The sequence below is a fragment of the Nannobrachium achirus genome, assembly GCF_963921795.1.
Source record: "Nannobrachium achirus genome assembly, chromosome: 18".
Lineage (NCBI taxonomy): Eukaryota > Metazoa > Chordata > Actinopteri > Myctophiformes > Myctophidae > Nannobrachium > Nannobrachium achirus.
In genome coordinates this window covers 26,066,160-26,354,517 of record NC_137825.1, presented here as the reverse complement: position 1 = coordinate 26,354,517, position 288,358 = coordinate 26,066,160, and the positions used below count along the sequence as shown (strand labels likewise).

The 288,358-nt window shown below is 42.2% G+C and overlaps 14 protein-coding genes across 23 annotated transcripts; 7 read left to right on the top strand and 7 right to left on the bottom strand.

The window, feature by feature from the left end:
* Window positions 1-44,998: 44,998 nt before the first annotated feature.
* On the top strand, window positions 44,999-55,763 carry foxk2a (forkhead box K2a). Of its 3 annotated transcripts, none has more exons than XM_080747147.1 (9): window positions 44,999-45,514; window positions 47,514-47,708; window positions 48,213-48,354; window positions 48,653-48,799; window positions 49,590-49,783; window positions 50,401-50,603; window positions 51,340-51,606; window positions 53,160-53,351; window positions 53,755-55,763. In XM_080747147.1, the coding sequence occupies exons 1-9, from the start codon at window positions 45,219-45,221 to the stop codon at window positions 53,967-53,969; spliced, it is 1,851 nt and encodes a 616-aa protein (XP_080603273.1). In that variant the 5' UTR covers window positions 44,999-45,218; the 3' UTR covers window positions 53,970-55,763. The 3 variants fall into 3 exon arrangements, with proteins under 3 accessions (XP_080603273.1, XP_080603272.1, XP_080603271.1); XM_080747146.1 differs by having other exon boundaries at window positions 51,298-51,582; XM_080747145.1 differs by having other exon boundaries at window positions 51,298-51,606.
* Window positions 55,764-59,878: 4,115 nt separating this feature from the next.
* Window positions 59,879-69,871, bottom strand: wdr45b (WD repeat domain 45B). Of its 4 annotated transcripts, none has more exons than XM_080748299.1 (11): window positions 69,256-69,871; window positions 67,059-67,133; window positions 66,590-66,619; window positions 65,886-65,987; window positions 65,641-65,728; window positions 64,638-64,732; window positions 62,755-62,945; window positions 62,490-62,575; window positions 61,917-62,018; window positions 61,151-61,272; window positions 59,879-60,454 (listed from the first exon to the last, which is right to left on the bottom strand). In XM_080748299.1, exons 1-11 carry the CDS (start codon window positions 69,332-69,334, stop codon window positions 60,348-60,350), a joined length of 1,077 nt encoding a protein of 358 aa, XP_080604425.1. In that variant the 5' UTR covers window positions 69,335-69,871; the 3' UTR covers window positions 59,879-60,347. The 4 variants fall into 4 exon arrangements, with proteins under 4 accessions (XP_080604425.1, XP_080604427.1, XP_080604426.1 ...); XM_080748301.1 differs by lacking the exon at window positions 69,256-69,871 and adding an exon at window positions 68,698-69,234; XM_080748300.1 differs by lacking the exon at window positions 66,590-66,619.
* A 2,047-nt stretch (window positions 69,872-71,918) lies between these two features.
* Window positions 71,919-74,770, top strand: mrpl58 (mitochondrial ribosomal protein L58). The gene is made up of 6 exons (XM_080747080.1): window positions 71,919-72,141; window positions 72,326-72,359; window positions 72,452-72,511; window positions 73,739-73,821; window positions 74,379-74,548; window positions 74,634-74,770. The coding sequence occupies exons 1-6, from the start codon at window positions 71,977-71,979 to the stop codon at window positions 74,716-74,718; spliced, it is 597 nt and encodes a 198-aa protein (XP_080603206.1). The 5' UTR covers window positions 71,919-71,976; the 3' UTR covers window positions 74,719-74,770.
* A 15,709-nt stretch (window positions 74,771-90,479) lies between these two features.
* Window positions 90,480-103,414, bottom strand: LOC308303220 (cerebellar degeneration-related protein 2-like; the record flags this gene model as incomplete). The annotated part of the gene is made up of 6 exons (XM_080747545.1): window positions 90,480-91,247; window positions 91,381-91,588; window positions 91,776-91,940; window positions 92,696-92,844; window positions 94,714-94,826; window positions 103,336-103,414. 6 exons carry the CDS (start codon window positions 103,412-103,414, stop codon window positions 90,480-90,482), a joined length of 1,482 nt encoding a protein of 493 aa, XP_080603671.1.
* A 14,574-nt stretch (window positions 103,415-117,988) lies between these two features.
* sap30bp (SAP30 binding protein) lies at window positions 117,989-139,281 on the top strand. 4 transcript variants are annotated; one of them, XM_080747746.1, is made up of 11 exons: window positions 117,989-118,099; window positions 119,937-120,055; window positions 123,857-123,901; window positions 127,386-127,428; window positions 133,625-133,713; window positions 136,302-136,393; window positions 136,620-136,732; window positions 136,821-136,879; window positions 137,592-137,679; window positions 138,070-138,137; window positions 138,260-138,392. In XM_080747746.1, the coding sequence occupies exons 1-10, from the start codon at window positions 118,006-118,008 to the stop codon at window positions 138,126-138,128; spliced, it is 801 nt and encodes a 266-aa protein (XP_080603872.1). In that variant the 5' UTR covers window positions 117,989-118,005; the 3' UTR covers window positions 138,129-138,137; window positions 138,260-138,392. The 4 variants fall into 4 exon arrangements, with proteins under 4 accessions (XP_080603872.1, XP_080603870.1, XP_080603869.1 ...); XM_080747744.1 differs by lacking the exon at window positions 138,070-138,137 and having other exon boundaries at window positions 138,263-139,281; XM_080747743.1 differs by lacking the exon at window positions 138,070-138,137 and having other exon boundaries at window positions 138,260-139,281.
* A 6,094-nt stretch (window positions 139,282-145,375) lies between these two features.
* Window positions 145,376-181,951, top strand: itgb4 (integrin, beta 4; the record flags this gene model as incomplete). The annotated part of the gene is made up of 41 exons (XM_080747316.1): window positions 145,376-145,394; window positions 149,612-149,694; window positions 152,143-152,238; window positions 153,142-153,346; window positions 153,680-153,776; window positions 153,956-154,127; window positions 154,643-154,906; window positions 155,511-155,600; window positions 155,886-156,008; window positions 156,558-156,725; window positions 157,185-157,261; window positions 157,635-157,837; window positions 158,056-158,159; window positions 158,261-158,356; window positions 158,552-158,675; window positions 160,555-160,680; window positions 161,460-161,566; window positions 161,789-161,822; window positions 162,212-162,406; window positions 162,770-162,873; window positions 163,491-163,549; window positions 163,672-163,695; window positions 164,556-164,704; window positions 165,556-165,735; window positions 166,137-166,285; window positions 166,762-166,969; window positions 167,926-168,243; window positions 168,677-168,837; window positions 169,429-169,609; window positions 169,879-170,016; window positions 170,484-170,666; window positions 171,240-171,368; window positions 174,530-174,688; window positions 175,095-175,289; window positions 176,211-176,348; window positions 177,472-177,621; window positions 178,304-178,492; window positions 179,238-179,393; window positions 180,485-180,649; window positions 181,008-181,127; window positions 181,812-181,951. The coding sequence occupies 41 exons, from the start codon at window positions 145,376-145,378 to the stop codon at window positions 181,949-181,951; spliced, it is 5,778 nt and encodes a 1,925-aa protein (XP_080603442.1).
* Window positions 181,952-186,521: 4,570 nt separating this feature from the next.
* On the bottom strand, window positions 186,522-191,453 carry LOC308302996 (butyrophilin subfamily 1 member A1; the record flags this gene model as incomplete). The annotated part of the gene is made up of 9 exons (XM_080747315.1): window positions 186,522-187,081; window positions 187,320-187,346; window positions 187,439-187,465; window positions 187,903-187,954; window positions 188,675-188,815; window positions 189,945-190,097; window positions 190,842-190,949; window positions 191,138-191,236; window positions 191,391-191,453. 9 exons carry the CDS (start codon window positions 191,451-191,453, stop codon window positions 186,522-186,524), a joined length of 1,230 nt encoding a protein of 409 aa, XP_080603441.1.
* Window positions 191,454-201,686: 10,233 nt separating this feature from the next.
* LOC308303537 (histone H3.3A) lies at window positions 201,687-204,364 on the bottom strand. Its single transcript, XM_080747925.1, has 4 exons — window positions 204,297-204,364; window positions 202,904-203,041; window positions 202,485-202,638; window positions 201,687-202,368 (listed from the first exon to the last, which is right to left on the bottom strand). Exons 2-4 carry the CDS (start codon window positions 203,029-203,031, stop codon window positions 202,240-202,242), a joined length of 411 nt encoding a protein of 136 aa, XP_080604051.1. The 5' UTR covers window positions 203,032-203,041; window positions 204,297-204,364; the 3' UTR covers window positions 201,687-202,239.
* A 756-nt stretch (window positions 204,365-205,120) lies between these two features.
* unk (unk zinc finger) lies at window positions 205,121-218,615 on the top strand. 2 transcript variants are annotated; one of them, XM_080747581.1, is made up of 15 exons: window positions 205,121-205,357; window positions 206,677-206,886; window positions 208,671-208,847; window positions 208,973-209,109; window positions 209,751-209,886; window positions 209,982-210,099; window positions 210,196-210,280; window positions 210,450-210,769; window positions 212,756-212,824; window positions 212,915-213,098; window positions 213,316-213,417; window positions 213,886-214,071; window positions 214,561-214,745; window positions 215,538-215,798; window positions 217,169-218,615. In XM_080747581.1, exons 1-15 carry the CDS (start codon window positions 205,203-205,205, stop codon window positions 217,322-217,324), a joined length of 2,481 nt encoding a protein of 826 aa, XP_080603707.1. In that variant the 5' UTR covers window positions 205,121-205,202; the 3' UTR covers window positions 217,325-218,615. The 2 variants fall into 2 exon arrangements, with proteins under 2 accessions (XP_080603707.1, XP_080603708.1); XM_080747582.1 differs by lacking the exon at window positions 217,169-218,615 and having other exon boundaries at window positions 214,561-214,749; window positions 215,538-215,691.
* Window positions 218,616-219,497: 882 nt separating this feature from the next.
* Window positions 219,498-235,577, bottom strand: unc13d (unc-13 homolog D (C. elegans)). Its single transcript, XM_080747875.1, has 31 exons — window positions 235,530-235,577; window positions 235,233-235,340; window positions 234,506-234,565; window positions 234,259-234,325; window positions 233,280-233,460; window positions 232,918-232,962; window positions 232,740-232,805; window positions 232,570-232,639; window positions 231,626-231,730; window positions 231,046-231,138; window positions 230,699-230,799; window positions 229,821-229,938; window positions 228,110-228,225; window positions 227,891-227,981; window positions 226,960-227,016; window positions 226,752-226,849; window positions 226,600-226,651; window positions 226,359-226,489; window positions 226,034-226,154; window positions 224,900-225,043; window positions 224,715-224,810; window positions 224,222-224,428; window positions 223,746-223,820; window positions 223,549-223,628; window positions 222,819-222,933; window positions 222,579-222,650; window positions 222,378-222,461; window positions 221,431-221,551; window positions 220,620-220,743; window positions 219,983-220,209; window positions 219,498-219,633 (listed from the first exon to the last, which is right to left on the bottom strand). The coding sequence occupies exons 2-31, from the start codon at window positions 235,302-235,304 to the stop codon at window positions 219,524-219,526; spliced, it is 3,099 nt and encodes a 1,032-aa protein (XP_080604001.1). The 5' UTR covers window positions 235,305-235,340; window positions 235,530-235,577; the 3' UTR covers window positions 219,498-219,523.
* A 5,951-nt stretch (window positions 235,578-241,528) lies between these two features.
* Window positions 241,529-247,793, top strand: wbp2 (WW domain binding protein 2). The gene is made up of 8 exons (XM_080748210.1): window positions 241,529-241,720; window positions 242,505-242,613; window positions 243,258-243,393; window positions 243,922-244,014; window positions 244,127-244,276; window positions 244,919-245,035; window positions 245,415-245,491; window positions 246,255-247,793. The coding sequence occupies exons 1-8, from the start codon at window positions 241,662-241,664 to the stop codon at window positions 246,300-246,302; spliced, it is 789 nt and encodes a 262-aa protein (XP_080604336.1). The 5' UTR covers window positions 241,529-241,661; the 3' UTR covers window positions 246,303-247,793.
* Window positions 247,794-250,031: 2,238 nt separating this feature from the next.
* On the bottom strand, window positions 250,032-259,450 carry trim65 (tripartite motif containing 65; the record flags this gene model as incomplete). Its single annotated transcript, XM_080747922.1, has 8 exons — window positions 259,371-259,450; window positions 258,028-258,504; window positions 257,270-257,365; window positions 256,918-257,148; window positions 252,153-252,321; window positions 251,665-251,754; window positions 250,864-251,081; window positions 250,032-250,343 (listed from the first exon to the last, which is right to left on the bottom strand). Exons 2-8 carry the CDS (start codon window positions 258,457-258,459, stop codon window positions 250,032-250,034), a joined length of 1,548 nt encoding a protein of 515 aa, XP_080604048.1. The 5' UTR covers window positions 258,460-258,504; window positions 259,371-259,450.
* Window positions 259,451-260,041: 591 nt separating this feature from the next.
* On the top strand, window positions 260,042-267,469 carry mrpl38 (mitochondrial ribosomal protein L38). Its single transcript, XM_080747630.1, has 9 exons — window positions 260,042-260,130; window positions 261,456-261,644; window positions 262,383-262,514; window positions 262,743-262,942; window positions 263,559-263,631; window positions 264,310-264,355; window positions 265,270-265,428; window positions 266,344-266,480; window positions 267,243-267,469. The coding sequence occupies exons 1-9, from the start codon at window positions 260,046-260,048 to the stop codon at window positions 267,377-267,379; spliced, it is 1,158 nt and encodes a 385-aa protein (XP_080603756.1). The 5' UTR covers window positions 260,042-260,045; the 3' UTR covers window positions 267,380-267,469.
* Window positions 267,470-267,914: 445 nt separating this feature from the next.
* fdxr (ferredoxin reductase) lies at window positions 267,915-279,608 on the bottom strand. The gene is made up of 12 exons (XM_080747752.1): window positions 279,472-279,608; window positions 278,875-278,969; window positions 275,974-276,069; window positions 275,299-275,421; window positions 274,899-275,012; window positions 274,586-274,687; window positions 274,224-274,331; window positions 273,543-273,627; window positions 270,716-270,927; window positions 270,263-270,434; window positions 269,991-270,164; window positions 267,915-269,011 (listed from the first exon to the last, which is right to left on the bottom strand). Exons 1-12 carry the CDS (start codon window positions 279,560-279,562, stop codon window positions 268,881-268,883), a joined length of 1,503 nt encoding a protein of 500 aa, XP_080603878.1. The 5' UTR covers window positions 279,563-279,608; the 3' UTR covers window positions 267,915-268,880.
* Window positions 279,609-288,358: the final 8,750 nt, after the last annotated feature.

Here is a 288,358-nt window from a genome sequence, read left to right as displayed (position 1 = left end):
TTTGTTTCATGTGCAATTTCAATGAAAGCAGTTTGGCTTATATAATGTGTACTCTATGTGCCACTGATTGTATACTGTTATGTGAAGGTGTTGCTGAGTGTACACAGAGTATGAAAGCCGCCCACACAGTTTGGCAGAGATAATGTCTCATCACAGAGAGGTTGTCTCTCGCAGCTATTATGCACACTGTGGAATAACATACGGTGAAATCAAGCACTGAAAGAGAGAAAATGACTGATTTTATGCTTTGATTTCTATTAACAGGAGCTTCTTATATCATCATGTGTGAGCTTGCATGCATGCGTGTGTGTGTGTGTGTGTGTGTGTGTGTGTGTGTGTGTGTGTGTGTGTGTGTGTGTGTGTGTGTGTGTGTGTGTGTGTGTGTGTGCGTGCGTGTGCGTGCGTGCGTGCGTGCATGGGTGTGTATACTGTATGTGCGTATGTGTGCACGCAACGTAGGCTTTCATCGGTATCTTTGCATATATGGAGCCGGGCCACAATTGAAGGTGGCGGAACCGAACCAACGAGACTGACAATTCATTTGCATAGCCCTCATCACATATTTATTTTCTTATTCGTATCGGTGGCAGCTGATGAATAATTTAGTCCGCTCCCCCGCGTCCCTCCAGGGTCACACTGAAGGTCCACTTCCCAAATACTCCCCCATTATCTCCGGCTGAATGCATTAGACCTGCCAGTGAGACAGGCCCCTCGCTGAGAGACTTCTGACCTTGCTGATGAGAGAATTCTAAAGGGAGAAAAGTTGACATCATCAAACGGGCTCCCAGATTTTTGGTTTTTCTTTTTTTAGTTTTTTTCTGGAGGGCACCGTTCACCAACATTAAGGGGAGGGGAAAAAACAAACAAAAAACACCCTCAGAAGGGTGAGATGTATAGGCATCACAAGGTAAGACAGGTGAGACAAGGCTGCTCAGAGGGGCACAGGCCACGGGTTTGATTTGAACCTGACTATGTGGTCAGCACATCGGTTGTCTAAGTCCTAATTTATACTCCTCGACGAAAACTTCAAATGAAAGGCATGACACGATCAGTGGTGGAAAAAGTACGATGGGATGCGACATGTTGTGAGCTTGTAGATCGTCTATTTTCAAATAGCATAGGTATAAAATAGGGATAAAGTGGTTTATGCATGTTTTATAATATTATAAGCTAAATCTGCAAAGTAACTGGTAACTAAAGTTTTCAAATAAATGTAGTGGAGTAAAAGTACAAGGTCTGGATCCGAGACGTTGTGGAGTAGAAGCAAAAGTGTTGGAAATTGGAAACACTCTAGTAGTACAAACACCTCGAAATTGTGTGAATTGTACAGTACTCAAGTAAATGCACTGTAGTTACTTTACACCACTGGACACGTTGCATTGCGGCTTAAGGCATGATGCCTTATCCCTCATCCCCTGCCAAAGTGTCCGTGAGCAAGGCGCTGAACACCCAAAGCGCTCCAGGCCCAGGGGCTCTGCATTGCAGTGGAGCCAGCGCTCTGACCTCTCTGATGGAACACACGTGTGTGGAGGGACCAGGGGTGTCGCACCAAATTCTGGGCCCTGGGTACAAGGATTCACTGCGGTCCAACCATGAATGTTCTTCCTAGGGGGAGGGGGTTTAACCCATTTAAGACTGGGAATGCATTATTTTGTGCTTTGACTATTGAAAAATAGCAGATATACAAGCTCACAGCGCGGCACCGAGTGCCGCGCTGCGAGCTTGTAGATCTGCTATTTATTTTTTTATCTTGAAAATGTGTGCAAGAATATTGCACACATTTTCTGAAAAACCTATGTTTCTATGTCAGTGGTGCTCAAACTTTTTCATGTGAAGGACCTCCAAAATGATATGTATTTGGCCACGGACCCCCATCTCAAAGTATTTAGTTCCAGGGACCCCCTATGAATCAAAATTTGAGTTACAAATGTTCGCTTAAAAAAATACATAGGCTATATTCAAAGATTTGCACACATTTTCACGACTTAAAATAGCAGATCTACAAGCTCGCAGCGTGGCACTCGGTGCCGTGCTGTGAGCTTGTATATCTGCTATTTTTCAATAGCTAAAGTATCAATAATTAAGGCCCCTCCACCTTGGGCCCCAGTAACTCAGTCCCACTCCCCCCCCCCCCCCCCTTGTGACACCCCTGGGAGGGACTGTGTGTGTGTGTGTGTGTGTGTGTGTGTGTGTGTGTGTGTGTGTGTGTGTGTGTGTGTGTGTGTGTGTGTGTGTGTTTAACTAGGAGGGATATGTGAAAAGACACATTTCAATCGCCTTAAGGCCCTTGACAGATTGAAAAGCATCATTGAGGCGAGTGTGAGTGACACACACGTCACACGAGTCAGCCTGCTCACATCTTCTATTTCCTTTAATAACAGACTTGTGTTTCTGGAACGGAAGTGAAAACAAACATAGGCCTACATACTGTACGCTAAATGAAAAGATGATATCTTTCTGCATTTTAGATGATCTGTGCCACACGCCACTGCTGCCCCAAAATAGAACCGAGCTCTGAAAGACGTGTCAATGCCTTGTAAACAACATGCGTTTGATGACGCGAGCATCCGATGCTTTCAGTGTGTCATGGTTTTGGGGGCATGTCATTAATAGGCAGTGTTGAATTGGTTGTGTCACGCGCGTACCGTACACGCCATGACCGTCCAGCATCCACCCAAACACTGAATCACCAATGCAACACTGTTAATATATAGGGAAGACGTTAATGCGCTGTGGGCAGGGTTCCGATGTATCCATATTAGAGCCCTGCACGGGCCTGAAAAGTGGGGCCCGGCTCGGCCCGGGCCCGTGGAATTACGGCCCGGCCCGGCCCCAAGCCGTTGGTGAGTTTCAGAAACGAGCCCGGCCCGGCCCGTAAGCCTGTCACCTTATTATTTAATTAATTATTTCCGTGCGTGGCTTTCACTGCTGCGCGCAGCTCTCAGGGGGAGTCAAGGGGAGTCCATACTGTCACAGACCACCGAAATTTGCGTCGGAAAGGTCCGGTTCAACTACAAAATGACATCTCTTGCAACTTCTGAAAAGGATTACTCCAAATTTGAGTTCGGAAAGCTGCACGCACGTCAGAAAGTCGAAACTTTCCGACGAAAACTATGGTCGGAGAGGACGGAGACTGGGAGACGTATGTACAGCCCTCAATAGCTGTGCTCGTCTTGCGCTCTGATTAAAAGAAATAAGTCAGTCTACATCACAACACAAGTAAGAAATCTTCCTCCACCCACCGTTTGTTATGTATATCCTCACAGCAGAAAATTAGACATTGATTGATATTATTGTCGGCTTGCCGTGGTAACAAGCCATCTCGTACGGAGTATCGTCCAGTTAGCCTACTAAAGAGTAAAGACGCATTCCGTAATGAACGGATACGGGAGGTCGGGGAATCATTACAGGGCGATTTATTTGAGAAATGACTGTAAAATGGGTGAATCTACAGTATAGTGCTCCTAATTTTCTAGTCTTGCTGTGTGACTCGCAGACAGAGTTTGTGTGAGTGTGTGACAGAAGAAAAGTCGTAAACTTTAGCCCTCGGCTGAGTCGGCTCGTCGCGCCCATTGGCTAATGTACTCATGTCACGACCAATCAAGAGCCGTGTTGCTATAGATACGGATAGGACCCATAGCCTAGAAGACTATAGGCTATGCGAGGCAGCTGCAGTGCTGTCTCACTCACACTCTCTATTCTAGCTATGCGCACAGCCGCACACAGAGACGTCATGTGTGAAATTCACACCGCGAAATGTTCCGAGCATGGTTCTGAGCCCGGCCCGGCCCTAGGCCCGTTGGTGAGTTTCAGAAACGAGCCCGTCCGGCCCGTTTTTGGCGGGCCGGGCCGGGCCCTGGTCGGGTCCCGGCGGGCTTGCAGGGCTCTAATCCATATTCCAACCATACAATGTCAAAGGTGTCTCTGGCACTTGTCCATGTCCGTGGCTCATCTTAGAAATAAATAATAATTAAATAAATAAATACTTTTTGTCTCCTTATTTTGTTCATATAATTTGTGATGAAAGCACTGACTGTACTGATAACACCCAATTACTGAAATCCACGCACATGGGAGAAAAAACTTGGATCATGCTGCATTGATGCCTGTATGCAGCCAGTAAACAGTGGCCGACTTGCCAGTATCCAGGTTTTCTTCAGAATAGGTAGGACACTGATTTAATTAATGCAGAAATACTATTTTTTTTTATGTGTAGCACATTGGCATAGACACTAGTCCACTAATATAGCCTACATTTAGGGTTAGGTCTAGTTGTTTCTGGTCATATATTATATGACAAATATGTCCATCACAAGCACGCGTGGTGATGAGCCCTAATTTTGAGCTTGCAGATCTGCTATTTCTGCTATTCAAAGTAGGCCTAAATAAGATAAGATAAGATAAGAAAACTTTATTGTCCATCAAATTTTGCATAAAATGGAACATTTTCTTTGGAACACAGCCAGTCAGTCAGTATACAACATTAAAACCTACATAAAATACACAATGCATTAAAACTATATAAAATGCATCCCATGACATAGCAACATAGAGACAGTGCAGTGATCAAGGTCTGTGGGGGGTTGGAGCTATTCAAATATTTCCTTATTTAAAATCTCCACTGCAGTTGGCACAAATGATGTCTTATAGCCCTTCTTCTTTGCTAGTTTTGTTCTAAGCCTCCTGCCCGATGGTAACAGCTCAAATGAGGGGCGAAGAGGGTGAGTGGAGTCATTATAAATCTGAATTGCCTTTTTAGTTATGGTGCGGTTGTATGTCCTGCAGTTGGGTTTTATGTACATCAACAATATTCTTCTATCCTAAACATGGAATACTGCACCTCCTTAACATTACTACCAGCAGTTGCTGTATGATCATATAATGGCACCACCACCAAGTGAACATTTGTACAATTCTGACTTCAGTCTTCATCCTCCAGAGTGGAGTAGGCCTCCAGCAGTTATCTTTATCTTTATCTTCCAGAAGGCCCTCAAACTCATTGTGTATTCTCTCTCTCGCTCCCTCTCTCTCTCTCTCACACGGACGCACGCACGCACGGACGCACGCACGCACGCACGCACGCACGCACGCACGCACGCACGCACGCACGCACACACGCACACACACAGGGGCATTGCATGCTTCTAAGTAACCGGCTACCTACTGCATGTGAAATCGTGAAATCGGCTTTCCTTTCAATAATGTTACAGCCCCTTCCCCCTGTGGCCATTATGTCGGTCCGGTGCTTTGGAGATCTCATCATTGTTTGCGTGCGTGCGTGCGTGCGTGTGTGCATGCGTGGTGTGTGTGTGTGTGTGTGTGTGTGTGTGTGTGTGTGTGTGTGTGTGTGTGTGTGTGTGTGTGTGTGTGTGTGTGTGTGTGTGTGTGTGTGTGCATGCATTCGTGCATGCATGTGTGTGTGCGCACATGTGTGTTTGTTTGACAGAGAAGGAGTAAGTGTGAAAGAGCACCGCGGTTGGGTCTCCATTATAGATGTGATTAATGGCCTAAATGAAACGCAGCTCTGACATGCGGGTAAATGATTTTGTGCACAGCCTGTCTTTAAATAGAGTCGTTCTCTGATCTCTCTCTCTCTCTCTCTCTCTCTCTCTCACTCCCCCTCTCATATACTCACTTTCTTCTTTCCATCTTTTATTTCCTTTATGAATTTGTAACTCATCAACTTCTGTTCAGCCTGTCTCTGTCTTTGTTCTCTTCTCACTTCCCCTCTTTCAATCACTGTCAGTCCATCTTTCCACATCTCCAAGTCTTTCTTCTTCTTCTTTTTTTTCTATTTCAGTCCATGCCTGTCTCTGGTTTCACTGTATTCTGCCGGCCATCATCCATCCATCCCATCACTGTTTTATGTCCTTCAACCTTGCCTCATATTTACCAGCAATATGTGCTGGTACAGTACACTTCACTTCAAAGAACGCATAGGAACAGACGTGGCCGTGCGCGCACACAAAAGGGCACGCGCACACGCAAACTCCACTACATCTCGGATCCAAATACTGTAGCTTTACTCAAGTGGTTCTCAACCTGTGGGTCAGGACCCCCCTGGGCGGTCCCCAGATGTTTAACTTAATATGAAACATTGTTTTCACTCTCAACAGTAAACAAACCAACATAAAGTTTATGTATATAAATATGAGGCGCTCAGGAAAGCCATCGGTGGACGAGAGCAGGATCTTGGCTTCACACTAACACCAAGGAGGTCGAGACGACATCCCACAGTAGTCCTGACGGACCTGGACTACGCGGACGACATCAGCCTACTCTCCGACAACATGACACAATCACAGGAACTCCTGAACAGAGTGGAGTTAGAGTGTACCAAGGTTGGCCTTAGGCTAAATGCCAAGAAAACTGAGGTTATCTCCTATAACTTACCGGAACACCCACCTCTGACAACAACAGGAGGCGCTGTGTTGAAGGAAGTCAAGGACTTCAAGTACCTGGGCGCATGGGTCAACTCAACCGAGAAAGATCTTCAAGTGAGGAAGGCACTTGCATGGAAGGCCCTGAACGGCATGAACAGTGTATGGAACTCCAACCTCCCCCGACAAATCAAACTCAGCTTCTTCTTTGCAACGGTAGAGTCTGTTCTCCTCTATGGCAGTGAATGCTGGACCCTGAAGCCAACCCTGCAGAAGTCTCTAGACGGGTGCTACACCAGAATGTTGCGTGCAGTACTTAATATCAGCAAGAGTGCACATGTTACCAACAAGAGCGGATGAGGGAATACCAAGGGTTAGCGAGAAAATTGCTGCCAGAAGAAAGAGACTAGCAGGACACTGCGAAAGACATCAGGAGCTTCCTGCCAGCAAACTGGTGCTGTGGGAACCAACACATGGGCACCGGTCACGAGGACGTCCCACAATAACATACGTGGATGTACTCAAGAAAGACGTAGGAGCACAAAGCACCAACGAGCTGGCCAGATGTATGGAGAACCGGGATGACTGGAAGCGACGATGGAAGGCTCGTCTGAGGACGACCTAAAGAGATAGAGGGTATCTGCACATTTCTAAAGTGACAATTTAAGGACTTTTTAATACCTCTAAAATGACAAATTAAACATTGGTCAAATTGTCAAATATTTGAGGCAGAAATTGTGAAAATAGCCGATCTACATGCTCACAACGCCATGCGAGGCGGTGTGAGCATGTAGATCTGCTATTTTCACAACAGAACCGTGTTATACAAAATGTAATGCCTAGACTCTTAGTGCTCATAGAGTGGGGGGTCCCCAGTTAAAATATGATTATTTGGGGGGTCACGGCCTGGACAGCACACTTCACTTCAAAGAACGCATAGGAACAGATGTGGCCATGCACGCGCGCGCAAGTGCACGTGCACACGCGAACTCCACAACATCTTGGACCACTACATTTATTTGAAAATGTAGTTACTACTTTTATTATTACAAAACATACATTAACCACTTCAGCCCTGTATACATTTCGGCCATGATCTATTCTACAAGCTCAAAATGTGTTCATTTTCAAAAGATTTGAGAACTGGGACATTCTGCATAATAGTACTTTTACTTTTGGTACTTTAAGTACCTTTTACTCAAGTAGATTTTGAATTCCAGACTTTTACTAAGTATTTCTATCACCTTTTCCACCACTGCACACACACAAGCATACAATGTAACGTGATCAAGCACTTGTTCTGTGACTTTGGCACCTGACTAGGGATGGGACGATACGCAATATTATCGTTTATCGTGATAAAAAAACACTCACGATAATCGTATCGTGGAGATTACATTTATCGTGATATCGTCCTCCGTCATGCACTGGAATCAATTCACCTTTTATTTGCCGAGCTGCATATCTGGTACCACTTAAACCCCCTATAATTGGTAGAAGGTACTTATAATATACATACTTGATACAATCTTTTTTTCACTCTCTATCAAATGTCTTTGCCAAAAAATAGCCGATCTACAAGCTCACAGATGTGAGCTTGAAGATCTGCTATTTTTTGGCAAATGTTCCACCCCAGGATAATGGATTTTGATTATCGCGATAATATCGTAAATCACAATTTATTTTGTCACAATAATCGTGATATAACATTTTAACATCCCTACACCTGACACTGTGTCCTTACAGGCCTGTGTTGAGGTGCTGCTCGTGTAAATGACGTGTCATGGCTGCCTCTCTCTCCCATCTGGCGGAACGCCGTCTCCTTCCAGAAACAAGCCCTATACTCTCAGTCCCTGATGACTCCCCGAATCCCCGTCTCCTCCCCCCTCCGGACCACAAGAACTTTGATTTCTCCCGGAGCGCGAGGGGAGCCGAGCGGCGGGAAGGAAGCAATGCATCAAAACGCCTTGGTGGTGCCACTGATAGTGCAGCGCAGGCTGCCTCAGGAATAATAGACTTGATTGAATTAGCCATCCTTTTTTCCCACACATCTACCAGTGCCTTGATACCAATGGCAGCCACACACACGCACACGCGCACGCACACACGCACACACACACACACACACACACACACACACACACACACACACACACACACACACACACACACACACACACACACACACACACACACACACACACACACACACACACACACACACACAAACACACACACACACACACACCTGTGATTGAAGAGAGGCATGCTTGCTGCTTTGGACAGGGGGAAAAAGGGTGGATGGATGGTGGGTGGGTGGGTGGATGGATGGATGGTGGGTGGGTGGGGGTTTAACAGAGAAAGACAAGGGGTGAGAGATTGACTGAGGAATGCAGGCAGTGGGTGAGATTGAGAGAGAGACAGACAGATTGAGAGACAGACAGAGAGAGAGAGAGGGAGAGAGAGAGAGATGAATTGTTTGTGTGTGTGTGTGTGTGTGTGTGTGTGTGTGTGTGTGTGTGTGTGTGTGTGTGTGTGTGTGTGTGTGTGTGTGTGTGTGTGTGTGTGTGTGTGCGTGCGTGTGTGCGTGCCTCATAACATGGGCTGTCATACACAGTAAAATCTAATTTTGTGGGGTAGTGTGTATAGGCCTTTTGCTTTGTGTCCTTCAGTTCCTGCCCTTCAGCTTCTGAATCGGAAGAACCAGACCGGGGAGATTAAATAGCCTATCTACAAGCTCTTATTTTCGGTGCTCTAACGGCGTTGTATACGAGCATAAATTAGGCATTAGCCTCACATAAAACGCAGATCCTTTCACTTTTAAACATAATAAATTAAAATTATGCCTTTTCAGATGTTACAGCTAATGCACCAGATGTTGTTGTTGTTGTTGATGAGGAGGACAGTAGAGAAGTGACCATTTGGGAAGTGGCATCGCTGGCATGTGCATTCGACCACAGTCCGGAGGCGGCATTCCGTACCACGGTGCAAAAGTACCAACGTCTTAAGGATGCAATTATACAGCTTGGTTACTAATGTAAACTGCTCGTGTTCATATTTGGAAGCTTCAGTAATGTCCATACATTAGTTGTGAGAGGCTTGCAGATTGCAGTAATGCCCAGGCCAAGATCTAATAAGGCACTGTCTAAATTCTGTTCAGTGGCTCCATCTACGGAGGAGGCGATGCTTCCTGTACCCGTGATCTGTATTCTGAAATACTCAAGTTTGTGCATCTACTATTGTTTATGTTCAATTTTCATGCAAAGCTGTTAAATGTGTGTGTGTGCGTGCGTGCGTGCGTGCGTGTGGTAATGTGGGCTGTCATGCACAGTAAAATCTAATTTTGTGGGGTAGTGTGTATAGGCCTTTTGCTTTGTGCCCTTCAATGCCCTTCAGCTTCTGAATCGGAAGAACCAGACGTTATAGCAACATTCCGGGTGGGGAACCGTCAAATGGGGAGAGAAATAGCCAATCTACAAGCTCTTGTTTTCGGTGCTCTAACAGCGTTGTGTGAGCATAAATTAGGCATTAGCCTCACATAAAACGCAGATTCTTTCACTTCACATCACAATAAATAATTAGCCAGGGGGGGGGGGGACCAGACGAGGCGACGCTTACAGAGCTGAGGTTCAAAATGGCATGTCTGAGATTATTCCAAACAGACAGGACGATCTGGGGCCTGGAATATAAAAGACATATCAACGTTGATATGTTGGTATTCACCCCACCGCCCAGCGGAGGGTTATATATATAGTTATATATATGAGAAACCATGTCCCTCAGAGTGGATCGAGGGAGGCATTGCTCCAGGTCACGTTAGACCCTATGGAGTCAGCCTTTGAGCGGCACAGCTGCTTATTAATATTCCTGTCTCACAATGCGCTTTCATGGAGGCTGAGATGGGATCGCAGTGATAACTGAAGTACATGGCAATGGATGCAATCCTCTGAATTACCTGGAACCTGACCGGCAAGCTAAGTCGCCTATAAGCCTGCCTGGGAAGTAAATCAATGTTGGTAATTGGCTTGTTTTCAGTCTCCCCTCTCTCTCTTTGTCTTTCTCTCTCTCTCTTTGCCTCTCGCTCGCTAACTTTCCACGAATATAGCTGACAATCACAATTTGCTGTTTTCCTAGCCGTTTATGTGTGTGTTAAGGGGATGACTGAATGAGAGCAAAAGGGGTTCAGAGGAGTGCATGCATGCGGTAGCTTAGTCTAAAGCCACCATTTAAACCTTGTCATACGGAAATAACCGATCTGCATGCTCACAACTTGTCACGGATGCAACACAAAAATGGCTGATCTACAAGCTCACAACATGTCATGCATGTGATGCGTACTACTGCGGGCATTCCATTTGGTTGGTTACACTCTCAGAATTAAATGAACATATGTAGATTGGGGTCCCAGCGGGGAAAAAAACAATGGTATCAAATGTCAATGGCCTAATGCATATCAAAGTGAGGGTCCTTGAAATTAAAAAGGTTGAGTATCACTGCTCTATATGCTCTCTCTCTCGTGCATGGCTGGACTCGCTTGTCATTTAATCATTCTCATGACGTCACTCAGGCAGCCCACATTACTTGCTCTGACTGACATGCTAATCTACTCCAGCCAACGACTTTGAGTTGACCGCAGTGGTGGAAAAAGTACCACATTCCTTTACTTGAGTAAAAGTACGAATACCGGTACTGCATGTAGAAACACTATGTTACATGTAAAATTCTGGTAATCAAAATTTACTTGAGTAAAAGTACAAAAGTATTTTCAGATCTGCAAGCTCACAACAGGTTGCATCGCTAACTTAATCAATAGTGTTACCAAAATATACTATAAAACAAAGAATGAATCTGGTTATAATTTACAGACAGTCACTGAACACTACTTAGATTCTCTAATCGCAAACGGCCATAGCACACAATGAATACTTTAAAAGTAAACAACCCTTTTCCAGCCTAGATATTGATCAAGAAACTCATATTTGGCTGTGATATATTTTTCCCATTAAACAATTTTGACATGCCAAAAAAATTGCCTTTATCTATCTATAAATGCGACAAATCTCTGTCTGTCTGCCTGCGTGCGTGTCTGTCTGTATGTAATCCGCGTATCTCGAGAACCGTTCGTCCCACCGGCTTCAGATTCGGCACGCGCGTTCCCCGCCGCGGCGCGGAGTGCAGTGCTGGGCCTCGACCCGACCCGACGCGCGGTTTTTCCAAACCGGCGCAAAACGTTCGGAATATCCTTATGCAGAGTTGATTGTTGACATCAGGCTGTTCCGGAGGAAATCGGCGCAAGCGCTGACTCATTGTGACATCACTTCATAAAAGGCTCTGACATCACGTACGCCACATGAGTCAACCACCGGCACGCGCGTTCTCCAGATATGGGCATAAAATGAATGCCCGAATGCGGAGCTGATGTCTGACATCAGAGTTTTCCGCAACCGGTACTGTGTGTGCAGAGATCTCCATATATGGGCATAAGGGGACAAAGGCAAACAGATGGTCAAAACGGGTCCTATACAGGTATATTGGGGTTTGCATTAAAGGGTGGGGACAAAGGCAAACAGATGGTCAAAACGTGTCCTATGACAACAGGTATATTGGGGTTTGCATTAAAGGGTGGGGCATTCATGGGGTCCGCTCCAAAAAAGAAAATAAAAGAGACAAAGACAAACATAAGACAAGCAACAAAGCGTGGGACTGGGAGGATGACTTGAATGATGCAGATTTAAGCAGGCTGTGTATTCTGCTTAAAGAAGAAACAAACAAAAAGCGACAGAGATCTCATATATGGGCATAAAATGGACGCAGATAAACAGATATCTCCATATACGGGCATAAAGGGACACAGACAGACAGATACAGAGATCTCCATATATGGGCATAAAATGGACGCAAATAGACAGATATCTCCATATATGGGCATATATGGGCATAAAATGGACCCAGAACTATATCTGCAGTGATCTCCATATATGGACATAAAATGGACGCCGACAGACAGACAGATACAGATATCTCCATATATGGGCATAAATGGACACAGGCAAACAGATGGTCAAAACGGGTCCTATGACAACAGGTATAATGGGGTTTGCATTAAAGGGCGGGGCATTCATTCCCTATTTACATCGTTCCCGAGTTGGCCAGGTCGCCGACTAGACGCTTCTAGTTCAATAAATTACCAAGACAGCTGTGGGGGTGCCTTTTACAGTCTTGTTAAATGTTAAACTACAAGGCCACATATCGCAACCCTTCTTTTTCTACGAGCGGTAAAGCAAACAACCAAATGCCTCTGATGGTGGAACAGCTTGTTGTGAAATGTTTCTGCCTTTGATGGAGCTGAAGCAGCTAGTACACAGCAAGGTCAATTCTTACACTCTCAGAGCTCGATTGACTCTCAGGACGTGGCTGTGTACTGGACAGACCACTGTGATGCTTCGCAGAATGATTTAGGCGATTTGGTTTAAGTATCATTGTTTTCACGACATTGCTTTGGCACGGTCGGGAGGCTGTAATGATTCTGACATTTTCTTCTGCCACGTGTCAAAGTCAACAGACTTGTTCTGTCTACCATGACGCTGCAGACCGGGGCTCCTCAAAGTACCCTGACCTCAACCATTAAGAAAAGACAATGGAAAATGGGTGGCTTCTGGGGGCGAACTCATGAGGTTGTGCAGAGTTTTACATGGATTAAAAAACAAGTTGTTTATAAGACTAGCTATCAGATATATTTGGAAAAAAGGGGCACGGTGGTGCAGTGGTTAGCGCTTCACCTCACAGCTAGAAGGTCCTGGGTTCGATTCCCGCCGGGGGACGCTGTGGGTGCTGGGGGCGTGTTCCTCCCTCCGTGTCATCAGCGCCCACACCCTAGGTGGGGTTGGCGATAGGGCCTTTCTGTGTGGAGTTTGCATGTTTTCCCCGTGTCTCCTAGTGTTGATACCCTCACAAAAAATGCAGTAATCCTGGTCTCAATAATGCCTCCCCCTGTCCAGCCGGGGCGCCTGATGGAGGGGAAAGGAACTGGTTGGAATAACGTGTTCCTTCCACGTGCTGCGTCCATCCCAGGGAAATCCCCCGTCAGGTGAAAAGAAACAACTTGGACAACCCATGCATTGAAGGAACCATGAGGTTTGTCCGTTGTCTCCCCAGGCGCGGCAGAGGGAGAGCAGAGCCCAGGATTACATAGGCAATTGGCACTGGGTGAAAATGGGTTACAAAATTGTGGGATAAAAATTTAAAAATAAATAATTTAGAAAATTATGAATGTTTTTGAAGAATTGCAAAACGATTAGAATAATTTGACAACACAAATCTTCTCTTATATGGGGTCCCTGCCTGGCACAAAAGCTTTTCAAATGGGGGTCCGTGGCCAAATAGGCCTACGTATCATTCCGGGCCGGATCCCTGACAGGAGAATGTTTGGGAGCCCAATGGTCTATGCCAGACTAAATTTCTTCACCTCCACCCCCATCACGCCTCCATGCCTCTATCGGTACATTTCTCTCAAACTCCCTGTCACCATCCCTGTGGTTGCCTGTATCACTCTCTCCTTTCACCCCTCCTATCTCTCTCTCTCTCTCTCTCTCTCTCTCTCTCTCTCTCTCCCCCCTCCCCCTCTGCCCTGCCTCTTTAGATTTATCGCCTGTGTACCTCTGGTTCTTGTAAACTGGCGGGGCCCGCCGCTCGGCTGAGCGAGGGGCTGCGGGAGAGATGTCGCTCCGTTCTGCATGAGGTGACACCCAGGAGCGCCTCCGCGCTGACGCCGGGTCAGACGCGCAGAATGAGATGCCACATGCACACTGCTCCGTCTATATGACACGCAAAAATGTACACCCACACATCACCTCCCCATCTGTGTGTGTGTGTGTGTGTGTGTGTGTGTGTGTGTGTGTGTGTGTGTGTGTGTGTGTGCGTGCGTGCGTGTGTGCGTGCGTGCGTGCGTGCGTGCGCGTGCTCGCTCGCGTGTGCACTTGTGTGTTTGTGTCTAGAGAAATGCTTGCATGGCTGTGATTTGCTGAGACTCCTGTCTGTGTCCCTGCCTCTGACATGTCATTAAACCCAGGGGGGGCAGAGACAAATCTTTCTTCTTGACACAAGGTGGGTTCCAAACTCTCCCCCCCTCCCCCAACCCAGGATAACATTTAGAGGTGGACAGGATGACAGATTCTGGTGATTCTGTATGGTGTATCCATCTCAATCTCAATGTATGTCTGAATACAGTGGTGGAAGAGGTACGCAGATTTATACTTGAGTAAAGTTTCAAAGGCATCAGCATATAGGCTTCCTTACTGTACCAACGTAAAAGTACTCACATTTTTCAGCATTTGTCTAACAAAAATAACAGATCTAGCCAGAGTATCGAATTGCCGGAGTATTGAATAGGGCTTAAGTGATTAAAGCATGTTTTGTATTAATGCTCTAAATAGGTTTGAGTAACCAGTAACTAAAGTTGCCGTGGAGTAAAAAGTACAATATTTGCCTCTAGTTTAAAAATAATTACCTCAAAAATGTACATATAGACACAGACAGTACTTGAATAAACGTACTTAAGTTACTTTCCAACACTGTCTGAATAGTATCTTAAAAAAACCCATCTGCCGCCGTTGACGGTGAGGATTGTCATTGAAAGGGTTAATACCATGGCGCCGTTGACGGTGAGGACTGTGAATCTTACTGTATATACAGTAAAGATATTATTACTTACTTAATGTCGCTCCGGTCCCGCTCGCATCGGTAATGTCGGCGATTTGTTTACAACGCACGTTGGGCGTGCACGCGAAGTGAAGCTCCTCAATGTTAAGTCAATGGCGAGGCCCATAAAGAAACTTCATTTAAACAAAATAGCCATTTTGCAGCAGATCTAAATGTAAACAAGGCAAAAGGCAGGGCGCAGCCATCTTCATCTTCTTGTCGCACACTGTCATGTGACTAGATGACGTAATCGTTGCCGTCAAGTGATAATCCAAAAAAACAAAAACAACCCCCTTCCGGCCCTTCAAAATAATAGCGGCGGCCGACGGAGGAAACGACGTGGCGCCGAGGCACCAAGCAACCTTCAGATTAAGAGGCAGTAGATGTGTTAAGTGTGTGTGTGCGTGCGTGAGTGTGCGAATACACAGAGTGTGTGCACGTGTGTTTGTGCGCATCTGTTTTTGTGAACGCGAACGCACGCCCCTGCGCGCGTGAGTGTGCGTGCATGCACGACAGATGAGTGGACTCGACCGAGCTCTGCATATCGGGTTGCATGTATGCGTGTGTGCGCCGCATATGACAGCGCCGTCAAGGACATGGTGATGAGGCGAGGACCCCTGTCACGCACGGGGACAGAGGTCCGCCCTAATGAGGTGTCCCCCGGGCGGAGTGACAGCCCCGTTGCTGTCACACGCCCTACCAAACTATTTACTGTCCAACTCACATATATTTTGCAAACAAGCACCTGGGCTATGTGCATTATTAAAACCCACTTAGGCCTAGAATTATTTAATGCTTTAACTATTGAAAAATAGCAGATATAGAAGCTCGCAGCTCACAAGCTTGTAGATCTGCTATTTTTGAAAAGATTAGATTTTTTTCTTTTTGCAAGTCTTGGTCCCTGGAAAAACATATTTTGAGATGGGGGTCCATGGCCAAATACATGTAATTTAGGGGGTCCTTGACATGAAAAAGTTTGAGAACCACTGATTTAGAAGAAGGATTTAGAAGACATTTTATAGAATTGGGTCAAAAATATTTGACTTGCACAAATGTCCACGATTTTTCAAAAATAGCAGATCTACAAGCTCGCAGCGCTGCATTCGGTGCAGCGCTGTGAGCTTGTATATCTGCTATTTTTTTATAGTTAAAGCATACAATAATGGTTAAAGTGGTTCAAATCTAAAGTGTAAAGTAAAAGTATCAATATTGCAATAAAGAAATTCTCTGTTACAAGTAGAAGTCCAGAAATCAAAATGTACTTAAAACTACCAAAATTAAAAATTCTTGTTATACAGAATATCCCATTTCAAGTTTTCAGAGGTATAAAAATCTTTTGAAAATAACAGATCTCATGGACAGGATCTCGAGGCGAAGTGGTGGTGGAGAAGGTATAAGGCTTGGTGAGCTAAAGGTTGAGTCACTGCTTTTTGCGGATGACTTGGTCCTGATGGCACCATCGGTCCAAGACCTTCAGCTCTCACTGGATCGGTTCGCAGCCGAGTGTACAGCGGCCGGAATGAGGATCAGCATCTCTAAGTCTGAGGCCATGGTTCTCAGCAGGGAACCGATGGATTGTGCAGTCCAAGTAGGGAATGAGACATTACCCCAGGTGAAGGAGTTTAAGTATCTCGGGGTCTTGTTCACAAGTGAGAGAAAGGGGAAGACGGAGAAGGAGATCAGCCGGAGAATCGGAGCAGCAGGAGCGGTTTTGCAGTCGCTGAATCGCACTGTTGTGAAGAAAAAAGAGTTGAGCCGTAAGGCAAAGCTCTCTGTCTTTCGAGCAATCTTCGTTCCCACTCTCACCTATGGTCATGAAGTGTGGATCATGACCGAAAGTATAAGGTCTCGGGTACAAGCGGCCGAAATGAGTTTTCTCAGAAGGGTGGCTGGTATCTCCCTTAGAGATAGGGTGAGAAGTTCAATCACCCGAGAGAGACTTGGAGTAGAACCGCTGCTCCTTCACTTGGAAAGGAGTCAGCTTAGGTGGTTCAGGCATCTAGTACGGATGCACCCCGAGCGCCTTCCTAGGAAGGTCCTCGATGCACGTCCCACTGGGAGGAGACCCCGTGGCAGACCTAAGACCAGATGGAAGGATTATATCTCCAGACTGGCCTGGGAACGCCTCGGTATACTCCCAGAGGGAGTGGAGGAAGTTGCGCAGGATAAGGAAATCTGGAAGTCTCAGTTGGAACTGTTACCCCCGCGACCCGATTCCGGATAAGCGCTTGAAGATGGATGGATGGATGGATGGATGGATAACAGATCTACAAGCACACAATGCGTTGCATCGCGATGCATTGTGAGCTTGTAGAATTGTGAGCTTGTAGAATTGTGAGCTTGTAGAAATGAAGTGGTTAATGTATGTTTTGTAATAATAATCAAAATCTACAAAGTAACTAGTAATTGAAGTTTTCAAATAAATGTAGTAGAATAAAAGGATCTGAGATGTATCTGTGAACTGGCAGATCGGCTATGGTGTGTCAGACTCAGACTGCATACGACAAAGTATAATTCAGGCGTATGTCTGGCCACTGCGTCCCACTCAACTTGTTCCATTTGTCTTGATCAATACACGGAATGTGATCCAAGGTCGGCCCAATTCCTTCCCCTGACAAACAAGGAGTCTGGGTGTAGAGTGTCTGTCCATCAATAGAGCACTGCGTTCTGGTTCTGCTTGGGGGGGGGGGGGGGGGGCTTATCGGCTACAAGCAGAACTCTTTTTCTCTGAGCAAATCAAACCCACGCCTGTTTGACCCTTCCCACAATAGTTTCTCTCATGAGACACAGATCCACGCCACAGAAGTGTACACACATCAGCTAGTCACAACGTATGCCCTTGGCAAAGAATTTGTGCTTTTACACGTAACAGTGTGAACCTGACTGTATAAAGTATATGCTGATAATTCCAATAGCAGTCTCAGGCTGAGAACAAAAACTCTCTCTCTCTCTCTCTCTCTCTCTCTCTCTCTCTCTCTCTCTCTCTCTCTCTCTCTCTCTCTCTCTCTCTCTCTCTCTCTCTCTCTCTCTCTCTCTCTCTCTCTCTCTCTCTCTCTCTCTCTCTCTCTCTCTCTCTCTCTCTCTCTCTCTCTCTCTCTCTCTCTCACTCACACACACACACACGCACGCACGCACGCACGCACGCACACACGCACGCACACACGTGTGCCATTCGGTGATAGCAGGAACAGTAGTGACTTGCATCACACCAGCCCCGCAAATCAATTTCCACATTATGTAGGAGAGCCTGTGTTGCCAGGCAATGGCTTATCGACGGCCTTCTTAACTTGGCCAGGCCAGGCAGGCAGCTCCCTCTACATTCCACTGTCGCATGCAGTCCAATGACGCTCTGTTACATAATCTGTTTACTATACAGTACAGTGCAACACCTTTACTGTTGCACTTTCACAATTTGCAATTATAGGCATTTAGCGCGTGACATTACAAAACTGTACCTTTACCTTTTGCAAACTTCTAATAAATACTTCAATCAATCAATCAACGTTCAACCCAGATTCGGCACAACAAAGGGAGGGTCAAATTCGTTCTTCTGCTATACCACTAAAATGTGGAACGCCCTACCGAAGGCCTTAAAGGAGTGTAAATCCCTAACTTCCTTTAAAACCGTTCTGAAGAACCACTTACAGGCAGCTGCCACTCGAAACTGGTAACAATAAACCTATTCTAACCTTACTCTTCTATTGTAAATACCTTTTATTTTTGTTTACAACTGTTTTTGATATGATATACTGCATAGTAGTGTTCTATCATCATTCAATGTAAAGGATCTCAAAGGAAACGAGACCACGGTTTACCTGAGCTTATCCTTTTAGTTGACCTTGTACCAGTGAACTGTACTGTCATGAAACTGTACCTTTTCCTATGCAAATTTGATAAATACTTCAATCAATCAAAAAAACAAAACATAAGCAAGGTCACCTACCAATAAGCTTTACCAATAAGCTTTACCAATAAGCGTGGTGAAGACATACATCAAATGCAGAGAGACAGTGTAGTCAAAGTGCCTCAGTAAACTAGGATCACAGGTAAACAACAAGTCTAATCTAAACAGTTTACTATCAACATAAAGATCTGGCACATTGAATTTGAAACCAGCTAGGATACCCAGCTGTGCACATGCCAGGATCGAGGCTGCTGTCAAGTTGTGATACAAGGCTTGGATATAGGAACTGGGCTGACTCCTGGGTGAGGAAGGGTCTGATCCTTCGAATGTTAGAGGGTAAACCTGTAGAATCGAGCGACCGCTGCAATGTGAGCCTTGAATGAGAGCTGACAGCACCAAGGTTCTTGGCCGTTAATTGGAACCGAAGCCAACAGGGAGTTGTCTATGGCAGTGGTTCCCAAACTGGGGGTCAGGAGGACCCCCTGGGGATGCACAAATTATTTTGGGCGGTCCTCAGATGATGAATAGCTTTATTGCGACCGTAGGTCGCAGTTACTTGCACTCCTATACTATCCAAACCTCCACCTCCACCTCAACCAGTCCGTCCCTCCCTCCGTCAGTCCGTCAGTCCGTCTGTCAGTCACACGTCACACGTCACACTTTTGCCCTGCTCATATCTCCGCAACCGTTGCCCCGATCCATGCCAGATTTTGCACACACACTCCTTGCCTGCCAAACTACAACCTCCAAGGACCCCCGGAGCTCCAGGGGGGACCCCCAGGTCCCTGGGGGACCCCCAGGTGTAAAAAATTACCAAATGACCACCCCAACGGGGCTGCTCACGGGGAATTCCCGGGGACCACCGACTCCTGGTGCTCCAGAACGGATGCAAAAGTGGTGGCGCCCCCAGTGGAGGACCCCCTGCCACTGCAGCACACATAAAATGCCGTAACTCGGGCTAGGAGCGACCGGGAGCGCCGGGGCCGGTACCTATTCGTCCGCCCCCGCCCCTCATTTCTCACATGGCCCTCTTCTAGCGCCACCATGAGGCCGATTCTTGCAAAACACATTTTTTGACACTGCTCCTACAATTTTTGCCCTAAAATCACTCAAATCGGTACACAGTATGTCTACACTCATGTCATCAACTTGGATCTGTCCCATATAGCGCCACCTTCAGGCCGATTTTTTAAAACACATTTTTGGACACTGCTCCTACAATTTTTGCCCTAAAATCACACAAATCACTACACAGTATGTCTACACTCATCTCATCAACATGGATCTGTCCCATATAGCGCCACCTTCAGGCCGAATTTTTCAAACACATTTTTGGACACTGCTCCTACAGATTTTGCCCTAAAATCACGCAAATCGCACAGTATCTCTACAGTCATGTAATCAAAACGCATCTGTCCCATCCAGCGCCACCATCAGGACGATTTTGGTACAACGAATTTTTGGCCTATTTGTAGATCTCCCGATTAGGGAGTCTTACTGGTGTGTAACACTGTTTTCTCACTCAACAGTAAACAAACCAACATACAGCATAAGTGTATACAGGGTATTTGCACATAACTAAAGTAACAAATTAGGGACTTTTATGACCTTTTTAATTTTGGGCGGCCTGAAACATTTGTTAACCCTTGTTCTGTGGAAATAGTTAGATCCTGCATGGGACAGGACTTACCTGGGAAGAAGAGAAGCTTGGTCTTGCATGGATGGGGTGAGCTTGACGTGGTGAGAAGACTTCCACTGTGTAAGAGACGTGTAGCGATGCGCTCTTCCACCTGAGTGGCAGACAGAGTGAGAGAAACAGTTGAGTCATCGGCAACGAGATTTCCTTTCTAAGTGAAGTACCAATCCCTAGGAGGCAGTGTAGAGGAAACATTTATTGCGACCGTCAGGTCGCAGTTACTATCAAAACTCCACCGACTGTCTGTCTGTCTGTCTGTCTGTCTGTCAGTCTGTCAGTCATGTCACGTCACGTCACACTTTTGCCCTACTCATATCTCCGCCCCTATCCATGCCAAACTTTGCACACACACTCCTTGGCTGCCAAACCACAACCTACACTCCTCATTTCTCACATGGCCCTCTTTTAGCGTCACCATGAGGCTGATTCTTGCAAAACACATTTTTGGACACTGCTCCTACAGATTTTGCCCAAAAATCACGCAAAGCGGTACACTACACAGTATGTCTAGAGTCATGTCATCAACATGGATCTGTCCCATTTAGTGCCACCATCAGGCCGATTTTTTCAAACACATTTTTGGACACTGCTCCTACAGATTTTGGCCTAGAATCACGCAAAGCATGATCATGTCATCAACATGGATCTGTCCCACTTCCCATAATCCCTCCTGATTGGCTACAATTGTCTTCTAAAGTTTGTGTATGCGACCTGATGGTCGCTTATCTCCCGATTTAGGGAGTCTTACTGGTTTAACCACTTTCATCCCTGGCATCCCTGTTTTTGCATTAGCCCAAATTTCCAAAATGTTTGTCACATAGCAATGTGTTGTGAGCTTATAGATCTGCTACTTCACTGTTTTTGTAAAAATGTTAAAGTATAAAATAGGTGGTTAACTGTGTCACTAAAATTATTCTCAACTCAACTGCAGCTTTATTGTCTCATCACAGGTTTACGGGTGTAAAACATTATGTGAAATTCTTTGTCGTACAAGCTCCCCTCATTGACCATTGATGGCTGTGGAAGATTTGTCAAATAATAATATTGATTCATGAATTAAAAAAATAGGACTTTTCTTGATTCTTGATTTTGGTATGCATTATCAACCTCAGTCAAAAAGAAAAAGAAAGGAAAAAAGGCTCCTCACCAGAAACAAACATCGCCATCTAGTGACAGCCATTGCAATAGCTAGACTGATGCCTGCAGTGCAATACTCAGTTGTGTGTGGTGTCAAGCACAGAACATAGTTGATCTACAAGCTCATAACGCATTACACCTGATGCATTGCGAGCTTGTTACATCGACAATCTTCTATTAACCTTCCATGTGTAAATCAGAGGTTACTGTGGGTGAACCTGGGAGGAGAATAAACACACTCAATCCAACCCACATCCACCTTTAGATATCGTCTCTGCAGTCTAATCCCAAATTCTGTTATTCCACCTTATCTGTGTACACACACACACACACACACACACGACAGAATCATAGTAAAGAACATCTAGGATCAATAGCTTTCTGGGCCTGTAGCCAGAAACACTTGTATTCTCACGGTAGCCTACACTCAGTCGCTCTGTCACTTTACTCATGTTAACAGAAAGATTTACAGTACTCGGTTACGCTGCATTTTCTTATTAGACAGAAGGGTCTCTCACTCACAGCATCAAACAATTTACCGTTACCTTTTCTGACTTCCGATTCTGCATCCCCTCCTAGAAAACCCTCACAGAATCTCACCGCCTCCTCGTTTGAGAGAACAAAGGCATCAGCACTTTTAACAAACGTGTGTGTGTGTCTGTGTGTGATGTTTTTTGTTCTTCTACTCACTGTACTGTATGTCTGTACCAGAGAGACTGAGAGCCTGATAGATGCTGTTGAGAGGAGCGTAGCAGAAACAGGTTCAAACAGCAAGATTGAAAAAGCCTTTTTTGTTGCTTGTGAGGATAATGATGTGGCCTCTGTCGCAAGAGAAAGAGCAGAGACGGTAGACTTTCAGCAAAGGAAACATGTCTCTGGTTTATTGCTGCCTGCAGGCATGTGGAATTAGAGAAGGCCACACTGTAGAATGATCTACACTTTCTCTGTGCCGGCAAATGGAAAACAACAACAGAAATAACCCGGTTGACATGAATATATTTAGAGGATGGTATTTATCCAGTCCCCAAACAGATAAGCCACCATCCAACTTCACAGAATTTGAGTTCTGTGGTAGAGCGGTGAATCCCTAGACTAGAGGATTGTCCTTGGGAAGAATGATAGGTTCCTACATTTCATCTTTTGAAATTATGGGAATGTATTATTATTACGGATTGATAATTGTGCTGGCTGTCTCGATCAGGGGTGTCGCACCAAATTCTGGGCCCTGGGTACAAGGATTCACTGCGGCCCCCCATGAATGTTCTTCATAGGGGGAGGGGGTTTAACCCATTTAGACTGGGAACGCATTATTACGCGTTGTTTTGTGCTTTAACTATTGAAAAATAGCAGATATACAAGCTTGCAGCGCGGCACTCTATCTAAATCGTAAAAATTTGTGCAAGTCTTTCAATATTTCAAATCCTTCTAAGGTTTTTTGAAAGACCTATGCTTCAGTGGTGCTCAAACCTTTTCATGTGAAGGGCCCCCAAAATGATATGTATTTGACCCGCGGACGCTTAAAAAATACATATATTCAAAGATTTGCACACATTTTCACAACCTTTCAAAAATAGCAGATCTACAAGCTCGCAGGCTCGCAATGCGGCACTCTGTGCCGCGCTGTGAGCTTCTACATCTGCTATTTTTCAATAGCTAAAGTATAAAATAATTCCAGGCCCATCCACCTCCTTGGCCCATAGTACCTCAGTCCAACTTTTCCTCCAATTGTGACGCCCCTGGTCTCAATATTAGGTTCTGCCGGTACTCAACATTCTCACCAGGTTTCCATATTGAATGGCTTCTACTGGAAAGGAATTCATTTCATCAAATTAACAAGACATTGCCTTATTGGCTGAGAATTCATCTCTCTGAGGGGACTTGGGCTGAGGTTATCTAAAATTCACCCATTTGAGAAATGTAATGACTCCTTACTTCTGGGACAAAGACATGATTTATAGTGCTTATTTTCCCTTCACAATAAGCCCACACTGCACCGGAATAAAAATCACTCCCTGTCCAGCCCTGTCCAAAGCTCCTGCAGCCCAGAATTCATTTGTGTTCCCCATTAGTAATCCAATTACGCAAACTGGCTCCTGCCACCAACGAAGCTGATCGTTTTTTAATCACATCATGCCTTTCAACTCGTTCATTTGTTTGTTTTTAATCGCCCAGAAATTTGGTCACGGGGAGGACAGAGGAATGACACTGGCTAATAACAAAACAAATGACAGATCAACAGCCAGATGCCGCAACCACTGCTGGAATTCAGTCTCCGTTCTCCTCCATTCAGGCTGCAGCCATGTGGCTGCAAGACATCTCTATTTAATCACAGGGCAATCCCTCTGGGCTGTACACGATATGAACGGTTATCGACACACTAACGGATCGATTGTTAAATGGCTACTGGGCTGATTTAGACCACCGTGGCAGAAGGCTACAGTACAGACAACAAGCTAAAGCACTGGCTGTGAAGAAGGGTCTCCACTCAATTAGCAGTCAAGACTTAACATTCTGTTGGAGTGGGAGTCAATAACCGACAGACGTCCCCTTGGGGTTTCAGGAGGAGAAACTGTGGGAAATGTTGACAAACAGCTAATCAGTTATAAGGTGAGATGAAGTAAAGCTCACATGCGTATCAGCCAGCTGAGATGAAAGTCCACCATGTGTAACTGCTGTGAAAAGATAAGAAGAATCTCATCTTCCAGACCAATCTGCCAAGCATCTCTCTCTCTCTCTCTCTCTCTCATCTCTCTTTCTCTCTCATCTCTCTCCTCTCTTCTGCATCTCTCTCCTCTCTTTAACTCTGTATTCATCTCTGTAGGCAGTATATCCACACTCCATACCAAGGCAGCTAAACACTTGGCTGATAATGTGAGAAAGAAATCTAGCCTACAGCTTTTCGCTGAAGTATTAATTACACTTTTATGGGTCCATTTGGTTCAATGTGTACACTCTTGAGTTAACTACACGAACCCCGTTCTGGGCATGTCATAACAGTGGAACAACAGAGGAGACGAAGTATATAGGGTTTATCCTATATTCTATTCTGAGGCAAATCTTCTGTCAAAACAGCGAATCTACAAGTTCACAACATGACGTAACTCATTGTGCTGTGTGCTTGTAGGTCGGCCATTTACGGAAAAGAGATTTGTCGTACCAGTGTGAAAAGAAATCACTCTCAGTGTGAAACAAGAGGTGCCTTTTATGGTGTACAATGTACATACATGCCAAAACGTCCCAGCTAAGCTTGGCCAATGCCGAGCTTTGTGGGACATACTGTACGGACATACACACAAAGCCAGATGTAGTTAGCACTGCTGAAAAAGGAGCGGACCAAGTATACAGCCCTGAGGGACCTCGCTCATCAAAGCATAGGGTTTAAGTGGTTGAGTCGTTAAATGAGCACTGCGGACTTTACTGTGTAGTCATCATAGTTTGACCGTCCTTCCTGGAAAGGGCAGCCAGTAGAAGACACACTACATCACTTTTGTGTGAAATCACACAGTACATCATGCTGATGAGAACAAATAAGGAGCGATTGTCATCAGCTTGCTGTCACTTAGAATTAATCCCACCGGCTGTATTATGATACACAATGCAAACAGTATAATCCCGAGTGTTAATTTAACACCGAGTGTTACAGATGGAACCAAACTGACCATTTGGTTACATTTCCCAATGTTAAAAAATATAACGGGTGACGATTTTTTAAGGTTTTCTTTTTTTTGCTATTTGTTATGTCCATGAAATGAATACCAAGGACTTCCATCATAAAAAAGACAGTAAAGGGACTTATTTGGGATGCTCCTTTTAGGCAGGATTTAACTGTACTTGTACTGTACTATTTTTTTTATTGTATTGACTATAGTTGTACTGTTCTCCATTGTTGCCAATCAATCAAAGGATTACACTATGATTGACTATGCACACATAATACATTACACCTTACAGTCTGTACAGTTCAGACTGAGTAATATTAGGCTCTTAGGGCTGTGTTGGATATGCTGAACATTTGATATGGCGCAAAGGAAACACACACACACACACACACCCACACACTTGCATATAAATATAGGTCAGTGCATACACTGTCAAATACGGACCGTTAATTTCACTCCCATGGTGTCAAAGTGGACCCGGAAGGTTCAGAATGCATCCAAAAGCGCCAATTCTTACACGTACATTAACACTCCGCATTTTACTGCACGGCACATGCAAATACCACTCGTATACGCAGACACTCACACATTCAGGCATGTGCGCACGCATGTGAGCCCACACTCAACACGCCACACAATGCAGAACGGACACTGCTGCGCTTTCTCATTTGCTAGATTCCGTGTCCTCCTCACACCAACCCCAATCACTGTGAGGACCTTGAAGAGGACAGCATGGTTAAGGCCCATCTCTCTGTCTCTCTGGCCACTCCATCTTCCTCCCTCCCCCCCAACCAACCACTCTCACAGAAGCGTGTCTGATTTATATGACCGGGGGGGTGAAGACAATAGCCTCTCCAGAGTGGACGGTGTGGGAGGTCGAGGGGGAGAGGATGACTTTGGCAGTCAGTTCTCCAGGCTGCTGTGTTGCAGCGTCACTAGAAGGCCGGTCACTGTAGCTATAAACAGCCCCAGAGGAGGCGTCCTTAGAGGGCATGTCTCAGGACCAGAGCTGACAGGAGGTGACCCCTGACCCCCATAGAGACACCTGTGCAGTGTGTGTGTGTGTGTGTGTGTGTGTGTGTGTGTGTGTGTGTGTGTGTGTGTGTGTGTGTGGTGTGAGAGAGAGAGAGAGAGAGAGAGAGAGAGAGAGAATGTTTAAGAGAAACAGAGGCAGACAAGAAGAGTCAATAATGTGTGTGTGTGTATGTGTGTGTGTGTGTGTGTGTGTGTGTGTGTGTGTGTGTGTGTGTGTGTGTGTGTGTGTGTGTGTGTGTGTGTTTGTGCATGTGCGTGCGTGCGTGTGCGTGCGTGCGTGCGTGCGTGCGTGTGTCTCCGCGCGAGTGTGTGTGTAAGAGTAAAATGACAGAAAGTGATGACACTTTGCTGGCCCTCAGTCTTCAAGAGGTGTTAGGAAGTCAAAGTCTGGGATTAGTTGAGTGTGCATGTGTGCATGTGTGTGTCCACCCTCCACTTCTGAGGGATAAACAGGTAGCTCCTCTAAAGCACTGTTTCCCAAACAGTGGGACGGGAGACTCGGGACCCATTTGTGGGTCACCCTAACGCTGCGTGTGCTTGTAGATCTGCTATTTTCACTAGTTTGGGTCCTGGGAAAACTTCTAATCTCTCTTTCTGGGTCTCGACCAGCAAAGTTTGGGAACCACTGCTCTAAAGCAGTGGTTCAAAAGTGGATTCCAGGGACTATGTGGGTTCCTTTAGGGGGGTCTAAATTGACCAATACAAGTATTTAACTCTGACAGTGTACAAATGGAACCAAATGAACCCTAACAGGTTCATTTGGTTCCATTTGTACACTGTCGCGAGTTAAGATCTTGAAATTTGAAAGTTTGAGAAACACTGCTCTAAAGAGCACCCTCGGATTTAAATACAGCACTTCCGCAATATCTAGCAATCCAGCTTCCATCGTGTTCACATGCTCACACTGAAAGGGGCAGCATAAACATTTCACCCAATGACCCTGTTCAATTGCCAGGACAGTTTTAAAGTTAAGTGAATCCCCTTTTACTGCCCAACAGGTGATGGAGCATATAATACAAACTGCAGAGAGGAGAGGAGAGGAGAGGAGAGGAGAGGAGAGGAGAGGAGAGGAGAGGAGAGGAGAGGAGAGGAGAGGAGAGGAGAGGAGGGATTTAATAAGGAACTGGGAACATATAGTGGGAGGAGGTGGTTTGTGTGTGATGGTGGTGGGGCCTCGCCTGTTTAAACGCTAGCAGACGCTCATGCGTGACGAGACTGGCAATCCTCTGGGAAATCAGGGCCTGAGAAACCGTCAGGCTCCCCGGAACGATCCCCAGTTCTAAGCGCAAAGATCTGACATTTTGAAATGCAAGGCGTTCAAACCACCTGCCGCATCGAATGGTTTGATATGAAGCTCTGATGAGAGAGACAGGGATGTGAAATGGGTCTCATTTGTTAAGTTTTCAGATCTCTCTCTCTTTCTCTCTCTCTCTCTCTCTCTTGCTCTCTCTACCTCTCTCACACTTTCTTTCTCTCCAACTTCATCATCATTGAGCTATATCTTTCGGAAGTGTCTGGGTATATGCCGTAATGAGAACAACCCCCTAGATATTATTGATCTATGTCCACAATTACCTTCCAACACTCAATTATTTAATACCATTCCGGTGCTCCTTGGCTTCTCGAAGTTGCTCAAAAGAGAAAAGGGGAAGGTTTAACTCTCCAACCTTGCCTTTTGCAGGGTAATACCTTGCTAGACAATGTGTTTCTGTGTGAAATGTCTTTTTTATCGATCCCGCGCTATAATCCAGTCTCCTGGGTAAGTAAGCATTTTCTGTGTTTTCCTACACAGTCTAAGTGACTAGGCCGGTGCAGCCTAATTCATAGCTTATTGTGGAGTATTCCTTCCGGCCTAAAACACAATTTTACTCATATGATAGCGAAGCAGTTTCTTAACCATGAAACGCAATTAAATGGAAATCAGACACCAGTTGATGTGTGGCTCTACAAGAAAGGGAAATTGCCTATGTGTAGGAACTGTTGGAGGATGCATTGTGTAATATAGCCTCGGCAACAACTAGGGAAATGCTAATTGGCAGGTGATTATCCAAAAAGAAAATGATACACAGCTAGGATCATCTACACACTACTAGGCACACTGCTTAATTCTTACGTAGAGTTAAACAGCAGATTAACCAAAAGCCAACTTCACAGATCCCTTGTCTCAGCCACAGTTCATGCAAATGTGAAACTTTCGGTGTTGAATCACTGATTGTTAAAAACCAAATGGACCCTTATGGGTCTGTAGTGGTTCCATATGATTCACTTTGTACGTCCTTCAGCATTAACTTACTTAACACTGAGGATTTCATGTTGAGGTCCCAGAGATAAAAAAAAAAACAACAACAACATATAAATGGCATAATGCATATCAAACTAGGGGTCCTGGTCCATGGAATTAATTAAAGTCAAGAATCGCGTCAAGGAACTGAGACCAAACCGACAGTAACTGGTCATAATCCTCATTACTAACATCACCAATATATAAACACACTTAAACCATTACATCATTAATGTTCAGTACCTGTTTGTCTAATAGGAACCTAGGGGATTACGATGGAGCTGCATGAAGACTTTGAGATGAGACTATGCCACTCATCTCTGGGCTTCAACCCCATCAACCCAACTTGCGTGCATGTGCGTGCATGGGGAGCGTGTCGATATTGCGACATAGCATCTGTTCGACGGTTCATTCTTTCGACACGGGTAAATGTTAACCTGGTGAAAAGCTAACCTGCCGACGCGGGTGACTAGCTAACCTGCTGACGTGGGTGAATGTTAACCTCTATGCCTAAACCTAACCCAAACTCTAACCTTGACCTCAGTAACCGTGATGTGGGTGAGTAGCTAACCTGCCGACTCCCTTAGTTGAAATGATGGGATGTAGAAATAGTGAGATTTCCCTGTGTGCGTGTCCATGCATGCATATGAATGAGAGAGAGAGAGAAAGAGCGAAAGAGAGTGGGCGTATGTATGTATGTGTTTTAATATGTTCTGTATTATCTATGAAATTAAACTGACTTTATAATCTGTTGTAAAGGGACACTGTTAAGCTAACTGAACTACATTCATTCTGTTATAAATGGTAAGGAGTGTTTTTCCTGACTTCCAATTAGCTGCTCTTAAGCAATGCAGTGCAGCTCCATGCAATGGAGGAATGCTCCAGGCAGGGTACAGTGCTGGTTGGGAAGATATTTGGCGCCCTCTAGCAGCCCAATGAACAATCAGAAAAGCCAGCATGCACATTCTGCACAAGTATTGGATATGCAATAGTATATATCCCCAGTTACTACAGGGTCGTCCTACAAATCTTTGCGTGATCCAAACATTTTTCTCTTTTTTTGTACCACTTGAATCCTATAGCGTCTATATTCTGAGAACTAGACAAAAATAGCCGATCTACAAGCTCACAACGCCTTGCAGAGCTTGTAGATCGGCTATTTTGGTGTAGAGGGGAAAAAGAGCAGACTAAGTACAGAGTGAAATGTCAAGTTAAGTATTGATGGTTCAAGTGGTTAAATACGTATCTGAAAACACACATTGACATGAATCCAAAATACAATGATGATTGTGCTGTCAAACAATGAAAGTAACTATATGGAATAAAGTGGTGGGGGTCCCTGCTTCATCTCTCTCTCAACTAAGGGGTCCTTGGCCTGAAAACATTGAAGACCCCTGGTATACAGCAGCCTTTAAAATCACATACTAGTATATGGTAATACACTTCTACAGCTGCTCCACACACTCTGCCTGACAATATAGCACTCCTCATCAAGGATGATGATGAGCAGGAAGGGAACATAGAACCCCTGCTGTGGTCGCGTACCAATCAGTTTCACCATCCGTTGTCATCACCTTAGCACGTGTGCATCGACTCATTTGCATGGAGCAAGCAGGGTGGTAGAATTGAATGGCTTCTTGAAGTCGATGAATATCAACACTGACAGCAGACAGGTTGCTGGACTTCACCTCTTCAGTGTTGTGCCTGAGAGACAGAACAAAAGAAAAAGTGAGATTGTTTTGCTTGGAATCTGTAATGATTAACTCCTTTCAAACGGTTCAGGAATATCGTTTGCAGAAGTGCATGACAGACTGATGACCTGTTGACCTGATCACCTGTAGTTGGGTATAGGGATGATGTTGGAGATTGTCATTACTACACCAAGCTGCTTGATATTGCTAAAAAATGTAGGAAACAGGGCTGGCTGCAGCTAAAATATTCAAAACATTCACAAGGAATATTGGCTATAACACGCATAGGCCATCATTGCTGTGTACAAGGCCTAGGACCAGTACAGCTACTATATACACTAGTGTAGCTGTTAAAACATCCTTGACTGACATAATGACGTTAGTCATATCAATGATCATGGTCACCCACACAGGAATGTAGCTTACCATGCCAGTTCCAAACTACAATGGTGGGGATTCATACAGTTTGACGTCATGGTTTGCTGTGTGTCTCATACCCACAGCTGTAAATAACTTAGGGATATCTAAAGTTAGCTCACAGACTAAAATACTTATTTTCATTTATTTTTAACTTGTAAATCGCAATAGACAATCGAGCAACATAAAAAGGATGCACAACGCCAGATGCTCCAGTTTGGTTGACCTTTCGCCAACACATCCACCTGTGGTGTGGTAATCCAGCAACTGTCAGCGGTTTGGCTGGCATGCACTCACAAAAAATAAATATTTTTTAATTTATTTACTGGAGCAGCAGTCTGACAAACGGACGCGTTTGGCTCCTCAGGCCTCCACCAGCGTTTTTCTGACATGCACCCAGTGCAGCCCTGTGCATTTGTGTCTCAGACATGGTGGATTGCCACGACTGAGGATTTTTGTTGACCCTATGCCATATCCGCTATAAGGGGGCATGTCAGTGGGTGTGACCTATCACAAAAAGGCCCTTAACTTCTGAATTGGATTCACGTAACACTACGGCATAAAACACTGAGGAAGGACCTTGTGAGACGTCATTGGACTCAGCTCTAAATCGCTGACTTGCCAGTCCTGTCCCTGGGCAACACCCACTTGGAGTGTCATCAGACTCAGCTTGGTGCCACCACCTTGCTGGCCAACACATCAGCTTTTTGGAATGCCTCCAAAAGGAATCTTGTGGTGTGGACTTTGACTTGGCACAGAGATGCAGCCTTGCTTATGCCTGCTCCCGTTTTTTTTTAATATGAATTATGCAAGTAGTCACATAAATGAAAATAGAAAGATGCAAGTGTGGTTGCCGTGACGCGAGTCACGAGGAATCCGCTGGGAAATGTATATTAGATATTGTGAAGGAAAGTGAAGCATGACCAAAAGCTTCACTTTTCTGTTGTGCAGCCGCCCAACCCGGATAAGTCGCCCAACCCGGATAACATTAAATAGAACGTTTACAAAACACAGATTCGCTTTGCTAGGAAAGAAATCTCTGACAGAATACCACGCTAATACAATACTCTGATATACAACTTACAGTATATTAACTTCCAAAAAAGGATGTGACAATGTGGTCCCACAAAACTTTAAGGTCGAGCAGCCTGCTACAGTAGGTGGAGGTCATTGTTCTACAGACTACATTGTCTATAGTTTGAGTCTATGTTTTAAATGAGATCGTGGGCATCTGCAGGGATCAGTTTTCATCATTCATTTCAAAGGTCCAGCATGACCTGTAGTTCAGCAACAAGGACCACATTATCACCCCACACCTAAAAGAACTACTCCCAATTGTGGTTCAGCCTTTCACAGCCCTCCTATGTTGTGATTCAAGCCTTGTGAAAGATCGATTAAATAAAAACGTAGGCATAGAAATAATACAAATAGGCCTAACAAACAAAAACAAAAATAGCTAATCAAGCCATTTTCTATGCAGCCAATGAACCTGAGAAATGAGAAAGGCCTTTGTGTCAAATCAAGCTATCTCACTAGGATAGCTAGCTTCTTACTGTAATGAGACACACCTATTAAAGCAGCCATAACAATCACACCTAGTGTGAAGTGAGCAGTGCTTTTTCTGAGTTCATTTCATTAAGCGTCCTGCGAAGCTTGGCCAATGTGACCCTGGGCGTACAACAAACTTTGAGCATTTTGTGCCTAGATGTACTAGGCCAGATGTATAGGTCACGCTTCAGAGCCTGGACATTGTTTGGGACATACAACAAACTTTGAGTGCTTTGTGCCAAAAGATGTAGGCCAGTTCAGAGCCCAGACAAAGCTGGATGTTCAGAGCCCAGACAAAGCTGGATGTTGGAGCTTAGCTCCTTCCAGGAGCCCTGAACAAAAATGTTAGAAAGATTCCTCGCAAATCAGAAAAAGCATGGAATAGGTCCCTTGAATGTGACAGCCAATCCTCAGTACCACCCTCCAGCAATCTACCTGCAACCAAACAGAGACAGGGCTGCAGAGACACACTGCAGCCATTGGCCATTGGCCCCAAGCTTAACAACAGACAAATTTGGCTATAATTAGATTATCATTACTACCCCACTGTGATATACATGATCAGTTGGTTCAAGTGTTTTGAAAAGTTTTTAATTTAGGTTAACCTTGATTTATTTACTGTCCAAGGAAGGTCGGAGCATGGCCAAGTACAGACCCCTGGGGAGTGGGGACCCCAGTCAATGAAGATCAACAGGATTATAAGAAGTTAAAATGTGGCGTTGTTGTTTTGTTGTTCTTCTTATTATTCACATTCCTCCTCCTTGTACTGGACTGTATGTAGCTCTTTCTCTGTCTGTCTGTCTGTCTGTCTGTCTGTCTGTCTGCCTGCCTGCCTCGTCTCCGTCCATGCTCACTCTCACACTATCATTTCTGTGTGTTGCACTGTGCAGCGCTGCATATCCCGGTTTCTGTTTTCTTCACATTTTCTACAGCAGATGCGTGCAAAATTTGCCAGCGAAATCATTCTGAGCCATGACGGAGTTCACTGGAGGCAATCCATGCCATCTTCTACATATTCAAGTTAATTATGGGCTTAATAAGTCATGAAATCAATTAAAACATGCAGTTTCAATGTACCGTTTAGCTTGTTGAAATAAGCAGCACGCCCAGGTGGGTAACAACTGATCTCAGCAACTTCATGCCATGCACTACTGATGCCACACATTTTTTCATCTATCAAGACCAAAATCCACTTTGTATCTAGTGGTCTCAACCGGTGGTCTGGGACCACCAGTGGTCCTTGAGGGGGTTCCAGGTGGTCCCCATGAAGTGGAGAGTTGGTAACCAAATGGACCCTTATAGATCTTTAACTCTTGTGAGTGTAAAATAAAATTATAAAATTGCTCAATGTTGGCTTGTTTATAGGCCTACCATATCAATAGGCCTACAGGCAGCATGGAATTGTGGACAAAATCTTACAACAACATATTTTAAGTCTTAACGGGTTCATTTTGGTTCCATTTGTACACTGTCAGAATTACAGACAGAGACACTGATTTAGGCCATATTGTGAGTATAATTACGGTATATGTGGGTTCCTTATGGGTCAATTACATGTCCTTGGTTCGAACTCCCTTTGGTCCGACCACCTAAACCTAACCTTAACCCTAACCTCAGTAAAACTATGCCTAAACCTAACCTTAACCATAACCTCAGTAAAACTAACTCTGGTAGCTAACCTGCCGACGGTGTTCGGACCATGGGGCAATATCCCGTCTGTAACTCTGACAGGGTACAATTACAAATGGAACCAAATGAACCCTAACGGGTTAATTTGGTTCCATTTGTACACTGTCAGAGTTAAGGGGAGACCTTGAAATTTGAAAGTTTGAGAAACACTGATTTAGGCCATATTATCACAACAATATCACAACAACTGAACAACAAGTAAAATAGCCCACCTCCCAAATGTGTCAGAAGCTACAGTAGACAGACAGACAGACGACGCGAACACCCACCCGTTCACACCGACGTCACAGGGGGGCGGGTCCATGCGCAGGTGTGCAGTGTGCTTCTCAGGTGTAAGGTGGTGAAATGTGCTCCCTGAAAAACGAGTTAAACTGTTGCGTGCCGTTATTCGAGTGCACACCGTCCGCTCCTCCACCATAGGCATGGCTCCTCAGAAGAACTGCGTGGGGAAGTGCGCTCCGTTATTTTTCTTGGCGGTCGCCTTTGATGTGGGAGGACTGGCGGTGCTCTTGGTGGGCATTTTCGCCAACCTGAACGTGGACGGACGGTTCTACGGAGATTTCCTCATCTACACGGGTTCGCTCATCATCTTCCTCAGCCTGGTCTGGTGGATTATGTGGTACACGGGCAACGTGAAGCTGTACGGCGAGGACAGAACCCTGGAGGCTCTGGACGTCAACTTCACACACTGGGCAAGGAAACTGTCCGAGAGACTCTCACAGAGTGGGCTGAAAAGCCTGGAAACGGGCGAGGAGAAGAAGTGCACTGGGGGGGACGAGAAAGGGATGATAAATGGAACAATTCCGTCTCACTCGCCATCTCGGATTACCTGGGAAGATAAAAACACAATGTCGGGTTATGACAATAGAGCATATGATAGGAGCACTGACAGTGCGCCCTGCTCTGAAAAGACAGAGACAGAGTTGGGCATTTTGAATTTGAAGAACTCCGACGTGTCTCTGCAGACTGGAATGGATGGCAAGGCAGAAAGGCTGCTCTAGCAAAGAGATGGTGGGTATCAGTGGTGGGGGAAAGTACTCACATCTGGTATTCAAGAATTTACTTGAGTAAAAGTATAAAAGTATTGGCGTACCAAAAGTAAAAGTAGGCCTACTCATGAAGCAGAAATCTGTCATTTCATGTTTTCAAAATGTATATTGATTTGAAATGTAGGTCTACAAGCTCACAATTGTGAGCTTGTAGAAGTCTGAAGTGGGTTAATGTATGTATTGTAATATTTACAATCTACAAAGTAACTAGTAAAGTTAAGTTTTCAAATAAATGTAGTGGAGTAAAAGTACAATATTTGGATCTGAGATGTAGCCTAGTGGAGTAAAAGTAGGCTAAAAATATTGGAAATACTCAATCAAGTAAGGTACAGTACAGATACCTAAAAAGTGTACTTAATTATAGCACTTAAGTACTTATAGTTACTTTCCACCACTGTTGGGTATTTTCACCTTAACAAAACAAAACAAAAACATCACCTGTCCTGTCCTCGCTCCTCAGCCACCTGAACATCCGCTCTATTTTCTGTGCTTTGTATTGTTATAGGAGAACTAGTTGTTATGTGCAGACTTTCCCACACAATCCCCCTAACCTACTTAATGCCCTGACATCATAACCTGTTGCATCTTCTGAAAGTAATGCAAGGCAATGAAATATGGATGACCTGCCAGCAGCCAATGGTCCCACAAAACAACAATAACAGAATGTCATAAATATTCATTCAGTGTACGTACATCCACAAAATCTCACCATACAGTAGGAGGATATATAGGCTTGCACATTTCTAAAGATTATATGAAGGCTAACAATAGTGTTGTTTAGGTCACTGTTTATCAAACTTTGAAATTTGAAGGTCTCCCCTTAACTTTGACAGTGTACAAAATGGACCTGTTAGGGTCCATTTGGTTCCATTTGTACACTGTCAAAGTTACAGACTTGTGAGGGTCAATTTAGACCCCCATAAAGGAACCTAGAGAGTCCCTGAAATCCACTTTGAGAACCACTGGTTGAGGTCACCATTTGTTATAAAAACTAGAACTCATTCTTTCATCACTTTGTTGTTTGAGTGTGGTTGGTATGGTAGCAGTCCCTTTGCTCATCTCGACCTCTTAATCTTAATTATGAAGTGTCACATTATAATGGTCTCACTTGATCAAATGAAATACACAGCCAAGCCTGTGGAATGTACGATACCTCAGGACCTGATTGTTCACTTGCTCATGAATATCTGTAATAATAATTAATTTCTTATTATTTTTTTCTTTTTCTGGCTGCTGTGAAAAGATCTTCAGTGGCCCTTGGCAGCGTTTAATTAATGGGCCAGGCCATTTCTATTCACCTTCACAGTTCTGCATTATTTTAACCGTCAAGTTAAGGATTGCTTATAACTGGGTGGCAAGCCAGACACCCGTTGGGCTGAAAGACTCGATTACATTTTAATGGAACTCCCAGAGCACTTATTGATTCAATGGAGCAGAATGTTGTAGTCTATGGGTCACCTCACTGAGGCCCCGAATATGATGATTATATTTGTCTTCTTATGCTACCCTTAATTTGTTCCTGTTCCTTTATTTTAATGACACTTAGGTTGATTCATTATTTAACATGGGTAATGATCTTGAACGGGGGAACTTTGTTTGAAATGGTCAAATGAACAGACACAGCAGTATGGGCATACACTGTGGTTACTTTAAAATATGATATGGCTTGCACACAAAAGAAGCATTTACAGCCCTGCACTTAGCATTAACTGTTTGATCGTAGGACATTCCTCTCAAGTCTCCACCAAAGGACAACATTGGAAGTGTAAAGGCCACCTGTTATACTCCATTATGACAATTCAGACTTTTATTTAGACATAATAGAGACTTGGGTGAATACATATTGGCACAGTGACACATAACAGTTACTGCATTTTGTCAAACATAATTTTCCCAGAAGACACACAACTGATTAACAGATTGCATTAGCTGTTGAGTAACACAGCCAGATTAGGTTAAAGGTTTTATTTGCTGTTATTACATTACACACTTGCTGCTGTTGTTGCACCAACTGCACTGAAGCCACTGATATTTGTCTTCAGAGGCTCTAATGTTGTCACATAATCCAATCATAATGCAGCAGTTGTGGGCCACAAGTCAAACAGGCAGTTGACTAAGGCTTGTTATCAAATGCTGACATTTAAAATATAAAATTGAAGAATCAGATTGAAATGGATGCAATTTAACCATGATATTATTTTATTATTTGATAGTTTTTTCTCAAGCTGTGATTTAAAAGTTCATTCAGACCAGATAATAATTCTATACAGTACGTTGCCTATGAGTATCTATTTCCCTCTTGACCTGTATTTGGTTGTCTGGTGCCAGCAAGCTACCTACTTGAAAAGGAAATGGTTATGCAAACTGATTGGCATTTAGAAATGCAGACCTCACTGCTGAATACATAGAAATGTACTCTCTTCAGTGATACTGATTTATTTATTCTCCCTGATTCCTCCTCTACTTTGCAGGTGATGTCTGGATTTCTGGTTTGAAGGATGGACTCCCTCTACCGTGCTGCTTCCCCATTCCCAACAGATTTTAAAACTATATGAATGAAAGACTTTTAGTAGAGAAGACGATTTCTTTTTCAGGGAAAAGCCCTTCACATGCAATAAAAAAAAGGGCTGTGCACAGTAGATGGAAAGGTCTTCAGTTCCCAACGTGTGTTTGTATATAGCAAAATTATATTTTTATGTGCTGCTTTTTTTGTGACAGTATTTGCCTTTTGAATAAAATTTTCATAGAAAACGATGTGGTCATATGTGTTTTCATAGAAAACGATGTGGTCATATCTGTTTGTGTGCTGCCAGGGAGTGACTTACAAAGGCAGGATATATTACCATGCAGAGTGTACAGCAGCACTTGGCTGCCTGATGTTGGTTGATGCTACAGTAGATAACATGTCAACACCCACACAGTGAGTTGTGTAAGGAACAGGTGGGGTCAATCTGCAGTAATTCTTCCATTTCCTTGTCTGGTTTCTGTTGTCTCTCTGTCGCACCGTCCTCTTTGACTACTTTAAATCTGGCACCCCTATTTTGTCATATAGTCATTATTGGCAAAAAATGCCAAAGTTGAGCTAAAGTTGTTTAAAGACATGCCACGTGACACGTGGCTGTTTTACACAAAGTGAGTCTGCCTAGCCGGTCCTGGGCCCACACGCAGGGGCGTCAAAAGGGGGGGGGGACTGAGTTACCAGGGCCCAAGGTGGAGGTGGGCCTTAGTTACTTTAGCTATTGAAAAATAGAAGATCTACAAGCTCACAGCGAGCTTGTATATCTGCTATTTTTGAAAAGTCGTGAATGTGTGCAAATCTTTGAATATATGTAGGCCTATCTTTTAGTTTTAAGCGAATATTTGTAACTCAAATTTTGCTTTTGGGGGGTCCCTGGAAGTTTTTGGGGGTCCTTCACATGAAAAGGTTTGAGCACCACTGAAACATAGGTTTTTCAAAAAACCTTAGAAGGACTTGAAATATTCAAAGACTTGCACAAATGTTCATGATTTTTCAAAAAATAGCAGATCTACAAGCTTGCAGCACGGTACTTGGTGCTGTGCTGTGAGCTTGTATATCTGCTATTTTTCTATAGTTAAAAGCCCAAAATTACGTATATAGTAATTTAAAAAAAATCTCAACTTTATATACATATTGCAATTATGTGTGATCGTTTCAAACTCTCAGGGCACACCTCTGGACTTTTTCATGGCACACCAGTGGGCCTCTAAACACTGTTTAGGAACTACTGGCCTTAGTGGCCTATATCACCCACACGTGTTGTACCGCCATGTGTTTATCTCAAAGTATGCATGCTGTAGATGTTTCATGTCAAAACATTAGACTAATATGTATAGCTTTTGGGTCCATCTGCATGTGGACCTAAGATAAAGCTTGGATCTATATAGGTGCAGAAATGCATTAGGTTTATGAAATGAAGATATGTCAAACAAACATGGCCAGAGGTAGGAGGCGGAACACAAAATCTGTTGTCATCGTTGGGGAAACACATTTCTCCTTTGTTAAACTTCTGCTATGAGAAATATGCATCAGATAGTGGATCCATCCGAGAGGAATGTGACCTGGCGTCTTTTAAAAAAAGAATCAATCCTTCTCATCAGACTGACAAACAGCACAGAGAGGCAAAAGGAACAGATGCAAGGGAGATTTATTTCATTGGACACATTTTGAACATGTCGGACTGATAGATTGTCTGTGAAGGCAGTGAATAATCGCACCAGGGAAGAGAAAACTAACAAGCTGCTTCTGCTGAAAAATGGATTATTCGCCCTATCTTGGCCGCTGCCTAACTTTCTTCATAGTTGCGATTATTTTCGATGCAGCAGGCCTCGTTCTGTTCCTCCTCGGCATCTTCGCCCCGTTCAGCTTCTGGGATTTCTTCATCTTCACGGGGCCTCTGCTTATTTTCATCAGTTTGGCATTTTGGATCTTCTGGTATCTGGGAAACCTGGAGTCATCTGAGGAGCTGCTACTGCCTTGAAATGAGATTCACAGCTGGAAGGCCATGCAGGGCTCAAGAGACAATCACAGATCAAAATGGCTTCATTTACAGGTACTTTCCGCAGTTTCCGGGTATACAGGATCACCTGAAATTGGTCCAACTTGATACCAAACAACCTGCCAAAAACAGATGAAATGATCATTCTATACAAGCCATTACCAGGTTAATGATTCTCATCGGTATGAATTGTTATTGTACAGAGAAATCACTCAACCAACTCATTTTTTTTTCTTCCCTCCTCTAGGTTGTTTATTGCATAATAACGTGGTGCCCTGGAGGATGACACTTGAACCTGAGATGGTTCTTCAGACTTCAGACCTTGTTCATGAAGTTGCATTTTGTATTTATCTTGTTGCAGCGACTCTCTTAAATCAAGTCAACGAATGAGAGGAATATTAAATGTGATATTGGGACATTAATCAGCAACACTCTTAGTCTCTTTTAAAATACACATATTAAATCAAAATATTCTATTTGTATTTATACATAACAATGACCATTGCGATGAGGAAAGCATTTTCGCGTTTATTTAATTTCTGTTTAGGCTTTTGAAGAGCTTCTTTGGTGTTTTTCCTATTGTGAAATCTGAGAATTGGTTGTTCAAGCTATTCAGCAGAAACCAGTCAAACTGGGTCCATTATCTACTTGGGCAGAGTGTGATCTTGTTTTACAACAATGGGTCATTTCCAGGAGGGAAAAGCAGCTGATTTCCTACCTGGGAGTTTGATGTAATCATACATCTACATGCTGTTATTAAAGATGAAACTTTATTGACATTGCAGGCCATTTCAAATCCTGTCTAGTGTGTGACACAAGAGGTTTTTCTGTTGCAACCAGGGACACACCTACTGGTCCATAGCGTTATTCCACTAACGCTATGGACCAGAGCTAGGACACACCCTGTGTCTACTGAACAATAGAAGAATATCCATCTACTGACAAATGCGAAAATAACATATTTTCAATAAATATGTGATCTTTATTGAGCAACACATTATGTTGTTACATAAATCATGCTCATACAGCAATTAGGTAAAACAAACAAGATTGTTTGTCTAAGCTTCTTTGCAATGTTCAGATTTGTCTGTGCATTGTGCTGCTTCAGGAAATACACATGATTTTTTTAAGTATCGTTATCTTTAGCCTGGCATAAGGTTAAGGGTTAAATAATCATAATGATTATTAAATCTTTTTTTTATTTTTTATAAATGGTTTCACACCATATTACATTAGGTTTAGAGTAGTCAGTCAATATGTCAATCTCACTTTGCAAAGGCTGCAGTGTAGTGTTTTCAAAGGGTGCATGGGCTTTTACACAGTCATGTAGCCTTGCACAAGGGAATAATTTGAAAATGTGTCAGGCATGCATTACTAATTCATTGCTGTAGCCCTGCCTCCCAAACAATGCATGAAGATGGCAGTTAAGCTATGTTACTCTGTTGACATACGATTCTTAGGTGTCAAAATCCTGAAAACCTTCTCCAAGGATCAAGTTTCCAGTTCGCACCTAATGTGTCTTTCCAGAAGCTGTTGCCAAGTACCTCACAGCGAGAATGCACACATACACCGTATACAAACACCCAGGCAGTCAGGCACACATGCCGTGGGTCAGCTGAACCCGACACTGTTTAACACAGTGCCGTGGTGACAAAGAGGCCAGGGATTAAGTTCTACCAGACTATAGTCAGCTCAGTGCTTGGTAGTTGTCTTGCTGCCAGCAGTTCACACTCTGGTGGCCTCTTGTGTCCCTTGACGTGATGGTGTGTGATGGTGTTTCACAGTTCACCCGTCTAAACTTTACCCGACCCTTGGTTGACACCTTGAGCATTGCAGGGTTAAGACAACTAAAATAAGGCATTTTGGCATTTTAATAACCTAGCCATGGAACCAATTTGCCTAAGTGCTGCATAAAAGATTTGAGTTCTCTTGTCACGGTAATGTCAACAATAATGCAACTTCTTCTCAAAGACTCAAGATCATCAGCAATAAAAATGGGCATAACCATGAAGCATACATTTCAGAGGCCCAAACACAAGCAAACATATTTGCAAGTGGGTTTCTCTTTGTTTTTCTATTAGATCTATTATGGCTGCAGATTATTTATCTGAGAATTTTCTTAGTTGTGAATTATTCCGCAAAGAACAAGAGTGATACTTGAGTAATTCCTTTGGAAATAACTGGTCAGCACAAGTAGTAACATCAGCACACTGCATAAAAACATATGGACAGCAGATGGCAGCACAGCACTACTCTAGAGTTTAATTTTGACTGCTACTTTGATTACTTGGCTGATTCATAACCCCAGGGTGTATTGATTTGTAATCACTTAAATAATAGTAATTACGATTAGCAATTTCACATTTAAATGTTTTTTCAGTTATTACATTTGAGTACCTGAGATGAATAACAGTCAAAGCTTTTATATTATTTTTTATTTTTTTAATATAGATATTTTTTGATTTACCAGACTGTAAACCACAAACTAGTCATTTTTAATCTGTTAAATTGTTAATGCACTCACCCCTCATTTTGTTTAATAGTCTGTTTTAATGTTATCTGACTGCTCCCTTTGTCTGCTGAATATTGCTTGTACGGACTTCCACAAACTGTTGGAGATATACTGTTTTTCCACTTTCCATAAGTATTATGACTATAGGCTAATTCCTAATATATACGAGTTAAGTAAACAAATATAATTCAACAAAATGAGGGGGGAGTGCATTAATAATTTAACAGATTAAAAACTTTTAGTTTGTGGTTTACAATCTGGTAAATCAAAAAAATATCTATATTCAAAATTTTAAAATATGGACTGTTATTCGTCTCAGGTACCCGTTTGTTTTCCTTTAAACATTTAATCCTGTGCCTCTGGGATCAGTTCCTTCAAGTTCAAGGATCCTTCAATAAATTAAACTGTTTTTTAAAACATGCAAAAACATTTTAAACATATAATTTTTTTATTTTTATCACAAGACCCCATTACTAACTCCAGGTTTTCTTCAGAATATGCGCATGACACGTGTGGCACATTAGGAGAATAGGAGTAGGCTACTACTATTTCTCAAAACTTTCTTGGTTCTTGAAACTTTATTTTCAAGAACCATTCCATCTGTACACTCTCAGAGTTATGGTTCTGCAATATTATCAATATACCATGAGAAAGTTTAATTTTGACAAAATGTCCACCACAAGCATGGCGATGATGACCCCTGGGGTCCGGGGAATGTGATCCTTGAGGGGGTTCCAGGGGTCCCCAGCCAAATTAATTCATATTGGATCAAAGTCATTTTAACCACATTAAACCTGTTATAACTAGCCAGATCTACAGGCTGTGAGCTTGAAGATCTGCATTTTTTATTTTTATTGGAGGAACCCACACTGTTGTATGCGCACTTTGCGCATTCCAGTATGCGCAGCCATTAGCGCAGTCGATTCTTGAACACGCCAGTGATGTGTGTGTGCGCGTGTGCGTGTGTGTGTAACTCGGTGTAACTGTGTGTGGTGATGATGTCATCGAAAGAGAACACGCGTGGATGGCGCATGGTTTTCTTTCATGCATTGCCTTTACAGCCGCAAAATCTATAATCAGTCAGTGTTGTTGTTTTTGTTGTTTTTAATCACCTCATCGAATCGATGCAAAACGTGTGCAACCCTCAATGATATTGTCAATGGCCTGCACACACACTATAATAAACGACCTCCATAGCATTCCACTGAACAGAGGATTGTAAACCAACCCGTTGCATGCAAATCCTGGCAAGGATTTTCGTGGAATTTGGATTCTCGTCGTTCCTTTTTGTTTACTTTCTACTCTTGAGTTGTCCACCTGGCAGTGGCAGTCACAGAGACTTTAATATAGAGTACATAATATTATTCATACAACTTGGCATCATTTCACGGTATATTGATTTATATATATTTTTCAGGGGGCATTTAATGATATAGATATATAGAATTTTAGGCCTACTACACCAGACCAGAAGAATGTGTTATGTGGTATGTTAATCGATGGTATCTTTGGAGAACATCTGACAAAACTATATGCTATACTGTAACCTTTCTAGTATGCAGTCACAGTGCAGTGTTCACAGCATTGAAATCTATCTGGGGACCAGTCTGATCTATTTAATGTTGCCACCAGTGATGCATGAAGAACCAGCTGGGGGGGGGGGGGGGGGGGGGGGGGAATAAATGTATGCTTTGGACAATAGTCTCTGAAATATGTAAATACTTACCGGTATACATAATTTAAACATGCTTGAACATTATGGCATGTAAGGTCAAAGGCCTAACATTGGTTCTCAAAGTGGGGTCCGGGGACCCCCAGGGGTCCTTGAGGGAGTTCCAGGGGGTCCCCACCAAATGGACCCTTACAAGTCTGTAACTCAGATAGTGTTAGGGGTGGATATTGGCAAGAATCTCACGATGCAATACGCATCACGATACTTGGGTCACGATGCAATTATTATCACGATATATTGCGAATCTTTGCGATATGATCATACTATTGCGATATATCAGCTTTAAAAGCTGAAGACACTGATCTAATGTTGTTGTTTTCGTCGTTCTCAGCCATTTTCTCGAGACCTCTCACTCACTGTATACTATAGTAAAGTGATATCTAGAGGCAGCGGAGTGTCAGGACCGGACTTCTACCATTGGTTCCTATTTATGGGAACATATCGCGATACTATGGCCTGAAGTATCGATACAGTATTGGCAAATTATATTGCCCACCCCTAGATAGTGTCTGTAAAATTAACATAGATGTACATTTGCTGTCCCAGAGATTAAAATGGGGGTCCACAGCCTAATGCATGTCAAAGTGGGGGTTCTTGAAATTAAAATGGTTGAAAATCACTCCTAGAGACGTACAAATCCTCTCGTCCTTAGCATATAATTTTCAAATGGGGGTCTGCAAGCTATAAGTGTCAATTTGGGGGTCCTTGATATGAAAAGGTTTGAGAACCAATGGCCTAAATAATATGTCAACAATATTGCTGCAAACAACTACATCTTTTCAGAGCTCCTGAAACTCCAATCCAATCTGTGCTTTTCAACAACAAAAAAAAGCCACAGCTTACAACCTGCCATCGATCTGCGTGTCAGGGCCCTGCGGTGCAACCAACCATTCCTACAGACTATTTATATTGTTGTTGTCATTGGTAAACACGACGCGGCCGCCTGCCCACGGGCGCTCCCCATTGGTCGGACGCGACGCCCGTCGCGGCATTTCCGCCCGTTTGGCCGCTTTTGATTGGCCGATGCCCCTCTTCTCTTTCTCTGTGTCGCGGCGGTGGCTCGGAGCCGCTGTGTGTCCCCGGTCTGGCACGTTCCTGCTCTAAAAAGACTGTTCAACGGATTAAAATTCGGATCCCCCCCTTTTTTTAAAAGACCCCACCAAAAAATATAATTACCTCCCAACCCCACGAAATTCCGAGCACGTGCTCACAAAGTGTGGCTTCCTAATCTTCCCCCATATTCAACCCTAAATTGTAGAGAGCAGAGCTAGAAGATGGCGGTGGTAAGCGGGACGTCGGGGTCGGCGGTAGCCCGGCTCGAGGGCCGAGAATTCGAGTACCTGATGAAGAAGAGGTCGGTGACGATCGGTCGCAACTCGTCGCAGGGCTCCGTGGACGTCAGCATGGGACACTCCAGCTTCATCTCCCGGCGGCACCTGGAGATCTTCACCGCGGGCGAGGACGGCACCGGCAGCGGGGATTTCTACCTCCGATGCCTGGGGAAAAACGGGGTGTTCGTGGACGGGGTGTTCCAGAGGCGAGGGGCTCCACCTCTCCAGCTGCCACGGATGTAAGATTAAAACACACATATGTGTGTACATATTGATCGAGTGTTACACGCGCAACAATAACACGAAGAGGACGTTCAATGAACGTCCCCTTGTGTTATTGTTGTGTGTGTTGTTGCCGTGCTGCTGCTGCACGTGTTGTGTCCACACAGCAGCAACACCCAAACACGCTAGCCGGGATGCTAACAGAGGTAGCAGCAAACAATTGAAGCTGTTGGGTTTGTGTACTGCTGCATTACTAGTGTTTGTTTACACACACAGACACAGACGCCACATTATCGTGATTTAACGTTGCGTTGTTTAATAATAAGCCGTACTCTGGGTTTTAGCGGCTAGTAAAGGAGTGCAGTGGATCGTGTTGAGCTGGCTCAATGTCAAGCTGGCCTCATGTTGGCCGGTGGAGTGTTTACACTGCTCTGCTCTGCTGGCTGGGCTGCGTCCTTACACAGGAAGCTGCTCGGTTCATTTTCAGTGGAAGAATTACCCCGCTTCGTTCTATTTTTTATTTTATTTCACGTAAAAGTAGAATGACCAGACCACAGTCACAGTGTAGTATTAAGTACTGCATTAAAATGGAGTACTTGAGCACAAAAGTATTGGCTTCAAAATGTGTATCAAAAGTACAAGTAATATTTATGTGGAATGGCCCATTTCACAATCCTATTGTAATTGTGAATTCATTAATGGCTAATATGATGACTTTAACGTTGCAGCTGGTAAAGGGCTACTGGGTAGCTTAACCTATAACAACAACAACAACAATACATCACGTATAGGATTATGTGTGTTTTGTATTCATATTAAATCTGCATTATAACTATATTTGTCAAATAATTGTAGTGGTGTAAAAAGTACTATATTTGCCTCTGAGATGTAGTGGTGTAGAACTAGAAGTATAAACGTTAACCAAAAATGGAAATACTCAAGTGAATCCAATTGTACTTGTGTACTTACACCATTGGTTAATTTAAATCTAAGAATTTACAAACATGTACACACAAAAACCGTTGATTTTACAGTTGATTTCCTTATTTACCTTTATTATTTTTGAAATGGTCTCCCTGCAGTGTAAGTAATTTGCTGTAACATTAGGCAATGAATGCCATCGGTCAGCAAGTGGTCCAAATATATCCTATTAATAATAAATAAGACATGTTAGACATGGCCTGTTACATAACAGCTGTGATGGACATCCATATTTAAATCCTGCCCAAATGCTCCCCACCTAGCTTCTGTTGACTCTCAACTGGCTTACATGTTGCCAGTGCAATGATATCATGAAGAAGCAACTTGTATTCTTCCTCTATGATATTTAAAATAAGAAGGCAGAGTTGTTCCCCCTGACTCATTCTATTGTGAACATTGTTTGTGCCATATGCATTTAAACGAATATGAACAATCATGTCACATGTAATTTAAGTTGGTATATTGATTTCTAACATTTAACATCTATTACATTGATTTATGAAAATCAGGGTCAATGTTTCAGTTACAAGAACCCTTTTTTTTGTCCTTGTGACGAAAATGTCACCCTTTTTTTTTTAATCAATGCAGAGATGAAGCGTGCAGGATTTTCTTTTTTTCTTTGGAAATGGACCTTCGCTCACAAGAGAAAAAACAAGTGTTATGTGTGTTAGGTCTGGGCAATACGGTATATCAATACTATATTGATATGATATCGTCTCATTTTATACATGAACAATTATTGTCAAATAGTCTTGTGAACTTGTAGATCGGCTAATTTGAAAGTATAATTTAAGTTCATACTATCAGCACAATACAATATCATCTTGATATCGAGGTATTTGGTAAAAAAGTATTGCAACGTTAGATTTTTTTTCATATCACCCAAACCTAGTGTGTGTGTTGTCTTAACCCATTCAGGCCGGGTACACATTTTAGGGTATGGGAGGGGCTTACAGTACATGTACAGCAGCATAAGCATTTTTGCGTGATTCACTAAAACACGCCCGTGTTTTCTCTTGTCGTCTTTTCCCCCAGGTGCTGTTTTCGGTTCCCCAGCACAAGTATAAAGATCACGTTCACCGCCCTGTCCACTGACAAGAAGGAACGAAGGAACGTGCCGGAGTCACCGGTCAAGCCCGTCCAGCCACAGATTTCGCCGCTGACCATCAACATTCCAGACAACATAGCCCACCTCATGAGCCCCTTGCCTTCACCAACCGGTACCATTAGGTGAGACGGAACAGAATTCTCAGCGTCGGATGGAAATGCTAGCCCAAGGGTCTTCAACAGGGGGTCCGGGGTCCTTAGAGTTACTACAGGGGGTCCTCCAAATCTTTGTGTGATAGAAACTTTTTTCCCTTGAGAACTTAAGCCAAAAATAGCCGATCTACAAGATTGAGCCATTTCGCTGGTGAAACTGGTGAGAATTACAACGGGGACTTGCTGCGCGAGGCCTTGTGAGCTTGGGGTTTAGTGTGGTTAAAGTATCTGAAAACACAAATTGACATAAATCCAAAATACATTGATTGTGCTGTCAAACGATGAAACTATATGGATTCTGTGAACAGGTTGTGGGGGTCCCTGCTTCGTCTCTCTCTCTTGACTAAGGGGTCCTTTGCCTGAAAATGTTGAAGACCCCTGTGCTAGCCTTCTCTGTGTGCGTCACCTCCTTCATTGTACCACACACAAGTATAGAATGTAAGACTCACAAGGGACTCTTTATTAATTTCACAGTGCGGCAAACTCTTGCCCCTCAAGTCCACGGGGGGCAGGGCTGTCCAGCTACAGGATGGGCCGTGTTTTGACCTCTGACCTTATAGGGGACAACTCCCAATCAGAAAATGACAAAGAGGCCTCAGGTGGAGACAGCCCCAAGGTAAGAGGAACAGCTATGATCTGAATCAATCTTCTGACCTTTGTGTATTCATTTGTTTGAAGTGTTTTAGAATGTGTGAACACATGATTACACTCACAGGACAGTGAATGTGCCTGGTTACACATTGAAGTCAAAATATTACCCAACACCAGTGAAAACCTAGACTTTCACAAATCCTTGCTGAACTTTTTAACTGTGTGTGTTAGTAAATGAATGTGTGAGCCAGTCAACTTGTAAACATTTGATCCGTTTTCTCAACGGTAGCACCTTTGTAATATTGTTGTTCTTCTTTCCACAGGATGACTCCAAACCTCCGTATTCATATGCACAGCTAATAGTTCAAGCTATCACCATGGCCCCAGACAAACAGCTGACATTGAATGGAATATACACTCACATCACCAAGAATTACCCCTACTACCGAACAGCAGACAAAGGCTGGCAGGTCAGTGTCTCACCCCTCTCTGCTAAGTCACACCCTTGCTTCTTCCATTTGTTCTGGTACTGTTTGCATCGATACTGGGGCCTATATTTTCTGAAATGTCTGATCTCCCCTGCAACTTGCATCCAGTTGTCATGGCTTTAAGTAGATCCCATGATAACACTTCTTGAACATGTTTAATGTTTTAAAAATGATTCTTCCCTGGGGCATGTTGAATGGATTCGGCTCCAACCATACAGCATCGGTTCCGTCTGAAGACCAGTGTTGCACTTGTCCCTACTCTTTCTGTTTCTGCCCACGGTTTCCTGTCTCTCTGCTGTTATATCCTAATAAAGAAAGGAAAAAGACTCATAAAACTAATAAGCCATCTAAAAGATGGCGTAGTCTTGCTGCCCAATCTTTTGTTATTAGTGCAGTTGTTGAACAAAGCCACTCAAATCACAATGCAGTGGTGAAACCAATAAAGGAAAAGTGGCTGCTTCTGTGCATATCAACTAGTGTGACTGGCCGTCTACCTCTCCTCTAGGATAAAACTTTCAGTCTTAATGAGTTTCACTTTCATTTCACCAGACATTTCCTGGTTGTGCAGCCTTTTCATGCATGCATTTATGGCCAGCGGTGCCTCTGTTTCGTGAAGTTGTGCACATAGTGGTAGGGGCTGTGATTGGTCTACTTTCGAGGGGACATGCACACATATAGACAGACAGAACTTTAAAAGACTTGCCATGAAGAAAATAATAACATTATTTTCCCGCCCATGTTATGTTTGCTTTTTTTCACCCTGGTCTTCTAGAACTCAATTCGCCACAACCTGTCCTTGAACCGTTACTTCATCAAAGTAGCACGGTCCCAGGAAGAGCCAGGTAAAGGCTCGTTCTGGAGGATTGACCCGTCCTCCGAGAGCAAGTTGATAGAGCAGGCTTTCAGGAAGCGCAGGCCTCGAGGGGTCCCCTGCTTCAGGACTCCGCTAGGACCCCTATCATCCAGGTAAAGATTGAGTTGCTCTAGGTCAAGGGTCTTCAACAGGGGGTCCTCAGTTACTACATGGGGTCCTCCAAATCTTTGTGTGATAGAAACCTTTTTACTCCTTTTTTATATTAACCACGTGAACCATATGTCCATAATCTGAGAACGAAAATAGTGCGAGGCGTTGTGAGCTTGTAGATCAGCTATTTTCGGCAAAGAGGTTTGGTGTAGAGGAGAAAAAAGAGCAGACTAAGTACAGAGTGAAAGGTCAAGATTGTTAAGTATTGACGTTCAAGTGGTTAAATATCTGAAAACACAAATTGATATGAATCCAAAATACACTGATGATTGTGCTGTCAAAAGATGAAACTATATGTATCTATGGGTTGTGGGTGTCCCTGCTTCATCTCTCTCTCGACTAAGGAGTCCTTGGCCTGAAAACGTTGAAGACCCCTGCTCTAGGTGTTCTCAGAACTGTTTCTAAATTAAGCTGTCTGGTTAAATGGGGGCAAAATAAAACGATGAAATGAATGTGTGGGGAAGAATTTGAGAGTTGTGGTTGGATGATTGCTCCTTGTACAAACATTGCAGGTTATGAATCACAACTTAGCTCTGTTTTCCCCCCCTTTTCATCCCAGGAGTGCTCCTGCCTCTCCCAACCACACAGGGGCGCTGTCTGCTCACTCCAGTGGGGTCCAGACCCCAGACAGCCTGTCCAGAGAGGGCTCCCCAGTTCCCATGGAGCCGGAGCCCACCCCACCGCCAGCCCCTGCCCCGACCACTACAGTCCAACCCAAACTCGCTGTCATCCAGGAGGCTCGCTTCACACAGAATGCCCCTGGTAAAAGACCAGAGCAGTACCCTGCCTGCATGCCATGCCATTTATACCAGACATACACTTATGCTGCATTCACACTGAGAAAAGCCAAGCTAATGGTTTACTTGGTAAATCAATGTAATCTCAATGCAAACCAGCTTTAAAGCTTTCCAAGCTTTGTTTGGAGCATCTTGTGCATCTTAAAGCTGGTTTCCATTGAGATTACATTGAATTACCAAGCAAACCATTAGCTTGGCTTTTCGTAGTGTGAATGAGGCATTACACTTGGATTTATTTCCACACCAAGCTTTTCATGGAAACGCATAACAATTTGTAAAGCAGGGGTTCACTAACAGTGTGCCGTTATAGACTAGGATCATGTGTGATAACCACATATTACATTGTATACAATTGTATGTTTTTTTAAAATGACTATCCGTACTTTGTGCCGACTCATTTCCCAACACAGGGACACATTCTATACCCCCCAAAATATCCTTTATCCACCTTTCAATTGGTCTCTATTTTAGACACAAATTATAATTATAAACGCTTTGCGAGCATGTAAGGTCTATTTTGGCTATGAATACAGGTGTACCTTGATATTTTGACTTGCCCCATTGGTGTAACTTGGGCGCAAAAGAAAAAAAAATAACTTTGAAAACCAAGCATTGAAACGTGTGTCCTGTCTTTTCTGTGTTGAATACAAACAACATAGCCAGATCTCTTCTGGAATTCCTTGCTCCTTTCCCTTCAATAGGCTCGCCACTGAACAACCAGCCGGTGCTGATCGCCGTGCAGCGCCAGATGCCGCCTCAGACCACCATGAAGCCTGTGACCTACACCATGGCCACGCCCACCATGGTCACGTCCGCCAACTCCAACTCTGTCATGCAAACGGTGCACGTCGTCCACCAGATCCCCACGGTCACCATGGCTACGGTGGCCGGAGGACAGACCACCGCCGCCGCCGTGGTCAAGACGGAACCTCAGGAGAATGGAGGTGGGGACCACCAGGATATCAAAGGTTTGGTTCGATCCAATCCTCGATCCAAGAGCCTGAAATGGCGTTTTTTTATTTTATTTTTTATATTGCATATAATTACATACACCTGGTTGAAAGTGATAAAGAATTGGGACACATCAGACGGCGCAATTACGTCAGAGAATTCAAATGATACAGTCCATGGTGGTCCAGACACTTTCCAACTGTACTGTTAACGTGTGTTGTGATTCCAACTCAAACACTACACCAGGTGATGTCACTAATTAGTTCTGTCACAGTGTAGAAATGAACAGAGACTGGGCCAACTGGCTGGGTTTTGTAATGGCACCGGTGTCTGGGTTGTGTGTAACACACTTTTTGTGACGCGGTGTCCTGCCCCAGTGGTTGCACATTCTGAATTTCATAGTGTTGGTGATTGTATCGCCAAGAAACGTGTGAATATCTTTGAGAAACGTCACAACTTGTCTGTGTCCGTCCGTCCGTGTAGACGTGTACACATTTTTACGGTCTTTGGGTTTGCTGCTCTGACATCATGCTCTGATGGCACTGTGATGTCAGGGGAACCGCTCTACCAGAATGGGTTTGCCGCTCTGACATCAAGCTCTGGCTTCACTGTTTTGTCACACTAACAGAATCCCTTTTATGCTCCATATATGGAGTTCCCTGATGTCATCAATATTAATTATGCCCTGTTAGAGAGATCCCTGTGATCCCTTTTATGCCCATATATGGAGATATATTATGGAGATCCCTGTGATGCCACTGTGGCGCGCCCTCGCCCTGAGGCGTCTTACTAGTATATTATTATTATTATTGTATATTGAAAGGTCTTGTTTGGGGCACGGTGGCTTAGTCTTTAGCACGTCGTCTCACAGCTAGAAGGACCCGGGTTCGATTCCCACCAGGTCATCAGTGACCATACCCTAGGTGGGTAGCCGAAAGGGCCTTTCTGAGTTTGCATGTTTTCCCCTTTGTCCCCAAGGGTAGGTACCCTCACAAAACAACATGAAGTAATCCTGGTCTCTATACTGCCTCCCCCTGGTCAGCTGGGATGCCTGATGGAGGGGAAAGGAACTGGTTGGAATAATGTGTTCCTACCGGGGAAAGTCCTCCCTGTCAGATGATAAGAAGCAGCCTGCTCACTCCTCATGCATTGAAGGAAGCATGAGCTCAGTTCGGGGATCTCCCCAGGTTGGCAGAGGGAGAGTAGCGCCCAGGATTACAGCTTTGACAATTGGCACTGGGTGAAAAATGGGTTATAAAATCGTGGGATAAAAATGTGGAGGAAAAGAGGTCTTGGTTTAGAGCTACAATGAGGCACCGATTATCAATCTTTATGGGACAGTATGTTAATACAATATACCAACTGTAATGCATCTGCAGTGGTCTGAGAAATTTAGACCCTGGTGTATATTTGAAGCAGAGCGCACTGGATTGGATGCACTGGCATCTTTATTGTAGTTCGGACATCATTGCAATTACCCCTGAATGATAAAGCTTCAAACTGCTTGTCATCAGCGTCTGTTGACTTGCCAGTTGCCACATGCATTCTAAATCTATTTCTCTCTCTGTAGTAAAAGTGGAGCAGGTTCCAGCCATCACAACCTCTATAGGTGGAGGTCGCATCATCCAGAGCTCTCAGGCCACACCTCTTACAACAGTTACCATTGTGCAACAAGCCCCGCTTGGCCAACATCAGCTTCCAATAAAGGCCATCACACAAAATGGGACCCACCTGGTTCCCATCAGTACTGCTGCTACCACAGGTAACACCTTTTCTACAATCAGTGATTTTATATGTTTTTATTAACAAGTTTTGATGCAGACACTTGTGAGATCTGTAATACTTGTGAATTCATATGAAATATAAAGTAATGTGATCATAAAGTCAAAATGGATAAATAAGTACTTTCCACATTTTTATAAATCGAGATTCTCAATCAATCCGTTTTAAGTGAACCGAAAATGAAATTAAGTAAGTGCTACTTATTTCACTGATGAAATTCTTCATGGAACATAGTAGCAATTCCTTACGCATGCCATGTTGTGGTCTGTTTCTTCACCCAGACAGTAGTGGAGAAAATTTAAAAAATGTATGTCTAAACGCTGGCTGGCGTGGTCGATTCTAGTAAAAAGAAACACATTTCTTTTTTTTCCCCCCTTGGCCAGCTGTGGCGAACCCTCTCCATCTCCTGGCGACCCATGCATCGGCCTCTGCATCCCTTCCTACCAAGAGGCAGAATGGAGACCAACAAGACCAGCCCGACAACAAGAGGGTAAAAATGGAAGACGAGGAGGCGGATGTAACCTCCGCAGTTAACGACAACCCCGATACAGACAGAGACGGAGACGGGAGGGCCAGGGAACAGGCCGTCAACAACTAGCTCCTCCACCCTCGATACCGACCCCTGCTATACTTCGTTGAGCCTAATGAGCCTACTATTCCATCTTAACTCACTCTTCAGTTCTCACCTCCCTTCCTCTTCCCACTCTTACCTGGCTTTCATCTACTCCAAGGTGCCAAAAGGAGAAGACGTGCTAAATATACATACAGACTACAGAATGTGTGATGAGCCCCTCCCCTTCCCTTCCTGGGTATATAAAAAAAAAAGACATGGAAATATGATACAAGAACTTTAAGACCAAAATGAAAAGTGAAACGAAAGAAGAACGAACGAAGTTGCTGATGTTTGAGACCCCCCCCCCCCCCCCCCCCCCCCCAAAAACGCTGATTTTCGATACTTCAAGAAAGAACTACCGATAACGAGAAGCACAGGTGGTTTCGACGAAAAAATAAATAACAAAAAAAAAGAGAATGAGAAAGACTTAACACGCGGTTGCAGAACAACAACACAAAAAAGGACCTGCAGACGTTAGCCATGTAGCCAAGCATGATGCTTCATTTATACTCCCATCGTAAGACGGTGTTGCTCGAAAATAGTCGATCTATAATCTCAAAACGAGTCACAGCACATTGTGAGTCTGTAGACCGGCTATATCAGGCAAGTGACGCGTTGTATGACTGAGTATAAATGAAGCTTAAGATTCTCTCTGCCGTCCCAGCAGAGAGGCTGACTTGGACGGTATGGTTCCATGTTTTTTTTTTTGTTTTGTTTGTTTTGTTTAGTTTTTTTGTTTTGTACTCAAAAGACGTGCTCCCCAAGGAAGGGAAGGACCCAAAACGCCATCGTCCCGGTAGCATTGCGGACGAGCGCTCGGTGTGTGTCTGATAGAGAAAGGAAAAAGAAGAATGGAAATCAAATGACAGTGGTGCGTTCCGCAAAGGGAAGCGTGTGTATGTGAGGACATTCCCATCTTCGGCAGCTAGTCTCCATGTTGACCTACCTAATACAGTTGTGAGTAGATATGCAGTATTCCGTTGTACATGTGTATCTTTGGATCTTTTTTGAGTGTTTCTCCGTTTTTTGTTTTGTTCTTCTCCCCCAGAGGCACAGATATCTAGTAATAATTAAGACGACACTATCAGCTATAAGTGGGGGGTCTTAAAAAAAATCATTTAAATAACACCTGATATTTTGGAATCTTTTTTTAATTATTATTTGTATGTGGACTCTTTGTTCAGTGAATTGAATGTAGTCTCCTTTTCCTTAAAGAAAAACACTATATGGAGTGGATTGTTCTTTTCATATATATTTTTTTCTTCTGCTCAGTCAAATGCAAAAGAAACTTTATCACTGTACATCTACAGATTTTTTTCATATTTTACAAATATCCTAAGAGATAAAAAAGTATATTCCCATGCGTATTTGACCATATGCTTCTTTGAGCTTGCATGTTACGGATCTAGAGACTATGTACTTGAGCAGATAACTGAATATGGAACTGAAGAAGATTAGACTGAACCTATGCTATATGATTCTGACCAGTGCTGCACTTACCCATCATTGTTTATTTTTCTTCTTTGTTCTTTCTTTTACGTTCTCCGTGTCATTGTTGGCTCTTTTGTTTTGTTCTTTTCTTAGTTTTTTTTTTTTTTTTCGTTTCTTTTCTTTTTGGTGTTGAAGCTGGAAGTCTCCTTGTTCAGTTATTTTATTCTGTTGAGGCTAAGAAGTCTTTTCAGATTGTATTCTATGTTTCACAAGGAAAACAAAGTGATAGATGTTTGTTCTGCTTAAGTGGGTAAATGCTTTTTTTTATAAATTAATTTAAAACATCTATTGCAGCTTTGTCTGTGGTGTTTATTTGCACACATGGGAGAGGGAAGTGCTTTAGCAGTGGCACCACACTCGAGCTTAAACGTTTGGGAACCACTGTAAGCCCAGACTGCGTTAACCCATTTAGAACGGGCACACATTTTGTGTATCATTATTTTATGCTTTAACTATTGAAAAATAGCAGATCAACAAGCTCACAGCGCGGCACCAAGTGCCGCGCTGTGAGCTTGTAGATCTGCTATTTTTGAAAAATCGTGAAAATTCGAATTTTGACCCGATTCTATAGTGTCTTTTGAATCCTAAGGTTTTTTGAAAAACCTTATGTTTCTATGTCAGCAATCTGGCCAGCCATCGTCAAAGAAAAGGTCCTTTTCACTTAACTGGAGCTCAGTTAGTCTGTTTTTGAGAGACTACTATGTCAGTGGTTCTCAAACCTTTTCATGTGAAGGACCCCCAAAATGATATTTATTTGGCCACGGACCCCCATCTCAAAATATTTAGTTCCAGGGACCCCCCAGAAGCAAAATTTGAGTTAACAAACGTTCGCTTTGAAAATACATATATTCAAAGATTTGCACACATTTTCATGACTTTTTCAAAAATAGCAGATCTACAAGCTCGCAGCGCGGCACTCGGTGCCGCGCTGTGAGCTTGTATATCTGCTATTTTTCACTGGTTAAAGCATTCAATAATTCTAGGCCTACTGGCTGTAGAAATCAAGTATTCCATAGAGAGGGATGTAGCCTGTTTTAAGGATTATTACGGAAGGCTTTTCCATGCATGCCAGAGAGGTTTGCATAAGTGCTTCAGGAAGCCTATGTGACACATGAGTAAGTAATACTGCTTACTGTGAGAACACTTCTAGAAGAGATTGCTTTAATAATGGGGCACGGTCACGCGATACATTTATTCTACCTGAGGGCGGATTGTGCCGATGCGTTTCAATGGGAATTGAGTTTTTTGTTTTTACAGAAATCTTCAAATAGCAGTAAACTGCTCTATTCCCACTGAAATGCATTGGCAGAATCTGCCCTCCTATGTAGAATAAAAGTGTGGTGTGACTGTGGCCCTAAGTGATATTTATTTGGTTAACAAAAGCGTTTGTTAAAAGGTTAAATTACTTTCTGTTATCATGATAGTAATCATTGCTTAACCTTATCATAGATTCCATATAGTTTCATTGTTTGACAGCACAATCATCAGTGTATTTTGGATTCATGTCAATTTGTGTTTTTAGATATTTAATCACTTGAACCGTCAATACTTGGTAAACTTGACCTTTCACTCTGCTCTTTTTTTCCCTCTACACCAAAGCTCTTTGCCAAAAATAGCCAATCTACAAGCGCTGCGAGGCGTTGTGGATCTGCTATTTTGGCTAAAGTTCACAGAATATGGATATTAAAATATATATGGAGGAAAAAAAAACATTCTATCACTCAAAGATTTGGAGGACCCCCTGTAGTAACTGAGGACCCCCTGGGGCTCCCGGACCCCCTGTTGAAGACCCATGCACACACCATCCATGGAGCTTTCCAGCAATGAACCACCATGAAATTGCCACCTGTCAACGAACGTGGTGTGTAACGAATTGAGTTACACTGGGTCAGTGCATATTAAATCCTTGAATTGGCTTATCCTTGCTATAATCAAAAGTTACTTGAATGTCCCGTGGGTCCTCAATTGTAGTAGTTGTCACGTTTTACTTACAGTAACGTTAAAGTGTCAATAAAGCATTGTAGAAATACTCTGTTACAAGTAATAATTCGGTATTCAAAATGTACTTCAGTAAAAGTACAAAAGTATCCTCATCAAAATATACTTGAAGTAAAAGTACTCAAAATGTTGTGTTGTGAGCTTGTTTATCGGCTATCTTCAAACTGCCAAAGTATAAAATAGGGCTTAAGTGATTAATGCATGTCTTGCAATAATAATCTTAACTCTATAATCTATACTTCTTTACCAGTACAAATGATAATGGTGATGGTTCATTTGTGGCATATTTTAAGTGCACATGGAATAGCCTTACATGATTTAAGTACAATTGTAAAAGCAGACATATTTTTATTCAAATTTAAATGTAGGATTTTACAATCATTTTGAATTTGTCACAAACGTTTTGTGCAGCATCATTACAGTAGTCAATGACTGCCAAGCACTGTCTATGAATATTGTGTAATATTATGTAGTGTGAGTTAACACTTGCAAATTTACAATCTAAAGCAGAAAGCAACAAATAAATTGCATTCCCAGAGCTGCTTAACTGACCGTACAACCTTTGACAAAATGAAATGATGTTACGCTATGTAGAAAGTTCAGCTTAAGCACAACTAAGAGATGAATTACGGTAGTAATTGTTGTACATTTGCACTAGTACATTAATTTGCAGAGCACAGACATGGTTCATTGGACCAGGTCTACTGACCCTCCTTTCTATGACCAATGGCTTGCATGAAGCCCTTCCGATTCCCCGATTTCATTAGCTGATTCTGTTAACCATTTACACCCCATATGGTTGAGCGGAGTTCCTAAGGGCTCCATAAGTTTGGTTGAAAGTAGTCAATCGACAGGCTTGTCGATCTGCTATTTTCAGCGAAAGCTGATGCTGGGGTTTAAGTGGTTAATGGCTGTGTGGGTTATTTAGAGGCAAACCAGCCGAAGCCAGACAATATTAGTATGCTCACTTATCTCAGTATCAATTGTTTAAAAAAATAAAATAAATAAAAGTGACATCATTTATAATCGAGTGGACAGCTAGCTACACTGGCCAACAAGGCCACGTATAAAAAAAGGGAACAATCAAGCAGATAATGATCTTTGATTTAATTAATCTAAATTATCTAGACCAATTACCTGTTCAATTAACACAGTGAATGAACACAGTGAACGATTATTTATAAGGTATTGTTTGCAATGTTAGCAAGGTTTGTTTTCTGGTATTGAGTTTTGCTCCTGATGGGACAAACTGAAAGAACAGGTGTTTTTGGTTTATGGGCTTTCCCCATTTAGAAAGCGCTCATCCTTAAGATCCCAAAAACAAAACAAAAAAGTGATCAATTAAATTGTATAATATTGCACGTAATTATATATGGAAAACAGCAGACAAAAACAAAATGTATATATTTTTTTCTTCCCCACCCTGTTAATATTCTGTACAGTTTTAAGCAGTTACATGTTCAGTCTGGCGCATTTGTTTATACAGTAAATATAAGCAAAATGTAATAATACTGGGATAACCACCCGAGTCATTGGACTCAGGTGAACAATCTAGAGAACTCATATTTTGAGTCAAAGGTGCGACTCGGTCAAGGAAACACTATCAGAATAGAAGGGAAGGGGGCCATTTCAGGCGGTTCACGGTCAGTTAATTTTAACGGCTCATTTATTCTCCAGTTAAGAACAGATGCCTTTGTGTACGTACACGTTCAGTGCGCAAGCAGCATAGCTCACATATTTTTACTTGGTACTACCGTCTAAACGTTTGTTCAACCATTTTATCCGCTAGATGGCAGGATAGGGTAACAATGATCTTGTACGGTTCCATTTGGCTTTGTCCAAAATTACTCCCTAGTCCCTACACACAATATAGGTGCACTATTAGAACACTGAAGTCTGACGTAATTTACACATCCTACCTGGGTTGCATTTGTCAATGCAACCCACAACAATCATGCGTTGTGCCAAGAAGAGAAATGCCATCTGACACACAAAATGTGTTTCTTAATTTTGCCGATAGGTTAACAATAATAGTCCCCTACATATAGTTTGGGAGTAGGAAGTAGTGAATGAGTAGGTGGTTTCAGATACTACGGTTTCCTATGGTGTCGTACCTTATGGATGCATTCATTTAGCATTCGTAGGCTTTCAGACAACATACAGTGAAGGATGGAATAAGTGCAGCGTACGTACAGAGAGGCCCCGTCCGTTACCATATCTGTGTTTAACGTAGAGTATAAATGGGCCTTAATGTTGCATTGCCAACCGCTGATGTTGTACAGGTACATTTGTATACACACACGCACACACACGTATATGGCAATATATGTACACACACATACATCCGTCTCAGCTCAGAGGCACTCCCTATAGTTAGGTTAGGTGGTGTTAGTTGACAAAAATCTTTTTCTCCTTTTTTTTTATTTTATATCATCTACCTATTAGAATCTACAATACGATTAAAAAATAGCCATAATAATCCATTGCAAATTCCACGGAAGACATATTCAAAAACAAAAAGCAACAATTTGTCCTTTCAAAAAAATAAGTTTCCCTCTTCTCCCTCTAGTGTTTTATTTGGGAGGTTTGAAGTCAGTGTTTATGTCCCCGTGTCCTTTCCCGGTGCTCCAGAGGCAACGTATCACATCAGTTCACAACAGCGAAAATCAACAGTTTTTCTTGCTGCTTGCATTCGTCCTTGAACATTTCCCCATAGCTGTGCTTCTTCCTCTCTTTCGTTTTTCATCCCCAATCTGACGCTCTTTTACAGAGTCTATTGAAATCAGGAACACAACCTCTCCTCTCTCTCAAAAAAGAAAAGGAAAAAAACACGAGTCAAGGCTGAGTATAGGGAGTCTGCAGAGGGGTCAAAGGTCATATCTTCTCATCGGTCATCTCCAGGAACTGGGCGTAAACGTCTCTGGAACACTCCCCCTTCTGGTTGAACAGGAACTTGTAGTAGCTGCCATCAGCACAAATGGCTGAGAAGGGAGAGATGAACATAAGGAATTAAGTTAGACAACGCAAGAGTGGAGACTAAAGCACTTACACCAACAGAACAGACACATGACAAATCGGTTTATGGTTTCGATTCCTGCACGGTGCCTCCGGCTTGGCCGGGCGCTCCAACAAACACCATTGACTGCGTTCGTGGGTGGGATCCCAACAGGGGAGAGTGTTCAGTCTCTGCAATAGCGACTATATAGACCAACAATAGCGGTTGGTACTTGGCAGTCACTGAAGAGTATACACAATGGAGATGGGGGATTTGTTAAAGCAAAACTAAATCAGTTTAAGACCGCATAGAACACTGCATAGAAGAGAGTGAAAAATGAAAGATTCTGGAAATGTACATTTTGTATCTAAGTGGACTGTAGATGAAAGTAAGTGATGCCCGAGTTCCATACACTGAAGAAGGCTGGATAGCAGAAACATGTGTTGCTCATTTTGAAGATAAAATAAAGTTAAAGAAACTCTTGCCACTGTGTGTGACTCATTGCCTGTACAATGTGGATGATCTAGAGGATACCACACCAGACAAGTCAGAGCGTGGTGGTAAAAAAAGAGGTGAATTATTCCCAGTTTGATCCCCCAGGCCTTGGTTTAGCAACATATTTAGCCATGATTAGACATCTTCGCATCCTAAATGCCATCGCCTTGTCCCAACATGGACCTACCTATGACAGAATTGGGCTCCGTTCCAAAGGCACACACACAGGGGGAGCCTGAAGGGACCTGGAATTTGGAGAAGCTCCACTTGGAGCTGAAGTATTTGGGAAGAAAACTGGCCGATGCCAAGCTGAAACAGAGAAAGCAATTACAACACACCAGGTTATGTTTCTTTTTTTTTTTTTTCTTTTTTTTTGCAGCCACTCATTATGTAAGGAATAGAGGTCTTCAACGTTTTCAGGCACAGGACCCCTTAGTTGAGAGAGAGATGAAACAGGGACCCCCACAACCTGTTCATAGATTCCATAGTTTCATTGTTTGACAGCACAATCATCAGTGTATTTTGGATTCATGTCAATGTGTTTTCAGATATTGAACCACTTGAATATCTGAACCACAATACCACTGTTGAAGACCCTTGATGTACAGCAATACACAGCATACAGCAGGTCATTGCAAAATACACCCAACAAGGTGACACAGGACAGGCGCAGTGTTGCTTACTACATGCCTTCTACTAAATCAATAATAAAAAATAACATATTTTATCAGCTTACAATCTTCCATAGCAACGTAAACAGAGACAGAAAATAATACTCAGGTTTATTCTAAATGACTTGCCTGTTTTTACCCTTGCGCGGTATAAATAAGAATACATGAAAATATGCTTCTCGATCATTTGATTAATCAAAACAAGTTATCAGGAAAATAATCGCTAGGAAAATAATCAATAGTTGCAGCTCTAAATTATATGAATGAACCTGAAGGACCAACCTTGACTGTTTATTCCTTTTGGGGTCCTCCGCTGCAAAAATGTGCACTGTGCCATGGTCACTGGACACACAAATGAGGGATGCATCCTGGTTGAAGTTAATGCTGTGTAATACAAAGCAAAAGTAAAATCATGACATCAGTCTAGTCTAGAAGCCTTCATCAGCTCATTCTTCCACGCATCTGACAGAGTAGTAGGGGTGGGTTGTGGGTAGAGGCATGTGTTGGGTCTGGGATTCACAAAGCAAAATAGAAGATTAAGAAAAACATTTACCCTGGGGTGGTTTGCATCAGTCGAAATAAATAAAATTACAATATTTATATTTAAGAAATAATCAAATTTCAGGTCAGAATTCTATATTCCGCATAACTTATAGTTGCCAAACCAAAACTTCATGTTCACATCCTATGAATCTGGCAAACATGAGATTAAAGACACAGCCTAACTAAACATGTAATGAATAACCCTAACCCAAAGTTCAACATGTCTTTAACAAATCTAATATCTCAAACTATCAAATGAACTGTAGCCAGCTCTAGTGACGCGACTTATCAATGTGAGTGTTCAATGCTCACCAATAAATGTTAGCCGTCTGTGAACCTCGTCTCAACTCCTGGATTAGCTGACCCGCGGAAGTGTCAAAAATTCTTATCAGAGTACCCTATGGAAAGACACATATACATAAATAAGCCACATCTCAGCGACCAATGAGAGAAAGAACACAATTGCCTAAAACATAGAGAATCGCGTGCGTGCGTGTGTAAAAAAATACCCGTCTCCTCAAAAACATGCAATAATTTGTTTTTGTAAGTACAGAATAGTCCAGAAGGTGTGGCATACTTTCTCTGATGCAGTAGCTATCCTTGTACCCTGCAGATTTAGTGCGATACAGCACAGCACCCCCTCATGGGCAGGGATGTCAACAGGGGGCTTTTCTGTGTTGGCCAAGTCCACAATCTGCACATGTCCAGAGTGGGTCCCAGGGAATGCCAGCAGAGAGTTGTTGCTATTGGGACACAGTACACACAGACCTGAGGGAAGGAGATGGAGACAAATTTAGATGACGTTGGAGGAGGTTGAAGGGTATCGAGTTTTGATTTCGAAATCAACAAAATTCACATAGTTTTTCAGGGGTCTTCAACAGGGGGTCCGGGACCCCTAGGGGGGAACTTTAGCCAAAAATAGCAGATCTACAGGCTCATAACGCCTCGCGCTGTGAGGCGTTGTGAGCTTGTAGATCGGCTATTTTCGGCTAATAGTGGTTAAATGTCTGAAAACACAAATTGCCATCCAAAATACACTGATGATTGTGCTGTTAAACGATGAAACTATATGGAATCTACAAAAAGGTTGAGGGGGTCCCTGCTTCATCTCTCTCTCAGCTAAGGGGTCCTTGGCCTGAAAATGTTGAAGACCCCTGTTGTAGATGGCATTGTTGTTATGCAGTGAACCGTGCATCTGTTTACTATTGCAATAACTACATGGCTATGTTTGTTGCATGTATAATTAGTATCTAAAAGAGGCCTGTACTACGAAGCAAGTTCAACATACCCATTCCACGATATCTTTTCGTTATCTGACTTTACTAACCTTAAAAACCGCAATCATGCCAAGCGGTCTCACAAAGCTTGTTATCAACTTGGTAAGTCAACCCAGGATTTCCCCATCTAGCCACAAAAGGGTTCACGGCATATGACCAACCACAAACATGGACAAAACTACTGGCAGTGGCAGCAGAGAGGCATATTTAGCGAACGAACAGCAAACTATAATATTAGACTTCAAACAGTTCAATCACATAATAATCCAAGCTCAAAAGGTGACACAGCTCAAGGTGCCAAATGTAAGTCAATAGGCTTGTAATGTCACTGCAAATAAGAAAAGATTAAAAATAAATACATATCCAAGTGACCATAACATTGTTGCTTGTTCAAGAGCTACCTTATAGATTATAGCAGAAAGATCCACAAACCAGGATTTTTATTTAACTCACATTTCGAGCAACACAGGCTCAGTCTGTTATAATATCACTGGCCCACATACTGTAAATAGATCTGACTATGATTACATTTGTGTATTCCATTAAATGAATGTGTGCTCACACATTAAGACGCAAATCCTGGCTGTGATAAACAGACTTGGGAGCAAATAATACTTAAATATAAACATAATTCTAAGGGGTTAAGTCAGCTTAGCTTCATGTCTTATAACTACAATAAGTACAAGGTTTAGCGCTTTAACAGTCTCTGTTGTGAGATGATATGGATATATTCAAGCAAAATGAATTGGTTTCGTTATTGGTGGCAGCCAACAGCTCATGGTTCAAGAAGCTGACACAGATAACCCATTATCTCAGATGAAAATCTAAACCTAAAAATAAATAGTCAGGAAAGGGTTTTGCTGGTCTGTGAAAATTCTCTCTAATCTATGCACCAAGCTCCACAATGTTCTATGAATGGTGGTGCCATTTTCTCAGAGAATTAGTAGGCAGTGGTTTTATACCACTTATAAATCTGTTTAAATCGGTTATCTGTTATATCGAACCTGACCTACTCTGGAGCAGGTTATGAGTGACCATGGTGATGTACACTGTTAAGCATTGAACGACCCGTCAACTTGTAACCCTGACAACCCTGAATTTACCTCACTAACCCCAAATCCTGCTTCGCATTACAGGCCTCAGGTTGTTTGGATGTGTGAGATGGACAGCAGAATGGACTGACCTTTGGGGTTATAGCAGGTCTCGAAAACATGCAGCTGATGGGGGTTGTGGGTGAAGGTAAAGACTTTTATCATTGAGTCTAGGACCACCACAATCCTGAGCACAAAGAGGCAGCAGCACAAACAGCATTTCAGACAAACAAAAAGCAGAATGCACAGTTGAATTTTATTTTGGGTCCGATCTAAAAAACAATCTGTTATATCAAACAACGACAGCCAGAAGGGACTTTTTTTGGAAAATCATACAATATTTTTTCAGGGTATAGAATTTGCCTCTGTATTGGGAACTGAGTGTGCACTGATATACTGATATTGTAAATAAAAATATTAATCACCTTATATGTAGTTGTTAAAATATACAATGGACCCTAACCCACATTTTAAGGCTAACACTATCAGTACAACAATGGACAGGAACTCTTGATCTCTACAGATCTCACTTTCAATATCTATGAATGGATAGGTTGTTCGATGACAGTGACTGGGAAGTGTGTCTTTCAAGTCTACAACGAACTTGTAAATGGAATGCAATGACAGATTCTGTTCCCTGATTACATCATAGGAGTCTTGCTTTAGTAGATGTGAGAATTGTTACTGCTCACAAATATTTTTCACATTTATCATTATATATATCATATATATTTGATCATATCAAATGGTCTTTAACTAGTAATGTTATTTTCCATTGTAGAGTGAAACTAACATCCAGTTGCAATAATCTATTCTGGATTGCCTGATATCTACGTTGTCTCTATAACTAACAAGGGAAGCACAGTATCTGTATTATTACTGCACTATGGCTTGGTAATGTCTCAGTACTACAACACTATAATTATTTGTATTAAATGGCTGTGTACTCAAAGCAGACCTTTGTCTGAACAGACGACCTCTGAAGAGGTTTACTTTGTGTCATTCTCTCCCTCTGTTGCATAATTCAACACTTGAAGGACAACCAGCACAATTATATTACAAAAGAATATTAAGAAACAGGAGTGGGCGTTGTACCTGTCACGCCGAAGCTTCACCGCTTTGACTTCTGTTGAGAATTCAATCTCAATAACAGTCTTCTTCTTCAGGTCATCCCAGATCATCACTAGAATGACCAAAACCAGAGACATTCAGATAGTCATGACTCATGATTCATAATAATTATTTCGCAACCAGCATTATGATCCACCAACTGCATGAGTAGCTGCAATGGGGAAGAAGAAAGGAAACTAAAGTAAACCTACTATTTGCAAGTAACATACCTTTGTTGGGAGGATACTTGGGTTTTTTTCCTCCTCCAACAAGTGCTAGATAGTTACACCTAAATAGCATCTCCACATGGCCAACGCCACCCTCCAGAAACTCTGAAAGACAAAGAAAATGTTTCATTGCCCATTACACTGCCAATAACACTGACCTGTGACAAGAGAGCCCATTACAATCCAGGAAGCAACACGACCAAAAAGAGATCAAACTGAAACAATTAGCCTCTCTCATGGTTGGAATTGACTGTAACATGTGCCAACTTCTAAATCACATTTTCACAACGCTTATGATCATTTGATATTTGATTGGAGGCCTGAGGGTTTTACAATTCGAATTATCTGACTCTGCAGCCCAGACCACAATGACAACCCCTAAACATTCCACACAATGAAACAAGCCTCTTGGTGTAAAGCGTGCACACAAGACCAAGGGAAAAGAATCAGTTCATGCTGTAAATGTTTGCCCCCAGGATGTCTGCATGTGAGTCAGCACTAAAAGCCAGGGCTGAGTCTGACCACTACCGTAGTAAAACTCCTGGCCTCACAGTAGTTAATTCCCATAAGTACATTGTACAAGTTACTTTGGATCTGGTCACGTGCTGAGTCACATGTGCAGGCATCTTTTGGGGAATTATTAACTTCCTTTATAGACTTTCAAATAATATCCAGATCAATTCTCATCGAGCACAGGAAGGAAGTACCTTGTGTCTTGCTGTCGAGTTGCTGTGTTCCTGTATGCATCAGAATTGCCTGGTTTACTATTGTTCTACATCCAAACATCAGACACTTAGACTAAACTTAGCTGCCAGTTGCTGAAAAGGGCTGCCAACAACTACAAATGTTCAAAGCTACAAATTGTACTGATGGAATCCTAAGGCTGAAAGAGAAAGCTTTCAATGCTGGCATCCTACACATACTGTAGGTACGAAATGTATCAAGATATTGAATATTGCTTAACCACGCCACCATGGCGTCCCTAGTTTGTGCATGTCAATATAGGCGAAAAGTTTTAAAGAATTTCAAAGAAATGTAAAAAGAGCAGATCTACAAGATCAAACAACGCGCTGCAGCATCATGATATGATGATATATTTTTGCTATTGTTTTGTACAATTAATATAGTGATTAATTAAGTGGTTAAATGTTTACTGATAAATGTTGTGCTCTTTACCTTGTTTCTCCTTCTCTTTAAGAGGGTCTGTGTTGTACACACGAAATCCATTCTCCATTCCACAAGCAAAGCACCCTGGGAGAACATGAGATCAAACCAAAACGTATTTGTTATCAACTTAAAACGTTTTCACATGGAAACGAACACAAACGTAACATCAATAATAATAATATGAACAAACAGAGATAAAATTGTTTTCCTTCGTCAAATGAATTATGTCAGAGAACCATAAAGCTTCAAGGGGTCATGTGAGGTCAGACATTTCACTGTCACCTATTTTTAAAGAGGATGTTGATGGTCATTCCTAAAAAGAGACTACTAGGATTGAGGTAAACATTTACATTCTGAAAATCACACAAACGGCACACAGAGTTGGGTCCGATTATTTGCAGTTAATTACTGAATACAAATAGCATTTTTTGTTTGGAGTAACATAACTCCTAGTTACAAAACATGTAATCTAATCTGAATATTTCTGGATTACTGTGAAATCAAACGTTTACAAAATGGACACAGTCTCACAAATTTGAATTTCACAAACCAATTTTCCTCTTGAAACATGTTCAATGCAAAAGCAAGACATTTAATACACAATAGCATTGCCAGGACATAGAACCAATTGACTGTGTAATCTGTTCTGTGGGTCTTACGGGGCAGAGAAACCGTGTATGTCAGTTTCAATTTACAATTAAAATGTAGGCATTGAAAAGATGCACTTTTCATGATAGGCTACTAGCTAGCATTGTTCATTGTTCAAGAGAATGCATGCACATGCACAAGAAAAAGGTGTTGGATTTTTTTTTAAACTAACGGAAAAGGTCTTTGTCAGGTACCTGATGAAGACCATTTCAGGTCAAAACATAAAATCCACTTGTTTGGGAGCATTTAATGGCACTGTTTACCCCATAACCAACAACCCATCAACATTTCCACCAGCAGTGGATGTTTGTAAAGCGTTCCGCTGTACAATCTGCAAACTCAAAGTGTCCCGGTCACCCTGGCCTGAACCTACCACCACCTTACAGCTAGAGAGGCTTCACAGAGAGGATATGTTGGTATCTGCCTAGCTCTGGTCCATAGCGTTAGTGGAGTTCTCAACTCCACTAACGCTATGGACCAGAGCTAGTATCTGCCCATCTAGTAGAACTGGGCAAGGGGTCAGCTGAGTTCCTTGATGAGCTCTCAGGGTGGGAGGTTGACAATTTCCAAAATAATTGTAATCAAGCTTCAAAGAATCAAGCAATGTAACTACAGTGTAATGACACCTTTTTATGAATGTTAACTGGGCTGATTATATAGTTACTTTACTTATTATTTTGTTCTCCATAATCTGATAAATTGATCAAATTGGCTGGCTGATCTTCCTGATTATCTGGTAGATTACTAACCCAATACACTGACACATTCAGAGTGGCAAGACAATAATAATAATACAAATATATATATATATATATATATATATATATATAAAATAACTAGCAATCAGCACATTTATTTATAGTAAAACACTAAAACGTAATTGTTTTACTAACTTTTTCAAAATAAAAGGTTTTCACGTGACCCCTACTCCACCCCACACACACATACTAGTTCTGCTAAATGAGAGCCAATAGCTTGTAAGTTTCCATCATACACTTACAATGTTTACATTGCGTGCATAATGCAGGATCAATCATCACCAAAGAGAAGGAGGCAATCCTAGTATCCTGGCTATAGCTATTGTAGCCACGTAGCTAACGTCACAGAGACTTGGCTTGGGTTTAGTAACCACACATCTGAACCGTTTAGATGTAGGCGAACTTGGCGACGCGTTAGCTGGTTAATGTTTATAATTTCCATTTTACATGGTATAAATATTGTGTGCGCGTTAACGTTAGTCTGAAAAACAACAAAAGAGCATCATGCTAACTGCTGTTGAGTGGTTTACTGGTCGGACTGGGATAGGGCAAGCAAAATAAGATTAGCATGACGACTAAATGCGTTCGGCTGTTGGGAAACAGAACGTTTTAGGCTTTTCGTGCTGTTTAATGGTCTGTATCGTGTCCAGCTGAACTCGCCAAGCAGCAAACTAACCGTTGAACCTGGGCTGGCTCATGACATCGACCATAAACGTCAAGTTAGCCATCGTTAGCTTAGCATCCACGACGCTGCCAATCCCATTTATTTGGGAGGAAGATAACCCAACTTCTCTCCTTACCGTGGTCCTGGTTGAATCCGGCATACAGGAGCCCGTTCCCGTGCGGGTTGGACGGTAGTAAATTCATTATATGCGACATATAATAACGGAAATCCAAAAATAAAACACGAAATGATAAGCGTTTAACTGCCCGGTGTTGTCAACCATTCCTCCACTGTTGGTCTGCTCTGCTGCTCTCTCTGCTTGCCTGGGAGCAGCAAGAAGGACAACACAACAACACTGCTACTATCGAGTATCGAGTGACTCGATAGCATTACTAATATACATTCAACTGTGAGGGGGGTAAAGTACGCAGCCTACTCTCGTTTTCTACACTGGTTTTACTCATGTAAAAGTATCAATACTGCAATATAGAAATACAACATTTACTCGAATAAATGTAAAAAAGTATAGCTATCAAAATGTAAGTACCAAAAGTAGAAGTACTCATTGTGCAGTTTATGTCCGATTTCAAGTTTTCAAATGTAAAAAAAAACATTTGAATATAGCAGATCTAAGCTCACAATGCCTCAATGTCTCATTTTCAAATGCTGAAATTCTGATATTAAAGCGGTTATGTCTTGTAACAATAATCAATCTACAAAGTAACTAGTAACTAAAGTGTTCAAATACATGTAGAGTAAAAGTAAATATTTGGGTCCGAGATTTAGTGGAGTAAAAGTATTGGAAATTGGAAATAGCCAAGTAGCCTATTAAGTATAGCATTAGTAATGCTATAAGTGATGTAAAGTAAATGTTATTACTAATCTACATTAGACACGATTGCGTTATTGAAGACGGAATAGCCTACTGAGCAAATATACATTTCAGATCATTTCAATCAAATCACAAGTCGAGAACAAATTGGTGTGACGACTTCCTAGGTGTCTTTATTGTCCATGATCATGATCGACATAATAACGTGTAATAACGATTTAATGAGCCTGAGCTATCTATTCTTATTAACCTACACAAGACTCATGGCTGCTGCTGCATGCAGCTTTATTTCCTCTATGTAAGAGTTGCAACTTAGGTGTAGATGTCAGTACAGCTGTTATCCGTTATAACACTGTTATTACACTCTTATTTGTATGTTTAAAATGATATACTTATATGCAATAAGATTGAGCCCCAGTGGCCTAATGGATAAGGCACTGGCCTCCTAAGCCAGGGATTGTGGGTTCGAGTCCCATCTGGGGTGATAATTTTGCCCCCCACCCGCTGGAGTGACGAGATTTAACTAACGTCATAGAAGGTAGGCAAAGGACATCACATTCACCACAGCTGATGTCACCGCCAGAACCCAAGTAGTAACGGCTGCAGCCTGCGGGAAGGCGTCTGCGAGTCTGCAGACCTGGCGTCTGCGAGTCTGCAGACCTGTTTGCAGACCCAGCACTGCAGACCCAGGTCAACCTCTCTACTGCTCCCAGTGGCAGCCAGGCGGAGCCGCTCGATTGTCCACGACATTGCAAGCGGCGCGAAGGCCAGCGGACCTTGGTCCTGCTCTTCGCCCCCGAGCGCCGCAGGCGCGAGTGGCCGCGAAGAGCGGGCCAGGGCCACGCGGCCGGCGGAGCGCCGCGCGAGTTACGAAGCCGTGGTGAATGCAAGCCCACGATAAACATCAGCATTGATTGCTGAATGGATAGCGTCGCCGACTTGAGTGCCAGAGATCACTAGATCGAATCTCACCGTCGCCCCACGACGCCCTGTCCAAGTCACTAAGTAGTATGGAGTCTGCACCGGGTCTGCAGGTCTGCAGACCCGGGTGCGGTGCAGACTTCCCGCAGGCTGCAGCGGTTAGCTTCTCCCAGAACCTCCCATACAAGGAAAAAGCACATTGCACGTATGTCTTGTTAATTAAACACCTTATTTAGTCTGAGTAATGTGAGTATTACCAAGAGAAAGTCTTTACAAATAAATGCAACCCCATGCAACTGCCATTGGGGATAATGGGTCCAAGTAAGTAGCCTAGTTGCAAGTAGTTGCATGCAACGTACGGATTTGCTGTTGCGAGGAGTTGCAACGAGTTGCATTGGTGTGGACCGGCAGGTTGTCAAACTTTGACAGTCAAAGAGAAATGCTACCTCATCAGAAGCCACAGAAAGAAGAATAGCAACATTACATTACAATTTATGGCATGTTGTTTTAGTTATTACTATTCTCTAACAAACAGATGCAGCTTAAATTTTATACTGGAAGTCAAAATTTGCAGTTGCACTTGCACCAAATATGGAGATGACTAATTGACGTCATAGTACGGTACAGACGTCATAGACTAAGTGCGTTTGTCTCTGGTTGTTGTTTAAAAACAATATTGTAATCGAAATTTTGCTGAAGGGGTTCTATGGTGTAATGGTTAGCACTCTGGACTCTGAATCCAGCGATCCGAGTTCAAATCTCGGTAGAACCTGACATTATGTTTTTCTTTCAATACAAATGCCGGTGCCTCTTACTGCTCGTTTGTTATAGTACAAAGTAAACTTGTGTGCTCATCGAACCCATCATTTTCTTTCGACACATACACCCCGCCATTCCGAAACACCGCCATTCCGAACATTGACTTCTAACCCTAACCCTAAACCTAACCCTAACCCTAACCCTTACCCTAACTAACCCTAACCCTAACCCTAACCCTAGTCAATGTTCGGAATGGCGGTGTTTCGGAATGGCGGTCTGACACCAGGGTTAGCCTACTGCCTACTCTATGACAAGAATGACAACTGCTTGGCGAGTCGATTCAACATGGCGACCTCCTCCATTGCACAACGTTGGTATTTACCTTGTGGCTATGCGTGTATAAACAGATTGATTACTCTTCAATTAAATCAAACTTGTGCTGAAAGAAACACTCTGATCAGACGTTGCATCTATCGAAGTGTTGTTGGGCACCGAAACCGAGGAGCGCAGGTGTGTATAAACCATGGCAGAAGCTACTCACTGTGCAGAAATAGCTTATTATTACACACACTAATACCTAATACACAATGTGCAGTAGCAAATGTTTTAGAAAAATAAAATACATTATGTAATGTAACCTTGCCTGTGATTCGATTTTGAAGCAACTGTTTACTTTTGCGCTACTGTATGCTAGGATGCCCACGATGCCCAAGTTCACGTTCCAGTTGGTAAATATAAACACGCGTTGTTTAGACAAAATTATACTTTCAGCTGTCTTCCAATAGTTTGCTAATGTATTCCTCTCATTCTGGGTTAATAGATCGGCTAACAGTATCTTACAGCCGAAGCAGTGGTCCAGGGGGCCAGCATGTCAATAAAGGTATTTGTTGTTGTTTTGTCTCATTATTGCCTGACAGGTTTTACAGACCGGTTAAAAAGCCAGGAATCCCAATAAAACCAACTTGCCTATTTGGTAATTTATTGGAATCACACTGTGAAACGAATAGACTCAGAAAGACATGAAATGTATAATGTTACTACTATATAGAGGGTATGCGCGTGACATCATCATCATACCCAGAAGTTAAGCGGGAACGCCTACTGTGTGGCAAAAAAATACTTTCTGGCCTTTACAGCCCATACATCCAAACAGAAAAGACTTATCTGATTGCATTAAACAGCGTTAAGCGACATTAAACTCCCTTTGCCACTCGATTTGCCACTCGATTTTCCATTCACTTTATGCATGCGCATACCCTCTATTACACATTTCTGATATTGTCACTGCACTGTAGGCAACATGAAACAGGATAAAGTAGCATGATGTGTCCCCTAGAGGGCGATAGACATCCACAAATTATAGTGTTTCTGGATACAGACCCTTAGCTCTATGATACAGATGGATACGTTTGGCTACTGAATAACTGCACATGTTAGGCTATTAGCTGGCTATTTAGTCTACGTGAATTGAATATATCAGTGGGAGATATTCACGGTAGAGATCAGCAGAATTTGGCTTGAAATGAGGTTGAGGTGAGCAGTGACCACCAAGGAACAGTGGGCACCTCTGTGTTAAATTGGCCATTTATTCCAAATAAATGTATAGGCTTAATATATTCTATTTTATATAGGCATATATTAATGATTTGGAAAACGTTTTAAAGTAAAGTATAGACCTACATTATTAGAACATGCTTAAACAGGTAATATTCTAATATTTATTTTGCTACATTGGCTATAAATCCTGTATAGGCCTATACATTATTTCTTAAGGCATAAACAATAATTTGAAGCCTGATAATGATGTAATGTTCACAATTTTTCAAATATTGTATTTCTTAAATATTTTGGACAAAATAGGCTATTTTACATTGAGGTGGCCAGATTCCCACCTATCCTGTATCCAATACTAAAGGGCCAGGCCCACCAGAAGCTCAAATTATGTCATAATGTAGTCATTAGCCCACCGAACTGAACAAATTGAGCTTGTTCTGGTGGAATATGCAATGGTCTAGGTTTATCTTTCAATAAAATCTGTCAGTTTAACACATTTCTATAAATGTACAGGGAAAAACCATGTCCCCATCTTTCTCTTCCCATCACATAGTCAGCACAAAAGCAGAGGTGCGATTCCATGTGAAAACAGCAGACTGGATTGCAGAAGATGTCAGACAAAAAATCCTTGAAAAGGTTTGTATTGAAATATGTCAAACAATTTACAAGCTACATTCAACACATTCCCTGTATACAGGTAAATGACGGTGTCACAAGACAATTTTTTTTACTTATAGCAACCGGGCAAACCAGAAAGAGTAGCATCATTTGTCACTCTCAACATTTTGTCATGTTTCTTTGTTGAGTGCATACTGTGCATGTCTCCTGGCTTACTTTGAGGTTCCAGGTTTGCTATCCGTGTTCACTGCTCTGGCTAATGTACTCCTGAATTTACAGCTGTACCGTCCATGCTGTAATATTAAATGACAAAACACTTTAGATCAGGCACTATTGACCATTACCCAAATCTGCTGCTATATTACACCACTAAAACGAGAGATGCATTTGAGTGCGCTATTTAATTAGATATGGCATGTCTTATGGAATTATGTTGGTTCCTGTAGAAAACTATAACGATGTATAAAATAGTGTGAAGGCATGACACACGACATGACAGTCAGTAACAGTTTGCAATTTTGCATTCAAATCAAGGTATTTATGAAATATCAAAATAATTCTGCATGTCCTTCCAGAACAAGACGCGTATCAACAAGGCAGGGGAGCTTCTAGTTACCTCAGAGCTAAGTAGGAGCCAACAGCGTAACCTTGGTGACTGTATAAAGAAAATCTCTGACATTATAGCTGAAGCCAGTGAGAAGCCATATGAACCAACTGCAGAAGAAATAGCCATTAGAGAATCCAGGTATTGGTACAAGCAGCACACTTTTGGTACTATTCAGCTAAACTGGTTAACAAGTTTGACATTTCTGCTGTGCCATGTTCTGCAGGCTTGACACGAGGAACAAGGAGCGGCTGAAACAGAAGAAGATGCATTCAACTATCAAGCAGAGCAGACGAGTGGATTTTGACTGAACGAGTGTCATTTTATATTACTTTGTGTACACTGTATTAAACTTTGTTAATACTGTTCAGTTTGATATAATGTTGTACCGCTGAATACATTTTTTAACATGAAACCAGATTTGGAAATAGTGTTGTACTGCTACTTTTAGTTATTCCACCAGTGTGCCAGTGCCAGAATTAAGTTTGATGAAAGTGTCCAAGGCCAGCATTCTGAGGACACCTTGTTTGGAGGCATGGTGCATCTTCAGAGTCAAAGGCAATTATGGTTATGGAGACATTAGATTTGCTTATATATTGTATCCACCTACCCCAATTACAGGAGCTAAAACACAGCACAGGTTGCAGGAAAGGGGAGAAGCCACTGGGCAGGGATATGAATAATAGGAAGGGATTCCATCAAAAAGCATTTATGGCATTTAAACAAACAGGTCTTTATTGATCCCCGTGGGGAAGTTCAGGTTTAATAGCAGCATAATGCAGCAGGCATTAAACAACGGTACAGGTAGGAGTACAGTGATACAAGTAAGAGCAACAATGATCAAATCTGAAGATGAAAGTAAAATGTAGTAGACCCGATCGGCAAAGCAGTGTTTAAACAACTAAATATATATAGACATAAGTATAAGGCACAGTCCATCACCAGAATATGAACAAACAGTACAGCTTGAGCTAGCCTATGTCTGTATGTAAAAGTTAAAATCCACGTGGGTATAGTCAATATATAGATTCAAAACTTTTTCCCTTTCTGTGATACATTGCCATTATGTGTGTGTATCCAAGGACATAACCTAAGTCGACTAATTCCTTCTAGCCTCACCCTAAGGAAGACCCATATACTTTAGATTCAAACCAGTTGGTGCCCATATTGCTTTTTTTTTATTATTATTATTTTTTTTAACTTTGTTACATTATGCCCTAGAGACATTAATGGCTTTTTAAGTTCCAATATCCTTGATTCATAAGTGTTTTAAATTTGTATATACAGTAAGTGTAAGCCAGCCTATGCAGTAGGCATACAGATCATACATGTCTAGACAGTCTAGTCAATCAACAGTGAATATAATGGGCAATATACAATCCATTGACAGTGATACATTAAAGTTGTTAACCTAAAGTAGGCGACTGTCACACTAGTGATGCTTTAATTTACATACAGTAGTCCATGAGCACATTTGCCAGCCCATTGTCATTAATCCAAGAACAGTATTTCCTCCATCGATGGTATAAATAAGATGGTTGCACAGGGTGGTTTGGCACCCCCAATTGTACTAGTATAATACCCCAGAAGTATCTAGGTCATCAAAATAATTGTCATCATACCTTTTGACATAACATATTATGAGGAAGATGAATAATAATGTTCATCTTCCTCAGATTCGTCTTCAGTTTCACTGTGTTCATCTTCCTCATCTTCATTAACTATGGGTGCATGATCATTCCTCAGCCTGAGAGACATGCAGTGGAGATCGCAGTGACCAGCAGGCATCTCTCCCACAGTTTCCCACATGTCCATATCCTCACAGTACCGCTCAATGTTCTTGGGAAAGCCACGTGTGAATGTGGGGTGAGTTCTACATGAAGAGAGGACAATAGTCATGAGAAAAATGTCTGGCCAAGTAGTCACCTAGTCCTAGGTATTCATGGAGCAGAAGTGTCTTACCTTTGCGTGCCATCCAGCCCTCCTAGTACATACATCTTTCCATCCACCACAGCCACGCCATGCCTCGAGCGTCTCTCTTGCATGGGGGCACACATGGTCCACTGGTTGGTCTTGGGGCAGTAACATTCCATTGAGTTTTCTGTAATAAATAAGGGCCCCTTGCCGGTTTTGGTCCTAAAATGCATACCACCTATTAGTTAAAAAGAATTAACAGGAAAGTGACTGTTAGTTGGTTCTATTATCTGTCAAATTAGTCAAGTTGGAGTACAGCTAAAGAGTCAGTGAAGGCAAAAGAAACACTAGTTTGTTTTCCATTTCAGGTTGAAAATTACAGCAGGATAAAAACGATTAAACATGGCAGGCTGCATAAGGACACTTCTGCACCAGAAACATTGTAGCCAAAGTACATTGCATGCAAAGGTGTCAAACGCATTTCCCATGTTGTCTTGTAGGTTGTGTGGGCAGGCACGGTTTTCTGGTGTCTGGTTTTCTTTGATTTACATTGGAGTGGTTGGTTCACGGAAACTATAAGCAAAATGTCTAAAGTGGGCTTCTTTCCTTCTTTCAGAGCCTTTGAATGAGTGTCGTCAGTGCCATCAATATGCCGCAAGACTGACTGCATGAAGACTGACCTTATAGTACAAGGATGTATTAAGAAACAGCTTCAGCTAATCAAATTAATAATGGGTGTGACTACAGACTACAGGGCTACAAAATGAGCATAGGTTTCACTCTCGTTAAACAGGTCTATGATACCTATAACGTAGATCTTTCCGTTGAGAACACAGACAGCGGGGTCTCTGCGTGGGATCTGCATAGGAGCGAGTTCAGTCCATTCAGATGTTTCATGGTTGTATTTGGCCATCTGGGCCTGTGCACGTGGAGAGCCACCTAGCGTCACGGAGGACACACGCAAAACATTAAATAGGAGAAGGTTGAATATGTAACAATACTTAAGTCTTTGGACACTTTCAGTTAACAATTATGCATTACATACATTACATGGGGGAAAAAAAGATAAATCATGAATCCCAGCAGGCTGAGACTGTATGTGCGTAAACCTGTTCCATACCAATAAAATAGAGCAGTCCATCTAGTACAACCACAGCAGCACTGTGTTCCGAGTAGGGTTTCATGCCGACAGGCTTGGTGAGCTGCCAGGTATCGGTGCTGGGGTCATACCGTTCCATTGACTCCGGACTAAATTCCCCACCCACTGCATACACATAGCCATCCAGCATCACTAGGTCTGTGGTCCCCATGGAGTTGTGCAGGTGGGGGGAAATAAAACGTGATTAGAACTGATGACCATGACCATAATGACTATGCAGCATGTCCTTGTGTAAACAAGGCAAACACACTTTACTACGTTCTCATATACTGTAAAAGCATTGACGCTAGTGAACAACACCAAGCCCAATGCTAAAGCAATAAATTGGGTTTGTCTGAGGATACCCTCAGACAATAGCTGTCACTCATTAGAGTGACAGCTATCACAGTGTTTCAATGTGTGGTCTGCTGAGCTGAAGGAACGGACTGTATGGAAAGGAGCTCATTTTGAAATAAAAAATATGTAAACTAACAGATGGAAAATAAATCAATACCGAGCGACTACATGAATGAAAGCTGCAAATGGTCTACGAGTCCATTTGCATTTCGCCACCCTAGCAGAAGACACTTTTCTGTCTCTGGAGTAATGGGTGGAGGAATGGGGTATGTGGGGGACGATATATCATGGTTGGATATTCAGTGCACTAGCGTCAAGAGTTTAGGTTCCCACTTTTTGCTGTTGAATGTCGGGACACTAAAGAAAAGCGTGGAAACGCTGTATGTGTGAACAGGGCATTAGGTATAGATACATGTACAGTACAATGAGACAATCCACACCTGCGGGCGAGTTGACAGAAATCAGACAGGATTTGATTCCAAAGATTTAGCGGCTGTCTGCGTGAAATGAATCCCAACTGAGCAACATTTTAAATGTTGCCTATAATGACATACCCAAAATAGGCATTAATTCGGTTAGATTGAAGGCCTAGTTTGATGTGGTTAGATTGAATACTATAGTCTGACAATCTTACAGAATCGAAGGCGAATCTCATTCATGGGAGCCATCTTTGACCACGATTTACAGGGAATGTCATAGCGCCACACATCAGCACTGAAATAATCAAGGCGAGGGATATTTCCTCCTGCCAAATACAGAACAGAGCCTATGGTGGAAAAAGAAGAGAATTACCAAGTGTTATGGATTCATTGTTAAAGGCCCACTTCACCTCTGGGACAACCAGATCTTATTTTATTGTTGTTTGGGACACGATCGACACAATCCAGAGTTATTTTTTGTGTTCAATCTGTTTTGAGATCTTTTAGTATTTCAGCGTGATGCATTTTGCATCATATGATGCATCATGCTGCATCATATGATAAAAAATGTATCACTAAAATAAGATCTGGTTGTCCCAGAGGTGAAGTGGGCCTTTAAAGTAAAACATGCATACGCAACTTGAAATGTCTTGCATCTTCATCTTCTATTATTCTAATGGTTCACTTATGAAGCCAAGAAATTCACCAACATAAGTTCAGTCAATGTTAAAAAATATACTACTGTATATGAAGGAAAGTGCCTGCAGTCTGTCAATAATATGTGCATGCTCATAACTTGTCTCATGGGGTTCTGTGCAACATTAAAGGTTTCCAGGGTTTTAACACTCAGTGGATTTTCTGTGGTCTGCGGTCTGGAGTAATTAGGCTCAGAAAGTGCTGTGATTTGCTAGTGGACTTGATGACACAATCCATTACAAATGTTTATTAGATAATAAGTTGTTCTGACAGATGCTAGATTTATTCTTTCAAAACAGAATGGAATCCATTACAGGTATTAAAACTCTATCAGTGCCCCAAGGTATTTGTGCCAGGATTTTGTATGTTTTTCTTTACTATGCAATGAAAAAATATATATATATAAAAAAAAAAGAATATGCCCTTTGATCTAAAGACGTCAAAGACGTCATTGGCACATGGGGCCCATTGAAAAAAGCAGTCATGAGAAGTCATTGGCATTGTATGAGTTAAGTTGAATGACTCCGATGGTAGTCCTCACCTGAGAGAACCACAGCATGCCAGCATATTCCACGCAATTCATAGGGCAGACGCCCCAGAGTCATCCATCGATTTGTCAGGGGATCAAAGCTCTCAATGTTGCGAAAGTCATCCATGTAAGAACCTCCAACCTCGATGTAAGAACCTCCAACCATCACTAGCACTTCAACAAGCAGGGGAAAAGGAGCAGGTGAGTCAGAATATATTTAAGAGTTCAAGGTGAAGAGTTAAAGGAGAAATGCCTTGAATACCAAATATTAAAAAGGGGAGTTATTTAAAGGGTTATAAAACATGACTGGGTCATTTTAACATCTACTCAGGCTTGTTCATCTGAAATATTTTTATTAATTTTATCAGACACGCCCACCTCCTCAATTTTAGACTAATTTGTTAGACTCACACAGTTTTAACCACCAAGATATCTTGGTGGTTAAAAGCACATCTACTACATGCTCGCTCACAGAGCTTGAAAATTGTAGTAGTTTTTATCAAAATTGTCACACAGCAAACTTAAAGTATACAAGTTATTAATTCAGAGGAAAAGCACATCATTTCAGCACCTTGCAGCAACAGGCTAGTCTTTGCTGCAGTGAAACCATCTTTAAAAGTGCAAAAACATAATGAAATCATGATGCAATAACCACTATGAAGCCTGAACCTTTTACACTTTGCACTTGGAGGAGGTCATGTAGGCACATTGGCACATAGATTTTTCCAACACCATCAGTTGCAAAATGCATGGGGAAGGGTACCTGTGGTCCTGCGTGGGCGTGCCGTGTTACAGTAGGGCACAAGATCCTGGTCCTTGGCCTCAGAGATGAACCTCTGGCAGCCTTGATATTCTTTCACCACCTCCAGAGACTCAATCACATCGTGGAGACAGGAGGGGCTCATCAGAGGCAGTCGAATATGCTCCAGCACCTTGAAGAACACAGAGAACACCGTTTATTTACCATTCTAACTGGAATTTGTGTATGCACAAAGGTTTCTCACATCTCCGAGAACACCACTTGTCCAACTGCCTCCAGATTTTGCACAAAAAACGATCATGGGTCTGGCGACTTTGGACTGTCTACTTTTAATAGTTCAGTCTGCACATTTAACTCGTTATTAAACTGACTTTTTCGAAGCTCTGCCTGCGGGTAGGATCCTTGCCCAACCATAGCATGGCAGCCTCAAACACCATGTCCTCCTTGGGCACATTAAGATGGTCACTGGTAAGAATCTCTGTCAGTCTTTCCACAGACAGAGAGAGAAACTCATCCTAGGGGTAGAATAATTAAACAAAAACTGAGGTTCAATAACCGTAACATTGATTTGAAGTCAAGATACATCAAGACATTAGCTCATTAATATTTTGTATATACACAGGTATAACCAATCACAACCAGCGACTGATAGTATGTTTCTAACCAGGTATGGATCAATTGTGGTGCCAACAGGTTGAGTAATAGTAATAAAACAAAATTATATAGGAGCCAACAACAGACACAACTTGTTGAAATGCAATATGCTCCCTCAGTCACTGACCTGCTGGTAGATGACGCTGAAGTGCTCGAGAATGTAGTCCATGCTGTGTTTCTCCAACATTTTACAGGAGTGGGCCTCAGCAAAGCAGTAAATGCCTACACAGTTATTTATATCCATGCGACGCTCCATGTAGTCACAGCAAGCCTCTTTAACAGTCGGGAAATCCAACAAGTTTGATGCTGCTAGCAGGGCCTAAAGTAGACCAAATAAGACCAAATATGTTTATTAAGCACAGATGTTATGTAGGACAAAAATGGAGACAATAAGTACACTGTATGATAATTTATTACCTGCACATTTGCCGTGGAGATGGACACCTTTGAAGTATAGGCATAGTTCACCAACACTTCAATCATCTCAGGATCCACTCCACTGACGACCACCCTTTCTTGCGTGGACTCCATCATGCCTGATGTAAACATTACCTGTGCAGGTTGAAAAGGTGAAAGGTTGGCTTGGTAGCGAGTATTCACCAGACTAGAACAGCCAGGGGTAGGAATTATTTTGACCCCTGTCTGTGTACTGTACAGTATGTGTGTGATTGCGTGTGTGTGCGCATCTGCGTGCATGAGCATCCATCATTCTTGTATGGAGGCTGTACTGTAATATCATTGGCGTTTTCGATTCCTTGTGTAAGACTCTGGGGTTATTGTAATAAAATCCCTGAAGTAGACATTTAGTCAAGTCGAAACGTTGGTTTCTTAACAGTTTAATAATTTATCTTTTGCATTGTGGCTACAAGCCACGCAACCTCTTAATTTTTTATACTTGAAATTAACAATATCAGTGTATACTGTGATGCCCAAATGGCATTGTGAGTGTGTGTTTTTGCATACATACATCTTGCCTAGTGATGGGGTGGCTGGAAACAGAGGAGACTTTTTTTTCTTTTTTTTTTTTGGTTCTGCACTTTTATTTTTATTTAGGCTAAGCATTATCATTATTGTCTTGGTGCAGACGCCTATGTATAGACCTACTGTATATTTGTGTATATATATTTTTGGCACTGTGTTGATAAGTAGTTCCTAATGTTTGGATGAATGGACCATTGTAAGTTCTTTGAGTTTGCAATATGCTTAGAAAAGTCACTTAAAATTGCAATCCATTATAGAAACGTTAAGCACTACTATTCTTTTGTTGTGTTTTTTTCTTTTTCAAACTGTTCTCGACACTATATATATATATATATATATATATATATATATATATATATATATATATATATATATATATATATATATATATATATATATATTAACTTAACTAATTGCTCTGTATGGTTGATTCTCCTGTATTGTTGTTTCTTCTCTTGTTTGTTTTTGTCGCTCGGCTGTACACAACAGTCCTTTTTCTTTTTCTTACTGTCCTGTAACCTTAACTGCTGTGCCGCCTCTGGGTGACTTAATTTCCCCTGCCCCTTCTTTGTATATACTTAATGTTTGTTTAGACTTACTGTTTTCTCTTTTTTTTTCTCTCTCTCTCTCATTTTCTTTTCTTTACATATCTACTGCATAGTACTGTGTTCTATTCGTCTGTCATTCAATGTTATATGAGATACTTTAATGGTTTCCTGTTGAAATAAGCTTAGTCTTTTCAGGATCTCCTTTTAGTAGACCTTGTACCAGTGAACTGTACCGTCATGAAACTGTACCTTTTCCTATGCAAACTTCTAATAAAGCCTTCAATCAATCAATCAATGCATAGTGCAGGCTATTGCATAGGTTGAATACCGTTTGACACAGCTATTAAATTAATTTGGGTTCATGTGAAAGCCAAGGCAGAAGTGAATGTCATAACAACACCAGGACAATAAATGTGTGCATTTACCTCAAAGTAAGAGGTAAAGGAGGCGAGTACATAACGATGGCAGGGGAACTCCTGTCCCCCACAGCAAAGAGTCACATCGCACAAGGCTCCGTTTAACCGCAGCCTGTTCAGGCCTTCTAAGATCTTGTTGGGATGGTTGGTCTGCTCAAACATCTCGATCTCCAGCAAGGTTTGCGGTACACCGGTACCGTCCTCCTGAAGTGCAATAGCCACATCCAAAGAGCAGGGGGGTAAACTGGCATCAGTCAGAATGATTTCTGTCATGTCTCCCTTTGCTAGACCAGCCTAAAAGACAGGAGGGGATGGAATAAAATGGTCAGATGGTAATGATTGCCAGGATTGTATTTGTACCTTGAGAAGTGTCATATCTTCCACTTGTATAACCCCCGTTTGTCAGCACATGTAGGTTTCCAGTGGTAGGACCAATTCATACACATCTGACAACTTCTATCAAGTTTCATCAAATACTTTATAGTACTGTATACTTAGTTTTGGTGCAGTAATGACTGAGCATGCTAGGTTACTCGATTCTGCATTCATATTGGGTGATAACATTCTGTGTACAGTACAGTATATTGTGCCCCCCAAACATTTCCTAACAATGGGGGTTGACTTTATTCAAATAAGCCTGCAACAGGAATTCTAAAAAATAATGTACTTTATTTCGCTTTTTATTCACAGGGAATCTCAAAGGAGTGCTAGGAATCTACAAGTGCTAAATCATATATAGGCCTACATGGCATTCTTACTCTGTACCTGTACAGAGTGGATCTGTGGGACATTGGAGAGGTCAGAGGCATTGTCGAGGGAGGCCTGCCCCCCTGGGTGTTGAAGAACCACTGGGCTGGGAGGGGTGGGCTGAGGTGAGGTGGGGGCCATGTTGGGTTTTGACTAGACAATAAATTCAGTAGCATTTAGGATTTTTTTGGAATTGTATTGTATCTGTATTTTCACATCCTGTACTGTTTCAAACATCACAACTTAGACTTTAGAAGTTATCCAAAACATTTTCCATTGCAGATCATACACACATGCATAATTAAATAATAATTTTCAATTATTAAAGATGAAAACATTTCTTTCTCTTCATGTTGTGATCTTCAGACGATGCTGGCTTACCATAGGCATCAGAGGTTTGAATGGTTTAAACTCTTTAGCATTGGGATTTAGTGTTGACTTCTTCACTCGGCTGGGAGACACATCCAAGAAGACAACGGTCAATCGACAAACATACACACACGTACGTTTACTAGGACAAATTGACCACTCAACTCACTCAGCCAGATCCTCTGTCCAGTCAGTTGACTGCTCGGCTCTTGGTTTACTACCAGGTTGAGGAACAGCTGGTGACTGCCTGTCTGCAACAGGTCCCATGGCCGTAGTGGTGATGGTGATGATTGTGGCGCTAGGTGTAGCAGCCCTTTCCTTAGATGCATCTTCAGCAGTGATGGGAGGCTGGGAGGATGAAGGCGGATTGGAGCGGTGGCCACCGCCACTGGGGTGGTTGTAGTGGGACAGGACATGGGGTCTGCCCTGTGGACCCTTCTCAGTCTGCTCCTGCTCTCTGTTCATTTCTCTCTGGTGCTGTGGTTAGAGAATGTACTTGCCCTCCCTGACAAAGAAAATCAGACACACACAGGAACAATCATAGGACAAGTGAAACTTTGCCACCAAAGCACTTTCTTGCGAAGAAAAACCTCTTCACAAGAAAATATCTGAAACACTATACTAGGGTGGAGGCCAAGTAAGGTTTTAGTAAACAGGTGTTTACAGATTGCCACTAATTGCTAAAATGTTACAGATGTGTGTTCTTGTCATGTATAAACCACTATTTTGGGCATGTCATTATAGGCGAATATTATACTTATATTATACACTTGAAATAAGTTACCATAATGTTTTGCTACCTACATTCTGAAATGACTTCTCTGAATGTAGGTAGCTATGGTTCACAGATACAATGTAGCAGCCTACTATACGATTTAAAACACTGATAAGTGACATCTTACCTTGTGATTTTTGAAGTGCCCTGAATCACTGATATATAATATAATACAATGTTGATGTTGTGTGGTAAGCCTACAGTAAACAGTTCTTTGATAGTGGAATATGGCTCTGGGAACAGTACAGTTGTCTGCTATATGGTTGTCTGGCTACTAGTGGCTATACACGAAACTAAATCAGTTTTTTGTTTTCTAGGTTACCCCACAATTCAAGCAATCACAATCAATTAACATAAATGGTCAGCACCTGTGCTGTCTGTGTCTGCACATGTTTCTCTGTGACGTCTGTGTCAAACATATAGCATATACTTTTTCCTAACAGGCCTACTCCTAGAGTAAACAAATAATCGAATCTATCTCTATTTTCATACTTCTTTGACACTTTCATACATTATAATGTAAACAGAAGGAACACGATAAAAATCGCAAAATTAGCAGAGGATGGTTTCGATCCATCGACCTCTGGGTTATGGGCCCAGCACGCTTCCGCTGCGCCACTCTGCTGCATGGATACATTTCACTCTTTATATTTATTTCAACTTTGTAATCATTATGGTAGTAATAAGGTATGGAATTAATTGTAGTTAACGTTGTCAACGGGCATCGTAACATTCAGTACTTGAACGTATATTCCTATATAACAGAGAGTACACAATAAAGCCACGGTCTTATGAAAGAACGAACGCCCGTCGCCCATCGTGAACTGAAGGTAGTATTCGTAATTCGTTGGCTGCCAAGCTCACGTATCTACGCCAGGCGTAGCCGTAGCCTTGGAATGGATCAAGACGGTCTAGGACTCTAGGTCATAAAGATATCACCGCCTCTGAGTTAGTTCAAAATAGTCTTTGCGGGACACACATGACAGTCTCCAGGCGTAGCAAAATACGACCACGAAGGGACTCGAACCCTCAATCTTCTGATCCGAAGTCAGACGCCTTATCCATTAGGCCACGCGGTCTGGGTGCATTGACTCTGAAGGTAGCTAGTATTTAAAACTAGAAAGACATGTACTCGTATTACTGTTTATAAGGCTTACATTTTACAGTTTTGTAAATATTCTACTATATAAAGTTTGTGAAACTGGAGGCAGAGCCGTAGGCCTACTCTAGATGTGTGAGCTGTGCGTCCCCCAACAAACCGATCAAGACTGCAGTCCACAGCAAGCAAACCGATGGTAGCCTCGCGTAGCCAGGCTACTCATCTCCGAAGAGATGGAGGCTCGCTCGACCGATCACCGCCACCAAGACAGTTGTGGAAAAAAGTACTCAAACTTACTTTTAAGATTTAAGTAAAAGTATCAATACTCTAATGTAGAATTAGAAATACCCTACAAGTAAAACGTACTTGAGTAAAAGTACAAAAGTATTGGCATCAAAATTGACTTAAAAGTACTAAACGTAAAAGTACTCATTAAAGCAGAATATGTCCCATTTCAAGTTTAACATCTTTTGAAAATGACAGATCTACAAGATCGCGACGCATTGTGAGCAAATTACATGTTGAATTACAGCAAATTACATGTTGAATCTAGAGTTGCAACACCAAACCATCGTCAGTCTATACATCCAAACAGAAAAGTGCTATCTGGTTGTATTAAACGACGTTAAACTCACCAGCATTGCAGAAAGCTTGAGTTATCCTCTTTCTATTTGCAAAGTTTGTTGTCGCACCCGTGACCCACGTCACATAATGAGGCAGCGGGATGTTGAGTTATTGAAAACTAGCGCTTCCAATGTTCACATTTCTTGTAGGCTACAATCTAGAAATGTAATGTGCAGATAATGCAGATTACCATTAAACGTCAGTTTCATTTTTGCCACATTATTGGAGCATATTCATGGGTAGCATTTGTAGTCCTACACCGGTCATGTTGAGGACCAACACAGGTGTCCTGATTGGCATAGAACATCAGTTCTGTGCCGATTAAATAAATAGAAACACCTGTGTTGGTCCTCAACATGGCCGTTTAGGACTACAAATGCAAATGCAACCTATGAATAAGGATGGCAATGGCCATTGAACCACTTGTTTGAACCACTTTTGTCAGGAGCAGCACACCTTGGAGATTTTAAACCATGTCTGTTCCAACATCCTTAGTGATTAGCCTACTTTGCTTATATTTCAAAATGTTTTTGCCCTAATGTGAACTAGGCCTACCTGTAGTCAGGTTAATCTACCTGGTTAACAAATGATCTCCAAGGTCATCTCAATATAGACTATTCTCCATGTATAGACAATTTTGCTTTCATGTCATCATTCTACAGTTCTGTGTGAGATGAATTCAAGAACGCTCACCCCGGGTCAAATCCGGTGACCTCATGGTCGCCAGACTGGCCTCAAGTATGTCTAACCTAAATCTAACCTTATTCTACGTAACCTCAGTAAAACTATGCCTAACCTTATTCCTAACCTTAACCTCAGTAAAACAATACAAGAACCACTTGGGGGTGAGTGGTCTGCGGGAAAAAATAGAATTTAAACACAACACAGGAGGCATAATATCAATGCTTTATTAACATGGCAATAATGGGGATATTAGCTCAGTGGTGAGAGCTAACATACTGTATGAACAATCTTTGATGCCAGTATTCTATTAACTAATAATACACACGTTTGAACCAGATGATATAAGTAAAGCAAATTAGGTTCACTCAAAGAATATGTTAGTAACATTCACATACAGGCACCAAAACAAAATAACAAAATGTTATTTAGAACAATGATATAACATTCACACAAATAAATAGATAACTATACAAGCCTTCAAACACAAAAGATGACATTTTCAAGTGCAATAGGTAAGACAAGACTGCAGCACAGAAACCTATAGAGCCATTAAAAGACTGAGTTAACAGGCTCTGGTTTGGCATCATTTACTCCAATGGCTTGATGTACTGTTCCTCACTCCTTGTCATATAAGACTGCGGTGCCAACATACATACGTTCCTGTCATACACTATTACATGTTATCAACAGTTTGATTTGTTGAATCTGGCATGTGGGTGTTGGTTTCCTGTGACCTCCACACACAACAGGACTGAACTTTGTTTCAACAGTTAAGACAGGTAGTTTTAACTTCATCACAAGTCTCCCAGTCAGAAAGCCTCGAGAGACCCTGAGAGACAACAAAACGTATTCTTGGACTTTCCAAACAAAAGTATTCTTGGACTTTCCAAACTGCAATAATAACATCCATTCTCTACAATTCACATTACCACACATCACAATTGTAGTGTTTTACGTGCCATGGAGGTTACGCTTGAAGCATACATACTCTATGTCGTCAAACGGTTTACTGCAGAATTAAGATATAAAATATGATCACTATTATAACATTCATTATAAGAAAGTTCTAAATCCTTAATTTACCCAAGAAAAAGGCATAGGTACAGTATATAGTGGAAAAAGGTGCAATACGGCTGCAGGTTTGTTAGTGTTATATCATAGATTGTTATACAAAGGCTCAAGCTAGAATTCTTATATGGGTGACAATTCTGTTACATGTCCCTCTATAATTAAAGAAAAATAATCTGCAAACTGTTAAAGACATTTGATGTCTCATTGTAACATAAGCATTTTGACCTCTACGCTCATCTTTATCAGGAACTATCCATTTACTGTATGTTCCCAAGCCGTTCCTTGTCTTGTCTTCATACAATGGCCAGTATATTGTTTTTTTTTTACCATTATTAACACAATCACAGTTATGCCTGGTTATGTTTAATTATGTATTTTTTGGTTTGGTTTGTTAGAGGTGAGGCAGCAAAGTACACCTTCTTTCCCACCAACGTAAACGGCTTATACTGTTTGTGGTGTCAGAACAAAAGACAATAAAAATACATTAGACTTTACTTAACTAAGCAACATATCTATTTCACAGCCTTTATCATTTAATATGCTCTTGCATTGAGTGTTCATAATACCTTGGGCACAGAAAAGGCAGCAATCTCCAGAAATTGTTTGACTTACACCAAGATATGGAGAAGGACAGCAGCGTTTGTTCTGCTAGCTTTTAGTGGGTTTATCATTCTGTGACATTCAGGACTCAATGAGACAGGACATTTTGAGAAATAAGATAACGCAAAACAATCTTCTCATCAGCATCATACTTGAATATAAATGGACTTGCCTGCCTTGATTATATAGAATTGCTACTCATGAATGCTGATAACTCTTGCACCATGGCCTAATGGTGATACGCTCCTTTTAGAGTGAAGTAGCATGACACTGAGAATTTCACAGTGGAAGGATAAAGTTCCATATTCAAACATTGTTTCCACAACTCCAAGTGCATAAATAGGATTGTGGATGCCTAAATTACATTAACTTACTTAATCCTCTATTGCATTTGAGCACTGAGTTTCTAAGTACGTTAGAACTGGTCTTTAATCTATCCAGTTAGGCATCCCTAAAATATAAAATACAGTATCAAGGTCACACGCGCACTTGCGCGCGCACACACACACGCACACAGAGAGAGAGCAGTGCACCATAGTAGCAACATGCTCCAGGCAAAAGGTCTGTTGACGGTTTAGAATTTGAAAATTAATTTGATAGATATAATGATATACAGTACCAGTAGGTGAATTATCAGCCAGCTCACTTTCAAAGATGGTTGAGAAGAATGGAGACTAACTGAACAATATACTGTATACCGTAATGGATTGATTATATAGAGCTCAACATGTCACATTCATATTTTAATCTGAGATAGAAGAATTTCATCCATGTTCTTTAGCGGATGCGCATTTCTAGAGGCAGGTTGAATCATTTGGTGCAGTCATGTGATGGTTGTGAGAGGCATTAGGCTGTAACTTTTTAATGTTATTAGTATAGCTGTCACAATTGCTCTGTGTTTTTGTAGCAAAATGCAACTGACAATTAACATAGTTCTCAGGTAAAGATAGACAAAGAACATGTTCATTTGATGCAATTGGTGCCACATCTAAAAAAGGCGCAAAATCTGTTTGCTGTTTATTGTTTTATAATTACGTCTGAATTTAATTATAGTAAATTTAAATTAATTTCATGCAAATTGGCTTCTACCTAATTAGAAGATTTTAATTATGGATGGAATGCTGGATTTCTAATCTGAGCTGAAACGAGCTGCCCATAAGGGGCTGTGTCCACGTAAAGCATTTTTTGATCTGCCATTGCCTTTCGTTATGCATTTATTAAGATGCACTAGGAGCCATCCTCTTCCCAGAAAGAACCTTTCATTTTAGTGCTTTTAGGGCAGCTCGCGTAATTTTTGACGAAATGCTCTGGGCACCTCAAGTATAAAACAGTTCAACATTTGGAAAGGAGCGCCACTCATCATTGCCGGGACAGAAAATATCAACAAACGTGACAGAGGGGAGGTTGATTAATGATTACAACTGTGCACCCATACACTCCTACCACTTCTCCCGACCGCAGGATCTTCATTGAGATCCGCTGCTAAATCATCCAATCGATCCTAGCAACAATAATTTGGAGAAGGGCTCTGGGTATTCACATTTTTGATATCCAAAGCCCTCCTCCACTATGAGAATAAAACAAACTTCTGTGGAAACACAGCCTCTAACAGTGCTCCATTTCAGTCAGGGAAAAACTGAAACTACTGAACAAACAAAACAATCTAACAGCAACTCTCTAAACGCAGGTGATTATTGTTTACTAGATTTGCCAGACTTGCTAGATTTGCTCGTTTTAGCAGCTTTGGTAGCTTTGATGTCAGTCTTGGTCTTCTGGATACGAGAAAAGATCTCTTTAAAAAGGGCTTTGTACTCTGGAGTATTTTGGCCCAGTCGCTTATCCACGGCATCCACCTGTTTGCTGATGCTCTCGATGGCCTCTGGGGTGGAAGGGGACAGGGTGGGGGTGGAAGGAGGCGCTGGGGTGGGGCCCATGGCACAGTCTTTCATGGAGGGGTCTCTGGAGACGGGCCGAGAGGTCTGGACGCCAGTATGACAAATGCCCTCCTCGTGCCGCCTACATTTCCCCAGCAACTCCTCGTACTTCTCCAGTAAGGCATGGTACTGCTCATCCACCTCCCTGAGTATGGACATCCCCCTCTTCCTCACACTGTTGGCGTGGATAGCGTAGCTCCCCCTCCGGCGGCCCGAGGCGTCACGCGCCACTATGGCGTTGAGTGCCGTGTCACTGCAGCTCTTCCTCACCGGGCTGGATGTAGGCAGGGCCTCCCCTCCCACTCCCCCGCCGCCTTCCGTCTCCTCCCTCACCCCTCCTCCCGTCTCCCCGCCCTCCGCCTCCAGGAAGGTGTCCGTCTCCGGGGTGTTGTTGAAGAGGTTCTGCGTGAATGCCAGGCCGTCATCCTCGCCGCTCAGGAGGAACGTCCGAGCGCGCCGCAGCTGCTGCAATTCCTGGAGCTCCCCCTCTAGCTCACGTACCCTCACCTGGCAGCTCTCAGCGTCCTGCCGGGGAGAAACATATGAGTCACATTTTTTGAAATCATTATCATCAGTGTCTAAAAGCCTGGTGTATACTTTGTCACATAACGTGTCACATTTGTGAAAGGCAAATTATTGATTGGGGCTTGAGTCCTACCTGCACCCGTTTCTCCAGGCGAGAGAACTCCCCCAGGAGAAGGTGGCACTCCTTCTCCGCTCCCTCCCTGCGTCCCCTCTCCGCCCGAACAGCTGAGCGCAGAGCTGACACCGCCTCCCTCAGTCGCTCGTTCTCTTCCTCGACAGGCTGCCGCTTTGCTTCCACAGAGAAACTCTCAGCTCGGCCCACCACAAACCCATCCTCGTAACTGACAGAAAGACATACACACACCCATATCATCAACACCCTGATCGCTAGTCTTTTTCAGTACTAAACAAGGTACTTATTATTATGATTCTTGTAACATATTTATCTTTTTGATCACAATTCACTTCAGGGTGCATACAGTACCATATTGTGTGATTTTAAAACCATAAAATAGTGTTCACCCTGACCTGGGTGCCGTACAAAGCTCCCTCAAACAAGGGAAAGAGTGGATGGTCTTGCGGCGTTCCCTCTTCTCCCTCTTTACACGGAGCTGTTCCATGGAGCGAAGCTGCTCTACCTGCCCTGAGAGAGATTCCACCTGGTTCTGTAGAGTCTCAATGGTCCCGGTCAACCTGATAGACAGAGGAAGAGGATGGGTTAAGAGGACACCAGGGGCATCATTTGGGTCATCAGGGGATGGCAATTGGCACTTGTGTTATGCAGTTATTTTATGCATATGCGACTCTGAATAGTTTTAGCAGAGTCATATGACTATAGTTCTCTTTTCATCCCCAAACAAATAATAAAAATCAAACCTCGGTTCGAAGTGGAGCGGTGAATCTGTGTGTGTGTGTGTGTGTGTGTGTGTGTGTGTGTGTGTGTGTGTGTGTGTGTGTCTGTGCCTGCACAACAGCGCCCCTCCTTTAACTTGTGTGGCCACTCAAGGTATTGCCATGCTACGGACATACCCAGCCAGCCAGCCAGCCAGCCAGCCACATAGCCAGCCAGCCACATAGCCAGCCAGCCACAGACATACCTGTCGATTGGGAGCGCTTTCACCGCTCCAAAAATTGTTGATCTACAAGTTCTCAACGTTCTAAATCCACTATTTTTGCTATTTTAGAATGGCTATGGTAACTTATTTTTGCCACCCCCCATTTCTTTCTGAAATTACACCTCTGGAGGACATGAGGAAGAAAGGGAGAATGGAAGGTTTGGAAGGAAAGGACAGGACAGGACAGGACAGGACAGGACAGGACAGGACAGAGGAAAGTAGGAAAATATAAAACAATAAAGAGACTGAGGTTTTAAGGAAGGGAGGAAAGAAAGACAGGGAAGACAGAAAGGAAGGATTTGGAGCGAGCTCGAATCCTGGCATCTGTCACACCTCTCTATCTTGTGCTGTGAGGTCTTGCTGTCAGTCACCAGTGTGCGGTTGGTGAGTTCCAGGTCCCTGGCGGTGCTATCCAGCTGCTCGTAGACTTTAGCATGCTGCTCATTCATGTCCCGCAAAACGTCCAGCTGCTTCGACAGGTACTGGAGGACACAAATTAACATAAACAATTTCTTGGTTGAACTCAACATTGACTGACACCTAACCTAAGGGCAGAGGGCGAGGTCGCGCAGGACGGAATTCGCACAGGACTGAATTCATTGTTATACAGTGTTATATATATAACAATATATATTGGACCAGTTACATACAGTTAACTGTACATTGTGCAAGTGCAGTAACAGGAGGGGAAGCAGCTAAGAACATAGGCAGAAATGTGAGATATCCGTGTGCAAAAGTGTGCTGTGAGACCCCAGACATGCTTACTCGGTTACTCTTTATGTGAAAGTCCTATGACGTCTATGATGTCTGACATCATACATACAATCCCTTTTATGCCCATATATGAGATCGCTATGGATGATCCAGTCGTCTCCATGTATGGATATCCAGGGTTTAATCTTTGATGAGGTGATGTCACGTGATGTCACAATGTCAACAAAATTACAGGCGTTACAGAAGGAAGGACGTGCTGACAAGATGTGCCGTTTCGCATAGTTAACTGCGACCTACAGTCGCAATAATGCAGATACTGTACAGTCATGCACAGATGTACACCACAGATTAAAACTTTGAACATGTTGATCAAAATGATGAAAAACTAAAGTGGTGAATAAATATACAAAACCACTACCAATACGACTCCCTAAATCGGGAGATAAGCGACCGTCAGGTCACATACACAAATTTTGTAAGGCAATGGTAGCCAATGGAAAAGGGACATATCCATGTTGATGAGTTGACTTTAGAGATACTGTGTACCGCTTTGTGTGATTTTAGGCCAAAATCTGTAGGAGCAGTGCCCAAAAATGTGTTTGAAAAAATCGGCCAGATGGTGGCGCTAGATGGGACCGATGCATGTTGATGACATGACTGTAGAGATACTGTGTACCGGTTTGCGTGATTTTAGGGCAACATCTGTAGGAGCAGTGTCCAAAAATGTGTCTTGCAAGAATCGGCCTCATGTTGGAGCTAGAAGAGGGCAATGTGAGAAATGAGGGGTGGTTTGGCAGCCAAGGAGTGTATGTGCAAAGTTTGGCATGGATCGGGGCAACGGTGGCGGAGATATGAGTAGGGGAAAAGTGTGACGTGACGGACAGACAGACAGACAGACTGACTGACAGACAGCCGGTGGAGGTTTTGATAGTAACTGCGACCTAACGGTCGCAATTAGTACCTTACATATACAGGACCACATGCATGGGCTCATACAGTACAAGCCTGACACACAGCACTTGAGGTTAAGTCCAGAGTGTGTCTTCATTTCTCATTTCAGTTAATAGTATCGTTTAGAATTAACCACATGAAACCAACTGTCTCTATTTTGAGCATATCAAGCAACGATTCTGTGAAAACAGCAGATCTACAAGCTCACAATGCGACATGCACAGGCAAAGAGATTTGTTAAAAGGAGGGAGCCAAGTAAGTACAGAACCCTGGGACCCTGGTCAACAACGTTGAAGTGGTTAATGGCTTATGTCAGGGAGGAGGGGAATGAGTTTCCTGAATCCCTTGATTGAATTCTCTTTCACTACACTGATTCTCAGTTTCCATTAGACAACTCATTTCCTGGGTTAATGGCTTACAACTTGTTTGTAGCTCTTTGACAGTCTAGAAGGGACAGCAGTGGAGTGCAATACAATCACAAGTCTCATCAAACGATGAATGAACAAGCAGATATGCATGTGTGTCGTGTTTGATACCATTAGCACAGGTCCAATTTTTTGACATTCCAAAAGTCATCTTTTCTGATATACATTAGCGGGAGAAACACAGGCTACTGAACGACTCATTCTTCCTCCAGCTGAATTGCAATGATCCCTCGGTAATGCTGGTAAGATTGTCATCCATACCTCAATCTCCTGCACCTGCTCTTCATTAGTGATGTACATCTGCTGCAGGGAGTCCTCCAGCTCCTTGTTCCTCTCCAGCAGTGTCTTGCCCAGCTCGGCCGCCAGGTGGAGGTCTAGACGACAGGGAGGAGAGACGGAGAGAGCAGAGAAGGAGACAGACAGATAAATTGATGGGAATGCACTCAATGCAGGGATGCCAGAGAGCGAGGGCCAAGACAGAGGCAAGGCCAGGCAGGTTTAGTTGTATAGCACATTTCAACAACAAGGCAATTCAAGTGCAAACAAGTGCACAAAAAACATAGAGAGCGGTAAGACTCATTACAAAAGGACCTTTGAATATGATTACAAATAGTTATTATGAATTCAGAAAAGAATATAGGAAAATGTAAAACAGACAAATAAGAGAATACAACTGCTGTGCACAGTGTGCAGAAAATCTGTAAAAGGCAGTGGCAAACAGAAAAGTCTTTTGCATGATACAGAAGTGCCTTAGACAGTAAATACCTATCACACGGCCTGAAACAGAATCATATAGATCACTGGTCGGGAGCCTTTTGTGGATCAAAGACACATTTTTATGGGTCCCTTAATTTTTGTTTCCTACATTTCGTTTTTAATTTTTTTTAATCAAGAAATATTACCAGATTTTCATGAATTAATAAAAAATGAATTTCATTGATAAATAAAATAAAAATCTAAGAAATTCCATAAATTAGAAAACAAATCACCAAGAAGAATTGAAAATAGCCGATCTACAAGCTCACAATGTGGCGAGAAGCGACACGTTGTGAGCTTGTAGTTCTACTGTTTTCACTAGATTGGGTCCCGGGCAAACATCTATTCTCTCTTTCGGGTCTCGAGCTAAAATGTTTGGGAAATAATGGTATACTGTGGTTGTAAGAGGCCCATTAAGGACAAGTAGAAGAGGAGGACTAGAGTGGAGATTGAATTAGATCGAGAGAGCGGATGAGCAACTGACTGTATAATAAAAGAGGGATGTGTAAGGAAAAGAGGCAACAAACATGGATAATTGCAAGGATGGAGATGTGGAGAGTGAAAAGTGAATGGGAGTTCATTACATGAAGAGTTGCAGAAGCTATCTAGGACGTACAGTACAGGCTGGTATCCTGTATGCGCTCAAAATGTATGGAGCCCATTGTTCTACTTTGGGAAAGGTTATAAAAGGTGTCTGTCAGGAGAACGATGGCAGGGCACGGTACTTTATTTTGGTCTGGAACAAAACAGGACAGCTACAGGGAGAGAAAGAGGGGTGGAGCCAGAGAGACAGCATTCACAGTGCATCTCCTTGCAGTATGAAGGTCAGCGAATGTGTCCCAAGATAATTTGATGAAGAGCCCACCTCTCCAATGAGATCAGGACTAAAATAGGTGGAGATTCAGACGCGTGCAGTCAGTCAGTGAACTGCTCCTCACTCACAAGAAGGTCAGAGAAAGGAAACTTCCAAAGTGCTAGAAAGCATACCGTAGCACCGAGGTATAGGTGCAATATGTGTGTAATAGAAGTTGTCAAAAGTCGAAAAGTCCACCTGTTGCCGCCTGTTTGATGCAGAACCATTATGATTTAAGTGTACTTAAGTTTTTAATTGATTTCCAATAAAAGATTAACATACTTTTGCATAAAGCCAGCATATTTTTCCACTCCCATGTTAAAAGGAGTATACAAGACTTGAGAAATATCCCTCCAAGGTACATTAATGTGAACAGATAAAAACGTATGACTTATTTGGGATTAATCGCCCAATTAACTAGATAAATCATGCGATTAATTGTGATTAAAATATTGAATCGTTGGACAGCACTAATATAAATATATATATATATATATATATATATATATATATATATATATATATATATATATATATATATATATATATATATATTAAGGGTGCAACAATACATGTATTCGTATTGAACCGTTCGATACGAGGGTGTACCGAACCGAATGACCCTGTACCGAACAATACACTACAATACCACTCCACATCCACATTCCCCTGGAACCCCCTCAAGGACCCCTAGGGGTCCGCAGAGCCCACTTAGAGAACCACTACCCTAGAGGTTGGGTACCGTATTTTTAATTTTTAAGTTAATACAAAAAAATACGTAGTTATAAAAATACATTTATAAATCAAGGACATTTCTGTTTATTTTTTGTATCGAAAATGTATCGAACCGTGACACCAAAATATCGAACCAAACTGTGATTTTTTAAAACCGTTGCACCCTTAATATATATATATATATACACATAGATACAAACACACACACACACACACACACACACACACACACACACACACACACACACTGTATATACTGCACATACACACACACACACACACACACACACACACACACATTACATGTGTAATATAATGTACAGTATTAAATAATGCATTGCATTATTCAGGGAGCTTTTAGCAACAGCATGCAGCACTGGGTCGTAAAACAATGGAAGCACTTATTATGAGACCACAGCTGCTGCTTTTCTCTGTATTGCCTCAGTTTGTGCTTCCAGGTCATGCAGACAGACCTGGATGCTGAGTCACTCTCTGTTCAGCTCTGACAGGTATTTGTGTGGTGTACATGGGCGTCACAAGGGCTAGGAAAGTGGGACTGAGTTACTGGGGCCCAAGGTGGAGGGGCCCTAATAACTTTATCTATTGAAAAATAGCAGATATACAAGCTCACAGCGCGGCACCGAGTGCCGCGCTGCGAGCTTGTAGATCTGCTATTTTTGAAAAGTTGTGAAAATGTGTGAAAATCTTTGAATATATGTATTTTTTAAGCGAACATTTCGAACTCAAATTTTGCTTCTGGGGGTGCCTGGAACTAAATATTTTGAGATCGGGGTCCGTGGCCAAATACATATCATCCTGGGGGTCCTTGACATAGGTTTCTTGCACACATTTTCACGATTTTTCAAAAATAGCAGATATACAAGCTCGCAGCGCGGCACTCGGTGCCGCGCTGTGAGCTTGTATATCTGCTATTTTTCAATAGTTAACATTCATGGGGCGCCCGCAGTGAATCCTTGTACCCAGGGCCCAGAATTTGGTGTGACGCCCCTGGTGGTGTACATATTGTCGGGTCTGATGAGTCAGCACAATGTGAAGTGAGAGAGAAAGAGAGACGGGGCCGGACTGAAAAGCCAATAAGGTCGTCACACTGTGAGACCAGTGTCTGTCTTCAGCAATCAATAGTGATCACTGGGAGTGATTCCAGACGTTGATTGCTTTCATTCAACCCTAACCTCTGACCCAAACATGTGTTTACGTCAGGGCCTAAACCAGTGGTATGTTGTGGGGTCCCCACTCCCCAGATGATTAACTTAAATGTGCAACATTGATTTCTCTCTCAACAGTAAACAAACCAACATAAAGTTGTATAGAGGCTACCTGCACATTTCTAAAGCGACTTTTTAATACCTCTAAAATGACTAAATTAAAATTGGCCAAATTGTCAAATATTAGAGGAAGAAATTAGTCGAGCATGTAGATCGGCTATTTTCACAATAGAACCATGTTATACAAAATGTAATGCCTCAACTCTTAGTGCTCGTCAGGGATGGGGGACCCCAGTTCAATTATGATTATTTTGGGGGTTGCGGCCTGAAAAGGTTGTGAACCACTGGCCTAAACAATAAACATGAAATAACATGCAAGTCAGCAGCAAACAAGCATTTATACACCGTTCACAGGACATTTCAAGAATGGTGCATGTATACACAATCTAATTCCTCATCACTGCAGGCTTTTCCACGTTGCCTCTTCCTGTCTTTCCTCAATGAATCTGTGTACTGAGCATACTACAGGATAGCATGCTGTTCACAGCACCCGCACATGGGCTAATTCACAGGCGTGCTTCTGCGCTGGCAGCTTAATTAATTCCCATGTGGGTTTGGCCACACACAGGTAGGTTACTTACAACTGAATGCAGCAAATTAATCCGTAGAGTTTAGGCTTGATTTAGGTGTGGTGCACCGAAAACAGCTGAGCTACTAGCCCACAACGCATCGCAGTACGACGTGTTGTGGGCTTGTAGATCTGCTAGTTCCGCTGGGTGACACCCATGCACAGCCAAGCATAATAAATAAGTGCTGTCAATGGTGTCTGTAGTGTGTACTGTGTAGCCATCCCCTCTCCCCTCCTATTGACCAGCCAGTTATAAGAGGTATGTCGAAATAAACCTCCGATAAGCTTCATTTTCCTTGAGAATGTCTCTTTCAGGTGATTTCACATTTATTCATTTTTTTTTGTCTTAATTCTTCTTGTCCCATGGCTCACCTATAATTAGTCCTTTTTTCATAACATATGCCTGCAGTGCACATCACACCAGGGATTCCTTTTCACCTCCAACACAATAATGGGTTCTGTGTGGTACTAAAACCAACTGTTCTTCTGTTATTCACCTTATGGGGTTGAATAAGGCACACAGCTTCAATATAAAGCTTAGTTGTACAGACATGTTGTTACTCAAAGAACATAACTGATTTTGAATTACTTTTTTACAGTTGTACATCTATTGTTTTCAGCGAGCACTGAAGACACTACTAGAAATGTGAATACTCATAAAAAAACGTAATAGAAACACTACACTCTGTGCTTGTCTCATTTCTGATGTAATGAGTTACAAGCCGGCACAGCTGCAGCTTTTACAGCCACTTGGATGGTGTTCCTCTCATAAATTATCTTGGTGTTTTCCTCGAAAAAAGGAAACTGAATGACATAAGCAGAGAATGTGTACCACTTTGGCTGAGGTCCACAGACAAGTGACCAAACCCCTCTCTAAAGCTAAGGGCAGGTTAGAAAACTCCCAAACCAGACACCAGCAATAAAACACGCAAAACCCCAAACACTAGCTCAGCGTCTGTATTCAGAGTTCTGTCTCTCTGTGATGATTACTGGGATCTAGTCTATTGGGATCTATCTTTAGTAGAAATGAAATAGGTTTGCCCAATAGCCCCCCACTTCAGTGACAACAGAAACTGGGGAGAGGGAAATATATAGGAGAAAGCTGTGATAGAGGACAACTGAAATGCGAAATGAGTATCTCTTCACTCATTTCGCATTTCTAAAGTCTTCAATGTTTTAAGACCAAGGACCCCTTAGCTGAGAGAGAGATGAAGCAGGGACCCCCAGATTCCATATACAGTAGTTTCATCGTTTTTTTTTTCTTTCTTTTTTGTATTTTGGATTCATGTCAATTTGTTTTTTTCAGACATTTTAACCACTTGAACCGTCATTACTTAATAAACTTGACCTTTCACTCTGTACTTCGTGTGCTCTTTTTCCCCTCTACACCAAACCTCTGTGAGGCGTTGTGAGCTTGTAGATCTGCTATTTTTTGGCTAAAGTTCTCAGAATATGGACGTTATGGTTCAAGTGGTTATGATTCAAAAAGGAGAAAAAGGTTTCTATCACACAAAGATTTGAAGGACCCCCTGTAGTAACTCTGAGGACCCCCTAGGGGTCCCGGACCCCCTGTTGAAGACCCCTGTTATATAGCATCCCGAGCATTCTGTAGAATAGGCAAACATTCAGTGAAAATGTGTCAGCTATTGTCGGAAAAAGAGATTTGGTGTAGTTCGGACCAAGAGGTCGGGACAAAGTACAGACTCCTAGGGGACCCCGGTCCGCAAAGTATATAGGTTTGAAATGGTTAAACATTCAATGCTGGCCACCAGCCATTCAGTATCTGTTTATCTCAACTCTGTGTTGTAGCCCAAAGAGGACAACATTGTCATCGACTCATCGTCATCTCAGGGTCAGTGCCTCATGCATAAGCTACTGTGCTGCTGCTGCATGAACTTTCTGCACGTTGAAATAAACCACCGACAGCCCCAGTTGTGCATACAGTAATGCATTATGCAATCTAAAAAATGCTTTTGTTCACACATGTTTAAGCAGGCCAATCTGTGCCCCCTATTCCTGCATGCATGTGGAATAGTGATCTTCACCAACAACACAGGAGTTGTTTTGGTAGGTGCGTCTCCCTCCTGTGAATCACTGGAATGTGGGAAAAAAACATTCGTCCACTTCCTGTCCCCTGAGCTGATCTGTGCTACAGACCCACTCTGAGAGAGCAACACAGTCAAGTTTACAGTGCTTTCTTCAAGTGGCGCAAGCACGTTTATAACCTGTAATAAGAGTAGACTGCCCTGGAAGCTACTCATTAGATGTAAGTCCAGCCTTGATAACCAATGGGTCCTAGCAAGCCTCCTGTCTCAGCTGGTCTGGGCACATATTTGCCTCTTGGACTAATGCCATTACAGGCTCTGGCTGACTAACAAAGCCGGGTTTGAACAAAGAAGCATCCTATTCACATGTTTGCACCCTTCTAATCTCTACTGTTTTGTTTCAGTATTGGAAAGACAAGTCGTATCCACATCTGCAAATATACTCCATAGTCCCATTTCACATCATTCCACGTTTCACATCTGCTCAATTGTTCCTTTCCTTCCAGTGAGCTTTGTTTGCCCATGGATCCTAACATCACCTCAGTGATTACTCTCCAGCTGGAAGGTAATACAATGCCAGTGGTGTCTCTCTTTCTGATGGAGTCATTGCACCTGGCAGTACACACGTCTGACGGTGTGTACAGCCAGTCAGCACTTTAAAACCCTGAACCATACCCAATACCCGACACTTGCACCTGGGGGGTCAGGAGGACTCAGGAGTCCTCTCCTCTCTGGAGCAAGCTGGTCAGGATACGGTTGCCAACATTGGACAGTCAGAATTCAGGAGATTTGTTTTTGTAGTTTGGGGGGGCGTGGAACTCCCCAAAACGGGGTCTGGAGGTCCTCCCCCTGACACTTTTTTTGCGCTTTACTCGCATTGGAAAATGATGGGTACAATTTCAGCAAATACAACTCAAAAAGTACTAGTAGGTGCACAGAATTTGATTTGATAACTGAAGCAATGTAAGACCCAACTGTACTAATATTCACTACTTACTGAATATATCTGTGTGACTGCATGCACTGCCAAGTGCCCACACCCCTAAGCGGGGGGTCTGTGGGTCCTCCCCCAGAACATTTTTAACATAGTAGATGTAGTTTCCTGTGTTCTGGTGAATATTTGGAGTTTGATAATCCAGGAGAAATGACAATCATCAAACAGAGACAGTCATCACACATGCACAGTTTAACTCGGGGTCGTGTTGCCACGCAAAGCCACGGAAATCCCCCAATCGAGGAGAAATTCAGGAGAAATGACAATTCAGGCACATGACAGGAGATGGGGTACGAATTCAGGAGTGTTGGCAACCCTGGGTCAGGAAAGGGGCAGGGCAACATTGAGATGGATGGATTGAGTGATGGAGAGTGACAAATTGTTTCTACTGTCCTTTCTACTGCTGTCTATTTCACTCGCTCTCAATCACCCACTACTTTTTATCTCCACTGTCATTTTGCTAATTACATAGTTCAGAAGAAATACGTTTATGTGCCATGCAAGTTGTGTGCATGTGCACGCGTGCGTTTGCGGGTGGGTGGGTGTGTGTGTGTGTGTGTGTGTGTGTGTGTGTGTGTGTGTGTGTGTGTGTGTGTGTGTGTGTGTGTGTGTGTGTGTGTGTGTGTACATGTGTGCTCTGTTGTATCAAGAGCCAAGTAAAATCTCTGCATCAGCTCAATGCACCACCACTTGGTAGATTGTGTTATAACTGCTTTGGCACAGACTAAGTGATAGATTAAAAAGGCCGGAAATGACAATTGGTGCAAAGGGAGAGGCAGTGTATGTGTGGGTGATTCTGTCATTTTCTTGCTTCTCTTTATTTCAAATGTTTCAGGGAAATGGCTGCTTGAATGGTTGCATGCAGACTGATTTTGTAGCACCACATAGATTTGACAGATAATGTAAACTTGACACCACCAGAATAAAGAGAAATTTAACTAACTTACTGTAACTAACTAGCATATGAGATTAGGTTGCTTCTCAAGGAAATTACTCCTGCTGTAGTAGGCTATATAACCCACATAACCCCATTAGGACACACTCAGGATGAGGTGAATGGCTAAACACTATCACATGCCATTCAATGAGAACTCCAGCTAATGACAAACTATGTAATCAATCAATACCAGATAACAGCTGCATCTGACATGGCAGTTATTAATGGAGAGAGTTTGGGGTAGACATTTTTCATTTAGTCAAGTACTTCCAAGCAACCTACACTTGTAAAGTGTATATTTTATTCCAAAATGCATGGTCAAAGTAAACTTCTTGACGGCTTGTTCTTTGTGCTTGATGGTTTATCAGGCTTATTATATAGTCGAAGTTATTGGCTACTTCAATAGCCTGTGTATTTTTTTTCTTTTTTTATTATAACTTCACAAGAAAGATATGCAGTGCTCCATATTGTTGTCGGAGCCACGATGAAACTGGTCGTTAATTGGCACGCTGTCAAAGTGGCACAGGTTGTGCATTCCACGATAAAAAACGTAAAAGTACACGCAATTTAAACAGCACTTGCATGAAAAAAGACCTTTGTGCCGAGACTAGCTGAGCTCATCTTTGGGATGCTGCATGCACTCACTGCAGGGCTGTGCGTGTGGAGAGAGAGAGAGAGAGAGCGAGAGGGGAGGAGGTTGTTTGCTTACCCTGCTCGAGATCTTGCTGGTCGTACCATGGTTCCTCCTCTTCGGTCACGAATTCTTCCATTCTCCCTGGGCTTAGCATGGATGAGCCACCTCCACAGCACCGCCTGAAGCCTGCCCGCCCGCCAACTGCAGGATCGAACACTCTCTCTGTGTCTGTGCGTGTGCGCCCGGACGCCGCGTCTTCACTATTCACTGCACGGTGAAGGAGGAGGAGGAGGAGGAGGATGTACACTGACTACAGTATGACGTCTGCTGCTGGCTGCTGCTCCGACACTAAACAAAAGACATCCAGTTTTAGCGCCCGGCGATGAATAACTGACGTGCCTTTCCCTGAATATCCAAACACACAAAGCCACTTTATTTGCCTTTTTGCACGCAGTCTCCAGTCTCAACAGTCTCATCTAGATAACATAGGCCTACCGCCTGTGTTAGTGTCTGGACTCTGGACTCTGGAAGTCAGCTGTTGGAAGTGGAAGAAGTGTTGTTTGGCTGTATTTCCCCTGGTATTTCCTATTTCCTTCCTCCGTCACACCCTCCACCCACCTCTCATCTCATCCCCCCTCCGTCCGTCCCATGCTGTTCCAGGGACCGCTGCAGACACACTGTACACTCACTGCTAGACGTGGCAGATGATGATGATGTTGCAATAGGCAGCGGCAGCAGCAGCAGCAGCAGCACTTCCTCTCTCCCTGCTCCCAGCCTCCATCTCCCATCACACTACTAGGTACCAGCGTTGCCAGGTTTAGCGAGATAATTAAGCAGCCAGGTCTAATATGAAAACAAGCCCAAAACTAGTGGCCACACGTCAGCGTCAGATAGGCCTATTTGAAAATAGCAGATCTACAAGCTCACTTCGGCAGAATCTCGAAATAAAAGTGAAACATCACAAAATCACACTAACAATTACAAGCAACTTTACAACAACAACAAAAAGGCCCAAAGTCGCTTATAATAAGCGGACACGGCAACACTGTAGGTGACTACATCATCAATCAATGTCAATGACCAACAACGTTTAAAGGGTTTGACTTGTCTGATTCATTGGACATAGTGTAGTCTAGGAGGTCATGGAAAGGTCATGAAGATTTCATATCAAATATAGAAATGAGAGAGAAATATCACTAATTTGAGATACCCCATTTCCTTTATGTTTCATTGCCTTAAATTAAATGTAGGAAGAAAGGGGTATTCATCCCTGATACAGCTCAATTCTGGGGTAGAAAACAAAATATTTACATCACTAGAGGGCAGGCATGAGCTACAAACCGTTGAACAGCCTTCTGTGATTCCCCTTCTCTTCTCAGTCTCTGAGGTGTAGCCTAATCATATTTCCCCATTAGTTCGAGCACTTTGCCCGATGAAAGCCACCAGTATGTACAAGCAGAAGCAAGGAAGCAATAAATGAAGGGGGCAGGGCGGATTTTGCTGGTAACAAAGTGTAGGAAGGAGTTGAGGCATTACATTGGTTTGACTCAGTTCCACAGATAAATATTGTAAAAATAGCAGTTCTACAAGCTCACAACACCTCATGTTGTGCGGCGTTGTGAGCTTATGGATCATACGTGGGCAACTGGAGGCCTGGGGGCCACATGCGGCCCCCACCTTCACTTGATGCAGAATACTGAGAGATTTCAGTATTTCAGTTCAGTTATGCCCAATGTATTTGCATTTAAGTTCATTAAGTTAACATAAGAAGATATAAATGCATTATATAAATAAAAATACTTTTCAAGATTCCTATTAAAAACAATAATAATAATTCATCATTCCAATTCAAAAATAGCAGATCTACAAGCTCAAAACCCATCGCACTGCAAAACGTTTTGAGCTTGTAGATCTGTGATTTTTGCTATATTTGACTTTATACAGTATATTATGCATTGTGGCCCTCTGGAGTGAGTGTGGAAATATAGCGGTTCTCTGTAGTGAGTGTGGAAATATAGTGTCCCTCTCCATCATTTAAGTTGCCCATCACTGTTGTAGATCAACTATTTTCACATTTCTTTCTTATTATTTGACAATTTTACCAATGTTTGAACAGTTTTCATATAGTTTGCTGGTTACCTTTGAAGCAGTAATCGTATTTTTCCCCTTCTCTTTCTCCCCTGGGGGAGTCCCAACCCACAGGTTGAGAACCACTTGTATAGTAGGCCTAACTCCCATGAACTGAAAGAGTGATGATGGGGTTATTAGTCAATAGTCAGGATACTGGTCATGGGGTTGCTGTTATTATGACAGGATCAGGTTCCTGGTGATTGGTGAAAAAGACTGAGTGATTCAGCAGAGTGACTCAACCACAAAACACAATGTCACAGCCCACCACTACAATGCCACCAGGATGGTAGAATCTGACAGTATACTGTCACGCAGCATACTGAGCTCAGACATTTCTCATCTGATGATGAAGCACTCATACAGTGCAACAGACGGCAAAGATATACACAGATATGAGACAGAGACAGCCATGTTGTGTTTATTCGTGATAATGATGGCACAAATGTGGTAAGTGTGACAATATGACACTGTACACACTCATTGACCGCACAGAGGAACATGTCAACACCCTCTGTTGTTGATGACTTGAGTACACAGGTCCCCAATCCTTTTAGCAGACCTTGTATTGTACTGTACTTCCCTGTAGGCTGTCTCCGCAAACTGTTAAATTAGTATTCAATCAATCAATCTTTCTCACAGAGTTCATTTACTCACTCACCTGATCATTTCAGACAGTAGAAAGTCACCAGACACTGAAATGCTATCAATAACAAGGTTAACCTAGAGGTATGCATAGCATAGTTGAGGCATGACACGTCAAAGTTCAATGTCAATTTACATAATTATTTTAGATTATCTAGGAAATTGAATGCAGTGAATTAAAATGGCTTGAGACAAACTTTCAAATGCAATCAGTCTTTAATGATGAGTATCGTAGTTAAAATATGTACAACAGTGTGTTTACTTTAGTTTTGTTCTTTCTACGTGGCAGCAAGCAGTTGCACCACCTGCAGTGGTTCATGCTATCTCCCTAAGATCCCCTCCCTGATGAACAGGCACTCTGACCAAAATAGAAGGGGGTCACTAGTGCAGACGACATGGACATGTCTTTCTCGCTGGCTTCCCAGTTCCCACCCAAAACACAAAGTGCCTAGCCAAGCTAGACGCATCACTGTCAGCAGGAACAACAATGGGCTACTCAATAACTGACCTTCTTGACCTTGAGCTTTGAGCACAAAATGTCACCATATATGTTTAAGACTCCCTAATCGGGAGATAAGCGACCGTCGCATGTATACACAATAATGTTGTCTGCAAAAAGCAACCTCATGGTGGCGCTAGAAGAGGGGCATGTGAGAAATCGGGGGTGGAGGTTGTGGTTTGCCAGTCAAGGAGTGTGTGTGCAATGTTTGGCATGGATAGGGGCAACGGTGGCGGAGATAAGAGTAGGGCCAAAAGTGTGACGTGACGTGATGGACAGACAGACAGACTGACTGACGAACAGACAGCCAGTGGAGCTTTAAGTTTAATTGCCTTGTGTTTTGATTTCATGGCGATACAGTATATAGAGTCACTGCAGACAGAGTGACATACATAATTACAATAGTTTCAACATCACTCCATGGCTCAACTAACAAAAACATCAGACATTTCGGCCAGCAAAGAGTTAAACAACAGAACAAGACAGAACATTTGATTAAAAACAGACTCCTTCTTCTCAGCATTCAGAGCAGCTGTGTCTTTGTTGACAGAAGAGCAGAACTGACTAGCTTTGCAATTCAAATGGTAGTTTTGTGTAATGAAAGCAGTGTCATTTGCTGCCATGCATATGTATCTATCGCCCACCCATCAGGGACCTAATGGATGCTATTAGGGGAGCATCTCCTTCACATCTCTTTCTGGTAAATGCTAAGTGACTTTTGAAAGATGGAAAACATGTGCTAGATGTTTCTCACTAATTGGTTGTTATACTGTATTGACATAAGCCCTATATACTTTGTTGTATGATGGTAGATGTTTCTCACTAATTGGTTGTTATACTGTATTGACATAAGCCCTATATACTTTGTTGTATGATGAAGAATCAGAAATAGCAATCTACAAGCTCACAATGTGGGGCAATGTGACATGTTGTGAACTTGTAGATTTGCCATTTTCACTCTCTCTCTCTCTCTCTCTCTCTCCCTCTCTCACGCACGCACGTGCACACACACACACACACACGCACACACACACACATCTGTGTGTGCGTGTGCACTGTGCACAGGTGAAGACTCTAAAAGCCTTGTAGAGTCTCCATTTTAGAGCTAGAGCTAAGGTTACCTGCACAAAGACAGTCTTTCTACCCCGTAAGCCCACTCCCTGCCCTAGATGTTCCCTTCCACACACTCGGCATTCACAAAGACACACACACACACACACACACACACACACACACACACACACACACACACACACATCATACATAAAATAAATAAATCCGTACACGCTCAAATACATGACTACGTGTCCATGCCCCTCGCCAGCACACAGCCTTGGGTGAAAGCCAATGGAGTGCAGTACACCCCCCCCCCCCCCCCCCCCACACACACACACACACACACACACACACACACACATACACACCCGCACACACCATACGGCCAGTGCAGTCTGTCTCACAGAGGCCCTGTTTCTGACAGCGTTCAGGGGGTCATGAGGTTAAAGCCCTATCATGTTACACACAAGGTCTGGCTGAAACAAAAGGCTGAATGGAGACTGACTCAACAGGCTGCCGCCTATCACCAAACCTCACCACGTCTCATCACATGGGGGAGGGATGCAAATCAACCTATTGTTACACCCAGTGCTTACAACTTAACTCATCGCTGACATTTTAACACTTCAATCTATGCAGCAGCTTCAGAATGAAAACAAGGGCCAAATGTCTGACTATACGGGCAGATCAGGAACGTTCGGCGTGTGATCACTTTTCTGTTGCAGTGCACGAGTCGACATGTTGTGTAGTTTCAAACTCTTGCACGCCACAAGAGACAATCTTTTTGCGTTTAAATTAGATGTTAGAGAACAATGTTGGTCTTCCCTCCTTCTCGGCTGACGCAGTGTCTGTTCTGTTTAACTAAGAACAAGTTGAGGTGGCTGCCAAAGATTTATTTAATTGGCAAGGAAAGCAAATGGGTCACATATTCACACCAGTACAGTGTGCGGGAGCTCATGCACACTTGAGAATACGTGCTCTGACAGCGTGTGTTTGTGTGAGAGCACTGCTCTCACACAAACACACCCACTCGCACCACCTCTGTAAGTTCTCTTGGATTCTAGTGGAACTAATGTTGTGTATTACTTTGTTACAATGTTGGTGTTGTACGAGGGACGTTTCGTCAAGGCTTTACAGTTCATCAACATTAGTGTGGTTTAAACTTTAACGACCCCCAGAGAGACTCTCATTCAGATGCAAGAACTCTTTGTGCTCCCTTTTCTCTTAAGTTACAATAATGTCCTGGGAACTGAGCTATGGTCATTCAAATGGTTTGACTGAGTTGGAAATTAGACATTTAGACATTACAGTCACTCCCCAGACACACACAAACATACATACTCTACAGTTAGAGTATGTATGTGTAGAGTCTACACACACACACACACACACACACACACACACACACACACACACACGCACACACACACACACACACACACACACACACACACACACACACACACACACACACGCACACTGCACTGCACGCACACACCACTATTTCCACTATAGCAGCTTTGATTCAGAGAGCAAAGCATTCTGAAGACAAAGGTAAAGGAACAGTATTGTTGTTCTGCGATGCGAGGGTGTGAAGTAGCCGACCCCAACTTGGAACTCCTGGATCGCCGCCCTCCACTCCTTCCTGTCCAGCCTCAGGGTCCAGAGCTCTGCAGTGTTGCTGGCTCCGCTGTCACACAGCATGTGTGTCCATTGTAAGGCAAGGCAAGGCAAGGACCGGGCCTTCAGATCTTGTTCCGTCATCGAGGCAGTCCAGATGTTTGAGATTCTCGACTTCCCCGAGCACTGTGCCTGCTGGCAGTAGCAATGTTTCTGTCTTCCATGTTGAATGCCATTACTTTTGTTTTTCTTGTCATTGGGCTTGAGGCCGATCTTATCTTCCTGCACTACATAGAGTAGATCCCTTATAGTAGCTTCTCTTTTGTGTCCGCGACTAAGGCAATATCATCTGCACAGTCAAGGTCGAGGGCCGTGACACAACATACTCCCTGAAGCTTTTTTAAAGTAGATGCACGTTATCACTGCTGACAGGTTTCCGCAATCTGATGCTTTCCAGTTTACCCTTCAGAGACACCATCTGAAGTGTTGTGTGCATGGGGCGAAAGCCATTCTGTGTGTTTTTCAGCAGAAGGTCGATGGTTTAGGATCATCCGGTTGACTGTCTTGGTTGACTATTGTGCTCAAGCATATAAAAGTTATTCCACTAAATATCGAGTTATATGTTTTCATTACTTTTGTTGTTTTGACCAGTTGTCATTTCAGAGATAGATAGGTGCCCATATAGCATTGTGCTGTGTGGACACCAGATGGATAAAGTGTGTGCGTGCATGCGAGCACACACACACACACACACACACACACACACACACACACACACACACACACACACACACACACACACACACACACACACACACACACACACACACAGAGAGAGAGAGGCATGCACCCCACCCCCCTATTCCTGCTCTGTGGAAGGAGCCTGGTCTCCACGGTGACCAAAGACAAAAACGGAGGCCTGGCTACAGCAGCTGCCCTTGAGAGAGAGAGAGAGAGAGAGAGAGAGAGAGAGAGAGAGAGAGAGAGAGAGAGAGAGAGAGAGAGTGAGAGGAGAGGAGAGGGGGGGGAGTGGAAAAAGAGTGAATGAGAGGTAGGAGGCAGGGCAGAGGGTGGGAAGAGAGAGAGAGAGAGAGAGAGAGAGAGAGAGAGAGAGAGAGAGAGAGGAGAGGAGAGGGGGGGGGGAGTGGAAAAAGAGTGAATGAGAGGTAGGAGGCACTGAGGCAGGGCAGAGGGTGGGAACGAGAAGGAGAGAGAGAGAGAGAGAGAGAGAGAGAGAGAGAGAGAGAGAGAGAGAGAGAGAGCAATGCAGTTAAAGAGCTCTGGAGAAAGTAGGAGGGAGGGGGAAAGAGGAGAAGAGACACACAAACTCCCTCAAAACACAGGAGTTACTCAGTACTCACACTGTGGTGGAAACTGGAAAGTGAACTTCAGTGAAGCAGACCCAGAGCAGGAGGAGAGTACAAAGAGGCACTGCTGTGCTTCTACAGCCCTCCAGACAAGCCTATACCATTGATCGACTACTATGAGAAAGGAAAAACACAGACCATCATTAGTCATCGGCCTGTTGTCTGTGCCCGAATTGGAGCCCAGCTAATTAAATGAGAGAGTCAAGAACCACAAGAAAACAACAGGGATAGAAAGAGGGGGAGGGTGCCAGGCTGGCAGCGAGAAGGAGGAGAGATCTTTGAAACATCACTTCGTAGTTCGTACAGGGTTGTCTGACTTGAGTTTTGCCTCTCTGCTGGAGAAAGCTGAACAATTGGGCAGCTCTACTGACTTCACTTGGTTTAAACTTGGACACATTCGCTCCACAGGTAAGAGAGCCTCTTAAATGTTTACTCATTCAGTATGTTTAATGTAAATGATGTCATTCAACTGATGACATCATGATAATGCAGGGACACGAGTTGACACTGGTACACTATAAGGCTCAACAGTATGTCCTGTGTCAATGTTATTTAAAATGGACACAGTGGTGAACACATGTTATAGCTGTTAAAGAGGTCAACACTACGTATGATTAAAAACAATGGCTTGGATACATGAAGCATATCTTAATGTCCCAGTAGGCTAGAACTGCAAAAAGAGATAAATATGTATAGCAATGACATCGGCTTTAACAGGCAATATCACAACGTCCTTTATTCTACTCCATCTCCCAGACAAAGAAGTCATTCTTCCCTCTAATGACATTTAAATGGTATATTTGAGTTCCTTGCTCTGTTCTGCCACCTGTTTAACATGATCGGGTAGTGTGGTGTGGTGGAGGCACAAAGAAAAGCAGAAATTGCAGTGTATGTGTGTGAGGGTCAGCAACAGAAAGAAAACAACAGAGGTCAGGTAACCCTGAGACAGCTGGGGAGGCTCTCCTTGAACATGACTCCCAATCATGATGTGAGCGTGTAGCCATGCACACACAAACACAACTATTGGTCTGGTATATTGGTCTGGTGGTCCCTGAGCAGGATCCCGTACAGAGTAAGAATCAGTAATGACAGGGATATTCCAAACAACTGTGTTGATGTGGCATTATTGAATCTTGAATAATGCATGTTGATAATGAGCGTTTTCACTCAGTCCTGTACCCTATGCATGTGCCAGGAAGTTTGAAAACCACAGGGAGTGAAAAAACAGTGTCTTGCCAGTTTGGTGATAGAGAAACATCCTGTTTTACTGGAAATGAACAATGTTCAGAAATGAACACTGTTAATTTCGCTGGTATAAAAGCTTGGCTAATATCATGTCTCTTGTATCTGCCTACGATAAGCAGCCAGCCCCCTCACAGCTGTCTGGAGATGATGACAGGCCTAGCTCTGAAATACCAAGGCCTGAAATAGTTCTGGCATGTTTATAATTAAACTGTATGGACAGGACGGTGCTCCTTCACTGTACACAGGTCCAGATTCTGTAACACTACCAGACTCTGTCAGAGAGCCACAAATCAGTGTTAATATCCTCGACTAAAACTATGACGAACCATCGTCGACTACCTTTTTTCAAAGACGAAAAAAATAAATTAAGCTATGAATGACTAAAACTAAGACTTAATAAGTTTAGTCAACAAATAAAAACTACCGTAGACTAAAATGTTGTAGGGAGGGACTAGTAGAAGAGATGCAGTGGAACTAAAAGCTAAAAACGAAATATTTTATTCAAAAGACTAAAAGACTACATTTGCTGTCAAAGTTAACAGTGCCACAAATCAAGCATACATAAACTGAATTCACGACGTTGTCAAATGATGTGTAAACAAAATAACTGCCTTTCTTTACCAGTTATTTACGGTGAGCGATGAAGTATCATTTTGACTATACGCACATGGGCACACATATACATCAGCACACGTGCAAAGACACATAGGCTACTACCGGTACATAGCACCACACACATGCACACAGGAAGTAAATCAGTGGGTTAATTAGAGGTAGTGATGTTCTATAATGAGCGAGTTCTCCAAAAGACCTAGAATTTAAGGATCCAGGGCATATATGTGCACGCCAGCTTTGAAGAGTAATTGCAGTGTATGCGAACCAAATTGCACAGTGGCTTCAGAAGGACAGGGTGGAGCTGGAGATAAATATAACTAATTCATTTCTATGACGGGAGGATCTCTTCAAATGACTATACATGTGTGCCAGCTTCATTCCAGCTTCAACGTGTTCACACAGTAAAAGTCCACTGTGTTCATTTATCCGTGTGTAACTCTTGAGAGTGTTTAAATCGAACCAAATGGTGGCATTTACACACACTCAGTTTAGTATGTGAAACGGCACATGCTCACACATCATGCTCTGACGTCACTGTGATGTCAGGGGAACCACTCTAACAGAATGAGTTTGCCACTCTGACATCACGCTCTGACTTCACTGCGATGTCAGCAGAACCACACTAACAGAATCCCTTTTATGCCCATACATGGAGATCGCTGATGTCATCAATATTAAGCCCATATCTAACAGGACTTCATATGGGAATGCCCATATATGGAGGCCACATCGGCCACATACCACACTAACAGAATCCATACTGTATATGGCCAAGACAGCCCATATCTGTGTGGCTGGTTCTACAGACAGGGATCTCCATGTAAGGGCATAAAAGGGATTGTATGTATGATGTTAGATGTCATAGACATCATAAGACTTTCACGTAACGAATAACTGAGTAAGCATGTTTGGGCTCTCACAGCATATCTTCATATACAGTACATTGATCTCCATATATGGGTACCCTGAGGCGTCTTACTAGTAGTTAAATGTCTTTGGGATTCTCTTCTATTCAGGGACACTGACCCTGCCGTGAGTCTCTCTCTCCACGTGAGGCCAACACCTGACCATCATGGAAGTGAAGGAGGAGGTGATGGACATCCTCCAGAAGGTGTGGACCAAACTACAGGGTCTCCCTCAGGCCAGCTCACTTGAGATCGGGGCCTTTTCTGTACTCATCCTCTTTGTTCGTGAGTATTCCACAGGGGTGGGAAGTAACTCATTACATAGAACTGTTGTTACTGTCACTGCAGGAGATTAGTCATGTACATTCAAAAACGGAACACTGAGTGTGTTCCCAAAGCAGTGATACTTCCACTTCAGTAGATGTTTGATCATGTTTTGTACTCAACTGCTTATGGAAAGGCACTTACAAAGTAGACTGTTGTAGCCTTACTATATCACACTGCAGTTAACTGCGTGGGTATATATTTTCCCCTTGTGTTAACATGGGTTGATAGAGTTTAGCTGTGCTAGGCTACGTACAAAGTAGCGTATACAGTTATCCTGGTATGGCTCAAATGGGAGAATATGTTCTATTTAAGTTAGCTTTGAACCTCATCAATGAATTGCAGAGTGATTGTTTGGTAGTATTTACAGTATATTAATTTATTCAAATGGCTATGGTCAGGATGCCACATTGGCCCTTCCACAGTGACCATGTAACTAAGTAACTGTTACAGAGTACTTTTGTACTTCTACTTGAAATAAGAGAGATGACCTGTATAGACAAAAACAAACTGACAAAAATACACATTGCCAAAAAATTATAATAAGCTCACACTGTTGGCGAACAAATCAGTCGTACGAAGAAGTATAAATCAGGTTTTAAGAGTTACAAAAGAGTCTGTCTGACCTCTCTTCCACAATGCCCCCTCCCTTCTTGCCTACCAAACCCCCTCTACCCCGAATCCCTTCTCTCCCTCCATGCAGTCACGTTTCTGTTCCTGATCGTGTTGTCCTGTGTCCACTGCTGCTGCTGTGGGAAGCCACAGTACCAGGGCTCCAGAGTGCAGCCTCTACAGCCCGTCTGAAGATGAGACAAAGAACCGATGCCTCTACTGTAAATACGTTGCAAACCACATGCATCCTTTCCTTCAATCCTTCAGATGTGGACCCAAGTGATGTGACCGGTTTAGTGAGAGAAGAGCTGCAAAATGTGCCCTTCTCCTCCAGATTAACATTAGATCTGTGATCCGTTTGTGGAAATGGCGTGAATAAAAGATGGATAAAGGAAAGCACCCAGAGATATTTACATGCTATTTCTACTACTGGGGGTGGAGACTGAGACACAGAAACAGAGGCCGTAGTGGATACAGCCTCGGGAAACATCAGAGTGGTACAATCCATCAAGATTCATTTAAAGGGCAGGACAATGACACACTGTGCTGCAGCTTTTTTTCCAAGAACAAAACGCACTGTGCTTTCAGAGGACAGATGGATGAAACAATGGGAAGGTCAACTTAAAGATGTGACTCAGCTGCTGGTACTGATCATCCGCTGAGTTTGTACCCGATTGATCAGTTGGCTGTGGACGGTGTATATGAAGAATATAAAATACTCTGTGTGCTCCTTCAAGTTGAGCATGTGGAAAAATAGACTGAAATTCCAACTTGTTTATGTGTGCCAATGTTTTCCAGTGAGAATGTCTCAATGAAAAGGTCTGAGTGCGCCATCTGCTGGTGTGATGAGTACTTGGCCATTTTACAAAGTTGATCAGTGTTTCCTATACAGATATACTGTAAGTGAAGGTGTTGCCATGACAATATTGTAGAACTGTAGCAATCGGTGTCACTACACAGTAAAATCCTCAGTGATATATTAAGTCTGAGAGTGTACAAATTAAACCAAATGGACCAGTAAGTGTCCATTTCATTCACACTCAAGATTTTACTGATGGTTTGCATCTACATTGTTATCTAAACAGTGTTGGACCATAATGATTCGTAGTTTTTACTCAAAAAGAACATTCTGAATAATTATGAAAATAATTCAATCTGTGATTTTTACATTAAACACAATATTTTGAGACTGTTTTCATTTGCTTGATGTTATTATTAGTGTAAAATGTGTTTTACACACAAATACTGGAACGACTTTCTCGCTACAATTCTGTCCACTTAATGTCAGGTCAGTAAGTCGTTTTTATCAAAAACAAATCAGTAGTGAGACTGAACCATTGTATACATACCTTATCACCACCTTTGACTCAAGCAGCCAATATTATGAGTAAACATTAACCAGAAAGGTCTGTTTCTCCTACACTAACTCAAACAAACTACATTTAGTTTCACTCAGAGTCTGAAAACGCAAGATTGGAAAAGTATCTGCAGGGTTTGGATTTGAATAGACATATAGAATGAACTGAGCGGCAGTACCTTAAACAAGTGTTGCCAGATATTCTGACATTCTGGCTGTATTCAAACTAACACTGGTTCTGGACAAGGATGTGAACTGAGAAGAGCTTATTTCAACCATTGTAACAGATTACGTCAACTGAGCAGGGCTGAACACTTCGCACAGAAACAACCTGGGAAATGGACAGTATAGAGAGGTGAGTTTTTCAAATGGGATTGTGTTGGTGGTGGTGTGTTTTCAACACCCATAGTAATGTTGTAACTACTGTCTGCCGATACCTGCAGGACATCTGGAGTCCCGCCGCCTATATGAAAACAAAAGTAAACTCTTTATGGACGGGTACACATTAAAGTGTATTACCCCCTCAGGCTAGGAACACATTTTGTGTATTACTGTACATGTACAGTATATGCAGTACAGTCATTTCTTTAAAAAAAAGCTATCCTAGCTGCTACAGAGGCTGAGTAATACATTTTCCAGTAAAACAGTTAGTAATTTTCAAATCGGACTTAGGCCTAAATGGGTTTTTGCCAAACTAGATGTATCATCACTAGATAACGAATCCTTTCTGCATCTCGTCTACCTCTTTCAACTGTGTGTTGTGTTAAATCATAATTTGTGAAAAGTTGAAGGAGATGATGATGTTGATTATTGCGTTTGTAAATGATGACAAATAGAATGAGCTTGTTCATTGTACATTGGTGGTTACTAGTTTAACAGTAGTCGGTAGTCCTTTGAAACCTGTATGATCGTGTGTCAATCTGTCAATCTCCACAGTGTTCCACATCGCCCAGACACTGCGGACCCACCTGAACAATGGACACAGTGGATCCTGCTTCGGCTGCAGCATGAGCCATGGGCATTGGGTGGCATGGTGGTCATGGGAATATTTGTGCTGGGAACTCTTTCTCTGGGCATCTTTGCTCTGCTATACGGATGTTGCTGTGCCCCAAGAGAGAAGAAGAAGATAAAACAGACGAAGAACAGTGTGATTTAGACATGTGAATGCAAAGTAAATGATGACTGAATCATGAATTTGGCAGCACCTATGTATCTATGGGTCAGTCTTTTAGTATGCTGTAGTCTTGTGAGAAGATAGAATGCCTATTTTGAATTAGGCTATCTACTTTCAAAAGATTACCGTTTGCCTTCAAGCCAGCAGCTTTCCATCTTTATTTGGTGGGATTTAGACTTGCAATATGTAAAATATATTTCTCAAAACCTTGGTAAAGTCAAAGATTAGCAAGATCTGTAATAAATCAATTGCTAACTAATACTGTGTTGACACTTAATTAAAACAAAAACTCCAAACTGAAACTGACACAGCATTCTCAAATGATCAATATCTCTTATCAGAACTGTTTTAAAGCTGAAACAAACATCAATGACTCCTCCTGTAAACCTACACATTTACAAATTTACCTCGGGTGCATGATATGCTGTCAAACCTCAAAGTAACATATGTTATAGGTAGATAGATAGATTATTATTATATTGTCCTGCACGGCCCGGGTGCACCACAATTAAGATGCCCAGCCTGCAAGGGCTCACAAAATGTACCTACAATGTTAATACACCAATATACAACACAAACAAAATACATAAACCTATTGATTGACTGTCCAAGCTGTGAGTTATGGATACAATATATACATTGTAACTGTTACTGCCAATTCTCTAGTCTAGATCAGTGGTTCTCAAAGTGGAGTCCAGGGACTCTGTGGTTTCCTTTTAGTCTGTAACTCCAAATAAACCTGTTAGGGTTCATTTGGTCCCATGTGTACCCTGTCAGGGGAGACCTTGAAATTTGAACGTTTGAGAAAGAAACACTGGTATCTAGACGATACAGTTTTTTAGATTAAATTTAATAAACAGTAGCCTAGCTTTATTGTCATTTGTTGTGAAGTGCACATGCAGAGACCCCTTGGGGTGATGTTGTACTATAAATATAAATAATAAATAAACAGAAAATAAACGAACCTAAAAATAAAGACGTTATAACCATTTAGGCCCCACTATACTTTTATTTTATTATAGCCAACATTGTACCAATGAAAGAAAGAGGAAAAAACTTACAAAAAAATCTCTTTGACATCTTCTCTGGACTACATTTCCCATTAAGAAATCAGCGCATGCGTCGATAGTTTAATTATACACCAACGCCATCACTGCGCGACGTCGGTTGCGTTTCGTTTATGCGACGCAAGAACAGAAATGGCGAGTGGTAAAAGGAGTGCTCTTCTCTCATCTTTAGCGGCTTATGGGGACGATTCTGAGGTCGACTCAGAACCCGAAACAGACGATCCAGGTACATAATGTTACTTACAATGATCCAATACGATTAAACTGGAGTCAGGGGGACGCACTCCTTATTTTCATGACCTAATCGTGTCAGCTACTGCTAGCATGTTGCTACTCTATGGTTGCTACCACCCACAAGTCACAACAAACACGTTCATGTATTATTTGTTTCATTACTCTCAGTTACACGGTTACAAGTACAAGTCCAGATTTCATGATGTACTTGAGTAAAAGTATGATCGCGTTGGCATCAAAATTTACTTAAAGACGAGTCCCAAAAGTACTGTACACATCGCGACGCGTTGTGAGCTTAATGTTTGTAGGGGCTGAGGCCTTTAGCAGATGCAGAATAGACAAAAATCAAATATTTGCTTCTGGGGGTCCCTGGAACAAAATATTTTGTGATGGGGGTCCGTAGCCAAATACATATCATTCTGGGGGTCCTTCACAGGACAAAGTTTGAGAAACACTGATGGCCACATAAGTTTTTTTTTCAGAAAATTGTTATGATTTAGAAGACATTTGTAGAATGTGCCTATCAGTGGTTAAGGACCCCCAAAATGTATTTTTGGCCGTGGACCCCCATCTCAAAATAGTTTGTTCCACGGATGGACCCCTATTGCTAACCTTTTTGTTCCAGGGACCCCCAGAAGCACAGATTTGATTTTAGTCAAAATTAGCCACAGACCCGTTGGGAAAAGAGTCTGGGTCGACTTTGAAAGAGGTCGACTTATCTGGCTACCCTTTAACGAATTGCCCGATGTGGTTCGAACTCCCGTTGGTCCGACCTGGTTAAAATTCACCAGGTTAGCATTCACCAGCGTCGGCAGGTTAGCATTCACCAGCGTTAGTTTTTACTGAGGTTAGGGTTAAGGTTGTACTTGTACTGTAGATCAGCTTTTTTCACATAGCCATGGTATAAAATAGGGCTTACAGTACAGTCAAACACCCTGCCCAAAAGGAACATCCCAAATAAGACCTTTTACGGTCTTTTATATGTTGGAAGTCCATAGAAGTAGAAGTATTGGAAATTGGGAAAAACTAAAGCAAAGTACAAATTCCTCAAAATTATACAAAGTAGTAAGTACATTACTTAAGTAAAAGTACTTAGTTACTTTCCACCACTGTAAATAACACTGATGCTTTCAGCGTTGTCTGTAATTGCGCGAGTTGTTCTTCCTGTGACCATCTCTAATAATAATATCCCAAATGCATCTATTCACCTTGAATAAAATATGTGTGTGCAATGCTGTGCATATAGAAAAACTGACTTTAGCCTTACTTAAATATAAAAAAAAAAAAAATCCAAAAACACCTGGGAGATTAATCCAGTGCACCAGCAATGTCATTGTCATGGCTGTAGGATGAAGCAAGCATCTCATACAGCAGGGGTCTTCGTTTTCAGTCCAAGGACCCCTTAGTTGAGAGAGAGATGAAGCAGGGACCCCACAACCTTTTCATAGATTCCATATAGTTTCATTGTTTGACAGCACAATCATCAGTTTATTTTGGATTCATGTCAATTTGTGTTTTCAGATATTTAACCACTTGTCAATACTTAATAAACTTGACCTTTCACTCTGTACTTAGTCTGCTCTTTTTCACCTCTACACCAAAGCTCTTTGCCGAAAATAGCTGATCTACAAGCTCACAATGCCTCGCGCTAAAGTTCCCATGGACACTAGGGTTCAAGTGGTTAATATAAAAAAGGAGAAAAAAACCTTCTATCACTCAAAGATTTGGAGGACCTCCTGTAGTAACTCTGAGGACCCCCTGTTGAAGACCTCTGAGTTACACAATATTACATTGTTGTAACTCATTCATCTGCTGGTTCTGTTCCCCAGAGGACCGTGGAGGAGGCCTAGTATCGTCATGTTATGGTGATGAAGACGGGACCCGGCTGGAAGATCCTGACGATAGGCGATCTGGAGATGAAGACAGCAGAGACAGTTCCCGCAACTCGGTTAGTGTTTGACATTTCTTGTTCCCTTGTTTTGTGAGTCATGATACTTGCTGAGAACAAGATGACTCATCTGGTATTATATGTTGAGCTTTCACCACAGATGTGTTGGGTGCAAAAGCCAGGACAAAAGTTACTGCAATTAGTTGTAGTTTGACATTATGTCAATATGAAATTGTGATAATGCACATTTTTACAGAATCCTTTCCCACTGGCATGTAAAGTCATAGATCCACTGGCAATGTTCCATGTTGGCATTATGTGGGGAAAGGAGCGAGTGTTTATCACCATTTTATTTCAATCTGTCTTGAGTGTCTTCCCACTTTCGAATGAAAGTGTCAGATATGACGTTTTAACTGCTTCATAAGAACGTAACTGTAAATGTTCACATAAGAGATTTACAGATGTATATACACACACACGCGCGCGCACACACACACACACACACACACACACACACACACACACACACACACACACACACACACACACACACACACACACACACACACACACACACACACAGGCATCAAATCCTTATTTGGGCATGGAAGAATAGAGGGCGCTTGTCCGCAGTCTGTGAATGATCCCAGCGGCACCGAAGTAGATTGCAGCCAGAACTTCCCAGAAGTCATGTGATCTAAATGAAACTCAGATGGTTTACTTACCTTTACAAAAAAAAGAGAAAAATCTATTTTCTCTGCTTTGTTCTGATTTTGGGGGGCGAAAACAACCACAGTCAACTGGCTATATCTCTGCACTGGATTATTGCGGCTGGCTAGTTTTTTCCCCCCAACGCTAGAAGACTCGCGTGCGTCTTTTAACGCCACCCGGATGGATAATAGTCTTTGATTTTTCAAAAACACTCAACATTCAGATTTTCTGGCAAGGGCAGAGCACACATGTTTTAGCTTAGACTACATTTGGCAGTTAAAGAGTTTCTAGAATCAAAGGTAAACCAACAGGGGAGATGCTGTTTACACAAAATTAGTATTTATTAAATAAATAATCCAAAGTAATGATGTAATCAGGAATAAACAGATGAGGCGTGGAAATCGCTATAAATGCTTGTATGTGTGAGTAGATTGTGTAGTGTGGGTGAGTGTGTCACATGTGTTAACATAAATGCTAAATGAGGTGCATAGTGGGCGAGGTGCAAAAGTCAAATGAACAAGAGGACTGGGGAGACAGGGTATTTTACATAGTAAAACCTAGTAGATAACCTCATTCGCTGCTGCATTTCATTGGTACGTCCTGTAAAATAAAAAAGGGAGGGTGGAAGCCTGGTTTTTCCAGGACTCAAATTCAATTCAAAGGAGCTTTCTTTATTGGCTTGAGGAAACGTTTACATTGACAGAGCAAGTGCCTCTGGGAAAAAGAGGGAGTCTGATTGGCCTACCGAACATCTCCTTCTGTGACGCACACGGAAGCGTGCTTCAGGATTCCGGAAGCATCGTAATCACAGATATAAAGAGCCAGATGCCTCATTAGCCTCTGCAGTTCATTGGAGCAACATGCAAAAAGTGTAGTCCGGACTTCCTGGTAAAACAAAGGGATTGCTGCCAGTCAAGTGACTACTGGCCAATCACAGCACGTCTTTTCCGTGACTTCAATCAATCCATTCATTTCCTGATGTTGCACGGCTGCGCAGCTCAGCTGTTCTTACAGGCTGCGTACACAAAGATCTGCACCCACCTGCCTCAGATTGGCCTACCAACGTCCGTATGTGTGACGCACGTGGAAGCGATGCACTTAGTCTGATGGCCATCATCACACTGCTCCCCAATTACTAGAAACCAAGGTGAAATGCACAACTCATTACCAAGTAGCCTAAGGGTGAAATGCAGGTGAAATATAACTAATAACATTAATACAAGGAACCGTCAACAATAGCCTAAATAAGTTTAGCATTTTCTTAATGACTACACCTCTAAATATACATGGCCATCTTTACAATCTTCATCAATAAAGTACCTAACCAGACCAATGTTGGTGTAACTGAGAGATTCACTGATTTTACTTTTTTAATACATCCATATTTATCCATATATTGCTACAATGGAATTAATTACTTTGGTGTAGCTCAGTGTTGTGTGTAGGGAGTTGCCGGAGAGCGAGCAGTGTGTCTGTGGTGGTGAGGTTGCTGATCAGAGGGGAGTCCAGTTAGTTGTTGCTGTGATAGTACGAGTGCAGTGGAGGATTTATGTTCATCCCAAATACATATTTTAAAATGCTGCCTAGTCTTGTGTGCTTTGAACACGTCGTCTCACATGATCATTATGTACTAGACCTCACTTTCATCTATGTGGAGATGGGATAAAGACACATAAGAAACTAAAAGAGGGCATTTTATGAACGCCTTTGACAGCATTCTTTTTTTTAAACAATGTTATGGATTCCATGTGGGAAAGGGTCTTTTGATGTCCTCTGAGAGGAAGGAGTTCTAGTTCACCCATGCTTTTTCAATTAGTTTGTAACTATGAATGACATACTCACTGTGGTTGTTGAAGAGCACAACTGTTTTATATCGTTGACGGGGTTCCTCCATACTTGGTCGGTCCCCACCTGTTTTTCCTCTACAACAAATCTCTTAGCCGAAATTAGCCAATCTGGCAAAATGTCGATAGTCCGAAGGTGGTTAGGTTTAGGTTTAGGCTCATAGATCTGCTATTTTTTCCAAATGTACGCCTGCTATGACATGCACCGAATAGGAGCCCTGGGGTTCATGTAGCAATGGTTTATTTTTTACTGTATGTATGTACTTCCAAGACCACTAGCCTTGCCATCAGTGCTCAAAAAAATTATAAAAAGATTCCTTTCCAACTTTTTGGGTCCTGCAACTGTCCTGAATTCTAGTTCACTTTTATTTTAATTGATTTATTATCAATTAAATTGATTAGTTTCATTAACTGTTGCACCCTTAGTTGACTGTTTAGTCTTTATTTCTGTTTTTATAAATAACTGCATGACAGCAAACTGCAATAGAAAGGCAAACTAACTGCATGACTGCAAACTGCAATTCAAATGCAAACCTGTTTCTCACACTTTGAACATATCTCATAGTATCCATCTATTGCTGATGTTTATTGTTTAGGGGTATCTACTGTATGTCCATTCATGGCAAACCGGGCAGTGGAAATCGAGCTTGTGCAGACTGGCCATTTCCACAATGATTGAGAGCTATAAAACAGAATCAGGCAAACGTTCTGCAAATTTATAGGCTATATCTGATGAAAAGAATGTCTGCGCTGCATATTTCTTTCTTTGCGTGTGTACAGTACACACCGTTTTCATGCAAGCATTTTGATGACAGTGGGATTTTCATACCTGTGTGTAGGTCTCCCTATGATTGATGTTGTGTATCTAACCGCTCATGTGACGTAGCGTCGAGCTTGTCCGTGTCGCCCAACATCTTTTTCAAATTTTAATACCTTAAAAAGTTAAAATGATATTTCCCTGGTGCATACATGTAATGATTAATTTGTAATGATACGTTAACGTTTGGCTACTACCCCAGACACTATCTTTCTGTGACAGCTAGGTGCTATGTTTTTATTGTCCCCGGGATAACTGTACATCCTTAATTTTGAGCGCTGCATGTCGTAGTACGTGAGAGAGTCTTGCACCTATGCGTCTGGATCATGTTATGCACCTATGCATCTGGATCATGTTATGGTGTTCGGTCTGGTCTGGTAATATACAGCATTAGGGCCTGGCCTGTAATGCTGTGTGGTCCCCCCCTCCTGATCTCATCTCGTTTTTAGTGGCTACAGTGTTAATCTCTCTGCATTTTTGTTTTTATAGGACATGGAGGAATCTGACGAGGGGAGAGCCGCGGATGATGTGAAGGTATTTGAAACCCCCCACACTGCTGTGGGACGGTTTTGACTTGGAAAAGGAATTAGCCACATTGTTTGTGTAGGATTCATTCGTCACTTAAATGTTCTCTGTTCTGTGACTAACCAAATTGCAGAAGAGTGAGGAAAGCATGTTGGTTCACTAGAGGGCGCTGTGGTCTTTTGAATCTGCAAACTGCCATTAAGGATGTTTGGTTGCTGGCACTGCAACTACAGCAGCAGCTCAGTTGCTGCTTGTTGTGGTATTATCTTTAAGATACTGTGTTATTCTTGCCTTTGCTAAGCTAATGCTTTCGTAAATCTGAGTAGGTCTTGTGTCTTATATTTGCTCCTCTGGTGTTTTACTTAACATGGCATTGTACCTCAAAACACACAGTTGGGAATTGTCAAGCAATAATAATCCCACCATTAGTGTGTGAGTTTGAGTGTTTCTGTTGGAAGGCTGTTACATGGAGATCATGCCACCTTCCTGCTTTACTGATTGGCATAGGTCACTAAGGTGAGGGTGGGTCACTTCTAAAAACAAAGAAACAATACAGTTGTGAGGATGTGTGGTCTATTACGGATAGAAAATATTGTTTGCAGAGTCATAGATCTTTGAGTGAGATATGTTACTCCTTGTTTAGCTTGTCTCATTCTAGAATCGGTGTATTTGTTCAATAAGCCCTATGATAGCTGCAGCACTATAGCCAGTAGAACTGGATATTGGCCTGAAGTGTAGCATGATTCATATTTCCAAAATGTTCTATACATTTGATAATTGTTAGATTGTGATGCTGTACTGACATTTCAGTAATAGGCTGTGTGACTGAAATTACATATTTTTCAGTCACATTACATCGATGCAAACAACCATCTGCATCGTCCGGTGAGACTGGATGTTCTTTTAGAATGTAGCTACGCAGCCCTAAAAGCTTGGCTGGCATTAGGTTATAACTGCAGCAGTGTAAGGACATGACATTTTGGCTTGTGTTGACTGTATAGACTCCAGTTTGTTCCAGAAATCATTAATTAGTGAACAGATAGAAGGAGGAATGTTGTTACTTGCGTCTGCTCAGTTCAGCTATTTGGCAGAACTCGACTCTGAATGTCTCGTCTATCCCATGCACAGATGGCTACGGTATATATTTATGTAGGTGTCAGGACTCCAAACCGAATTCAAGTAGATCTGTAGTTTTCTGCAGAGGTTGAACCAATCTCTGCGACATGTGATGTGCTTCATGATTAATGATCATTACTAGGGCTGCAATTATTGATCATCGTCTTAGCGATTCTTTTATTGATGACTTTTTTTTAGTAATCGAGAAGCACATTGTTGTACTTGGGTAATTAAATGAATGAATTAAAATATAATTTTACATTGACAAATCAATGTGTAACAATTCTCTCTATATTTTTTAATCAAGTAAATTGATTAGTCTTCTTAACCTAAGCCCTATGTTATACTTTGTCAGACAATGGTACAACAACGTGTCGATCTTTACGCTTTTAGATCTGTTATTTGTGTGATTGTTGCACCCCTAATCATTACTTTATGTGAAAGTACTCTTGATACGTAATCCAGTGGTTGAATTCTTAGTCATATTGATATGATAGACTGAATTATTTTATACTTTTTTAACCAGTCAGGTCTTTGGTGGAATTAAATGGAGGATTAGAATTTATGGAATCCTGCAACTATTGTTTTAGTGAATAATAGATATATAGATATAGATTTATTGTGGGCACCTGATCTGAATCTGAATGCCACTGAGCATTGAGCATTCGTCATTTATTTGGTTTTTGGCAGCACTTGCTTTGCACAAATATCCCATTACATCTGCTGGGCTCTTCCCCCCCCCCCCCCTCCGTGTCATATGTTCTAAGCTATCCAAAGCATTGTGAGCTTGTAGATCAGCTATTTTCTCTAGTCTTCATGGTATGACGGAAGTAATAGGACTGAGGTGGTTAATTAATTTGGTGATCTATTCATTAGTTCTGTTTCAGGCAGAGGCTGCCTTTATAGTTTTCTTGTTAGGCTCTCTGGTTCCATTCCTGCTTCCAGATTTGCATGTCCTTGTGCCTCCCACCCTCTTCCCATCCTTCTGACATGGATCGCCCAGCTTGAAGAAACATTCTTTGATGTGCCCATGCAGTTGCTAGGTGACTGTATGTGTGTCTGATGCCATGCCAGTGAATAGGACCACTGTTCCTCTTGATGAGTGTGTGTTGTGTTCACAGTGCTGGCGAAGCAGGGGGGGCTATATTTGAGTGGCCTTTCACTTAAGACAGACTTAACCCAGGCGAGGACTAGGGATGGGACGATAAGCGATATTATCGTTTATCGTGATAAACACTCACGATAATCGTATCATGGAGATTATCATTTATCGTGATCGTCCTCCGTCATGCACTGAGATCAGTTCACCTTTTATTTGCCGAGCTGCATATCCAGTACCACTTAAACCCTCTATGGTAAAAAGGTACTTATAATATACATACTTGATAGAGTCTTTTTTTTTTCAGTCTCTCTCAAATGACTTTGGCAAAAAATAGCCGATCTACAAGCTCACAACGCGCTGTGAGCGTAAATCCACTATTTTTTGGCAAATGTTCCGCCCCAGGATAATGGATTTTGATTATCGCGATAATATCGTAAATGGTGATTTCTTTTGTCGCAATAATCGTGATATTACATTTTCATATCGTCCCATCACTAGCGAGGACGTCTTCTTTACTGTCCCATTTTCAATCCCATTCTCTGTGTCTCTTATAACAAATAAATGCTCTCCCCGTCAACTTCCACTCTGTGGCATTCTGCTGCATTTGCGCTTCTGTTTTATGGTTGCGAGGCTCATTCGTATCAAAGGTTTGTTTTCAGCTGTTCATCTTTTCTCGCACGGCTCGGCTTGCTCTCTTAAAGGAGTAGTTCACCCCCAAAATGACTTTTTTTCTATTGATTAGTCACGCCATGGAGAGTAGAGTTCAATAATATTTTTTGGTTTTTGTCGCATTCCTAAGACAAAAATTTGATTTGAGTAAATTTACCCCCATTGATTCCGGATGGTGACCCGTTTCGAAACGGGTCACCATCCGGAATCAATGGGGGTACATTTATTGTTATAACATTTTTGTCTTAGGAATGCGACAAAAACCAAAAAATATTATTGAACTCTACTCTCCATGGCATGACTAATCAATAGAAAAAAAGTCATTTTGGGGGTGAACTACTCCTTTAATAATTCAAAACGATGCCAATGTTGTTGTCTTTTTACAGCAACCCAGCTAAGAAAGTTAGTTGTGTAATTGCTCTCTAACCAGCGACATTTCTGTCTTTAAAAAAATGCACCTCCTCCTTCCAGGACTGTCCTTGTGCTGGAGTGTCTCCAGTCCAAAATACAGCAGAGATAGTAGCAGGAGACTTATTATGTATCCCCCCTCCCCTCTCTCTTTGTTTCTCTCTGTTCTCCCTTTCTTTTTCTTCTCGTCTTTTACAGGAGGTCACCGAGGCAGAAAGGAGAGATCCGAATGAGCTAGTTGGTGAGTGTATGCTCACTCAAGCATAACACACACACACACACACACACACACACACACACACACACACACACACACACACACACACACACACACACACACACACACACACGCAATGCCAGCACATGCTGAATCAGACATCTCTGTTCCGGATGCACACACACCTGCGTAATAAATAAGTACACTAGAATCCAAGAGATTCTGAAATGTTCTAATGCCATGACAAATGCCAAATCAAAACTCTGTGGCAATTGGGTGTTGGTGCCCCATTAATCAGTAACTCGGAACACACTATTGAGTTATAATAGCCTCTTTGTTTGTCCACTGACGGATTCACGGACAGGTTGTTGAAGGTAAAAACATGTATTGGCTTTGAGTCATGATCAACCCTGTGTCAACTGTGTGCGTGTGTGCACACACGCACACACGTACACACTAACACACACACACACACGCACACGCACACGCACACGCACACACACACACACACACACACACACAGTAGGAACAACAAGGTAAGAGTCATATCAGACAGGATATGAGTAGTGAGATGGGGAGTGGCATTTTATATGCATTGAGGTTATAACTTTTCCCTGTGGGTGTTTAAACACGTGAAAACCTACAACCAAGTCCAGACATTCCCAAAGTTCTGTCATACAACACTGTCATCATCTGCACAATTTACCCGTCAAAAGGTGAAGGAAAAAAGTGAATGCTATTTGGAGGGGCGAGAGAACTGAGGTACGGAGGGGCGATTGGGGATCTGTCACAATTCCACAGTGAAAGCACATCAACTGTACTCTATGTGTGGCATTAGATGAATTGGCGTTATTGTCTTTCCAAAGCTGCATTGGAATGAAGTTCTCGAGTCTCTGCTTGACTCTTTGCTGCATTCTGTTATCGCTGACTTTTCCAATAGGGCATAGCAGTGGGGGCGGGGTTTACTGGTGCCACGATTCTTTTTTCTTCTCGTTTCCCATAGACTTTGACAAAAAATATTTTAAGGCTAGTATCAAGCCATCCAGGATCCTGGTGAATCATGACCAAAGAATCTTTGATTCTGAAAATAATAATTGAAAACCACTAAACTAAGGGTATTTATTAATGTGGTTTATCATATAATTAAATATATATATATTTTTTTCTTCTCAGAATCAAAGGTTTTATGTTCATGATTCACCGGGATCCTGGATGGCTTGATTCAAAGCATTTTTCAATGCTGTCCCTTTTTGTGTTATAATAACACATTTGACCTGAGGTGCCTCACTTAGTCACCTCATGTCTCAGAGTAATTGTAATATATTTTCATTAGATTTTATTGTACACATCGTTGACTAGCACAAATAGCTGCCACGATGGGTTGTGAGCTTGTATATTGGCTATTTTTGAATCAGAGGAATCTGACAACAATGATGTAATCGTCAATTCCACTTCCACTTCCGCTTCTACTTTTTACTACTTTTCAACCCACTCAATGGAAGAAAAGATATATAAAGATTGGGGAGAGGGATGGACAAGACCATCCGTTCCATAATAACCAGCAGATTCAACACTGTCGTTGTCCAATATGATTTTGTGACTCACAGCCCGTGATTGGACACTTGACATTCTTTCAGCGAGGCCTGGCTCCTCTGTCTGTCTGTTCGTTAAATGTCACAGTGTGTCTGGCAAAGGGCTCATGCCAGCAGGCTGAAGACACCTCTTTGTCTCTACTCTAAAGGGACGGACATTGTGTGTGTCTGTGGCTTGGTTGACTGAAAACCCCCGGGGGCACAGATTACGACTTCTGGCTGGTTTTGAGGCGGGGGGGAGATGGCAATTTTGAAGCTGTGTTATCACCAGTTTCTGTCTTATTTTGATCCCTTGCTCCATGTTCACCACTAGAGCTGTCACGATTATGACATTTTACATGACGATTAATTGTCACTCAAATAATTGCGATTAACAATTTAATTGTGTTTTTGTCGTTGACAATTACATTTCTGTTTGACTTGTAGGCTTTGAAATTGCACATGGCAGATATGACACATAACCTAAATATACAAAGAAATTAAGGACATATTTGACAACGTTATACTTGAAAAAGATCATTGATAGTGGAAATAGCCGATCTATTAGCTCACAACGCATCCCAATGCGACGCGTTGTTGTGAGCTTGTAGATCTGCTATTTACACATTTTTTAAATGTTTGAACATATATAAATATTTTTCAAAATGTAAACGATTATGACGATTATCACAAAATAATTGCGATTATGTCAAATAATTGCGATTATGTCAAATAATTGCGATTAGACGATTATGTAATAATTGTGACAGCCCTATTCACCACTGAATATGATGTTTAGACTTTTAAGTAGAAAAAAAAAGTAACCACTTACAAAGTGGCAGGTAAAGTTTGAAGATTTATTACACACCCAATATTTACCCGCAGTTGTGCTGATATTGCTTTCCCACCCGTAGTGTTTACATATAAATATAACAAAGCATAATGACTTTGTTTGCTTAGCGGTTGCTTCGACAACGCAGCACATAATTAAATCTCCAACTGTCTCATTGGGATTAGTATGCTTCCGTAAGTCAAAGTCCCTATGGTAGTCGTCATGTATAAATGTGTATGACTGAGTTTAATGAAACACTAAGCTCCTGCAAGCAGCATATGATTCATCAGACTTGCCTAGTCAGGTGTTTTTTCACTGCCTGAGGACAAGTTCTTTGTGTGAGTGTGTGTGTTTGCAACTGCATGCAGTTTACTAGATTGTGTGTCAAGTATAAGTACGGAGGTATGCAGCTGTGTGCATGTGCGAGTGTCTCCTTGCTTGTACTTGGTGTTGGGGGTCTAGCTAACACGGGCAAACGCCCTGCCCCACCTTAAGAACCCTGCCTGGGGTGGGGAGGTGTCTTGTAACTCTGTCAATCTGGTTGGTTGGGGGTGGGGCACATCTCCAGACGGTTTAGTAGAACTGTCTGGAGATAAGGGAGTTCAGGGAAGTGTGCCTGTGCACATGTGTTGGTTTGTGGTTCTAAATAAACAGCGGGTGGTTCTCAAACCTTTTAATTTCGAGGACCCTCATAACAATGAGGGTATACAAATGGAGCCAAATGGACCTATAAGCCGGGTCCATTGAACACTGTTAGAGTTACAGACCTGTAAGGGTCCATAATTATGGAACCCAGAGGTAGCCCACTTTGCGAACCACTGCTCTACATACAAGCATGGTTCAGTTCAAAGTTCAGTCAGTTAACCACTTAAACACTCTTCACCACTGTTTCCCAAACAGTGGGTCGGGGTGTGCTTGTAGATCTGCTATTTTCACTAGTTTGGGTCCCGGCCTCCGGGCAAACGTGTAATCTCTCTTTTGGTTCTCGACCTGAAATGTTTGGGAACCACTGCTCTATACTTTGCTAGAATTAGCCAATCTAGTACATACTCACAGTGTGCATCGCGTTACATTGAGCTTATAGATCTGCTATTTTATGCGAATGTTCCCCCAGTATAGGGATGCTACTAGGGTTCACACACTTGAAGGTCAGCGCCTGCACTGGCACTGTAGACGGCAGATATGCAGCAGAATAAGCAAATATTCAGGCTTGCCGCCAAACATTGGCCACATTGAACTCTCAGTATTGAGTGTTCTGCAAGATAAGAACACTTCCGACAATGGTTGGCCTGAAGACGGCACTTTCCCCAAATTATCTTTCCACCTCCAGTCGTGTTATTACTTGTCGGGATTCTGCACATGATGTCAGCAGAGATGGATCTCTCGTGCGCAGGGACACATGTCCGTGCACATAATGGACCCGGCACGTAGCCTGCACATAACTGACAGCTCTGAGGCACTCTGACTGATTGGGTTAGAGCGCATATGTCAAAGTCGAGGCCCCGCGGGCCAGATCCGACCCGCAAATGAATTATCTATTGCCCCCGGGATGATATTTAATTACTATTAGAACCGGCCCGCAGGCCGCAGCCGCATGCAAAACGGTGTTTTGCACGCACCAGCATAACACGACATGCTAAATGTTTAGCGAAGGCCAGCCAACCACAAACCACATTTCATGCTTTCCTTAGACAGACAGCCGAAGCCAACCAATCACAAACTTCCCCTTGAGCGAAAGCAGGAAATAGGCTGTTACGTGTCGCACACTGTCAGTCAGTCTCTCACAGACACAACGACAAGTTGACAACACACAGCACGGAGAAATTGAAAAGGAAAGAGAGATGGATGAAAAGAAGACAACCCTGGTGCATAATCTGATGATGATTTGGTCGTGAAAAAGGAGTCAACCTCCATTATTTTGGGAAATTTGGATTTAGAATGGAGGATGTAAAACACGCGTTCATGTGTTGTGTATGCGGCCGTAACAAGTGCCGTCCTCCGCATTGTCACGTCGAAGCAAAGCAACACAAGCAATGCTGTACAGTTCAAAGAGAAAAAAGTAATTTCCCATCAAAATAAATAAACTTTGCATGCTTACAACGCATCGCCTCGATCTGTGACAGACACATTGTGAGCTTGTAGATTGGCTATTTTCAATGTGCGACACTGTACCGCTATGAGTTTGCGTGCAATTTCATTTCTGCATTTATCTTGCTATTAAGGAACATATTTAGTCTTTGAAGGAAATTAACTTTTTTGCTGTTTGCCTGTTGAAAAATGTTTTCCCTTGAAATTACTGACGGAGCCATAAGAAAATATTGCTTTATTCATTTAATGTACAGGACATGTGCTTTTTCTTTGAAGGAAGTTATGTTTTTGTCTGTGTGCCTGTTGAAAAATGTTTTCACTTGAAGTCATAAGAAAATTCATTTCATGATTAATTCATGTTCTATATATACATGCAATAATATACACTGTGTTAGGTCCAGGTTCGATAGGCTATGTGCGATCATTTCAATATGTTTTAAATAGACATTGAACCAGTCCGGCCCTCAACTTGTAGCAAATTTAGTTTTTTGGCCCTCTGTGTATTTGACTTTGACATCCCTGGGTTAGAGAGTGATTTAGACTTGCTGGTTGGTTCTCATTGTGGGGTGAGCGGACCCCCAGGGTGGTTCCAGGGGGTCCCCAGCTAAATGGTTGATATAGTGGGAACCAAAATGGATCCTTACGGTCTACAATGACGAGAGTTATAGCTATTACAGTGTGGATTGAGATCCTAGACTGTTGAAGAATGCCTGGCTTGCAGTCAGAGAAAGCAGAACAAGGAAAGGGAGTGTGAGAGAGAGAGAGAGAGAGAAAACAAGGGAAGACGCCGGGAACCTCCCATCTCCATACAAGCCCCAACAGCTGTCACTCCCTGCACACGCCCTGTTTAACAAGTATCAAACCCAAAGGTACACGATGAAGCCCCAAAGTACTAGAACAACAAACTGACTGAGGAATTTACCAAAATATGTGCATACATTTAGAACACGCTGAACCATTCTTCTGTCTTTATGATAATCTCCGTGTTCCATCTCTTCCTCTTTTGTCATAGAATTTATTTTTTTAGAATTTGAGATGAAGAAATTATCATACTTTTGATGTGCAGTAATGATGACAGATTGAAAGTTGAATTGAACTTGATGTTACATGTTTTCCATTGATGGGAGATAAGGTTTGTTAGCAATCAAAGAACCCCTTTCTTATGAAGGCTGTAATTTAAGGGATGGAGTTGAATAACTACTTATTGAAAAGGGAAGCCTATTGGATTCATAGGCTCATTAATTTTGATCCTTTTTTATTTAAGAGATTCTTTTGTATAATGTTTGTATATACGAAATAACTTTTGAGAGTGGTGTTATCATTGTTTTTTGGAGTGACACGCTGCAAAGGCCATCTGGTTCGGGACTCAGACCCACGACACGCTGTCAGGCTACATTGAGCCTAGGTGCCTGTACCACTACACCAGCAGTCCGGGCCACACCTGCTGGTCTAATATAAGAATATCAAAAAATATTTTGGCCTTAATTGATAGATTACAGTAGACTGACAGGACATGGGGGGGGGGGGGATAGAAGGGGATTGACACGCAGCAAAGGTCGTCGGGATCGGGAGTCGAACTCGCGATCCACTGTCAGGCGTGCTCTGACCGCTACACAAGCCGTCCGGGCCAGAATATATAATATTCATCAGCATATATATACCTGGGCTGGGTGCGAACCACTGTGAAAATCTAGAGGCTTACATGTGGATGTTTCTCTCCTTTTCCTAGCTCTTTTCTCAGAGAAGGTCAGGAACATGTCACCTGATCAGATCAGGATCCCGCCAGAGGCCCCCGGACGCTGCTCTAGCCATCTTCAGGTATATTAAATATTAATATCACATCAGCCTTCCTCTGCCAACATAATGTCAATATTTCCCTTCTTAATTATTTATTTTAATGAAATATCAGTCAATGAAATATAAAGGTTTTTTAAGTGGTTAATTATTTATTTTAATACATCAGCATTTTGGGGGGGTATTAAAAAATAGCTCCCACGCCCAAGATTCTATTGGGACAACAATGGGATTTGGTGTTAATGTTGGGGATTTTGTTGTCTTGGTGTTGTCATTGGCCTGGTGTCAGACAGACCTGTACAGAGTCAGTCAGTTATAACAGAAACACTGAATTCTGTGCCATCTATCTCAAGCAAATAGTCATATATTTGACACCTTTCTATCACTGCTGTGAAGGCTATATCAATCTTATCTGCCAGTCATGTAGACCAGGTTATGGTGTGCATGTTTGTAAATGGCTTCAGGGTTGGTTTTAATGACTGATCGGGGCTGTGGTCTTCAGCAACATTCCTGCAGACAAGTAGACTGGGTGCAATAACCGCAATACGGCAGTTGTGTAATGCATACAGAGTTCATTAGTTCATTACTGAGATTAATTATATTATTTTATATTAATATTTGTATTTATTTAATTCAAAACAACTTTTTTATGTAGATACACCATACCGTTGGTAAACAGCGATGTATTACTGCAATAACTAAATATCCATGCCCTCTTTTGACAATGATTGTTAGTTTATTTGTGTGTGTCTCTCGTATTATTATTTATGTGACGTGTAGTTCCCACAGTATCAGACATGCAGGCAGCGGTGTCAGACTCAGCCCACACTCTCTGTGTCTGGTGTGTGTTAAAGAATCCAGAACGTTTTGTCCCTGCTGTTGTCTCACACAGTGGGAGAGATCAGTATTCATTTTTTTAATCTCCCTGCAATGAACATAACTTTGTGATTAACACTGAAGGGAACCGTTAGCAAACGTTTGTGTAAAGATGCCCTCGGGGACTAGAAATCATTGCTGAAGTCTGTATGACACACACCCATTTTAAATTAGACCAAGCTTGCTCTGTCTAAACTGTCTTCTTTCATTAATGCCGTTTATGATCTATTGTATGTATGCTACTAGACTTGTTTTGCAACTGTGCATCAAGCTCCTTCAGAAACAGAATCCACTTCTCTGAGGTGTCTCGACAGGTCAGGACTCAAGAGGGAGTGGCAGATGGCTGAATTAGTTGCCGAGTGAACAACTCAGCAGTTTACAAGTACCCCCTCTGGGCTAGCATTCCCCTGGCAATGAGATGAATGACTAATGATTCACGTCAATAGCCTGCATGCATATCCCTACCCTCTGGACATGCCCACTACGCCATAGAAGAGGAGATAAGGACTTTTGATGACACAGCGAATGGGGTCTTAATTGTGTCCTGTTTTCAGGAAACAATGTAAAGGTTTAACAAATCGGTTAAATCCTATATGCTTTGTTGACCAGTGTCTCTGTCTCCCAGGGGTCTTTTCTCCCTCTACCAAATCTCTACGTAGGAAATGGTTGATCTACAAACTCTCAGCCCTGTGTTTTATAAGACATTGTGAGCTTGTAGATCTGTATGTTTGCCCCATAATAGGGATGTTGGGGTTCAAGTGGTTCATCCATTCTGGGGCCATGTTGTACCATTTCATGTTCATGGTGTTCCCAGGCTCTGTGGTTATGAGTTTTCCCTCTACCCCTGCTTCCTTAGCGAAGAACCTCAAAACAAAGTTCCCCTGGTAACCTGTCTCATTTTCAGAAAGAGGTGCCATAACATTCCAGTCCTCCGACTTGTTCCTTGTAAATCCTAATTTATCATTGTGGATTCCCTGGCTTCTGTTAACAGTAGCAGCTCTGGCCAGCACCTTGTGGCTCTCTTGAGCCTCGTTGTCAAATATTTCTCAGGGGTATGAAACACTGAGGACACACAATGACTCCATTCACATCCTGTCTTACTACACATCTACAGTATATGGACTAAATCACTGGGTCCCCAACACTGGGTCGGGACCCATTTGTAGGTCGTGAACACACTTTACAATTTAGGCATTTAGCAGACACTTTTAATCCAAAGCGACTTACAATAAGCAGGTAATGCATCAATATAATAAGCAAGATAATATGTCAGTACATCAACAAATGCATAGGAATATCAATCTAGAAGAACAATAACATAGGTAGAACACGCACCTAATCAGCAAAATAACTTTTCTAAAATCTAAAAAATGCTATCTAGCTTCATGTGTCATGAAGCTAGATAGCATTGTGGGAAGGGGAGTGTTACAGTAGTGCCCTGTTGTACTGTGCTTATTTGCACACTGGTGTTGCACATAACACATTGGGAGCTTGTAGATCTACTATAATACTGTAGGTGTGCAATATGGCTCACAATGAAGTATATATAATTCAGCACTATATGTGAAGACACAAACTTTGGGGGGTCTGCCAAATTCAGCTACCATAGCATTAGTTCCATCTGAGTTATGCTGAAATTGAGATGATTGATGATGGCAGCCTACAGCACAGGTATTTATCTCTGTACTTTTTGAGACACAATATTTTGATAAGAACATATGTGTGTTTTGTTACAGGAGAAGATCTGTAAGCTCTATGAGAGGAAGCAACAAGGAGATTTTGACACAAATAACCACATCCAGAAGAAGAAAGAGTTCCGAAACCCTAGGTTTGTCACTAAACCGAAGAACAGACCCACAAACGCAAAGCTTTTTGTTAAACAGATATAATGAGTCTATCACATGCAGCATTTTTTAGATTTTTGATGGACATGCGTTCAAAGCTCATCCATTTTCTCTGCTTGTAAACCATAATTAACAGCAGATGTTTGTAAGCACAGTATTTCTTTTGCTGATGTCACTTGCTGACTTGTTTTGTTTTCTGTGCCTTTTCAGTATTTATGAGAAACTCATTCAGTTCTGTGGTATAGACGAACTAGGGACCAACTACCCAAAAGATATGTTTGATCCTCACGGATGGTCAGAAGACTCTTACTATGAAGCTTTAGGTAAGCTGAGTTCAGGGTATATTACTCGGCAAGGCTGTGTGTGTATTGTGTAACTGTGTAACATAATTTATCTCTCTCTGCCCTTTAGCTAAGGCACAGAAAGTGGAGATGGACAAACTGGAGAAAGCCAAGAAAGAGAGGACCAAGGTACAGTATGACTTCATAAAATGTCCAGTATTCTTCTAATTCCTCACAAAATCATCACATTTCTCTACTGTTCTCTGTCTGTCTGTTTCGGGCATGTCTCCAGCTGCCTTTAGCTTTCTACTTGGTGTATATAGCACACACATACCGGTGCTTACTGAAAGTAATGTTGCCAAGATATCCTTTCATCCCTGCTCTTCAAGCCCAGCCATGTTGTGTTTTATTAGTGAGCCATGCTTGTCGTACTTACACTGGACGCATGTACACATTATACTGACAAGGTTCAGAATGATTCTTCAGAATAATCCGCCCTGACGGGAATAATGTGTGATTATTTAGTTAGTTGCACCCCGGGGTTGCGTCCCAAAAAGTGGCAGATCTGCAAGCTCACAATAAATCACAGTGCAACGTGTTGTGACCGCCACAAATCGCTCTGAAGGTGCCAATGTCGGTTGCCAGTTAAAGGTGCAGGGTGTGTCTCTAGGAACATGGTAACAAAACAGTGGGACGCATGCTTCCATCATCGTCTTACTCACTGCCATGCATGAGCCTGCTAATGCTTCAGCACTTTAACTTGAATGAACATGTAGCCTAGACACATCTCCTTTGTTCATATACTAATAAATATAATCATTATTAAAACTTAAGACTAAAAAATAAAACATTTTAAATCAGTGTTTTACAATGTTCTTTGTCTCCTCGTCCTCACCCACAGATTGAGTTTGTGACCGGTACCAAGAAGGGCACCAACCCCTCTATCACAGCAGCCTCCACCACCAGCACCACCAGCACCACAGCCACAGGTAAATATTCTACTGAAACACAGCTCACAGGATCAATACATGTCATGGTCTATTCACAGTGATTCGTCTGTCTATTCGGCCAAATATTGTATATAAACATTTCCCCATTAATGTGTACATTTTCCTGAAAGTCATTAAAACCTTACCGCAGTTGCCTGAATAGTTTTTGTCTATATTGCCTAAACATTGTACAGTTAAGAAGTCATTGGCGCTTGTACAATTGTGCAAATACATTTGTCTAATTTCAAATATGTCCATGTTTTAAAATGAATTAAATTCAAGCCACCGAGTGCCATGCTGCGAGCTTGTAGATCTGCAAATTTGAAAAATCTTGAACATTTGTGCAAATCTTAAGCAAACATTTGTAACGCAAATCTTTCTTTCTCTTAGTCGCTGGAACAAAATATTTTCAGATGGGGGTCCGTGGTCAAATACATATAATTCCTTGACATGAAAAGGTTGAGCACCACAGATAAAGAAACATGCATTTTTCAGAAAACCATTAGGATTTAGAAGACATTTTTAGGTATTTAATCGCCTGGCCACTCATTCCTGTGTCTTCTGCACCCCCTCCCTTCAGCAGAGGCCCAGAAGAGGAAAAGCAAGTGGGACTCTGCCGTCCCCGTGACCCTGGCCCAGCCCACTCTCCTCACCACCACCGCGACCCTGCCAGGGGTCGTCTCTGTGACCACCACCGCCAGCGGCACCAAGACAACCGTTATCTCTGCTGTAGGCACCATCCTAAAGAAAGCAAAACAATGAACATGAGGGGTGTGAGAGAATGTGTGTGTGTATTGAGTGAGTGAGTGGATGGATGGATGGCTGAGAGTTTGAACAGTGTACACGTTTCAATGTTACTTCTAAATGTAAACATTGCAAGAGAGAGAGGAGAACTGAACTGAAGGGCACTCATTGTGCATTTTTTATACACTCATTGTGCTATTTTTGTTAATGCATAGCCTTCAAAGGCCCTCTGCTACACAAAGACCCACTCTCCAGAACCATTGCCTTTGATCCTTGGGATTCTATCTGTAACATTGTGTCTAAAGACTGATTCTAAACGAATAGTGAAGTTACCCGCGTGGAAACATTTCAATATTTGATGGATGTCAATCATTTGTACATTAGGCAAAGTGATACATGCAGATATGTTATAAATAGAAACTGTGAGCTGTGATAATTTATAGAAGTGGGAATCCCAATACTGGTCATCTGTTGTTAACCAGCTCTACGATTGGCCTCTATTGAAGCTATGCATTGGCCTAATCTCCTATTCAGATTATTTCAGCTCAATACTGTTTCTCCAGTTGGCATGAATGGCCCAAGTGATTTGGAAGATTAGATGGTCCCTAACCTCCTGTCATGTAAAAAAATGTATGTCAAACTTGTTCATTTAAAATTTCTGTTTGGATACAATATTTTTATGGGTCTGATATTGTTATATCTGGAGCTGTGCATCAGTATTTGTTTCACTCATCTGTTAAGATTTGCTCTTTTGGTTTTTATTTTCAATGTCTCATAAATATTCTGGAGTTTTTCTTTTACGGTTGTACATATATCACTGACAAGGTAAATAAATTTGATTGGATGCTGTCTTTTCAATTTGAGTTCTTGTCGGTTACTAATTGATGATTAAAGCTACAATATGCAACTTGTCTTAATGGATGAAACATTTCAACCAATGGTATAGTTATGTCAATAACAATAATAACAGTGGTTGGTGGTCATCTCCCTTCACTTTGATTAATACACAGACTCAGAAGTCAGCTAGTCTAGAAGTTACAGTAGTACAGTATGTCTGAAGGGAATCTGTCAGGCACCGCTTGGGCTAAGCAGTACAGTAAATGTTACAGGAGACCCAGGTTTGAATCCCGAGTGTAGAGATATAAAACTGTATTGATTGTAGCTCTAAATGTTAATCCAATTTACTGATCTGTTCAGATGACACTGCAAAACATTCTGTTCTCAAGCTGTTTTAGTACAGCTTCCAATCTATTTTGTAAGGAAATGATAGACGTTTTGTTATTGTGAGTAAGCTCTTATATTGACTACAGACATATTGGCCTGGAAATCTGTCTGCATCTGACTGCATGTGTTCAGCAGGTGCGTGCAGTTTGGATTTACCCGTCTCCACATCTGACTTCCATCCAGAAGGGTAGGAAGAGGCTACTGAGGTCAAAGTTTTTACTAGAACACTGCAAGTGCCCTTTGGTTTTAACTGGCATTGAGTAGCAGATGGGAGAGAGATACATAGGAAGATACAATATACAATAACAATGCCGGCCAGTGACTGACTGTTTAGTGTTTTTCCACTGTAAATTATAACCTTCACCAAATAACCTTCAGATTTACACTTGTAGGCCTATATCCTACTTCTACATAAAATAGGCTACTCAACTTTAAGTGCCATGCTATGAGTGTGTGCGTGCGTGTGTTTGTGTGCATGCTTGACTGTTTAATCTCATTTTACAACACATTCCACCATGATGTGACGTCGGTTGTATTTCTTATGTTTTAATTTGTTTGCGCTGCCCTATTTATTTACTGTGATTTATATCCGTGGAAGATTCTTTTGCGGCAGACTCCTTTTGGCGGTTTAGAGAAAGAAAGAAAAAAAGAGTTACGAATGTGCGCAGTGTTCCAAGCCCAAGTCAGCACGCTTTTGTCATGTAAATGAAATACTTGGCGCGCGCGCACGCACGCACGCACGCACGCGCGCGCGCGCACACACACACACACACACACACACACACACACAGAGGGCTGTTTGAAAAGAAAAGCACAGAGGAGCTGAAAGTGAAGGAATTTCTTGGCCATGATGATCGAGTAAAACTGGCAGTTGAAAAGGTGTTTCTTAGGGCTTCGTTGGAGACATATTTCAAATAGATATTTGTGTTTTTCCATCGATGAAGATGGTCTCTGCTCAGTCTTGGAATCTTGGAAGTGGTGGTCACACCTGACTGCCCGTGTCAGGTGATGGAATCCATGCACGCAAGCGCATCTCCACAGTGGTAAGTATAAAAGGTAGCCTCAGTAAAGTAGGCCTACTCACATTTATTAAGTTTAAGTAAAAGTATCAATAATATTGCAATATAAATACTCTGATACAAGTAAAAGTAAGGAATTCAAAATGTAGCCTACTTGAGTAAAAGATTAAAGTGTTGGCCATCAGAATGTATTAAATTACCAAAAGTAAAAGTACAAAATCCCCAATTTTTGGGGGGGTTTATTGAATTTATGCAAATGGTGTTGTCTTTTTAATATGCACCAGGGCAGGCAGTTATGATGTAGCCTAAAACACATTAGCTCAGTCTAACAGCCAGAACCTTAATGTAATCAATAACTAATTGGTTGTTTAATCTGCAGAGGCTTTTGTCTAGTCTTCTATCAGTTAAAAGTGGTTACACAAAAAGAAGAAACCTCAATACAGGAAAACAGTAACATTATTATGTCCAAAAATCTATCTGAACAAATTCAACATATTCCAAGTAGGAATAATTAGTATGTAGGCCTACAATTACTAATCACTATACATATTTATATATTGTTATTGGTAATTTGTGTATATTATATGAAATGATAGCCTACAAGGTATGCTTAGGGGAACAAACACATTTCTTTCTTTCTTTTCTTTTTCTTTTTTTTTTACTGTATAGTAACAGCCTGGCCTCTTTTGGTTTTAGGATGCTTATTTTTTATGTACTAACTTGTAATTATGTTATGTGTTATACAAAATATTTACTTGATATGAAAAGCTATTTTAGACACCATGAAAATATCTAATTCGCATTGTAAATGGCATGGCCTATGGAGAACTCACATTTAATGTGAAAACGTAATCCCTGGCCCCGCCCCCCTGGCAGAGACAATGAGTTGGCATGGCACAGTTGTAGATTTAAGGTGTATGAGTGTTGAAAAATCACTGAACACCTGGTTTGAGGTGTGCATGTGTGTGCCTGGAGGGATGTTACCTCCTTTTAGGGAAAAGACCAGTGTGATTGGGTGTGTGCCGTCCTCCTAACAGTCACACTAGTTGTCTAGACCACTGTTGTGTTATGCATGTACAACTCACAATTTAGCAAATTAGATTTTCACATTTCACATGTCCTTTATCTGATGTTCTTATGTAGCCACTTTAAACCTGTCCTGTTGTCCCTGTTTGGGGCATTGGGGCATTGTAACTATTGTTCCTATTTTGAAATTAGGGCTTATGGCTAGAGTGTCTTACAGTGAGGGAGCAGGCGAGGGGTCTGTCCGTTTGGATGACACTTTGACGTGACACTGTGGCAGCATGGCTGTTTGAAACCGAGATCAAGCTTTATCTTCAGGGATCATCGCCATGCTGGCTTGTGGTGGACATTTTTGTAATCATTCTATTTCATCCACGGACATAAAAAATGAGAAGACAAACACAAAGAGTCAATTTCCATAATGGTCAGTTATGGTAATTGACCATTACAGGTCTGTAACTCTGAGAGTGTTCACCATTTGGTTCCATTTGTACATTCTCAGTAGTTATGAGTCCTTGAAAATAAAATGTTAAAGAACCACTGTCATAGTGGTCTCCTAATGTGCCATACATAGTGTTATAGTAGTGAATCAATCAGTGTCATTCATATTTTGAAGAAAACCTGGAGACTGACATTCCGGAATTTGGTTTTATAATGAGAACATAAGAACATTATAATGGCGTGTAAAACAGAAAATGTAAGATTTGCAACAGACAGTCAAGACCTAGTCTTTGTCACGGACACATTTGTCTGTGCGGACTGCGGACTTATTGATGACCCCTGCTTATCTTGTTGTTACTAGATGGCCTATTTGGTATCACTATAGCCCACCCAGCTGTTAGTTTCCGACTCTTTGTAAAACACACGCACGCACGCACGCACGCACGCACGCACGCACGCACGCACGCACGCACGCACACACACACACACACACACACACACACACACACACACACACACACACACACACAGAGCACTGCAGGAGAGTCCCATGCAGGGAGAGGGCAGCGTGCCATGTTGGCTCGATGATCTGGGACTTGTTCTTTGTGGTCTCTCTGCCCAGGAATGCCTGATTTACACCTCTTCTACCACTGCTGCAGGCGTATAGCAAAGGGAAGTCTTGTGCATCGCCTCGAGAAAGCTAAATCATATTTAACTGCCCCATCCTGCTATTCTTAACCACGCACCTTATATTAATCATGCACCTTATGTTATATGATACAGTATTTCACACTGTTCATATTGATATCTGACCTGTTTTTTCTCTGTTTTTTGTTTGTTTCTTTATATGTTTTTCTATCTCTTCCCATCTTCTTAGAAACTGCAATGATGCAACATCATGTATGACAAGAATTTCACCCACTTCACACCAACTGTAAATCTGCGATGTGACAGTAAAATTTAATGGAGTTGAGTCAAGCTGTGCTGTAGGCCCTTGCACGCACAAAGAAATAACTGTTTGCATAATAAATATTTCATATTTCAAACTGCCATGTGTGTATAGCCATGCAGTCAACCGTTTCCCATAGCCTGCAGGCAGTGTTTTGCCCTGTGTGCCACTCCCATGGGGTTGGGAGTGGGCCATGTACTCTGTAAGGTGGGGCCTAGCTCGGCACTCTCAAGCCCACACAGGTGAACTGCTGGCTGGGAGGAATGTATCAGGGAGGGGGCCCTAGCTGACACATAGATCGAGGAGCGGAGCCTTTTAACTGTTAACAGGGTGGGGACTGGAGGAGATAGAGGAGGTGTACAGGACAGGAAGGGTGTTACCCTCCATGTCACTGTTGCTCACCTGAGTAGGGAAGAGAGAGAGAGAGTGAGTGAGTGAGTGTGTGTGTTTTGCGTGTGAGCGTGCACGCGTGTGTGTGTGTGTGTGTGTGCAGTGTGTGCAAGCTAAAGGAGGGATCAAATTGCACCACGCACAATCACATTCACTCAGTTGCTGGTCCTCACTCTTCGGGTCTCTCTGTCTCTCTCATACTTTAAATCATTCACAGACAGACACACACACAACTGTGTTGGAGGAGAAATAAGTGAATGTTTGACTGGACTGGAGAAGGAAGGAAGGCATTAAGATTGGAGAGAGAGAGAGAGAGAGAGAGAGAGAGAGAGAGAGAGAGAGGGAGGAAAAATACAAGCGCGCTTCTTCTTCCCCCTGTGTCGGCATTCCAGGGATCCTTGGGAACTTGGACTTGAGGACTTTCATTTCTCGACGCAGGTGGATACTATCTTTTCCAGCCGCCTGTGTGGCACTAAGTAAAAGGAACGGATTAAGCACTTTCACTATTTAATTGCTGGACTTTTGGACTTGGATTGGGCAAGAGAACACACAGCAAGAGGTTTGTTTGATAAGTAATCTCTTTGAGCATGGGCCATAAATCTCTTAATTGCCCCATTGTTTTCCCTGCTGCTCTACCCACCTTGAAGCTGTTGGTTTTCATGTGTGTAGGCGCTGGCTGGTCTGCAGTCCTAATTTGATAGTGTGTGTAGTGTAATGTACGACTTGATTCTGTGTACGAGCTGAAGGACTTGAGGAGGTTTATGCTGTTGAACTTTCTCACCATGTGGTTCATGTGGTTTGGGACTTGCATACAAGACAGAGCTGTGGACAGATTTTGGCCAACATTGCATTTTTATGTTGTTGTTGTTATTTTGCATACCATTTCTAGCCCATCAAAGTTTGATCAAGTGAAATGGTACTGATAGAATGAGAAGATATGATACTGGTGTTTACACAAGCAGTCTGCCATGTGATTAATCCTGATTTAGTGCTTTTGAACTTCAGGAGCTGCAATAGGCTATAGCAGGGGTCTTCAACAGGGGTTCCGGGACCCCTAGGGGGTCCTCAGAGTTACTACAGGGGGTCCTCCAAATCTTTGAGTGATAGAATTTTTTTTTTTCCTTTTTTATATTAACCACTTGAACCCTAGCGTCCATATTCTGAGAACTTTAGCCAAAAATTACAGATCTACTACTACTTGTAGATCGGCTATTTTCGGCAAAGAGCTTTGGAGTAGAGGGAGAAAAGTGAAAGGTCAAATTTATTAAGTATTGACGGTTCAAGTGGTTAAATATCTGAAATTACGAATTGACATGAATCCAAAATACACTGATGATCGTGCTGTCAAACAATGAAACTATATCGAATCTGGGGGTCCCTGCTTCATCTCTCTCTTGACTAAGGGGTCCTTGGCCTGAAAACGTTGAAGACCCCTGGGCTAAAGGATTTTGTTTGTTGTCATGGATATTGCTATGGGAAGGGTGTTATTGATTTAGTACATCCAGGTGTATTGGACAGCTGGATTTTTATGTTGCTGTCAAAGGCTGGACCAATGAGCATGACCCCCAGACCTGTGACTAACTCCCCTCTGATGATGTCATAGCCAGGTTGTTTCATCCACACCCAGTCCTGGAATGTTCACCTGGAGGGCTTCTTGTCCGTATTGACTATCAACACTGGCTTTTGAAGTGCCCTCTCCTTCTTAACCTACAAAATGTTTCTGAGTTTGTACACTGTGTAGTTCTCCTCTGTCCATCTTTTTCTGTTCTCCCTATTGCAGGTTTTGTCTCTTTCAGCTTTAACATCTTATGTCCTGTTGCTTTTGGTATTGGGGCCCCTTCAAAACGCGCAAAATACAACGTGTCCTTTCTCGACTCAAGATCACATTCTGTGACTCAAGGCCAAAATGGGGAAGATAGGGGCTGGTCTGTTCTTTTTCCCTTGACCCAACGTGGTCAGTATTGTGATTTATGTGACAGCTTATGGTGCGCACACGTACACATACGTACGCACGCACGCACGCACGCACGCACGCACGCACGCACGCACGCACACACACACACACACACACACACACACACACACACACCTGTAGTCAACTCAAGTTCACAGTGAAATGTTAAAACCCCATTCCCGTTTTTTTCTTAACTCTGTTTTTAAAAATGGTTAGGTCCATCTCTCGCCTCAAGGTGAAATTCCATCTATGAGTTATAGGTCTTTGGCCCAGATGGGAGGTCACGAAAAGCCTCATTTTCTGCACAGTAGCGCCTGATCCCACTATCTCTACCCACTGGGACAATTGCTGAGACATTTGGTATAAGTGAGTGTCCATTGTTCATTCCCAAACTCCTGTGATGGGAGTGGAGACACATCAGGTTTTACGGTTTCCTTTTGGACGTCTATCAAGCTGCTCTTTTACAAGAATCCACAACACGTGGTCACGCAGTGTTTGTACTGGAAGGTCTCGACACAACATGCCATTTGAAATACTACCTCAGTCCTCACTGTCTACCTCTCCAGTCATCCCAATTTAACCATGTGATTTTATCATGTCTCAACTGGCCAAATTCTTTACTCTTGCTTTTCTCACGCTACCTGTCCTATAGGTGATTCCGTTGAGCTTATGGAGATAGTATATGCATTTTAGTAAGGCTCCAGAGCACACAGTAGTAGCCTACATGCTGTGGTTCATATCACAAAGGAGAACAGTGAGTTTCCTCACCTGTTGCACCAGCTAAATGTACGTTCAAACAGCATCATTTGAATGTAAAGGTCAGTGTTACGCTATAACATAATATAAACTGGTTGCACCATGTTTAACATTAAGATTATAAAGGTTTGGACCTCACATCTAAAGTTGGGCTGCTACACGGCCCTCACACCTGTGTCGCACTGCCGATCCGACCAATATGCTCATACAGTATATGGAGATCTCTGATGTCTTAACTATATTGACTCATTGGCTCCATTCCATATTTGGACATTGGACACTCCTTATATGGTTATGGCTGAGTCATAGTGACCCGCGTGCCCGCCGGCCGGACCTCACCCAATTTTTATTTACGAAAGATAACTTTCTTTAGTTTCCAACACACTAATCACAAATTTAGCTTCTTTTTTTCTTTTTCTTTTTTTTTAACCCAGGATTTTTGCAACCCATCTTTTCACCCAGTGTCAATTGTCTAATAATGAAATATTGGGCGCTACACTCCCTCTGCCAATCTGGGGAGAGCAACAAACTCATGCCAATACTTCCTTTAGAGCATGAGGAGCCCAAGTTGCTTCTTTTCAACTGACAGGGGGGAGTTTCCCCGGTTGGATATAGCACGTGAAAAGAACTCGTTATTCCAACCAGTTCCTTTTCCCCTCCATCAGGCTGACCAGAGACCAGGATTATTGCATGTTTTTTGTGAGGGTACCTACTCTAGGGGATACGGGGAGAACATGCAAACTCCACACAGCCAATGTTAGCTTCTTGTGTTGGTTTTACACATTTAGCTGGTGTAACTGGCTGCTGGTTTTTCTTTGTCAAAGTACTGTGAGCAAATGGAATTCCATACGCACTAGAGCAGTAGCCAGTGTTTTAGGGATAAATAGCTACGTTTCAAGTTGCAATACATTGTTGATAGATTGACGACGATGTACATAAATCTCGATGAGAATTACAAAACCAATCTGACGGACCCGCTGTAGGCTACAATGTCATGGAATGAAGTGGGTGAGTGATTGCGTTGGTTCACACTCTGGGGACAGTGCACATGGTTCATATTACACTGTATTGTACTGTCTGCGGAGGCAGGGCCCAGATGCTTCTATGGGGAATAATTCTCACCTCTCTCTGCCCCTACCCCTCCCTGGCTCCCTTTCACTTATCTCTCTCTCTGTGTGACTGTGTACATGTGGATAAGTGTCTTTGGGGGGAGCCTTAACTTCTCTCATCTGTAGCAGTTACCAATGATAATTATAATGGACTGTGTGTACAGCAGGGGTTTTCAAAGTGGGTGACGGGGCACCCTGGGGTACCGTGATGCCAGTCCAGGGGTGCAGCGAGATAATTTGATAATATTTGGAATTCAGCAATATCACTTCACTATGCTTAGTAAAAGAGACCTGATTTGCACTGTACTTGATGAGTTCTTTTTCCATCTACAACAACTCTCTTCACCAAAAATAGCAGATCTACAAGCTCACAACGCGTCACGTTGTGACGTGTTGTAGATCTTGTAGATCGGCTATTTTTGGTGACCCTTCCCCCCAGAATAGGCATGCTGGGGTTCAAGTGGTTAAACGTCAAGTATAACGTTATTTTCAGTCAGTTCTGATGGAAACGGATATTTCTCCAATATGATGTAAGATTCTAAAAATTATCAGTGTAATTCAGGGGTGCCGTGGATGAAAAAGTCATTTACAGGGGTGCCCTGTGTCAAAAATGTTTGAAAACCTCTGGTGTACAGTATGTACAGTATGTCCATGTGCTGTGCGCAGCATGCCTGTGCTTGTGTTTGTCAGTGTTCATTTGTGTCTTTCTATTGCAGGAAGGAGATGGGGAGATGGACGTTACATCTCTCAGGGTGGCTTGGGCTTCTAGCAGTGCTTTTGAGCACCTCTTATGCTGACAATGGTGAGAAGGATCCTACACATACCTTAAGAAAATATCCATGCACATATCGTGTACATGTTTGGTCATACTGTAACGATTATTTAACAAATTACAGATTTCTTATTAAAGGAACACATCAGCCACATTCAACCTTATCTCATATAATTGGTCCTCATGAATTAACTCATTATAAGAAGGCATAGTTTCTTTATACTCACTCGGCGTCTCATTGGTGGGATATGGACAGTTGAGAAATCTGCCTAATACCTATACCATCATCATTGATGGAAAATCCAAGGCGGCTAATAGAAACTACAGGCTTTCTCCTCCTGGAAAGGTAGCATGCTGAAATAGAAGCCATTGTTCTTGCATTTAATAAAAACAAAACAAAATGTTTGACAAAATCTTTTTTGCGAAAACTGCTTACCGTTGATGTCACTGCCCACAGCCCTCCTCTGACACACAGACTTACCAAGTAGACAGAAATGGTGTTTGATGTTATAGGGCCTGTGATAAATACAAGTGCTGATGCCTCTGTTTCGATATAAGAAAAGCATTTAAAGAGTATGCTCTGATCTTGGTGGGCTGCCATACCTGAATTGGTAGAGAGGCCGCCTGGAAAATAGGTCCCAGGTTCAATACGTAGCACAATATATTGCAGTGTATTGATGATGAATAATAACTGTATCATGCTAAAATTCATATCGCAAGATTGCTGTCAAACACAACCCTAATCTGATTGAAGTCTGTTTTTGTTTTCATCAAGTTGGTTTTATAACAAAGACTGAGTCATTGACACTGGCAACCTAGGTAATGGTCTAATGGGATTCTCTGGAAGAAAATATATATATTTAGACCAGGGAGAAGTCTGTTTTGTTTTACCACAGGTATTCTAACAATGTATCATGCAGTCTTGCACGATATGATTCGCGTTTTCTTGCCTCCGTGCAGGGGCGTCACAAGGGGTAGGAAAGTGGGACTGTGTTACTAGGGCCCAAGGTGGTGGAGGGGCCTTAATTATTTTATACTTTAGCTATTGAAAAATAGCAGATATACAAGCTCACAGCGCGGCACCGAGTGCCGCGCTGCGAGCTTGTAGATCTGCTATTTTTGAAAAGAAAATTGAACATTTTGTAACTCAAATTTTGCTTCTGGGGGTGGTCCCTGGAACTCAATATTCTGAGATGGGGGATCCGTGGCCAAATACATACCATTTCGGGGGTCCTTGACATGAAAAGGTTTGAGCTCCACTGACATCGAAACATAGGTTTAAAAAAAAAAAAAAACCTTAGAAGGATTTGAAATATTCAAAGATTTTCATGATTTTTCAAAAATAGCAGATCTACAAGCTCGCAGCGCGGCACTCGGTGCCGCGCTGTGAGCTTGTATATCTGCTATTTTTCAATAGTTAAAGCACAGGGGCCCCACACAGTGAATCCTTGTACCCAGGGCCCAGAATTTGGTGCGACACCCCTGCCTCCGTGACTCTGACTGTTTCATTCTGACACTTCTCCCCTCCTATGGTTGTCCATTCTCTGATAGTAAACCACTGCCTCGCAGCGCGGTCCAGCACCTGCTCAGCATGTATACAGGCTGGCATAGGCTGTGCCTATTGCCCAGACGAGGTGAGTGCAGCATGGAGAGAGAGAGTGATTCAAGACGCTAAGCCAGGGTTCCCCAATTAGTTTTCCCCAAGGGCCAAATTATGTCTAGGGTACCAAGCCGAGGGCCACAACATTGCAGGGTGCGACGGTGGCGTTCCCACTACTCCAGTGACAGTTCAGATATCGTCGTTGGCGGGTGAAAATCTTGTATGTCCAAAACCGTTCGTTTTGCATTTATCATTTTAAAAATGACTTAAAGCTATACTGTGTAAGTTGCTCAACTAGTAGCTCTATAGCAAACCGCGGTCGCGTCCGCGTCTTTCGGCCGCGGACCGGGCCTCACACCCCCGCGTCTGCCTCCACCTCGCCGAGATCTATCTTTAGAGGGGTCCCTGGTTCCTGTGCGTTCAGGCATTCCGGAGAAACGGACTCCTTCACCCGAGTATAGAGACACACGGGCGCCTACAAATATGGCCGCCCTATTGTGATAGCGACCCCACTTCAAGATGCGCTGTGATTGGCCGGCAGTGTATAACCCTCGCTGTGATTGGCCGGTAGTGTATGATGATGGTCAGGATCATAGAAAACATATAAAGAGAAGGCTTTAGATAGATGCTGAAAATAACGGAGTGGGTGTTCTAAAACTTTAGCGATTTAACAGTTAGGACAATTTTAAGATTTGTTTTATAAAAAAAGTTACATGGTATAACTTTAAACTATTGAAAACAGCCGATCTACAAGGTGCGAGGCGTTGTGTCCTTGTAGATCTGCTGTTTTCACTACTTTTGTGCGACGGCCTTGTTTGATGAAGCAGAGCATTACTTTGCGAAAGAACGTACACATTTTGAGATACGGGTTTTCCACTCGACAATGACGATATACTAGTTTTGTTGCTGCTCTTATACCACCATTATTACTGGGGTTGGTGGGGGCCTGACAGTAGCCCCCCGCAGGCCGCAAATGGCCTGCGGGCCGCCTATTGGGGAACCCTGCGCTAAGCCCTTACATTAGTCAGGAATGTCTTATCATTTGCACCATGCTTTAGGTGAATTTATTGAAGAAGGTTCGTTACACCATCAACCTTCTTGTGTTTTCACTCTCTATAGTAATATGTCAGTGTAGAGAGTGGACTTTATATAAATGTCAAACATGGTTTTATTCAACAAAAAAAACAACATAGATCACAAGTTATTCATACAGTCAGGAAAAATTAGCAGAATACCTGTCAAATCTGGGAATAAATTCCTTACCAAACAATTTCTTCACCAATGTGTTCGTAAAGGTGTCTAGTAACATATCTAACAAAGATTGAAATTCAACATCCCTACAAAATGTTTGACAGCTAGGGTAATTCTGGGTTTCATTCACTTACTATACACTGTACTATAAGGGGAATAAATCACTCCCAAAAATATGCTTTAAGTGGGATGTGAGGGGTCTAACTAGGTGTTTTTAATTATTCTGAATCCATTGCAAGCATTTGTTTTGCACGAAAAACATTCATTGGGACAAAAATGTTTTTGAAAAGTGATGACTCATCCAGGCCGGGAATTTCATCATTTTAGGGGCAAGGCCACATGGCCTTTGGTGTTGTCCATTTTTTGAGGGCATAAAGGCCAAATGCCAGGGCAGGAAGGCCAACAAATAAAATAAGATTTTAGTCCATTGAAACAATTAATTGAATTTGAGGGTTAAGGATTATTTTAAATGTAATATGTTGACTTATCTGCTGTGAAATAAATAGGTTGATATTTACAATCTGATGCTCAGCCCTGCACAAATCAAAGTTACTGAATTGGTTTAAAAACGCGGACTCAAAAGACACTGGTGTCTACATGACAAGAAAGAGACACTGGTGTCTACATACTGTATTGACAATACATGCAGAGACAGAGGAGACAGAGGAGTATTGTCAGCAGCTGGGGCATTAAGGCCACTGTGGCCTCAGGGCATGCCATTTTTTGGAGGGGCACAAGGCCAATCTGAGGGGCAACAGAGGCCATGGCCTTCATGGCCTCCCTGAAATTCCTGCCCTGGACTCATCACTAAACCATTGTTTTTTTGCGTCTGATTTTGGCCCAATTAATGTTTTTCATGCAAAACAAATGCTTGCAATGGATTCAGAATAATTAAAAACACCTAGTTAGACCCCTAACATGCTACTTAAAGCATATTTTTGGGAGTGATTTCTTTCCCTCATAGTAGTAAGTGAATGAGACCCAGAATTACCCTAGCTGTCAAACATTTTGCTAAGGATGTTGAATTTCAATCTTTGTTAGATAAGTTACTAGACACCTTTACGAACACATTGGTGAATAAATTGTTTGGTAAGGAATTTATTCCCAGGGTTTTATTAAAATTCCCTGACTAATATTAGAATTGATATCTATGATAATACAAAAAACAAAGCCAAAGAACAAACGGTTATTAACAAATATAATCAGTAAACCCCTCCCACTTTCTGCACAGACCTTTGATGGCCCCCGGTGTGACTTGCTAGAAAATATAAAGGCCAGTCGCTGCATAGGAACAATCACAGCTCAAAGCAGTATGAAAATTGAGAAGGTAAGTATCCTTCCTACACAAGAGGCTTTGAACTTATACAATTGTTTCCAGACACTCATTTCTCTTCCCCTTTTGTCATGTTGTCCTTTCCTTCATATTTCATCCTCTGACATCTGTCCCTTGGTATACATATATATATAATATACAAGTAAAACGCCTTAAGGGCGAGAAGTGACCGCAGGTCGCGGGGAAACAACAGAATAAAAAAAAAATGGTCAGTGTAAACCTGGCAATGTGCAATCAGTGCAGTGGAGCAGCGCAAACGAGACTGTGTGTGTGTGTGTGTGTGTGTGTGTGTGTGTGTGTGTGTGTGTGTGTGTGTGTGTGTGTGTGTGTGTGTGTGTGTGTGTGTGTGTGTGTGTGTGTGTGTGTGTGTGTGTGTGTGTGTGTGTGTGTGTGTGTGTGTGTGTGTGTGTGTGTGTGGCGTTACAGGCAGTGTGACAGGCAATGGTAACGTGTGACACAATTGCTGCAGGCTTTTGTAATAACTGTGACCTGCGGTCACAATTAATGCACTGCCACATACTGTATGTATAGGGCTACACTAACATGTTTGATATCTGCTGCTACATAATGTCTCACCTGCAGGGTGAGGGCTGTGTTTATACAGTATATCTACTGCCATTGCTATTTTTAAATATTTAATCATGCATGCACCATATGTAAATATTTGCTCTTACACATACTATATATATATACAGTATATGGCAAATCCTTTTGACAATGTTGTCTTGTTCTGTCTTTCTATTCTATTTCTTGAAATTGCAAATTACGGGAGTTTACCGTATATTACTTTTTCACCCACCTCTACAGTATCTTATTACACCTGTAAACCTATGCTGGGACAACACAGTTGAATCTATATCTGAATCTTATTTCAACTTGGCTTTGTTTCATGTCCAGAATGAGAAGATCAACGTCCTACTGCAGCAGTCCCAGGTATCTCCTCAGACCATGAGCATGTCCTTCCTGCCTGGAGAGGAGCGGGTGGTGGATGTGGAGGTGTTTGCTCCAGTCAAAGGGCCCCTGGACCTGTACATTCTCATGGACTTCTCCAACTCCATGGCAGATGATTTGAACAATCTTAAGAGGATGGGAAAGGAACTGGGTGAGTCTGATGTTTAACTTTCTTATAGCAGTGTTTCTCAAACTTGACTTACATTTCAAGGTATCCCCTTAACTCTGACAGTATACAGTATTTGGTTCCGTTTGTATCACAACTTACACATCCAACTCACATTTAGCTGGAGCAACAGGCTGCTGTTTTTCTTTGACAAAGTAATTCATCTACTAGTACCATCATCAAAAGCCTCAATCAGTTATGTTTTACTGAAATAGCAATTACTGGTCAGATAGACAGAGGAGAAGAGGAGATATAATTATCTATGATCTATCCAATATCCTGACACAATGATGGTAATGTTTACTGTGTTTCCTTTAGCTTTGTTGGTGGAAAAGCTATCTGATGACTACGCCATTGGTTTCGGAAAGTTTGTGGACAAAGTGGTGGAGCCCCAGACAGATATGAGACCGGAGAAGTGAGAACAAATACCCAAAAATGCTTAAAATGAATGATTTTCATAGACACACATACCTAAATTATATTTTATTGGCCGACTGTGCCACAAATTTCACGGTGGTCTGACAGAAGTATAAATTAGCCCTGCTCAAACGCTCTCTTTGGCTTTTAATTTTCTCTCTGTCACTTTTTCATAAGACTCCGCCAGCCGTGGCCCAACAGCGATCCTCCATTTTCCTTCAAAAATGCCATCAAACTAACTGGTGATGTGGATAGCTTCGTCAGCCTGCTTCAAAAGGAACGAATTTCTGGCAACCTGGATGCCCCGGAAGGTGGATTTGATGCCATTCTCCAGGCTGCAGTCTGTGGGGTTAGTAAGACCTATCATGGAGCCTGTATTAAACCATTTACTGTAGACCCCGATTCTACAAATGTCTTCTAAATCCAAACAGTTTTCTGAAAAACATATGTTTCTATATCAGAGGTGCTCAAACCTTTTCATGTCAAGGACCCCCTAGAATTATATGTATTTGATCGCGGAATCCCCATCTCAAAATGTATTGTTCCTGGGACGCCCCAGAAGCAAAGATATGAGTTAAAAATGTTCACTTTTTCAAGATTTTTCTAAAATAGCAGATCTACAAGCTCATAGCGCGGCACTCTGTGTGGTGCTATGAGCTTGTATATTTGCTATTTTTGATAAATAATGGTTAAATTGTTAAAATCTAAAGTGACACAGATGCGTTCCCGGTCTTGGGTTAAAGTGTGTCTTTGTAAGGGTGCATGCGTGTGTGTGTGTGTGTACATGACTGTTCTCTGGAGATGGTACCATTGACTATTCCGTCCTTAAATTGAGGTCCATTTCAACTGTCTTCCTTCATTTAGGATAAGATTGGCTGGCGCAGCCACGCCACGCATCTCCTCGTCTTTTCCACTGAGTCCGCCTTCCATTATGAGTCGGATGGCGCCAACGTGCTGTCGGGCATCCTGCCACGCAACGACGAGAAGTGCCACCTGGACGCAACTGGCACATACACAGAAGACACCAAGCAGGACTACCCATCGATTCCTACGCTGGTCCGCCTGCTGGGCAAACATAACATCATCCCTATCTTCGCTGTCACCAACCACTCTCTCACTTACTATCAGGTTAGTGTGCGTTTATCTCATGATTTCAAGTTGTCAAGTCATAATCGGCTAATAATAATAATTCCAATAATTCCAGCTCATGGAAATGGAATTATATCAGTTAGAGAACAGTGGTTTTCAAATCTTTTGTGTCCAAGACTCCAAGGCACACTGAAGGACAAGTCAAAACCTCACCTGCACACCTGTATTCATGTCTGTGCAAAAAAAAGCCTCTGTACAACATGTTATCACTATTCTCACACTGTAAACATGTATTTGTATTTATTAATGCCAAAAGGAATGTTTTAACCAATTATGGTTTAAGTTCTATTTACAAATGTCCAAAAATAGATGCAACACACTGTGAGCGTGTAGATTGTGGAAACAATTTAAAAACTAAATATTAAACCCAGTTGAAATATATATTTAGGATCTAAAATTGGGGAATGAGTGTGCACAAATAACTTTTTGTATAGTTACTGTATCTAATTTAGTACAGCACAGTATATTGCAATAACAATGTGTGGTTGTCACAAAATCCCAGGGTATGCCACTATGTTAATATCCATTCAATTGGTTTATGATGCCATGTGTGTTTCTTTCTATCGTCCACTGTTCTGTGTAGAAACTCCAAACCTATTTCCCCATCGCTGAGTTGGGTGTGCTGCAAGAAGATTCATCCAACATCCTCGACATCATGGGGAAGGCCTTTGAGGTACACTAATTAGCTCATTCAACTTTATCCAAATGACCAAACCATCCATGAGCATAGGTATTGTCCTATTGTCTTCAGGAGGGTATAGTAGTCATTAGGCTGTTCATCTTTCCTGCCTGATGATTAAACATTAACTGTATTCAAATTTTACAAAACAGTCACTGTCGCTTGCTGAAACATTTTCAAGCTAAACGTAATAGTGAATGTGAAAACATGTGTGTAACACAGTTGTACTACACAGTGTATTTATTAGGCTTAAATAATGCTACCTCCTCTCTCTTTTAGAGTATCCGTTCTAAGATGAGCATCCGTGCAGAGGACAAACCTAAGGCTATTAATGCACAATTCCTGAAGACCAGTGGAGAGGTGCTACCGTACGGGGCATTTCAAATCAAGCCTGGAAACATTGTAAGATTCAAAAAACACATGACGCGTCTAATCCCTAAACGGTGTATAATTCACTGTACAGTATGTTAGATGAAATGTCACACTAATGTTACATTTACGTAGGATGAAGGTGGATAACAGGATTAATGTAAGTTTAATGTAACTGGATTGTGCTTTGCAGACAAAGCTTGTGAAATAATTAATAACGTGTTTCTACTGAGTTTCATTTCAGCATATTTCTTTGTGTGGATACTGTATGTCATTTTATACAATTCAAAAATGTTATTGTTTCACGATTTCTATTAGAAGGAAGAACATGACGATACATCACTAACATTACGTACTGTACATGAGACACAACAATACACCAAGGACAGAAAACAAAAAGGAAAAAATTGCTTTCTAATGACTATTCCCACTACACACACAATACACACTCACGCACGCACGCATAGATGTGTTTGTGAATAAGAAAAGGAACAAACAAAGGAATTACTATGTATGTGTATGTGTTCTGCACAGCAGCACACATACATTGACATTTACATTGTGTGTGTCACTGTCCACCAGGGCAAATTCAAAGTGAAGCTGGATGCCCAGCAGATGATTGATGACGAGCATGTTTGTAAGATGGATCCAGCAGATAGAAAGGGCGTGATGAGAGTCAAACCCACAACCTTCGGCACTGCCCTCAACGTCAGCGCAGAGGTCCTGTGTCCAACCTGCAGTTGTGAAAACGTAAAAAACAAATGGCACTACGTACACGTACACGTACACACACGCATGCACAGTCGCGCACACACAAATCGTGAAAAGTTTAATATATGTATTTTTTAAAGTAACATTGATAACTCAAATTTTGCCTCTGGGGGGTCCCTGGAACTAAATATTTTGAAATGGGGTCCGTGGCCAAATACATATCATTTTGGTGGTTCTTGAACATGAAGAAGTTTGAGCTCCACTGACATAGAAACATGCGTTTTTCAAAAAGAGATTTAGAAGACAAAATATTCAAAGATTTTCAAGATTTTTGAAAAATAGCTGCTATTTTTTTATCGTTAAAGCATAAAATAATGGGTAAGCTAATAATAATAAAGCTTATTGTTAAAAAATTAAAAAATAAAGCTAATAATAATAAAAGAAGAGACAAAACACTGCATGGATTCATTCTGCTGCCTCTCTCTCCTGTGTCTCCAGAGCCCATCTCGTAAGGCTGTCAGGTGCAATGGCAACGGGGACCTGGTCTGTGGCAAGTGTCAGTGCTATGATGGCTGGTGAGATGATCGTCATTTCTTTTGTTTGTTTGGCCCAGAAGAGCACTTGCATCATAATATTCTTATGCTACTGTATATAGAATCTAGACTCCATGTTTGGTCCACTGAGCCCCAAGTGCCCCCCCCCCCCCCCAGCTAAATGATTGGTAGTTACTAGTTAGGAACCAAATACTGTAGACTTATATGGGACATTCTCAGAGAGAAATTTACACTGATTGAGACCCCAGAAATAACCACCCTATACCTATCAAATTGCTGACCATGGCCTAATCAATGCATATCAAACTGGGTGTCCTTGAGATACAAAAAGAACTTGAGCATTACTGAACTAGAGAAATGAGACCCTTGCTGTTTTTCTGCGTTTCTCCTTCAGGCTGGGTCTGTATTGTAACTGCTCGTCAAGTGTGTCCACAAGCAACATGGCCATGTGTATTAAGGAAAACACGGTGGAGCCATGCTCGGGGCGTGGAGACTGCCTGTGTGGTCACTGTGTCTGCTACAACCCAGAGCATGAAGGTCCCTTCTGCGAGTATGACAAGACCCAGTGCCAGAGGCATGGAGGCTTCCTCTGCAACGGTGAGTGTGTGTGTGTGTGTGTGTGTGTGTGTGTGTGTGTGTGTGTGTGGGTGTGGGTGTGGGTGTGGGTGTGTGTGTGTGTGTGTGTGAGAGAGAGAGGCCGTTTTTCTTACGTCTTACTTAGGTTTCCCGTCCCTCCCAAGTATGATGTAGGAGTGAACTGGCTGTGTGATAATAGCATACTGTAACTCACCCACCCCCACTTGTGTTTGCATTAGACCGTGGCTCTTGCCACCTGGGCGCGTGTTCGTGCACATCGGGCTGGACAGGAGGCGCCTGTGAATGTCCCTTGAGCAACCAGACTTGTCTGGATAGCAGAGGGGTGAGTCTCCGTACGACACAGAGAAGAAGTCGTTTTGATATGATTACCGTTTTATAATAATGGCTTATGTGGTTAACTATTGTCTTTTTCATCTGCACCAGGGCATCTGCAACGGCCGAGGGCAATGTGTGTGTGGGGGCTGCGTATGCCAGGATACTGGTTTGCCGCTTACCAGAACCTGTGAGCCTAATTTCCAGGTGTGTGTCCTGTCCATACAATGTAACATTTTAGTGTCAATCTAACTCCAAAGAATGCTTATGGAACCAAATGGACCCCATTTGGTTCCATTTGTGCACTCTTCCCAGTTAATTTGACCCTGGGATTTGACTGTGTAGGCGTATGCTGGGGATTTATAGTCCTATGTTACATTTACTTTTTTTTATAATTCTTAGGCCCAAATATCGATGTGTGAAGCCAAGAGGTCCTGTGTCCAGTGTCAGATCTGGAAGACAGGAGAAAAAAAGGAGAAGTGCGAGTGCACCTTCACAGCAGTGGAGGTGGACGAACTGAAAGAACGTAAGTGCACAGAACAGGATCACAAGAGAGGGAATCACAACTGGTTCTCAAATCTTTGAATTTCAATGATCCCCAAATGTACAACCAAATGGAACCTTAGGGGTCCATTTGGTTCCATTTGTACACTCTAAGACAGTGGTTCCCAAACATTTTAGCTTGTGACATTTTTCCCGGGACCCATGAAAACAGCAGATCTACAAGCACACAATGGGTCGTGTCATGCCTCTTTGTGAGCTTGTAGATCAGCTATTTTCACTACTTCTTAATTATGATATTTTATTTATTTATGGAATTTCTTTGCTTTATTATTAAATGTATACAAAATAATTATAAATGTATACAAAATAATTATAAAAATAAAATACATTTGAAATGTATATATTTTTAAATGGGATTTTTACTCGTCCAAAAATTTGTTTTATAAAATCGGCCTCAAGGTGGCGCTAAATGGGACAGATCCATGGTGATGACATGAGTGTAGAGCAAGTGTGTACCAATTTGCGTGATTGTAGGGCAAAATTTGTAGGAGCAGTGTCCAAAAATGTGTTTGAAAAAATCGGCCTGATGGTGGCGCTATATGGGACAGATCGATGTTGATGACATGAGTGTAGACATACTGTGTAGCGATTTGTGTGATTATAGGACCAAATCTGTAGGAGTAGTGTCCAAAAATGTGTTTTAAAAAATCAGCCTGAAGGTGGCACTAAATGGGACAGATCCATGTTGATGAGATCAGTGTAGACATACTGTGTACCGATTTGCGTGATTTTAGGGCCAAAATTGTAGGAGCAGTGTCCAAAAATGTGTTTAGCAAGAATCGGCCTCATGGTGGCGCTAGAAGAAGGCCATGTGAGAATTGATGGGCGGAGGTTGTGGTTTGGCAGGCAAGGAGTTTGTGTGCAAAATTTCGGGGCAACGGTTGCGGAGATATGAGCAGGGCAAAAGTGTGACGTGACGTGACGTGACGTGACGGTCGCAATAAACTGACAGCCCCGCCCCCAGCTATTCATTTCAACATAAGTTGCTCAGTGGCGTTTGAAGCACCCGGAAGTATCTGTACATTGCACGCTGATTGGTTGGCCAAAATTATTGGCCAAAATTTTGATTGGCCCGAGGCACTGAGCAGGCACTAGGGTAAACATTAGCCTCAGCAGTCTAACTGCAGTCCCAGGTTTGAACACTAGGCTAAAGGCTGCTTCAATGCTCTACCGTGGTTCTGGGGGCTTGGGTCCTGACCCAGTGAGTTACAGACCTTTAATGGTCCATTTGGAACCCCCTCGGGGAACACTGGGGGTCCCTGGACCCCAATTAAAATGGACCTATGAAGGGTCCAAGAGTTAAGCTGAGGGCCAGGGTTCCCACGGTCATGAAATTCCTGGAAATATTTTGAAATTAGAAAAATATTTTTCCAGTACTGGAAAAGTTTTGGAATTGATCAAGGGTACTGGAAGGTCCTGGAAAAATAGCTATGGTTAGTCTTTGGTTATTGATTTTGTTAATACCTCTGAAATGACAAATTAAACATTGGCCAAATTGTCAAATATTAGAGGCAGAAATTGTGAAAATAGCCTCGCAATCGGCTATTTTCACAATAAAACCGTGTTATACAAAATTCCTCTACTCTTAGTGCTCATCAGGGTGCCCGGGTCCCCAGTTCAAATATGATTATTTTTTGGGTCATGGCCAGGAAACGTTGAGAACCACTGCCATACACTAGCTGTCTTTGGGCATTGCGCATAGGAGTAAGCGACTCCTTATTGAGCTGAATTATTGTTATATAGTCCTGGAAATCGGGTTAAATATTCTGAAAAGGTTTTGGAAATTAATTGGTAAAGATGTGTGGGAACCCTGCGAGGCTGAGGATTGTGTGTCTCTTCAGCGGAAAAGGTGATTGAATCGTGCAATTACCGTGATGAAGATGATGACTGCACCTACTACTACACTGTCGACTACCCCAAAGACAAACTGGACAAGGAGCTGGAGGTTCAGGTTCTCAAAAAGAAAGGTGAGCTCTAGGATTTATGTCACGTGTTTTAATGTCATGCATTCTATTACTGTGGTTCCACATTTGATTCTTTGAGCTAGAAACACAGTTCTGAGGTTTAAATTTATATTTTTGCCTTTAAACCATAGACTGTAAAAATATGGACTGTGGGAACCCATTGGCGAAAATGAACCATTTTTTTTGCCCTTGTATGGGTGTCGCCAATCATGGTACCCATTACTACCCAAGGAATGCTATTGGCTGCCAAAGGTCACATGCAAGCGCAGGGATACATGGGACATTGTCTTGAGCTTGCCGAGAATAAAGCACAAAAAGAAGAATCATACCCTGCTTTAACATCAATTATAACATGAATTGGACCATATTTTCACAAAACAAATATCTTGGTGATAAACGAGGCTTTAAACTAGCGACAGGAACCATAAAGTATTTATAACAATGTTTATTAAGATAAGAAAATCAAATGTAAATGTTGGGGGGAAATGAATGGAATCCTATGAAGAACGTGTTGCTTCTGGTATCATAACAGCGCAACTAGCGGCCAATCAGATGAACTTTTAGTTCAACAACTGTCCCCCTGGCCCCTGCTTTAAACATGTGAATCCTAGCGTCCCTATTACGGGCATATTATATTAGTATAATAATAATAACCTTGGTGATTGGCTGGTTTTGGTTGAAATGGTTGTGAGCGTTGTCTTTTGGTGCACAGAGGCACCCTGCGATTGCAGAAATGTGAATGGTTGTGAATGTAAAGTTGTTGTGGTGATCTGTCCCTATAGACTGTCCCCCTGCTGGCTTCCTGTGGCTCATCCCTCTCATTATGTTCCTCATGTTGCTGCTGGGTCTCCTACTGCTCTGCTGCTGGAAGTACTGCGCCTGCTGCAAGGTACATATGTACACATTTACTGTACACTCACACATGGACATACTGTAGTCAAATAGAGTGTTCATCAAACTCTGTGAATACTTAACAAGAAGAAGTGAACACTACAGATGTACATGTTGTGTTGTGACATATTATTGTTAGTTTGTAGATTTGTTTCCAGCAAAGAGCTGTCAAAATTGTCAAAAAGTTAAGAAGAATGTCATGCTGTCTTTCTCGTCATAGGCCTGCCTTGCCCTGCTGCCTTGCTGTGCAGGAGGTAAGACTATAGTATTCTCAGGATGAGTATCTATGTATTCATATCCTTGTCATTGGACCATGTGTATATATACTGTATATATATATACTGTATATATACTGTATGTATATATATATACCGGTATATATATATATATATATATATATATATATATATATATATATATATATATATATATATATATATATATTCTTATATTCTATTGTCATGTGACATGCAGCACTGTCACATGACAAAGTATAAAATGGGGCGTTAAAAATAAACATTAAAAGATAAAATACTGTAGGTGGATAGAGGCAATCTGCCCCACAGCGATGATATTATTCACATGATGTACTGTACTGTAAGGCTTTGTCATTGTACCATGTTATGTGTGCTGCGTTGTCCAGGACGCATGGTGGGCTTCAAGGAGGATGAGTACCTGCTGCGGCAGGCGCTGCTCACCTCTGACCACCTGGACACGCCCATGGTGAGGACGGGACCGCCCAAGGGCACCGACGTGGTCCGCTGGAAGGTCACCGACAATGTCCACCGAGGACCCAATCACCCGCAGGCACAGGTCCAGCCCAAACCCAAAGAGACCAGTGAGTGTGTGTGTGTTTGTGTGTTAGTACAGTGTTTTTCCAATGCGGGGGTATCTGTACCCTTAGGGCTTTCGTGGAGGTACTATAATGCATTAATTCCCAAACGTTTTGGCTCAAGACCCACATTTGTAGATCTGCTATTTAAGGAACTTCTTTGAAAAATGTTAATTAAAGCAAAAAATGGTTCGTTGATCCCAAAATGGGTTCTGACTCACTGTTTGGGAACACTGCTATAGGGGGTACGTGTGAGAAAGTGGAAAATTGAACATTTTGATTTAAAACTATGTTGATAAAACATTGACAAACTTTGTGTGTCTTTTCTTTCACACATTTGTTCGTTCCCCTCTCTTTTTTCATCTGTAGTCCAGTTTCCTGTTTCGCTTCGTCTGAACAGGCAGTTCGCCGACAACTTGACCCACCCCGAGTCTAGAGATACTGAACAACTCCGTAAGGAAGTGGCTGATAATGTAAGTGTGCTTTTGTGAATGTGCGTGCGTGCAATTATGTTTGTGTGTCTGAGTGTCTGTGTACAGTAAAAGCTTCAGTGTTGTTGAAGCTGCAATACGAGAAATTATTTTAACAAATGCGTTATTTGAACCAATCTGTATTGTAGAGAATGTTAATACAACTTAGTGAAAGAGTAGGAAGACCACGTCCAACCACTGCAGATGTACTAACTAGTACATTTGCAGTGGTTGGATGTGGCCTCCCTACTTAAACCCTGGTGTCAGGGAGTGTTGACAAATGGCATTGCCTGAATCTCAATGGGCAATACTGTCACCAATTGGAGGTTCCCTCTTAGCTCAGTGGTCAAAGGTTTTTCTCCCTGGGGGAGGCAATTCGGCTTTGCTCGAATCACAGGAAGGACATAAATGTCACAGATTGCAGCTTTCATTTCAACTCTGAGAGTGTGCTTGTTGATCGGCTGTTTTCACTAGTTTAAGTCATTTTTTAAATGATAAATGCAAAACGAAGAGTTTTGGACATACAAGGTTTCCGCCCGACAACGACGATATGTTGCGTTCTTTCATATGTGATAACGTCAGCATTGGGTGCTGCTGTGTGTGTGTTTGCCTCTACGCAGCTGAATGAGGTGTACAAGCAAATCCCCGGGGCTCAGAAGGTTCAGAAGACCTCGTTCAGGTGAGCTGTGCCGCGTTACAGCGACGACCACTGAAATGTGCTTCACTGATCAATGTGCTTCACTGATCAATGCATGTAAACCACTCATTAACAATTATTTGTTATTTTTCATTTTTTTACAGAACACAAAGGAATGCTGGGAAAAGGTAACATTTTCATTGAAGTAAATCACATTTTCGTAACCAATTACAGTAAGGCTTATATATACTTTGTTGAACAACAAATTGTGAAAATAGACAATCTACATGTACAAGCTCACAACATGTTGTGATGTGAAGCTTTGGATGCTTGTAGATCTGCTATTTTGTAAATAAAATGACCTTAAATTTAAATGTAATTTAAATGTTCGTACAGGCTCAGAGATAAAACATATCCCCACTTAGAAATTAATGGCTGTATCAAAAGCATTTGCCCTCCCCACCAAACAGATGACAGGACAAAGATTTGGTACATTTATATTGCAAATGATTTGAACATTACTGTGTATTTTCTGGTTCTGGAAATGTGTTTCTCCTGTTTAGTTTGTTGAATGCCGTAGTGCGTGCGTGCGTGCGTGCGTGTACATTCACCGGGGACAGGCATGACATTGTGGGCTGTGATATTGCAGGTGTGGTTCTATTGTAGATTAGATGTATTGTTCTGCTGTAGGCTAGAGTTGCATGGTGCTTGACTACTGCTGCCATTGTGCGGGAGGTTCCTGGGTTCATTCTTGTGTAATTATTACATGACAGCGTGACACAGGGATTCTCAGCCTTTTTTTAATTTCAAGGACCAGTTTGATAGGCATTAAGGCGAATACCTCATTTTCAAGATTGAACCATATACAGTACCTTAGAGCTGTTAGTTCTCCCCCATGAAAATGAGTGGTATTCCCCTTTTGGCCACAGACCCCCATTCAGATCTTGATCTCTGGGACCCTAACCTATCTAAGCTTTGTTCATTTAACTCAGAGAGTGTACAAAATGGAACCAAAGATCTCTAACGCTTGTCTTGGTGTGCCCTGCAGACAGAACCACACCATCGTAGACACCGTGCTGTCCGCTCCACGGGTCAGCTACCCTGACATCGTCAAACTGACAGAGAAGAACGTCCAATCTGGAAACTTCCATAACCTCAAAGTGGTGCCCGGCTACTACACTGTGGCCACAGACAGAGGTGTGTGTGTGTGTGTGTGTGTGTGTGTGTGTGTGTGTGTGTGTGTGTGTGTGTGTGTGTGTGTGTGTGTGTGTGTGTGTGTGTGTGTGTGTGTGTGTGTGTGTGTGTGTGTGTGTGTGTGTGTGTGTGTGTGTGTGTGTGTGTGTGTGTGTGTGTGTGTGTGTGTGTGTGCGCGCGCGTGCGTCTACTCTACACCAGTGGTATATTATTTATTGGGCATTTGAGCCATGGACCACCATTTGATGATATTTGGCCTTTCAGAGTATTTTGTTATCATTGGATAAGATTGTGTCCACGATTCCATGCTGTAGTAACGTGGTACCATAGGAGAGATAACAGGCCACAGTGACCGTATTCTATAATAGACAGGTTTCTTGTTTACAAACATTGAGACTAAATGCACAGGTGACTGTATCATGTAATCAATTCCGTCCAATCCCCAAACCTGTTGTTTTGGGGAGCGCTGGTTTCATTGGCTAATTTTGGTACCGACCTGCGCACGCATCTAGTTCTTATCAGTGTTACATGGACCAGAAATGCGTCTATTGTGTAGACTTCTTATAAATTAAGTATTGCGATTAACAAATAATTTAACTCTTGAGGGCGTAAAATGTAACCAAATGGACCTTTAAGGTTACTTCAGTACTTTTACCCCCTCAAGAGTTAAAGATCTATAATGGTCCATTCGGTTACCAACTCTCCACATCATTTAGCTGGGGACCACCTGGAACCCCCTCAAGGACTACTGGTGGACCCCGCACCACTAGTTGAAAGCCACTGGTCCACGCTGTTGCACTGTGTGTAAGTAGTCCTTTATAACTCATGTTAGCTTGTCTCATGGTCCCGTGCAGAGGCCACAGGCGTGGTGGAGTTCCAGGAAGGGGTGGAGTCGGTGGACGTCCACGTGCCGCTCTTCGTCAAAGACGAGGATGATGATAAAAAGCACCTGCTGGTGGAGGCTGTGGACGTGCCTCAGGGCATCGCCGGGATCGCCAAACGCTTTGTCAAAATCATCATCATCAAAGACCACGGTGAGGAATCTCTGGCTATACAGTACGAGTACGACGACGTGTACGCTAAAAAACAGCAGGTCCCGTTGTGTTTCTGCATTCGACCACATTTTTTAGACCTGGAACGCACCTGTGTCACTTTAGATTTAAACCGCTTTAACCGTTACTTTATACTTTGGCTATTCAAAAACGGTGTGGCACAGAGGGCTTTTGCAAATCTTTGAATATATATACTGTATATATATAAATTTAAAGTGAACATTTACAAATGTTTGAACTACAAATCTTTGCTTCTGGGGGGTCCCTGGAACAACATATTTTGAGATGGAGGTCCGTGGTAGCACATTCAGGGGCTGGAGCCAGGAGGTGAAAAAGTTTGAGAAACACTGATTTCATAGAAACTGTCCTCCCCATCTCCCCAGCCAAGAGCGTGTTTTCCTTCCTGCAGCCGGCCTACACCTACAGTAGGCAGGACGGAGTGGCCAACATCCCTGTCAGCAGAGAGATCATAGAGGACGGACGCTCACAGGTCACCTACCGCACGCGTGACCTTACAGCCAAGGACAAGAAGGTGAGAGATGAGTTGCAACACAGTGTCTCTCAAATGGGGGTACGTGTACCCTTTGGGGTACGTAGAGGTACTCTACTCAAGGTGCTTGAGAGAAAATGGAAACATTTATTTTACTGTCATGTTTAATGATAAAACATTGACAAATGTATGTGAACGTGGTGCTCTGTAAGGTTTTAAACCAAATTAAGTACGAATTTTGACTAGCACAACTGTTACTGAATAGAAAACAAGCTACTTACATTTATTTTCAACATATTGACATAAAAACTGGACTTTTGACGTCAGTATTTTCTAATCAAAATGTTGTTGTTGTTAAAGGGGGTACTTGGATTCAGCAGTTAGGAAAAGGGGTACTGAAGCCCAAAAAGTTTGAGAAACACTGTTGTAACATATTGGAGGCACAGAAATTGTAGCGCGGTTCTGTCCTGCAGTTATAAAACTCACCTCTAATCCTAATCTCTGCTTCCATGCTGTAGGACTATGTGACTGTGGAAGGGGACCTGAATTATGGCCCCGGCGAGACCCAGAAGACGGTGCCTGTTCGTCTGCTGGAACTGGGGGAGAAAGATGGTCTCCTGGATGACAAACAGGTCAGGCAGTTTGTCATGGACCTCAGTAACCCCCGGCAGGAGGCCAAGCTGGGACGCTACCCCAGAACCACTATCACCATCACAGACCAGCCAGGTTAGAAGCTGCCTCATGAATGCCAATGATTAACCAACGCTTCCTCAGCAAAGATTACTGAGTGTTAATCTACATATTGACACTCTTAAGCTGTGTCCAAACCTGAATGGTTCGAGCGGCACGATTGCATACAAAGTGAATGCAAAGACGAGACGACGCGCGACTGAGCGCGGCGCGAACGTGTGTGGCGCGAACGTTCCGAAAGGGGCAGCACGAACGGTCGCTTCGTTATCTTCGCCCCACTTGGAAAAATCCAACTGAAGCGACCTTTGCTTCACCCCCACTGCACCCATCGCGTCCTGACAGCCAATCAGCGTTGATGTTGTCCGGAGACACAGACATGTTTTTGGTGATGTAGTTGGGACCGGGTGTTTCGCCTTGATTCCAACGGGACATGATTTTTTTCACCAACACGGACCTGCGCGACCAAAGTGAAGCGATAGAAGCGACTAGAATAGAAGAAATAGCTTCAGGTTTAGGGATGGAGCCCTAAACAAGGGTAGCTCGATAACCCGATAACATATTTAATGAGTAATAAGCTCTGGGCTTATCAAGCTTGTTAATGAGCATAGCGGCCCATGACGTCATGTTTAAACAATCAAGACAAGAGGCGATCAAGAAATTATTACAGTGCTATCCATAATATAAAGCCATTTAACACTTATTGCACACTAATGAATGATTGTTTTAATGCTATTTATGATATTTGTTACTTTTGACAATTATCATGTCCATAGATAGAACAAACTCACAGTTGCATCAACAGGTCAATAAAAAGAGATATTAGAAAAAATATTAGAAAACGCTCAATAGTGGGCTCGATAAAAGCCCGGCTCAATAAGCAGGATCGATAGCATCCCTACTCAGGAGTGCCTTAGTCAGGCACTGATGCTTTAAAAAAACAATCTGAATTTCAGACTCTCTCTCTTGCCATTATGGTATACTTCTCTCTCCAGAACCAAGTGTTATGATGTTCAAGAACACCACTCAGAACTTCAGCACGTCCGACCTGGCCTACGCCATCCCTGTGGTCCGCACGCGGAACCAGGACACCCCCGCCACGGTCCGGTGGCGCACCAAGAAGGCCCAGCGCTTCGAGCTTTCCGGTCCTCTCAAATTTGCTCCCGGAGAATCTGAGAAGAACATCATGATCGATCCACACGCCTCCCCCGGACAGGTCGGGGTGGAGACCTTCCAGGTTGAGCTGTTTGATCCAAGCAGCAACGCTTCCATAGGGGAGAGGAAGACCACCCTGGTCAATGTCCTCGAGGGAGGTAAGACACAGCAATATTCTACAAGCTCACAATGCATCGCGCTGTGACACATTGTGAGCTAGTAGATCTCCTATTTTCATTGTATGGCAATGCACCGGTGCATAACTAATTATAAATCAGACTTAAAGGTCAATACACACTTTGTGCAATTAATTCGCCCAAAGCTATATTTTCTCAAACTGTTGTTTGTGTCATGAGTACAGCCACGCCGATAAAGCAGAATGAGGTTATTTTTGTTCACCAGAAATAAAGGCATCAACCTGTATGAATGGGTCATCAACCATTTGAATAGTTTTATGCAAAATACTCGCCGTGATTTGTATATCATTCATTAGTATTAGTCATAGTCACCTGCATACTGCATACTAGTCATTTCTTCACTCAGTCTTTCTCTTTTCCCTCCATCCAGCCGTTGCAACATCCAAGTCTCCAGGGATGATGTCACAACAGAAGATGGGCTTCATGAATCAGAATAGCATGTCCTCCCCTGGCGGTCGGTTATTCTCTCCAGCGAACGCCACGGCCACGGCCACAGGCCCCAGGAACATCCGCCTGGCCTGGGATCCACCATCTGGAAACCCCATGGGATACAAGGTGTGTGTCAACGTTGGCAGACAGCGCTACTGTGAACTCAAGAGAGAGTGTGTGTGTGTGTGTGTGTGTGTGTGTGTGTGTGTGTGTGTGTGTGTGTGTGTGTGTGTGTGTGTGTGTGTGTGAGCAGATATACAACCTCACAGCGCAGCACCGAGTGCCGTGCTGCGAGCTTGTAGATCTGCTATTTTTGAAAAGTTGTGTAAATATGTGCAAATCTTTGAATATAATGTTTTTTTTAAGCGAACATTTGTAACACAAATTTTGCTTCTGGGGGGGGGGGGGGGGGGAGGGGTCCGTGACCAAATACATATCATTTTGGGGGTCCTTCACATGAAAAAGTTTGAGCACCACTGACATATAAACATAGTTTTTTTGAAACCTTAGAAGAATTTAGAAGTTTAGAATCATGTCAAAAATATTCAAAGACATATTTCACGATTTTTCAAAAATAGCAGATGTACAAGCTCGTGGCGCGTCACTCGGTGCCGCACTGTGAGCTTATAAATCCCCTCCCCCTTTGAAGAACATTCATGGGGGGCCCAGAATTTGGTGCGACATCCCTGACGACTTCTGTTTCCTTGTCCTCTCTAGGTGAAGTATTGGATCTATGGAGACGCAGAGAAAGATGCCGAGGTTGTGGATGTGAAAGCCCCCCAGGCCGAGCTGACCAACCTGTACCCATATTGTGACTATGAGATGCGCGTGTGTGCTTACAACGCCCTGGGAGATGGCAACTACACGGATATGATCCCCTGTCAAACTCTGGAAGATGGTAATAGTTATAGATGCTGCTAGCATACAGTTGAAATTGAAAAAAAAAAAAAAAGTTTACTAAAGACTACTGTACCTTTGATTATTTTGTGCTAGTATTCAAATAATAATAATAATCCAAGTGTGGGGGTCCCGGCTTCATGTCTCTCTCAACTAAGGGGTCCTTGGCCTGAAAACGTTGAAGACCCCTGCCATAAATGATATGGGTAATAATTGATATGAGGTCATATTACTGGTCTTCTCTTAACCATGTCTCATTTCCTCATGCAGTGCCTGGAGAGCCAGGTCGTCTGGCCTTCAACGTCATCAGCCCAACCGTCACTCAGGTCAGCTGGGCGGAGCCTGCGGAGACCAATGGCCTTATCACAGACTATGAGGTCATCTACACGCCCATCGATGATAACTCAAGTGAGTATCCAAAGACGCGTTTGCCTAATCAATTTGACACTTTTACGGCGTGACAGCAAATGGGGGTCAGCTGTGTAGAACAGCTTTGTCTCCCCCGACCCCTGTATTCATTTATATTTGTAGTTCCCCTCACACTTTGCCCAAATATAGTTGTTTTTATTTGTTGTTCTCTCATGCCCCCTTGTGCGTCTTTAGGTACTCCGAAAATTCCTGGTCCATTTGAATGTTTTATTTTTTCCTCTCAAAAGTACAATAAGAAGATATGTACAGTACAAGTTCATTTAACCAATGTTTTTGTGAAGCAGTTTTTAAGAATACTATTCCCCCAGCTGCAATGGCAAGTAACACAAAACAATCAGTATGGTGAGACTGGTGACTGTCTGACATTAAGCATAATTGACACACATCTCCCAGAATCCTTCAGTTTAAGGCTCATATTCTCATCGCCTGTCTTTCTGCTCGCTCAGAGCCTGTGGGAGCCGCCAAGAAGGTGATGATCGACAGCCCTAGGAAACGCATGCTGCTCATCGAGAACCTGCAGAGCAAACAGACATACCAGTACAAGGTCCGAGCCAAGAACAGCGTGGGCTGGGGCCCCTACAGAGACGCCACCATCAACCTGGCTGCTCAGCCTGCCCGGCCGCTCTCTAGTAAGTGACGGACCAATGTATCCCCACATTAATACAGCTTCAGGTCATATGAAAACAGAGCATCTTCCTCCCAATTGTGACCTGAATTGAGTAGTACTGTACGTATCCCATATACCCAGCTAACACTGTTTCAGGCCCCCAACACTTTCTCTCTCTCTTAACCTCTTTAAATGTGGCATGCCTGTTTTGGGCATACGTATGATCAGCAAGTTTGTAGATCTGGCACTTTCACCGTACAACAAAGTATACAATAGGGCATATCTCATTAAAACCCTGGAAAGCATCTGTGTAATTTTGGATTTCTGCATCGACTATTCAAAAATAGCAGATATACAAGCTCACAGTGCGTCACTCTCACTTGCAGCACTATGAGCCTGTACATCTGCTATTTTGGAAAATATTTGAAATGTCTTGAAAGTGTTTGAAAAAGATCGAGTGATGTTGAATTACGAATAGCCTACGTTTGAGAACTACTGGTTTTGAAGGCATGTGTAGAGTCAGCCTCAGGTCTTAATAATGGGTTAATACCGTGAATTATTGAATTGACTTCGTCCCCCTGTCTTCCTCCTGCAGTTCCCATTATCCCAGACATTCCCATAGTGGATGCAGAGGCAGGCGATGAGTACGACAGCTACCTGATGTACAGCAGTGAAGTGCTGAAGTCTCCAGCCGGCTCCAAGACGCCCAGTGTCGCTGGTGATGGTGGGTAATCTGCAACCTTTTCAGGCCACGACCCCCCAAAATAATCATCTTTGAACTGTCGACACCCCACTGAAATAATCATATTCGAACTGTGAACTCCCCCCAAAGAAATCATATTTGACTGTGAACTCCCCCCAAAATAATCACATTTTGATCTAGATGGTCTTATTTCATTTAAATATAAATAAAATAAAAAAACATCTGGGGACCCCCCCCCCCCCCCCCAAATCATGTGGGGATCACTGATCTACAAGAGCAAATCTTCTGACCTCTCTTCTGAGCAGTGCCCTGCCAAGTCACGTGACTCGGACATGACCACCAGTCAGAATGGTTACATTTGTCCCCCCCCCTTTGACATTACTGTAAAAGTGCATCTAATTACTTCACATCACATCTGCACTGTTCCAAAGGGGTTTGCAATGTTTTTCCAGATTCTTTGAGGAAAAAGCAAAAAAAGAGCATTGAAGAGTTAGATGCTGTAGCAGTTTACCTGTGTATAAGAAAAACCGCAGTCGAACAACTGGGGAACTGGGAGGCATTAGGCGACTTCTCCTCCTCCTTTTTCCTGTCACTTTCTTTTTTTTTGTTTTTTTTTTTACCTCTGAGACCTAAAAATGCTGACATTTATTTTCTTTTTTTTGAGTGACAATAAGCCAGGAATGGGTGCGTCTGTCTCTCCCATTCTCCGGTCCTACGTTTTTAGTCTTCTTCATCACTCCTCATCACTACCATCTGTCTGACATTTCTTTTACCGCAGGCAGCACCCCAGCCAGGCTGCAACGAAATGTGCTTCCAATGCATTTCCAGATAATATGCAATAATAGGGCTTTATGGCCTCAAACCCTCACAGCCCTCGCTCAGTTACTCCTTCAATCTCCTGCTTTCTGCACACGCTTGTGAGTCAGGGACAGGGACATGCTGGGCCCCTGATTCAGCCCGGGAAAAAGAGTTGGAGTGGCCCTCATTGCATAGAGAGATATCTCTCTATAGCACTGCTGCTACTACACCCAATTACATGAGTTATATTTCGTCGTTGTTGGGTGGAAACCTTGTATGTCCAAAACCGTTTGTTTTGTATTTATCATTTTAAAAAATATTTAAACTAGTGAAAACAGCCGATCTACAAGCACACACCGCCTCGCGGTGCAAAGCGTTGTGTGCTTGTAGATCTGCTGTTTTCACTACTTTTGTGCAACGGCCTTGTATGATGAAGCAGGGCTTTGCTTTGCGAAAAAACAGTGACGATTTACTTTGTTGGCCGCCCAGCCCCCAAAATGGAACAAAAGCCGACATTTTATTTTAATTCTTTTCCTAATGGCCTGGACCGGCCGGGAATGAACCGGCCGTTCGGGAGTTGTCCCGCTTTTCCCAATGGCCAGCACGTCCCTGGTCAGGGATGTCCGTTGGTCACGATTACACGATTGATTGATTTTTTAAGATCGATGTCATGACTCACAAAAAACACATTACATTGCACATTTCATACTTCTAAGTTCTAAGCAGTGGTGTAAAGTAACTAAGTACATTTACTTAAGTGCTGTACCTAAGTACAGTTTTGAGGTATTTGTACTTTACCAATTTCCAGTACTTTTATTTCTCAATTTCCAGTACTTTTATTTCTACTCCCCTGCATCTCAGATCCAAATATTGTACTTTTACTCTACTACATTTATTTGAGATCTTTTGTTACTAAAACATACATTAACCACTTCAGCCCTATAACATTTTCGTCCATTTGAAAATAGCTGATCTACGAGCTCAAGTACGAATTAGAATTCCGGACTTTTACTTGTAACAGAGTATTTCTAAATTGCAGTATTGACACTTTTACTTAAGTAAGACATTTGAGTACTTTTTCCACCACTGCTTCTAAGGTTTGTGAGTCCTCTCCTGGTAATGATTAGTCCTGTTTGAGATGGATGGAAAATGATACTAGTTTGGTAAGCAGTGTCAGTGTGTCACAGCTCCCATATAACCACTTAAACCCTATACTGTATACTTGGTTGACCGGAGTACCCCAGGGGTGTATACTAGACCCCCTACTTTTCCCACTACACCTTGCCAATGTGGTTAAAGTTTTTGATTTGAAAATAACCATAACCGCTGCCAAACCAACTTGCTTGTAGATTCTGGTTGTAATTTGCAACCATATGTTCGCCCCCGAATATAGGGACGATAGGGTTCAATTGGTTTAAACTCTTATTTGAAAATATCTGAGCTGCTTCCAAACCAACCATCCATCCATCCCACCCACATACCTATCCTCCCCCTAACAAAAAGGCTGGGAACATAATGATAATAACAGCAATAACAATAATGGATTTTTATTTATAATACACTTTACATTTGTGAAAATCTCAAAGTGCAAAATGGGAAACATGTGAAGTTGGTGGGGTCCAACCTGGATCTCCGCAAGGTTTCCTGGAAAAAGAAGGTGGACATCATTCCCCATCACCGGGTCAGCACTGACACAGAGGCCAGCGCCGACGAGGCCCCCCGCGACGCACAGCCCTCCCAGCCAGGTGAAGACTGTGCACGGACTTTCAGATGCCTGAGCAAGGCGGCTCCTGTTTCTCTCCGCCGTCGTAATTCCGTCCATTGTGGGAATCATCAGTGTAATCATTCAGTGGCGAGCTTCATCCCTTGTTCTGGTGCCTGTCCCATCTATCCCTGACGCTGAGCCCTTGCAACCCGCCACCTCCTGCCCAGAGAGGGGCGTCCTTGGCATTGAACTGCCCCACCTCCAGTTGATGAGCATGGGCAGGCTTTCGGGTCCTCCTCTCTCCATCCACTGGGGAGGCAGTGATCTGGAGGCAGCTTGCCGGGTGCAAAGTCTTAATTACTCTGTGGCTGTTGTTGGAATATTGGAGTTGTCCTCATCTCTGCAGTGCAGTGTCACCGATGGCGCTTTTTCTTGTGAATTGTTTTGGAGCTGATTGCTTGATTTAAATCACTTAAACCTATTCTGGGCACATAATAATGGCCGAATGTTTTGCCGGAAATAGCCTATCTACGAGCTCAACAACACGTTGTGAGCATATAGATCGGCGATTTTAGTGTACAAAGTGTACAGTATATGGTTTAAGTGGTTAAATCCTCAAAGGATTCCTGAAATCTGTCTACTCACAGTTCCTCCTTCCACTCTGTTTTTTTTTTCACAGATTCATTCATGAACGGGAAGTGGGACCAGGGTTTCCTTTTCCCGGGGGGTTCACACAACATGTCGGCCTCGTCGTCTCCCATGTCCACCCTGAGCTCCAACTACAGAGGCGGTTCTATGAGCACCATGGAGAACACCACCACCTACATGTCAGGACGCGGTAAGACGCTGGACAGTGATTGGCTTTGGCTGTAAATATGGTATCAGCAGCAAAGGTTAAATATGAGGATAATGTCCTTTAACCATTGCGATTTAACCACTTTGAATCTGGTGTTGTCTCTTTTGTGAATGGGAATGTCATTATAGACAAAACAATACAAATTTACAATTGTAAAAGAAAAAAAAAGAAGAAAAGAAATGGCATTGAAAACATTCTCTACATTTATACAATGTTCTACAATACTGAAAATAGCTGATCTACAAGCTCAGCTATTTTCAGTATTGTAGAACATTGTATAAATGTAGAATTTTTTCGGCGTACAACAACAAAGTATATTCGGCTTTAGCGGTTAACCTCTATACAACCATACTTAGCTCTCTTCTCTTCTTCTTCCCCACCATTGCAGGGAGCTCACTCAGCCACAGACAGGACATGATGATTGGCGGCGGTATGATGGAGGGCGGGATGATGATGGGAGGCGGAGGAGTGCACACCAAGGAGGTGGTGATGAGGAAGCGATCGGAGAACAGGGGCTACCTAGAGGAGAACATCCGAGACTCCATCGTCATGGGAGACCTGGCCAGCAAGTTCCCTGATCTGGGTGAGACTTGAGTTCCTTACCTGATCGAAGGCGAACATTTTCATGTGTATATCGTGCTATGTTGGGCAGAAACCTTGTATCTCCAACTTTCAAAGCTGTATGTTTTTTCGTAAATAAAAGCCCATATTTTATCATACAAAAGTGTCGCACAAAAGTAATGAAAATAGCCGATCTACAATCACACAACGCTTCGCGTTGCGAGGATTTAGTTTTTCACAACTAAATCTTTATTAAAATAATAACAAAAAAATTAAGGTTTTGGAAATTTCGCAAAAATAAGGCATTTACTTTGGAGCAGTGGTGGTTCTCAAACGTTTTAATTTCAAGGACCCCCATAACTCTGAGAGTGTACAAAATGGAACCAAATGGACCCGTATAAGAATTTGTGTGGACGCTCTCAGAGTTACAGACCATTCAGGGTCCATTTGAAACCCCCTCAAGGAACCCTTAGGGTCCCTGTGCACCACTTTTAGATTTTACTTTGGAATATTTTTGTGAAAGACGCCTCTGCAAAGTGGTGTTGTAGTTGGCTTGCTGTGCAAGGTGGCATGAGGCCAACAGCTTTGTATATCTATTTAGCCTGGGACAGGGGCTGTTGGGCTGCACCGCAGGCTTTTATCACTTCAGACCTCGCAGGAGCTATGCTGACTCGCACCCCCTTTCACCCCTCCCCGCCCCGTCCCGCCCCCTCCAAAACCTCTTTCATCCTCTATATCTTTTCCTTCCATTTCGTGACTCCTCCTGTCACCTTGAATTTCCCCTTCCCTCTCTCCTCCTGTCTGTCTCCATACTCTTCCTCTACTGTATTCTCTCCGTATTTTATCTATCTTTCTACCCTCCACACCCCACCCCACCCCACCCCGCTCCCCGTCTCCCCCCGTTTCTCTCTTGCCTTCTTTTTGCTCATTGGCTCATTCTCAGGTGGGTTTGGCTACGGCACCACTGAGAGTAGTAGCTCTACGTACGGCTTCAGCCTGTCGCAGCAGGGCTCGCGGACGGCCAGGTCCCCGCCTTCAGACGTCACCGACGCACTGGCCAACCTGGACAGGGTCCTACAGGGTGAGTGTGCAGCTAACCATATAGTAGGTGCACTTAACCACATGAACCTTAACAAAGCCATTCTTTAACTTTTTTCTTTTTAATTTCAAAGACCCCCATGTATGTATGGTCCTTGAAATGATTTTTCTTTTTTACTTTTATTATTTGTTTTACTTTTTTATTGGTGAAAGGAGTCATTTCAACTGAATATTAATGGTTGGAATGGATTCAGCAGCCCAAAATACCCTAATTACACACCCCATATGCTCATATTGGCCATTTATTTTATTTTATCCCCTTTAATCCCAGGCCCAGGGATCCCGATACCCCCAACTTTGATTGTCTCTCACAAAGTTTCCGAAGGGAGTTGTGATTGAGAAAGTTCAGAGGTGATAGTAGACACCTTTATGAACACATTTGTGAAGAAAGCTATTGATTTAGATTTAGTTCCCAGATTGGTCTAACACTCTGCTAACTTTACCTTACTACTAGTAAATTGCCCTGGTCAGTCAGCCGTGAGGGACCCCAGTCAGGTAAGTAAGATAGGGTTTAAGTGGTTAAGGCCTTTGCAGGTTGCCCAACACTAACCAATAACATCCTCCATATCCATATTTCTGTCTGTCTTGCTGCATCTGTATCTCCGATTCTTTCTCTCACCTTTTCTCGTCTTTTTCCACTTTCTCGTTCAGTTTTGGTCACTGCTCTCTTTCAGCCCTACGAAATAGAGAAGCAGTCACTTTTAGTTTGTTCAGATTTGTGGTTGTTCGCTTTTTGTTTGACATCATTAGGTCAAGGGGACAAAGAGCAACCATTTGCTAAACCAGCAAGTCACCACACCCATAGTATCTTCCTAGTCCTACACAGTCAAATCCAGCACTTGGAAATGGACCTGCTAAAAGAACAATCAGATTTTACTGTGTGGAACTCAATGTTCTGTGCAGCACAAAAACACCTATTTCATCTGTTAATACTCTCATGCAAACATCGCAAAAGATAGTGTTCAAAATTAACATTACAGCCATTTTTCTCAATTTCACGCTGTGAGCACTTGCCCCGCTCCCTATTTTCCCAAGATGTACATCTCAGCTTGATATTATTCAGCCTCTTGTCTTCCTAACAGCAGTCCTCTCTACCCCCTCCTCAGACACAAGGCTAAGCCCAGGGGTCCCAGAAACCCCCACTAGGTTGGTGTTCTCTGCCCTGGGTCCCACCGCCCTCAAGGTCAGCTGGCAGGAGCCCCACTGTGAGAAGGACATCCTGGGCTACTGTGTCCTCTATCAGCTCCTGAACGGAGGTAACGCGTGATGACCTTTGAGTTCCTTTGACCTTTTATTCCTAATCACACTCTTTCCCAAACAGTGTAAAGAGTAAATTCCGATTTATTTTTGGTTTCCGACATTTAGTTTGTATCATTTCAAAAGATTTTTTAAAGGTTGTCATTTTCAAATCACTGCTCTCAATTTTCTCAAACAAAAAAAGTTTTGTTTTCATGTCAAGAACCTCCGACTTCTTTTGCAAAGAGTTTGTGCCAGGGGCTCCCATAAGAGTTTGTTGTCTCACAATAATCATATCGTGGAGATTTAAATGTATTGTGAAATGACCACTCATGCACTGGGATCAATTCACCTTTTATTTGCCGAGCTGCATATCCAGTAGCATTTAAACCCTCTATAATTGGTAAAACGGACCTGGAAATAACATACAGTACTTGATACAGTCCTTTTTTCACTCTCTACCAAATCTCTTCGCCAAAAAATAGCCGATCTACAAGCTCACAACGTGTCGCAACTGTAGATCTGCTATTTTTGGCAAATGTCCCACCCCAGGATAACGGATGTTAAGGATATTTTGATTATCGTGATAATAATATTGTAAATCGCGATTTCTTTGGTCACGGTAATCGCGACATGACATTTTCATATCGTCCCATCCCTACATTGAACGCAGTGTGTCCTCTCCTCTCCTCTTCCTTCCAGGGGAGGTGAAGCGCATCAACGTGACCAGCCCAGCGGAGAACTCTGTGATCGTGCAGGACCTGCTGCCCAACCACTCCTACCTGTTCAAGGTCAAGGGTCAGAGCCAGGAGGGCTGGGGCCCGGAGAGAGAGGGAGTCATCACCATTGAGTCTGCCGTGGACCCCAACAGTCCACTCAGCCCCATGCCAGGTACTCACCCTGTTATCAGTCCACTCAGCCCCATGCCAGGTACTCACCCTGTTATCAGTCCACTCAGCCCCATGCCAGGTACTCACCCTGTTATCAGTCCACTCAGCCCCATGCCAGGTACTCGCCCTGTTTGTTGCTGTGCATCTCTCACACCATTCTGACACTCTATCTATCTATCCTTGTTGTCGGGCGGAAACCTTGTACGTCCAAAACTGTTCGTTTCATTTATCATTTAGAAAATTCACAAAACTACTGGTTTTGTGTGTCAGTCTTGTATGATGAAGAAGGGCTTTACTTGATTGATTGAACATTTTATTATACAAAAATGGATAGTCAATACAATAGTCAATATATAGTATAGTCAATACAATAAAAAATATAGAACATTACAAGTACAGTTAAACACCCTGCCTTTTGCAAATATCTCTGTATCTGTCAGTCTCTGTCCTTATTCGAGCGGTGCAAACCATTCCGTCCTTGTCCCTTTTATGCCCATATATGGCGATCTATGATGTCATCAATATTAAGCCCATATTTTGGAATGCCCATTTATGGACTGTGTCAGTCTCATGTGGTCTATGGTGTCAGACTGTGGCATGTGTCTTTTCCATATCATTATCAACACACATACTGTACAGTGTACATATTCAAATCCATGTAAAATCTGCCCATTTCCTTTCTAGTTTTCCTAATCGTAGCCTTTTTCTTCTTTCTCTCTTCTGGTTCTTGGTTATCCTTGTTACAGGTTCCCCGTTCACCCTGAGCACCCCCAGTGCTCCGGGGCCGCTGGTGTTCACAGCGCTGAGCCCAGAGGCCCTGCAGCTGAGCTGGGACAAACCCCGCAAGCCCAACGGAGACATCCTGGGCTACGTGGTGACCTGTGAGCAGCTGCACGGCGGAGGTGAGCAGGACATCAACCCATTGAGACCTGGCTGGAGCGCAAACTGTGTCAAGTTAGATTTTAACCGCTTTAAGCATTATTTTATGCTTCTGCAAGCTTGTAGATCTGCTATTTTTTTAAAGAATCGTGAACATTTTGCTAACTCTTTGAATATGTTGACGCGATTCTATAAATTACTTCTAAATCTTATTTCTAAATCAGTGGTTCTCAAACGTTTTCATGTCAAGGACCGCCAAAATTACATGTATCTGGCCACGGACCCCCATCTCAAAATATGTTGTTCCAGGGACCCCCCAGAAGCAGAGATTTGAGATGCAAAAGTTTGCTTTGAAAAAATTGATTTTCACGATTTTTCAAAAATGCCAGATCTACAAGCTCATAGCGCCCCTAAACAACAAACAAAAGTCTTAGGGAATGAATGAATTGCATTTTTATAGCGCTTTTCCATGTGCGTAGAGAAGTATTTAGGCCTAGAATTATTGAATGCTTTAACCAGTGAAAAATAGCAGATATACAAGCTCACAGCGCGGCACCAAGTGCCGCGCTGCGAGCTTGTGGATCTGCTATTTTTGAAAAAGTCGTAAAAATGTGTGCAAATCTTTGAATATATGAATTTTCAAAGCGAACGTTTGTAACTCAGATTTTGCTTCTGGGTGGTCCCTGGAACTAAATATTTTGAGATGCGGGTCCGTGGCCAAATAAATATCATTTTGGGGGTCCTTCACATGAAAAGGTTTGAGAACCACTGACATAGTATTCTCTCAAGAACAGACCAACTTAGCTCCAGTTAAGTGAAACGGACATTTTCTTTGACGATGGCTATAGCCAGATTGCTGACATAGAAACATGGGTTTTTCAAAAAACCTTAGAAGGATTCAAAAGACACTTATAGAATCGGGTCAAAATTAAAATTTTCAAGATTTAAAAAAAATAGCAGATCTACAAGCTCGCAGCGCGGCACTCTGTGCCGCGCTGTAAGCTTGTATATCTGCTATTTTTCAATAGTTAAAGCATAAAATAATGATACACAATAATGTGTACCCGTTCTGAATGGGTTAAATGACCATGGTTCCCTGTGTTTCTCCCCCCAGGAGACGTGCGTTCCTTCCAGGTGAGTGGGGACAGTGCAGAGACCAGTCTGACGGTGCCAGACCTGAGTGAGAACGTGCCCTACAAGTTCAAAGTCCAGGCCAGGACCACCCAGGGCTTTGGACCCGAGAGGGAGGGAATCATTACCATAGAGTCTCAGGATGGAGGTACGGTGGGAAAGTGTATATTGCCAAAACTATTTAAATTACATTTATAGAATCGGGTCAATATAAGCACATGCATGAAGCTCTAATCTGACTACAGTCATGAAAGCAATGACATTTACCTGTTAAAAGGTGTTGTACCATATGAGAGAAAATATGCTTTGGGCCATTTCTTGGCCACGTTTCAAAGCCCATGAAATATATTTTTGTAGTTATATGGGAATGTAAGGAATACTTGGCATTATCAAACATTCTATAGTCAAAGTTCTATGGTGAAATCACATAGCAGTCTGCTAACTTCTCTGTTTAAATGACATAGCGGTACGCTAACTCATCTGTTTTCATTCCGTCTACTGCGTAGGAGCTGTTTCTCAGTACAGCGGTCAGTCAATGACGAGGAGAGACGTTTTCCACCTGCCCACAGAGGTCACCACACGCACCAATGTCTCCCACACGATGTTCAATGACCCCTATTTTTCAGGTACAGTTATCCACATTAATATATACAATTCATTACAGCAAGGGTCCCCAAACTTTTTCAGGCCGTGAACCTCCCAAAAGAATCATGACAAGCACTTGGAATTGTAGGCATTACATTTTAGTTTGACTCGGTTTCCACAGATAAATATTGGGCAAATAGCCGGTCTACAGGGTCACAACGCCTTGCAGTGTGAGGCGTTGTGAGCTTGTAGACTATTATTTTCACAATGTTTGCCTCTTTCTTACATACTATTTGACAATTTGGCCAATTTGGTGTTTAAAAGGTATTAAAGGTCTTTAAATTGTCACTTTAGAAACGGGCAGATACCCTGTATATAAATCAGGAGACGAGAACAGGTGCGCTTCCTCTGATTGCTGCCACTGATTTGGGCAGTGGGTGCTTAGCTCTAGGTACAACTGAGTTCAAGTATCCACATGAGTGGAAAAAGCAGCACACCAGAATGAACATACAAGACGGGCTCAGATATGAAGTTCCATTTTATTCTGAACGCTAACGCGTTTCGGCGTGAAGCCTTCTTCAGAGCAGGTTTAAAAACCCTGTACCCTGTATATACTCATAGATATATGTGGGTTTGTTTACCGTCAAGTACAGTACTCAAGTGAGTGGTTTCTTTCCACCTCTGCAAGCAACACACAATAATAACACTGTCCTCTTTCCCTGTAGGAGATGGAATGATGATGACAACGCAGCACACGGAGACCAGTGGCATGGTGACACGCCACATCACCAAAGAGGTGGTTCAGAGGAACGTGGTGGGGGGTACTACTGTCACAAAGAAGGTAGAGAGGTTCTATGAAGCCTAAAAGGTCAAATCTTATTTAAACTATTATCTAAGACACATATATACTGTATATATATGGAATCAAACAATCCACCGGGGCGAGGAATACATTTGCGAGAGTCTTTGTGTAAAGCGTAAGAGAGCGTTCGCGGAAGAAATATACAAGCTTTAATAAGTCTGCGAGTGAGATTCTGCAAGGGAAAAAGTGTTCCTCATCTCGTGTGAGAAACACGGAGAGAAGGCTGCTTGACTGTCAAGTCTGTTACAAATTGCAGCCGCTGCCCGGCCTGCTTAACCTGAGGTTCGTTTCAACATTTGCATTCCTCTCCTTTTTTATGGGAATACGCTGCTCCTTTTAGACTGCATAATGATACATTGCTCCCTCTGTTGGTTACTATGTGGAAAAACATCTTGAGCCTCTTAGATCAAGACGGGCTGGTAATCTGTGTTTCAGTAATCCAAAGTGACCTCCTCCCCTCATCTGTTATTCTCCACCAATACATGTGAGGAACAGGTGTACTGCATGCTTTATATCAGTGGTTCTCAAAGTGGGGCCCGGGGACCCCGATGGGTCCTTGAGGGGCTTCCAGGGGTCCCCAGCAAAATGTGTTAATATAGCATAAGTTCAAATGTGCACATCTACAATTAACAACATGTCGCAATGCATTGTGTTGTGAATGTTTTGTTTTTGAAACATTTTAACAACACAAATCTTGTATGGTGGTCCCTGGCGCAACATATTTTCAGATGGGGGTCTACGACCAAATACATATGAATTTTGGGGTCCTTGACATGAAAAGGTTTGAGAACCACTGCTTTATATGAGAAGTGGTGTACCTGTCACCTGGCTTAACCACGTGAATCCCATGTGTCCCTATTTTGACATAATTGGTGAACGACAACATAGCCAGTCTGTAAGCTTACAACACAACGCATCGTGTTGTAACACGTTGTGAGCTTGTAGATGAGCTATTTTCGCGAAGATTTGGTGTACAGGAATCAAAGCAGAGGGCCAGGTATGGACTCCTATATACCGTAGGCGTAGGGTATAAGCAGTGGTGGGAAAAGTACTCAAATGTTTTACTTGAGTAAAAGTATCAATACTGCAATGTAGAAATACTCTGTTACGAGTGAAAGTCTAGAATTCCAAGTTTACTTGACTAAAGTATTGGCATCAAAATGTACTTACAGTACCAAAAGTAAAAGTACTCTTTGTGCAGAATGTCCCATTTCAAGTTTTCAAATGTATAAAAAGTATTTTGAAAAGTGCAGATCTACAAGCTCACAATGCGCATTGTGAGCTTGTAGATCGTCTATTTTCAAATGGCCGAAATGTATAGGGTTGAAGTGGTTAATGTATGTTTTGTAATAATAATCTATCTACAAAGTAACTAGTAACTAAGGTTTTCAAATAAATGCAGTGGAGTAAAAGTAAAAGTATTGTGAAATTGGAATTACTTGAGTAAAGTACAAATACCTCAAAATTGTACTTAAGTAAATGTACTTAGTTACTTTCCACCACTGGGTATAAGTGGTTAAGGCCTAAGGATGAATTAGATGAGGTGAGGAAAGGGAGTAAAGGGCTTTGCAGACAGGTGCGATTTTTCGCACGGAAAAAACGGACAATTTAATTATTTTAAAGAAACAAATGATTCTCTATGACACCTGCTCTGAATTTACCGTGCGGCAAGTGGCTGCGGCAGTGCGTTTTTTCCCCGATCGAACCCAGCTCGATTGGTGCGTCTTGCCATATGCGGTAAAAACTCATTGACTCCTTTTATGACTCCTTTTCGGATCCGCAATGAGGATTCCGCACTACATTGCACACCAAATCCAATGCGTTTTAAACTGAAAAAACGCAACGGGCCTGTGTGCAAAGCCCTCTAGCCACCTCAGACTGCTGAGATGCAACCATTAGCAAGAGAGTTGGACCAAAGAGAAATTTGTAGATGTGTATGTGTGTGTGTTAGAGAAAGATAGGAAACATTGTATTCAAGGGCAAGCAGAGGTTACATGCACATTGTGACCTATCTGGCTTCAAGCTAATTGTATGACTCAAAAACGTGCCTCAAAGATGTTCTAAGTTTGATTTTTACAGAAGTGATGTGTTTTGTTTATATAGGGATTGTTGTTCATAGATTTGTATTATATGAAAGTGGGATCTATTTAATGCTTAAGGTTTTTGCCTATAAGCAGGCTCAGAATTGAGGCCAGACACAACATTGAAAGTTTGTGCTTGAATTGCTTCATCGTTTTCTTATTTCTTACTGCAATAAAAAAGAAATAGCATACATCGAGAATGTACGCAGATCATTGAGTAACATCCAATCATTCTAACATTGAATATCATCATGTTTTAAGTTTCACTTCAAATACGTTGCGTTACACTTCCAAAATGTTGTGTTCATGTTGCGTTCCACTTCAAATTTGTTGCATTCCATTTCCAAAATGGGTTCCACCTAAAATAAAAATTCTGTTCCACTTCAAACATGTTTTGTTCATGTTACGTATGATGTGTGAATATGATACTTTTCAAATATATTTCTTATGTTGTTATTTGTTGTTTTGTCTTTGTATAGATCAAAAGATAAGGTCCAAATATATATGAGAAACCGTTGTACCGTTCTATTCATATTGTGTTTTGTCTCAAAAAGTCAAACATGCGGTGACAGGATTTATTTCTGTTGGGGAAGACTGGATCAAATGCTCCATGAACAAACAGCAAAGTATACTGTATCTGTACTTGTGATCAACATATGGGTTAATCCATTTAACAGCAATGCCCTTTTCACATTGTCTTAAATTCTTTTTACATGGAATGTCTGTTCTATTTCTCTTAATAAAGATCCAAAAACAAACAATGTCACTGGTGCATTTATCTCTGCATGAGCTTCATACCAAGCAAGGCAGAAACCACCGGTATTACTGTTTGGTAATTTATTGATTTTTGAAAAAATAATAAAAGCATTGCATTACAATATTATGCACATTAACATGATTGAATGCAGGTTTCAAAAAATATGCTACTGTCTGATGCAAATACTTGCAGCAAGCTTAAGCCAGAGAGAAGAACAGACCGTGCATTGAGCGTTTCCATCCAACCAACGTGTGTGTGTGTGTGTGTGTGTGTGTGTGTGTGTGTGTGTGTGTGTGTGTGTGTGTGTGTGTGTGTGTGTGTGTGTGTGTGTGTGTGTGTGTGTGTGTGTGTGCGCTTACGCACATGTTCTCCATCGATTATTTAATGCAGAGGAGACTGTTCACATCTTTCTAGGGCTGGGACCACACATAGATGTATTCATAATTATCGATAACTCCATGAAATCAGTGAGTAAAATAAGTTATAGATTTAGTGCATGCATAAATGTTTTTTCTTTTTCTTTTTTGTTGTGTGCGCCCGCCCCGTAGCATTTAATAACCAGCCAGCATCTGCCAAAACGAGATCAAGCCCCACATTTATATTTTCCTGGATATTACAGCTGCACAGTGGATGCATCAGTCTAAGCAAAACCAATCCAATTTAGTTTAAGATACTATGCTAGACGCCTTTCCAAACACTTGCATGTAGACATTACGAGTGGTTGCTTTCACTTTCGATCACTAAATCACCCCAAAAGCATGATTTCAAAATCGGACTTGTTCTGCAGTGCTACGAGTCTGTAATTAAACTATTTCAAGTCATCGCTATCTTGTGTTAGTTTTGGTGCAAGCGTTTCCATATCATTTGTGTTTTGAATCTCAAAAAATATTCAAACGAAACCTTAACAAAACAAAACCCTATATTCACCCCTAGAACAAACAAAACAAGATCACACATCTATAATATCCATGAAGGCAACATAAGAGAAGGTGTGACCCGATTCTTTTCTCCTAGGTTCACGAGGGACCCGTGAGGAGAGAGCATGTGTTGTATAGTAGATCTCTAGCCCAGCATCAACACAAATGATGATCAAACTCACCATACCTCCAGCAATGGATTGTTACAACAAAACCATGAACTCGCTGAGCTCCTGAGGATAAGACCTATTACACTATGTCAGTGGTTCTCAACTTTTCAGGCTGTGACACCCCAAAATAATTCGATTTGAACTGGGGCCCCCCCCCCACCCGGACAAGCACTTGAAATTGTAGGAGTTGAGGCATTACATTTAGTGTGATTCTGTTTGATCAGTTTTATAATATAGTTTATAATATAGTTTTTATTAAAAGGTCCTTAAAGGAGTAGTTCACCCACAAAATGACTTTTTTTCTATTGATTACTCATGCCTTGGAGACTTGAGTACAATAATATTTTTTTGTATTTGTTGCATTCCTAAGACGAAAAATGTGGCACTGGATGGGGAAACTGTCAGGGTAAATTTACTATAACCAATTTTTTGTCTTAGGTATGCGACAAAAAATATTATTGAACTCAAGTCTCCATAGTGTGAGTAAATCAATAGAAAAAAAGTAATTTTGGGGGTGAACTACTCCTTTAAATTGTCACTTCACTGTCTTCTGGGACCCCCCCCCCCCCCCCCTCAAAAAAGAAAAACGAAAATCATGTGGGGACCTGACCCACAGGTTGAGAACCACTGTATGTAAGGGAGAACAGTTCAGTTCCACAGGCAGGACCTGGGGCAAAGGCAGGGCTCCCGGGCATCCGCAGGCCTGACCACCAGGTCCTTGACCAACTCCACGGTTCCAAACACCGGATACAGTCTGTCGGTGAACGTCTCGTTGTAGGTGTAGAGGTGGGCGCGCTTCTCCACGTCGTAGAAGGACAGCTGGCCCTGCTCATAGTCCAGGTAGACGCCCACCTTCCTGGGCACCCGGTTCCGGGGCAGCGCGGTGGGGGGCACCGTCAGGGCCTTGAGCTCTGTGCCCCTCTCCAGGCGCAGGGTCAGGTAGCCCGTGTCTGTGTTGAGGGAGCGGTAGCCCTTCCTGAGCGCCGACGCCTTGGCCACGCCCAGGCGCCAGTCCCGCATTCCGACCTCCACCTCCCAGTAGTGGCGTCCGGAGGTGTAACCCTCATTGGCCAGGGCGCACCACCAGCCCTCGAAGCGCTGCGGGCCCTTGGGCAGGTCCTGGCGCTGCATGCCGCAGCGCATGCGCTTCTCGTCGCTGGAGATGGTGAGGTCCGCGTTGGCCGTGTCCGGGTCCAGGGTGACCTCCTCTGCACGTTTGTAGATCAAGATGAGAACATTTAAATCTATACTTCAATCAATCAATCAATTAAAAAAATCTGTCAATCAATCAATCAAGCTTTATATATATAGCACAATTAAGACAACAAGCGCAGTTAAATGTGCTTCACTGAACGGCATTATAGTATATAGAGCATATAGAGTTTAGTGGTTAACTAATCAGAATGTGAACAATGAAAGGGTGCATACTGATTACAGTTTTAATACCTGCAGCATCACAAATCCAGTTCCATACTGTAAAGGAAATAAAGAGAAGCATTTTTGTAAAATTCAAGAATTCACTAAAAAATACATTGCATTCAATCTAAGGCAGTTTGTTGTCTTACCACTGTGGGGGATGTAGCGGGCTGCGTCTGAAAGGACAAGTGAACACTGTAGTTACAAGGAGCCGTAAGGGCTGTTTCAATCGATCATACATAACATCCTACATGGTCCTTCACCAGCGCTATTCTTTAATCAGATATCAATACTAATTGGATGTGAGTGAAACTCATCACGTTTGTTCTGCTACCACTACAGCAGCGGCTGAGTCATTTACCAGTTGATTGACGTTGGAACTGCTGATGGCTCTTAAATCCAGCACATGACATTCTGTTATAATCGATTCACATTTCACAATTTTTTTTGCGAGGCTGCGACAACAGCACTTGTAACTTGTTTACACATACATTCTCACGGGATATTTTGTCAAATAGAGCAAAATAAATAAATCTGGTTTCAAAATATATTAAAAAAGGATAGATAGATAGATATTTATAAAATAGCAACTATGTAATAGCGCTCCACCTACCAATCCTCTGGCTCCTCTGCTTTCTAATGAGCCATTGTTTGGTCACATCCCCCTAAACGCAAACACACACACACACACACACACACACACACACACACACACACACACACACACACACACACACACACACACACACACACACACAGAATTACAAACATTAATAGAAAGCGGACATTAAATATAATCTTTTTTGTACTTATTTCTAAAGTGTAGTTGCTTATTTGGGCTTGCTTCCTGATGTTGTTTAAACCAGTGTTTCGCTAATTTATATTTGTCTGCAGACCCCCCATATGAAAATATTTTCTGCCAGGGACCCCCATACAAGATCTGTGTTGTTAAAATGTTTCTAAAATGTTTCATTTTTTTAAAATGCACAAGCGATTGTAGATCGGCTATTTTCAAAAAGCCAATGTATATGTTTCAAAGGGCAAAGGGCTTGCCTCAACACAGCATACATTTTCCATTTCTACACTTCAAGGTTATGGGGGTCCGTGGCCAAATGCATTTCAAACTGGGGGTACTTGAAATTAAAGAGTTTGAGAACCACTGCAGTAGAAAGCCCTACAAAAGAAACTGCACCAAAGCATGACACAATATTAGTGTTGACAATTTTGTCAAGTTTTTAGTCTACTAAATGTACAGTTGATTTTGGCTATTCGTTTACGAAATTATCAAACTATCTAGTCTCAAAAAGGTAGTCGACAAACATTCTTTTTTCATAGTTGTAGTCTATGAAATCAACGGCGTGACACATGAAGCCAGAGATCCACACCTGGTCAGGGCTGTCAGAGTTGAGGACGGCCATTATGACAAGCTCCATGGCTGGGAGCATGTTGGGCAGACGACCCCTCTTCCACTGGAACTCCAGGTCATCCAGCATCATCAGCACAGGCTCCCCGGGCCAGATACTGGGCTATGGAGAGGAAATGAGAAGAGCAATTAAAAAGATATAGGCTATAAGGAAAACAATGCATGGGTCTATATTGTATTATAATCAAATCTTTTATGCATTATAATGCACCTATAAGGCTTCATAACACTTGTTATACTGTACATGTTTATAATTATGACAACAACAACAACAACAACTGACAAACAAAGACACTTTAATAGCTGACTAAGTTCTGGGAGTTATAATGTGCTGTTCAGCTGAGCTTATAATGCATTATGACCATTGACCAGCACTTATAACTTTTAATTTCCCTTGTGGGATAATAAGGGTATCTATCTATTATAAGCTGCTATGCATGAAAACAGTGATAATGTGACCCGATACTTAAGTAAAGTACTGACAAGAGCTTGGGACTACTGACAAGAGCTTGGGACTAAATACATTTTGGCTCTATTTGAACTTTTTTATATGCCGCTTTAGTGTCCGTTTTTGGACAGGATTTATACCCGACAGTGACAATTTTACAATATTGCTACATTCATGAATTGACATCCACCACGTTTTTAAGGATCCGTCCACTGTTGTTGTTGTCATTCAACACTCCACACATCACAACAAGTACAGTGGGTGTCGGGAGACCTTATACAGAGTGGGTGGGGTTTGGATTAATCGTTCTAATTAGATGCAGAGGAAACTGGGTCAGGTGGATAGTCCTTAATCACCAAGGTGCCTCCACCATGAGCTGACACACCGAGACACACTCGCTCACACAGAACCAGTGGTGGATGAAATACTTGAAAGCCATGCTTGAATAAAAGTAAAGATATCTACTGGACAGACACTCATTTGAGTCAAAAAGTCTTAAAGTAGCTCAAATAAATGTACGGTACTATAAGTATTAAAGGTATCTGGTGTTAATAATATGTAGGCCTACTTGAGTATCAAAAGTAAAAAAAAAAAAAAAAAAAAAAGTATAAAGTGCTTTCCATTGTTAATAAAACATTTTTTATGCTGTGAAGTAAAGGTGACAGTCATGAAGATTATAAAACTCAAGTAAAGCAGAAAGTAGAAGGACATTACTGTAAAGTAGAAGTACATTACTGTAACAAAGTAATTTACACCACTGCACAGAGCCAGGGCTGACACATACCTCAGGCCTACTCTTCATGTCTCGCACCCAGTCCATGATGACTCGTTTGTGGGGCCCCATGTCATACTCTCCCCCTGACTCCAGCATGCAGAGGAAATGACCCTTCCAGTCTCTCTTCTCTCGTCTCTCATAATGATTCTCCGTTGTCCTAGTCTGCACGGAAAAAACAAACTCATTGATCTTCTTAATGCTTAGACAACACATATTCTTTTTCTTATTGTTGCCTTGTTAGTCCCGTGGGGTAAATTTAGTTTTCAGCTTCGCCCAGCTGAATGTTGATCAGATGTCATGATGAGTGTTTGGGTGGGGGGCACAGTTATAGGGGTTAAGTATCTTGTTCAGGGACACTTTGGTAAATGGACTGCATTTATAAAGCGCTTTTCTCAAAAGCACAATGTATTTCACATTCACCCATTCATGCACAGATGGCAGAGGAAACCATGCAAGACGTCACCAACCTGCTCATCAGGAGCAGTTAGGGGTTCAGTGTCTTGCTCAAGGACAGTTCGACACAGGAGTAGCCGGGGATTGAACCCACTCTAACTCCACTCTACCTCCTAAGCCACCCTTTGACACATGGATAGTTTTGATAACCAGATGGCCACTCTCACTAAGCTAAGGCTGCGTCGACCTCTTGTCAATACCCAGTGAAATCGTTTAACTAATTTCTGTTTCTATAGTGTTATTCATTTGTAACTCAGAGCTAATGTAACCAATTTACTTTTATCAACACTGATGATTTAACTGTGTGGGTGTGTACTGTGTACTGAATGTTAAGGTTCTTTTTCAATGCAGTGTGGTAGGGTTGGTAGTTGTACAGCATTCTTCCCTCTATCACTGCAGATCATAGATTGAATGTTTGCTTGTTTTTCCCATGCAGTGATAGGGTCGGTATACCTGTATTCTTCTCTCTAGCACTGCAGACCATTCCACTATGAAGTCCCGACACACACTGGGAGGCCATGTATCCTCACTGGTCCAAATATGGCAGAGGACATTTGACCTCTATGAGAAGATAGAAGGGCGTCGATCGAAAGGGAGAGAGAGTCATAAATAAATGTTACATATATAATTAGATAAGTAATACATCGGCCCAGAGAAAGATTGAAGAGAGAGAGAGAGAGAGAGAGAGAGAGAGAGAGAGAGAGAGAGAGAGAGAGAGACAGAGAGAGACAGAGAGAGAGAGAGATTACCTGGCACAGTTTGTTGAGTTCTCTGGCCAGTTCCATTATGAATAACTGACTCTCTACCAAGGAGTGTTTCTTCTCATGCCGCACTTTCTTACGAGACTCCTGGAGCAAAGGAATATAATGAAATATCAATCGCTTGAGCTTTATGATCACATTGTTCGAAGTTTGGACTTCTGTAATCGTCACCCGAGGGTGGGCTATAGGGCAGGACCTGCCCATTAAGTAGTGAATTGAGCACAGTGGTGATTTTGTATACCTTGAGACGGATCTTAAGCTTTTTAGCTGGCTCTACGAGGAACTGCAGGCAGTCCTTCATCATGGTGACGGCTGGATAGAGAGAGAGAGAGAGAGAGAGAGACCAATGTAAATGCGTGTTTCCCATGCCAATAAAGCCCCTTTGGATTGAATAGGGGGGGGGGGGGGGCAGAGAGAGAGAGCAATACCCTGAGATACAATAAATCATCGCTGTCGGGCAGAAACCTTGTATCTCCAACTTTCAAAGCTGTATGTTTATTCGTAAATTAAAACCCTACTTCATCATACAAAAGTGTCGCACACAAGTTGTGAGAATAGCAGATCTACACAAAACCTCTCAAAGCGAGGCGTTGGGGGCTTGTAGATCGGCTATTTTTACTACTTTAAATAGTTTTTAAATTAATAACCCAAAAAAGGAAGGTTTTGGACAAAATAATAACCAAAAATAGGAAGGTTTTGGACATACAAGGTTTCCACCCTACAACGACGTAATGAAAAGCTGTAGTACGCTGGCACCCGTTCTGACGGAGCCGGACCCAAACTGCAGCTGACTGGACTCCTTATAGAACACCCGAATCGATGAGAGGGCAGAAAACAGTAATTTATGAGAGGTGGCAAAATGTGTGTGTGCGTGCGTGCATGTGCTTGTGTTTGTGTGTGTGAGAGGGCTGGGGGGGAGAGAGAGAGAGAGACAGAGCAAGAGCACTGCGGAACTTTTATCACTACTCTGCAATGGAATCACACAGAGGAATCATTAAGGCTGAACACTGACTTGAGCTGGGGAGGAGGAGGAGGGCTGAAATGGAAGCGTGCCATAGTTCAAAAGAGAGAGGTTTAAACCCATGCCCTCCTGAGACAAGAGAAGTGTGACGTAGACTTGAACCACACACACCCACACACACGCGCACACGTACACACACACACACTCCACCCTAACACGATTTCCTCTTTGTGTTTGGGCCAACACACACACACACACACACACACACACACACACACACACACGCACACACACACACACACACACACACACACACACACACACACACACACACACACACACACACACACACACACACACACACACACACATCCCGATCATGGCCTTGAATTTGGAGACTTATTCCAAGGAGATGTGAGGCAGCACCCCGGAGCACATTGCTGTTGATTCAGCAATCAGCAGCAGAGGTGTCGCACCAAATTCTGGGCCCTGGGCACAAGGATTCACTGCGGGCCCCCCATGAATGTTCTTCATAGGTGGAGGGAATTTAACCCATTTAGAACGCATTATTTTGTGCTTTAACTATTGAAAAATAGTAGATATACAAGCTCACAGCGAGCTTGCAGCTCTGCTATTTTTGAAAAATCGTGAAAATTAGTTTTTTGAAAAACCTGTTTCTATGTCAGTGGTGCTCAAATGTTTTCATGTGAAGGACCCCCAAAATTATATTTATTTGGACCCCCATCTCAAAATATTTAGTTCCAGGGACCCCCCAGAAGCAAAATTTGAGTTACAAATGTTTGCTTAAAAAATACAGATCTACAAAAATAGCAGATCTACAAGCTCGGCACGCTGTGAGCTTGTATATATATTTTTCAATAGCTAAAGTATAAAATCCACCTTGGGCCCTAGTAACTCAGTCCCACTTTTCCCCCCCTTGTGACGCCTGACGCCCCTGATCAGCTGCCCACCCCTGCACAATACTTTGATGTGTGGTACAGTACAATGGATTTTCTGCTCTGTGTGTGTGTGTGTGTGTGTGTGTGTGTGTGTGTGTGTGTGTGTGTGTGTGTGTGTGTGTGTGTGTGTGTGTGTGAGTGAGTGTGTGTGTGTGTGTGAGTGTGTGTGTGTGTGTGGCGTGTGGTGTGTGTGACTTCTAAAGGAGACAAAATGAGCAAAAGGTTGAGGAGTTTGAGGACTTTGGCAAAGAGAATAAGACTGCCAGTGGACTTTGGACTGGCAGGTGTCAAATGTACCCATTAAAAGTACATTGTAAAACTGTCAGTTAACAGTTATGCCCGGCATGAACAGTTATGGGAAATCAATCAAAAATGTCAGAGAGTCCACTTAATTTCAATTCATCAAATTAACTATATCAACATACCGTTGAATCTATTGAAGCTCACATACAGTAGGCTAAGGGCACAGATCTGCTCCTTTAACACTATAGCCTACTCTATGGGCTAAAAGCGCATGCACAAACTGGACACGCAATAAATCATTATTCCTCCGTCTAGAAGCTACTACAACACTTAGGGAACCTCATGTGTAGTTAAAACAGAAAGCACGTTATGATCAAAACAAGGATGGGATTAACTTGGGGTTGCCTGACACACGTGTATAGAGAGAGTGAAAGGACATGCTGAGCTGAACCTGTGTTGAAGAGACATGGAGTTTATTTTATCACAATGCAAAGCAATAGTCCTATATAACAGCAACAGCAGCATCTAAAGACCTTACAAAGGGTTGTATTTAGATAGGACCTATTGTCTTTGAATTGATGTAGCCTATATGAGACTCATTTTTAAATACAAACTTGGTACAGAATGAGCTGTTGGGAGTAGTGGCGTACAGATTAGGCTAGAGAAAATCCGGGATTAGGAGTTCTATAGGATACTGTACACAACGCAGACAGTGTGCGTCTATATTAGGCGAGCCTGTTTGCAAATATCAAAACAAGAGCTTTGGCAAATCAATGTCACATCAGATGTTCATTTAGTGGCTATGGGGGAGAATGTATATTCTACCCCTCCGCAGTTCATTCTCCTGGGTGAACATTAAATTATATTCTGCATGCAATGTTCCATGGTGCATAGACTCTAACTGTAAATAATCATTAGTATATATAGGCCTACAGAGCATGCACAATTATATTATTATATTATCCAGAAAAAAAAGAAGAAAAGGGGGGGAAAAAAACATTTTCCTACCCAATACCTACCAACACACATCCACAAAGTAGCCTAAACTTTAACAACAACGTTTTGTGTATAGTACATATTATTAGTGAAGGCCAAGTTAAGAAATTTAGTCTTACCGTGTTGTAAAAAACAGATATCCTTTCTGCAAAGCACTTGTGAGTGTTCTCCAGGTCTTTTACCCAGGTTAAGTATTGGTAAATGACTCCTTCTTCACCATCCCTGGTGCACAGCTTCATCCACTGTCTAGATGCTGCAGAGTGCGCGCTGCTGTATATTCTATGTACATACAGTAGTATGCTGCCCAGCAGCCCGAGCCCGACCCCACTTGTGTTCGGGTGTTTCCGTGGGCTGCAGTTGAAGAGCACTCCAGTAGAGGTCGCCAGAGCCCACCATCGCACCATTTAACTAATTTCTGGATCCATTGTATTTACTCGGACGCTGAACAAATATGGAAACACAGCAGACAGACAGAGACATTACATTTTGATAGGCCGTTTATTGGCAGACGTAAGGCATATGTTTTCATTATTATCCTGGTTAGGTGGCTCTTATACAAAGAAGCGCTGAAAATAATAGCAACACTGGCTGATACGCCGTTGTCTCTGTGGAAATAATTGGCTACTGCCTGTGTGGAATTGTAAAGTGTCCCGGTATGTTAAATGGTTATTAATATGCATACACGGAAGTGTTTAGTCTGTGAGGCGGTCAAGTAGGTGCGTCTCCTCTCCTCCGGCAGCCGATCTGATCGTAGAGAAGACAAGTAGAATAATGGCACCCAAAGAACCACTACTACAGACTCTCAAAGGTAAACACTAGGCTATGATAACAATAACTTGTCTTGCTGTGGGTAATGCTTACAATTATTTGAGATTGGACGCGGCATTTCTCTGCCGTTCATCTCGCGACTTTTGATCAGATGCTCTCGATGATCATCATTATAGCTTTGTTAATTAGGATGGCCTAATGGCCATTTTAATAGGCTATCTTCTGAAGGTATAGTTGTATGCAGTGTTGCATCGAATAGGCTAATCAATAATCCATCATGCAAAAATAAATGATCTATGTGGTTTGCATGAATGCTATTTGAACACTTCGATACCCTCTCATCGCCGCCCAGTAGACCTATAGCTGATTGATTGATTGATTGATTGATTGATTGATTGATTAGGAGCATAAATAGGTTACATATTGCAACTAATGGGACCAAACAACTGTTTTCCGCCAGTATGTATCCTGCACCTGCAGTCAGACGGGGAGATTGTGACAGATACCAACCCTCACCTTGCGTCTTGCTGTGAGCTGATTGAGCTCATCTTGAGGAAAGGCATCCATCGTAAGTAGCCAACAAGACAGCCAAGTATAAGCTATATTGAATTTGGCATCATGGCATGGCATGGACAACAGTCTGTCACACTCATACATTGATAAATGTAGTAGGCCTACTCTGACTCTGAGTGATACCAACCGTGTGTACCGTGTGTCAGTGTTGCCATGTCTGCTTAAGTTATTATAAGCTACCTTTTTTTTTCTTTCTTTTTTTGTGTGTAAAGTTGCTTGTAAATATTGGTGGTTTACTGGTCGCAGTTTTTGGAGCTGTGTGAAGCACAGGCTCCCTATACGTGGCCGTGTGGGTGGGTCTGTCTGTCTGTGTGTCTGTCTGTCTGTCTGTATGTAGCCTGAACTTCCTAAACTTCGGCACGCCACTAGTCCCACAGTTTTGCCACCACACACTCGCGCCATATGTCAAATCGACCGGCTTACTCGGGAATCGTGGGCTATTACTTTTCTAAGAGAAAGGTTCTATAGTTTAATTGATATTAATTTATTAGTGAATTAATTTTCCCCATTGACTTATAATGGGAATCGCAAAAACTCACATTCAATTATTTGTCTCTCGCAAACCATAGGGGCTAGAGTTTCAAGACTTGGAGAGGAGGTTCATAATGATTTCAAGGATTAAATAAAAAATAATTGTGTCATTTGGCCGCATGGTGGCGCCATAACACCCCACTTTACGTTTTGGCCTGTAACTCTTGAACCGTAGGTCGGAAAATTAAAAATATTTTTTCCCTGGATTCCTTGGGTCATGACGCATCTCCCCATATAGGCCACGCCCATTTGCGCCATGATAGATTTTCCGCCATCTTGAATTTTCTCCAAAACACACTTTTTGCTCCTTTTCCTACATATTTTCTTCAAATGTCACAAAAATCGGTACACATGATCCACACACACACACACACACACACACACACACACACACACACACACACACACACACACACACACACACACACACACACACACACAGCTCCACTTCACACGGGTGTGATTTTTTAATTTAATTGTGTCTAAAGTGTTGTTGCTTAAGTTATTTGGGCTTGTTTCCTAATGTTGTTTAAACCAGTGGTTCTCAAACATTTTCATGACAAGGGACCCCCAAATTAAAATGTAGCTATTTGTCTACGGACCCCCATCTGCAAATAGTTTGTACCAGCCAGGGACCCCCATACCAGATTTGTGTTGTTAAAATGTTTTGATGCATATATTATAGGGTAGGCCTACACAACACTGGTGTGTGCATGTGCGTACGGTACACGTGTGTGTGTGTGTGTGTGTGTGTGTGTGTGTGTGTGTGTGTGTGTGTGTGTGTGTGTGTGTGTGTGTTCCCAGAACCAGACTCTGTACACCTGAGTCTGGTGTACAGAGACTACTGGCAGTGTTTTGAACAGCTTCCACAACAGGACACCTGTGGCAGGTAACACATGATTGATGTTATTAGTTCAACTGACAAACAGCCTCAAGATATTGAACATGACACGGTACAATAAGTGCAACAGTGTAATAAGCTCCTTGTTGGTGCTGTTTGCATAGTGTGTGTGCAGTGTCCCTGGCAGTGGAGAAGTCAAAAGCGTGTCGGAAACTGCTAACAGCCCAGGGCAGGGGTCGCTACCTGCTCAGGCTAGCTCTCAGCCGCAAGGTCCTCCAACAGTTCATCACCCACCTTCTGCACACTCCAAGAATACTAGAGGTATGGCCATCTGCCCTGCCTTTTTTAAATAATGTCCTTAAATATCCAGTTTATGCACAATTAGTAAACACAATTGCATGCTGCTCTAATTAAAGTAAGTGTTGAAGGTAGGGTATGTGAAATATTTTTGTTAAAATAACTGTTAAATAGCTCTATATTCTGTACTCTATACTCATTGACAGAGTGTTTGTTCAGTCTCCCCATCTCTCAAGCTCTTTAGTAAACAGAAAATGCTTGCACAGGATACACATTAAACAAGTGGAATTGTAATTGATGACGCAAAGAAATGAGCAGACAAAATTGGAACTGGAACACTGCAAAATTGAAGCTGATAAATGGGTACTCTTTCCTGATTGGCTTTCTGTTTATTAAAGAGATGGGGAGCCGGTGAGACAACTGTCTGAGACAACAGTCTTACAGAACAAACTGACTCAAGACTCTAGGCGCTAGCAATGAGTATTATCAGATTATAGAGCTTTAATCCTTTAACAAAGAACAAAAAGTTTGTTTTAACCAAAAAATGTTAACGAAGAACTGGTACATTTCCCCCTAACTAAACCAATTAGAATAACTTACTTTAAGAATAAACCTACTCAAAATAATAATTGTGCTTGCATTGTATTGCTGTTTTTCAGTGGTACAGCCCTGCTATGTCAATACTTAGGAATGAGGAATTTGTGGGTGAGGCTTTTTACCTTATCAGATTGTCTTAAATCACGTTGAGGAAATTATTTTCATCACCTCCCCAAATGGCCACAACATGGTCAATAGTGTCCAATGCACATGATGAAATGTCCTTCCTGTTGCAGAACCTTTCATGTCCCTGCTGCTAGTTCTCTCACAGATGGAGTTCAAACTGGACATGGAGGTTAGCGCAAATTCTTCCGGCATGCATTCATATGCTACCGTGGTACAGAAACACAATACATTTGCAATTAACATACACTAATATTGTATAGTGTCATTTCACCATGCCAACTAATATTTATTTTCTCTCAACAGACTTGCAGTTTTCTGGACGAGAGCTGGCTCCTACCAGTAAGACTTATGGATCTTATTGCTATCCTGTAACAGTTATTATTGTTTAATGCCAATTATAAATCTGTTATTTTACGAGATGAAGTTCTACTTGTGTACCCAGGTGTGTGAGATGTATGAAGCAGTACCTTGTCGGGAGTTAGGCATGGTTTTAAGGTTGGCATTCCACCACTCATACACCATCTATAAAAGTAATTATAATAGTAACTAAACTATACAATAAAAACTGGTCAAACATTGGCCAAATTGTCAAATAATATAAGAAAGAGAAATATTTTCACAGTCTGTGGAACCAAGTCAAACTAAATGTAATGCTCCTACAATTCCAAGTGCTTGTCAGGGTGGGGGGGGTTCAAATATTATTTTGGGGGCTCACAGCCTGAAAAGGTTGAGAACCACTGCTCTAGTCTACACCTTCTGCATCATCGCTCTCTCTCTCTCTCTCTCTCTCTATCAGGTATCTCAGTGGACGTGTGTTTGTCTTAGACCTGTTGCACGGCAGCCAGGCTCAGGTAGACAAGTTTATCTGTCCTGGTGATGTTATCGACGAGATCAATGGAATCTCCCTGCGGAATTCGAGGAATGGACAGGCAAGTGAAGCGAGTCAAGGTCAAGATGAGATAGTGCTCTAAATTACAATACTGTGTGTGTGTGTGTGTGTATATATTTATATATATACCGGTACGCTATATACCGTATGTGGTATATTCATGTACACACATAAGCAACATAAACAAAGCTTACGTGGCCTGACAGCAACATGGTACGAGCAAAGGTTGAATAAACATTTATGGTGCACGTCTTTTGAGCATTTCGTTCACACAGAAACTCTTGTGATTGTCCAGGCTGGCACGGTCCTCTCTCAGCTAAAGGGACGTCCTCTGTCCATACGTGTGCTGCGGTGGAGGGACAGGGACGGAGGCGTTTATCGGCCTCTCATTAAACACCTACGGGCTCTGAGAGTGGAGAACCCCACTCTCAGGCTTGGCCCATGTTCCTCTGATCAGACAGATGAAGCCAATCAGCGGTCGCCCCCGTCACAGTGTCTCAAAGAGGGCAGGTAAGTCATTTGCACCACCTACAACTATTGGCTAAATGTCCCAGTTGAGACACATTTAAACGTATATTCTCTACGTTATTTTTAGTGTTGCCCGATCCCGATCACGTGATCGGATCGGCCGCCGATATGGCCGTTTTTATAAGATCGGAGATCGGGGGAAAAAAAATCGAAAAAAAAAAAAAAGTTTTTTTTTTTTTTTCAAAAACATATTTTCTGGGAGTACTGAAAGTTACAGGTAAGGTGAATGCGATATGAAATGTAAGCTTACCATAATCACAGTAATCCTTAATCATTTTCAATCATATTCAAGGGCTTTTGGAGAAATGAGACAGACAGAGCACTGCAGAGGGAAGGTGATTGTGTCAGACTCTGCGTACAGCTGGCAGCTGATGCCAATAAGTAGTAATTGGCCCCTTGCTAATGGATCAAAGGAAGGCAATTATGTCTCTCTGCACTGTCAACTAGCTCAGTGGTTCTCAACCTGTGGGTCGGGACCCCCAGGGCGGTCCTCAAATTATTTTGGGGGGGTCCCCAGATGATTAACTTAATGTGCAACATTGTTTTCTCTCTCAACAGTAAACAAATCAACATAAAGTTTAAGTGTATAGAGGTTATCTGCACATTTCGAAAGTGAAAAATTAAGGACTTTTTAATACCTCTAAAATGACAAATTAAACATTGGCCAAATTGTCAAATATTAAAGCCAGAAATTGTGAAAATAGCCGATCTACATGCTCACAACTCCTCGCGTTGCGAGGCGTTGTGAGCATGTAGATCTGCTATTTTCACAATAGAACCGTGTTATACAAAATATACTTCCTCAACTCTTCAGGGTCGGGGGTCCCCAGTTAAAATATGATTATTTTGGGGGTCACAGCCTGAAAAGGTTGAGAACCAAGTGATAGAATGAATAGATTTTTTTTTCTTCTTAATGCCTTGCCAAAAGATCGGATCGGGAAAGATCGGGATCGAATCGGAAGCAATAATATTTGATCGGTATCGGATCGGGAGCAAAAAAACCCTGATCGGGGCATCCCTAGTTATTTTACATCTATGGAGACACTGAACCATAACTCTCTCCAACAGGATTGTGTACATTGTGCAGTATCTGGGAAAGACAAACGTCGGAATGGTACATATTCATGTGTACATTCTATTTCAACTTAAATCATGTTATTAGTTACTTCAACTATTGTTGGAAATAATTTGTAGTTACGTTCAGATGTTGCCTTTTTATTCTCTGTCATTGTGTTTGTGAGAGCAAATACTCAGGAACTACAGTAGGCATGCGGATTAATGATCTACTCTTTTCTCAGTTTGGAGGCAAGGAGGTGCTGCAGTGTGCAATACCACAAGTCTTGCAGCAGAAACTGCCCGGCAAGGTATTAATCCCTGCTAAATATGAATAGAAATATGAACCACAATGGACTTTTGGACAATATAATCCTATCATACTGTCATTTGTCCTGCAGGAGGTGCTCTTGGACATGAAGGAAACACACTTGACATGCACAGAGAAAAACACTAAGCAGGTGGGTGTCCATTGGTAGCGAAAAGGCAACATTATATACTGTCATATCAATATCCTGATTAGTGTAATTGTTTGTGTACATTTCCTCAGGAGTTATTCCAACATCACTACCCAGAAATCTCCTGTGTGGGGAGGTACACTCAGCCAGACTACACCATATTGGCATTCTGTGTGGCGTGAGTGTCTTTGGTGCTGCAAACAGAAATCTGAAAGATTGTAATCATGTAGAAAATATAAATTGTGTATCTAATATCTAGAACTAATCTACACGCCTGTTGTAGCCCTCCAAGGCATATTAGCAGTGACGCAATCCCAAAGGCATGTTGTCATTGGTCAGATCCAGATGTCAACTGAGCATGTGATTGGTTGTGTTCACAGAGACTCCCCAGAAACTCGTCAGTCAACAGGGTTCTACTGTGTTGTACTAAAAGCAAGCACTGTCAAGGACTGTGAAGAGATAATCTGCCGTATTGGTGAGGATTACAACATAGACAGATAAAATAATGTTGTATTTTTTCAGATTTCACTTACATTTGTTTTTATTCCTACAGCTACTGGTTTCAAACATACAGAATGGTTTGTATGACACCGAATCAATACTCAGAATCTGTGTGACACTTTGCCTCCTGTACAAAGATAAAATCATATGCACTAAATGAGTGTCATGTGTAATGGTGTTCTAACCATGATCATTTATCACAAGACAAGTTTTATCCTTAAAGACTTTTAATAGAAAGACATGTGACAACACTTCATAAATAGTATTAAATGTAGCTGCCAAGATTTTTATGTTGGAAAAATAACATGTCAAAAGCGGTCCAGAAAATACAAGGGGGGCTGTCATGCACCTTGCTGTTGTGTATGGTGACTTTAAACACTACACCCTGACACTACAGTACAGAAACCTGTTGTGCAATACATGCTGGCATACTGCAGAGGGTAGAAATGTATGAAGGACCGTGCCCCCATGGAAGATGTTAAGAATTCAGCCAAGATACACCAATTCTTGGATTCAAGGGAACAAAATCCAGCCGCACCATTGCCTTGTCGGAAACCTAACAGTTGGCGACCCACTCAATATTCCGTTCCATCTTTGACTAACCAAATCTGAATTCAGGTTTGTGGAATGACTGATCCATTGTCTCAATCTAAAATACAATACAAAAACCAAAAAAAAGAAACTTTAAAAAACCCAAAGAAATTAAATGTCCACAAAATCGCTAGGTACGATAAATAGGATTATTTGTCTCGATACAGCCTCAAGCCGTCTAGGCCCTCTCCCCCCTTATCCTGCGAGCCAGCTGGATGTCTTTGGGCATGATGGTGACACGCTTGGCATGGATGGCACACAGGTTGGTGTCCTCAAATAGTCCCACCAGGTATGCCTCACTGGCCTCCTGTTACAGGGGTAAAAAAAATGACACCATTAGCTTATTTTACAAGGCAAATTGAGTTCCTGTGTAGCAAAGCTAAAGTTACTGATTACACAGAAACAAATTGGCACTGCAATCACCTGAAGGGCTCCAATGGCAGCACTCTGGAAGCGCAGATCCGTCTTGAAGTCCTGGGCAATTTCTCTCACAAGACGCTGGAATGGCAGCTTGCGAATCAGCAACTCTGTAGACTTCTGGTAACGACGAATCTCCCTCAGAGCTACGGTTCCTGGCCTGAAAAAGTCAACGCATAACTACTTTAGAGCACAACTTCAAGCATGGCCAAGAATAGCTGCCCAATGATACCCTAGTCCAGGGAATCATAATGTTCACTGGATCAGTAATTTAAACAATGCTGTGCCCCTCCAACTGTACTGTGTTACCCCATTTTCAACTGTTATTTTATTTGCATTGGCAATGTAAACGTATGTTTTCTCATGCCAATAAAGCTCCTTTGAATTGAAAAAAAATCTTTGAATTGGCTGCAAACATTACATACCTATAACGATGGGGCTTCTTCACTCCTCCCGTGGAGGGTGCGCTCTTCCTAGCAGCCTTGGTGGCGAGCTGCTTCCTGGGCGCCTTTCCTCCAGTGGATTTACGAGCGGTCTGCTTGGTACGGGCCATCTCTCAGCAGCTACAAAAATCGTTCACAAAACACATTTCAATGAATGACATCGGTCTGATCTGGTGGGCCTTACAATCGCGACTGCGGATGAAACATGTTTTTGTGATCATCCGTGTAATCATATAAATTGGAACAGACTTGCCCTCGTTGTCGACAATAAAAAATACATTTAGCACGTTAGCCTTTTAGCATCCCCTCCCCCCGCTGGGAGGAGTCTGGTGGCTCCCATCAACACAACCCGCCTTCCTTACAGGCACACTCAGGCAGCACCATTTATTACAACGCTACGGAATAATTCAAATTCAGCTTATGAATCTCTACCAAGGCGCGCTTTCAGGTTTCAAGGTTAAACCCACGCTGTGGGATGTTTACATAACAAGCAATGTTATGACAAGGAGGCTCCATTCCAGTGGTTGCCAAACTTCTCAGGTCGAGACCCAAAAGAGAGATTAGACGTTTGCCCGGGATCCAAACGAGTAAAAATGGCAGATCTACAAGCCCACAATGCGTCGCGAAATCGGTCTCCTAATTTATACAATTTTAGATTATTATTATTTAAGAAAGATTCTTAAAAAAAAAATTGTTTTTATTCATGAAAATCTTAGCTTTTGGGAATGTTTTTTGAAAAAAAAAAAAAAAAAAAAAAATAGGGAACCAAAAATTAAGAGACCCATAAAAATGTGTCCGCAACCCTCAAATGGGCCACGACCCAGTGTTTGAGAACCGGTGCTCTATTCACTCTCAGTCGCTCGGCAAAGAGAAAATGACGTAACCTGGTTTTAAAAATAAATAAATAAACCGCCTCCATAGAGAGAGGGCAGCTGCGATGGTCTCAGCGACCAACGTTGGTTTCCCTCACATCGCCATTATTCACTGGGTTGACTCACACCCACAGCCAGGCGACACGGCCTACGTTCAACCTGCGGGCTTTTCTTAAGACCATAATATCAATGTTTAGTCTAAACTCGCAGTCACGGGTTTGTTTGCCTTGCATTTTCGTAACGTTTTGTCTCGATGTTAACCGAGTTAACGGATATAACATATTGTTTTATTACCGCCGACCAAACGGGTAGGTTGGTGGAATGAGAGTCCATTGTTCTATTTTTAGCTAAGGCTAGGCTAGCCGACACAAGTCCCACCACGACCCCGAACAAAACACTTAACACACAGAACGCACGAATAAAGGCGTTAAATGTTATCGGCACAAGACTGGAAACCGCTCTATTACCTCAACAAGTCGACGGGGAACACAATAAACACGTACCTTTTCTTTTAACTGATGTTATTAATCGAGTTCAGACGTCAATGGACGGTTCGACAACAAGACGACGATGCGTTTGATGAGCGAGAGGGGGATGTGTGCGACTATTAATACTCGACGTGACGTCATTCGGAGACGCCTTCTCATTGCTTCTTCTCCCCTGTCACTCATCGAACTGAACGCCCATTGGCCCCGTGTTCCTGTGATGTCGCCAATCAAATGTTTTGCACGTTTTGCATATGGGAAAATAATAAACCAACCCCCCTGTTTATGTTTTCCATTATGTGAGAAAGCGCTTTACGTACTTCATTAAACAATGTTACTTACTTACTTATTTATTAATAATAATATAAAACCAATGTTTCCCAAGCAGTGGTTGTGGGTTGCGGAACTTGCGGATACGCCGGATACCTAATTAATTTTTATATTAACCAGAATAACCACTTCCATATTCTGAGAACTTTAGCCAAAAATAGCAGATCTACAAGCTCACAACGCTTCACGCTGCAAGGCGTTGTGAGCTTGTAGATCTGCTATTTTCAGCAAAGGTTTGTAGAGGGGAAAAAGAGCAGACTAATAAGTACAGAGTGAAAGGCCAGGTTTATTAAGTACTGACGGTTCAAGTGGTTGAATATTTGAAAACAAATGGACATGAATCCAAAATACACTGATGATTGTGCTGTCAAACGATGAGGGGGTCCCTGCTTCATCTCTCTCTCAACTAAGGGGTCCTCCTTGGCCTGAAAACGTTGAAGACCCCTGTTAACTGGCTTTTACTTCCACTTCCGCCCCTCCTGCGCACGCGCAAATCGGCCGTAGAATGCGGATTTCGGTGGCTAACGAGAATAGCTTCCTCGCTAAGCTAAAAACAAGCTAGTGGTTTCTGATAAGCCCGTAAGCGGGGGGGAAATGTCCAAAACACACACACAGCAGCCCACCGCACCGGGGGCTCCAAACAGCGCGCCGGGACCCTCCTCTGCTTCGTCTTCGTCCTCGCCGGCGGGCGGCTCGACGTCTCCCGCTAACGTGCTCAACATACAGCCCGAGAAACCCCAGCATTACACGTACGTAGCTAAGCTAGCTGGATTAGCTTGCTAAAGTGTACACACACACACAACCTCACGTGTATTGTTATGCATACCACAACAAAAGAATAACTAGTTGAATTGATGATATAAGATCATTATATCCGTGTGGTGTTCACTGTAAACCAGCTACATCAGTGGTTATCAACGCTTTTCATATCAAGGCCCATTGTTTATTGGGCATTTGATCCACGGACCACTATCTGATGAGATTTTAGCCACTCAGACCCAAAACTTGGATCTGAAAGAATGTTTTGTTCTCGTTGGATACGGTTTTGTCCACAATTCCATAATGTGTTGATGTTGGTGCCATAGGAGAAATAACAGGCTGACGTTGATCAAAAGAACAACTTATTGTGAATTAAACCACGCTGATGTTGTTTAACTTAACAATAATTGAACTCCGAGAGCCGTAAAATGAAACCAAATGGTTCATTTTACACTTAACAAGAGTTACAGATCTATTAAAGGGTTCATTTGGTTACCAACTATCCATCATTTTAGCTGGGGACCAAGTGGAACCCATTCAAGGACCGCTGGTTGTCCCCGGACCACGGTGCTAAAGTATACACAACCTCACGTGTATTTGTTATGCATATGATACGACAAAATATATTAACTCTTTGAATTGGTGAGATAAGATCTTTATCTGTGTGGTGTTGACTGTAAACAGACCCTCAAGCTGTAGTGTATTACATTTGGATGGACTTGGAATGACTCTTTAAGCAGGCCTAACTTAACTCTGTTGTTATTATTTTCACACGCTCTGTTGCTCTGTTATAGTACATTGGTTCTCAAAGTGGGGTCCAGGGACCCCCAGGCCCAGGGGTCCTGGAGGGAGCTAAATAATAATTTGGAACCAAATGGACTCAGAGAGTGTACAAATGGACCCTCTGAGTAAATTTAACATTGATTTTACAATATACATTGGGGTCCTAGGACTCCTAGAGATAGAAATACCATTAAATGGGGGTCCGTAGCCTAATGCATGTCAAACTGTGGGTCCTTGAAATTAAAATGATTGGGAATCACTGCTAGTGCCAATGCCATACAAATCTTTTCTTTACTGATTTGATCCCCTTGGGATAATAGAGGTATCTATCTCTTTTCAAATGGGGGTCCGCATGCTAATAAGTGTCAATTTTTTTTTGGGGGGGGGGGGGGGGGCTTGACATGAAAATGTTTGAGAACCATTGTTATAGTCTACGTTGTATAGTTATATATGTTCATGATTCATACGCTCCATTCTTTCTGGTGTACATCCAAGTGTTGTTTCCCTGCTTATGCCACCCTTCCAGATACCTGAAGGAGTTCAGAACCGAGCAGTGCCCCCTGTTTGTGCAGCACAAGTGTACACAGCACCGGCCTTTTGCCTGTTTCCACTGGCACTTCTTGAACCAGAGGCGCCGCAGGCCCATTCGCAGGCGAGATGGGACCTTTAACTACAGCCCAGACATCTATTGCACCAAATATGATGAGGGGACGGGGACCTGCCCAGACGGGGACGAGTGAGTGCTCCTAAAGATCACAGTTTTGAAGTTTACAATTCACCCAAATCTAAAAGGTTGTCAATCCTTTGAGGACACTTGGATGTTCAGTATAAAAACTTGCCATAATTTCGTGTAGGAGTGCACGACGAGATGCAATGCGAGAGTGTGTTCTAGCCAACACAAACTCGGGACTTCTGAATCGCTGCCCTCCACACTCTCCTAACTAGCATCAGGTCTTGAGCTCTACAGTGTTGTTAGCACAGTATAATGCTTGGGATTAATACGGTATTAATCCCAAGCATGTGTAGTACACCCGATCACAGCTTTCAAATAAAAAAATCCCATCGAAAAAATACACTTCCATCGCTGAGCTTCCTCTACTACTGTTTACATGCAAGCTAACGCGCATACGGAAACCCGATCAAGCCGGATACAACTGGCGATAAACATCGATTATACTTTTAAATGTTTTATATCAATTAAAGCATATTAAAGTCTCTGGATTATCTGGCCGGCAGAGAGGAACATAGGGATTTTCTCTGGACTATCGGGAGAGGCGGTACATTTAATTAATAAAGGTTAATAAAGGTATATCTGTCTGTGTATTTCCGTAGTAGTTTCTACTTTAGAATATCGTTTAATGTGTCAATGGTTGAAAGGTTAACTTGACCTAACTTAATTACCGTAGATCAGATCTAGTATATCTGGAGAAGTGAGTCTTGAGACCTATTAGAGGAAATGCACTGTGCAAACTGCTGGTGAGGAGCCAGATTAATTTAGTTTCCAAACCAAGTGTGGCTAATATTTGTCACCACAACACTTGACAAAATTATATGTGCAGACCTCCTTTTACCCAAAGTTTTTATCAGCCCTCATGAAAACATTGAAACTCATTTGCATTAATGCGGAAAAACAGGATTCTTTTTTACAGAGTCATACAATTGGCAGACAAGAATTTGAAGTTCAGAGAATAGTTTCACTACATTCATTCATAGTTAAATCATTTCACTATTCATGGTATTAGCAAATGAAGACGTTATTCTCCCACTGCTTGGGCTCATGTGGAGAAAGGAGAAATGAACCGTTATCACCTTGATTTAAAACAAAGACACAGAACATGGGAGATAATCAGGTTACTAAAAAAGCTCCTGTAAATACCCTTATAAGAGATTCAGTGTGCAGACGCCTCAAACGTAATGCTAATGAGCCAATGCTGGGTGGATCATTTGGATTCCTGTTGTACCTTTCGGCTCTGATTGTGGTTTCTAATAACTGAGCAAGAAATAAGTTAGTAGAACTACACAGTTAGCAAATGTACACATTAACAGAAACAATAACTGTGCCACGAAGCAAGAGGCTGTATTTTTCAAATGAGCTTTCTGATGGTTTCCTAGAAAGTAATGTGATAGAAAATCATGCATACAATTCAAGCAGTGTTGACATTTATCCTGGTTCATATCACAGTCACAAATATTTTGTAGCAATATTGCCATGTTTTGTTTATTGCAATCTTTTATCAAGAGCTGGAAAGAGGGTTGAAATATTTTACTACACTTAAAGAGTTATTGCATAGAAAAAGATGATCTCTCTGAGATCATACGCACCTCCATATAAATAAATGTATGTATAATAATCAGTTTTAACTTGTAAAACAGTTATTATATATTATAAAAGCCTCAACTCTAATAAAAGAGATAGTGGCGTAAAATATTTTCATAAAAAAAAAAAAAAAAAAAAAACTGGGCTCTGCAATAATACAGTACAACTCATAGTAATTCCCTGTGTTTTTTTGTGTGTTCCAGATGTCCATTCCTACATCGGACAGCGGGGGACACGGAACGCAGATATCACCTCCGCTATTACAAGACAGGCTCGTGTATTCATGAAACGGACTCGAAAGGCCACTGCAGTAAGAACGGCTCCCACTGCGCTTTCGCACATGGATCACATGACCTGCGCAGCCCTGTTTATGACATCAGGTACAACAGAGAGCACAGCTGGAATGTGTAGCCATTAATCTTCTACATGAGTTTAAATTCATATTTCTGATTGTGCTGTGTTTTTATGTGTTCATTGGGTTTTTTTGTTTGTTTTTTTGTCACAGGGAGGTTCAGGTGATTGAGTCTCAGGGAGGCTCGGGACCCACAGAGGGCGCGGCAGGAGGCGGTGATGGGCAGTCAGGACAGGCAGCCAGTACCGCCCTCATCGAGAAAATCCTAAGTGAGGAGCCACGCTGGCAAGGCAAGTCCATAACATCACTGTAAAATAGTGGTGGGCAAAACCGTTCATCTCAGTGAACAAATCATTTAGTTCACTGTAATGATCCATTCGAATGATTCGTTCACGTTCACCGTTCATAGCGCGATCAGCCCGAGTGAAAAACACTATCGCGGGAGCGTTTTTATTATGTTGTCCGTACAGCCCGCCCTCCCGTCCTGTGTGTCGGGGGCTAATAGGGGGAGGGGACGAGGGGTATGAACGAAAGCGTGAACGTAACAGTTTAAATCAAATCAAACTTTCAAATCATGAACGACAAATCACTACTGTAAAACAGTTACAATTTATGTCAATTTGGTATAGGACAAGGCATTTCTGCCAAATGTAAAAAAAAATAGCAGCACTCACAGGAATAGTCGTTTAAGTACCCCTGCCATTGTGCAACCAAAAGCCTGCGTTATTTTGTTTGGCACAGCTGCCCGTGCCTACCAAAAGTGCTGGTATTTTTCAGTTTGATCTCTTCTGAGCCATGCACCAGTAAAAATACAACTTGTTGAAACTTGATTGTACTCCCATTCTCTTCAGTTACTATAAAAACTTTATGCCAGATTTCATGTGACGTCTTTCAACCAACCCTGTGCTGTCTCTCCTACTCTCTTCTTCAGATAACACCTACGTGCTGTCCCACTACAAGACCGAGCTCTGTAAAAAGCCTCCTCGCCTGTGTCGCCAAGGTTACGCCTGTCCATACTACCATAACAGTAAAGACAGGAGAAGGAGTCCACACAAACACAAGTACAGGTAGCCCACGACAAAATGCGCAAGTGAGTGAAATAGGATAATACCGTAGTATTCTAATATCTAACATTGTTTGGGGTTTGCTCTTGCTACCACAGAGCTCTGCCCTGTCCATCGGTGAAACACAGTGAAGAATGGGGAGATCCCAGTAAATGTGAGGGGGCAGAGGGATGCCAATATTGCCACACACGCACAGAACAACAGTTTCACCCAGAGGTCTGTCGGTCACTGTTGACTCAAACTGAAAATGAGAATTAGATTAGATCATTGAGGGCAGATGTTAATGGCTGTTGTGTTCTCATTCTGTCACAGATCTATAAATCCACCAAGTGCAATGACATGCAGCAGTCTGGCAGCTGTCCCAGAGGGCCCTTTTGTGCATTTGCACATGTTGAGAGTAAGGCTTTGTATTGAATCTGTAAACTGTGCTCACTTAACACTTAAGATTATATTTTTTATTGTTTGTCCCTTTGTGTGTACCTGTTTGCTAAGTCACAAACCAGCAAAAAAAAAAAAAGCTTACTTGACTTATGACAGTATGTTGACTCCTGTCTCTTCTCGTTTAGAACCCTTTGTTAGTGAAGAGTCATCATTCCCAACCCCCAGCTCCCCCCCTCCTCCCAGACCAGCAGACCCCCATCCTGCCCAGGAGGCCTCCTCGAGTCCCAGTGGGCCCAGCTTGGTGCCCGGGCATGGGCATGGGTCGGGGACGGGGTCTATGGCCGATCCTTTCTCCCCTTCTGGAGGTGCAGGTGTAGCGGAACAAGGTCTGCTGGGCAGGGTGTTATCACTGTGTGAAGACATGGGCGGAGGAGGAGAGCCTCCGTCTCCCTGGGCTGGAGAGGGAGGCTACGGTAGAGCGCCTGGATTCGAGAGGGAGGATCAGGTGAGAGAAACTGATTGGGAATTGTTTTGGGAAATAAAATGAGGGACATCATTTGCTTTGTGACATTTAGAAGTGTTCAAGTTAGAGTTTCCTAAGACGTGGAAATGATTATGAATCTTTCTTTCCATATCGTCTCTGTCGGGTGGAAACCTCATATGTCCGAAACTGTTACTTTTCTGGATTCAAATTCAAAAGTAGCAGATCTACAAGCTCAAAACGCTTTCTGCAGCATTTCAAGCTTTGTCTTTATTTTATATTGCACCAATTTAAACAAATATGACAAGACACGCCAACATTAATCAAAAATCTAAATTAATCAAATCATAATCAAATCATCTGTTACTTTTGACGCTTTTGTGTGACGCTGTAGTATGATCAAGTAAGGCATTAATTAACGGGGGGAAAAAACCCATATAAAAGTTACAATATGGAAATACGTTTCTGCCCGACAGCAACAATATTGTAGCCCAATTCTATGAGCAACACGCCCAGAAAGGAAATACATAGATTTAAGTTGTATTGATCCCACAGGGGGAATTGAGTTGTCATGGTGAGTTGTCATGGCAGTGCTGCTTTGGAAGTATTCCATCTCCAATATGCAAGGCACTTGCATGAAAAGCATTCCATTACATCCATATGATAATAGCCCTTTTTTTGGTATGCTAAACCTGGCCATCAGACAGTGGTGAATTCATGTATAGAGGTGTCACTCGCTATGGGTTAACACCTTTTGTTTTCTTAGGAAAGTGAGAAAAGGCAGAGTGAGATAGGACTGAAGGTGGTTCTTCCACAGATAAGTCATGGTTGTGAATATATCATATAAAACCTTTTCGTGAGTCATGGCGTTGTGGACCCCAGGGGAATGGTCTACGGCAGTGTTTCTCAACCACTGTGCCTGGGGACCTTTGGTGTGCCCCTGAGAAGGGTCAAGTGTGCCCCTTGAAACTGCTTGAAAGCCAGTATTGTATTTATCATTTAAAAAAAGAAAAAAAAAATTGAAAACAGCCGATCTACAAGCAAAAATCTTTTTCTTTTTTTTTAGTTTAATGCAGATACAAAAGTCTTAAATCAGAAATCATGTTGAACCATGTTGGACTTTTGTTGTGAGTTTGCTGCTATCTAAAAGTAAAAAAGAAAATAAAAATAGGATGCTGAGCTTGGGACGCTAAGCAACACAGCTGCAGGTAATAAAATGCATAATAATGGGTGTGCTAGATTTACTGTGCCAATATGCAATCAATCAGTGGACTTTTTCACAGTCATGTTGTAGCAGGATAAATAGCTGCTGATAATAAAATGTTGGTGGTACATGTATGTGCCAGTTAGCAAGCATTGACAATACTATTGACTACTGTCAGTGCTTGGCCTTTGGTATACATAAATCAAACTGATTATTTATTACATTAACTGCAGCTGTGTTTGCCTTGCAATGACACAGCTGTAAAAAGAGTCCATTGCCATGATCACAATGGCACACCTAAATCTAACACCCGTTATTTATTTTATCAGCTGCAGCAAGGGCTGGGAGATGGGACAAAATCAAATATAATATTACTATTGGTGTTTTCACAAACTAATTACACAATGATGGATACTAATGCTTATATAATGACTACTCTGGTAAAGGCAAATAATATAATGTCTAGAAAAGGTAAATACAGAAAATTACACCACTTTACTGTAATGCAGCCTTTAAAATCAGGAGAAGACAACACTGTATGCGGCTGCCATATCACGTTCCAAAATCCCAGACGATATCAAATTTCATTTCACAATATCGATAATATATAGCCCTGCCCTAGCTGCAGCCCTGTTCCTTGAGAGATCAGTCTAGTCTATATGATATTTAACCTCTAGATGGCAGCAAACTCTAAAAAAGCTTTCAAGATTCTACACAAGGAAACCCTCCATGAACTGCATCTACCAATGGTCAAAACATACTATTATGCTTTGTATTTAGTTTATTTTTGTGTGTGTCGCTTTTAGGCAAAACAAAGGAGTTTTGCTCTGGAGCAGCGCAACAGAGAAATGGTGTCAGCTGCTCACAGCAAACAGGTATGATTACAGTTTTATGGACATTAAATAATTTCTCATATCCATACGATACGTGGATGCGATACTAACAGTGTAATCTGTCTTCTACAGGACTTATTAGTGTTTCTGCCGGTGGGAAGCCCTTTAAGTCTATCCTCCAGCATCCCCTCCAGCCTGGCTGCCACCCCACCCAGTCCCGCCCCTCCTGGTCCCCCAGGACCAGGCCTCTCCTCAGGCATGAACGCAAACGCCCTGCCCTTTTACCCCACCAGTGAGACTGTGGAGTCGGTTGTGGGTAAGTCACCATGTCAGGTTGTCAATTCTGGGGAGTTTTTTGCCTGCGTTGAGACGCGTTCCAGTGGTTAAGTAAGAGTGAAATGGCTGTTGTGTGACATGGATTGATAATAACGTGGAAGGAAAGTCACGATAATTTGGAAGGAGTGTGAGTTCCATTCAGACATTTGACTGTGAAGCTAAAACAATGTGTTGGTTGGTTCTTTCTGTTTATATAGAGTCAGCCCTGGATGATCTGGACCTGAATGATTTTGGCGTGTCGGCCTTGGAGAGGAGCCTGGAGAGCAGCTCATCTCAGCCTAGTGTGGGAGTGATGCTGGGTAACCACACACGCGCGCGCACACACACACACACACACACACACAGGAGCGTCACAAGGGGGAGAAAAGTGGGACTGAGTTACTGGGGCCCAAGGTGGAGGGGCCTTCATTATTTTATACTTTAACTATTGAAAACTGTGAGCTTGTAGATCTGCTATTTTTCAAAAGTCGTTTTTCAAAAATCTATTATTATGTCCACACGATAAGACAGTACATAAGGACACAGACATTACCAGGAGGCTACGTCGCTGAGTACATCTATTTGTGGTCAAGCACATAGCCACAGAAGTTACATAATTTTGCTCTAAAATCTGCACCCACTACATTAACGCTCGCATTTTAGCTCAGGTGACAGCCCTATACTTATTGTACATTAATGGTTAGTAATCATCCTGTAATGTCCTCATTATTATGCACAGCTATTGAAAAGTAAAGTATTTTTTTAATTTCCCTTTCTTCTTATTCTAGGAGGGAACCAGCTTCAAAGTTCGGCGCCAGTCAACATCCCAGGATCTCTCAGCAGCTCTGCACCTTTCAGCTCCCCATCGCCCTCTCCCCCAATCAGAGCACACGCCTCTCCATTCTTCTCCACTCAGCTGTCACAACCAGGCCAATCAGAGAGCAGCTTCCTTGGACCATCTCATAGCGCCTTAGGTTTGTGGAACTTTCACACTTTTACAGCACCACTGTTGTATATGGTTAGCTGTTTTTGTAACGCGATGGCTGCCTTATGAAAGTATATTTGGGGTAAAAGAAATACCGTACCGCAGGAAAATGAATGGATAATGGCTGTCGTCAGCTTAGGGTGTACAGCAGTGGTTTTCAATCCTGTTCATATTATGGACCAGCATTTGAGCCACAGACCACCATTTGATGAGATGGCAGCCTCTCTGAACCAAACCGTAGAATATTTTGTTATCGTTGGATTAGAACTGAAAAAATGCATATTTTGAGTCCACATTTAGTTCATTTATTAGTTTATCTTTATCATTAGTTTTCATACAAATGTTATTTACTATATATACCCTCTTTAAGGTATGCCTTTACTCCTGGGAGTGTGGGGTGACATGCTACTGCCGGTCTGATGATGAATAACGCTAATCCACCAACTTGACTGCCAACAGTACACTCTGTCCTCCGCAGGTCTGAATGGCATGAACAGTAGTATATGGGAACACTTCCCCTCAGGCCAGGGATCACCAGGCACCCCTCCCACTCTGCTGCCCTCCAGTGGATCCAGTGCAGACACCACCAGACTCAAACAAGAGCTGGATGATGCTCATAGGGCCCTAAAACATTGGGACCATAGCTGGAGGCACACTGCACAGGTAGGTAGGTAGTGGTGATGATGATATGTGTGCACTGAGTTCAAGCAAGGGTCTTCAACGTTTTTTCAGGCCAAGGACCCCTCAGCTGAGAGGGAGAAGAAGCAGAAACTCCCACTACATATATATTTTATTAATTTGTGTTGCAGATTAAACTGTTTCATAGATTATATAGATAGCTTCCTAGGCTTGTTTGACATCACTGTCGAGTTGGATTCATATTTATGTGTATTCAGACACATTAACACAAAAACAAATCAGTGATTTGATGATGATAACCACTTAAATCTTCAATATTTTGTAAACTTGACCTTTCACGCTGTACTTTGTCTGCTCTTTTTTTCCATCTACAACAAACCTCTTTGCCAAAAATGGCACATCTACAAGCTCACAATGGCTCGCAAGCTTGTAAATCTGCTATTTTTGTCTAAAGCTTTCCTCGGAATAGGGATGCTGAGATTCAAGTGTTTAATCTAAAAAATAAATCTTATCACACAAAGATTTGATGGCCTCCCTCTAGTAACTCTTTCATGGACCCCTGGAGTACAGTATGTGCCTGATTGAGTTGGCCCTGTACGCTTAACCTCTTTCACTTTAGTAACAACGCCTTGCGGTACGAGGCGTTGTGTGCTTGTAGATCTGCTATTTTCACTAGTCTTGTGCGTCAGTCCTGTTTGATGAATCAGGGCTTTACTTTATGAAAAAACACTAATTTGAAACTTGGAGATACGAGGTTTCTGCCTGACAGTGACGTTATGTTTTCCACCGATTAGTTTTCCAACTTCTCTCTCCTAGACTTGGGCAGCCTTGAAAGCTGATGCGGAGGAGTCTCGGGCACATGCAGGGCGCCTGGCCATGGAAGCAGAGCGGGCGAGGCAGGTCGAGGAAGAGACACAGAGGCAGGCCACCCTCCTACAAGAGGCCCTGGACAGCCTGAGAAGTGGAGAAAACCCCCACTTGGCACTTCACCAACTCCAGCTTCTGCACAGATTGCCCCTCGAGTCGATAGTCAGCCTACAGGCCCAGCTCTGTACCTGTCTACACACTGTAGAACAGGTAATAGCACCCATATGTACAGTATGTCTAATGTCCACTCAAACCAATGTCCCCCTCATGAAACATTAGCGACCTTAAGCAACGCTACGGCAACGGCAGATGACAACGGTAATCAGAAATGATCCGCGCTCGATAGATAAACCTGCCATCGCCGCAGCCGTCTCTACTACGGCAGAAGGTCCCTTCCCACGTAGCGCCTACTCGGTCTGCTGCGTGTACGCGTCGCCATGGGAACCAAAGCAATTAGTGAAAGGGGTGGGAACCCATTGCCGCCGAGGCTTTGCTTAACCATTTTGATCGCTACTGCGATTACGTCATAGCAGCCGTAGTCCGCCTGGCGTTGCCTTCCTGAAAATCATCTAGCTTAAAGTCGCTACTATATTTGTTGCGACCATAGGTCGCATTTACTACCAAAACCTCCACCGGCTGTCCGTCCGTCCGTCCGTGAGTGAGTCAGTCAGTCAGTCAGTCAGTCACACGTCACCTGTCACACTTGGATCAGGAAGATTTTGGAAAAACACATTTTTGCCCTATTTGTGGAGATAAGCGACCTACGGTCGCTTATCTCCCGATTAGGGAGTCTTACTGGTGTAGGCTACAGCAGGGGTCTTCAACAGGGGGTCCGCGACCCCTAGGGGGTCCGCGGAGGTACTGCAGGGGGTCCGCGAAATTACTGCAAAAAAAAAGAAAAAAAGATTTCAAATCTTTTTTTCTTTTTTTGCCATTTTTCACATTTATGTTACAAATAAATCATGATTCTATCCATTTTGAATAGCTTGAATACATGATTACTATGCAATTGACAGATTGTTGATATTATTGACATTGGTTCTCAGTTAATAAGTAGTATGTTTAGAAATTGTAGTGGTACGGCCCACCCTGCTCGCTGTAACTTGTACATGTTTAAAATAAAAAATATGTCGTAGCCCCGACCCCCCCATCCTACGAGGTGGTAGGGGGTCCCTGCTCCATCTCCCCATCAGTTTGGGGGTCCCCGGCCTGAAAACGTTGAAGACCCCTGGGCTACAGACAGGAACATTCCAAAATAAATTAGCGAAGATGTAAACCCCATGTAATGGCAACAGCAGATAAGAGAGAACATGGGACCCATTTCTATCACACTTCAACTCTATGACCTCCATTGATTGATTATTTTATTTGTTTCTATTTTATTATATTACCACCTTTATCTTATTTGTACACAATTGTGTTTAACTCAATTCGTCTCTCCTCTGCGTCTATGTATGTCCTGTATTTTAAAAACTGACAAAATTCAATAAAAAGTAATGTCCAGATTAGGGACGGCAGGTTGAAAAGTGGTTAACATGCTCAATGCTCAAGTCTAAATGTTTGATCTCCCCCCTCCCAAGGTACTGTACAGGAAGCAGAGGCAGTGCTGTGTGACGTGTGGAGAGCAGGGCTCCATGTCTCTGCCCTGTGGCCACGGACTACAGTGTGAACGCTGCTCCAGCTCCACAGAGTGCCCCCTCTGCCCAGAACAGACCCTGGACCAGCAGCTCTCTTGACCGGATCAAAGCCCAGCCCAGCCCCGCCGCCGCAGCAGCAGAACACTGATTCCAGACCAGTCAATCCTGATTCTAGACACAGACCAGCTTATTTACGGGAGTTGCTAATCCGAGTTGAATCTGGGTCCATTTACAATTTTGCTATGGCTGATCTTTAAGGTTTTGTATTTTGAACACAAGGTGTGTACCGATCAGTGTGCAGTTCAATGTACCGGTCATAGGTAAGCGGTCATTTTCTAAGACCGTCTACCCAAGATCCCACCTCTAATTTTAGATATTATCCAAGAAGTGTGACACAATGATGCTCTTGACCAGCCTCACTGTTCTCTACCCCTGTTCATGAGTAGCAAAATGAACCCAAAGAATAGCGCTTTATTTCATCTTTAACCGACACATACAAAGTATTCACACGTGATTCAAAGTATCTCTACTTAATGATACCGTAGGCTGATTTTGCTGGTTTGTTTTCCGGTTTAGGTTAAAAACTACCCAAGGGCAGGCTGCATAAGTCTGACCTTATAGGACACCTAAGCAAAGCAGCTACAGCTAATCTAATTCATAATGGGTTTGATAGATTTAGGTGTGCCAAAGTAAAAGCATTGACAATACAGTTGACTACTGTCTGGTCTGCTTGCACATGGCTCTGGACACGTAAATCTAACACGTTTTTAGTTGCAGCTGCATTGCTTATAAGCCTTCATGTTTTTACCCACGTGCTGTTTTCAACCTGTACAGGGAAACAAACTACAAGATCAGCTTAGGATTTCATGAACCTTTAATGTTATCTTATGCCGAATCAATTATAGGGATTTCATGAGTTCTTGCCCTGAATGAAAGGCAACTTCATCCAGGCAGCCATCTCATAATGCTACACCTCGTAATACCAGCCTGCTGGTAGTGCATGTAAAGACTCTTCTGTTAATTTTCCATTCTCTATTTTTCATAGGTTTCTAGCAAAGCAAAGATACAAATCAGTGATTACTGTTTGATGATGATGTTGATAATAAGAAAATATTTAAAATTTAGGATATTTTTTTTTAATTGACAACAGATGGGCTCTGTTAAGGGACTCTCAGGTTTTGTCTGTAATATTCTATGTCAACTGGAACAGGGGAGCATGTAAACACAATCAAGACCATTGTACTCAGTCAATGTGTGTGTAGACTTTAAAATTACATATACAGTATTTTTTCATTAGCAGTTTAACGCTTTTTTTATGTTAACTCAAAAATACAAGTCTCTTTGTCAAAACCAGCCTATTTGTATTTTATAAATCAAATGTATTACGGTTTTCTCTGCCATATGTTTTCATTGTGTCAAATGTAGTCTAATATAATACTATACATAGTTCAGTGACGTCATGCTTTTCTCTTGCACTGATTAGACGAGGTATCGGGAACCAGATGCGGGTATAATGCCTGGTTTATACTTGCTTTCTTGCTCTACAATTCTACAAGATGCATGATCTATAAGCTATTTTCAATGTGAAACAAGTATAAATCAGGCTTAAGGCTATATGTATTTGTGTGTGTTGGGGGTTTAATTGCAGATGAGAGTTCACGATCACTGTGATGGTCTCTTGTACTGTATGTTTGTCATACAGTCAACACTACCCACACAACACATCCAATTCCATTGTTTAATTTTGTGTGGCTTTTTCATATACAGTAGATCATTAAAACAAATTGTATATTTTTGGACGAAGCGTGCGTGATGCGTGTGTGTGTGTATGTACAGTATGTCTGTATTAGGGGTGGATGGAAAAATACAATATCACAATATTTTCCCAAGCTGTATCACGATACACGATTTTATCACGATTCTTTTTCACGTTGGTTTTTATGGTTATTTTTCAAGTTACTTGACAAACTAGACTCTCTGGGTTCCTTTTGGGAGGTCTAAATTGAACTTTACAAGTATCTAACTCTGACAGTATACAAATGGACCCTTACGGGTCCATTTGGTTTCATTTGTATACTGTCAAGAGTTAAGTGGAGACCTTGACATTTTAAAGTTTGAGAACTGATGATTTTGATGCAGGTTTACATTGAATTCTGCAATGAATCTCTGTATTTACAAGGCTCCCTCAATTGTATCACGATATATACGATACCTCTGAAAAGGCATATCGTGGAGACATTGTATCGTCTCAACGATAATTATCACCATATCGCCCACCCCTAGTCTGTATGTCTTGAACTATAGTTCAACCCCTTCCATGGACTGCTTCTCTCTCCATCTGCGCTTCTTCACAAAGGCCTGTCCTTCCTTGTCTCCTTTCCTGGACTCCAGCAACTTCAAGCTGTCATCTGGAAAATGTAAACATAAACCTTTTTTTGTATTTCCATATTACTTAAAACAGGAGTTCCGGTGTTCCTAAAATGTATAGTTTATAAATGTTATATTATTTAATACAAAAAAGAATAGGTTTGACATCACAGGTATTGTCTGAGACCAGTCAAAAACATGAATTAAGGCTCTAAATAGCAAATATAGTAGATCTAAATGCACACAATACTTCACGCTGCAACCTGGTTTTGAGTGGTAGTTCATTTGTTTTAGCTATTTGACATGCCCAAAACAGGAACACTAGGTTGAAAGTATGTATACTTGTAACGTACGTATACTTGTTCATTCAACTAGTTTTTACATGCATACCATTGGGCTTGGGATGCATCAGGGGTAGGCGGATCTGAGCAGGGATGGCGTCCGGCTGGGAGGTGTGTCCGTCTGCTTCATCACCTCCGCCACCGCCGACTCCCGGCACGGCCTTCAGGGCCAGGAACGCTTCTCCCTCAAAATCATCGGAGCTCAGAGTGTCATGATCCAGAACAGTCACCACCAGGCATGCCCCCAGGGCCCGGCACTGCTCCAGTGATACCATGCTGTTATAGTGAGGAATGGGAAAGGGAGGACACAATGCATTACGTGGACAGACAAATGGTGACAAATTGGCTGGTGCTTTGTGCATTCGCAGTATATGGCCCTGTTCCCTATCAAACCGACACAATTAATGAATGTAAATGAGAAGGTAAGGGTGAAGAAAATGTAAGTGAAGGGGGTGCAAGTGATATTTTTTTGTTTCCTCCATATTCTATGGTAATCAGTCCGGGATGTCAGGCCCTGTCACAACAGGGCCCCTCACAGCACTGCGTGACAGGCATGCCAGGCCCTGACATACTGAACAAACTCAACTTCTTTCTTGACAAACATATCACTTACACTCCCTTTAAGAAGAGGATGAACAAAAAACAATTGGAGAAGACCGTTGGGAATCTGGCCTGAGGCAACATACAATTCAAAGGCCTCTTCAAACAGGGGGTTGAGGTCGCAGGTCTTGATCTGGGTACGGCGAGGCTCCACCTCAAAGAAGACGTGCCGAGGCTCCAAACACAATTGCACGAATGGATCGCTAAAACCTGCATGAGAATATACCATCAGAGTGTTGGATGCAATGGCAAATAGACAGTGTATGTCTACAACTCTACATACATATATGTGCTGTATGTATGTGTCTGTCCACCCATTAGAGCAGGGGTTCCCAAAGCTTTTTGTCTCAGGGCACCCCATGAATATTTTTTTTTATCCGAGGCACCCCTACATTATAATTTTCACTTCCAGCACCTTATATTTATAGCATATCGTCGTTGTCGGGTTAAAACCTTGTACGTCCAAAACCGTTTCATTTTGTATTTATCATCTATAAAATGTACTAAATCTACAAGCACACAACGCCTCGATGCGAGGCGTTGTGTGCTTGTAGATCGGCTGTTTTCACTAGTTTTGTGCGACAGTCTTGTATGATGAAGCAGGGCTTTACCAAAAGACATACACTTTTAAAACTTGGAGATACAAGGTTTCTGCCCGACAGTGACGATATTTTAGTGATTATGTTGCGAGGAAAACGTTGAGATAACAGCCATTTTGGTTAGAACTGACTGAAAATAACTTTGTACTTAAGTTTAAAACCATACTAAATATTTTGTCAAGTGTCCAAATAAATTCCAAATATTATCAAATGATCTCGCGGCACCCCTGGACTGCCGTCGCGTCACCCACTTTGAAAACCCCTGCATTAGAGTAGCTTAGCTTCGGTGTGTTCTCACCATTGGAGTCCATTGGCAGGAGGTTTGCTGCGTTCAAAACCTCAACGCGCAGCCTCTGGTCTGATCTCCTGTAGGATGTAATGACTGTGACGGCACCATACTTCTCTCCACTGTACACTTTCTGCAGAACGCGTGCATAGAGGATGGAAAGATACAGTTAACCACTTTTCACACCACGATCTGACTATAACCTCATAAGCAGTGTTACATTTTTCAGCAAATTTTGATTTAGTCTTAGTCTTTTGAATAACACCAATTAGTCTTAGTCTGTCTTAGTCTTCTGAAATTGTTTCAGTCTAGTCTAGTCTTAGTCGACTAAATATCAAAATATTTGAGTCTTGGTCTTTTGGGATTAGTCTTTGTGTTTTAGGCTAAATAACCCTGAACAAGTCATTGTCTTCTAATGTCTGTTACTCGGTCAAAATAAAAAAGATTATGAAAAATACAGTGAAATTCTGTGGAGTTCTCACAAAAAGAATAAACTAAACATCTGCCACAGTGCCACTGACAAGTACAAAATCTCTGCACATTTGACACTGTCTGCTAACAAGATTTGAAAAGAACACATAAGTGCCATTCTCAAAAGTGAAGATAACAGATGTATTTGGCTTTAATTTCATTGAAGTTACATACCAGTGTTCATTTTTACAGCCATTAGTCTTAGACTTAGTCTTGGTCTTTTGAATAACACACATAATAGTCTTAGTCTTCTGAACTTGTTTTAGTTTAGTCTAGTCGACAAAATATCAAAATCTTGTAGTCTTTTAGTCTTAGTGTTAGTCGACAAAATTAACACTGCTCATAAGCTTGTAGATCTGCTGCTGTTTGCAGAGTGACACCATCGTACGATGAAGTATAACATTTAGTTTAAGTGGTTGGGTATATGAGCAAAAATTCATACATCCACAGTAGGGTTGGTTTTTCTCTAATGGAATTATGGACCTCACCTGCTCCCATACTTTCTGGTCGAGGTATCTCTCTATCAGCTGCTGACAGCTGAGACAGTTCTGTGTCAGCTGAGCTTTCAGCCTCTGCATGGGCGAGAGAGAAAATAGACACTGAAACGTTCTGCTGTAGTTATTGGACATTGCAAATGGGCAACTTGTAGTTATTGGACATTGCAAATTGGCAACTTGTAGATACTTTACCTTGTAGTCTTCAGTGTGGAGGGCTTCCAGTGGGACGCCCTCTCCACCTGCGTGAAAGCAATCCTCGAGGCACTGAAATACAACACCACCATTCAGTCAAATCATGAAGGGTGAGTGAGATCTATCAAACACATACTGTACACTGTACTAAAGGTTTTAAGCAAGGGCATAGTGCACTGTTACTTACACGTGTCTTACTCTAGTCTTAGTTAAACTGCTAGTACAGGGTTGTGGACAGACCTGAAGTGTATACTGCATTCTCTGACTGAACACCATGAGCCCTTCTTGGTGTGGATACTGGGCCATCATTTGGTGGATGATCTTCACTGAGTTCATCCATAGAGGGGTCAGCAAACTTGACGCAGGGACAAAATACAATTAGCACTATTCAGACTCCACCTCACCTCCACCACTCCTCTTTCCTTGAACTATACAAGTTTTACAGTAGGTTTGGACGCATTACATTGTTTTCTTTTACTATGCTTATCCAGAGTAAAGTAATGTTTGAATTGAAAATTGTAATTTGGGGGTAAATTGGAGTGCTTTTAGAGGGAAATGAAACAAAATCGCACTTGGTGACATACAAGGCTATAAGGCTAAAGAAAATATTAAAGTAAAAATGAAATCATGTGAAAGAAGTGGCTCCAATATTGATCTCATTCATGTGGCCAGCCTGTGATGCCAGTCATCTATGTCAGAATGTCAGATGACATTTCTATGACATGTTGTAATGATTCCAAATCTGGAATATCTCACACACACACACGCACGCACGTACGCACACACACTAGACGGCAAGCCTCTGAGGAGTCGTGTCTTAACAACAGGATGTGGGCAAAATTGTTCATCTGCATCGCATTGGCGATCGCTAGCAGCCTAGCACACATCACTGTGTGCCACACTAGAAATAGGCCAATATCACATGAAATTCTATTGAATAAAAAGCATCAGTTGCAAGGAGGTGCCACACCTGCTGAAGTTCTCTTGGACCAGGTTTTCATGCATATACTGCAGCTCTTTCTCCAGGTACTTCATCAGAGGGTCCACGGCCTGAAGCAGAAAAGCATGTAGTATAAGTCACTAAAGGACAATCGAGGGAAGGTGTGTCCCGGGCCTATGTTTGGGAAACATAGTAGTAGGAAAAGAAAAGATGAAGATTATCCTTACATCCTCACGGGACTTGGAGGGCAGCCTATGCCTTGTACCCATGCTTCTTATATGAGTCTCAATGTCTGTGTTCAGCTGAGGAGAGAGGCCAATGGTTAAAATGAATTAATCAAAGTAATCAGTTTGATTGTTTATAAAAAATAATCGATAATATGAGTCAAATAATAATCAATCCCTGTTTTTGGAATTTCATTATAGGCGAAAATAGCGGATGTACATAAGAGTTTTGAGGTTGAAGACTGATTGATTGAAGAATTTATTAGAGGTTTGCAATAGGAAAAAGTACACTTTCATAACAGCACAAATCACTGGTACAAGGTCAACTAAAAGGAGATCTTAGTAAATCCTAGGAACCAAAACAAATATATATATATATATATATATATCAGCTATTTTCACTATTTTGTCATGATATCGTTGTTCAACAAAGTATGAAATAACAAGTGGTTAATAATGTATGATGTCTCTTCACCCACCTGTTTCCCCAGGGTGTCCAGAGCAGAGTGAATCTCTCGTCCGAGAATCGACTGGAGCTGCTCCAGCTGCGAGGGCAGCGTGTTGTGGAACTGGTTCTCTGCGATCACTGTGTGAGTGCGCGCCTGAAGCCCCGCCCAGTTCAGCTTGGTGTCAAGACGGCCCGCGACCGACCGCAGATATTCCAGGTCATTTACCACCACGCACAGCTGCAGACAGGGGGGGGGCATTTGGTGGTTTACTCCTTTCGGAAGCTTAGGATACATACAGTAGAGCGTCATTCCCACCAGGCACGATAAAGATAACTATAACGATGTGTCGGCGTTCACATCAATTATGTCAACATTATTGGTGGTGTGGACGTTAATATCCACTTGAGTTGAGAACGACTTTTAAAACTATATCCTTATCTTTATCTTTATCTTTATCGTGCACGGCGCTTACGTGTTTGGATGCAGAACAGACTGGCAGGTCTCCATCTATGCCTCCGCTCACCATGTTGATGGCACTGCTGTGGTCCGAGTCCTTAGATAGTGTCCTGACCCTCTCCTTTAGAATTTGGCAGTAGGTCGCCATGATCTTGCACACGTCCTGAAAAGACAGACACATGAGCAATGTCACAGTGAAAAATGCCCGATACAGAGTGGGTGAAATGCAGTACAGTAGCCTACACCACCTACCTCAGTTATCTTGACCATCAGCATGAAGGCCTCTTCTGGGTCAGGCCAGGAGAGCAGCTCCCACAGCTTGCAGATGGGCTGTATGCAATCCACCAGGTCTACTGCCGAGGAGCTGTGCTTGACGTTAGACTGCAGGGGTTGCAGCTGGGTTGAACATGAATATTAAAACACTGGAATTAGTGCATTTTCTCGGGAGGTACTATTACTGCCAGCCAATGCAAAAAGAATAATCTGGTGGAAAGCAGAGTGCATTTCACCTAGGCTGGCATGGCTTTTCCTTGAGGCCTTTGACAGCACATGCATTGAACAGTTTTGTGTCTGATTTTCATGTCTTTCTCACAACAGATCAATGGGATTCTTTTAAATAATAACAATAATAACTGCGACCGAAGGTCACAGTTTAGTATGAGAAATGGCACATCATGTCTCCGTCCGACCGTGTACGCTTTTTTACGGTCTATGGGTTTGCCGCTCTGACATCATGCTCTGACATTACTGTAATGTCAGGGGAACTACACTAACAGAATCCATTGTATGCCCGTATATGGAGATCCCTGATGTCATCAATATTAAGCCCATATATCTAACAGGACTTCATATGGGAATGCCATTATGGAGGCCACATTGGCCACACTAACAGAATCCATATATGGCCAAGACAGCCCATATCTGTGTGGCTGGTTCTGGGCATAAAAGTATGTATGTATGATGTCAGATGTTATAGACGTCATAGGACTTTCCCATTACGAATAACTGAGTAAGCATGTTTGGGGTCTCACAGCATATCTCCATATACAGTACATGGATCTCCATATATGGGTATCAGGGGTCTCCATATATGGGTAACTGTTCCAATAGACATCACTGGCCAGATGGCAGAGACATGGCATTGTCGCCCTTCTGCGTCTTACTGGGGTAATAATAATAATAATAATAATAATAATGGAACTTTTAAACCAGGGCAGGGGTCCTCGAAGTGGGGTCTCCCAGGGGCCCTTGAGGTCGTCCCAGAGGGTCCCCAGCTAAATTATTGATAGTTAGAAACCAAATGGATGGGGCCACATGGCCAAATACATACCAAACCACTGTTTTAAACAAACTATGTGCTGTATACATCACAAAGATGCACCTTACCTGGTCTAACAGTACAGCCTTTTCCACCAAGTCCTTGGTCGTGCTGAAGACCTTGTTCAACCAATAAGGAAGAGCCTCTCTGAACCCTTCATGAAAGTTGGTTAGCTCCATTAACTTATCCCTGAAACAATCAAAAATAGAATTTCTGCCCACATAATCATCTGTCTCCACTGTTGTAAGATTTTGCAAGTGTTAGACATATTTATTTCAGCATCAAACATTTCATCGCATTTTCTTTTGCGGGTCTGCTGTAGATCTTGCGAGGTGTTGTCCCAAATGCTGTTTGAATGTGCTGTGAACAGGAATGGGTGACAAGGTTTCTAACCTCTTCTGTAAGTAGGCCTTGTCTTTGTGTATGGCCCGCAGAAGCTGGTAAAGGGGGGACAGGCTGTTGGCCAGATCCTGGTCCAGCTGTCCCTCCAACAAGGACAAAGTGTCCCTGACCTCCGCAGCTAACTGCAGCGGAAGAGAGGAGAAGAGGAAGGGAGAGAGGGAGAATCAACTTAAATAGGAAAACGTGATAGCAAGATGAGAACCAAGATGATTAATTAGCTTTTGGCACTTACTAAAGACTCTAGCTTCTGATAGACGATAGTGAACATGTCCATTTGAACAGTACTGTGAAGACAAGACATAAGTCACCCTATGCATGAGCAAGAAATCAACATTATGCTAGTGATGCTAGTCTCCTATGTGACTTCTCTCCAACCTACAGTACCTGGAAAATATTTTATTCCACACATCCTTGCTGTGTTTGATGTCTAGTTGCACCTCCTCAGTCAACTTGATGAGGGCTCTGACAGTGTCCAACAGGTCCTGGATACGATATGGATATGATGACACAGAAAAGGAATATGATAAGCGTAACACGAAAAGCAGAAATAAACCAAGGAAAACCAATCGAGAAGCACCTCCAGACCATTTACCTTAGTCATCGGCTGATGCAAACCCTTCTTGATGGTGAACCACTCCTGTGTCCCTTCCTGAAAAAGAAATGAAAATACTTGACCACTTAAACCCTACATACTTAGCTGACTGGGGTCCTCCAGGCAAGGTTAAAATAGTTTGAGATTTTTCATTATAGTTTAGTTTTAGTTCATTTTGACACATTCTTTTCTAATTCAGTTGGTTTTAATTCCTTTTTAGAGTGGGGGCTTGCTAGTTTTTAATAGTTTTTATTTTGGTGGCAACGCTTGGTTTTAGTTTAGTTTGGATTTTTTTTTTTTTTTTCATACTTATTATTTGTCAGCTGGAGGATTCAAAAAGGTCAGAGTAAGTCATGTTTAACAAAAACTACATACAGATACAATTAAATAATATATACCAGTATAACAAGAAAAACTCAAACAAAGGGCATTTTGTCTATAATTTCAGTTAGTTTTAGTGAGTTTTGTAAACTATTTCAATTAGTTATTGTTTATTTATTTGTTGACAGATGAAGCAGGGACCCCCACAACCGCTTCATAGATTCCATATAGATTCATCGTTTGACAGCATAATCATCGTGTATTTTGGATTCATGTCCATTTGTGTTTTCATATATTTAACCACTTGAACCATCAATACTTAAAAAACTTGACCTTTCACTCTGTACTTAGTCTGCTCTTTCCCCCCCTCTAAACCAAACCTCTTTGCACTGTGAGCTTGTAGATCTGCTATTTTTGGCTAAAGTTCCCAGAATATGGATGTTAGGGTTCAAGTGGTTAATATAAAAAAGGACGCACAAAGATTTGGAGGACCCCCTGAAGTAACTCTGAGGACCCCCTAGGGGCCCCGGACCCCCTGTTGAAGACCCCTTAGCTAATTCTATCATATGCCCCTAATAAAGAATGATAAAGAACAATTTAAGTCACTAACCTGCACAGCATCTGTGACCTCATTCTGGAGATCAAATTGTGCTGGGTTGAGTTTCTGGAAGGCCTGGGTCTTACAGATCTGCATCAGAATTCTGAAACAAGTGCATTTGACCACTTTGTTACTCCCATATCCTGATTCCTGACCATTATGGGCTGATCCTTGAATAGATTCATGTAGAGGTGACATTAAAAAAAACAATGACATATAGGGCAGGCCTACCTTAGCAACGTCTGTAGTTTGAGAGTAGCGCTCTGAGGGAAGACATCTCTGTATTTGGACACCAGATGTAATCCGTAATGCAGGAAGTCATGTAAAGAGTCCCCAAGTTCCTTTTTCTAAGCACACAACAGTGACAAAGTTCCAAGTTTGACCATACAGTATGATTGTACCTTCACCAGGGTCCATATACTGTCAGTGACCCTTAAAGGAGTAGTTCACCCCCAAAATGACTTTTTGGAGCTGTGTGAAACACAGGCTCCCTATACGTGGCTGTGTGGGTCTGTCTGTCTGTGTGTGTGTCTGTGTGTATGTAGCCTGAACTTCCTAAACTTCGGCACGCTACTAGTCCCACAGTTTTGCCACCACACACTCGCGCCATATGTCAAATCGACCGGCTTACTCGGGAATCGTGGGCTAGTAACTTGCTAAGAGAAAGGTTCAATAGTTTAATTGATATTAATTTATTAGTGAATTAATTTTCCCCATTGACTTATAATGGGAATCGCAAAAACTCACATTCAATTATTTGTCTCTCGCAAACCATAGGGGCTAGAGTTTCAAGACTTGGAGAGGAGGTTCATAATGATTTCAAGGATTAAATAAAAAATAATTGTGTCATTTGGCCGCATGGTGGCGCCATAACACCCCACTTTACGTTTTGGCCTGTAACTCTTGAACCGTAGGTCGGAAAATTAAAAATATTTTTTCCCTGGATTCCTTGGGTCATGACGCATCTCCCCATATAGGCCACGCCCATTTGCGCCATGATAGATTTTCCGCCATCTTGAATTTTCTCCAAAACACACTTTTTGCTCCTTTTCCTACATATTTTCTTCAAATGTCACAAAAATCGGTACACATGATCCACACACACACACACACACACACACACACACACACACACACACACACACACACACACACACACACACACACACACACACACACAGCTCCACTTCACACGGGTGTGATTTTTTTCTATTGATTAGTCACGCCATGGAGAGTAGAGTTCAATAATATTTTTTGGTTTTTGTCACATTCCTAAGACAGAAATTTGATTCGAGTAAATTTACACCCATTGGTTCCGGCTGGGGACCTGTTTCGAAACGGGTCCCCATCCGGAATGAATGGGGGTAAATTTATTGTTATCACATTTTTGTCTTAGGAATGCGACAAAAAACTAAAAATATTATTGAACTCTAGTCTCCATGGTGTGACTAATCAATAGAAAAAAGTCATTTAGGGGGTGAACCACTCCTTTAAGGGTCCATTTCTACCCAGTTATACTATAGGTTATGGCAGTGGTTTTCCACCAGTGGTCCGGGGACCACCAGTGGTCCTTGAGAGGGTCCCAGGTGGTCCCCAGCTAAATGATGGAGAGTTGGTAACCAAATGGACCCTTATAGATCTTTAACTAAAGTTAAATTATTGTTAAACGTCTGAATTACTCAATTTACAAGAAGTCTACACAATTAGCTGTGTAGATTATTTTATTTTGATCAACATTTGCCTGTAATACAGCATGGAATTGTGGACAAAATCGTATCCAACGACAACAAAATATGGTCTGAGAGGCTAAATCTCATCAAATGGCGGTCCGTGGCTCAAATGCCAAATAAATAATGGGCCTTGATATGAAAAAGGTTGAAAACCACTGGGCTATAGGGTTTGTGTGGTAATTAATGAATCTGAATGAATGAATGCTGCTTACCTGCGGAGAAGGCAGCACTTGCTGGTGCCAGTGGTACTCTATGCTGGTGATCTGCTGGAAAAGCACAGAGGAGCACACCTCTAACGTCTGGTACAGCTTACTGTAGGCTACCCACTTCCTGCCAGGGGCACACACACACCAACAAAGGGGAACTGAGACGCGTGTATCAAAACACCTGGGATGGTGTTTTGATTCACTGCACTGAGACTAATATCAAGGATCAACCTCAGGCACACATAGACATCAAAGGAATGCAAAGAAATGCAAATGCCCTCTTTCCATGCTATACGTGAAGGCAGCATTCAAGTTATTTGCCTTGTCCAACCTGTGTAGAAATCCATGTTGTATGCCAAATCTCCAGTATTCACTTGATTATGTTTAGTTTAGTGTGGTATCAAGCACCAAAAATAGCCGACCTCCAAGCAGGTCGACGCGTTGTGAGCTTGGAGGTCTGCTATTTTCGATATTTTCACCTAAAGGCCCTTTTGGAAATTTCAGCTCCTGCCTCTCTAACATTCGCTGCACGTCCCTGATCAACCTTAAAGGAGCTATAGTCAACTTTTTCATTGTAGGTGTACATCCTAGTCTACAGACTAGGATGTAAACAAAGTACGGGCCCTGTAAATGTAAACAAAGGGCCAAAATGATTATTTTATCATTATTTTACGCTTTTTGTGGTCATTTTTTAATTGAAACACATATATGAAGCTTATTTTTTTATAAAATATTTTCGAAACATTATTTTTATTTTAGCATCCGTTTTTCAAGAAAAAGTTGACTATAGCTCCTTTAACTCTGAGAGAGTACAGATGGAACCAAATGGACGCGTACACATTTGGTGCTCCCTTAAGCCAATTTTAATATAAGATCATGCTTACGCCAAGTCCTGCAGGAAAGGTGAGAGGTCGTTCTGTGTGGCATAGAGCTCCAACAGGACCTGTGCCTCAGCACACAACTCCCCCTTCCATGGAACTGAACCCTGAGAGAGAGAGAGAGAGAGAGAGAGAGAGAGAGAGAGAGAGTTGTATGCACACACTGTTCATTTTATCACCATTCACATGGCAGACATTACGCTCTTACACTCGGTTGGAGATCGTCTTTTTGTTTGTTGCAAATTGAGGATGAGGGATTACAGACTAAATAGAAATAAAATAAGGTTTAATGTGAAAACGGTGTCTATGAGTGCCACATAAAGAACGAGGACTATTATAGATCAATCCCTTACCTGTTGTGTAGATATGTAAGCCTGAACAAACTGCTGTAGAATTCCACAGTAGTTGACATAGGCAGATCTGCCAGCACTCAGTGTCGTATCTCTCTGTCAGTCACACAAGACATAAAATACATATATGACTCATACCCTTGTCATTTAGATATATATATATATACATCCATTCCTCAATGTGGTTTTATATTTTTAAGCAAAACGTTTAGCATTTACACGCAACTAATCAATAAATATTAAACTCTAATGTCCATTTCTTTGAAACCCAAACTTGTGAGCAAGCACGTCAGAACACACTAAATAGACTACCACAATTACAGTATTTCCAGAGTTTATAAAAGAATCATAAGATATTTCTTGTGGATATCGCACTACTCTGGTGCGATATCCTCTTAGATCAACAACATTTGTGCGTCGCACTCAGAGTGGCAAGAGCGAGTTTCCTCTTTTATTATTTCTTACATGTCGAACGTTTCGGCTATCCAGCCTTCGTCAGTGTGATGTATTGTCAACTCACCAGCAACCCTCCTCATGAAAATCTGGTGAAGGTTACAGGTTAAATGACTGGATTAAAACTCACTTCTTTGTGGATGAACTTGAGGTTCAGATGGCACTTGCCCCTGTCAGGATACGTCTCTGTCTTTGGCTCCAGGTCATACCATTTATCTTCTTTACAGTGGAGATCCTGAAGGTTGGCAGATTCATAACGCCAAAGGTCAAATAGTGCTTTGTATAAGTCATTATTTGTATTACACCTACTGACATTGTATGCGTTGTCCTTTGTACCTACTCCCACTAATCTGGTACTGTACAGTATATCAACTAGGGATGGGTATCGTTCACCTTTGAATCGATACAATACCTTTTTCGATACCTGGGAATCGATACGATACCCTTTTCGATACCATTTTCGATACTTTTTATTTAAGTTTAACTGCTCTACCGCTGCAGAGGTGATGATGATGATCACAGTACAGTGTGGCTTAGCGGAGAGAATAGAAGTTGGATAATCATCATAATAATAAACATTAATATAGGCTATTGTCGGCTATTGTTCACAGAGTGTAGCCTACTAAAGCAGTCATTAAACTCTCAGTAGCCCAACTGTTACAGATGCGATCGGCCAGGGGTGAGTTCCAGAGTATCGAAACGAGGTATCGTTCGTTTTTTTTACGTGAACCGATACCCGATAGTATCGATGTCATGCGATCGATACCATTAAAAGTATCGCAGACGATACCCATCCCTAATATCAACCCAGTGAGTCGGACTCGGGACAGTAAATAGCTCCTATTTCACTCTGAGGGTGTACAAATGGAACCAAACATGTACATTATCGTTATAGACCCATAGGAGTCCCTTTGGACCCCTGGTGGTCTCCGGACCTAATGTTGAGAAACAGTGTGTTAAACAAACAAATACTAGATGAACCAGATCTGATAAACTAATGACATGAAAGAGATTATTCAGAATTGGGGAGGGCGGAGAACAAACAAGCAGAGCTAGAAACCGGAGATGGTCTACCTGTAGCTTCAAGACAACATTCCCCAGGAAGTCATCCGCGCCCTTCTCCTTTTTGGCATCCTTGATCATTCTAAAGGAGTAAGAAACATAGTAAGAGTCTGTCCATAATTATGTCCTGCTACTGTAGGTCACATGCTGTACTTGCTGGAGTGTAAGAGATAGCACAGTACCTCTTTATATTATGAAAGTTGAACTCCTCCAGTTTCTGTGTAAGAGACACCTCTTCATCCTTATCCCTAAAATGTCAAAAAATGGATATGTGACTATCAATTTTCACTATACTAGACGTGACTAGTATTTAGTTCAGACAAAGAGGAGTTGTGTGATTAATACATTATATTATCTTACCACATCTCTAGATGGAAACTGGCACCCATGCAGTCCTCAAATTCTCTGTGGTCAGAGATGAAACACACACACACACACACACACACACACACACACACACACACACACACACACGCGCACGCACACACACACACACACACACACACACACACACACACACACACACACACACACACACACACACACACACACACACACACACACACACACACACACACACACACACACACACACACACACACACACACACACACACACACGCCCAACTTTTACTACACCGGTGTTGTATGCCAACCTCTACAGTACAAGTTTGAATGTAGATCTGCTATTTTTGGAGTATAAAAAGAAAGCATCAGACTCACATAACGAAGGTCTGGTTCCAAATAGGATTCAGAGTCTGTTTCTTTATTTCCGTAGGGAAGATTTTATCGTCTGAAACCACGTCCTTCACGATGGCTTTACGGGGTTTGGCCCTGGAGCGCCTTGTGCGCTTCTCCTTCTCGTCCTCCATGATGGTTAGCAGACAGTACGGGTCACTGAAACCTGTGGAAATGAAATGCACAAGAGGTCTGTTAGAAACGTCAAACCTGAGAGGAAAACCTCTGCTTTGTTTGACAATCCAAAAAAGCAGTGTAAGCAATGGACTACGTACTCCACAACTCTATAAATAAAGATAATTGTTAATGACCTTTTTGTTACCACCGCGCTCTGACTTTCTCTGGTGCGCTATCCTCTTAGATCATCAACATTTGTATCTAGGCAATGGGTCGCACACAGTGGCAAGAGTTAGTTTTCTCTTTTCTTTATTCTATCTTTACATCCAGAACAAACGTTTCGGCTAGCCACTGAAGAAGGCTTGATGTAAATATACAATAAAGAAAAGAGAAGACTAACTCTTGCCACTGTGTGTGACCCATTTCCTCTATAAATATTATTAGCTGAATACATTCATAGTACATACAACTGTCAAAAATCTAACCACAAAGCAGGCCACATGTTGGATGCACTTGATGGGAATAATATCAAACATGAAGCATCAGGTTAGTTAGTTATGAAGGACACAGGAGACAGCTCAGCTGTAATCAGCTGTCAGTGTGCTGATTGTTTTCAATCAGCCACGCTTTTCCACAGCAATCACAGATTAGGTGGTCACAAACTGCGAGGACGCACGCACGCACGCACGCACGGACGGACGGACGGACGGACGGACGGACGCACGTACGGACACACGGACGGACGAAGGGGAAAACATACTCTCCCCCATGCCTTCGGCTGGTGGAGACAATAATTAGTAGAAAGGAGGCTAGGAGACTGAGACCGCTGAATGGAAAGGAAACCTACCAGTGATGTCTTTTCCCAGAATGCCTTTGGCTTCCTTCACCGTGGCCATCAGACAGTATACAGGGGGCTGTGCAGGGCAGTCAAAACCATTACTCAAATACAACAGCAAGTGTGAAACCATGCACGGCTGTCATCAGTGTCTAAATCACATTATCACTAACTCTGTTCAATGGATATGGATACAAAAATATATATCTTTGCTTAAAAGAAAGGGATCAAGTGATTAGTAGATGATGACTGTTCTCACCTCTGTGTGCTGTACTTTCTCCATTAGAGTGCTGTGTTCTGACTCTGTCATACTGAATGCCTGACAGACAGAGAGAGGAAAAGAGAGTCTAACAGCAGCTGGCAACGATATCTGTAGTCATTTGTGTAACTTCTTCCGAGGGCTGGGAATATATTGATATTACATTCAAATTGATATCGTGATATGCGACTAAGATAGTGTCTGGGATGGCTATCGTAATGTTGTTGTATGGCATAAGTGTTGTCTTTTCCTGTTTCTTGAAAACTGTAGCCCTATTTTATACATTCAGAATTTGTACAAAGATCTTCATTTAGTAAGCCTGCTATTTTTTATGTTTTTGAAGAAAAAAAAATCAAATACATTTGATATTATCATCACAATAATACAATACAATTATTGTTGCAAAATCAATATTGAGGTATTTGGTAAAAAATATTTTGTAATATTTGATTTGAACCATATTGTCCAGATCAACTTAAACCATACCCAGCCAAGTGTAAAGCAAAGTGTTCATTTTGACAGTAAATTTGGATTTAGTTTGTTCATCGTCATTGGAATTTTTAGTCATCATAGCGTAGCTTTTATTTTGTTTTTATTTTGTTTTCGTCAGTGAAAAGTAGTTGATGAACATTTTTCGTCATAGTTTTAGTCTACAAAATAAACATGGGTACAGCAGGAGCAGGGTTATGTTTGTGAAATGTGTGGTCAGTGTGTCAGTAGCCTTTACCTCCCTGATGAATTTGCGAAGCTCGTCGTCTGTGAAAACCGTAGCTGACTCTGGTTTCCCCAATTTGTGCATGATGGTGTATAACAGTTCCTTATACAAGGGTTTCAGCTGAAATAGACAATAGACACATACATAGTCCAAAACAAGTAACGACAAGTCCAAACAAGTAACACCCAGTGGTTAACAGTAATGACAATTTGTCAGTGAACAGACAAATTTGGACCTGCTGTCCCGGATTGAAAGGTATAAAGACATAAGACAAAGACAAGTTAAACAAGTCTAAATGGGTAAAGATACCTCCAGTTCCTTGTGTCTTCTGGCTTTCTCCTCTGGGTTTTCGTTGTCCTTAAAATCCTGAAGAGAATCAAGGATCAAGAGGGTGTATTTGTCACTCACTCATACAAGCTGAGACATGTTAGTGTGGCAAAGTGACAGTGCTAACAACATTAATGCAATATAAAGAAGATAATAATAGAGCTAATACTGCATTATAATGAAATAAAACGATTACACTTTATATCCTTCTGTAAAGAACCTCAGTATCAAAGGGGGATTTACAAAAATAAAAGGGATCAGATTTGTAGAAGGTATGAACCATCTGTCCATCTGTTCATGAACTATGCTTATGTGTGTATAGTAGTAGTATTGAGAAAACCAGGGTACCAGTGGCCTATAGTGGTTAAGAACCATACCACACGTATGCTCTAATGTAGCCTGACAGCGAGTCGCGGATTCGATTCCTGGCTTTCACTGTGTTTCACTCCGTTTCCTGTCACTCTCCGCTGTACTATCATCAAAATAAAGGCAGAAAAGCCCAAAACATATCTTAAAAAGAAAATAGGAATTGAACAAACGAGCATGATTAAATCACATGTATGTGTGTCATTCCTCTGCTCTGTTCTGTACACAAGCAGTTTGAACTAGAGCCCAACCGATGCCAGATTTGAGTACTACACTACCGATTACCAATGTTCTGTCTGATATTTTGTCAATAAGTGACAAAGAGCAGCACTCAGAACTTAAATTAATAAACACAACTGAACTGTACCGTCATGAAAATGTACCTTTTCCTATGCAAACTTCTAATAAAGTCTTCAATCAATCAAAAACTCCTTGCAACGGCAACTCATTGCAACTTCTTGTAGCCATTATCCCAAATTAATTCAAGGAGTTACATTGGTGTGGACTGGCCTTAAAGGGATTTTTAATCCAGAAAATGACTTCACCCCATGGAGACTTGAATTTGAGGAGACTCTTTGTGTCTCCATTGGGAACAAAGCACAAGCAGGCTCTTTGTGTCTCCATAGGGAACCACTGCTGGTCATCAAATTATTGGCTTAGGCGACACAACAATATCCATGAATTCAGGTAATTCAACTATACCTTTAAAATGGTTTTGTTGCAAGGACCCCCCAGAAGCATATGTTTTTTGTTGAAAATGTAAAGATATTTCAAATAGTAGCTCATACATACAAGCTTGTATGTCTGCTATTTTTGAATAGCCAAAGTATAAAATACTGTTTAAAGTGTTTTCAATATCTTAAGTGAGACATGATTTCCCGGTGTTAATAGAGCGAGGCCTACCTTCCTGGCTCTGCTTCTTGTCATCCCGAGTCGACGTACATTACCGGGGGAACCCTGAGATCAAAACAGGTGTGTTATTGAAAGTTATGTGGGCATGTTTCTGAAAGCTCATACATTTCAGACATTAAACTGTGCTCTACCCAGTGGTGTAAAGTAACTAAGAGGTATTTTGAGGTATTTGTAGTTTAGTTGAATATTTCCAATTTTCAATACTTTTACTTTTACTACTCCACTACATCTCAGAGGCAAATATTGTACTTTTAATCCCCTATGACAACTGTAGTTACTAGTTACTTTGTAGATTTACATTTCGGCCATTTGAAAATAGCCTCACATAGCCATTTGAAAATACCCTACTTTGTATGTCTCATACAGTAATAAATAAACATCGTATCTTATCTCACAATAGCGTTGCGACACATTGTGAGCTTGCAATCTGCTATTTTCAAAGGATTTTTATACATTCTATTCGTTGGAAAACTTGTGGACCATTCTGCATAATGAGTACTTTCTACTTTTAAGTAGCCTACGTTTTGAAAATAATACTTTGTACTTTTACTCAAGTATATTTTGAATTCCAAACTTGTAACAGAGTATTTATACATTGCAGTATTTATACTTTTACTTAAGTAAAGAATTTGAGTACTTTTTCCACCACTGGCTCAACCAAAAATACTTAATATATCTGAATCAAACTTGAAGGTGTATGATTGCTGTAAATAAAATAATTGTTTTTTTACGTGTTTCTGTCTCAACGTCGCCGAGCCATACATCTGCAACAAAGAGTTATAACATACATGCCTTGTTATCACAGTGACACAATCCAGGAAACAATGTAGTAACTAAAACAGTCAATCCAAGCTATCCAGGTTTCATCACTGATTTCCTTTTAAAATAACGATCATTTAAAGATCCTCTTATAGATAGTGTCTTGTTGTGACATTATGGAACGTGGCGCTTTAATCTCACCAACAACAGTGCACACTGTGTCAACTGTCTGATATGGTATGTACTGACTGACTGACTGACTGACTGACTGACTGACTGACTGACTGACTGACTGACTGACAGACAGGTTTTGTATACATTCAGGATTTAAACAGTGTGCTGTGAAAGGTCCTTAGAATTTTCAGTCTGACCACAGTGTATAGTGACAATACAAGAATACATAATATCTATAGAGTGAATAGAGACAAATTGGGGGTCTGTGGATCAACCAAGCAAATAACAGGGAGACTCTCAGTCTCAGAGTGATGGAGCATGTTATTAAGGGGACTTCCTCATTTTGGCTGATAAGGAAATTGACTCATAGGGTATCAGGCCAATCCCCCACTCAACCTTCCCACATAATGAAAATAGGACACTCTTTTCCTTTTTATCGTTTCACATTTTCCTTTTCTTATGATTATAGTTTGAAACTGTTTAAATTAAACAAGTTTACACTCTGTAAACTTATGATGTGACAACATTTTTAAGTTGAAACTTGGTTAAAATGGAAAAACACCCTCTGTGAGGAAGATGTTCCAATGCAGCCGGCAAGTGACTAAGGGATGAAACATGGTCACTCACGACAGCCTTAAGATAGCTGTTGCAAAGCATCCCTCACTTCCATCATAGCTGCTGTTGCCTTAAACCAACCTTACACATTAGGCTAACTTATGATCCTTTAAAACCAAGAATACCACATCACCGGCCGGGCCGCCATGTGTTTCAAGCAAACTTTGGATGAGCGTCAAACAAAACCAGCTCTAAGCTGCACCCATCAACATCAGCACAATTGAGCATTGTTAAATAAGGGATATTCTGGTACATACCTGATCAGGTGGCTCTAGTAGATTGTCACTTGTGGCTGCATTCCCACTGTGGGTTGACATCATGATGGGATTTATTATGATAACCAGTCGTCCCCTGGCGGACTGGCTGAGTGTCCTGTGTTGTGTGTGTCTAAAGTGAAGTGGCTCAGAGAGGCAGTAACGCAGCCTGGTGCTATTACACTGCAGCCGGAAGTCATCACTTCCTCTATAAGGTAGGTGGTAATACTGACTTGTAAACGTTCCTTTATCTAGGGCCCTCTACACTGTATGTGTGAATGCATAATGTCATGTTTCTTTCTCTCTCTCCGCAGATACTCCCCTACTCTGTTCATTTGTTTATGCATGCAAACCTTGGTAAGAGAGGGGAGGGCCACAAACCACAAATGTTCTAGCAAATAACCGTGTATATACGATATGGTATGCAGTATGCACTGTACAATACCTATTAAAGCCCAGGCTGTACTATGAACCACTGTATGTATGTATGAATGAATGAATGAATGAATGAATGAATTAGCTTTTATTTCCATGTCCAACCCTCATGGGATTATACCATAAATTCAATTATAACAAAAATACAATTATAAACAGTTATAGTCACTTCAACTGCATAGTTTACACAAAGAAAGGAAAACATTTAAATAATATTAACACAAAGAGACACATTGAATTAATATTTGTTCACACAAAGAGCCAAAGTAAATATGTTAATAACATATTAAAGTTTGCTTAGCCCTTTTTATAGACTTTTATAGACTCACTAAAAACGTATCCTGTATTCAAATTGCACTGGGCAGGCAGGCGGACCTCTGAGACAGGATTTGTTTAACCAAGGAGATACAGTACTTTTATTTTGGAATGCATGGATGCCTTTGACCCAATTCTTATAGCTTCTATCTCGCTTGCTTTGTCTACTCTTATTACAGTACGTGGAGTTTTTGTTAAATCTATTCTATGAAGCTTTTGACTAAACTAAGGTGCTGTTCCATCTTACTTCACAGCTTCCTCCATCCCATCCTCGTGTCTCCCATTATTAACAATACAAGAGCAAATCAAAATGGTGTCACATGACACTTAAACAATTGAGACTGGATTGTGTACAGTACTTACATGTAATTTGAGACAGCAGTCCATCTGGTCTTCATTGTTAGCTATGTGTTGACCCAGGTGTTTGACATCTACAGTATGAAGCATTGGCCTTGTAGAGGATGCAAATTCAAACAAGATTCAAGACTCAGATATGTGTGTGATGGGCTATAGAGGAAAGAAATAGATATGTAAAATACAGCTGTGCACAAGAGAAAAATCACACCTAGTGTGAAATGAGCAATGCTATTTATGAGTTAAGTGTCCTGCGAACTTGCGAAGCTTGGCCAATGGGACCCTGGACGTACAACAAACTTGGGAGCACTTTGTGCCAAGATGGAGGCCAGATGTAGGCCACACTTCAGACCCCGGACAGATGTTGGAGCTTAGCTCCTTCCAGGAGGAACGGCTCAAAAATAAGATGACTATGATTAGAAGATGATGAGGAAAAAAACTAGTCATAATTCTTTTTTCACAGTGAGGTTTGAACTCACATCATCGGCTATTTTCAAAATATTTATCAATGGAACCAAGTCAAACTCAAACTAAATGTAATGCCTCAACTCCTACAATTCCATACAGGCGCTCACTTCACACTGGGCAGACATATATACGGTAGACATGGTTATATGTGAAGATAGCAGACTATAGTCAGTCTGGTCTGTGTGAGTGTGTGTGAGTGTGTGTGTGTGTGTGTGTGTGTGTGTGTGTGTGTGTGTGTGTATGTGTGTGTGTGTGTGTGTGTGTGTGTGTGTGTGTGTGTGTGTGTGTGTGTGTGTGTGTGTGTGTGTGTTTTCTTATGGTGAGTAGGATATAGTGATAACGTATAACTTCAAATTGGTCTATCCATCTATCAAATAGGCCTAATGGGCCCAGAGCCTGTTTGAAGTCACTGTTAATAACCAACACTGTTATAACCCATAGGCCTAACATGTGACCATCACGATCCCTTTAAGCAGGGGACAGGGGATCAGGGACCCCTAGGGGGTCCTCAGAGTTTGTTATGTGGGGCCTCCAAACCATTAGATTAGACCATACCGGTATATTGGTATGTATATTTCAGGAAAGAGAAGCTTGCTTGGGTTACAAAATATACATGTCATCAAATTATATAGAAACTACTCACAAGCTAAATGGAGCACCACCTAACACCAAGTGGCATTTTTCCACATCACACCCATCACACTAGAGGTGTAATTCTGTATACTGCAAGGGAAGCACATTTAGACGAAATGTGCTTCCAATAAAGGGAAGTAGGCCCAAACCACCCCTCACTTGTTTTGACTGCAAATTTTGATCAATCCCTTGATCTGGGATCCCTAGGGGGTCCTCAGAGAGTTAGTTACTACAGTGGGGCCTCCAAACCATTTGATTAGACCATTATATTGGTATGGTAATATATTTCAGGAAAGAGAAATGGTCCGCAAAATAATACATTGTCATCAGATTATACCGAAAATACTCACAAGCAAAATGGAGCACCACCACCAAGTGGCATTTTTCACATCACACCATCACAGAGGTGTCATTTGTGTACATACCGGTACTGCAAGGGCAGCAGCACATTTAGACAAAACGTGCTTCCAGACAGTAAAGAGGGAAGTAGGCCTAAACCACCCCTCAAATTTTGATTTAGTTTTAGTCATAGCCTTTTTTTTTTTATTGTCTTTTTTTTTTTTTTTAGCAAACGACGTCTGACATCACTTCGTGGGCGCGGGCGCGCGCGCGCACGGCACGCACGCACGCATGGCGGAAGTGCAGGTGGCGTCATCATCCGCTCAGACTCAGAGTCAGAGCAGAGCTGTCATCATCATCACCATCAGCAGCAGCAGCACCATAACAACACTACAGCTTTACACTCCTTTTAAAACCCTAGCTCTACTACTGTCTCCAGTGCTCCTGTCCACACACTGACATAAACAGCAACTGCATCGACACCATCATCATGGCTCTGAACATGAACAGCTCAGAGTCCGGCGGCGTCATCATCAACAACAGTGAAAGGTATAACGTTACTCTCGCAGCCAGGGACAGGCTAGCTGATGTTATGTAGATCTGTTGGCGAAAATAGCCGATCTACAAGCTCACTACGCGTCGCGATGCGACGCGTAGTGAGCTTGTGGATCTGCTATTTTCGCCTATGCCCAGGATATAAGGACAGCAAGGGGGAGTAAGTGTCTATTAGCCTAATATAACATATCTGTCGCTTCGTGTTGTATACATTGGTCAGCGTCCAAGATCCTGTCATTGCAGTGTTGTGTTGCATTGCTTGCTAGCTGTCATCACACACCAGTACCCTTAATATGTCTGGCTGGCTCCTTGGTACAATGTTGTATAATAAGAATATTGAGTCTAGTTGTAAAAAATAAATAACTATCAAATCTGTATCAGTGGCGACAGAACCTTCCCGTCTAAAGTTAAACCTATTAGTCCTACTATGTCAGCCAGGTACATACTGTATAGGTTGCCCATGCCATGGCCAATAGCAGGCCAGTGTCAGTACCATGGCTGTCAGGTCATAATCCTAATCCTTTTACTACTGTTTACTGGAAATAAGTGATGGTCAGTGAGTGTTTTGTAACTGGACAACTGACACTCAATGACCCCCATGATCTGCTTATACAATATTGTTGTGAAACTTAAAAAGAGGTCAGGTAAATTAAGCATAGGCTATTTGTAAAGACAGTTACTCTATACTGATTGTAGATTCTTATTGTGTAGGCAAATTCCTAGTTTAAGCGTTGTAATGTAGTATCTAACAGTTCAAATGCTGTGTGTTCCTCTCCAGTGTTTTGATGAACTATGACAATGTGGAGCTGGTGTTTTCTGACGCAGACAACCTCCCAGACGCCTTCAGAAAGAGCAAGAAGGGGAGTGTCTACCTCACTCCTTACAGGGTGAGAGGCTAATGCCTGATTTACACTTGGTTGCACATTATTGTGTCATGCATAAGAAATAGCCCATGTGTCTGCTATTTATGATGCACGACACCGCCACAGCGCAACTACGTATAATAATAACCCAGGCTTGAATCCATAGCTTAGGAAAAATCCCTCATATCATTGACACCTATAAGTCATCATCAACAATAAGCATAATAATGCATAAGTACTTGGACCACCGTTTCACCAAACAGTGGGTCGGGAGTCGGGACCCATTTGTAGGTTGCGGATCCATTTTTGTCTGTCACGAGAGTATCGCTTTTATTTTTCCAATTATTTTTAAAAGGTTTTCTAAAATTCACACCTTTTATGAGTTGAAAAAGAATCATAAAGAAACAATGAAATAAATTCCCTAAATTGTTTAAAAAATAGTGAAAATAGCATATCTGGTATTTATCACGGTTGGGCCTGGGAGCTAAAAGGTTTCGGAAACCACTGTACTAGAGCATTATGACAGGTGTCACCGGACGTATAAAACCACCAACAACAACATTGTGGCTGTGAGTGTGGGCCAAGTTAACCACATCTCCAAGGTGATGGTTGAAAAGTTGACGCTTGAGTTGTTTAACAGCTGACAGGGTGGTGTTGCCGTCTCGCAGGTGATCTTCCTGGCAAAGGGAAGAGATGCGTTCAAGTCCTTCATGATGCCCTTTTATCTGATGAAGGGCTGTGAGGTCAAGCAACCTGTGTTGGGAGCCAATTACATCAAAGGCACAGTCACCGCGGAGCCTGGAGGTGTGTGTATGTCTGTGTGTGTGTCAGTGAGTACATTACAGCAGTGGTTCTCAACCTGTGGGTCGGGACCCTCAGGGGGGCCCCCAAATGATTTTGGGGGTTCCCCAGATGATTACCTTAATGTGCAACATTGTTTTCTCACTCAACAGTAAACAAACCGACATAAAGTGTAAAGTCTAAAGTGACAATTTAAGGACTTTTTAATACCTCCAAAATGACAAATGAAACATTGGCCAAATTCTCACAAGGCGTTGTAGAGCTTGTAGCGATTTTCACAATATTTATCAGTGGAACAGAGTCAAACTAAATGTAATGCCCCAATTCAATTATGATTATTATTATTATTATTATTTTTTTTGGGGGGGGAGGGGGGGGGGGGGGTCTCCAGTTCAAATATGATTATTTTGGGGGGTCACGGCCTGAAAAGGTTAAGAACCAACGACAGAATATAAAGTCATTATCTTTCCTACACTGATAACACATTATACTTATATACGTCTGGATTCCTTCTTTTTATTATTGTTCAAGGGGGATGGGAGGGCTCTGCCACCTTTAAGTTGGTGTTCGCTGCTGGAGGAGCCATAGAGTTTGGCCAGTACATGCTGCAGGTCGCAGCTCAAGGTAACACTATAAAACGTACAGTTACTTCCAACCAAGGCACTGTTGTCTCACTACCCTTGACATTGGCTATGATAACATTTGCTTTTGCGTTTTCCCATCTCATGGATTACAGCATCGAGGGGTCAGCCCGTGGTGCCCGGGTTTGGTGGCTGCCCTTTCATGGCAAACGGGGCCTACACTTACCCCCCTCCACCTGCCAATGGCATGTACCCTGCCGGACCCCCACCTGGCTACTCCTACTCTAGCCCTGCTCCTCCTCAAGGTACACTCTTAACACAAAAGTTCATTTTCTATCTGTAATATAATTGAAAAAGTTACATTTTTATATATTCCAGATTCATTGTGCATTCAGTGAAATAAAAAGAAAAAAAGAAAAAGAAAAAGTTTTAATTTCAAAACTCCATATCTCAAAATATTAGAATATTACACGGCATGCGACCATTCAAAAGGATTTTTAATACAGAAATGTCAGCCTTCTGAAAGGCATGGTCTGGAATACTTTTGAACAAATGTCTTCATCAGTGGGGCGTGGTATGAATGTGCTCAGCCTGTGGTACTGCTGAAGTGTTATGGAAGCCCAGATTTGCTTTGATGGTTGAGTCTGAACTGACTGATAAAACACAACTGGAGCGAAACCAGCATTGCATTGTACTGCTGGTGTTCACAACAAAAAAGGTTTTGAATATTTCACTGCATGCACAATGAATCTAGAATATAATGAACGTTTCAATTTTTGAATTATATTACAGAAGAAAATGAACTTTTACACAATATTCTAATTGTTTTAGATGGCTTTGTACTTGGATGTTTATGCAAGGCTGATTTCCAAATATCAAGGCCAAATTCACGTTTGTGGAGTCGGTGTTCGAACTTAAACTGCAAGCCCCCCGTTCCTCTTGTTCAGGTGGATTCTATCCCCAAGCGTTTGACGGCCCTGCAGCTTATATGCCTCCCCCTCCATACTCTGCACCTCTGGGTCAGCAGCCCCCACATGACCCAGACCTGCCCTCTACATCCGCAGGTGAGACATACAGTGTCAGTAACCACTTAAGCCCTATATAGTGTTGTACGTCCGGTAGTGAAAATAACTACAAACTAACAAGATGTTGTCTACGTGCTCAAAATAGGGATACCAGATGGAAAGTGGTAGTGAATTAAAGGGTGTATCAGTTGGACAATGCGACTCTATCTGTCTCTATCTCTATCTTGCTCCACTTTCTCTGCAGGCTACTGTGCTGGCTCTCTCATTTCTTATTTTGTCCTCATTCCCTCTCATGTTAGCTCAGACTGATTTTGCTCCAGTCATCTCGTGGGTCCCAGGGATTAATTGTGAGACCATGCATATAATTACTGCAAGCCCTGACTCTCCATCTTTCTCTCCCTCTCTGTCCCCCTCCCAGCGGAGGCCAAAGCAGCAGAGGCAGCCGCTAGTGCCAGCAGCGCCACGCTCCCCTCCGCACATGTCTACCTACCACAGGTAGGCTGCCTGGCACCACGGTGCCTCAGTGTCTTGACTCTCGAATTGGAGACCTAAGCACACGTGATCCATTATTTCTGGCGCGAGACTTCACCTCCATGTTTTGCCCCAAGTGGCACTGGAAGCTTTTTAGCATTTTGTAGCAATGCTAATATGTCATAGCCGATAGGAAAGTTATCAGCTAGTCAGTGTCTGTTGAACCTTACTTCCGGATCCCTGGCTCAGACCACCCCCGTCTTCGAACTTGGCCTGCATTATAATCGGAACTACACACCTGTAAAGTCTTGTGACTGCATTGTGTATGGTTGTGATGCTATCCTGGTGTCAAAATCGGTTCACATACATAAACACCATCTGTAAACAACACCAACCGCAACAGCATGGTTAAAAAAGTTTTTGGGGGGTTATTTTGTGATACTTTTAGTGGTGTATTTAATTGCTCCACCAGAACTGGGTTATGCTACCAACAGTACTGTCTACTGTGCAGTTGTGATCATCAGCACTCTAAATGTATGCATTTGATTTGATATTTAATCAACCAAAATAATTGCTACGGTTGGGAAAGATAAGACCAGGAGTGATCCAAGGACAGGGCCTCAGTGAAGCAGAGCTTAGCTACTGTATACTCGGCGAGCTCAGTTGACACCGGCGCCTTCAGCTCAGATGGAACATGAATACATTAGCATAAAAAGGATCATTGTGTGCACACATTGAGAAACCGCTTTGTGCTCTGTACATTAACTGTCTATCCGTTCTCTCCTAGGACAAGCCTCCTCCCTACTCTCCCAACGAAGACAAGAAGAACCAGTAAAAGCTATTCTATCTCATGTCTCCCTCGGTTTCACCTACTGTATATCGCACCTTATCTTATATCTCAATGTATCAGAGTCCTCCCATCTCGTTAACTGGAAGGCCAAAGTCTCGCTTTTCAATTCTTTCTTTTTTTTGTCTGCCCTCCCTTTATAGATCACCTCCCAAGCCATTCCTGTTGGTATCATATACATTCCTATTCTTCAATGCTTTCCATCTCTCCCCTTGTTTCTTTCACTTGGCTTATAAAAAACATGACCTAATCAGCCACCAGTTCTTCTTTCTTCTACATTCTTTTCTTATTTGGCAAGCCTAAAGATTCAATCTGATATAAGTTATAAACAGTATTAACATCAGTCTTTCGATAGTGAATATGATTGTAATTAGGGCCAAAGCTGTCAGGATATGAGGGACATGTTCAATATAGTTCGCCTACACTTTGTAGCCTCATGAGTTGGCTGTTTCAAAATGTGTTGCCTTGCAAGTTAGCTGAAGCAGAAACAGACTGCCACCCCAGACTATAGATTTAGCTGTGGTGTGAAGCTCACTTATAATTTTCTACAACCGTTAAACTAGACTGAAATAATTCCTTTGCTAACCTGTCCAGGAGCAAGCTAAATGCAGTGTTTTATTTTTCTATGAGTTGTGTGTACAGGCTTTTACTATGTCAATAAAAAAAAGTAAAGGGACAAAAAAAAAAGAGAAACATTTTCTGAGTACTAATCTATGATAAAAATGCTTTTATAAAGATATCTGATTGCTGGGCGGTCTTGTCGGTTTTGACATGTTTAGTTGATGGAGAAGACCACAAAGATTAGAGGGAGGGGCATACAGCCCCAGCAGTGAATCCTGGATCTGGGATTAGACTAGACTGAATGTGGCTAGGGCCTGTAATGACACGCTGGTAGGGATTAATTTACTCTTTTCTATGTGTGTGTGAGAGAGTGAGTGCAGTGCAGAGCAGTTGCTCGATGATGTCATGTGCAGGTTGTCATTGATTCCCCCTGAATATTGTAGAACACCCAATGGTCAGACAGTCACTTTTACCTCGCTCAACTCATACTGTAGCTAATTTAGACTTTGTTGTACAACTGCGTTGCTTGCCAGAAGTGAGGATGTTCAACTGAAAGATGGCATCACTCCTCACTGTTCTACTCTGCTGTACAGTATGTACTACAACACTAAACAGAAGCATGTACAAACACCAGCTTGTTTGACTTGTGAAACCACTGTTTCTGCGTTTCGTGGTGATGTTCGTAACTGACATCTGAGCCCCTCAGCGTCCACTTTCTTCCTTCTATTGTGTATATATATAAATATATATGTGTGGCAAATGGCAGATAGCTAATTTTTTGCACTTACAGAGCGCTATGCATTCCACCCCCAACCCCCCCCCCCCCCCCATTTCCCCTAGTGTGCATATTAATAAACCTATGTATTTATTTTAATTAACAGGTAATTTATTTTGAAATGAGGGGTAAAGAAAAGTGTTCTCGACAAAACAAAGCATGATGTCAAATGTAACTAATGCATGTATGCATTGGATTGAGTTTTATTAAACTTATCTTGATTCATGTGAATCGCGTGGGTCTCAGTCTTTATTCATTACCCTAGTACGTCTCTAGCACGTAGTTATGGCTACTTTGACTGAATGTCCAGTTTCAACATGATGCATTAACACAAACATGTGTTCCCGAAGCATTAGGAGAGTTCAAGTTAAGGTTAAGTCTTTAGATTTCAGCCTTGAAATGTGCTTTTCCCTTCCCACACATTCAGTAGTCCTTGTCTGTGCTTTCTGGCTGGACAACTTGTGCAAATCCACAACAGCATCCCAAAAGGCAGATGTCCAATGTCCTGAAAAGATTCCCGGGTCAGTCACAGCTATGCTTTCAAGGGCTTGTGGCAAATTTAAAAGGCTGATATACCATTAAAACATCTGTTCAATACAGCAGATTTCATCACAACAGTCAGCATCACAGGTTTGGGATTCAAGTCAGGATAAATGGTTTGAGCTCACCTACAGTACGCAGGATCCCATGAAAAACAGGAGTGGTCCCTTTTCATTTATAGATTCTACCTCAATTAGTGTATTTATAGTTTCAACTATAACGTGAGAGAATGGCAGAAATGATAGATTAACCACTTAATTAGCCATATTTTATACTTCATCAAACGATGGTGTCGCACAGCAGAAATAGACGATCCACAAGCTTGCGATGTGTGCCGTGTTGTGAGCTTGAAGATGGACTATTTTCAAAACTTGTTTTCTTTTACATTTCACCTATGACATGCCCAAAATAGGGACACCAGGCTGAAAGTGGATGGCAGGATGAAGTCAAGTTAAATCAAGTGTAAATTAAGCTTTACTTTCCTCTGTTAGCCAAAAGACCTTCAAAGAAGTGCAAATCCTGGTTTACTGTGCCAGTGTCATACTCCCATTTGAAGGTAACTGTAGTAGTAGTGTCTCCTCAATCATTCTCCATAGTGGGGTTCCAGAAAAGGACGGAGTGGCTAGTTTTAGTTCTAGCTGAGCACTTGCTTACGTTAGCAAAGGCCAATACAAGTCCTACAGGCCAAGATAGGGATATTCATGTTCAAAACCATTATCGCTCATGTATCAAAGGGGAAAGATAAAATAATTGTCTTTTAGAAGTCTGTAGATCCGTTTTGAAATCTTACCCTTCTCTATTTGGAAACTTTCATCCAATTCATCTAACCATCCGGTTCTTGATTATTAAAAAAGAAAATAATCTTGTAGAGCTGGACGTAAACTAAAACCTAGTTTTCCTAATCCTCTCCAGGGTACGAGTTCATGACTACCGCTTTACTCCATGTGACAGTCAGCAACACTAAACAGTTTACCAGTTGTTAAAAGAAGATGCCCTTAACCTTTCATACAAAATCTGTTCTTTTTTCCCCTAATCCAAACATGTTAGATTTATAGCCATAAGACACAGCATAAAAGAAAACCGTCGCAAATCTCTGGCCAGGGGCACCTTCTACAGCAAGCCGACAAAGATCACAGCCATCACGGGGTGACGCACCAAATTCTGGGCCCTGTGTACAAGGATTCACTGCGGGCCCCCCATGAATGTTCTTCATAGGGGGAGGGGGTTTAACCCATTTAGACTGGGAACGCATTATTACGCATTATTTTGTGCTTTAACTATTGAAAAATAGCAGATATACAAGCTCACAGCGTGGCAGTGAGTGCTGCCTGCGCTACAAGCTTGTAGATCTGCTATTTTTGATAAATTGTAAAAAATTGTGCAAGTCTTTGAATATTTCAAATCCTTCTAAGATTTTTTGAAAAACCTATGTTTCTATGTCAGTGGTGCTCAAACTTTTTCATGTGAAGGAACCTCAAAATGATATGTATTTGGCCACGGAACCCCATCTCAAAATATTTAATTCCAGGGACCCCCTAGAAGCAAAGTTTGTGATACAAATGTTCACTTAAAAAAATACATATATTCAAAGAATTGCACACATTTTCACGACTTTTCAAAAATAGCAGATCTACAAGCTCTCAGCGCAGCACTCGGTGCCGCGCTGTGAGCTTGTATATCTGCTATTTTTCAATAGCTAAAGTATAAAATAATTAAGGCCCCTCCACCTTGGGCCCTAGTAACTCAGTTCTACTTTTCCCCCCCTTGTGACGCCCCCTGCGGCCATCACCTATCGCAGAAGAATCCTCGTTGCTCTCCTTTGCACAACCCTTCGCGGCCTATCATGTGGAGCAGAGCGTGACGCTGACGCCCTCGCCGATCCAGCACGCCGGGAACAGCTCCTGGCCGGTGAAGGCACAGTGGAAGGCGTGCAGCCTGGTCTGCCCGTCTCCGTAGTAGGTCAGCGTGCCCGCCTCGTAGTCCAGCAGCATGCCCACGCGGCTGTGCTGGGTGTGGCCGGCCACGGTCTCCTTGCGCCCGTTGTGCCAGGCGCTGAGCTGCCGCTCGTCCAGCTGCAGGCTCCAGGACAGCTCGTTCATGCCCACCATGCACCGCTTGCCCTTCTCCTTCCTGGGGATGGCCTCGTACGTCACCTGGCCACAGGCGGTGCAGGAAATAAGGGCGGCACAAAGAGAACAATTATATTCATATCGATAAACAAATAAACGAATTTCTGCTATGTTTTAATTTTGTACATTTTTATTTTATATATTTGTACTGTTGTTTTATATTGCGTGGCTTCTTTCTTGTGTGTTTTGAATTGCACTGCTTCTGTTAAAGCAAAAGTACTGTAGGTTCTTCTGGGTCAATTTCAGCTAAAATGAACTCAAACCTTTACTCGTTAACCATTTTAAGCCTTATACTTTGTAGTACGACAGTGTTGCATTGGTAAATAACACACACGCACGCACGCACGTGCGCACACACACACACACACACACACACATACACACACACACACACAGGATCTTGTAGATCTGCTATTTTCTCTTCGATTACTGTACTTGCCCAACATGAAAGTGGTTGAAAGTGGTTTCCAAGGTGAAAGTGGTTGATGTTTTCTGTGTGATTATGTTTCAGATTGAAGTGGAAAAGAATGAAGAGCTTGTTTACCCCCAGATAGGCCCAGGGCTTGGACACCTCCATCTCCCAGTAGTGCTGTCCATGGGTGAAGCCCTGAAAGCAGAGCACCTGCCACGTGTGGTCGAAGCGGGCCTCATGGGCGGGGACGGGGCGCGGGCCAGAGGTCAGGTGCTCTGCCCGCCGCAGCTCCTGCGACAGCAGCAGGTGACCGTTGGCTGTGCGGGGGTCGAAGGTCAACGAGCATCTAACTGTAATGAAGGATGAAATGAAAACAACGGATTCAAGGATAGGCCGATATCAGGGGTCTGCAGCTTGTCATGATGTTTTTATCTCATGATGTAAATTTATATCTATAATCACCAAACAGTCAATATATGTTTAATACATTCTAAGAATTTCTAAGAATCTCTGTCTGTCCTGTCCATCTGACTGTCTATCCTTCGCAAAACTGTTCAGTGATCCGTTGTGTGTGAAGTCCATTCACAATAGTAATAATATATTTCGCAAATAGATATTTATGCACACAAGGGGGGAAGACTATGACACGTCCTCCCTTTCCAACGCATTGATTTGATTTGATACTGTGTAATGTACACACATTATTTAAGTACAGTAAGTAAGACTTGACACACAGGACCTTTGCTGCCACAATTGATAAGGAACCAAAACCAAAGAATTGTACTCACACTTGTTGGATGTGATGATCATATCAATTATATGATATCAACAATGAAAGAAATGTGGCACTGCACTACTACCATGTCTGAAAAGTAAATAAACAAAGTGAGGTCTCACTGATTTGGAACTTTAGTGATGTCTGATAGCACTTACAAGCACTGAGGCCCTCCTTGCCACCAGGGTGACACGGCGCAGCAGGACTGGGAACCACAGCCAGGACTGGACGCTTATCCTGCGGGGAAGCTGAGACCACATAGACCAACATAAGAACACAAGCTAAGATTTTCATGAATAAAAAGAAAATGCTCATTTCATTAATAAATAAAATAAAAATATAAGAAATTCTATAAATTAGAAAACAAATTTCTAGGAAGTAGTGAAAATAAAACTGCTGTTTTCACTAGGGTGGGTCCCGGACAAACAACCAATTTCTCTTTTGGGTCACGGGATAAAAAGTGGATTCCAGGGGTTCCTTTATGGGGGTCTAAATTGACTCATACAGGTCTGTAACTCTGACAGTGTACAAATGGAACCAAATGAACCCTACCAGTTTCATTTGGTTCAATTAGTACACTGTCAGAGTTAAGGGGAGCCCTTGAAATGTGAAAGTTTGAGAAATGCTGGTCTAGAAGCCAGGTCACCTTGTTTGTCTGGACCCACAGCAGTAGTCACAGCTTTCTCCAGGTCCTCGGACACCAGCTTGGAGACCCGTGACAGAACCTCTGTAACCCCGTTTAGTCGGTCCTGCAGGTTAGGTGTAATGTCCACCGGAACGTCCTTAAAATGTGGAACCTCCACCAGCATGGATTCCTATGAAGAGAGGTGTGCAGTGTGAAAACATCACAGCTTGAGGGGCTATGCTCAGTTGAGCTTTGCTCAGAGATATGCAGTTCCTTTTATTTATTTTTTGTTTATTTTCAGTTGTCAAATATACCATTGCTGACAGGTGAATTCCTATGATGAATGGACGTTACTACGGTGTACCAAAGCCAGAAATCACACAAGACCGATACAACCCATTATATGAACAGTCAGTAAAGTTTATAATAATAGTCAAAAACCAGAGCCTTGTAATAGAGTCCTGCCAATGCGGGGTCAGAAACAGTGCCGGTCACGTGGTTCATGTACGCTGGAAATTTCACTTTTCCCCCATAGATTCCAAAGCATTCCGGAAACTTGCAGTTCAGCGCTTTGTCACTATTTGCCAACAGATGTAGAAAACCTGGCCCCAAGAAGTGAACGGAGATGACACGACTCTCCAATAGAGGGCTCTGGTCAAAACTTTCCCAGCCAAATAATGAGAGACAGGTGAGCGAGGAGTTGCTCACCTGATTGCTTGATGCTGATCATTAACAGCTGTGGGACCGGCAGCAAGTCTTAAAACCTCTGCTTAGGGCCTACCAGACAGTTGCTTGTTTCTTCCTCACCAGACAGTCGCTTGTTTCTTCCTCAGCACTTCTATCTAGCACGGTGGCAGCAATGGGGAGCATTTACAACATTGGTCTTTTTGCACTGACTCTTTGGATTGTCCAAGGTAAAGGCTTTTTGGTTCACTTCCAATGTGAATTTATAACATTGTATTTGTAGGTGTTAACTTTCAGATTCATTTTTGAAGACTAAGCAATTTTCAACTCTGAAAAATTATCATTTATTCATTCTATGTCACCTGAATATACAAGTTTGTCTATGATGACTTGGCATGAATTTGTCTTTTTTGGGGCACGTTTGTTGCCTAATGGCGGGGCTCTTCCTTCCATTCTGGTCAGAGTCAGGGTGCTGATATTGTGCATGTTTGCTCACTCCAGGTACCCTCATTGTTCCTTGAGGGGGGTCCAAATCACCCCTTATGGGTTTGTAACTTTTGAGTGTACAAATGGGTCCATATGGGGGTCCTTGACATTTAGAACCACTGTGTTGCACTAAATGGAACAGAGCCTTGAACTACACTATGTATTCTACCCCAGATTTGAACCTGATTTCCAGTGCAAGTGCTGACTTGTGTCTTCATTGAGTTGATAGAGCCAGCCTGGGGGATAAATGTAATCTTGACCATCAGGTCAATAATTTGTGTCAGATCCTCCGTCTAGACGTAACCACCCCAATTGTATATGTTGTAACATACTCTAGTCTATATACCAATTGGCCAATTACCTTTATTCATTAGAAATAAGTTGCAGTGCTGTTTTAGTATAATAACTGGTAAGACTTGTGCAGGAATTAGGGAAAAGGACCAATTTCTTTCCTAGAAATACCGGTATTGTGCATGGTGCCTATACTTGACACTTAAATGGGCATTGAAGCTAATCAGCCCCACTGCCTGAGTTTGATTGCAGTCTTGGTTGGTTCTCAAGTTTACAAGCTCGGTCAGAGCTATCAACATGTATTGAATGGCTCTAAATTAATTTGCCTATTCCCCTGTGAAGAAATGAGCTTAAAGTCATTGGCTGTATTAAAACTCACAATGTCTTGTGCCAACAGTGTCTACAGGATTCCGTGTTGCACGCAATGCTATAAGAGAAGCTGAAGGTAAAAACAAGGCTATTTTAGCTGCTTACAGTTACTTTTGTCCTAGTGTTTATTAAATCTGATTGACTTTTCTCTTGAAGAGCTTGAAGTAATTGCACCTTGGAGTTTATGGGTACCCTTAGCCACAAAATTGCAACACTAGATTTTTTTATAATCGGATGAATCTAGGGTTGCAATACCTCCCATAGGCAGCCAATGCATCAAAACGTTATTTTGCTATCTGATTGTATTAAACGACGTCAAACTCACCAATATTGCGGCTCTATGGAAAGCTTGGAATTTACTCTTGCTATCTGCAAAGTGTTTGTTTCTGAAAAATCCACCGTATAATTGTTATGATTTATTTTCTGTCAAGAAATCCGAGCAGACATGGTTTATTTAAGTGTTGAACTTCGGAAGCGCTCATCTTCTATAACGCCATGTCCCGCTGCCTCCTGCATAATGTGACATTTAGAACCAGGTGGTCACAGGACCGTTGAGGGATTTTCCACGAGCGCTTCCAAACTCCAGGACTTAGAAATAATAATCACCTGAACCAAATTTCTTGGATAGAAAGTAACTCATAACATGTCTACTGTGGATTTTTCTGAAACAAACACTTTGCAGATAGAAAGAGTAAATTCCAAGCTTTCCATAGAGCTGCAATATTGGTGAGTTTGAAGTCGTTTAATACAATCAGATAGCAAAAAACTGTTTTGATGCATTGGCTGCCTATGGGAGGTATTGCAACCCTAGATTCATCCGATTATAAAAAATCTAGTGTTGCAATTTGCGGCTAGGGTACCCTCAACATGGCTATATAATCTGGGAAAAAGTAATGCTGTGGCAAGTCTGTGTTATTGTTTTTCTCATAGCTATTTCTTTTTTTTTTTTCTTTTTCCCCCAGATTACACTGCTGATCGTGGCAACACGATTGGTCTGCCCGATGCCCCCATGACTGATGAAGAAATTGAAAAGTTTATGGCCAACGAAGAAATGATTGATGACATGGTGCCCGCTGACAGCGAGTCCAACACGACTCCGACCGAGACCAGCCTGATGGACGACTCTGAAGGCGAGTCCAACACGACTACGCCCACGCCCACCGTGATGGACGACTTTGATGAAGAGGAGTCAAACATGACTACGCCCACGCCCACCGTGATGGACGACTTTGACGAAGAGGAGTCAAACATGACTACGCCCACGCCCACCGTGATGGACGACTTTGACGAAGAGGAGTCAAACATGACTACGCCCACGCCCACCGTGATGGACGACTTTGACGAAGAGGAGTCAAACATGACTACGCCCATGCCCACCGTGATGGACGACTTTGACGAAGAGGAGTCAAACATGACTACGCCCGTGCCCACCGTGATGGACGACTTTGACGAAGAGGAGTCAAACATGACTACGCCCGTGCCCACCGTGATGGACGACTTTGACGAAGAGGAGTCAAACATGACTACGCCCACGCCCACTGTGATGGACGACTTTGACGAAGAGGAGTCAAACATGACTACGCCCACGCCCACTGTGATGGACGACTCTGAAGGCGAGTCCAACACGGCTAGGCCCACGCCCACCATGATGGACGAGTTTGACGAAGAGGAGTCAAACATGACTACGCCCACGCCCACTGTGATGGACGACTCTGAAGGCGAGTCCAACACGCATAGGCCCACGCCCACCATGATGGACGAGTTTGACGAAGAGGAGTCAAACATGACTACGCCCGTGCCCACTGTGATGGACGACTCTGAAGGCAAGTCCAACACGCATAGGCCCACGCCCACCATGATGGACGAGTTTGACGAAGAGGAGTCAAACATGACTACGCCCACGCCCACTGTGATGGACGACTCTGAAGGCGAGTCCAACACGCATAGGCCCACGCCCACCATGATGGACGAGTTTGACGAAGAGGAGTCAAACATGACTACGCCCACGCCCACTGTGATGGACGACTCTGAAGGCGAGTCCAACACGCATAGGCCCACGCCCACCATGATGGACGAGTTTGACGAAGAGGAGTCAAACATGACTACGCCCGTGCCCACTGTGATGGATGACTTTGACGAAGAAGAGTCAAACATGACTACGCCCACGCCCACTGTGATGGACGACGACTCTGAAGGCGAGTCCAACACGACTACGCCCACGCCCACCGTGATGGACGACTTTGACGAAGAGGAGTCAAACATGACTACGCCCGTGCCCACTGTGATGGATGACTTTGACGAAGAAGAGTCAAACATGACTACGCCCACGCCCACTGTGATGGATGACTTTGACGAAGAGGAGTCAAACACGACTACGCCCGTGCCCACTGTGATGGATGACTTTGACGAAGAGGAGTTCAACACGACTATGACCACGCCCACCGTGATGGACGACTTTGCGTCCAACACCACGACTACACCCGTGCCCACCGTGATGGACGACAGCCACAACGGGGACGGCGAGCCCGAGACGACCGACGCGAGCGACGAGCCCAATACGACTCAGGCAGCGACGCCCCCCTGATGACGGCCGCACAACAACACCAAGATGACTGAAGACGGAATGGTCATGGTAGCAAAATGAACTAACGCTGACAATATGACTCTGAGAATGACAAACTTGATCAGGATGTTGGCAATAATCCTTGTCTATTGGCTTTAATTAAAGTTTTTAAACTTATCATGTTTTTTTTCTTTCCCTATGTTGACTAAACTTGAGACAATTTACCAAGTGTGGTTTCAAGCTGTTGAATTTGAATATTCACGGTTGAGAAAATCCCCTCTTAAAACTTTTAACACCATTAACCACTTAGACCTGGCAATACTTGGTGAAATGGTTAGAGCTGTACTTTATGCATGTTTCCCCTCCGCTTGTAGATCAACTGTAAATGCAAACCTTTATAAGCTGAATGTCCGAAAGGTGATGCAGGCCAGCTATCTGGTCTTGGCTCTCCTGCAGTTTCTGCGCCCTCTCCTGAAGTTCAGCTACTCGAGCTTCTGCTTCAGAAAGTGCAGAATGTTTTTCCTCTTCAATGAAGTGCTCTGTAGCTTCTTGCTTTTCGGCTAGCACTTTAATTAGTGTGGAGAACTTGGTATTCACCCAGTTTGATGTCTGCTGCAGCGTTACCTGTAGGAGGGTGTAACAGACTGAATAACGTACTTACTGAACTCTGCAGTTCAGGTTGACATTCTACTCAATCATACTCTGGGAGGCTATGTGTTTGTAAATTAACTAAAAATGGGTTTACCTTGGCTTTGCTGATATTGTCATTCAGTTCGCTTATACTCTTCTCTGTCTCTTCCATGAGTTTCCCTATTTCCATACTCTTCCTTGTGAGTAGCAACTATAAATGAAAAGGCATTAGACTTCAGATCTATGTACACCTAAAAGCATGTCATTGATTAGCTTCAACCAAGAACTTAATTTGGAAGGTTTGTGGTGTGATGGCAAACAAGAGTAGCAGTTATTGATGGCACTTTAAAACCAGACACACCCACCCGTACATAGGCTCTTATGACATCGCCCTCTTAATACAGGGGTCTTCAATGTTTTCAGGTCAAGGACCCCTTAACAGAGATGAAGCAGGGACCCCCCCTCTACATATTGTATATATGCATTATGCAGATTTTCTTCAACTTGTTTGACAGCACTGTCATCAGTCTATGTTGGATTCATGTTAATGTGTATTTTCAGGCATTTAACCACTTAAAACGTCTATTTTGTAAACTTGACCTTTCACTATTTACTTGGTCTGCTCTTTTTTACCTACACCAAAAATAGCCAATATACAAGCTCTCAACGCCTTGCGCTGCGAGACGTTGAGAGCTTGTAGATCTGCTATTTTTGGCAAAAGTTCTCGGAATAGGAATGCGAGGGTTCAAGACAAGTTGTTCATTTTATTTAAAGAATAATCCTATCGCACAAGGATTCGGCGGCCCCCCTGTAGTAACTCTAAGGACCCCCTGTTAAAGCCCCCTGTCTTAATAGTTAACATTTTTAAAATACCTCTTGATTTGCTCTCTCCGCCTCTAACAACACCTTCTCATGGTTCTTGCATTCGGCGATGGCACACTCGCAGCACACAGACATCTTGTCCTGCTTGCAGTAGTACACCAGCGGCTTCTTATGGCGATCACACAGAGGTCTGGCTCTCGCCCCCTCGCTGCTCCTCATGACAGAGTCCCGGCAAGATGAGCCAGAGGAGCTGTTCAAGGCCTCGGCCAACACCGCAAGGGACACGTTGCGTTTCAGAGAGGGCCTGGTAGAGAACTTCTCGTTGCAGCACGGGCACTGTAGTCCGACATCCGCCTTGCTCTGGGTGTCCCAGTGGAGAGTGATGCACCTCTGGCAGAAGGTGTGACCGCAGGGGATGGTGACAGGGATGCGGAAGCGGTCCAGGCATATGGCACAGGTCAAATTTGAATGCTGTGACTCCATATCCCCAGCAGAGATTGTTCATGCAGTTTTATGCAGTAGGTCTGTCTGTGAAAGGGAAAAGAGTTTGTACACGGCATTTGAGTCACGAAGAAATTACTTTGCCAACATCAGCCACTGTTTTCAACTTCCCCTGGTGGGGCGCCCCCTGGCTACTGGTCCAGGCGCATACCACATAGGCATTGCCTATGTTGACAGCGTCGCCGGTTCGATTCCTGATCCGGATGACCTTTGCTGCATGTCTCTCCCCCCATTTCCTGTCAGTCTACTGTCCAATCAATAAAGGCATAAATTCACAAAAACAAATCTTAAAAAAAAGAAAGAAACACTGCCCTGGATAATGGTAGTGCATGGTCAGGCAGGCTAATAGAAGCTGTGACAGTCACAGTTATAACAGTTGTTCCCAAACCTTTTAGCTCAAGACAGAAAATAAATTAGACTTTTGCCTGGGACCAAAACTAGTGAAAATAGCACTTGTAGATCGGCTATTTTCACGACTTATCAAACATGTGTTTTCTAATTTTTTGGAATTTCTTTAATTCCATTACGAAATTACTGATTTAATTTAATTGTTTTAAATTCATGAATGTTTTTGCTTTTTTTTTCAATCGTTTTGAAATAATTAAAACACTACTAAATGTAGGAAACAAAATGTGCGGCGCGACGCACAAATGCGTCCCGACCCAGTGTTTGGGAACCAGTGGGCTATAATGTACACACACGCTTATTAAAGTTATCCAAGTGGAAGGATGAGCTAACCTTATGCTAGCTGATCCAACACAGACTGTAGTCTGTACAGGACTCACACACTGGAAATATAATGACACCATGTCAGAATGTGGTGAAAACTAATAGGCCTACACACGTTCACACAAAAGCAACCGGGCATGCAGCAATCACAACACAATTCTTACCAATTCAGTACAGATTCATGTACAGTCAGTCAGTCAGCCAGCATCTGATTGTATGAAATATGAATGCAAGGAGATCATCGATGGTGGAGATGGGACGTTCGCGAACGAATCGAGTCTTTTGAACGGCTCTTTGAAATGAACGATGGGATCCGGTTCACAGTAGGCCAGGGCAGGGAGCCGTTCCTTAGTTTCTAATGATACTTTATTAAAAGTATCAATACTGCAACGTGGAAATACTCTGCCACAAGTAGATGTTCGGAATTAAAATGTACTTGAGTAAAAGTACAAAAGTATTGGTATCAAAATGTACTTAGTAGAAAGTACTATCATTATGCAGAATGTCCCATTTCACAAGTTTTCCAATGAATAAAATGTAGGAAAAAATCATTTGAAAATAGCAGATCTAGCTTGTAGATCGTCTATTTTCAAATAGTGGAAATATATGCCGAAATTTATGAAGGGAAGTGATTTGTAATTCTAATAAAAATCTACAAAGTAACTAAAATGAGGCAGTCTTTTGAACGGCTCTTTGAAAGGAACGGATCCCAGAGATCCAGCTCACTTCAAAGAGCCATAAATCCCAGCCTCACTGATGACGTCATGCGTCACGCAACAAGCATAAACAACGAGGAACGTGACGTAATGACGTCACAGTCTCCATCCATTCCATCCAAGATGGCGCTGCGCATGTTCTGCAGTCTTGCATTTAGAAACGGGACAGATGTAGGGGTCAACAATGCCAGGGCTCTTAGCACTACGGGTAAGATGATTAAATAACATTATGGAATATACAAATGATTATGAATGGGTCTGTTTACTGGATGCATTACGCGTTTTGGGAGGATATGTTTTCATTTTAACACCCGTGTGTGCTGTGTGCATGATCTACTAGCTGTCATTCAGTGAGGTGGGGTCTTATTTGGTTGTTTAATATAATACCAATAATACTTCATTTATAGAGCACTTTTCAAAAACAGGTTTTACAACGTGCTTCACATACAGTACAGAAACAGGCAGTTTAAAGGAACAATAATAAATAATACAAAATCTGATTATCCTCAACTGTTGGCAGGATATCTCTCTCTCTCTCTCTCTCTCTACCTACATACCTACACACACACACACACACACACACACACACACACACACACACACACACACACACACACACACACACACACACACACGAGATTAGCCATAAATTATAACTACCAGGAGATGTCGCTAATATTCGGACGTTATGTCTCATAACGTCCGAATATTAGCGACATCTCCTGGTAGTTATAATTTATGGCTAATACGAGATATGAGAATAGTATTCAGGGCAGTGGTTCTCACCATGGGGTCTGGTGTGTCAACCTCCAGGGGTCCCTAGTCGCAAGCAATGCATTGCAACTTTAGTGCATGCAGATAGCAATATAACATCTAAGTTGCTTTTTTATGAATTGAGTACAAAGGGGCCCTAATGGAATTGGAAACAAGCCTAACAACGTTCTTGTGGTCTTTATCCTTCCAGTTGACCTTGTTTATGCAAACTTCTAATAAAGTATTCAATCAATCAAACAATCAACCAATCAATAATCAATGCGACTAGGGGGTTCCTATCTCTGGTCCAGCACTCCAGCTACTATTGCTAGTTAGAAATAGGAACCAAGTGGACCCTACGGGTCTGTAACTCTGAGGGTGTTCAAATGGAACCCTTCCATTTGTACACCCTCAAGAGTTATGGATTGGTATGGTAGGTCCTTGAAATTAAAAATGGTTTTGGGGGACTGCTGCCCTGGGGTAAAACACTTGTCTCTTCCATTCCTTCACTGAGCTCTGAGTTGAAACAGACAGTACAGTGCTATACACTGTAACATGCTCAGTGTTAACTTGGGAGTGTACAAATGGAATCAAGTGTACACTCTCAGAGTTGCAAATGGATCAGAGGCTGGCTTGCGAGACTATAAATGAATAAACTCACTGGATTTTATCATGTATATAAAGTCTTCAGTACATTCTTTTGAGGTTGCTAGCTAGCTCCTACCTAGATGATGACCAATTTGTCATTATCTTTACAATGATGTTGTTTATGAATTACAGCTTTCCTGTGCCGCTTGGTGCCCCCACTGGGTACAATGCCAAATGAAGACATTGACACTAGCCATCTGGAGTCTCTCGAAAAGTACCGGAGCTATACCCGCTACCTAAGAAAGGCTCAAGAAGAGGACAAGAAGGACGTATGGTGGAAAACGTACAAGAAGCATGTCGAAAATGAAGACCCAGAACATGGTAATGATCTGAACCAACTCGTATATCACTACAAAATGACAAACTGCTGTGCTGATTATGAAGTGGGCAAAGGAGAATTCACCTTATTTTGCAGGCTGCTCAAACAAATTTAATTTTCCCTAGTAGTAGTGGAATTAATAAAGTTGATTGAATTGGTTCATTATTTGTTGACTGGTTTCACATTAGGGGTGGGCGATATGGTGATAATTATCGTCACGATATGCCTTTTCAGAGGTATCATATATATCGTGATACAATTGAGGGAGCCTTGTAAAAAATCCTGTTTAATCGTTAATACAGAGATTCATTGCAGAATTCAATTTAAACCTGCATTTTGGTCAAAATCAGTTCTCAAACTTTAAAATGTCAAGGTCTCCACTTAACTCTGACAGGTTTCATTTGTATTCAATCAGTATACAAATGTTACATACTTGTAAAGTTAGGGTTAGGGTTAGGGAAAATTGGGAAAATACTTGGGAAAATATTGTGATATTGTATTTTTCCATATCGCTCACCCCTATTTCACATAGTCAAATCCTAAAGTGTCCACCACATCTTCAGTTGTGTGTGGTTAGGGGGTTGGGATCTGGAATCAGACAACATTGAGGAACCGGAATTGGTTCAATCACATTCTATCGACACATTGCTGGCCTTGCCTGGAATCGTACTTGGGGCAACCAGGGGCTCTGGCTCCCCAGGCGGGCTCACTAACCACTCAGCTTATGGTGTTGCTTGCAGGTGTGGAGCGTGTAGATATTGGACTGCCGCGTTGCCGTTCTCCTAGGGCTAAAGAGGTGAGGGAGAGGGGGCAAATTGTGAAGGCCAACAAGAAGAATGTGGAGCTGGAGAGGGAAAACCGTCTACGAACCTGTAAGTCTGCCCAGACCAATGTAAACACATAATCTTAAAACATCCCCCCTGCAGGATAATCCACAGTTTAATTAATTTGTAATGTGGTTTGACGTCAAATATCTCGAAAAGAACGGCATTTCCGTTTTGTGCTGTTCAGCTTCCAGTCAATTTGCACAACCACTATTATTTTCTAAATTCAGAAAAGTTATTAAAAAACGAAATTTTGTCTATTGTTTTCTTTTTCAGTCAAGATTCCTCTTGATAGAGTGCAGGCCACCTGGAGGAAGACCAGCGGTCCATTTCACATTCAGAGACTCGCAGACCATTATGGAGTGTACAAAGATTTATTCCCTTCTGCCTATTTCCTGCCCGTTGTCCCGCTCGAGGTCACATATGGCCAGGACAGTTCTCAAGTCCATTTTGGGAATCGTCTAACACCCACCGAAGTAGGTTTAAAGGGAGTTTTAGTTTTACTCCTGTCCTGTTCTTTAATATTTAGATCAGTGGTTCTCAACCTTTCCAGGCCACGACCCCCAAAATAATCATATTTTAACTGGGGACCCCCCCACCCTGACAAACACTAAGAGTTGAGGCATTACCTTTTGTATAACACGGTGAAAATAGCCAATCTACATGCTCACAACGCCTCGCAATGTAGATAAGCTATTTTCACAATTTCTGCCCCTAATATTTGACAATTTGGCCAATGTTAAATTTTGTGCCATTGTAGAGGTATTAAAAAGTCCTTAAATTGTAACTTTAATAATGTGCAGACACCCTCTATGCACTTAAACTTTATGTTGGTTTGTTTACTGTTGAGTGAGAAAACAATGTTGCACATTAAGTTAATCATCTGGGGACCCCTCAAAATAATTTGGGGACTCCTCTGGGGGTCCCGACCCACAGGTTGAGAACCACTGATTTAGAATTTTAGATGACATCGTCTTATGTTCATGTCCCTCACTTTTGTCTGCAAATTATGCAGACACGTTTCTCCATTGTGTTTCTTTAAACAAATGTTCATTTGCCTTCTCTTACTTAACTCAATATTATTCCATGCAGGCTGGTTCTGCTCCCCGGATAAATTTTGAGGCAGAGGAAGGTTCTCTATGGACACTGCTGCTCACCTGTCCAGGTGAGTGTCCCAACGTCAGTGTCTGGCTGTCTGCCAATTACTCTACATCAGGGTTCTTCAACGTTTTCAGGCCAAGGACCCCTTAGCTGAGAGAGAGATGAAGCAGGGACCGCCACGACATATCATATAAAATTGTGTTTCAGATTAAAAATGTTCATAGATTTCTTAGACAGCCTAGATCTGTTTGACAGCACTGTCATCATGTTGGAGTAATGTGTATTTTCAGACTTTTAACCACTTGAACCGTCAATTACTTAGTCTGCTCTTCTTTTCCCTCTACAAACCTCTTTGATAGCAGATCTACAAGCGCAGATCTACAAGCGTACAACGCCTCGCGCTGCAAGGCGTTGTAAGCTTGTAGATCGGCTATTTTTGGCTAATGTTCCACTCAGAATAGGGATGCTAGGGTTCAAATGGTTAATTTAAAAAATATGATCATACCACACAAATTTGGAGGACCCCCTGTAGTTACTCTGAGGCCCGGACCCCCTGTTGAAGACCCCTGCTCTACATGAATGTTAAAACCTTTTGAAAGGTTAAGAGTGTTGGAGCCACTGAATGATCGTCCACCTTATTATGCAATTCTATTTAAGATCCACATGGTGGCGATGTATGGCCAGGTACAACTGTCAAGATTCACAATGATGTTGACTTTGATTGTTTTATTTGTTTTACCAGATGAACATCTCCTGGACAGTGAGGGAGAGTATGTGCACTGGCTAGTGTAAGTAAGCAAAGTCCTTTATTTGACATTTTCTTTACACACACACACACACACACACACACACACACACACACACACACACACACACACACACACACACACAGGTGGTTGGAGTTAATTTAGAGAGATTCAGCAGCCACATGCAATCTACAAATGTACACATGCCAAACTTTTCAGGTCAAGACCCAAAAGAAAGAGGTTTTGCCCAGAGACCAAAACTCGTTAAAATGGCAGATCTACAATCGCACAACGCGTCGCTTGACGACCTTGTACATTGGCTATATTCACTACTTCTTTAATTATTTTCTATTGTTTTTATGTATAAAACTAGAAAGGTGCACTTCTGGGAAATTGCAAGTGTGGTTGCACTGACGCGACTCGCGAGGAATCCATTGGGAACAGAGTTCCGTCTTTTATCCATTTATGTTATACAGTATATTGATATTGTGATGTCATGTCTGTGAAGCATGACAACAGTGACAACGGTGTGTGAAGCATGTCCAAAAAACGAATTATTTAAAAAATATATATACATAAAAAAAAAAAAACGTTTGAAATATATTTATTTTTAAATGTAGGAAAAGAAAATGGGATTTTCTGGACATGACCCATAAAAACCCAGTGTTTGGGATCCTGTGGTGTAGACAACCGTGTGTCCCCTCCAATACAAATGGAGATGTCAGCTGCTTGCTGTCACTTTCTATCCCTCTCACTTCCTGTGTCCTGACCAACCTGTAGAAGTCTGGGAGCTCGCCCTCCCCACCTGGCTGAAAGATCTCCCTCTCTGGCTGGCTTACCACCCCTTAACAACTAGCAACTGTTTGTTGATGGTTGTCAAACCAATTTGAACCATTTGTCCACCTTTTATTTTGGTTCATCCCGACTGACAGGGAACTCTTCACTGTGCCTTACAGGGGAAATATCCCAGGAGGAGCAGTGCAGTCAGGAGAGGTCCTGTGTGACTACCTCGCCCCCTTCCCTGCCAAAGGAACGGGCTTCCACCGATACGTTTACGTCCTGTTCAAACAGGAAGCACCCATCGACTTCCAGGAAGACGCCAGGCCGTCCCCATGGTGAGAAACACACTAAGCATACAAGGGTAAAGGTTATGAAAATGTTGCACTTGCTATTGTTTTCTATTACAGATTGCGGGTCATTCATGCTTTGATACAGATAACTGCAGATTAGTGTCAAAGGGTTTTCTTTCTTTATTAAAATAATCGGTGTGGTAGTGTGTTAACATAATATAACTGGCACATCTGCAGTGGTTGGAGGTGCTCTCCCTACTCTTCCACTGGCATTTGATAATGTCAATAAACTTATTTGAAGGAATCAGTGCACTGTTTGTCAAGCGATACATAAAACATAGGGGTTTTTGGCTTTTAGAATCCACCAGGTCACACATAGTTATTCTCTCTGTCATTTCCCATCCATGATTATTCCACTGGTAGTCTCAAGAACAGACTAACTGAGCTCTAGTCTCTCGAGCTCCAGTTAAGTGAAAAGGACCTTTTTAGAGATGGCTATAATATCTAAAGTAGGCCTGCTATTGCTGTAGTGGTGTACTATATAGTTTCGTCAACTGTATAATGTAGCTGCAGAACGAACATGAAGGAAGCAGGCACTGCCAGGCAGAGTCGACAAACTCACAAATTATATTTGGGTCTTTCTTAAATGTTATTTTAATATCTCCTTACTAAGTGAGGAAGGATTTTGTGAAGCTAGCTAGAGCAAAGTATTCTGGGTATTGTGGTACTGTTTGGTCTTGTGAAAGTTCCTGCAGAGAAGATGGATATAAGCATAGCTGGTGTTGTGTGTACACTTCATGTAATAAATAAACGTTGGATAAGCTTGGAAAATGGAGTACGGTCAATAAAAGAATGTAAGTCACTGGTGGATTGTCATCGTGATTATAACTATAAACAACACATCTTTGGCAATATACATACAACCATGATATGACATGTTTTCTTTCTCTCCCTGTCCAGCCACTCATTGGTAGAGCGTTCAATTAAAACGGTGGAGTTCTATAGGAAGCATCAGGACGTGATGACTCCAGCAGGTCTGGCCTTCTTTCAATGCCAGTGGGATGAGTCCGTTACAAACACCTTCCACAACACACTAAGTAAGTACACACACAAACACACCGCGTGCACACACACACTCTTTATATGGTCATGGTTCTTGTAGTAAATGTGTTTGATTCATGAACAGCCAGTCAGTGTTCTGTTGTGTTCCTTTTGACTGTTCCAGTGCTTGATAAAATCATTTAGTATTCAGCACATATTTTCTTATAGGTTGCGGTTGCCTGTATTAAAGAAAATATAGTGTATTCAACTCTAAGGGTCTTCAACGGGGGGTCCGGGACCACTAGGGGGTCCTCAAATTTACTACAGGGGTCCTCCAAATCTTTTTGTGATCGAACTCTTTTATAGTGTCTATATTCTGAGAACTTTAGCCAAAAATAGCAGATCTACAAGCTCACAACACCTCGCGATGCAAGGCGTTGTGAGCTTGTAGATCGGCTATTTACTCCAAAGAGGTTTGGTGTAGAGGGGAAAAAGGGCAGACCAAGTACATGAAATGTCAAGTGAAATGTCAAGTTTATTAAGTATTGACGGTTCAAGACAAGTGGTTAAATATCTGAAAACACAAATTGACATGAATCCAAAATACACTGATGATTGTGCTGTCAAATGATATGGAAAACTATATGGAATCTATGAAAAGGTTGTGGGGCTCCCTTCTTCATCTCTCTCAACTAAGGGGTCCTTGGCCTGAAAATGTTGAAGACCCCTGCCCTAGTGTATTGTAGTTGTACTGTTGCATTACTGCTGTAGTCTTTTTAAATAGAGGTTTGACTGTTTGACTTGCGTTCTGTTCGCAGACATGAAGGAGCCCGTCTTTGAGTTTATAAGGCCGCCTGTCTACCATCCTAAACAAGTCAAATACCCCCACAGACAACCTCTCCGCTACCTGGACCGCTACAGAGACGGGAAACCGCACACTTACGGAATTTATTGATCGTGGATCACATACAGACACGGATATTGAATTATGGCTGACATACGTATATACTTCTGGTTAATATAATAAAGCACTTTTTGTATTGAAGTCATTTTTCGTTTGATTTTATCTTGCCTTGGTCTGATTATATTCCGCATTTATTATCAAAGTCTGTCAAAACACTGACCAAATTAGGAATGTGAAATAATGCCTGAATTTTCTTTACTAAAGTGTAGACTTGGTACTGTTAGAACAGTATGGAATTCAAAATATACTTGAGTAAAAGTATTGACACATGTAAAGTACCAAAAGTAAAAGTACTCATAAAGAATGTCCCAGTTCACGTTTTCAAATGTATACAAATCTTTTGAAAATAGAAGCTTGCAATGCATTGTAGCGCGTTGTGGGCTTGTAAATTGACTAAGTTTAAATGGGGCTGAAGTGGTTTTGTAATAACAATCCAGCAACTAGCAACGAAAGTTGTCAAAGATATTGTAGCGTAAAAGTACAATATTAGCCTCTGAGATGATGTAGTGGAGTAAAAGTATTTTAAATGGGAAATGGTAAAGTAAAAAATATTTAAAATTTTACTCAAGTACAGCCTTTCCAAAATGGATCATTAAAGTCCTATAAAAGAGTATAGTGCAAAACCGTACAGTAGAATGGAAAAGAGTTGAATGGTGACATTGGTGTGATCAAGAACTGTTGTCTATGATTCATTGATCCATATGATTCATTATTTTAATCTTTGTAAAATGAAATGTATACAAAATAAAAAACTTCAGTCCAAAATGTCCTCCAAATATACACAGCATATACAGTAGAATTTCTCTTCATTATAAGGCTAGTGCCACAGATATCAACGTAGTGCTTTTGCAGATGGCTAAAGTGATGGTGACCAGCAAAGTACAGTAAAAGCAGGCCAGTTTTTGCTTCTAAAATTTGGATGGTCCCAAAAATGCGATACTGCTTTGGTAGCTTTAGTCCCAGTTTGAATGTATTCCTGCAACCACTGACAAAGTAGGGCTGTCACGATTATTAGATTTGACTTAACAATTTAATTTTGTTTCTGCCACTAACCATTGGAACGTGGTAATTTATGAATAAAACTATCTGATTGCCTTTTAGGCATCGTAAACAAAAGTAGCACGGGGCAGATATGTCAAATATATAAATATACTTTAAAACAATATATTGGATATAGACGATCTACAAGCTTAATACGTCATTTACATGTTTTGTAGATCGGCTGTTTCCACTCATTTTGAAAATATTTGAACATTGTTATTCATGAAATCATTATGACAATGCAAAAAAGAATTGCAATACTCTCAAATAATTGCGATTATACGTAATGATTGTGACAGGCCTACAGACAAGTGTGTATTAGTTTAGTTTTTTTAGTGTAATTTCAACAGTCTTGGTCAGCAGTTCAAGCAGCAGGTATCCTTACTCCAGCAATATGCTCAGTGTCATCATGACACACACGGTAATGTTCTGTAAACCATTTGTGCTTGGTTTATGTCCTGGCCACGCAAAGCATCTCCTCCACTTCAAGCAGTTTTTCCCGTGGTTTTCCCTTTTCCCGTCCTCTCTTCTTCTCTTCTTTATCGATCTTCTCCCAATCCGAGAAAGTCACAGGCTTCACACCTAAAATCATAGTAGTTTGAAAAGGGGGAAAAAAACTATCACAAATCACATTTTAAATATGAGATCTACTGTACACTACAGTATATATCCAAAGTCAACTATACATTCATTTTATTTTAGACATTAGACCAACAGGTACTGAACAGCTAACCAAATAGAAAAGCCAGGTTTGATGTTGTACGTAAACAGGAAGACACTTGCTCAATTCTTGGACTGGCAGTTTATTAATAAATCAGGGAATGAACTAGACTCACTGTCCAGTGTTCTGCCTAATAACTACTTCAATAAAGTAAAGTTTGTGGCAATTGGAGTGAATACTCTCATCAATGTAAAATTATAACTTTCTTGACTTAAAGGACCCCTCCAGATAATTAAAATAGTGGGTTTTTCCATCCCAAATCTTCTCATCAATTCACATTGATGATTTATTATTTTATTTAGTTACAATACGTGTTAAATAGCTCTATACTCTGAGGTGATGTAATATGTATTCTGATTAGTAATCATTGCTATAGACTCGGGAGAGAACTGACAGGAGAATAAACTAGTGAACATGGAAGTGATGAACCAAATAATGAGCAGATGAAACTGGAACTGGAACATAATAAAATTGAAGCTGATGAACTTAAATATTATAAATATTGAAATTTGCATTTAAAATGCTTGCAAAACTAAAGAACTACTGATTTAGAAGGCATTTGTAGAATCGGCCTCATGTCTTTTCATTTTAATTTGAACTTCAATTATCTGACTGACTGACCAGGGACTGCTTCCACCTGGACCACACACACACACACACACACACACACACACACACACACACACACACACACACACACACACACACACACACACACACACACACACACACACACACACACACACACACACACACACACACACACACACACACACACACACACACACACACACACACACACACACACACACACAACTAGTCAATGCACTTCTTGTTCACCTCTCTTCTCAAACAGGGCATGGATTCCCTGTGAGCCCGACTTGGCAGCGGACACATCCAGGGTCCCTGAATCGATGTCCTCCAGAAGGGTGCGTGCCGTATCAAAGCTGTTGTTCATTGTCGTGGCGATCACTCCGGTTGGGCCCGTTTTCAGCCACCCACTACAATACAGACCTTGGAGAGAGAGAGAGGTTTATGTTTAGCCATTTTACTCCTAATAACAGACAGACAGGAGTAAGGAACAGGAGTAAGGAACATTAATGCAAAAACACCTGCGGCCTCCTGGACACGGCCCATGGAGTTGGGGACGATGGCCCTGCGGGGGTCAAAGGGCACCGATGGGTCGATGGGGAGGCTCTTGTAGCCGATGCTGCTGATGATCAGGCCACAGGCGACATCCTCTACCTCGCCTGTGGGCACTGCACGCGCTCCCTCGCCTGAGCCCTGGAGAAGAAGAAAAAAAAACACACACACAGACCCATTAAGACCTGAGGCCGACTCTAAAAATGCCTTCTGAATCAGTAGCTCTCACACTTAAAAATGTTGTGAAATAGTAGATGTACAAGCTGGCAGCGCAGCATGAAGTGACTCGCTGTACATCTGCTATTTTTGAATAGCCAACGCAAAAATCTAAAATTACATTTTCATTTAATGAGGCACAAATCCTCATCTGTACATAATCGATCGTGATCTTTGGTATGTTTGGATAGGCCAATCCTGCTCACCTCAAGTCTGTTTACCGCCAATCGGATGCCAGCTACTCTGGTGAGGTCGTTGTCGGAGGAGGAGGAGGGTAGCACCTCCAGGGGACTGCGGAAGAAGCGCAGACCCCAGACGCGGGTGGCCTTGCTGCGCCTCTCCTGCTCCTTCTCTCCGGGGGTCTCCAGAGCCGTCTTCAGCATCAGCTCCGTCAGACGCTTCCTTGGCCTTGGCACCGCTGACGTGGAGCAGGCGAGATTGGGTTACATGACATTGGCTTGAACAAACACGCACCGACAAACATGGAAACAAAAACTGTGAGTCTAGTCCCGCTTGCAAGCCGGATAGGTCAAGAGGTCACTCAAATGGTTAGGGTTAGAGATTCTGATACCCATAACATGTGTATCGGTCGATACCAAGTACCGATCCGATACCAGAGTGTAATTTAAACTAATCTAGGGCAGTGGTTTACAAAGTGGGGTCCAGGGACCTTCCTTGAGGGGGTTCCAAATGGACCCTTACAGGTCTGGAACTCTGAGTGTACAAATGGAACCAAATGGACACGTAATCTATTTACAGAAATGTCAACGCCAATAAAGCAAGTTTGCGATATATCTTGTTTAGGACCAAACTGGTATACACATCCTAAAACATAAAGCATTTTTTTGCTCTCTTCTAAATGCTTATGCGCCATCGTACGAGGGTGTCACATGCCAAAACGTCTTGGAAGGCTTGGAAACTTTGAACAAGGCTTGCACTAGGCTTTAGAATGAACCAACATTTATGCACTCTCAAACTTAAACAGAAAGGAATGGAAGAGAGCAAGTGATTCCAAGGCAAACATCTGGTGTATACTCAAGGGCAGATGGCTAATGATGCCTGTAATCACTCAAAAATCTGGTTGGGGTAAACAAAAAGTGTACAATCCAATCTATTGTGATCTCCAATCACAAACATGTGGAATGCCCTAACAACAAGCATAAAAGAGTATAAATCCCTACTTTCATTTAAAGCCACTCTAAATAAAAGAGCACCTACAACTCGCCCAGTAATAAAGTCCCCCCCACCACCCCCCGACCTGGCAACTGTATATAAGAATATATTTCTATTTTTTTTTTGTGCTTTTATGACGTTTTAGCATAGCCTAGTACTGTCTGTCACTGAATGTTTTCTATGAATTGAGTACACTAGGGCACCTATTGAAACAAGACGTGCAGCTTTCTTGTGGTGTCTCTAATTTTCATACCCTGTAATGTAATTGTAATACCTTCTTCTTGTCATTACATTCTGTTAATAAAAGTATTCAATCAATCAATCAATCAATTGTTTAACTTTTGTATTTAAACCCACGTTTAGAAAACCAGTGGTTCAGTTGTTGTTGCTGTTGTTGTCATTTCATATGATTTCAAATCCATTGCATGGTCATCAGTGGGATATAAAAAATATCAGCAATGAAAATTCAATCTCAACATTGTTGTTGGAAGAGGCAAAAAAAAAAAAAAAAAAAAAAGAACAGGCACTTTCCTCACAGATTACTGGTTCAGAATCAGAGGGCCATTAGACAGATGGCTTGTCAGCCATGGGTGATAACAAGCAGTGTTATCACTGAGCCAAAACATGCTGTGGGCAGCGTCAAGTTTAAAGCAATGTCCTTCCATCAAGGACGAGGTCAAAAGTGATTGTAGGAGTTTGGTCTTAGTGAAGGATGGGACTTGTGCAACTCTCCCAAGCCTTTCCTACAATACACTCTTTCCAACTCCTTTTCTCTTATTTTAAAGCAATTACAAATATATAATCATTCTCACAGGATGGGGATTGGGGAAACATATCAACTTTTAAATCATTGTTATCATGCTTCACTCTTTGAAAGCTTCACTTTCTTGTCAACCCTGTCACCTGAAAGGGTTATAGGATAGCAGGGACGTGCAGAGGGCTGAAAGCAGAAACTTTGTAGATCGTCTAGAATTCTGTGCGTGACTCCGCACTCAATAAAGTATAACCAAGCTTTACTAGAGATGTGGCATACGGCATGGATTTCTACAGAGGGCAATTCTTTCAACACAAAATTCAAGTTCAGGAGAGTAAGGGCCTCTTTTTTTCCCCTTTCACCATAGTAAATGCTGCATCCATGGTCTGGAGAGGTAAAGGGCAGGGGCTCGAGCCCCCCCTTTCATGTCTATGTGTAAACATGCTTGTTCTATAGTATATATTTGCATCTACAAACATTGTGCAGCTGAAAACCACAAACTACACTTTGTAGTTTGTCTTCTTCCTTCCTCCTATACGGCATGTCATATTTTGCACAGGCTTTGCAGAGTATTACACACTGATCTCAACCCATTTGTAAGACCACATCCACCTCTTACTGCATGTTTATGAAAGCAGTGTGCTACTAAAGAATGCAAATCCCGTTTTTTGAAGTCCTTAGTGTGAATTAAAGAATGTATGCATTTCTTCCAATTTCAGATTGGTCTGGAAGTCCAAATTATTCAGATAATTATCTGATTTACCATTGTCAAATCAAATATCCTAAATAATAATGAATGAATTAACAAAAGTAATGCGTTTCATCCAATTTGTCAAATTGCCTTTCCTCCCGATGTTTACCTACAACAACAGTGTTAAATGGCACATCAGTAAATTCAGCAAAAAAAGAATCTGTGCAGAAGAAGAAACATGTGTGGGAGGAGTAGGAGGAAGGCTCTGCATCCTACCAGCGGGGGCTCCTTACTGGCAGGTGAGCCTGTAAGATACAACAGCAGTGGCAGTACACAGAAATGTGTGTGTGGAGGAATCAATTGGGCATAACGACTACATTTTTGGGAGAAAAGGGGATAAAAAGCCACGTCACACCTTTCAGGGCCTCTGCAACTCCCTCAAAGTCAGCAGTCACCATCTCAGGTCTGGTGCCCGGCAGATTTACCATCTCCCGAAGCTCCTGTAGAATTCACAAAGACCACCAACAGTGATGAGTGATGCTGCGTTCCAACCTGGATAGTTCTAACGGTGCGATTAGCCGATTACATACAAAGTGAATGCAAAGACGTGACAACACACGGGCGTGGCATGAACGAACGGGACGACGGGAACAGCCACCTCTGTATTTTCGTCCCAGTTGGAAAAATCCAAGCGACCTTTGCTTCCCCTCAACTCCACATATCGCGTCCTGACAGCCAATCAGCATTGATGTTGTCCGGAGACACGGAAATGTTTTGGGTGTTTAGTTTTGGAACTCCAACAGCGCGACCAAATTGAAGCGACCGAAGCGACTAGAAACAAATATATCTCTTCAGGTTTGAACGCAGCATAAGAGCGAGTTAACAAAGGCAAGGTGACGTGACAGTATCTACAGTAAATAAGGAGTCTCTGATCTTCTGAAAAAACACCTGGGACACTTTTTCCCTCTCATTTTCAGTTGGTGCTTTGGATATGCAGCCAAAACTAAAATAGTACTTTTTGACTATAGGCTAATTTCAAAGTAGGAACAACAACAATTCTGATGTACAATTGGACCTGAATAGTTTTGGAACCCACCTTAACTGAACATGCTATTTGAATGGGTCCTCTCCTGCCTACCAGTAGCACCCTTCTGACTCTGCTCTCTGCGAGGGCGTCCAGGGCATTCTGGGTGATATCCGTCTTCTGCAGGCAGGACAAAAAGGAAACGTTTTCAAAACACCAATGTTTCCTGCTGCAGGTTCCAAAACTCTCCATCCCTACCATTTTCTGCGAAAAATACTTTGGCATGTGGGAAAACACAAGGCACTGAGCATATTCACAACAAGGCAGTAAATGTTTTGCTAAGTGCAAGACATAAGTAAACATCAAAATGGCCACCGTGTGAATATAATGTGTATGTTTTATACTGAAGGAGACAGAGAGTCTTTGTTTCTTACCTTTAGAATGTCAACGGGAGACAGCAGTATCCTGGCTACATCCAAAGCCACGTTTCCATGCCCGAGGACAACCGCTGTGTCACTGTATAAATTTGGGCTCAACTAAACAGAACAGAGAAGGAGAGATGCAGGAAGAGACAAACAGAAGATTATGATTTATCACAACAAAACAAAAATCTAGAAACAATGACATATAGTAAAACCTAATATACTGTATGCTTCATCTTATGACAGCGTCGCTTGCCGAAAGTAAGAACATTTCAAGCAAAGAACGAGACACGTTGTGAATGTGATGTCATTATACACCGAATACCTGGCTGTTATCGGGTAGTCCATTGTACCAGCCCACGAAATCTTTGGCCGAGTACACACCAGCGAGGTCTTCTCCTGGCACCCCCATTCTCCTGTTCCCCTCTGCTCCATAACTCTACGCACGCAAATGCACACACATTCACCATCTTATTACTTAAACTTCAACTCTCTCCCATGATGCATAGATCCAATGGCCCCCGTGCAATATTTATATATGATACCGTCTCAATTACAGTTGAACAGATATTTTTAACATAGATTGAAATATCTACATTTCTCTAAAAAATAATCCATGTGTAATTGTGTATATTCTTTTCTGTTTCTTAAAAGAAAAATGCAATGACGATAATGGAAGTGAATTGAATGACATTACACAGTACAGGATTTCATTGGGTTCTCACCAGCACGACTGCATGGTAAGCTTGCTGTAGCTCCTCCACAGTCACATCCTGTCCCACATGCACACTGCCGTAGTAGCTACAGCGGCTGTTCTGCGCAGTCTGAGTAAACGTGCTTATAACGTTCTGAGGAGATGAGAACAATACAGTCAATGTAAAATAACTGTAATGACATTCTAAAACGATACTCATGGACTAAACCTTGTCAAAGGTTTGGCCATTGTCAAATTATCTCTGACCTTTCGTAGCTCAACAATCAGACTCCTCCTTGTTAAGCAATACCCATTTTAGCCGTTGAACCTCCGATCCGACTAACTTCGTGGGCACGCAGAGATAGCACGCAAGCAAAGATTCAGTGGACAAGTTGATATATTGACCAGCCATTTAAAATTCTAACATTGTTTAAATGTTTAGCAAAAATAGCCTATCTGCAAGCTCACAACACGTCACACCCCGCAGCGTTGTGAACCTTTAGATCAAGTATTTTCGGTAATAGTCGTACAACAAAGTACTGTTTATGATTAAGTGGTTAATGATTGTTAAATTGTGAGGGAAGCAGCCAACATCTGCTTAACCTGCCCACGCCATGTCCTATTCTTCTATTGCATGGCTCACGCCACCTTCACTCCAATTTGCTTCACATTCAGTGTGAACTGAAGGGAACGCTGGGACTCTCACCTTCACCTCAGGATGGTCAGGGGCCACCCCAAACCTGACCAGTCCAAAGGGGACAGGAAGACGCTCATAGATGTCCACCTCAATGTCTTGTCGAGCCTAAGAGGACAAGAAAGCGAACACAAGTCAGATACAGATTATTTTAACCTATTTAGACATGAGGCCCATTTTAAAAAAGCCTTCTACTTCCTACCCGGTTTCTGAAAACCTCTGTTCTATATATAGCAACATCTCAAATTACACAGATGATTGAAAATTAAAGTGGTATAGGTTAAACAGGTCTAAATGTGTGTTAACTGGTGACAAGGTATAACCTGTGATACATTTAATATAGGTTTATGAAATCTACCAAATAAAGCTTCATCTCATGTGCATTCAAGAAATGCTGACCGGTTTCTCAGATACATGTGTCATGATGTCTTTAACAAGACAACTGCTTACCATCACAAGCCTGCACGCAACGGAAATGTATTTCAGCCAAACATGAACCAAAAAAGAAAAAACCTGACCACCAGTGTTGATGCTTTGAGACTCACGAAAAGTATGGTTTGTGAGTCATTTCCTGGCTAAACAGAAAACAGTATTTAGTAATCTGCTGTTAATCTGTGTTAGCAGATTTTGCATTGTGCATCACAGCAGCACACTACTATGCCCACCTAGAAATGTATGTCAAACTAGAAGGTCGGCCGGCTACGCCGGCCTCCCCTCTAGGTCGTTGCGTTGCGTCTATAGGAGTAAATATTCGTCGAAAACAAATCCCTGAGGTACAGGGTGGCCACGATCTGATGATTTTTTTGAGAAATAAATGTTTTTTGAGAAAAAAAAATTTTTGAGAAAAAAAAAATTTTTGAGAAAAAAAATTTTTTGTGAGAAAAAAAATTGAGAAAAAAATTTTTTTGAGAAAAAAAAAAATCTCAAAAAAAAATTTTGAGAAAAAAAAATAAAATTTTTTGAGAAAAAAAATTGAGAAAAAAAAAAATTTTTTTTTGAGAAAAAAAAATTTGAGAAAAAAAAATTTTTCTAAAAAAAAAAATTTTTTGAGAAAAAAAAAATGTTTGAGAAAAAAAAATTGGAAAAAAAATAATAATAAATAAAACGTATTGGTGATGCGATGACGTGGTGTATACGGATGTTACTGCGATTGAGGTGAAAGAGAAAAGTGGAAAGTTGTGAGCTAACTATTAGCTATTTTTGTGTGTGTGTGTGTGTGTGTGTGTTCTGGCTACGCCCCCCTCGGTTGAAATTGGATCCGCCGGTCCCATAGCTGGAAATACGAGCCAATGGACGGCGGTCACCATGGCAACGGGGGGCCAATGATAGAGTTATGGGCGGTTTTATTCCCTACGCTCTACCGACATCTGCTCTAGCTATGAGTTGAAGTGGAGGCGAAATGGGCGTGGAAGTGGGATGCGGCTTTAAGAAAAATGTAATAGTAGATAGGGTTACTTTTTCTGAAAACATTAAATAAAGGCCAAAAAGACCCCTAAAGATCTATTTAAAAATATTTGTGTTGTAGGGTTGAATGGTGTATGTAGGATTAAAGTGATTAATCTGATCTTTATGCAAAATTAACTTATTTTGCTGGGGACCCCCTGGAACAGCCTCTGACAGACTAATGTTCAGCAGTACAGTACACATTCATTGTATATATGCACAGATGCTGTTATGGGGAAGCTGCCTTGAAGCCTAATATAACTGGTATGGTCACACATCTAGCGGCCTTTGGCTTGGAATAACGCAGATAGTAGCTGCATTTCCTGCCATCTCCAGCTGTTCCTGTGAACTCTGAGCAGCTAATGGGAGTGTCAACAAAGTGCCGGTCTTCCGGACATGTAGTTCTTTGACTAGCGTGATTTGTAGAACTAAAGGACAGATCTTTGGTAGAGCCTTTTGCTTTTTCCCCTTAACATGGGAGTTGATGGGAGTTCTGCTGCTTGCCGCCGACTGTCTGCCCGTGCCCACTGTGCAGTGGAGAGTGGTGCCTGAAGAGCTGATTAATACATGGGGAGCATCTTGGGTGGATTGCTACTGCACTGGGGTTGGTTTATTAGATAGCCAAGTCTGTGTGTAGACTAAAGGGAACAGCTCAGTTGAGTGTGGGCTGCTATGGGGAGAGGCTAACAACCTTGCCCCTCTGTGAAGTTGTGTTTTCACTTACAGAATGTTATCCAGACCTGGAACAAATTCAAAACCTTTGTTTTTTTTCACTGACTTCGGTATCAGTGTGCATCATACACTCTCATTAGTGCCGTGTTGAGCTGAAGAAATATATGTAGAAGTGTCTTTGTCTTATCTATGCAGAGAAAACAAGGCAACTAGGTGCTCACCGGAGAAGTAATAGTCAAAAAAGTTTGAATAGTAAAAAGCGCTCCTGGATCAGATGGGATAAAACATCAAATTGGAGATCTGGACACTCAAGGTTAGAAGAGGGAAGAGCTTTTAATTAAAGCAGCAATATGTAACTTTCCTCTCGTACCATGGCTTTTTGAACCCTCTTTCCTTTGCAACCGTGCTGAAATGCTTACCCTTGAGCTAATAGAACCTGCTTGCTTATTCAGCGGATAAATTGAATCTTGACCATCGGGTCAAAGTTTACACAATCTAAATGTCTCAATAGAGGAGCTGGGAGACGAAATACAAACACCTAAAAAAATATTGTTTTAACATACTCTGCCATACAGATTATACAAAATTACATTTTCATTAAAAAAGTTACATAGCGCTGCTTTAAGTACAACGCCAACATGTTTCAACTTGAAAAGCGGTCTTCATCAGGGCTTTACCGCTTCAGGTAGAAACATGTGGGCATTGTTGTATAAAATAAAGGCAGTTACCTCATCTAACCTTGAGTGCCCAGATCTCTCACTGTTTGTTTGAACAGTGTAAACAAACGTTCTACTGTACCTTTATCAGACCCTGGGCGGTGTAGAATCCTGCTGGCCCTCCTCCAACAATACACACCCTAGGTGTGGAGGCGGAAGTTGCCAGCATGCGAACACCTGGAAAGGAAATGATGTAGAAACATATCCATTTGTTACTCTTTAAGAGTTTAAAAAAGAAATGTAAAAAAAGTAAAAAACAGTGTAAAATAAACCTTATGGCGATTAAGTAAATGTGTGCACAGTCTGTATTTATTTTGATTTGATTGTGAAGCCCCCCCCCCCCCCCCTCCCCCCAAGCTATTGATCACATTCTGACAGCACAGAACACACTAGCCATAAATCATAATTCTTGTAGATGTCGCTACTATTGGGACTTTTACTCTCAACGTCCCAAGCGACCTCTACAAGAGCTGTGATTTATGGCTAAGAGCACACACAGTAGTGAAATCCTGAAAGAGAAAGTGTGGATTCTACTCTGTCCAGTGTCCACTATAGCCTTGGATCAAGACTATCGTAGATGTATTTTATGGATTCTGACTTTTACTTACTGATCCCTCTTGCTTGCTGCGATGTGTGTAAGTATCTGAGAATTACAAAAGGAAACGTACTAGCTGCTTACCATCGTGAAGCCACGCAGCTCTCCGTCTCCCTGACGTACACAGTAACTTGAGCATCTTCATTTGGCAAAGGATCACTGCATGGACGCTCATCTTCTATGCAGGGTCTGGTCTGCTGTCACTTCTCCCAGCTTTGGACACTTGACAGCAACCACACTTACCACAGTGACAGTAAAGCGTGGGGGACAGCGAGCAGCAGCAGCAGCATCCAAGGTGACAACAACTTGGAGCTTAGACCACAGACGGGACGACGTGCAGAGAAATCACTACACAGTGAATGCACGTGACTCATAAACTACCACGAAGTAGTAGTTCGATTAATCTTCACTTAAATGTGAAGAACAAGCATTATTTATAACTGAGGCAGAGCAAGTATAGTCAGGCAGTGCGTCGACTAGAGCGGTCCCTATTAAACAACAACAATTCGTTAATAGTTCCGCTCGTGCTGGATGTTACAATGATGATATTAATATTGTCGTGGTATCGTTAAAAAGCGAAAGAAAAGAAAAAGACCAGACGGTCCAGTCAGACCATTTGATGTTAGCTTTTCTTGATAGTATTTCTAGAGTAGACAATAGACATCATGGGCTATGAGGACAAGACATTCTGATAATTCTCACCCATGTGGCTAAGGGTTCACCTAGCCGCAAATTGCAACACTAGATTTTTTTATACTCGGATGAATCTAGGGTTGCAATACCTCCCATAGGGATCCAATGCATGAAAACAGTTTTTTGCTATCTGATTGTATTAAACGACTTCAAACTCACCAATATTGTGGCTCTATGGAAAGCTTGGAATTTACTCTTGCTATCTGCAAAGTGTTTGTTTCTGAGAATTCCACCGTGGAATTGTTATGATTTATTTTCTGTCAATAAAATCCGAGCAGCCATGTTTTTTTTCTAAGTCTTGAACTTAGGAAGCGCTCGTCTTCTATAACACCACGTCCCGCTGCCTCCTGCATTAGGCTATGTGACAGAACCAGCTGGTACACAGGACTGCTGAGTGACTTCCCACGAGCGCTTCCAAACTCCAGCACTTAGAAAAAATAATCACCCGAACTGAATTTCTTGACAGAAAATAAAATCATAACAATTCCACGGTGGATTTTTCAGAAACAAACACTTTGCAGATAGCAAGAGTAAATTCCAAGCTTTCCATAGAGCCACAATATTGGTGAGTTTGAAGTCGTTTAATACAATCAGATAGCAAAAAACTGTTTTCATGCATTGGATCCCTATGGGAGGTATTGCAACCCTAGATTCATCCGAGTATAAAACAATCTAGTGTTGCAATTTGCGGCTAGGGTTCACCCCCCAAATGACTTTTTCCTATTGATTACTCACACCATGGAGACTTGAGTTCAATAATATTTTTTTGTTTCTTGACACATTCCTAACTAAGACAATAATTTGATTACAACAATTGTACCCCCATTGATTCCGGATGGGGACCCGAATGCATTTGGGTCCCCATCCGGAATCAATGGGGGTAAATTTACTATCATCAAATTTGTGTCTTAGGAATGCGACCAGATAGACCCTACCAAAAAATATTATTGAACTTAAGTCTCCATTGGGTTAATAATCAATAGAAAAGTCTGGGGGTGAAAGTTTTGGGGGTGAACTACTCCTTTAACACTCTTGGTTTAGATTATATATTCACAGAATTCAACGTTTGCTGCTCATGATCCTGGATGCCTTAATTGATTCTAGGCTTAAAATAATTATGCATGTATGAGGCTGTAAAAAAGGCTAAAATTCATTCTCCTGCTATACCACTAACATTTGGAACGCCCTATACCGCAAGCCCAATTCAGAAACATTGCTATTCAGAAGATTTACTTCCATTATTCTAAATAGAGGTGTCACCTAAACCTAACCTAAACCCTAACCCTAACCTCAGTGGGGGTATTTCTGAATAGGGATGTTTCTAAGTAGGGGTGTTTCTGAATAGAAATCCCTAACCTCCTTCAAAATCGGTCTGTAAAGTCACCTACGACAGACTTGTAAATTGACTAAGCCCATACTCGCCTCCCCTTTTCCACTGTAAATATCTGCTTCTTCTGTTTATTCTATTTACGTTTTATTTTTTCTGCTTTTGTAATTGATGTTATCCTTTGCAAAGTACTGCATAATATCCGTCTGTTATATGAGATAGGCCTACATACACACTGTCATCATATCCAGGTGGGGGTGGTGTACCTATACACATCATGGGAGGGGGATGCATGCACTTATTCGCCAGATCCCAAGAGGCCATTTAACTTTACTGTGTACAAGGCATCCTATACAATGCAACTATTGGCATGTGTGCATTGCAATGTAGATGCTAAAATGTTTTTTTTTTCAGCCCTAATGCAAAGCATTTCACATTTAACAATTCTAAACTCTGCAATTGACAGCTGCACACTGACAGATCTGTGTGAAGTGTGATGGGGCTGATTAAAAAGAGATTTTAAATATCTGTGAATATGTTACTCTCCCTAGTATAGAACACCATATTACAAAGGCAGTCAGAAAAACTATTCATAATTTGATTTACCAATGTCAAATCCTATATATCCTATATATATATATATATATATATTCATAAGTGATTCTGTCAGAGCTGAAAAGGCCAAGCAAATAACCACAAAAGTATGTTTTTATTTTTCTCACACAAAGTACAAATTCTGTCACCAATTGACTGAAATGGAACAAAATGAATCCCATATGAGTAATTCTGAGACAATATGGAATCAGCAAAGACAAATCCAATATACGCTTACAGAATGTTTGATACAAATTGCCTGTACAAGTACAAATAGTGTTCACTGATACGATTAATTATGAGTCCAAAAACTGATTCCATAAATATAATTTCTGTTCTACTGAGACTAAAACAATTTGCATGTTAATTACCTCTGCAAATGTGTCTGTGAAAATGAATAAACAGTAATTTCAGATTGCCTACACCAGTATAGCAGCTAGTGCTTTGCCTCAGGTTGAACTCCCATTGTATTACATTGAACTTTGTGATGTTGACTTCAACGTTTCACAATAATGTACAAAGTTTTTCTTCTTCTTCCTTTATGCACCCGATCCCCTGCACCCTGGGTTTTCCACATTTTCTGGGGCCATCTTCAGTGATTGTACGGAAAGATTGGAAAGTTGTTGTCGCCCATGTCTCACTGACCCAGGCTGTTCTCTCTGAATTGCTGCAAAACAGTAACATGGACATTTCAATATCATGTGAGGCTCACGTGAACAGGTGGTGTTCAGAATAAGAAGTTAAAGAGAATAAGGGCCGATAATCCACTTTTAGAGACAAATGTATTTTGGTTCGGCTCTGTTCAAACTACAGTATGACATCATTAAGAGGTTCGGAGGGGGCAGGTACCGTAATTAATTTGGCTGTTCGGTGCCACCGAGATTTTGTGACTCCCCGAACTGAACCAAAATAAATTTGTCTCTAAAAGTAAAAGAGTATGAATCGGCCCTTAGTCTGTTTTGCTGTGTTATCACATGGTGATATAACTATACTATTTTCAGGATTGTACAGCCATTAATTTGGCGAAAGCCCAGTTGAATTTTAGAGCTTCCTGCACGGACCATCCCTTGACAGAAGGATTGGCCTCTCCAATTATAGTAGTAAGATAAAGATGTGACGTCTTGTAGACGTCATGATGTGCAGATGTTTGCCATGCAGACATTTTGGGGTTTGGGGGTTACAGAAAAAGTCCATTAAATTCAAAGGACTTTGTTTTTTTTTTGGGATTACAAAAAAGGTTGCAGGAAATGGTACATTGAACTCAGTGTACTTTTGGGGTCAGAAAGTCTATTGAATTAACTTAAAAAATCTGCTGGTAAGATTTGGACATTTGGGGCACTCTTAGGCCATGGCTACACGGAGCTGGATTTTTCATATATCCTGGTTTTTCAGATATCCACATAGAAAAATATCTAGGTCCACACGACAAAGATATCTAGGTCTAACAAGCACACACACAGTAAAGTCTTCAGAGATATCCGGGTTCCCTGTCTACACGGATCCAGTGAATCGGATATTTTTCAATCTCTCCACTTATTTATCTGGTTTAAAAAATATCCAGCTTCACGGCCGAAATATCCAGCTTCGTGTGGCTGCAAGCCCCAACAGCACAAAAAAATGTCTAGATTCAGAAATATCCAGCTCCGTGTAGCCATGGTGTGTCTTATGTGTTACAAGTTCCTAATTATGCCACCTCTTTGATCTGAGTTCTCATCAAGGTCTGTTGACTACACCTGTTGAGGTAGCAGAGAGCAGAGCAGCAAACATTTTCCACTGAGAGAGAGCTCTGAGCAGGAGAGTTGAAGTAGAAGAAAGTAAATGTGTCTGTGAAAATGAAGAAGTAAGTAAAATGCAGTAAATGGAAGAGAAGAAATGGGGTCAAAGTAACAGAAATCAAGTAAAAGAAAGCTAAGAAAGAGAACTCACGTAACATAAAGATAAGTAAGAGAAATAAAGTAAAGAGGAGAGAAGAAACGTTTTTCAAGAAGACTGAAGACTCCTGGTCCATTCAGTGGTCAGTACAGTATTTGTTTTGTGAATCTTGCAGTCATGTAGTATATTATTGTCAGGGGCGTCACATGGCATTCTGGGACCTGGGTACAAAGATTCACTGCAGGCCCCCCATGAATGTTCCTCATATGGGGATTGGTTAAACCCATTTAGACTGGGAATGCATTATATTTTTGTGCTTTAACTATAGAAAAATAGCAGATATGTAAACTCACAGCGCACTGCAAGCTTGCAGATCTGCTATTTTTGAAAACTTTTTTGAAAAACCTATATTTCTGTCAGTGGTGCTCAAACCTTTTCATGTGAAGGACCCCCACAATGATATGTATTTGGCCCACGGACCCCCCCCCCCCCCCCCCCCCCCCATCTCAAAATATTTAGTTCCAGGGACCACCCAGAAGCAAAATTTCAGTTACAAAAGTTTGCTTAAAAATATATTTTCAAAGATTTGTGACACCCTTGATTACTGTGAATATACACTCAATTTCATTTTTTGTCTTGTCTTGTTAAGAAGACGGAAGAATCCAGGTCACTCCCGTGACCCCCCGCCCCCGCCCCATTCGTGTGCATGCAGGCAAAGTGGTTAGTATTATTTTGTGAGTTTTCCGGTTATGTACAGTATATTTAATTGTGAATGTATTAGCCAAGTTAATATTGTTTTGTTTTGTGTCTTTCCTGTATGTCAGTTCTACAGTGTTTATGGAAATAAACAGCAGTAAAAAGAACTCAAGAGTCTCACGTACACTCAATGGGAGGCACGGTAGAACACTACACTGCGTTGGTGAAGGCTCCAAGGGATGGACCGGCTGACTGCTGACAGATGCAGAGTTCTCATCAAGGTCTGTTGACTACACCTGTTGAGGTAGCAGAGAGCAGAGCAGCAAACATTTTCCACTGAGAGAGAGCTCTGAGCAGGAGGAGAGTTGAAGTAGAAGAAAAGTAAAGTAAAATGCAGTAAATGGAAGAGAAGAAATGGGGTCAAAGTAACAGAAATCAAGTAAAAGAAAGCTAAGAAAGAGAACTCACGTAAAATAAAGACAAGAGAAATAAAGTAAAGAGGAGAGAAAAAAATCATTTTTCAAGAAGACTGAAGACTCCTGGTCCATTCAGTGGTCAGTACAGTATTTGTTTTGTGAATCTTGCAGTCATGTTGTATATTATTGTCAGGGTGTCACATGAAATTCTGGTCCCTGGGTACAAAGATTCACTGCAGGCCCCCCATGAATGTTCTTCATAGGGGGAGGTGGTTTAACCCATTTAGACTGGGAACACATATTTTTGTGCTTTAACTATAGAAAAATAGCAGATATACACGCCCGCAGTGCGGCACTCGGTGCTGCGCTGTGAGCGTGTATATCTGCACAATTTATTAAATATAAATATATGAAATCTAATAGGATTTGAATATTTCAAATCCTTCTAAGGTTTTTTGAAAAACCTATGTTTCTATGTCAGTGCCAGTGGTGCCCAAACTTCTTCATGTGAAGGCCCCCAAAATGATGTGTATTTGGGCATGGACCCCCATCTTAAGGCCGCTCCACCTTGGGCCCTAGTAACTCAGTTAATATATTGTTTTGTTTTTTTGTCTTTCCTGTATGCCAGTTCTACAGTGTTTATGGGAATAAACAGCAGTGAAAAGAACTCAAGAGTCTCACGTACACTCAATGGGAGGCACAGTAGAACACTACACTGCGTTGGTGAAGGCTCCAAGGGGTGGACCGGCTGACGGCTGACAGACGCGGAGGCTCCGAGATGTGGACAGATTGGGCGGCTGGCAGGCTGTGAATGAGGAGGTATCGTTTGGACTGGTTGTGTGTAGCTTATAAGGAACAAGTGGACACTGCTAAACAAGCAAGAACGTTGAAGAAAGCATCTTGGGAAAGTAGCCAGGTTCACTGCCTTTTACGTTTCTTTCAAGACAAAATGGACAATGAATATACGGTCTGAATGAAGAGACTAAAGGGAAAACATTATTTTGAAGTTGACCAAAGGTCTTAGCGGTCCCACACTGTTTCTTCAGGAACAGAAACACTCTTTTACAAGTAGTAAGAAGTCTGGTATTCAGCTGCCAAGCAAATAACTTGCTTGGCAGCTCCATTTATTCAAATTACTTACTATTGAGTAACAGTGTTGTTCGTTGGCAAACCAATCTTGGGCTGGTCAGGACATTGATGTCGATAGGGATGTTTTCGATTGTAAGGGCCCTTCTTCCACACGGTCCTCCTCCTGCCAATCATGGGCCAAGACAAGTTGATGTAAGCACCCACTCACCCAGTCAGTCACAACTCCCCAAGAAACCCGAGTAGTAGTCCTGGGTGACGAGAGGGAAGAAACGACTGAAGGGCACACATCAAACATAGTCAAGCCTATTTAAAGTTTGCATTTTCAAACGATTGTTATAGTGTGTATATATATAGTGTGATTGATTTCAAAATAACTTGCTTGGCAGCTGCATTTATTCAAATTACTTACTATTGAGTAACGGTGTAGTTTATTAGCAAACCAATCTTGTTCCTGATGAAACCTTGGGCTCGTCAGGGCATTGATGTCGACATGGGGACGTTTTCGACTGTGTAGAAAGGGCCCTTCTTCCTCACGGTCCTCCTCCTGCCAATCATGGGCCAAGTTGAAGTAAGCACCCAGTCGATCACAAATCCCCAAGAAACCGTGCACATAGTAGTCCTGGGGGATGAGAGGGAAGAAACGACTGAAGAGCACACATCAAACAATTTTCCAAGTTATAGTCAAGCCTATTTAAAGATTGCATTTTCAAAAGATTGTTGTTGTAAATTCTCTAGACCTACCCCAGTTTGGTTGTTGACTGCAGCCAGCCACGTTGCAAAGTCATTCTCTCGGTGGAATGACTTCAATGAGCTGTTTAGCCACTGCCTTCGCTCCCAGTGCCTATAAGCTCTCCCATCAGGGGGTGTCATTCATCCGAACTTCCTTATCTGTGGTGCGGGTCCAATGAGCAATAATAGCATCATTGTTAATTACTGTGGTACTGCAGTATGAGAATAACAAAGATATGTTGGTAAAAACTGCAGACATAAACTAAAAGTATTCCAACGGCTATAAACCCGTACCATACCTGCACTTGTCAGTTTGAGAAGTTCCGCCTTCATCTCTCCAAATGCCTTTACCACCCCAGCCTGGTGTTTGCATGGTGCCCCTGGAGTGCATCTCTCCACTCCGACATGTCTCCTTTCCGACATGTCTCCATTCCGACAATAATCCTATCTCTAACCCTAACCCGAACCCCCATGGGAGTGTCGCCACTCCGACAATAAGAAGTCAATTTCGGAGTGGCGACATGTCGGAATGGAGAGAGCCTCCTGTGCCCCTGTTTGGCCCACTGGACAGGTGCAAAACTCAGACTCCATGTCTGTCCTGAAGTGGTGCTGCTCTTCACCTCAAAACGTCTGGTATCAATCTAAAAGATGTTAAAACAGAATATGAAATAAATTCCAAAAGTTATAAGCAGTCAAAATGAGGCATTATAGGAATAGGAGGAAAAAATATATATTTGCATTTATTCAAATTACTTGACCTTGAGTAACACGTTGTTCGTTGGAAAACCAATCATGTTCCTGATCATATATTGCTCTGGCCAGCTAACCGTTTTATAACTCGCTCGTTTTCAATTAAAAAAATGTACTCTTTTTTTTTGGTCTTTTTTTGACCGCGGTAAAGCCCTTTGCACACAGGCGCGTTTAACCGCACGGATAAAACGGACAATATAATATTTTGAAAAGAAAACAATGATTCTCTATGACCTCATGCACACCGGCTCCGAATTAGCCGTGCGACGAGTGGCTGCCACCGTGCGTTTTTTTCTCGATCGAACCCAGTTCGATTCGTGCGTCTTGTCGCATGCGGTAAAAAACTCATCGCTCCTTTTATGACTCCTTTTTGGATCCGCAGCGCCGATTCCACACAGCCTTGCACACCAAATCCAATGCGTTTTATTCATGCCACAAACGAAAAAAACGCAACTGTCCTGTGTGCAAAGGGCAATGTAAACCATTATGCCTAAACCTTATGCCTAGACCTGGTGAATTCACCAGCGACGAAAGATACAGAGTCGCCCTAGTAGTCACTGGTCAGTGTTTCTCTTTACATTTCAAGGTCTCTGACAGTGCACAAATGGAACAAAATGGACCCGTTACACTTGGTATTTCGACACAAAGTCATACAATTTGCTATAAATCAATGAATAATAGTGTTGTCGTCGTTGTTTTGTTTTGTTTTACCGAACTTACCCTTTCAAATCAATCCTTGAGGAAATTTGTACGGACGAAATCCACAATGTCGTTTCCCCACGAGTCGCCGCCAGCAGGGTTAAGC

Coding starts and splice junctions, on each gene's coding strand:
- foxk2a (XM_080747145.1), top strand. CDS start 45,219: ATGGCGGTGGTAAGCGGGACGTCGGGGTCGGCGGTAGCCCGGCTCGAG. Junction 48,355..48,652: donor CAGGTGGAGACAGCCCCAAG/GTAAGAGGAACA, acceptor TTCTTTCCACAG/GATGACTCCAAACCTCCGTA. Junction 51,607..53,159: donor GGACCACCAGGATATCAAAG/GTTTGGTTCGAT, acceptor CTCTCTCTGTAG/TAAAAGTGGAGCAGGTTCCA.
- wdr45b (XM_080748299.1), bottom strand. CDS start 69,334: ATGTCGCATATAATGAATTTACTACCGTCCAACCCGCACGGGAACGGG. Junction 65,988..66,589: donor ACTCGACAGCAAGACACAAG/GTACTTCCTTCC, acceptor TTTGTCTTTCAG/AGTTTCTGGAGGGTGGCGTT. Junction 64,733..65,640: donor GTGAAGCTTCGGCGTGACAG/GTACAACGCCCA, acceptor CTTTGTGCTCAG/GATTGTGGTGGTCCTAGACT.
- mrpl58 (XM_080747080.1), top strand. CDS start 71,977: ATGGCGACCTCCTCCATTGCACAACGTTGGTATTTACCTTGTGGCTAT. Junction 72,512..73,738: donor GGGCCAGCATGTCAATAAAG/GTATTTGTTGTT, acceptor CCCATCACATAG/TCAGCACAAAAGCAGAGGTG. Junction 73,822..74,378: donor GACAAAAAATCCTTGAAAAG/GTTTGTATTGAA, acceptor ATGTCCTTCCAG/AACAAGACGCGTATCAACAA.
- sap30bp (XM_080747743.1), top strand. CDS start 118,006: ATGGCGAGTGGTAAAAGGAGTGCTCTTCTCTCATCTTTAGCGGCTTAT. Junction 136,733..136,820: donor CTCTTACTATGAAGCTTTAG/GTAAGCTGAGTT, acceptor TCTGCCCTTTAG/CTAAGGCACAGAAAGTGGAG. Junction 137,680..138,259: donor CACCAGCACCACAGCCACAG/GTAAATATTCTA, acceptor CCCTCCCTTCAG/CAGAGGCCCAGAAGAGGAAA.
- LOC308303537 (XM_080747925.1), bottom strand. CDS start 203,031: ATGGCCCGTACCAAGCAGACCGCTCGTAAATCCACTGGAGGAAAGGCG. Junction 202,639..202,903: donor AAGAAGCCCCATCGTTATAG/GTATGTAATGTT, acceptor TGACTTTTTCAG/GCCAGGAACCGTAGCTCTGA. Junction 202,369..202,484: donor CTGCCATTGGAGCCCTTCAG/GTGATTGCAGTG, acceptor CCCCTGTAACAG/GAGGCCAGTGAGGCATACCT.
- unk (XM_080747581.1), top strand. CDS start 205,203: ATGTCCAAAACACACACACAGCAGCCCACCGCACCGGGGGCTCCAAAC. Junction 205,358..206,676: donor GAGAAACCCCAGCATTACAC/GTACGTAGCTAA, acceptor CCACCCTTCCAG/ATACCTGAAGGAGTTCAGAA. Junction 214,746..215,537: donor GCTGGAGGCACACTGCACAG/GTAGGTAGGTAG, acceptor TCTCTCTCCTAG/ACTTGGGCAGCCTTGAAAGC.
- unc13d (XM_080747875.1), bottom strand. CDS start 235,304: ATGCACAAATTGGGGAAACCAGAGTCAGCTACGGTTTTCACAGACGAC. Junction 232,640..232,739: donor AACTTTCATAATATAAAGAG/GTACTGTGCTAT, acceptor TTACTCCTTTAG/AATGATCAAGGATGCCAAAA. Junction 226,155..226,358: donor AAGGCCTACTTACAGAAGAG/GTTAGAAACCTT, acceptor TGATTGTTTCAG/GGATAAGTTAATGGAGCTAA.
- wbp2 (XM_080748210.1), top strand. CDS start 241,662: ATGGCTCTGAACATGAACAGCTCAGAGTCCGGCGGCGTCATCATCAAC. Junction 244,015..244,126: donor GCTGCAGGTCGCAGCTCAAG/GTAACACTATAA, acceptor CATGGATTACAG/CATCGAGGGGTCAGCCCGTG. Junction 245,492..246,254: donor CACATGTCTACCTACCACAG/GTAGGCTGCCTG, acceptor GTTCTCTCCTAG/GACAAGCCTCCTCCCTACTC.
- mrpl38 (XM_080747630.1), top strand. CDS start 260,046: ATGGCGCTGCGCATGTTCTGCAGTCTTGCATTTAGAAACGGGACAGAT. Junction 262,943..263,558: donor ATCGTCTAACACCCACCGAA/GTAGGTTTAAAG, acceptor TATTCCATGCAG/GCTGGTTCTGCTCCCCGGAT. Junction 265,429..266,343: donor GACGCCAGGCCGTCCCCATG/GTGAGAAACACA, acceptor CTCCCTGTCCAG/CCACTCATTGGTAGAGCGTT.
- fdxr (XM_080747752.1), bottom strand. CDS start 279,562: ATGAGCGTCCATGCAGTGATCCTTTGCCAAATGAAGATGCTCAAGTTA. Junction 276,070..278,874: donor CCGCCCAGGGTCTGATAAAG/GTACAGTAGAAC, acceptor TTGTCCTCTTAG/GCTCGACAAGACATTGAGGT. Junction 270,165..270,262: donor CCGTGTCCAGGAGGCCGCAG/GTGTTTTTGCAT, acceptor TCTCTCTCCAAG/GTCTGTATTGTAGTGGGTGG.